Raw genomic sequence first — 211,661 nt, forward strand, 5'->3', positions numbered from 1 at the left:
GGCAGTGCTGCCGGAACTACTACATTGCAGGAACGCAATTTTCAACAATAACCTTCTGCAAATATTGAATCTATATATATAAAAATTGTTGTTTGTCACCCGTCTGTCTGTATAACATTTTCTTCAAAACTACTGAACCAATCCGCGTGAAATATTGCACAGCGTAGTTTGGTGACCCCGGATTGTGAATAGCAAAGTTTTACCAAGGGGGACTCCCATACAAAATCTAGGTTATTGTCAGCAAAGCTCGGATAATTTTCAAACAATTTGAGCCAAATTCAGGTGGTGCGAGTTTTGACATGTATCCAGGGGGAAGCGAAAAGGGAAGCCGATCGGATACGTCACCGGGAAACGAAGGAAAAACGTAAGGTTGAAGGGAAACTGAAAGAATACGTCACCGGGAAGCCCGTCTCCAGGAAGTCCTTTGAAACACTGGATCATCGAGAGATGAGGATAAAATGAGGCGTGGCAACGCGTGCTGGGAACAGCTAGTATTATATAGTTGATTAAATACATGATCAATCGCGACACCGTCAGTAAAGTTTTCCTCCATGATAAACAAATCGTTAGCTACATCAGAAAAACTTTTTTTTTTTTCGCTGCCCATGATATAGAACTAATTTTAGGGTCACTACTATATATTGCCCGAAAGAAAGTGTCTTCTAGATTGTTCTCTCTGGAAGATTTTCTTGCGCGTGTTGCCCTATCTTGTCTAAACATTTATGCCAAAGCTCTTCTCCCACACAACCTAAGGGTCTGTAGTATTGTAATATTATATATATTATATCCCAGCATGAACCAATACTTTATGTACAGTAGCATAGGGATCTGATCCATACGCGAGAAAGTCTACAAGTGGCAACATCTTCATGGCACAGGGTGGTGCAATCTCGTGGTTATGTAAGAAGCAACCAACGGTAGCACTATTTACATTTGAGGCAGAATACTAGTTTGTGACAATACGTTCTCGACGCGCTCGAGCACCCGGCATACGGTGGCAGCGATGGCTGGCGCCAGGTATCACACGCGGAACGTGATAACGTGAGCGAAGACACGCGACAACTGCACCCTCTGGTACCAGTCGGCTCGTAGCCGGGCAAGGACGAACAGGGCGACAACAGGCCTAAATTCGTCCCGCTCCGTACAGAGTCTTTGTTAACGGAGGGCGTCAATATCTCTAGGAAGAGAACCCAGACGAAGCGAACCACTAGAGTCGAAGCGAAGTCAGAACACGAAGAAATAAATTCGATCAAAGCGCTTCTTCCTAATTTATTCACTTAACTTATATCACTATCGAAGTTGCATATAATGTGTAACTTGTTGGTTTTATTGATAGGTTAAAACTAGTTAAAGCTTGTCTCTACCGCCTCCTCTTTTCTCCTTATTTTCTCCGTTTTCTTTTTTTCCACGCGCTTCAAATTCTCGTGATCATGGAAAGTGGTCCCACGGGCCGAATGCTGCGACGACTACCGGTACGCCCTGCCGCGTAGTCTGAGGATGACGTCGAGTGTGTCGGTATGGTTCGGTACAAAGTAGCACCCGGTGTACCGCTTCCGTCGGTGGCTGAACTGTGGTAAACGGAACCCTGCACCATGTCCATCGCAATGGAACCAGTCATGGCGGGCTGGTACACGAAGCAGTACTTGTGCGCCTTGGCAGCACAACCCGAGATACGCCCGTTACGATGGTTGCCAGCCGATGTGATGCTCCGTAAGCCACAACCGACACTGCGCGCTGAATGCACAGTGTTGGCGGGTGGCGCTGAAAGGGTGTTAGTTAGCGAGGGCCTATCAGTGGTGTCAGTCAGCGGGTCTTTCAACCGTCCGACTCCTGCTGATGCTGTCACCGAAGCGCACTTCAGTAGTGCCCCGTCCTGAAAACCGTAGCCGTACGAGGCGGCCTCCTTCGGTCCCGTGGCCAACTCAGTCGAGTGGCGCAGCCAAAGCCAAATGCAGACACAGGCACCTCCGAGCAGAGTGAAGGTTAGTCGCAGAAATGTCGGCAACGAGGAGAAGTGTGCCACTGTCTGGGGGCACCGTAACGGAGCAGCAGCCCCGGAATCGGTGGGCGGGCACGGTTCCAATACGTTCTCGACGCGCTCGAGCATCCGACATACGGTGGCGGCGATGGCCGGCGCCAGGTAGCATACGCCGAACGTGAGAACGTGAGCGAAGACACGCGACAAGTGCGCCCTCTGATTCCAACCGGCTCGTAACCGGGCAAGGGCGAACAAGGCGAGCACTAGCAGCAGCGCTCCTATCAGCAGCAGCAGCAGCGTGGCTAGCTCTTCGACGAATCCGTTCGCCCCGGTACAGAAGCCGGTCAGTTCGAACCGCTGGATGTTGCCGCGTAGCAGTGCTACGATGGGGAACGCGAAAGGGACCACCCATGCTAGCACATGGAACAGGCCCGAGCGACGTTCCAGCGCTTCGCACGACCACTGTTTGGCCGTGCTGAGGTACCAGCAAAGAGCGAAGATCAGCCACCAGGTGGTGCCGCTCAATACCAGGTAGTGCTTGATGATGTAGTACGCCAGACATTGCGAGGTAGTGATAGTACAGTCAGAACGGCTAGCATCTACTGCGCCGACGCTGCCGGCCTCGAACGCATTGCCCGGTACCGTTAGTATCAGAGCTAGGTCGACGTTGGACTGCGGCGCGTCGCGCTGCTCTGCCCGGTCTCCACCACTGTGCAGAATGGTGCGTTCGAGATGGCACAGCCCCAGCAGGTTGTAGCAGAGCGTCATGAAGAGGATGGGCCGGTCGGGGTAGTCAAGCCGGCCGTTGGCCCGTGCCCAGAACGTAACCAGCGACATCAGCGTGAACACGAAGCAGATCGCTGATAGCACGAGTGTCCACCACTCGATCAGATCCTTCTGCTGCTGGCTGTACAGTGCATCGATTGAGGGACCGCAACGCGGTACGCACCGGTCATACTCGAGGCTGTAGTTGGCCGGGCAGGGTGTTGTACTGGTGCTGTCTGCGTCGCTAGCTCGTGTGCCACCGTTGTCACCGGTGGTTCCACGACGTTCATCCATCCAGGGTATTACTAGCGAACCGTCGCCAGGCCACAGTTGGTGGGGCACGCCGCCACCATGACCACCTTTGCTGGACACCACGTCGACAGGGCCCAATGGACCGCTCGTTAACGAAGCGTCACCGTCTGGCTGGTAAAGGGGTTGGGGCTGGCGCAGGAGTGATGTTAGGTTCTCGATAGACCAACTTTTCATAGAGCCGACATCCAGCACTTGTTGGGTTTGCGGTGGTGCCGCTGATAATGGTACCGGTGCCGATGTGGACAACGCCGTTGTGACCAACGAGCCGTGGAATGTACCATGCTCCACGCTCCCGGTCGCATCAGGAGGCACCTGTAGATGAAACGAAATGTAATCCTTTCTCTACAGTTTGGTGGTACGTATCCAGCTAATACCGGGTGTGGCCCAGTAATGCTCACCTGCATGCACAGTTCCTGCTTCTCCGGTTGCGGCAGGGTCCGGCAGTCGAGATACGCCGGCCACAACTTCCCGTTGGCCGGATCACTGAAGCACTCGCGGCGTACCTGCTCGCAGAGCGATCGGCACGGGTGTACTGGACGCGGTGCGTTCGGCGAGCAGAGCGGAAATAATGACGAGCAGAAGAGGAATAGTGCTTGCTTTGAACATCCAGTATCAATCACCGGACGCAGTGAGTTTATCTGGGGAACGAATACAATATAAAACAGTCAGTTAGCAGCTCTTCGCTCAGTGTGTATTAATACAGACATCCAATGCATCGATAAAGTCCTATAAAACATCATTTCTAATAGTGTTGACGTATTGACGCATTTCACGTTATTTATGAACAGCAACTGTTGAGCTACATATTCACAAACCAAAAACTGGTGCTCCGAAATCGTCGATTGAGAAGCCTAAATCCTTACTGACTTACCGTTTGAATATCAGAAGGATCAGTGAAACCCAGTTTGAGTTTTTTTTGTGGGGTTTTGTTGCTACTCATGTCACTTATGGTGACAAGTTCGGCTATTTTCAGTGATCAGTCAATTTTAAACAAATGTTTTGTTTGGACGTGATTTGGATCATCACGCGAAAAGCAGGTCGATCGAATGGGCTACTGCTAAGTCAGCCGTGGTGGACATTTGACGGAAAAAGTTTTTCATTCAAAAAAATTAACAATCACTGTTCAAGCATCGAAAAATATAAGGCCGTTTTTTTCATAACGGAATGAAAAACAGGATTCCTTAATGGACCACCCTGTAAAATACCTCTACGTACTGTAAGCAGAAAAAGGCCACAATAATTCGTGATCTTTGCCTATCCCTTCATTTTATGCCTATTCTTATGTTTTTTGTGTTTTACCTCTTTTTCTTAGACTACTTATTCTCTTTTTAAATCAACAGTGTTAAAACGGCAAAGTAAACAAAACCCGAAGCGATCCGGTAGTTCGGCACAGAGTACTGGATGTTGCGGCGGCTCTTCGCCACACAGAGCGAGCTAGCGGCAGACAAAGAGAGAGATAAGTTCGGAATTTCTCTTTGATCGTCCGGCTGTCATTAAAATACGAGAAACGGATTCTGTGCTGCGTCCGTGTGCTCCGCGATCCGTTTGTGGAGCCCACCAATTAGCAGTTTATTGCCAGATTGCCGGCGATCTTCCGCCGTGCCCGACGTAGACATTACACGACATGCTTTTGAACACTGAAGCGAAACCAGTTTGAAAGATATCTAATATTTTCGGGCGTTGAGCAACGTTCGAAACAGAGTTGCAGAGTTCTTTTTATCCGGCACGACAACAGTGTGGTTTTTTACGGGCGCACGAGTATCCAAGGTAAAGTTGTATCCACAATGGTTACATTAAAAGGCGGCTGCACACGCAAAATGTTGGAACTGTGAAAAAGTTGAGTTCACCTCAATACCTTCAGTTGCGACATCTACAGGGCTATTAAGCTGCAGATAGAGATTTTGAGCCAAACACTTGCACAAATGGAAAGGCCACACATCCATTCGCATATACCCCGACTCCGAGAGTGTCTGGAAAGCATTCAGACAGGAGGCGTCGATTCTGGGTGGATTCTCCTATCTACCATGGGTGAGCCATGGTGAAAAACAGTGCCAGAATGGAAGCCAATGCGATGAGCGATAATAGCGGACAGTGTGTAGCAAAACGACAAACGATACCGAAAGGCCTCTCCCGGGGACGTAGTCATGATGAGAGGTTGAGAATGGAGAGTTTGAGTGGTAAATTAGTGGATTCCACCAGCAGCTCCACATGCACACAGTCATTATCTTGCGAGCCGTTTGATCTAAGCCGCAACGTTCTCTGGGATTTTCTTTCACGTTTTCGCCTTTCGCACGATCACTCGATCGCCAAGAGCACGGTGGAAAAAGAATAATCGAAGCATTTTACACCAAAAACGCCGGCTTTAATCAGCCAATATAGGACAACCACACGACAGAAAGAGGATAAAAAAGAGAAGGAAAGAGAATGTATATATAATATATTAACCTAACGAAACAAAGTGTAGCATTTGAACGTTTGAATATCATATGAAAAAATTAATGTATCTTCTAATTGAATCTTTTTTTAAATATAAAGTTGGCTAAAAAGAAATCCATTATTTTCTCGGTAGGTGACTTTAGTGATCTATCGTGCTCGTTTTAAAGTTCACTGTTTTTTGTTTGTTTCTATCGTTTGTAAGTTACAGTGTGTTGGAACAATGGAAGTTAACAAAGAGAAAATTCGTGTATTTTACAATTTTTCTTTGATAAAGACGAAAATGCTGGGCCGCTGAAATTGTGCATGGTGTTAGATCGAATTTCCATCTGCGAAGTTTTGGGCAAACGGAATGTAATCGACCCATTTCTAAAAAGGATGGGTCCTGGGTCCTGGTATACATACGACAATATTATGCGAAAACGATTGCGCCAATAATTTTAATGAAGCAGCTCAACCGGTGGCCAAACAATGACTAAGGCTAAAGGAATAATTTGTTATGAGTTGCTTTCGTGTTGCCAAATCTTAAATTTAAATCGCTACGTAAGCATCTCTGCGTTGTACCATTGAAAACTTATCAACCCACAACGGTTCATAGCTCCAAAGTTGACGAATGGCGTGGATTGGTAGAATCTTGGATATACATGATCCACTTAGAATCGGGAACAATTGAATTTGCTACATCTCGGAGTTGGTTTGACTTAGGAAACATGTCAAGGTGTCAAAATGAAGGTATTTTATTGTACTTAAGGGGAAAAATTTCATAAACTTATTTTGTTGGTCGTCGGATAAAATCGCGCACGTTCTGTGGAATGCGCGCCATCATTTTCTGCACAATCTTCTGGTCCACCTTAGCGGCTAATTTGTTCCAATTTCTCGCCACCTGTGCTGCATCCCGCATCACCTTTCCAGTCTTCTTCAACTTCCTTTTGATTATTGCCCAATCATTTTCGATTGGGCGGAGTTCTGGGCAATTTGGTGGGTTGATATTCTTTGCCATGAAATCCACCTTATTGTCATGGTACCACTGAACTACCTCCCTGCTCTAGGTGTAGCAGACCACGTGCGGTTCCCGACGTGAGTGTGCAGAATTATTTTTCTTCTTTCGAGTTCCATTAAGCATAACTTTCTATAAACTCCGCGTACCAAGATGGAACTTTCAGCACTGAAAGTTGAATGTTTACTAAAGACATAGCTGTCAAAACATGTGAAATCCGACCACCAGAGGTGCTGCTAGAAGACATACAACTTTTCCCGATTCTAAGTGTACCATGAGTGAGAATACAGCAACCAAGGTTTACCTAGTAAGACGCCTCATAGGAAAAGAGCCGACTCCTGCCGAGCACCGATCCGATGCGCATTCAGACTAAACCGTTAGATCACCAGCAAGACCGATCAACCAAATGCGTTGGGCCGGGCCAGCGTACAGCAAGAGAAAACAGAACGCTGGCAAACAGCGGTGGGGTGGGAGCGGAGTTTAGTGCTGAACGCTAATGGAAAAACTTGCCCAGACACGCTGATAAGATTGTTGTACGCGGCGGCGGCGGCATCTGCAAGAAGGTCCATCGCGAGAAGAACCGCAAGCAAAAAAGGCATTTTGCGGAGTAACCACCACCTTTCGCATTCGCCGGTGCGCGTGAGATTTTCCGATCGCACTCGGGGGCGCAGTGGCGCAGTTGGAAGCATTCGAGTTGAGGCGGCGAGGCCCGGACTAGATATCGGCCGGATTTTATGAAGAGAAGGTGAGGCAGTATTACGAGTAAACAGTAAACGATTTACGATAAATGTGACGAGCGGCCAGTGAGTGAGTGCACGGTAGACGGTGCTTTTCTTATCATCCACAGGACCGAGGACGACGCCGAAAAGCACTCTCCTAGTTTACGCACTACTACGAAACGGAACTTGTCACGGGTACGGGTTCGTTAAAACCCCCAGAAACACTGCCCGTGGTGGTTGACGAATGGAGCGGGGTGCTCCATTTTCTTGAAAGAATCTTACCTACCTTCCCCGGGGTTTGCCCCACAAACAAAGCCCCAAGTTGCGCTGAGCAATTTACCCGCGGCACACAGTAGCAGATAGTTTGGCCACTTTGGCCAGGTATTCCTCGTGTTCTTCCCTGTCCCCAATAGCCGGTAGATTGTGAGATGGTTGTTTATGTTCTAGAGACCGCAACGTCGAGATAAGTCATTCCGTTTCCTATCGTGCCCTATTCACCTGATACCAACCATGCTGGTTAGAGGGACCGAGGGCCTTGAGTTCGATTGGGATGTGGATGACCAACTTATAATAGGACTAGCGCCAGACAGCGACGCCTGGTAGCCATCCAGAACCAAAAAACGTGTTTTCAAAGGTAGTATTAAAGCAACTGATTCTGGACGCCCAGGACAGGTGGAGACGTCCCGCCTTTGGAATGTCGACGGACGATGGAACAAAGCTAAATTACTTCGTTTGAATTCTTCCACGCCGTGCCGCCACAATATTTCGGCCAAGAAGACCGAGGGAAAATAAACCGACCAGATGACGGGCCGGGCCTTAATAGAGAGCCGCGCCTGAAACTTGTTGTATATGCGGAAGCGCCTTGCAGCCATTCGCACACACACACACACACTCGCACACTCAAACACAACCAGCGCGGCGAGCGACAGAATGCTACGAGGGCTCCCCCCTCGCAGGCGTAGTAGTGTGGAAAGTTCGCCAAACGGATTGCCCTTCTAAGCCGGGAGCCGGGAAGGGGTTGCGAGGTATGCGGGAGATATTGGGGCGCGTTGAGTGCAAATTACTGAACGGTTGAAGCTGACAGAAGGTACTGCGAAGATGGCGCACGCGCGGTCGGAAGGCATCGGAAGATCAAAACGAAAATACCGGTCCGTGCTCTTTCGCTTTCCCTCATTCTCTCCCCCCGCTCTCCTTCTCTCTCTCTCTCTCTCTCTCTCTCTCTCTCTCTCACACACACTCTTTTCCTTCAGTTATCTGTGTCTCGGCCTGTCTCTATTTCTTCTGCACCGTCCTAACACCCCCCCCCCCCCCCCCTCAAGCGCTCCCCTAGCTCGCTCAGAGGCTTCCACAGGCATCAAGCTTGGTCCCCCCGTCCCCGTTCGACCGCCATTGCCACCCTCGCCGTCGCCGGGCAGAAGCGGCTCACAAGAACTGGGGCTGAAGGGAGCTTTGTGTGAGTCGCGCCGCCGCCAGTCGCTTCTTGCGGCGCTTGTACCCTGCTTCCCCTCCCCCGTGCCGTGTGCAGTCGCGCTTTTATTGTATGCGTTGCCTGTGGATCTTTCGTTCGCCCCGCGGGAAGGCATCGCTGGCTCGGACCGCTCGGGCCTGAGACGGCGGGCCGCGGCGTTATGCGTGGCGGCCCCTTTTCTGCGGTGCCGAAAAAGGCTTTTATCTCGCTTCAGTTTCTCCCGAACTGGCACAACGCACAGCTACCACAGCCTTACTTATTATCCTTCTCCGCTTTGCGCATTCGTGTTCGCGGAACGCTCCATTGTACGCTCCCTTCTCCGTATTCTTGTTACTCCTCCTCGTTTTGTTGTTTGGGATTTTTTTGGACGGACTTACGCCGGAGGTTTTCCGCGTTCCGCGCCTAGGGTGATCATGCGGAGCCGGAAGGGGGCGCCCGGGGCGAGGAAACTGTTCGCACTCCAACGGACAGATGAAAACCCTGGTCTGGTCGAATGATTTGGTCGTCCGGGTCGTTCCTGCAATGGATCAGTGTCGTGTCGCGTCCTCGTGCCCAAACGTTGATCATTGATCGTTTGAATGGGCGGCTGGCGTAGGCATCGAATTAGAAGTTCTCTCTCTCTCTCTCTCTCTCTCTTTCTCTCTGTCTCTCTCCGTTTTTCAGCAGGGGTTAATAGACGAGAAATAGACGCTTGGCGCTCGTCGAGACTCTTTAGATCAACCTACACACACACGCACACACATACACTCGTGATTTGAACTGAGAAAAGTACAACCTAGACCTAGGACATCCGTTGTGGCGGTGTTTTTGCGCCGCACGATGTCATTTATTACCAGTTCTGCAATTTTATGGCTGCCGCTCCATTAGCGTACCTCGCTGCTACTCAATTCACCGCGGCTGAAATGGTCACCTCATCCCCCTATGACCCACGACTGGCCGAATGGGTTTAAGAAGACCGGCCCAGGGAATGGGTACGTGTGAAATAAAACACCCAGCAGGACCATGAACGTTCGGTTCGATCTTCGCTTTTTTTGTTTGCTACCATATTTTGTTAAGTTTTGGTACGTGTTTAAATCACAGCGCGGTAAAATTAATTTTATGATTTCACAGACCCATAAAATCGTGAATGTGGTGCTGTGCCAGAACCGATGATCATTAAACATCCTCACCGCGATATCAAAGGCCAACAGAGAAAGAGAAGCGACCAGAAAAAGAGAGAAAGAGATGAAAAAAACGCAAACCTCTGGACGATGTTGTCGACTCACCAAGATCGGTGAGGGAGGGACAGGGGGTCCTGGCGGCCCGGCTCGGCTAGTAGTGCCTAACCAACGTTAATAATTTTATTCGATCGTCACCGCCCCCGGGCCGATTCAGGTAAGCCCTCTCCCCACCCCCGGGGGGGGCCGTGGTGAGGTTTACGGGGTAGGATCAAAGGCACCGTGCCGCCGCCGCCGCCATCAGCGTTTAACTCGTTGATTGCGCATTTCGATCAGAGACGAAAATCACAATGAAACCGAAGCTACAAATCGGAAAGCAACGATGGAACGAAACTGACAGAAGGAAAAACATATCTTAATCCACCCTGAGCATGTTCTCTTCCGTTCTCGTCAGACTACCTCTCTTTCTCTTGGCTCTATTTGGCATTGTCGCTCTGTTAGCTACTGATCGGCAGCTTAATATGTTCGTTCCCAGTGGCCGTTTCAGAGGAACGGGCACGGGGCATCTTTCGTTCAGGAAAAAAAAAGCGAGCAGAATTCATCGACATCGGTTCCAATGAAACCCCGCAAAGAGCTCCTGTCAGGCCGATGCTAAATATGGTTGGATATGGTGCAAACAGTTTAAGATAATATAAGGGAAAGTATGCAGGGGGCGTAATATAATATAACAAATGGTTCAAGTAGTAGTAACTCTGCTGAGGTGATGTCGAAACGCACCTTGAGCAGGCAAATTCATAATCAGGCAAATTGCAAAACTAAACTATTGCGCAAAAGCCTATCAACCCGCAATCGGTTCCGTTCTCGTTCCTGCAGCCGCTGTGTCGGCTTTCATCTGCGAAGTCGGTTTCGCAATGGAAACACAAATAACAGAACAACATTGCTTCATGCGTGTAATCGATTAGGAACACCGATAACGGCGGCTCCGGGAGGGCCGAGCCGACCGGATACAGAGAGTAGGAGCAGAGTAGGCAACCAACACCCAACCGGCCGGAACCCCGGAGTGGCCCCGGACTTTTCCGCAAAACTTTTGGCCACCCTCCCCCGTCGGTTGGTCGACTACTGGTTATTGTGTGTGGTGCATAGTTACGTTTGTCTGCTGGCCTGGCTGGAGCGGAGTGGAGATTATGGCCCAAGTCCTAATAAATAACGACACAACGATCCAAACACTCCGATTACATTCTTAAGCGACGTTCGTACGTTTCTCCATGGCGACAACATGCTGAAGCCAGGAGTCATAAACTGGCGGTTGATTGGTGCGTAGCTAACGTTCACGGTTTGATCGAAGAGGTTGAATACAAACTAGAGTGTGGGTCCACTTACCAGCCACTCGGCGTCAAGCGCTGTAAGGATGCTGCTACCGCCGACCGAGGAACCGTTCTCGTGGATGGATGCGCCGAATGTCTTGTAGAGCGGAGCCGAGGCAACCGTCATATCGTACACCAGGTTTTGGCAGGCACCGACCACGATCCGCTCGCAACGCAACTCGTCCGCGTACGCCGCCGCCACGCAGAACCCCACGCTGACCACCATCACGATCACGGATACGCTGCCGGCCTCCTGCCGTCCTTCTTTTCGTCGTCTGGCCAGCATGGCCCGGCTTCAGCAAAACACAATATCCGGCGTCCAAAACAAAGTGAACTCAGTGTTCCGAGTGAGCGTATCACGTATTACTTCCACCCGGCGCCCGGCAGACTCAATGTGGCCTGCTCAGCCTGTGGCCTGCCATTCTAACTGTTCACACTGTCTAGCGACATTCGATTCTAGTCTGCCGGAATGCACCGGTTGCAGTTAACAGGATGGTTAACAAGTGCTAGACACAATAACAGACACACTACTGGACGCATAAACAACAGATAGCCAACGGATAACCAAAGGCTGAACACTGCGCGCGCACCTTCACAAACCGCACCGCATCGCGACCAAAAGGGATACCTTCCGCCGTCACGCGCTCGGTACGACTGACTTTGCCGGGTGCGCGCACCGTCGTCGTATTTCGGCTATATCGTGTGCGGAGTGCGCGCTTCGGAACAATATCTCGTCCCCCACTCTCAACAGTTCTTTCGCTCTCTCGCAATACAATCTTTTGCTTCCGCTCTATCCCTCTCTCTTTATCTTGCTTTCTCTCTCCCTGTGACCCCTTCCCCCCTTTACCGTGCACTACAACATATGCCGTTCTTACTCTTTCCAGCTTACGTTGCGCTCCCCCTGACGAAGCATCGCCTAGGGCCTAGGCAATAGATGTTCGGCCAACTAAAACAATCGTAATGCTTTGAACGATGCCAACAACGGCATGGCTGTCAGAGCGTCAAGTCGATATTTAAAAAATGTTATGTTCGGTGATTCCGAAGGCAATTACATCCTTATATCCTTAATTACTAATTAATTGTTTCAGGTTCCCCGAACATCTTATTGGTTCTTTTTTTTCTTTTTACGCTCTCTGTCGTGATAAGTGATTGTTCTGTATATGTGACAATGTGACAATCTCTGTTGTTTACTGTAATGTTGTGTTTTTACGGGCGAGGCTGTTGACTTCGCGCAAACGATCCCCCTCATCGTCACTTCCATCGGGTGGAGTCCTTCGGATAGTGATGCCGCACCGCTTCGTAGTATCGCGAGCGTCAGACGGATACTGCTCGCAAACTCAGTGACATCGCTCATCTAGTACGGAGTGGCGAGTACCGTCGGTTCCGTCTCCTACAGCGTGGCCACAGCGTCTTGCTAGCATGTCGCCTATCTTAATGACTGAATGTCTTAATGTTCTATCTTAATCTCTTAATGAACGTAGTAGCCCCATCAAAGTCTATATAGCATTATCTAGCAATCAACCGACTGTTGGATATACAGGGGCTCAATATAGAAAAGTTGAGCGGTCGAAAAAATCTTTACCGCCGCCGCCGTGAGTTATCAAATGGCTTCCATTGCTTGGCGATAAAAAAGTGAAGAAACAAATGTTCGTAGAACTCGGAAGGATGGAACGTGGAAAGGATAATCGCCATTACGGTGTGTTAGCGTATCGCCTAACAGTAGGCAATGTGCTGGCACCTTCAAAGCGCCGTACCGAAAGTTTCGACCGCTGTTTTTTTTTTCAATTTTAAACTAAGCAGTAAACGAACGCAACAGCCAGTAGCTGTTCCACAACTGCGCGTGGGTGTATAGCTGCACCCGTAGACGTATTTCTGCCATGTGATAACCGATGTTTTTTTGCCAATAGCAGCTTGTGGTACCGTTCTTGTATATCGTGCTGGAACTATTAATCTACCCATTGTTAACTGATTGAAATTTGTACAAACCAATCGAAACAATGGAACATAATGAAAAGGATTACAAAATCACACACATAACCCAAAGTCAGCTAGTAATAAAACTCAAACAGCAGCCAACAGCTGCAAAAGAGGGCCTTTCGTGTGCCTGGAGGAACGCACGATTATAAAAGACAAACGATCGGCTTCTTTATTCATTTTTTTAGTCACTAATAAATCAAACATACAAACAAACAAACAAAAAATCATCTCCATCGGCTACGCTTTCGAACTCTCGAAATGGAGCGGTTCCTCGCTATTAGCCTCCGTTCCCCGGTTTCCGGCCATCCAGCAATGTGTGTACAAAGTGCGAATGTGGCGTGATCCACGAGTAAGGTGTGCCTGCACTAAGACTCTCACTACCACATGACGCACACACATCAGAAAAGCGCTCAGTAAACGATGAAGATAACGACGGAGACACGGATGATGTTTTTATTTCTGCATATTTTTTAATAATTTCTTGTGCTGTTCTTTTCGTCGTTCATGTTTGTATCTTATAAGGAATACAGCCTCTTGCCGTTGTTTGCATGCTTGCGAATCCTTCAATCACTCGACTATTGACCCACAGAACTCAAGGGTTGATTGCAATCTGACCGAGGCAACCCGACGCGACGATAAATCTAGTCGAGAATTTCTAGTCTTTCTATGTAGATTTTAGAAGCATAGCGATTGTATTTTTACAATATTATACACTATTGTCACGATAAAACCGTTGGCAGAAAAGAAATAGTGTAACTGGAGGGCCGGACAAACTGTAAATCCGAGCGTAAAAATGCCAAATCGATCCCGCTTATGTCAAATCGTATATGAATCCGCAGACTCATAAACGATTTGACGTTAAAGATTAATGTGAAATCGTTTTTTTTCGCTTCGTGTGGCGCTCCAGTAACAACATCAATCCAACAATCCCGTTGTCGGTTCAGGTTCTGATTGCACACATCTGGACCCATTACAATTGCCAATTGCAACCTTTATGGCTTGGCGAATCCCTTGAAGAGCATTCTAATGTCAAAAACCTGTGCCTAATCTTGAATGTAAACCTGTTTCGGTAAAATTCGAGGATTTCGGTATTAAATCAGACTCTTTTTGTTGTATTGAATAGCTCTAATTCGAACGCAATGTAAGCATCACCAAACACCAATAATGTAGATCTCAGTGATCAAACAAAGAACTGTAGACCGTCAATTTTTTACCACAATGGTGTACAGTGACCGCTGTTATGAAACAGCAGATCGCTTGCGATAGAGATATAGCTGATCGTTTCTCTGTTTAATGGGACAAACTAAAAGACAAAAAACCGTACCTATTTACGAAATCGCATTACGTTTTTTATTATAAACATAAAGAATTGGACAAAATATAAACACATGCATATTTCCACATAAAGGCCTTCAAATAACAAAGAAGGGTGCATTCGCTATGACATGCAGTGCGCGGCGTCGATCCTTAAGCATACTGCGCTGCAGGGTTCTCGCTTTCGGGACGCCCGCTAGTGATCCGGTAGTATGTATAAAGCAAATATAGACTAATAGAATAATCGCACAGTAATCGAATAATAAAGCACCCTCAGGCAACCAGGTGGCTTCAGAGTGATACGACCGCCGCCAGTAAAATAAAGCGGGAAGAACGAAACATTACACTTTGGCACGCTTTGGCAGGTGCAAATGTGGATAGAGGTATTTGGGGTGTGCGACCCGAGCCCAATCCGCCGCAACACGCGCACTCACACACTCATCATGATTTTTATAAGGTGCATAAATGTCTTTGCTCATCATGTATGGTAGTTGCTCTACGCTACATTAAAATTTACGAAAAACCAAACAAAAATATAACGATAACTGCTATTGCGTGCAGTCGTTTATCTCCCATCTCGGATCGTGTTCCGTGTCTCTATTTCACATCTACTGTGTCATAGAAAAGCCTTTCTGGGCGCATAACGCTATCACTAACTTTGGCTGACCCATGGTACATGTCCCACCTCTTACTGGTAGAAGGGATAGATTGTCTGGCGTAGGGAAGCTGTTAGTGTTAGTACGAGAGAGAGAGAAAGAGAGATGTACGGTATCATGTTTTCATTCTCGGTAGTAGCTCTCCAAGAACGCTTCCCCCGTTGATTGTAGTTTACTGCTACAACCAAGGAATATATGACATTCCGGGGCTTCCTCCTTGCGCTATTCGCTCTCTCTCAGTTATGTTCCTGCTGGAGCGTTTTACTGTTCTTCGTGGTGGCCACCACGTCCGACGTGCTGGCAGAAGTTGCGGGGGAGGCGCTGGTGGACACGGTCGGTAGTGTTGCTTCCTTCGTTTGGGTCACGGATCCACTTTCGATCGACTGCCGTTTCTCGTTGATGAAGTTCAGATACTGAGTCAGGCGCAGTACGGCAATAAGCGTCGCAACGTAGTCCCGAACGTCTTCCTTTCGCAACGACTTCACTTGCTTCGAAACGGTGCGGTAGACACGCCGGGCCACTTTGTTCGAGAGACGACCGACCGTCTGGACGGTGTGCAGCACTGGGTCATCCTTGGCAGAGATTGGCACTGCGTGAAGAGCAAGCGAGAGAATGGTTCAAGTAGCAGAGTCCATGGCTCAAGTGGTAACAGAATTTAGAAAATGCAAAAAAACGACTTCTTACCGTTATCGTCATCGGCGTCAGTTTCCGGCTTGGGGAAGTAGTAGTCAAGCAATCGTTCTGCAAGCTGAGCGGTAGTATCCACGCCGTTTACCGCCAGGCTACCGTACTGGGTTGCCAGCACCTCGTTAGCTTTCTTCCACGACAGGTCTTTCAGCGAAGCGGCCCGCTGCTGTGAGGCAGAGCGCAGCTCACATACCTTCTCGATGTGCGGCTTAACTGTTTCGATGACGCGGGTACGTGCCTGTTGATAGATCTCGGCCGGTTGCTCCTTGATGATTGGTGCGTTTACCTCCAACTTGTCGATGCCTTTGACGAGTGTCTGGTCTACCAGTTGCAGTGGACGATCGAGCCGTTGCACCAGCGGTGCGGAGATAGTAACGGCCCGGTACACAACATCTTCGGCCGTCCCAAGCGCCCAACTAAGCAATGGATTTGAATCTAAAGGCGAGAAAACCAAAATCAAATAACTTTATTACGATCAAAAATGGACGTTATTTTATTTTAAATTAAATCTTCCGCTACAGTTTCTCAGTCACGAACTCAGGTTCTTTTCAAGGAGTGGATGATTCAAATAGGGAAGGCATGACAACAAACCTTTGACCGCTAAACAGAGTATGCTAAATGGCATCACGAAAATGACCGCCACTTGCTAATTATTCCTGTTCCATGTGGTGTGAGAACCATTTCATACTTCAAATATTTTTCACTGCTTTCACAACACAGCGATATTGTCATGGCGATTACAGCATGGAACATTACAAAGTTCTCACAATCGTTTCAAATTCCATTAACTACGACGTGGCAGAATTAAACATCACTTAGACGCTCAGTGATGAAAGATTAGGTGCATACTCCTTTGAGTATGCTTTGTCACACCTAGGGAAGAGATAAACTACATGATTGTAGGCCCTGCGCCGCCTGTGGTGTAGATACAGAAGTTTCCGTAAAAGCTGAATGCACTATACTCAGGGTGCACGCTGATAAGACGGTTACTTGAGTTTATTATATAGTATACCCAGCAGAGTAGAGTTTGTGAGCCCGGCAAAGTAGATTGAAAAGCCGTACATACGAACGAAGCAGACATTTTTTTACTCCTGAAATGGCTTCCAAATCGGTTCGAGATCTGATTGCCGCAATAACGTCGTCCCACATTACGACCTGTTCTGAGTGTTCGTGTTCAATTATTAGCGTGTCAGATAGGTTGTACAGGTACGGATGTTACACCCTCTAATAACTGTCTACACCTTTGACATTTTACAACTTCGTTTCTCTGCCACGGAGATGAAGGCCTAGTCAGCAAGATTCAATCAAACCTAAGTGGCACCTTCGACCATAATCATGGTCTAGGTCTAGTGAGTGTATGGATGACACACACCAGCAACTTTACAACATTCCCCGTCCAAGTGGTAATTTAGCCACCCGCTGATCTGCACAGACTACATGTACAGAAACAATGTAAAATCGAAATCTCAAGGTCAACCGGATAACTACGACACTGCATTAAGTCATAACGTGATGCAGGGAAACCGTACTTAAAAGAAGCCACCTCGCGGTATGAAAGTGGAAATACATTACAAAATGGAACCTCAGCTGTGAGGAACACTCGCAGCGTCATGGCGTCCACGGCTGATAATGGCGTGTGCGCCATGTGCTATCAGTACTTTTCGTACGACGGGCCTACACGATCGGTCGCCGGGTAAAAGGCAAAACGATTTTCCTGCGGTATAAGCTTTGACACTAAGCTTACGCATCGCAGCAAAAGAGCCGACAGCCGAAAAGAGTCACCCTTCCCGGTCAGAATCCTTTTCTCGTCGTGATGTAACACAATCGCCAGTTACACGTGCTTCTGAGTTCTGCTTTCTCACTTGCTCTAATTTACTGTACCTATCCTGCATCACTTGGCCAACGGGGCCGCAGGGGCCGGGCGGCCATTGTCGAGCATGGCCCGAGAGAGAGAGAGGGAGGGAGGGAGAGAGAAAGACAAAATGGCTCAGAGCGAGACTCCGGCTGGAACCTGGCTGGCTCTGGGAGAGAGATCGATAAGTGAAATGACCTCCGCTTACCGGTGGTGTCAAACGAATTCCGCGGCGGGGCTTACCTTTCACGCGGCCGTACACGTTCTGCGTTTGCTGCCAGGTTGCGTCGACCACCGGCAGCTTCAGCATCCGGTCTAGTGATTCGAGATGCGGCAACAGTGCCGCTGCGCTTGACGGTGCCCCATCGGTGTCGTTGCTTGGAGCGGTAGCATTCCCGTTGCAGTTTTCCTGCACTTTGGACGACATATTTCCGTTTTTAGCGTAGCGTGCAAAAACTCGAGCGCTGCTTATTCGACTCGACAGTCAAGAAACAAATCAATTACAACGCGAAAAAACGGAACGAACAAAAAATGTGGGATTCACTCGAAAGATCACTCTGTGTTTGACACGAATTTTTAACTGGATAACTGTTGCGCACTGCGCTTCGGGGTTCGGGAGCTCTTCGACTGCGCTCAACTGCAATGCTGAACTTCCGCGAGTGGAGTGAGCGTTCGAGCGGCAAAGAAAACGACGATAACGAACGTATATAGTGCACCCAGCGCGCACACACCTCCTAACCAGACACTTGTGCTACACGCACACCACCTCAGCGAGCGTGTGCCGACGTGGTCTTCTTGTGGTCTTGCTCGCGCTCGCTAGCGAAGCTGCTTGCCGAAGACGTATACGGCGACAACGATCACACACGGCAGCAGCGCTTTGATCGCGAGGCTTCGTTTGCTTGTGTGTGGGTACACGCAACCCCGAGAATCGCATGCGAGAAGTGTGATTGTTGAACTTTTGTTTTGTCTCCTTTCGGTTGCGCGGAGTTTGCTGTCCTTTACTGGTATAGCTGTTACTCACTGCTCCCGATCGTTAAAGGAAAACGCACTCTTGTCGGCTGCGGGGCTGTTACTCTGATGGTGTCGCCTTTATAGCTATCATACCTTTTTATACCACGACCACCGCACGCGGCACGCTCTTATCAATTAAAGACAGTTGAGCCCGCCGCGCTTTTTCTTTAGCAAGACCGAGCCTGGTGCTATCTCTTTGGTTACCAAATTGCTTAAAATGTAATAAAACCTAAAACAATGAAAAAGCAATCGCACTCGGAATGCGGTGCACACTACAAGGTACCCATGGACCGTGTAATGGTATACGTGATGGCGAAAGCTTTTGACGTATGTTTTTATTCTGCTGTCATGATCTTCATGAATTTCATGATCAAGCTCGGCATTTGCCGGTTTTTCTAACGTAAAAGCGCGATCGGCTTTCAACTGTCTTTACTATGAATGGCCCCGAACAACGGGTTGCCCATGTATGCTTCCAGTCCCATGACACACGTACGTGACACACATGCACGCAGAGGGACACAATAGCAAACTCACACACAGGAAAGAGTTGCGAGTAAATGTTGGCGTTACTTTATTGGAAGCTTAGATAATGAATACGTTCGATCCTGCGCTTCTTTGGGCTAGGTTCGAGTTGCCGGTCAAAGGTCACAACAGTAAAAACCCATCTTTGCTTCGAAGCTTCGAGTGAAGCCTTCGAGACCTTTGACCTGCGCCAATCGAACCACTCAGCGGTATTTACAGTCGAGATACTGGCTGGGGCGACCGATTACACACTGATTGCAAAGTCTATGACTATACCTATGCCATAGACTTCACCACCACCACCACCACCACCACTAACAGTGTCGCGTCTGTTCGAAGTCCAAACACAGTCGACAAAGTCACATACAATCGAGCCCCGGCGAGGTCAAAACATGGCGCGAAGCACTTCTAAATGTACGTAGAAAGTTTCGGCTTTCGTTTGGACTGCATGCCTGGCGCACAGAATGCTAATCTTCCGGTACGGGTAGAGAAGAGAGAGAAAAAAAGAATCTCACACGATAGTTGAGGTCCCGCGCGATGCGATTACATGCATTGGTGGCCATCGGCGGCGAGTCAGCCTGATCCCGATGACCCCAGCTGGCTTTCCTGCGTCGTGCGCTAATCTATCAGCTCATGCGTCCCAGCGCGAGGCCTGTGATTTGTCACATGACCCGGGCATGTGGCAAACCACCCCAGTGGGCAAACTTGGCGTTTCTGGACTTCCGTCGTTATATTTGACACGATGGCTCTTATGGGAGCCACGCCTGCATTCCAAACAGTAACTTTGATAACACGCAACTCACCTCCACACTGATTTAGCCGATGACTGAGCTTCCACTCAGTAGCAACATCTGCCAAAAAAGATGATTTTCTGGTTGGTGGTTTAAGTTTTCCTACTCCTGCAACCCAAAGTTCCATCTGAAAACCCTCAAAGCCCGGCCCTTTTTGGGTTCACTTTAAGGGACTAGCCTGTTTGTGTATTCTCGGAATCTACGGAATCACAGTGCGCAGTACAGCACTAACGATTGCTGAGCAGTACCACGTTATCAAACGTGGTACATTCTTCCTAACGTTTGTGAATGATTGTTTGCAGGCATCTCAAAGTAACAAATTTATTCTCCGGCGAACAAACTACGATCTGCATATTGTTACCGATGACTTGACGCCACGTGCTTGACGTGGTAGTTAAACTGAAGGCTTTAATTGATAGAAACGTTTAATAGCTTCAATACCACGTGCTACAGTTACATAAAACACACATATTTCCAACATGTTCCGAGCGAGCAAGTCAGTCTATTCCTAAAATACAAAACCCCACGATGGCGGAATGGCCTTCCCGCCCGGGATGTGTCGAGTTGCTAAGGCATTGGCGTTTAGTGTTCGAAATGGAAAGGTTTCTTCTAGTCTACTCTACTCAAAAGCCCACAAGTCCACATGACGGCGGCGTGTGAATTACGGCAGACATTAGCCTTCGTACCTTCGTCGCGTGGTTCCGGCAGCTACATTCAGGCCGCGTTTTTACATGCTTTTCACCAGAAAGCCAGAATATCGACCAGTGGCGGCGGCAGGCAGTGGCAGACACATACACGGGCGCAGGGTAGCCTACCGCATCCTGTACATGCGATGTAATCCTCGACCTACCTACGGCACTGCGGCGGTCTGACAGTGTGTGCGTTTCCATCAAGCAGCCGCCGGGCGAGTCATCGGCGGCCAAGCGCACGTCGTCAACCCGAAAGACCTGATACCTACAGGCGCGCGCGGTGGACTTTGAGCCCGTGAGCAACGAGTGGTGCGCAATTGCGTCAACCAAGCTCGACGTAAGAACGTAGGTCTCTCGGTTCAGGAAGGTTCGCGGCTTGTTCTTCGGTTGCAAGGCATCCCGGCGTCGATGTGATGTGATCGACACTATCGATGTGAATCCGTTTGTCGCTGCGTTCGCTAGTAACTGTGCTATTGCGCTGCCTCGTATCGTACCCTGCCCGTACAAGTCTATCATCGCACGGCATGACTTGGCCATGATTGACCTTTGACCGTAACAGCTTTTTACGATAGCGGAGGCCGTACCTTCGGAGGCCAGCTAAATTCTGAACTAGGACAATTTTATCAGCACACCATTAGAATATTGCTTACTTACGATTTTTGATTTTTAGACGATTGAACTACAGCATGTCATTGAAATTCAACCATATTGGCCACGATGTGGTGCTTCCGAAAAATTGGAACACTCCCTATCTTAGCCCGAAATTTGTGCACAACAGGCGAGAGAAAGGCTCAAATTTGAACACGTGCTACATGATGGCACGAGATAAACGGATAATCTAACATTCGTAGGTAGTTTGGTAGAGTGAAAAAGGTAGAACAAATAGTAAAGTTAACAATTGAAATTAAAGTCGCATGAAAAACTTTAAAAGCTCATGCACGCTTTATTCACAAAACGCCTACCGGTATGCAATCTGCGTAACAAGTTTAATAATGCGCGCCAAAGGGTGGCAGGCGTGATTTTCAATAGCAACCGAACGGAACGAAGAACCTACAGTCTTACGAACGGCCAAGAGCAGATGCACGAAATCGGTCGGCAGTGGAGAAAATCGAATGGAAAGCAAGGCTACGATTTTGAAAGTCTCCCCGTAATATGCCGGTACGATCAAGGGCAAGCTTTACAGTCCAGCGTGGTGGAATGAGTGACTGCTGCAAACTTGCCGCGGTGGTTTAGGTTAGCAGAGGTTAGTCTTATTGACTAGCGGCATTGTTCTACCGTTGGGACGGATCGGGTGCACTATCCAGGACTTTTGTAATAGAAATAGAAACAACACCCGTCGGTAATTGCTTCCATAACGTGTGGACTCGAGTGACATAGTCCTCTTCTTTCTTCCTCCCAGTGAACAATTTTGAGTGCCCGAGCTACCCCTCGGCCTGAGGAAGGGATGAGGAAGGCTGAAACCGAACCCCCTCTGCCTGCGACGAGGAAGAGAAAAGACGGGCAGGCGGGCTCGTGAGGGTCCGCTCGTGGGCAGCGGCGGAAAAGAGCGGAGGAAACCACGAGAGGAGGGAGTTCCACGCGCGAGCTTGTGGGTTCAAATTACCTGGAGAGGAGGGGTGCCAGAGCCGAGAGGCAATACGAACGCGAGCTTGTGGGTTTCATTTACATGGGGAGGGAAGGGCGGAAGGGCCGAGCGTCGAGTCGGACACGAGCGTGTGGAAGACGAACGAATGCGGGAAAGGGAAAGGAATAGAAAAAAAGAGACAGCGAGGTCGAGAAAAAATCCCGAACTCTCTGATCGAACTTCAGTCTGTTTTAACTTCGAGTCTGTCCGGACTTAGAATTTTTGGTTGACCTCGCTCTGGCTTTCTCTATAAATTTATATTTTCTAAGTCCCCAGTGCAAAGTCTCCAGTGATGTGCATTTCGTTCCATCATGTTTGATCCTGATAAAATAATACAGGTAAGTTTATTGGACAGTGTTCCGTAATGTTCAAATAATGTGCAAAAGTTTTCACTTTGCTCGTTTCAGATGTCCAACTAAACTATGGATGGGATTCCAACACAAAACATGCAACAACAAGTGTCTGCGTCGTCATCAAGCATCATCCGCACCGCATCATACCGATAGTGAAAAGTGAGAGTGAGAGTGATCCAAAGAAAAGAGAGAAAAAATATACCGATTCGAAACCGACCAAACACGAACTATTTTATTTGGGGTCGGGATAGAAGAGAAAGAAAATGGGGGAATACAAAGAAGAGAGGGGACACATAGAAGAGAGGGAGAGAGACAAGGGGCACGCGCGAGAGAATTTAAACTGACAGTCGGGCGTTACGCCATTTCAAAGTTCGGACAAAGTCGAGAACGATTTGGCGAAGAAAATATACATAGGATTGTCTCCGAACTTTCAACGTAACTGTGAACTTTCGGCTCGGGCACTCAAAATTGTTCACTGGGCTCACCGTACATCAGTAACACCACGCACGCCGTAAGTTCGATTTTTAGCCATACTGCGCTGAGCGCCATTGCGCCAATTTACTGCACGAAAGTCTTAACGCACCACAGAACCGTGACAGGGTCCCGGAAGTCGCAGGCACACCGGTACTTCACCGAAAAAGACTGTGAGGGAGAAGTTATAAGACGTGTGCGCGAAAATCGTGCTCGCTCGAGTCGGGTCGGGCCCACGTTAACCCAAGGACAGGATTGAAAGTGTTCGCGACAGGGCCGTATATTAGGCCAAACATAACATCTAATCGAAACCGCAAGCTTGCCGTTTTCTCCGAAAAAGGCCTCCACAACAACCGAAACTATTTTCGAGCCCAGTCCTCGGTAGACAAGTGGGGCTCATGCTGCGTGTTCCGCGCCGCGTCAGTAGTAGCATGTCTGCCCTGACTGGTGAACGACTGGCTAACACACTGCGTCTGGTGCCGTATATTGTGGTTGCTACCGAGTGTAACTAGAGTGACTGGTGCCCCGGCAGCTATTACTATACTGGCTGCTATACTACATACTACGGACAGAAACAAACAATCCAATGATTCAGAAGTGAACATCAAGCATCCAGGAACGTCCAGGCATTACGATCAACCGGCACGCCATCAACTAACCTTCTGCAACAAAACGTGATCTACCAAATAAACTTCGAACACTAGCCAAAGCTTTTAGTGCTTAAAAATGAAATTCGCATTCGGTCGTTCACTAGTTCTTGCTCGGTTCCGGAAGAATAGCCTCTGTGGAAGCAGAAGTTCTAGTCGCTGATGTTCGCAACAAAAAGCAACATACCGGACCGGTGAGACATCGCTTGACATTCTCCTTTCGTTCTCTGGCGTGCTGGCGTGTAACAAACAAAGAGATATGTGCTCTAGACGTCCGACTTAGGGGGTATATAGTAGTGCTATTTCCACGCGGTTAGTGTTCGCATTTTTTAACCTTTGTCTCCGTCTCCGTCTTCGGACATACAGGACGAATCTGCGCGTGCCAATAGGCTATGAAGTGTGTGTAATTGTCTGTGTTCCTGGGGAGGCTGCTCGTCGGTGATCGAGAATGAGAATAAAACTGCCCAGCACCGTTGCGGAGTCGAGTGTTTATTGCGAGTAACTCGCGGCGACTGCGGGATTCCGTGAGTAACAATGTGGCACCGTGAACAGCTGACGCCGGCTCCGATTGGCAGACCGATCGGTTGGTTGTTGAGTTGGCTGCTATTAGTGGCAGTGGTTCCCGGCATCTCCTGTGCGCTACGCTTAAACTACTTCATTGTGAGCGATGAATCGTTCGATCCTGGTTTCAGCCTTCACCCAGACTGGGGCGATGAAGCGCTCGATCGCGACAGCGACGCCCGTAGGGAGAATGGCCTGGGCCAAAGTTTAGGCAATACTAGCTTGAAGTTGACAACCGATTCCCGGAGTGCCCCCTACGCAATTATCGACCAGTTTTCGGACACTGGCACAAAAGACGTGGACCTGGAAGACCTAATGAAGAAGCAGCCTCTTCTGCGCCACTCAGCGAACGATGAGTTTTTGGTGAGTATTATCGCAGCAACCAGTAGCGATAATAGTAGTGAATATGAGAAAACTAGTAACCGCACGTACGGATTCGTTTCATCGTTAAGGATTGTGTAGCTCCACCTCAGAATGCAGGAAATTAAATTAAAAAGACACGCTGCATCGCAAATGTGTCTTGGTGGGAAGATGGTCTGAAGCGAAGATGGTCATTCCCACCACTAGATTGATCCAAAGTGCCATTATAAAACTCACAACGTTCGTAATCCGCATTGGCTTTGTCGATCTGACATTTTCTTCTAGGTACCGTTCGACGAAGTAAACGATAGCAGCACGGGCAGCCACTATTTCCTGTCATCGGTGCCTCAAACGCAAGGTAAGCAAGACAGGGCCCTGCTGCAGGTTAACGATGGCAGAAGAATCCTGATAACACCCAGCCCTTTGTGCCTCTCATTTCAGAACTTCTGCGCGCATCGTTGCAGCGGTTCAGGGAGAACCGGAAGATCGAGGCGTACCAAAATGGTGCTACTTGGTCACCAATTGGCAGTGGTCGGCAGCGGCCTGCAGTGCAGCGTCGGCCAGTGTTGCGCCACTTTCGTCCACACCTCGTCAACACTGCCAAAGGGTTGCGCAATATACCAGCGCTACTAAATGATGGTGAGCTGCTGCATGCACCGAACAACGCGCCAGAGACTGGCGGCGGACACGCCACGCCACGCAAACCGAACCAGTCGATCGCCGAAGTTAGCAATACCGATCGTCCAGCTGGAACTGGAGCGATCAACATCCTGTTCAACAACTTCAAGTGGAAACTTAAAGCCATCTATCCGGGCACTGTTTGGTGCGGCGATGGGAACCAAGCGAAGAGCGAGGACGACATTGGGTTCTTCTACCTCACCGACAGTTGCTGTCGAGCGCACGATCTCTGCCCAATCACGATCGCGGCCGGCGAGCAGTTCAATCGTCTGCGAAACAATGGCCATTTTACCCGGTACGTATCTTATTGGACGGCCAGGAAGTCCGAACAGATCCTGCTGATCCGCGACTGTCCTATTGTGCCTTCTCAAACAGCGCGCACTGTGACTGCGACAAGCAGTTCTACAACTGTCTGAAGAGCGCCAACACCTTGGTGTCGCGGCAGATCGGCTACACCTACTTTAACCTGCTGAAGCCGCGGTGCTTTCGCTTCGAGCATCCGAAGGTCAATTGCACCAGAAGGTAATAAAGAAGGTAATTTTGTACTTCCAGCTCAATCCCGCACTGATCTACGCACGCTTTCTTCTGTTTCTGTTCTGTAGAAGTAAAGGCAAATGCTTGACTTACGTGGTCGACGAACAGCAACCAAAGAAGTGGCAGTGGTTCGACAATCTTATTTTCTAGGCTCCTGGATATCTCTTCGGCTCCTGTGGAATTAGCCGTACTGTGGAATCAGCCATCCTGTGGAATCAGCCATACTGTGGAACCATCAGCGGTGGGTTGGGCGGTTGAGCGGTGGGAATTAGATAACCTAAACACAATCTCCCAAAATGCCCTATTGAAAATCAGGTCTACTAGCTTGAACAGGACCATTTTCTTATTATTACTGAGTTTTGTTTGTTTTCGTATTTATGCACCTCAATCTTCGTTCCAAATCATTCCGGTTGGCTGGGGATGTTCTTTGTTGAACACCGGCAAGTACCAAACAGTAAAAAATCACGAATATTTTGCAGCCACGCAATGCAGTGCCACTGCGTACGCTCAAACCATTGTGTTCTTTATTGCTTCGTGCAACGAAGAATAACCCCAACAGGTAGAACACCCGTCAGTGTACTTTGGCCGATCCATGCCCGTATACTTGAGGCACACAGCCGAAAACCCGATCCGCATCCACATCCGTCACTGCGTAAACGCGGTGACATCGCTCATCCGGTACACCTCCTATTGCAGGAGGACGAACAATTCATTGGACAGCGGTGGTGTCAACAACAATAGCTGCCAGAAGGAGAGGACGTCTTCGCCAGCGGAAGCGACGAGCGGCAGAGGAAGCGCCTACGCACCATTATCTGCTGGCAGGATGAATGGATCACTGCAGGATAGTGACCAGATGCCAACCGATACCAGCGGCGGGATTCCAGAGCTATTTCGGGTGTTGCTTGCTGGGTCCGGAAGAAACATGGACACGGTGAATTCCTCTTGTCTAAGGCTCGGGCAATGGATTTTTCGAAGAGTACCTACTCGTTAAAGGGTTTGCACAATCCTCCAGTTGTGCCTGTTGCTCTGGTACTGCCGGAAATCAGCAGAAAATGTCATGTTCTACGGTTCCAGCGAACTGCTGGTGAATAGCGGACACTCTGTACTAACGCCGGAAACCGTCGCTGGTAATTGAAATTCCAGCTAATGCCACATATAGAAATAGCGTCGATAGAGTAGTCGGTAACGCTCGTCGTTGTCACGCAGCTAGCCATGGGTTCGATTCCCGAGAGGCCCTCAACCCCGCCCATTAAAACCACATTGATACAAGAAGCAACATAAGATTAACATTGTCCCTGTTGCAGACCTAGGCTGCTCAGCGGTTGTAGCCGGATAAGAAGAAGAAGAAAAGACCTTGCTTCACTTACGTACTCTATTGAAGGTCACGCAAGCTCACTCACCCTGGTGCCACCCAATAGTCACGGTCCACCTGGCGCAATGGTTGCAATGGTTTCACCCACCGGTACGGTACAATCTCTCCGTTTGTGGGAAAATCCGTCTCCAGTTAACTACGTATAGGTCTGGGTACATTCCCTGGCTTCCCTGAGTCTATTCATACTTTAGAATTCAAGGTGACCTTCGGGTCAATTTTGTTGCGATATGTTCCAACAACATCATGGCTTGCTCATATGCCAATCGAGTCTGTGTGTGTGTGTGTGTGTAACAGAGGCACTTCTTTCCGTAAGTAAATCAGCAGATTTTACGTGTTCCTCCTTCCTTTCCCCAGGAAATTTCAATAAACAGTTGTATGCCGGCGGTTGTTATTTTTGTGTGAAATTTAAAACCTTTTTGAGGATGTTTCCGATGGATGGGATTTGTGTCAAGTATTTAGCACCGCTTTGTTGTACAATTTAATCTCATAATAATCGCTTCGTTTCAAACGAATGGAACAAACAAACAAACAGTGAAAACAATTATTTAAGTGTGAAATGTTAGCTTTAAAACGAGCATACCCTTGCAACTGTATGATCGATACTTCACGACACATCGATGACTGTCAAGCCATCTACCGAGAAAATAATCGATTATTTTTTAGCCAACCTACTATTTATACTGATCTCTAGCAAAGTTTTGGGCTAGCAAGCTAGCAAGCGACATGATGACCAGCGACAAGCAAGCGTGCTATAAGACTTTAGAAAATCTTGTTTGTTCAATCAAAGATGACCTTTGCCTGCACATCTATCCCCACAATATCTGATGTGATGATGTGCGTGTGTTTTTCGAGTGTTTTTATGCTCGATTCGTCTGTTATCAGCCATGCTGCAACCACCACTTGTTGTATTCAGTATAAAACACACTACGAAGTGCCCGTGGGCTTTTCGGCTTAGTAGGCTCTGTGGTACCAAAAACCTTACAGCTACGCTCTAGACAAAAGTGCTAGTTACTTGTAGCCGTTGCAGCTGGGGATTTCGAGGGGCCAACGAAAACGATGATGTTGCAAATATCTGTTTGGCAGCCTCTATAGTCGATAGTTCGCCAGTCGCACATCAGTTACCACACGCATCAACCAGCGTACGGTTGTGTTTCGCCCGAGCTTGATCGCGCCGTAAATTCATAGGTTTCTATCGAAAGCCCGAAAAACGTGAAAAGCTTGCAACATTCCATCGCACCATGGCCGGTAGTCCCTTCGACAACATCAATCCCGAAGTGTACCGCGCGTACGTCTTCTGGTCGGCGGTTTTGCTAGTGAAGCTGTTCTGCATGGCTCCGTTGACCGCCTTCAATAGGTTTAAGAATAAGGTAGGTAACTAATGTCAAACGACATCGGATTCAGGCTGGGCGTGCCTTGTCTTGTAAAACGCGGTCCGAACTGCCGGGAAGAGTCGTCTCGTAAATAGCATGCAGCATCGATCAACTTTTGGCTGACTTCGAAGGGTTTGAATAATTCATGCTGCTTGAAAGGTAGCCTCGTTAACCCCACAGTTACGGCAGCCTGACACACAGTGTCGTCTAGCTTAAGGTGATACCTGCTATTTCATAAATACGGCCCAGTCCGTTCGTCTAAGAAAAAAAAACAAACAATTAAACTGCCATCTCGATCTGGCAACGAGGAGTGACAAAGCGTGCCACACCTTTGTTGTATAAAGTCCGGGCCGTCGTGGACAACATGACAGCGCGTGTACAACACACCATGCAGTTAGGTTAGTGATGACGGCAGCAATTCTTGGAACTGCGTTAAGGATAATCCAGCCAGCAAAAAAAAATCTCGCCTGCAACTTTGATCGGCATCACTAACACAATTGCATGACGATGGCTGTCAGTATCAACTCTATATTTGAAAAATGAAGAACCGCGCGTATCTGGTGAGCACGGAGGATACGTAATTGTGCATACGTGGTGCTGTTTGTGATTTTACGAACGATTAGGTATTGCCCGGACTTCATATACTCAAGGTATTAGTACTAGGCAACTGTCTTTCGATAGGAAGTGTAAATATTATGTAATTTTTACGCAAGGGTGCTATTTGAGCAAGTCACGCTACTCACAAGGGGTGGATAATAATTATGTATTATCTGGAAACGCTGGCATGTCGACCTACCGGACTATTTGCTTGTATTTGTATTTGAATACAATGTAACGTTTATCGATTAACTCAAAGTTCAAAATACGAAGTGCAGATGATCGCTTTTTTTAAGAAACGATGATTTTTGAAAGCGTTGAAGAAAGGGGTGGACAGGGGTTGGAGAAGCACTTTCCATGTTTGGTCCATTTGTCCATCTTTCCCATCTTTTCAAGCTTACTAATACTAATTTCAAATTAATATGATAGTGCGGAGAAAGATCGCTGCTTAAAAACAACAACAACAACAATAATAACAAGAATATTAATAATATATGTTTTAAATGTTCCCTTACTGTCGACCACGGCTCCGTCAGGTGTGCTTCTTCACTACCCCTTCAGCGAGAAGGAGATAGAAAGGCAAGCTTTCACATGGATCTTTCTCGCGCTCGCGCTTGTCGAATTTATTGTCGATTTTTTTATGTTGTTACCTTGCCTGGCTCCAACGGCTTTAAGAGAGAAATTCCACACGAACCTGCTTCCGACATGCTCCGAATGCCATAGGTTTTGGTGGGCAGTCTAAGGTTTGATCTTGCGTACAGCGCATCGTCGATCGCGGCAACGTACTCACGATGGCAACAGCGCTGTTCGAAACGATTAACGAAGTCACGCTCAGAGCGTATCTCTTCTGGAGTGCCGTGTTGTTGGTGAAGATGCTGCTCATGACACCATTTACCTCGATAACTCGCGTCCGAAAGATGGTATTTCGTTCGTAATGTACACAGTGGCAAAGAACACTGACGTGCAGACTTTTTAATACGATACGATACGATACGATAGTGTGGATCGAATCCCTGCAAAACGACCTACTATATTGATGTTATTGTTAACGATTCTAATCGAATTGGATCCGTTACCGTTCTTTCAGGCATTCGCTAACCCAGAAGATACCAATGCTATCAGCAGGAAGCTGAAGCCCAAATTGGACGATCCCGATGTAGAGCGTGTGCGAAGGTAAGCCAGAGCCAAACATTCCGTATTCACGGTAATATGTCTTTTTGCAAACCATCTGCTTGCAGGGCCCACCTGAACGACCTCGAGAACATTCTGCCGTTCTTCGTCGTCGGTTTCCTGTACCTGCTCACCGATCCGGTACCGTTCCTGGCAATCAATCTCTTCCGGCTGGTGGCCGTGTCGCGCATTGTGCACACCCTCGTCTACGCGGTCTTTGTCGTGCCTCAGCCGGCCCGGTTTCTGGCGTACATGGGCGCCATGGGGCCAACCGCGTACATGGCGTTCCAAACACTTTTGCACTTCTTGTAGTGGGTGCTGCGACCAGCGCTCCTACCTGTCCTACGGTGGTGGTATGTCTCCACGAATGATTGATGTAATATCGTTGATAATAAAATCAGGCGCCATTTGGGCACGAAATTAGCCATCGGGAATTTGAACTTGGAAACTGAAACACTTAAAACGATGATCTTAAATGAATTTCTTTGTAGGCATCATTGTAATGTGTTTAAAAGGTAATCTTATTGATAGAGCACCTAGAGCTGACGGGATATGATTTCGGAACAGCGACGTATTTTAACAATACAGTCCCGGGGTCAAATTGTATCCAGGTCCGTGACTGTTGAGTTGTCTGCTGGACACTTCGTACGGCGACTTAAACTTAGTCCCTGCGAGATGTTAATCGCAGATTAGGAAGACTCGGTTTCTATTGGTGATGACCTACTATGGCCCTAGTGGGGGCGTGATGCAACGTACATTAAAATACCAGTACTATACGCGCCAGAATTGGGAGTCTTATTTGCAACATTATGCAAGCATAGGATGTATTCGACAAGCATGCACGTGCATGCACCTGTTGAATTGATTTATCTTTTTGTTCTCAACTGACGGCGTTTTCTCAAACGGCGTGAAATTTGTTATAACAACTGTCTGAAGTTTTTTGACTACGAAGACTCCGAAAGAAAAAGGAAACCGTGGTAAACGGTCAGCCAACTTCGGCCGGTTCGGCCCGGAAATCGCACGCATATCATTGAATGAATTTTTCGCCGCACGGCACTCATTTCGCTTTCATTCTGTCGTCGATAATGTATGTGTGGACCATACAGTAAAAAAAAACATTTGTATAGAAATCCACACACACACACGGCCCTCACCGTTAACCGTGACTTGATGAAACATGTTGATTCATGTTTGCAATTGCGCGCGTGACGCGTTCGTGACTCTCTTCTGCAAGCGCGGGCTCGTGATATTCGAGTATTAGCTCCACAATGAACTCGGCCCTCGCTACTCTGGGTCAGTAGGTAATACTATTTGATGGTTTGGTAGTTGGAGGCCTGATCGTACAACCCAGCGAAAAGCATGAACTGCTCGGTAAAATAATTAAAATAATTCTTTTGGCTGCGCGAGCTTCAATTTCTTTGCACGGTGAATGATCAGTAATCCTAGTCCGTCGGTAGGCGTCTAAAAAAAATGTAACATTTACTTGTACTCGGATTTTGAAACCATAATAATATATCATCTTACACTTGCTGCTTTCACCTGTAAAGGAAAGGGTGGGGACGGAGCGAGCGAGACCGCCGGGGAACGGATTTTGAACGCATGTACCTTGTGTATACATGCGGCTCTCATGAGTACCACCGTCGCACCCGTCCGTCGCGTTGGTCAATATTACGATGAATCATGCAAGGTATGGACGTAAAATCCCGCCGTAACGACGAATGAACACTCTCTCACGGATCCGTCGAGCCGTCATTAGACAGGGCCGTTGATAAAAGCATGGACACACCGCTGTGCTGCAATTATACCGCTGCCGGCTGGATTCGGTTGCACAAGCGATCCGGTGTCTTAGAATTACCTCTCGACACATCTTGGTGCCTTCTTGCATTGCGTGGTGCAATAATTTTTCAAAAGTGATCGTGCGTTTATGAATCGGGTGCAGAAGGTGGTTGGGAGGTGCATTGTGCGTGCAGCAAATTCCTCGATATCAAGTACTCCGATCACATTTATGCGGATTTATCCGTTGGAATACTGTGTGTGATCTAATTGTGAAGCAAACACTGCACGTGAACAGAAAAGTGTTCGACGAAGCCGGGGAAAAACCACCGGAGTTGGTTCACTTCTGCCGCCTGAACAAGCCATAATTGAGATTGCTAGCATTGGTTTATCTTGTCTGTCGAAACAATAGAACACATTTGATATTTTGTCGACAGAGGGATAAAGCCATTGTTGCAATGTTAAACCAGCGATATCGTTACCGGTGCCAACGCTCAACAACACAGCGTCATTCAACCGTAGCCATAGCTATCCCAAAGGCTTCCAGGTCAAAACTGGTAAGATTCGTTGATCTCCGTCGATCACTTAAAACCCGTCGAACGCTTTTTTTTCACAAAAAGTGCCTCGACCAACCGCGATATCCTGGTACCTGGTATGTAAATGGTTAAAGGTAAAAAAAGCACAGGTGTTTCATCATTCCTGGCCGGCTATCAATTCTAGTTTGCAGACTGTGATCCTTCCAGAAGCTCAATAACTGCATCTACCGTTGCGCGCATCCGTGACGCTATGATCTATCTATCGCGTGCTATCGATATTATCTAGCGTCGATACGATCTATGTTGGCTCTAGTCTAAGTTGTCGGCAAAGTTGGAGTAAGTAGCGTCGGCGAGGGCTTCGTTCGTATCCGCACGCGGTTTCATACGGATCGAATCGAGTGGTTGGCTGCAGTGTGTGTAGCATTGCACGAGGACGTTACGGGCAACTTTTCGAAATTCAAACGGGCTTGTTCTTTCGCTGCCGGAAGCCGGTGGATAGTGCTCGGCATGGCTCCTGCTGGACAAACCCCTTACGTATTCTCGGGCAATTTGGTGGGGTTCACTCGGAACATCCCATGCACAAGGGGCACATGATAATATTGCGCGAAATTGCGTCATCGTGAATGCCTCACGGAGTGCGGTTCGCTGTTAGTCATGGAACCCGTGCTTCTCTGCGAAGGTTGCGTGGACAAGAGGGTGGTTAACTACAAGGCCTCCGTTGCATTATGTTCGAAACACTCTGGAGAACTTCTTTGATCAATCAATCCGCAGTGACGTTCTCTGAACACTGGGTGGCGTTAGGTCTTGCACCTCTGCCACCCCCCTCCCATCCCCCCTCCGCCAATCACCCCCGTGCATTGCCGCTTGCGCTTTGCATTGCATGTATGTCAAAATGCAGCGGAATGTTAAAAAAAAAATGTTTAAGTCCCAGTACTAATCGGCTGATTAATGGGGAAGCCACTTTTAACTTGGCAGTTGTGCTTGTCACTAGTCTTTTGGATTTCTCAACGTTCGCAAATGGAGAAGTTATTGTTAACCAATCGTGTTCTTGTGAATCGCACGAGATGTATTCGAAAACTATTTCTTTCGTTTGCTCACTTTTTCCTGTGTGCGTCTCAGGCGACTCCTGGCGGGAGCTATTGTTGAAGCTTAAAGCGATGCGTTGCTCTTGTTTCGCTTATGACAAACACGTTCGAACACGTCATTCTCGTTTCCCGGTAACGACGCTCAAAGGCACGATGATTCAGCCTCAAACCCGCTTCGCTCTCCCGTTTCAACGTGTAACGACGAGTTACTCATCAGCTGTTTTGCTGCTCTGCGCGCTTGTGACGTTCATTTCAACGAGAGTTCGTAATGATGACGCAGCACCATGCGACTTGATTTCGCAGCAAGCTAGAAAGATGATGAAAGCGCTTCCTTCCTGCCGATGTCGCATTTGTCAGAATGTTGCGTTTGATCGGTTTCTTCGATACCTTGTGCAGCAGCCATCCGATTTTCTTGGGGTCGCGTTTAATTTCGTGCGTCGATAGGCGGCTGCGCTCATAAAATTTGACCTACTGATGCTCGTACTGGTAAATATCAATAACAGTTGTCGTCGTTCGTAATGTCGAAATGTGATTACTTGATTGTTTTCACATCAAGGATCTATTACCTTTCTGATGACGTATAACATAGGTACATTCTCGTTTGAAGACCGTGCAAACGATCGCTTTATAGTCTATCTGGAGAGCCACACGAAGCGAAAAAAAACGATTTCACATTAATCTTTAACGTCAAATCGTTTATGAGTGTGCGGATTCATATACGATTTGACATAAGTGGGATCGATTTGACATTTTTACGCTCGGATTTACGGTTCGTCTGGCCCTCCAGTATGAACGTATATAAAAATGAATGTTTGTACCGCTTTTTCTCCAAAAATACTGAACCATTCCACGTGAAATTTTGCACAGCGTAGTTTCGTGACACCGGACAGAGAATGGGAAAGTTTAACTCTCCCAAACGTCCCATGACGGGCAAAGGGAAGCCGGAGGGGTGAGGCTGGGGTGGGGAGGAGGCTGGGCGGGTGGATCGTTAGCCCAATTCGTCTTCTTAGTTAGTCTTCTTACGAGCCAGACAGAAGGAGTTTGCCTCCACCCACCGGTGTACCGTCCGGAGAGACTCCTCGGTAGCGACCACGCTGGATGCTCGCACGATCAACACTATGTCGTCAACGAAGCCTACGATTTTTTTTAACTTTTTATGGCCGTTCCAACCGTTGCGTCTTTTCAATAAATAGGAGTCATAACATGTTACAAAAACAGATTTACCAAAATAAGAAAAGGGAATTACCAATTAAAGAATATATGTAAATGTCATTTTATCTTACAACAAACAATGTAGTTGGTTATAAGGCATTGTAGGTACATCGCATGGTTGTAATCAGAGCAAAATATAAGAAAACCGCAGCTTAACCACACAAACAATGTATGGTTGATAGTTAAGGCTTGTTTCAGTTTAAAACTTCCATTTATTTGTTTTAAATTCCTACATTCAAACCACGATGTATCGGTTTAGAGCGGTTGGCTTAAACGCAGACCACGCTAATTTGTTTTCAAACCCACAGGACCCCACGGTCTGCGAAAAAACAAGAGGGAAAGTAAAATCTTCAAACTAAACAGGAATCGATTACAGGAGCTCAATGAGTGTAAAACGTGAAAAGAATGATCCCCCATTAAACGATCGTGTCGTCCATTGGACCAGCCCCTTGGTACCAAACATCACCGCACGAGAGGTCACCGGGCACATTAGTTATCACTAAACGAAATTGCGGTTTGTCTGAAACGCTTATTTCCTGTACTCGCGGTTGTACCGCCGAACCTCAAACTACAGCTACTATTCGGGACAGCGGAAAGCACCAAGAGCACCAAACGCGGCCAAAACGCATGAGGTAGGCTGAACAAGGCTGGATAGCGGAGCCCCGCATGTGGCAGCTCTGGATCCAGATCTGGGGGTTCAACCAAACCACACATCTCCGCTTGTTTGCTAACCGCAAACCGACCTATACAAATAAGCGCCCAGCTTGTTATGTCGCTGGTGAGGCACCAACACCAAGGTTGTGCGGCCAGTGGCCGATAGGTTTTTAAGGCGCATGGAATACGGCAGCAGCACTCATTTGATTGCCTATAATCCCAACAACAACATCAGTTGATTGCTGGTCGCAGAGTTTGGGACAGCGAAATCCCTGCGAATTGATCAGTTAGACCGTTGCTCTACACCTCAAGTGTGACCGTTGTGTTGACCTCCGAATATCGATACCATTGACAGCTGTAGGTTTGATCGTTTAAGGGTCGTAACCAGATAAAATTAAAATAGAAGTGTTACAAAAGTGTCATCGGACAGCAAAAGTTCAGTCAACCACAGCAATGGCAAGCGGTAGCCACAGAGGATGTCCCATGGGCGATCATGCGCATCATGTGACGAATGGGAAACCATCGGTTGATCAGGATCCAATGGCACATTTTGTTAGGCCGGATGCCCCATCGCGCTGCACGTGGTCCCTGGGAACGCAAGAGCCAAGCCCCCATCACCATCAGCCTCTGTAAGTAGACTTTCACATACGAAGGTGTGCTGTGTCAATGTACTGTGTGGAGGTTCTTCCAAATGTTTATTCTTTGTATGGCTCAGAAGTGCTTGATCTCTGTACAAAATCAGTTGCGTACTGATATCGCCGAAACTAGCAAACGTAAACCCAGGCGATACTAAGTCGAGGCTGTTCTGTTAATTTAAAATACATAAACAACGGACACCAACATAAATGCATGGCGAAGGCTGGTAGTATCAACTCTACATAAAAAATGAAGTACATAAAAAATCAATGAATAGTTTTTGTTGTGTTGTTGACGATTTTTATGTGTTTTTAACGAACAGACCATCCCGATTAGGTATCACCCGTACTTCATGTACGCAAAAGGCGGTGGCGCCAGTACGTAATAGATTCTTTCTCTGTAATGCCAATGGCCTAAGAATCATCTGAGCCATTGTGTGCTTAACTTTTAACTCCCTTCAATGCGTTATCGCCAACTTATAGCGACGAATATCGCCAAATGTCCAATTGGTAAACAAGGGAGGCATGAATTTTTATGTCCCTGCCGGACAATAATATTAAAAGCTTCCCAAAACTAATATGCTTAATGCCACAATACAGCTTAAAGTGTCTGAAGCACGATGGTCTAAAACTACGAAAAATAATCTCGATTTGGGGTTAAAGGGTGGCTGTCCCTGTCGCGCACAAACTTCCTCGACCGTGCTCTCAGTCTGCTTCTAACTGAACGGCACGTGTTATTGGCCCTCCCGGTTCCTACATTCTGAGTGTAAACAGTTTATTTTCGCCTTGGCTACTACTACATAGTGGGGGCATGTTGTTTGTTGCAGGGTTTGCTACCCAATTGCTAATCGCAAACACTTGTTCTTTTCCTTCTTCCATCAAAATACAAAACAATCATGTAATTCCAAGCTCTTTATCTGACAAACGATACTTTAAAGTTCATCACCGAAGAGGGCGCACCGAAACAGCTGTTCAGTAATGCTGCTCGGGGCTACTCCGAGGTGAATGGTTGGCTACTGCAGAGATGTTTGCTGATTGGTTATCTGTAGTAACCTACCACACCACGCTGTAATGTTTTTAAACTGAAATTAAATTGTTGTACTTCTGTCTAACCCTGTACCTTTTGCTGAACAAAGATTGATACATGTATCATAGAAAGTTGTATTCAAAATCAAAGAATAATAGCAAATATAGCCATCGGGAAAATGTGGAGTATCCAATGTTTTTGTAATTCTTTTTCCAGCGTCCAAAAATCGAGTGTACTTTCGTCGATTTTGGAAGCCGTTGGCGGGACACCGTTGGTAAAACTGAATAAAATTCCACAGTCATTCGGGCTGAAGTGTAATGTTTGTGAGTATTCGCGCAGATTGCTTTTTTTCACAGGGATATAACCAGCTCGCCCAATACGCTCTTTCTATGATATCTGATTTCAAACCAACCTAGATGCAAAATGTGAGTTCCTCAATCCAGGCGGCTCTGTCAAGGACAGAATCGGCGTGCGCATGGTGCTGGAAGCGGAACGCAAAGGTCTACTGAAGCCTGGCTGCACAATTATTGAGCCGACGTCCGGCAACACTGGTATCGGATTGGCAATGGCGGCCGCCGCGAAGGGCTACCATTGTATCATCGTGATGCCGGAGAAAATGTCGAACGAAAAAGTTGACACCCTAAAGGCGCTCGGAGCGGAAGTAATCCGCACTCCCACGGAGGCCGCATTCGACTCACCGGAAGGGCTGATCGCGGTTTCACAGCGACTCCAGCGTTCGATACCGGACTCGATCATTCTCGACCAATACCGGAACGCCGGTAACCCGCTGGCGCACTACGACGGTACGGGGGCAGAAATCGTAGAACAACTGGGTGGCAACGTGGACATGGTCGTCATCGGTACTGGTACCGGTGGTACCATGACTGGTATCGGGCGCAAAATCAAGGAGTCATGTCCTTCCTGTAAGGTGATCGCTGCTGATCCGGAGGGATCGATTTTAGCCGAACCAGAGGAGCTTAACCGAACGGACGTCAACTTTTACGAGGTCGAGGGTGTTGGGTACGACTTTCTTCCAACGGTGCTTGACCGCGGTGTCGTCGACAGATGGTACAAGTTCAATGATCGCGCCGCATTGCCACTGGCACGTCGTTTGATTCGAGAAGAAGGACTGTTGTGTGGCGGCAGTAGCGGTGGTAATCTATTCGTGGCGCTCGAGGCGGCCAAAGGCCTGACGGAGGAACAAAACTGTGTCGTGATTCTTCCGGACAACATCCGCAACTACCTCACGAAGTTCGTCTCAGATAACTGGATGGAGGCTCGTGCTTTCAAGCAGTCCATCAATGTACACAATCACACGTGGGTAGTAACAGTGTCTTAGGAACGACGCCTTTGGAGGAAAACTATGGAATACATCTTTCTCATGCTTTCCTTCTCGAATTCAGGTGGTGGAATGAGAAGATATCCTCCATCAATATATCGACCCCTATTACAGTGAACGACAACACCTGCATCGAAGACGCTATTGCTCTGTTGAAGCAACATAAAATGAATCAAGTTGCGGTACTAGACCGCGTGGGGTAAGAGAGTGTCGCCTAAAAGAACCTAGCCAAAACTGAGCAATGCTACTGCATTTCATTTTCCAGTGCAATCAATGGCGTCATCTATTTGCCCAATCTGATGAGTAAGCTGTTGAATTGCCTAGCAAAACCGACCGATTCAATTCGGCGCGCTATATTCAAGCAGTTTGTCAAAGTTGACCATCAAGAAACCATTGGCAGAACGTCGCGCATTTTGGAAAAGGATGCTTTCGTCGTGGTCACCCGCAAGGAGCGATCTGGTAAACCGAAGATTGGCAGAGCAGTCTAGTATCGTAACTTGCTTAAGACTTTTCTTTTTTCTCATTGTTCGTTTTCACAGAAACCAAGCAGCAAGAATTGCTGGTGGGAATTCTTACGCAACAGGACATATTTGATTTTGTGGTTGGCCAATTGAACAGTGTTGCCAATGGTAAATGAAACGATAAAAGGGATAATGTTGTTACTTTCTATTCCAACTACATGAAACAACTCAACGGGTGTACGTCCGTTTTACGTTACGAAACTGTACCTTCTTATCGTCAGATGAGTGAAGCGGTATCATTCTGCGCATTTTAATAAAGACTACGCAATATCACTTTCAACATTCTCGTTTATGATGAGTTAGTTTACGAAGTTACATCAAAGGAGTTTCTGTTTCATGCCATGCCTCATGATCATGGCAATCGCAAAGTCGCTGGATATCAAATAGAGGCGATAAAATTATCCGCTCGGCTTATGCAAGAAGAAAGTTAGGCTACTGCAGCTCAATGTCTCTATAATACACTAAACCAACCAACCAACCACTTGAATTTTATTTGACAGTAGCGGTCTGGTCGTTGTCATTGAGAATTTTGAATGACAGCTGTGGTCTGGTCGACCTCAGCCATGAGAGACACACGCGTGAGCGGTTGCCTCATACAACAACGACCAGACCGCAGCTGTTATTCAAAATTCTGAGACGGACCGATACGCTCGTCTCGTCTGCGAGATGATATAGCGAATTTCCTTTGTAGACTGTCCTTAAACGAGGGCTACACGAAGCGTAAAATAAATTTTTAATGTCCATTCGTTTATGCTTCGTGTGGTAAGCTTAAAATATAAAAACGTGGTCACCGAAATGTCGAATCTGTTCACATCTCCGTGAACTCGTTAACGTTTTGACATAAGCACAATCGAATTGACATGAAAAAATAATTTTACGCTCGCTTTTACGCTTCGTGTAGCCTCGCTTTATGATTCATTTTATGCCCCTTCGATTCATTTTGACGTTTCTTCTCGCTTTCGTATTCTATTTCATTCCCACCCGCTTAGCCGTAAAGTGTGATAAACAACAGTAGTATTGAAAACTCTTTTCTATCTGCCACCCTGCCGAGAAGCCGAAGAAAAGAAAACCAATTAAAGAACATCGGCCTGACAGATCATCACTTTTGCCCTCATCATCACTTTTGCGATCATCGCCCTCTGCTGCCGAGTGTACATTGTTGTGAGTCGAGCTGGATTTTAATGCCATTGATATCGACGTTATTACCATTAGCAAAGTGTGCGGGTGTGTTAGCTAGCCAATTGTGCAGTTTAGAACGCATCTCATCCAAGGCAAAACAGCCTGACGGTAAACAGCTCGCCAGTTCACGAATAGCAACGTTAAAACAAAACGGTGCAACTGCAAAACACGGCCGCTACGTGTACATTGTTACTGCATTTAACGCCATAATTCAACCAGAGCGCAATACTTTCTGTATATTTAGGCGGTAACATCATCAAAATAATAATACATCCAATCAAAACTGCAGACGTTTTTACGTTCTGAGTTCGACTGAGAATGAGCGAGCGTGCGAGAGGCCCAGTGTACATTGGAATAGGATTATTCAAAGTCGGTTGCTCTTTCCTAGAGCAAGTATAACCATTAGCTTTTGTTCGTTAAAATAATGTTAACGATGTAAACAAATGTTTCCGCCTACCAACATTGCTGCACAGTCATCGCCATTTTATTAGCTACGTATAAAAAAGAGAATGGCACGCTCTGCCGTAAAATGACAGCGCGTGTACAACACACCATGTAGTTATATTGTTGATGGCTGAAGCATTTGTTTACATTATTAATAGTATTTTACCGAAAGAATCCCCAATACAAGGCATTGCTCTGACATGATGTAAACCGACTTTAGAATTACCTATGCGTGATTTTAAGCAGATTTTTCACTGTAACTTTCTTCAGGACAATCGCAAATGCGACATATGGTGTGGTGAAGTATACAGGTGTAAAGTATATATCCGGAACGTCCAAGTGAAAACCACGGCTACAACATCATCTTTGACCAAAAGCGAAGTAGCGGAACGACGCAGTGCAGTAGCAGTTGAGATATGCAAGGTGATTTACAACAACCGGCGTGGGCGTAATCACCGTAAGGGATTGGACTCTGTGTGAGCCTCATACCTGTCAAGTTAACGCCAATCAGTCGTAAAGCTGCTTCACTTCGGGGGCTGACAACGGACGGCAAATTTCTCAATCAAATACAACCTTCAAACACAGAAGACGCAGGTCTGACGAAACTAATAATCTCAACGATCAGTAGACCAACACTCGACGTGTCCACGCGGTGGCACGATGGCACTGAAGAAGGTAAAAGGCAACTTCGAACGAATGTTCGATAAAAATCTCACCGATCTAGTACGCGGCATACGGAACAACAAAGATAACGAGGTAAATTACATGTGGCGACTCGTAAGAGGGATTAAGGCCATTTGAATCGTGGAATGGAGCTGCACTAGTAGAATGTGCAATGAAGCACAAAGTGTTGTGTCACGTCAATCGAATTTTTTTTCTCTGTTTGGATCGTAGGCCAAATATATTGCTCAGTGCATCGAGGAGATCAAACAAGAACTGCGACAAGACAACATCAACGTGAAGAGCAATGCGGTAGCAAAGCTTACTTACCTACAGATGTGCGGCTACGACATTTCCTGGGCCGGCTTCAACATCATCGAAGTGATGAGTTCAAACCGGTTTACGTGCAAGAGGATTGGCTATTTGGGAGCCAGCCAGTGCTTCCATCCAGAAAGCGAGCTGTTAATGCTAACCACCAATATGATTCGGAAGGATCTAAGTTCTACTAATCAGTACGATGCTGGTGTGGCTTTGTCTGGTCTAAGCTGCTTCATTTCTGCCGACCTCTCGCGGGATTTAGCAAATGACATTATGACACTGGTTAGTGCACGCTACAAAATCAAAACGTACTATAAGGCCGCACAGCACAAGTCTTAAGGTACATCACTTTTTCCCAATTTTGTTTTTCAGATGAGTTCCACGAGACCGTATCTGCGTATGAAAGCGGTGCTGATGATGTATAAAGTGTTCCTGCGGTATCCGGAAGCACTTCGACCGGCCTTCCCCAAGCTGAAGGAAAAGCTCGAGGATCCTGATCCAAGCGTACAGTCGGCGGCAGTAAACGTGATTTGTGAACTGGCTCGTAAAAATCCCAAAAACTATCTTTCGCTGGCACCGATCTTCTTCAAACTCATGACGACATCAACAAATAACTGGATGTTGATTAAGATCATCAAATTGGTATGTTCGGAATATAGCTTTTTATTTGTTTTTAATCCGTGTTCGTTCTCTTTTCCGCGAAACATCGCGAATTTGGACATATGTTTAATTCATGGATCAGTTTGCCAGTCTAACCGCGATCGAACCGGCATTGGGTATGAAACTGACACATCCACTAATCGAGCTGATTTCCAGGTTTGGAAGATTCCAATGCTTGTCTGGTTAGGCCATCGTTCGTTAGTTGCTACCGTTCGTCGATCATTGATAGAGATATTTTTTGCCTGTGTGTACGATATCCTTTTCATAAAGTCTTCTAATATGATTTTGTGCCGCTAATGCACAGATTTCATGGCTAACGTAGCTAATGATAGTTACACTTCATTTTGGTTCCTCGTTTTTTGGTCCCTGACTTTCTCTACTGAATGATCTCCAGTGAGATTCGGTCAAATGTGACAGTATGAACTTACAATTATATTTATAAAATAACTTGCTTTCCAAAATGCTCATTATCGATAGACGATTTTATCCAAAGTACTTCACCATGAAATGTACATTTAAGTGATAAATGTATTTTAATTTTTTCTGTGTTTTATTTCTAATTTTTACTTCCAGTTTGGCGCTTTAACTCCGCTAGAACCTCGATTAGGCAAAAAGCTCATTGAACCGTTGACAAATTTAATCCATAGGCAAGTTGACCTAAATGTTGTCAGGTTGCTGCTTGTTGTCCCGCACACAGTCAACTTTAGCGTAGCTATTGTTTTAATTTATGTCGTTCAGATATGTTTTGTAGAGTAAATTGGCATTCTGCTAATGTAGATCTTTTTTACAACAAAACATCTAACTTTTTCTCTTTCTCTTGGACACATGCGCACAATAGCACATCGGCAATGAGCCTTTTGTACGAATGTATCAATACCGTGATTGCAGTCTTGATTAGTATTAGCAGCGGCATGCCGAATCACAACGCTTCCATTCAGTTGTGCGTTCAAAAGTTACGTATCCTCATCGAGGACTCTGACCAAAATCGTAAGAAATCATTATCTCCAGCTTCAGAATTGTTACTAACTACATCACTTTCCCTTTAGTGAAGTATCTCGGACTATTGGCAATGTCGAAAATATTAAAAACACACCCGAAAAGCGTACAGACTCACAAAGATCTGATACTGTCGTGCCTCGACGACAAGGACGAATCTATCCGATTGAGGGCGCTTGATCTGCTCTACGGCATGGTGTCGAAAAAGAACCTTATGGAAATCGTACGCCGCTTGCTCAGGCACATGGAACGCGCAGAGGGTTCATCCTACCGCGACGAGCTTCTTTTCAAGGTGATTGAAATCTGCTCGCAAGGATCATATCAGTACGTAACGAATTTCGAATGGTACTTGACCGTACTGGTCGAGTTGGTATTACTTGAGTCTGCCTCAAAGCATGGTCAACTGATTGCTGCCCAACTGTTGGACGTAGCTATTCGTGTTCAAGCTATACGCACGTTCGCTGTCAACGAAATGGCCACACTTCTTACCTCGTACCCAGTGTCTTCAGCAAACAGCACTATGCACGAAGTTCTTTACGCAGCCGCTTGGATCGTCGGTGAATTCGGTAACAACCTCGAACGGCCGGAACAAACGTTAGCGGTATTGTTGCAACCAAAACCCGTTCCCGGCCATATATTAGCGGTGTACGTGCAGAATGCGCTTAAACTGTTCATGTACCTTGCCGAACGTGAAATGGAACGTAACGATGCTAACGCTCTGCGTGCTCACTGCGAAACTCTTTTGGTTGGACTACCCGCTTTCCTTATATCGCCCGACATCGAGGTTCAGGAAAGAGCCAGTTCCGCATTCATTCTTGTTCAGCTGCTTCATGAGCTAGTAGATAAAAGTACCGAAGGTGACCCTACCGACTCCTGCCAAACGGCCAGTACTGTTAATCAGTTCGCGGATGAACTAGGCGACAAACACTCATTACCGGCACGGTGCACAGCCATTCCGGTTTCTGCCGCACAGTTGCTGGGCGAGTTACGTGAAATCTTTTGTTGCGAATTAAATCCAGTTGCATCGAAAGCCCAACGCAAAGTGCAACTTCCCGACGGACTTGATCTTGATGCATGGATCAACATGCCCCCAGCGGCTACATCGGCAGATGATAGTAGTTTGGAGGGAGCGTCAAGTGATGAGGACAAACATTTTCCCCTATTTTTGCCGCCCTCGGCACGCCGCGGTAACGATCGTGAGAGGAACGGTGGCCATTCTACGTCAGGCAAACGAGAAGAGCACACACAAGAAGACCTCAACAAGGTAAATACACCAATCGGACGCATGAATTTGAAGATAATTGTTTACTTTTTAATTTTTGACTGAGTTTTTTCGGTTAATCCATGTCTATAGATGCGAGAGGCACGGTTGTTGGAGCAGACAAACAATCCCAACTATCTGAAATCGAATAAAAAGGGTACCAGCGGTGGGATTGGGTCGAAGGAAAATTATGAGGACATTCCTATAGCTGAAATAGCGCTAGAAATACCGCTTCAGATACATTGTAAGTTATGATACAACAACTTTTATGTTTGGTTATTTTTTGTACTTCAAAATTTTATTTGTTTATTAGTATTTTTTCTAAAGTTACTTTTAATATTAATTTTTATTGTTTTATTAATGTTTGACTCCTGTGAACCCTTAGCCACAAAACGTTCAGAACAATATCTGCAGGAGGGAAGATCTGGTACTGTGGCGGGCTCTTCAAAAGGACCGAAAGATGGCAGAAAAAGTGAAAAGGGGAAAAAGGCAAAGAAAAAGGGGAAAAAAGGTAAACGGTATTCAGAAGAATCGGATTCGGAAAGTGATGGTAAGAAAAACGAATAATGCGCTACAGATTTGTTTAACTATAACGATATTTTGCCTTTGATGCTTTAGATAAGAAACCAGTGCATGTCGTCAACACAGTGATCGAACTTCCCGAGGGAGCAATTTTGTCAGATTCCGAAGATAAGAACTATGACGATCCAAATGACCCTCATCGAGCACTTGACATCGATTTGGAAGCGTAAGTTGCGTAAATGGTTTTGGGCTTCCCAACTATACGTTCTACTTATTTCTTATTTCAATATGGTATGTCCTTTGTCAGACCGCTTGAAGAAGAGATGCCCTTGAAACGTCCGTCAGCAAACCGATCCAAATGGCAAACAGGTACAAGTGGTCGAGGGTCGGCAGTGACTATCGCAAAAGGTAGCTTGAGTCTTATTAATTCTCTACCCGTTAACGTTGAAGGTACGGCGAAGGACAATCGACCCTATTACAACGACGACAAAGTAGTGAAGTCCAAGGAGAAAAAAGAAAAAAAGAAAAAGCGGAATAATAACGTTGAAGAAGCGAATGATGGAGCGATAATGCTGATGATCGATGTGATTCCTACACCTGCCGAAAACTATCACTATCCCGGAGAAGGTGGTAGTAGCACGCACGCCAGCAATGATGCAGAGAAGGTGGAGCGATGCGGAACAGAGTCTAGTAATTTATTAATGATAACGCAGGATAGCAAAGAGCATCAGGTAGAGACAGCGGGGGATGGGATGAATGAATCAAACAGGCGAAGGGAAAAACGTATTGCAAAGAAACAAGGGAAAAAATCGAAAAACAATGTGTGTCATAGCGCCAGGGATGGACGAAAGCCTGGAGTGGAACCGGAGTTATAACCGGGTTACGAGGAAATGACGACCACTAGCAAAGATGCAATTTAACCTAATTTCTCATCGTCGTCCAATCTTTCGCATTCATTTACTGCTGTAAGTCTAGTAGGTATTCGAATGGAATATTAAAGTGCTAAATAAAAGAGAATCTAAAAGACAGAGAAAAAATATTCATGTTAATGACTTCTTGAAGTAATCCTTTTTTTATTTGAAGCAAATAATCTCTTATGCTGTAACTACCACAATTGTACCACAACACCGCTATAGTTTCTGTAATGTAAGGAATATAAGGGCTGGGGAAAAAGAAATCCATTATTTTTACGTGAGATTTAAAACTTTCGAAGCATCTTGAATTTATCGAGGGTCCGATTTGGTTAAAAAAGCCCCATTTTGTTGTATAATTTGATGCCATTTTAAAGGTAGCTTCATAATGCATCTCTTATTCTGTCTTGATCGTTATTGGCGAAAAATGCAAGCAATATATTTTCATAATCTTCTAGTGATCCCAATGTCTTATCACTCAGGAAGGTTTGCAATGCATGGAAAAATTGATAATCACTTTGTGGATGGTCCGGACTATACGGTGGATGCATTTAAACTTACCAACCCTGATGGAACACAGTACTTGTTGACCAATTTTGCCCTTTTCTGGTCTATCGCTACCTTTAAACGATGTAGTTGTTGACGATGTGTTGTAGAGGTCTAAATTTAGTGTTTGCCCACACGGAAGAAACTCATAGTGAATGATTCCTTTCAAGTCCCATCATGTGGTGTCCCACGGCATGTCGTCATTGCGTCACTCGCTGTTATGTCGACCTAATAGACAACAGATTTCGCTTTTTGCGGTCGGTCATTCTAGTCATTTTCATTCTAGTTTTCGCACGATTACAAATGATTCAAATTGTTTAATCATCATTCAATTGTTGGATCATTGATTCGTTACTTTACGTTTTATTTGGGAGGATATTTCGGAGGATTGGTATTTTAGAGCGTAATCCGTGATCAGCCTCTGTTTTTCTACAACCTTAAACCAAGCGTAGAACCTTCCTGGCCTTCGCCTCGCTTAGACCACGATCGTTTTCACACAGTATTGTCGTGTGTATTCAATTTCTCTTCCCCAGTACCTATCCGTTTATGAAATGGGTTGATTTCATTCCGTTTTACCAAAACTTCGCAGATGGAAATTCGATCCATCACGTTTTTTGATGCAATTGGTATATCACCCGGCACCGAGCTTCTCTGTGAATCCAGCTTTGGGCAAACGGCTTAAAACAGTTTGATGGTCAATCTTTAGCACCTGGGCGATGCTACGACTACTAGAATGCCGATCAAATTTGATTATTTCTGTGATTTCATTGACATTTTCGACAACGTGGCTGCCTGTGCGAGGTCCATCTTTAACTTATTAATTAAGTCAATTATTAAGAATATATGCTCATCGGAGGCAAAGTCGAATGCGCCATCGAAAAACATACCATCAGAAAAAGTACGGGGGGCGGCCCCCCAGTTAGAGTTTCGTTTAAAACGTAGCTCGATTTCCCAGCATACAGCAAGCTGCATCGGAGAAACAGCGAAAGCGGTGCCGAACGAATCGACTGAGTATGTGCTACAAACGCGGAGAGCGATCAAGTGAGAGCGCATAACAAGTCATCCGGAACAAACACAGCGGCAAAAGAGCATGTTTCCATATGTATGGAATCTCTCAGCGAACAGTGTGAAATATACAGCGGGAGCGATCGCGCCGTACAAAAACAACGATACCGCAACTGTCAAACAAATTTGTTGCACGGGAACATTCGAACAGCTGACTATGATTGTCAAATAAAAGCGAAATTAAAACTACGATGTTGCACCCTGCCTCGTAATTCAGACGTGTAAAAGAACAATAGACAGTTATTTGTTAGTGTATTACTACAGATTCCCGGTGCTGCAATAAACTGAGTGAATGCGAACTGCCAATTCGGTCAAAACCGCATCCTCAATCAATGGGAGTAATGACGTTTTTGATAAGTGTTGTATCGTAGGCTGCAGAACAATAGTATACAAAAACTTTGTAATTTACGTTTGCACTATTCAGTAAAGTGTAGCTTTCAAACAACGATATAAATAAAACTTTGCTGCTTGTGTTTTGCCTTTACGCTCTAGCCTCGATCCAACCAAACCGTCCTCGCAGACCTGCGCAGTGATTTTTGTTCCGAAAAGAAATATTCCGAAGATAAGAGGCATCGTAGCCGTCGTAAAGGAAAATGGGGTGCTCTTAAAGAAGTTACGTTCAAAGCAACAGAGAAATTATCAATGAAAACTGTTCATAGTATTCCAACGTCCAAAAGACGTGATGCAAAATAACATACGAACATATGCCGTCCAGTGCATTTGTGTTGTGATTGTGATATTTCCAGACCGACACCTTGACCTAGTGGCCGCGAAGAAGTGGCGTGCGGGATAGGACCGCAAGGACGGGAATAAACCTGTGGCGATTTTCGGATAGATGTGCAGCAACAATTACATCAGACTCCGGAATAACGTCCAAATAAAGAACAAAACTGTCCCTGAAAACTGACGGTTGGTACGGCGCAGCTTTCGTCTACAACTCCTGTCCGAGGCAATGACCGATAAAACACCGTCTCCGGAGAACGAGGAGTTTCCGGGAAGGCTGCTACATCAGGTAATGTAAAGTGATGTTGTTTAGGTACCATAAACATTGCCTCTGCGGCACCGTACCGCATATGAGCTCTCAACCGCAACGCAAAACTTAACACTGTACAGTGCATGATTATCAATTCGGCGACTACCAGCACAAGCAACAATCAAAATATCAACCTTTCCTCCTGTTTATGGCCTTTGCGCTTATTAGAGCATGTACCGAAAGCGATTGAGGCCATATTCCTAGAAGAGGTCCGTTATTTTACTCCACTCCACAATTTTCACCTGAAAAGCATGAATCATATCAGATCGATTGTTGTTGGTTCACATGATGCACTTCTTTAACTATTTTTACTTTTCGATCGGAATGGTGGTTGGTTAAGAAAGCGATCGGTAAAAGCTAGTGCAAGTAAGAGAATGGGATCAAAGCAACGGATAAATTGGCTGTGAAGCGTTAGGATTAACCTGAAACTATTTCATTGTTCAATGTTTTGCTTTTGTTATACTTTATACTGTATTTATTAATTGCTTAAGCTCACTGCAACACCATTACATAGTTTCTCTGTTTCGCCAGCTCTGGCAGTGCGTTTATCGCATTTGGCAATGGTTTTGCCAATGGACATATGTACTCGATAAATCATCACTTCTGTCCGCGCGTTCCCTGCAGGGCAGTTCCTGCTGGCTACCGGTGTTAGTTTCATCGAATTGATTTTTTTGGCTCATGTTTCAAATTGTGTTTGGGCGCAGAATGAACGAATTGTGTAATCGGACGTTGGTTTATGGTTCTTGTCTTTCAGGCTGCACTATGGGATAATGTCGAGCTGCTGGAGGATCTCCTGCAGGAAGAAGCCCACCTGATTGATTGCCTGGACTCATGGGGCCGTGCCCCGATCCACGCCGCCGCCATCACCGCCGACTCCCGATGTCTACCAATGCTTATCAATGCAGGGGCCAATGTAAATGCGATATCCGGTCCACGATGTGACAGTAAAGTAAGAGTTACGGGGTGTGCCTTGCTGTTCTTCGAAAGCGGGTTTTTTTATTAATAGTTTCTCATATCCCTCTTGTTTTTCATTTTGCCCCTGTCTAGACTGCACTCCATCTCAGCGCCGAGCATGGACACATAAGCAATATTAAGGTGCTTCTGAATGCGGGCGCCTCCTTCATTGAGAAGGATCGCAACGGGCTAACATCTCTCGATCTCGCGGAACGTAGCGAGCATGAAGCCTGCGTAGAACTACTGAAGCACGCTGCCGGTATGGGCAAATTTTTAATTGTATTAGATATTGGGTTATTGGCAACGTTTTATGAAATGTTTGTTCCTTTTTTTTACTACTAGCTAACATTCTTTTTTCCGTTCTTGTTCTGTGTGTGACTGTACATTCTTGTGTCTTGCGGTTCGTTATTTGTCACGGGGTAGTTTCTTGTCTTTCCGAAATGCGTGTGGGTGAGTTATTAGTTGCATAAATTAAACAGCTGATCACAGTGTGTTTACGTACTTCGTCCATTTGGAGGTTTCTTTGACACATTTTTTTTCATAGTTTCTCGTTTTGAAGTGGATACATCCACATGTAGGAGGATGCTTAACAGAGCACCCTTGCGCGGAACATGCGCACTGAACGTTGTATTCATTGCTTGACTATTATGCAACATGGAGCCCGCAGCTACGCTTCCGATGGCTTCTTTTGGCCTTGTTGGCCTCTACCGGCTTCTGTCGGACGGTGTTCTGGCTTCCCTCTCACGGTGGTGTGCATGGCAGAATAGCATTTTTGTGGTCTTTGTTGTTTTCAGCTCTTTCAGAAGGTTGTTCGATGAGTGGACGCTTGATATAAGGTGAACTAGGGAAAACGAGCAGCCAAGCAATAAATAAATAGGAGACACAATGATAAAAGAGGTCTTTTGAAAGGAGTAAGATAAAGGAGAAGGAGCAACCACACACATCCAATTTATTGGGAACCCGAGTAAAAGAAAAGCATGATCACCGCATTGGACGTCGCATCAGTCAACGCATATTGATTTTTATCAACCTTCTTGTGTCACCAGAATACCCAAACACATCTCAGTTTACTTGCGGTTTATGACATCGTCGTCTTACAGGCAGTTGCTGTGAGCGAAGTTTACTTTCAGGAAAAATCCTCAGTATCTCCTCCGACACCTTCCATTGCCACCCACTTTAACCATCGTATGTGTCTCATCGCATATGCCTTCTCTCTTTCGCTCGCTCTCTTTTTCTTCGTGCCTCGCTATATATATTCGCTTTTGCTTTCAGTTTACCAGTTTTATTGCCCGCAAATATTTTTTGTGGCTGTATGACTAAATTGTGTCGTGATTGTGATGTTTCCGTTCCGATGGTGACAGCGTACGGCGTCCTCTTTAGTCTCCAGTCTGATCGGATCGTTATTGATGTAGTGCGTTACTAGTAGTAGCCGAATAATCGAAGCAATACTAAGGCCCAAAGGCTGTGGTGTGTAGTTCTGTGCTAAAAACGAAGGACATCCCTGTGTGTGAAACATTACTACGGTGAGATAGTCATGCAGTGCAGTGTTCACGATCTATGACGATGACGTCCTGGAAGTTTCGCGAGCTGCCGAAACAGGGAGCAGAGCGAGCGTTCGATGCGTGTGATTATTTTGTTGACGAAGTGATAGAACCATGGAAAATACCAGGTAAAGGCCGGCGTGTAGTAAAATTCACACACCAACCAAGCAAGCAGCCTAGAGGGAATTGTATGGAAAAATAAAGGCCATATGTGAGCTTTTATGTACATTAACATTTCACTTTGTTTTGGCTCCTTGCGCACCGCCTTTGTGACGTTTTTTATTTAATGCTATAGAAAATTTGCTTATATTACACAGGGTGACAATAAAACCGGTGCGATAACGATATTATCCATCCAAATGGGAAAGCGAACCGACGTGTCGCGTGGTTCTTCTATCACGAAATGGTGTTTCATTGACTGTTACCTGACTCGAACAAAAAAAGGTTTCTCGGGACTCGGTTTCAAAATGAAAAACAACGTTCATCTAGGTGGACTGCTACGAACCTCGAAATAATATACTTTCGATACTCTTCGACGTTCGTTTCTTAACAATGTTGGTACCAAAACGTTACTCAAGGCAGGATGAGACATGTATTTTCTTTCTGTACAATCAAAAGTAATGATCTGATAAGTTTAAGAATTAAACAATTATCCTAGCAATCTATAACAGAATAACATGGAATATGTGGAATGTACTAGAATGTACTAGAACTGGAAGTTCGTACACGGCAACATGAAACTTCGTCGATTTTTCGGTTTTGTATTGGGATCTAACTGGCGGTTAATCGCAAAACCGTCGAGATTTTAAAGTTGTATAAGAAAGTAATCCTGTTGTAAGCTATTTTGTACTTGTACCTTTCGAAATCAGTCAGCCTCCAGTCAGCCTTCCCTTCGAAGGTAATACCGAGAAGGTGATCCAAAGGGGGCTCAAGACATTGGTAGGGAGGGTTTTAGTGGGTAGTTCCGGACTCCCCAGAGATCGGAAATTCCACACTAGCGGCTAGGAGGTCTTGCCCTCCTAACGGTGCCTATGAAGGTTTCCCGCCCCGAATCGAAAAAAACCTTTCGAAATGGGGATACCGTTTACTTGTAAACATTGGTTTTTTTGTGGTTCTTACTGGAGTTTGTTGGCAAAACTGTTTGAAATTCGTCTTGTGTTTGATTTTATTTTAGACACCCGGGAGCAGATGCGAAGCCAGAAGCACAGGGCTTTGCGGGAAGCAGTTTCAACGTCTGACGAAATCACCGTGAAGATGTTGCTCAAAAGTGTTGGACCGGAAGTAGAAATGATCGTCAACATGGCGCCGGGTGGAGCCAATACATTACTGTTCATGTGAGTATTTCCACTTCACTGTAGAACTACTACTAGGTTTCATGATTTTATTCGTTGCTTGCTTTCATGGTTGGTTTTGTTTTCAGTGCCGCTCAGTTAGGATCGGAGCGCATAGTGAATATTCTACTGAAAGCGGGTGCTGATGGCCGTGCCCATGCCGTCACGAAGTACTCTCCGCTCTACACGGCCGTCCACAACGGCCACACGAATGTTGCAAGCATACTCCTAGATCAGTTCCCAGAGTTGGTGCAACAGGTGACGGTTGAACGTTGGCTGCCGTTTCATGCAGCCTGCATAAATGGCCACTGTGCCGTCGTTGAACTGCTAATCAACTACCCGTACGATGATGCGCTGCTCACCAGCTACCGCGACCCGAGCGGAGAATTCGAGTGGAAACTATCGTTCAATCCGAATGCTCAAGATGTCGCTGGACAAACGGCCCTCTACGTTGGCTGTCTGCTCGGCAATCCGAAGCTCGTGGCGATACTACTTAAGTGGCGTGTAAAGTGCATTCGTCATAAACCCCCACCATCAAATCCGTCGGGTGGCGAATTAGTGAACGACATAGATACTAGCGGAACGGAATTTGCTGGTTCGGCCACTGGTAATTCCGTGACCCCGACTGCGCGGAAGATTTCCTCTGGTTTACAGGCTATTATGTCTCGGCTAAGCCTAAGTAGTAAATCGGAATCGACGGACGAAGTGGCGACGAATGAGGAACATGAGTGTGTGATGCGTTGCCCTCTCGATCTAAACATTCTGTGTGGAGCGGCACGCGAAACTGCCCTCTTAGCGGCGGTTCGAGGAGGATTTCTTGATGTGATCACTCTGCTGCTGGAGAATGGAGCCGATCCGAATGTCATTGCAAGGGCCGTCGACGATCAAAATGATCCGACGTAGGTTTTATCGCAAAAATTTCTTATGCTTACTGCTCATCTGCTCATTTGTCTTATTACTATATAGGTCATCAGATGAAATTTATGGCTTTTCGAACATCCCACTGGCGGAGGCTACACGTCAAAAGTCACTTCCGATGGTGGAGCTGCTATTGAAGCACGGTGCTCGCGACGATCAATCAATTGCTCTCGGCATCGCGTTACAAAATGGCGATGAACCGATCATCTGCCGACTGCTCGCAATCAAAGCACATCCTGATCCAGACTATAAGATCAACAAACACGCCTTCCAGGAAGCGTCGGCCGGGGCAGACTACAGCAGTTCATCACCGTTCGCCGGGGCAGAGTACAGCAGTTCATCGTTTGTTAAGCTTGGTGGTAATCTGACTTACAGTGCACTCTTTCCAAGTACGGCTACAATGATCAACTGGCACAGCAACTGCCGACTAACGTTTATCCGGATGAGCTGGGTAAGCGAGGGGGTATTGCGTTACAACCGAAAATTGGTGGCACACCCTAAGTGTCACCAGCTGGCGCTGGCTGCAGTTACTCGTATCGACATTTCGCACAACACGCTTACGACATTGCCGGAGGAGCTATTTACACTTGGCAGCTTGCGGTATTTGAACGCGGCGCAGAACAAAATCGAACGTATCCCGGTTCTGGGGGTGGAGGATGAGGCACTTGGGAGTGGCGACAGGTCGTCGTGGGTGTCTGGAAGGCGCGGAGATACTAAACGGCGTGCAGGAATAGGCGGACTAGCGGCCGGCGAATATCACTGCCCTGTTTTGGAGGAACTGTATCTTCAGGACAACCGGCTCGAATGCGTGCCGGCATCGCTCTTTCGTCTACCGAACCTTACTATTCTGGATGTTTCGAACAACAAGCTGCAACAGTTACCTTTCGAAATATGGAAAGCGCCAAAGCTGAAAGAGTTGAACGTGGCTTTCAACTTTTTGAAAGATTTGCCGTCGTTGCCGATAGGTGATGTGGCAATCGGCGTTGACTGCGCTCGTGTTGAACTACATTCATCACATAGCCAGGGCGAAGGCGGTGCTGTTGGAACCCCAGTCGCTCTGTTCAATCCGTACGCTGGGAAAAACTCACCCTTAGACGATGACAATGAGGCGCTGGTTCGAAATCGAAATGTTACAAGCCTCGAGCTGGTCAAGCACAATATTTGGTCAAGATCGCTCGAGGTAACGGAACAGGAGCTGCGGTTGCCAGATTCACGCTACGATAGCACCCTGTCCCAGCTCAGCAGTCTGAATCTGGCGAACAATCTCTTCACAAGCATACCACTCGCGTTGCCCTGCTTAGCAGTGAACCTGACACGTCTTAACCTTTCCTACAACAGCCTTCGCTCAATGGGACATGTTACGAGCTATCCGGCGTCGTTAAAGCAATTGGACCTCGGCCACAATGAGATTAGCTGCTGGCCGAGCTTACCGCGTATCGCTGCCTCAGATCCGCACCTCATGTGTTACAATCCCCAAGAGGTGAAAAAATCAAACAGCATTGACGGCAATGCTGGTAGTGGGGGAAGCGCGAGTAAAATCAGCCGGGGTGGCTCAACCGGAGAAAGCGTTTTGCCCTCCAGTACTACTCCAGAACTAACGACAGTAGTAAAATCTTCTGCAAGTTCGACCAACATAACATCACTGCGAACGGCTGTGCTTAAGAGCGTGTGTGGCCACAGGCGCCATCTACGGCTCGAATCGCTTCGGACGCTAGTGCTGGCAGACAACTCGCTTACGCGTATCCAGCTCTCTACTGACGACGTAGCGACACTGGGGGAATCGGACGATGCCGAATGGAGCCTGATCGGCGTGGCTAAAGCGCGTCTCATTTTTCCCAACCTCTCAATGCTCGACATTAGCAACAATTGCCTCAAAGAGATTCCGCCCACGATCCACGAGCTCACTAACTTGAGTGTGCTAAACCTAAGTGGTAACATGGACATTACCGAGTTGCCGCCGCACATGGGGTTACTATCGCGGCTGTGGAATCTGAACACCCGCGGTTGCTCGCTGCAGGACCCGCTCCGATCGATGATCGACAGCAAAAAGTACAAAACGATGGATGTCATCGGTTATTTGAAGTCAATATACGAAGACGCCCGCCCGTACGCGCGCATGAAGCTGATGGTGGTCGGGGTACAAGGCATCGGCAAGACGAGCCTGCTGGAGCAGTTACGATGCGAGGGACCGTCGCGAGGTAAGAAACCAGTGGACCACTGGGCGAAACGGATGGGCCACCGCCATATCAACCAGAAGACTTCACGCGGCATCAATATGTCGACGGTAGGCGTAGACATTGGTGACTGGGTGTGCGAGAAGAAGGTGCGAGGCGTGTCCAACCATGGGCCGGTAGTGTTTCGCACGTGGGATTTCGGCGGGCAGCGGGAGTATTACGCGACGCATCAGTACTTCTTGTCCAAACGCAGCCTGTACCTGGTGCTGTGGCGTATAATCGATGGACGGCGCGGATTGGCGGAAGTGCTGCAGTGGTTGGGAAATATACAAGCGCGAGCTGCGAACTCACCAGTGCTGATCGTTGGCACCCACTACGATGCTGTCGGAGAAACGCTACCGGCGGCGAAGGCGGAAGAGTTACAGCAAATCATTCGCGATCGCTTCATAGCGGTGTCAGATGCGGAGAAGATCGGGCTGCCTCGTGTCCTGGATTCGATCGAAGTAAGCTGCCGAACGGGGCATAACATCAAGCTACTAGCCGGACTGATCTACGATACGGCCTTTGCACTGCGGCCACCGGGGTGCAAGGAACCGCTCCTTTACCAGCGTGTCCCCGCCAGCTATCTGGCACTGGAGGATGTGATTGGCAACATAGCGGTCCGATTACGCCAGCATGGAGCCGATCCGGTGCTTGATGCCGAGCGCTACCGTCAGATGGTGACGCACGAAATGCAACAACGCGGCTTGAAAGGATTCCGCGACTGGTCCGAGCTGAATCAGGCGACGATGTTTCTTCACGACAACGGCGTACTACTGCATTACGACGACGCAACACTCCGCGATCTCTATTTCCTCGATCCGCAGTGGCTGTGTGATATACTTGCGCACGTAGTAACGGTTCGCGAAATCAATCCATTCGCACGGACTGGCGTCATGAAGGTGGAGGACTTGCAGCATGTTTTCAAGAGTTCCTGTCTCGGGAGTAACAATACTCGGGGGTGGGTTTCAAAACTAAAATTATTCCTTTTTAAATTACCCACTTATCCTACCACTACCATTGTTTCGTAGGTATATCGTGAGTTTGTTGAACAAATTTGAGGTGGCCTTATCGTGGGATGCCAGGACACTATTGATACCATCGTTGTTACCGACTGAAGAAGATAGCTATTCTGACCATCGGATGGTAACAGTAAAGGTAAAAAACCTAATTTGTAATTAGTTTTCCCCATTATCCTTATTATCATAATTCTTCTGTTTTTTTTCTCTCTAGATTGCCACACGTTCTAAAGCTTGGGTGTCTCGCATTCGTCATAATCTTCCGTGTGAACAGTCAATACCCGCCTACGAATTCAACACCCTAGGAAGAAGTTCTTCCTCACACTCACAAACCTCGGAAGCTGATGGAGCAGCTGCTTCAGGCAGCGGTAACATTTCCTACGTTCAAACAGTTGTAGGGTCTGATCACTCCATCTCCCGATTGCTTCTTATGTCCTATTTTCCATCCGGGTTTTGGTCGCGACTGATAACGCGCGTTCTCGCCGACAGTCAGGTCGTTGAGGCGGTACGTGATCTTTTCGCGTTGCCTAGCGAGCTGCTGCAGGAAGCCAACTCTGCACCCGAAGCTCACTGGGCTGTTTGGCAGACGGGTCTGGCGTTGCATTACGGCGCTGACACAGTGGTGTTCAAGATGCGTGAGATTGCCGTTACTTGCCCCATTTCACCGTACCGTAATCCAATGAATCGATTTAAACTAAGGCAAGATGGTGTTTGGTGTGACATTGATCTGACAACGAGCTCGATTCTCGAAGTGCATTTTCCCTGTAGTGCTCTGAAGGTGCAGCTGGCACAAGTGGATGGCAGCGAGCTCGTGTATGAGCTCGAACCTAGCGTCCAATGTCTCACAAAGCTACTGGCGTTGACAGTGGACCACATCGATCTGCTGCTCGAGGACTGGTATCCGACCCTCGGAACTCGCTTTGTTCACACGTCAGAGGGCCGTTTTCTGGTGACTCGGCTCGTGCCCTGTCCACGCTGCTTGCGGAAATGTGAGGAGCGCCATGTATCGAACCTACCGTCGCAGGTAAAACCGTCGGGCAGCGCGGTGGGTAGCGATCTACATCGTAACGGTCTCAAGTGTGGTGGAATGGTAGTGGTTGGTGGAGAGGTAAGTGGAGGATTAAACGAGCTGCCCGGCATTTTGCACGACACGAATCCAGCCAGATTAAGTCGGAAGTCGCAGGATTCGCTGGGATGGTCCGATTGCGATTCGGGCGTAGGCCAGGAGACGGTGGACAGTTCGAACGAAACGTCCATTGAAGGATACCCGATAGCGTTGGCAGGTGCAGTTGAGACTTCCGGATCTCCCAGCTATTCCTGGATGGTCGAGGAATGCATCTTGGCTGCATACGATCGAAAGACAGTTTCGTGCCCTATCCACGGTGAATTTGAATTGGGTCGCGTCACGCCGGATGTGGTAAGATGCATACGTTTTCACCAGTTAGTTCGTGGAAATAAGCCATTTCCTAGTCTAATGTGGCGTTTCTTTCTGCAACAGAATTTTCTCGATCTCCCAGCCCACTATTTGATACGCGCCGACGACATTGACCGCGGCCCGCTGCTTGGTCGAGGCGCATTCGGCTTCGTGTTTAAGGCAACGTGCAGAAAGCGACACTCGGACAATACGTCACCGGCAGTGACGGTGATGACGTCGCCTGGCAACGTCGCGATGAAGATGCTGCAACCCGTGGCACCAGGTCCGCGGGCCCACCAAAGTGCGATTATCGCTTACAAAGCGGCACTCGGCAAGTGGGAGCGGGACCCGCTCCAACACGCCTGCAAAGCGTACTGTACTGCGCGTCAAGAACTGGCCGTCCTGCTAACCTTGCACCATCCGCATATTGTTCCTCTGGTCGGTGTATGTACTCAGCCGCTCGCTCTCGTTCTCGATCTTGCGCCAAAGGGTGCGCTTGATGCGGTGCTGCGCCACTTTCGGCGCAGTGGAGCACGTATCGGACCGTATTGTTTCCAAGCGTTGGTGTTGCAAGCCGCGAAAGCGATGGAATATCTGCATCGACGGCGCGTCATCTATCGTGATCTGAAAGCGGAAAATATTCTCGTATGGGAATTCCCAGAACCACATACGTGAGTATTCACGACGTAGACTGGGTCATTTAAAAAGGATTTTTTTTCCACAGTCTGGCTTTGTTTTGTCTTGCAGGGAGGACCAACCTTTGAACCTCGTGCACATCAAGGTTGCCGATTACGGCATCAGTCGCATCACGCTGCCATCTGGCTCGAAAGGGTTTGGTGGCACCGAAGGATTTATGGCGCCAGAAATTATGCGTCACAACGGCGAGGAAGAGTACACTGAAAAAGTCGACTGCTTTTCATTCGGCATGTTCCTGTACGAGCTGCTGTCCCTGCGCCAACCGTTCGAAGGTCACGAGGCCGTTAAGGAGTGTATCCTTGAGGGCGGCCGCCCAATGTTGATCGAGCGCGAAACACACTTCCCGTCGTATTGTCTTGACCTGATGGTGCTGTGCTGGGACCAGCAACCGAAAGTGCGACCCTCCGCCAGTCAGATTGTATCAATAGCGACTGCACCCGAATTTACCCATCTAATCGACGTTTGCTCACTGTCGCACGGCGGAACAGTGATGGATGGGATCGTGTGCATGATTGCCACCGCGGAAGAAGAATACTCCACCAGTGGTCCGGCGGGTCTTGGTATGGTTTCAGGGTACGAGCTGTGGATGCCTTGTTCAAACTCTCGTATCGATATCCTGGGTGGTTCGGTGCGCGGATGGCAACAGTACCACCGGATACTGTGTCCACTGGTAAAGGGCGCTTCAGTTTCTACCTCTTGCAATTCTGCGGTTAGTTTAAACATTGCAGGCGCTTCCATCGCGTCACAACCGGTTACACCGCACTCACCGAAGGCAATCAACCTTACAACGGCTTGTGCTGTCGAGGGCGTCGTATGGGTGGGTGACGCCCAGGGTAACATCTACGCGTTTGGTGCCGCTGACTGTGCGCACCTTTTCTCATATGCCCTCGAACCTTCACAACCGTCGCCCGTCGTGGCGCTGGTCTACCTGAAAAAATTCCAGCGTGTTGCGGCCGGGCTTGAAAACGGGCGACTGTTTCTGTTGCATTCCAAGCTCGTCCCCAGTACGTGCGTGTCCGCCGAGGGCAGCTTCGTGCTATCTGAACTTGGCTCGGGCGAGCGGCTCTGCTCCGTCACTGCCCTTTGGAAGTCAGAGGACGAGTGTGAACTTTGGTGCGGTGAGTGGAACGATGTGATCAGTGTTTTTTCACTACGTAATTCCCACGTCTCCGGGCAGCACCACTTACGACACTTTACAGCTCCGATGCCGGTGCGTGGACTGACCGTGGCACTCCTGCAGGCGGCGCCGGACGACTATATATTCTCCTACTTAGCACCGAGCTACATCCTCTACCAGTGGCGCTCTACAACGAAGGCGGTAGAGAATAAACTGGACTGTTCCAAACTAGTACCGTGCTCAGAGAGCATGAAGAGTATCGCCATCGATGAGCGGTTAAGTCCCGGCAAGTGTCAAATCAGTGCACTAGCGGTATTCGAAAGCGAGCTGTACATCGGTACGACTTGGGGCTGCATAATTGTGGCGGAGCGGATAAGCCTTCGGCCGATAACCGTGTTTCGGCCGTACGAGGAGGACGTGCGTTGTATCATTCCAATAGCAAGCACGAGCGGGTCCGCACCACTCGTAGTGACGATCGGGCGAGGTTACCGTTCGCTCATTGAGCGCTACACCGACGGGCGTCCGGATGGGGCTGGTGGAGGCACGGGACTCCGAAGCTCCCTGATTTCTACACCGACCACCCAGGACAAACGGCTGAAAGAAGCGGTGTTACGCGATCGGTCCAATCATATGCACGCCCTTATCTGGTCTGCTGAATATTGGGCACCCATCTGATATGGAAAAAAGCGGCTGCAAGAGAGGTCGTTTCGGAGCTGTAGTTTTATTTAAATTTTGCGTTTCATTTTTTTCTCCATTTATTTTATCCTAATCACATGGTGATATCATCGAAATAAATAACGATTCGACGACTTTTGATTCGAATTTAATATACCTTCTACTCATCCCGTGGTTCGGTTGTCTACTTCGTTAGCGATGGCGTTCAATAGCGACCGGGGAGCCAGTTCTAGTGGTCCGATGCCGTCTCGGTTCAGTACGTTTCTGCTCGCACCCCGCCTCAGCAGCGCAATAGCGCACCATTTTTGGTTCTCATCACACGCCAAGTGCAGAGGCGTGTTTCCCACGGTGTTGGCAATCATCATGTTCGCTCCTCGTGCGAGCAGCAATTGTACAATCGCTTCACGCCCCATAACGATCGCCCGGTGCAGAGGGGTTTCGTTGAGGTGATCTAAAATGTTGACGTCGGCGCCGGTATCCAACAGGAACTCAGCAATTTCTATATAACCTTTCGAGCAGGCATACTGAAGGGCGGAGTGTCCTCGAGCATTTCGCTGGTTAATGTTGGCACCGCGCGCTACCAGTTTCGTTACGATATTCAGATGGCCGCCCTGGGCAGCCAATATCAGCGGTGTAATTTTCGAGTCATCTTCAGCGTCGTACTGATTCGGATGTTGCCGTAGCAGATTGTCGACGAGTGTTTCCTGCCCAGCCATGGCAGCCCAGTGAAGCAGCAAACGTTCATTCTGACGGCGGAACAGGAAAAATTAATTACGACTCGACTTTAACTCGAAACAGAAGTGCTGTGCCTCCCTCACGGCGCATTCTTACCTCATCCTTGTCGGTTGTCAAGGACAAGTTACTGGATAATGTGCTGTAGATGTGTGCCAGGTCCTTACGGACAAGTTCGTAGAACAACGTTGTAATGTTCATTATTTGGGTTCGGCACAACAGTAGCAAATAACATGAGCTTTGGTTTTCAATGTTGATTTGTTTTGTTTTGCTGAGTCATTATATACAGAAGTATGTTAAGAAAGAACGAAAAAAAAAACATAAACCTATCGTAGCCATGCCGCAGGGCACCAGCTAACCCGCAACATTTTGCGATTTTTACCTGTTATCTGCTAGCACAATTGCACAAAAAAATTGTTTATACCTTGATTTCTCCAAAAGAGTTCTTTCACGAGGCCAATGTTTGCACGCTTAGGAATTGATTGACGTAAACAAACGCTTCCACCATCCCTAACTGCGCTGCCACACGGTGCATAACAGCAGATATAACAGCCTCATATAACAATTTTGACAGTACAGCGACTAGGCGTCAAAAGCGTTGTGGCTCAGCAGACTCTATAACATGACGTTATACAGGGCGCAACCCACGACGCTATACAGGGTGCATACCAGATTTGACACTATGTTACGTGTTACGTGTTAGAGTTATGCACCGTGTGGCACCGCAGCTACGCTTCGTGGAGATGACAGAACGTGTACAACACACCACGCAATAATAGTGGTAATATCAGCCAAACCTAAGCATGTAAACATTGGCCCTTTGAAAGTACACTCTTTGAGAAATCAAGATATTCTGCCCATAATGAACATGATCAATACAAATGCGATGTGGTGGACTGGCCATGAAGGCCGGACCAAATAGGTAAAGGACACTCGCAGTTCCTAGCGTCTAGCAACTTGCTCCCCAGTTCTGTTAGCTTGCAACAAGGTATCAAGCAGCAGCAACTAGCAAGCGAAACCAACCACCAAGCACAATTAATATATAGGCACAGTAAAAATAACTAGTGTAACCAAAATGATATGTTATTATATTTTTTAACAATCCCAGTCATTTCAATCAGTCAATGATCTGCATACGCATATCTTTCGTAAGAAATGAAATGACGGTCGACAGGACGGCTTGCTGGGCACTCGCGTTACCCATCAACAATGGCAAAATAACAACCAGATCTCTCGAACCAAATTCCGCGAGAGCACCGAGGATGCGTTCCTTAAGTCGTTCCTGTTCTTGCACGGTCAGTTCATGCTTTATGATATGACTAACAGGTTTGAAGTCGTTGCTCATCGCATATGCAGCAAGCCCTCCGAGCGTGCCACCAATGAGCAATCCGATCGGTCCCGCTAGCATACCACCGAGAAATGTGCCGGACCCTGCTACTATCGCTCCTTTAGTGCTTCCTTTTAACGTTACACGCATCGACTGCTTATCCGTCAGTGTTCCCACAGCATCCAGCAGCTGGCTGGTGTTGATGGCCATCTTCGAAAAATTATCGCCAAATTTGTTATCGAACACAGTGGTAGGACTAACTTTCCACTACTGTCAAAACAAAAAAAAGATCAACACAAATTAAACGCATTCCAATCAAATGTGATGTAAAGTAATTTAAAGGACAAAGCTACATTACAACCTTTTACAACCTTTAAAACATACCCAGAAGCTTGCGATGCGATGGCACTGGCGATAAATGCTGATTACAAAGTGGCTTACTGAGTTGATTGTAAAAATTGACATTTGATGGATGATGTTATGGAATTTTCGATAAATAGTTGTGTTTTTAGCTAAAATTCTTATAGCAATGACTGCTACCTTCCTTTTTTTGAAGCTCACTATCTGAATTCAACTGTCATTACCAAACAAAGCCTTGCAACGCAATCTTCAAACTGGCAGTGACTAGGCAAACGTGTAATTTGTGTTTAATAGTATCACGTCATTGATGTATGTTATTCCGTTAAGGGCTATTGCGACTAATAATGTTTTACTAACCATTAAGAATAGGAAAAACTGTAACTGGAGAGCCACACGAAGCGAAAGAAAACGATTTGACATTAATCTTTAATGTCAAATCGTTTATGAGTGTTCGGATTCATATACGATTTGACATATGCGGGATCGATTTGACATTTTTACGCTCGGATTTACGGTTCGTCTGGCCCTCCAGTAACATTAGTCAGGGAACGGTAGAGATTCAGAAATCTGATGGTACTTTTTAGGAAACAATAGAGATCCTCAATATTGGATCACGTCACGATGAACATGATGTTCATGATGTAGTGGAGTAAACTGTCCCCCTTCCCATTATGAAACTCGAACTCGCAACTCGCAACTCGATCGTTAGAGTGAACATAGTAAGAGAGAAAGCAGAATACAGCAAGAGTGAAGGCAGAAAGAGAAAGCTATAGCAAAATGAACTCAAATGAATGTTCGAGTGAACTTTTTGTTCGAGTTCGAGTTTGGTAATATATTACCAAACTGTTGTCCGGTTGTCCAACAACCGAGGGGGGATGTCCGAGGTCCGAGTTGCATAGAATTTACTCACACTAATAACTGAAACATCATGGGTTTGTGACAGAATGTTTAAAAAGAACAGATACGCAAAAGTTCACACGCGGGTCCATCTGCTACACTCCGTGTAGTATGGGTATGTATTTGTCGACGCAGAAATACAGCATGAAAATGTGCGCACATGCGGTGTTGAGACGCGACGATTTCCAACCTAGCGTCACAAGCAATAAAGATAAGCTACGAATTCTAAGAACGTTAGGCCCAAGCCATACCCCCTTATTATGAAACTCAAACGGGAACTCAAGCGTTTACTCGAAGCGAAATCCTAATCGGCAGGTACAGCCATCTTTTTAACATTCAGATTCTCGGCGCAAAGACAATAAAAAACCGTTGTGTCCCACAACAGTAATTCGTGGAGCAGTTCTGACCATATCATGCCGACGTCTTAAGTAGCGAGCAGGAACAGATAAATCTAACAAGGAGGCAGGGCAAGGCAAGGAGTTGCGGTGCGTCAATATAAGCCAACAAAAGTTTAAAAACAAACATAGCCTGAGCCGACCGTTTCCTATGCTCAAGCGGACCGTTTGATCCCGCTAGTGAGATCCCTCCGGATGTTGACTACATAAAACCATTTGCACCACTCCGTCTGAACTCTAATAGTCGGAAACTAATCTTCTCTCGAGGCCTCCACTGCCAGGTAGTAGTACCCATCTACCCTGTCCGTACCAGGCCAAAAGAGTCCATTAACAAAGGGTTTTAGGGCGTTGACAAAAAGATCAGAACTGGTCCGCTAGGTCCGCTCCGTAACATACGGGTACACTATCGTTTTTAACCTTTTGAGCGTCTTAGAAAAAAAACCTTTTGCGGTGGTCACTATATCTCGGTCGGTAATCATCTGAAATCAAAATCGATTTACATTTAGAAAAGTATAATCGAATCCTCCTCCCCAACTTTGTTTAATTATTTTTATTTCCATTAAAACAATTTTGGTGGCAATTTAAAGAGTAAACTGCCATTGTCCCCGAAACATTCCGCTATTTAGAGGATGTTTGAAACATTGGGTAGGGAGGTTAAGTTAGGTTTTATATGTAGAAAATGTGTTGCTATTATCCGGCTACAACCACTACAGATTTGGCCACTAGCGACTTCCATATGTTTCCAGACCTAAAAAAATGCATGCTTGGAAAGCATTTTGCATCAAATGATGACATCACAACAGTTTTGGAATCTGGAGTCAATTTGGCAACAATTGGAGTCTCCTTGGAGCAAGTATATTGATGTTCATGAAGGCCATACTGTATAATGAAGCCTATTTCAAACCATAAAAATATGTTTTCCTTATTGAAGTGCAACATTTATTGAACATCCCAGTAAATCTGCGGATTGTATGCATATCAAAACAGATAGAAAATCATGTTGTTATAGCTCAGAACAAATTTAATCTAGTTTGATTGCTCTAATACCGTGCACAATGAAGGAATTAGATGTCAAATACCGAAAGCTTTAAGCTCTTTATTTATTTCTTTATTTATTTAATTATTTTAAATTATTCATTAATTATTATTTGCCTATTTCTTTATGTATTTATTTATTTATTTATTTATTCATTTGTTTATTTTTACCATAGAACGAACAGAGTCGTACTAAGCACAATTTTTAAGTTTTGCACTCAAGTTGCGCTGGTAACTGTCAGGGTTTGAACTGACGTCTTACATTACATAGAAACCTATCTGGGGGCCACACGAAGCGAAAATAAACGATTTGACATTATTCTTTAACGTCAGATCGTTTATAAGTTCGCGGATTAACATACGATTTGACATAAGCGCGATCGATTTGACATTTTTACGCTCGGATTTACGGTTCGTCTGGCCTTCCAGTATGAATTGGTGCAGTGTAGCCGGATGATCTACGGGCGAAGGACTAAAAACTTTAAGCTTCAATTTTCACATAAGCTGTGTTTTGTAAAATTCACCCATGGCTGCAAAAAGCTGTACCAGTACAAGTGATTGAATCAAAATGCCATTTAATCGTCATAATTTTGCTCTTAGAATCTCAAGCTAACATTCAACATCTTGAAAGAGCGATTCCAAAAGAAGATATACATGTTTTCACAAGTTATCCAAATGTACAGATGTTAAACATTGTTTCGCTAGCCACTGTATATAATATAATATATAGATAGATAATATATTCTTCTTGCGTATCGTTACACGAAGGTTAACAGCATAAAATTTGCATTGTACGAACGGTAAAAACTGAAAACATTAAACGTTCCGTAATAACTCAACTTCATTCTACAATAACTATCAAAATTCAGTTCACTTCAGTTCAAGAAAGTTGAAGTGAAATGTAATAAAAAAAAGTTAACATGTCAACGTAAATTGTACTAAATCAGGGTTTCGTTAAATGCAGCAACAACGTCGGTCTAGTATTGACTCCAACTAACACGCGTCAACCGTACTGAGTTCCACAAACAATATTTTAACCTTATATCGAGTCAGATTCTTTTTCACAATATGTTTAAAATGCCATTTTCTGCAAAACAAACCAAACAACAGTTTGCTTTTGGAACAAAATTTTGTTGATGTGGGTTCTAGGTCAAATTAGAAGAAAGCAGCTGTCAACGCACTCCCGTTTTTTGCAATGATTAAAGTCATATTGTTTTCTGCTGATAGCTCTACTGATTCTGCTGGATCATGCTCATGAGGTTGTGTTAGAAGTGGCCCTCGATAGCCTCACAAATTTCCCGTGTGGGCACTGACGACGGTCGGTTCGAGCGGTTTCGGGATTCATTCGCTGCTACTTGGTCGCAATGCAATTTTTCACGATCGGCGGCAAAGATGTTGTACCGTGACCACCGCCACCACCACCCGGTACTGAAGACTGATGATGGTGATGGTGGTATGCATGATGGTGTTGATGTTGCTGTTGCATACATTTATTGTGGCGACAAATTTCTTTTCGCAACTCAGATAGCTTTTTCTCCATTTCCTTTTTACGCTGTAATTGTATATGCCAAAAAAACCAAATACATAAATTTGTAAGAAGCATGTTTGTCTTAAACTTACAGCAACTTCATGCTCCAGCTTGTCCTGAACGATGTGAATTTTCTTTCTCAAATCCATGATACTTCGCACAAGGTGATCGGCAGTGCTCTTCATGTTAGCCTAAAACCCACAAATTTCGCCTTAACGAAGGCAACGTTCTCGTAATATTACAACCTTTAGCTGCTCACCATAATTTTCAACTTTTCCGGTGAATGTGGCAGACAGCTCGGAGCGTTTCCCTTTAGTGGGCAGTTCTCTGGCAGCCGTGCCAAGCAGGGTCGACGTCGACGACATCCCTCAAGATGCCACGTTACATGCTCGATCTGGTGTTGCAACTTGGCCTTTTCTCGGCATAGTGCCTCACCCTTTGCTTGCAGCTCAACCAACTGCTTTTTGCGCGCTTCATCAAACTACAACGACACATCCAGCCACAAGCATTACGGTACCTTTTCAGAGTCCGTTTAGGCAGAGTGCCTTAGAATCACGTACACTACATACCTTGGCCCGCCGCAGTGATTCCTCCTCCTGCATCTCTCTAAACTTGTGGGCTAAGCTCTTGTAATTGGATTCGATCTCGTGACGCTCCTTTAGCACGTTATTAATCGCCTGCAACACGTTGATTTCTGGATGGTGAGTAAAATAGAGAATAAGAAATGCGTAAGTGCACATGATTTTTGAAAAACAAAATTAAACCAATATGTAGTTTAACTTGCCAACAAAAGCTTGTTAAGCTTATAAACTACAGATATTCACCAAAGATACAGATTATGAGAGACGAGGAGATGTTTTGTATTTGCGGATATTTGTGTGTGCAGATTTTTATTCTGTTGGCTCTGCTGTTTGGGTTTTAGCTTATTAAAAGTATCAATATCAATATCCCATCAATTTAAGCTAAGTATCATGCATCGTTATATTGGTTATCCATCTGTAGCTTCACACACCTATGATCCTATCATCATACAGTTATCATTACTATCATCACTATTATTATTATTATTATTACTATTATTCGTATTATTATTTATGTTCTTATTAGTAGCATTTTTAGTTAACATTAGTCCCAGTTAAAATCTTTAAGGGATTACGATTGAAATTGCAGCCCAAAGACTCTAAACATAAAACAAACAAAAAACAACGAAATAGGAAATTTACAATTCGATTTAACTTGCCGGTTATAATCTTCAAGGAGACCTGGGAAAGACGCCCAGAAATTTACCGGAGAACGACCGAGCAGTTATGTCGAAGGGAATAAATTAGGAAAAAAGAAATATCGATTTAGCTAACCTGGAACGGAAAACCTGGATTTAAAGTATTATTATAAGTATTACTATATCATACCTTACTATATTTTTATATCTTACTAGCTGATCCCGGCGCGCGTTGCCACGCCTCATTTCATCCTCATTTCTCGATTATCCGACGTTTCAAAGGACTTCCTGGTGGCGTATCCGATCAGCTTCCCTTTGCATTTCTCGTTACCTCTACTTTTCAGACGATTGGGCTTCCCGGTGACGTATTTGTTCAGTTTCCCTTTCCTCCTCCCGTTACTCTGTTCCGAATGATAGGGCTTCCCTGTGATGTATCCGATTGGCTTTCCTTCCCGCTTCCCGGTGGATACATGGCAAAACTCGCACCAGCTAAATTTGACTCAAATTGTTTGAACACTTTTCGAGTTTTGATTAAAATTTACCAAAATTTTGTATGGGAGCCACCCTTTGTAAAGTGGCGAGAGGTTTCAAACATTCACCAGAACATTTCCCCTTCCCAAAAACTCCCACCTGCAGAATTTGGTTCGATTTGTTCGAAAATAACCCGAATTATGCTGAATTTTATGTTATGTTTGTATGGGAGCCCCTCTCCCGAGAGGTGTGAAATGTACTTTTTCTACTATATGATCCTAATTGCAATCTAGAAGGCTGTAGCAGTACGTTGCTATCTCTCTCTTTCTCCCTCTATCTATTTATCTATCTCTTTCTACCTCTCTCTCCATCTCTCTCTGCATCTCCCTCTCTCTCCCTCTCTCTCTCTCTTTCTCTCTCTCTATCTCTCTCTCTCTCTCCATCTCCCTCTCTCTCTCTCTCCCTCTCCATCTCCCTCTCTCCCCCTCTCTCTTTCTATCTCTCTTTCCCTCTCTATCACTCTCTTCCTCTCTTTCTCACCTTCTTTCAAAATTAAACGCAAACTACGCAGTTCCCCCCAACATCACACTACTTCAAGATGGATGGAATGAGGGGTGGTGATAGGTGGAAGAAGGAAGGAAAAGGATTTTAAGTGAAACCAGTCGATTTACAGACCACCAAAACCTAAGAAACGATACCCATATTGCCGTAGGACGTATGTTAAGGATTGGGGTTGTATGGGGACCCCTCCCCCTTCCCCTCGTCCTGCAAGTACCAAATTTTGTCACATGGTTTCTCAGGTGACCATCAACTATTGTGCAAATTTTGATGAAATTCGATTCATAACTTGTGGAGTAATTGATGTTTTTAACAGTTAGTTGTATGGGAGGGCAAAGAAAGAGGGGGGGGGTGAGGGGTTTCTAACCATGATAACGACACTCCCCGGCCCCTAAAACCCCTGTATACCAAATTTCGAGTCAATCGGTCCGGTAGTTTCGGAGTTTACTTGAGACATACAGACAGAACTTGAATTTTATATATATAGATTATCATGTTATCATATCATATTATATTATATTGATTTAAAATAGAACAGAATATAATATAATTAGAGATAACTATAGCTAAGTTAGTATATAAAAGAGACGAATAACGAGATAACAGAGGGCACTGCTACGAGCCTAATTTTGTTTATTATGTTGGTACACTCTTCATATGAACGTATGTGAAGTTTCATTTCAATCGGTCACTTCATTCATTGTCAGGATACGAGGGTTGTTCAAATTTGTTTGCGACATTTGAATTTCCGCGGGCTACGTATATCCGATTTTCGATCTTTTTGTGGCGTTAAGCTACGCATGTCAGTTACTTATGGTGAAAAGTTCGGCCATTTTGAGCAATCAGTAACCGTAACCGTTTTTGGCTCCTAAATCATAGCGTAGCGTCGTCCTTTCATTGCCCACCTCAGTTCCCGGAATAAGATAAAGTCACAGGAGGCCAGATCTACAGAATACGGTGACTTTGGCATCATTAGAATGTTTTTTTTTAATCTTAGAAGAACGGACTGGGCCGTATTTATATCATTGGAATGTTGTTTTGGTCAAAAATTCGCGCAGAAACCACGATGTGTGAGCAGGAGCGCAACAGCCAATTTTGGGGTTTTGTGACGGATTGCTTCGGGCAAATTGCGCATAACTTGCAGGAAATATTCTTTATTGACCGTTCTATCCTTCGGCAACAACTCGTGATGCACCACGACCCTGCAATCCAAGAAAACTGCAAGCAAAACTGTGCACATTCGATCAAACCTGGCTTTTCGACATTCACATCTTCTCGGCCCTCTGAAACAATTTTGAACCATCGTTAAGCACTGCTTTGGGTCATAATAGCTTCACCATAAGCCACAGTCAACCTTTTGATTGCGTCCGCGCTCTTAATTTCGATTTTCATAAAAAATTTGATAAAGATTTTTTGGCATCCATTTTTTAGAAGAAGCAAAAATCGCCGACGGGGCAAGACACGTGCACAGTAAAACAACTGTCAAAAATTGACCGATTACTCAAAATGGCCGAACTGTTCACCATAAGTCACTGACATGTGTAGCAACCTAACGCCACATAAAACTCGAAAATTGAATAAAGCATTTTCTTTAAAATCTCAAATTCCCGGTTCTTTTTTATCAGAATGTACGTAGCCCGAGAAAATGCAAATGTTGCGAAAATTTTTGATCAGTCCACGTATTTGACGCAAATCGGACAATTTAAGATACTTTCAATCTTAAATAATGTTTTGAAGTACACGCAAAAAACGTCCATGACTTTTTAGACAGCCTTATATTTGGCATTCTTTTATTAAAAAAAGATCCGAAAATTGAAGTTACCGAAACATGCGAAACATCACGACATTAGCCTAGACTGTAATTCTCCGAAATAAAGAATGTTTTGTCGTATTACCATTGAGAATTTATCATTGACCTATACAGAAACCAGTTCAATAAAGACGTCGCCCTCATTTTCATGGTTTCCTCCGTTTCGAAATTCATTTCTTTCTTTAATCTAAGAAAGTGGGCTGTACAAGCGTTGTTTACCAACACTATACTATAATCCTATCCTATATACTTCCTATAATATCACAAAATGCCATTGACATCGGTGCAATGTTTTCATTGAAAAGCAATTCGCATCCGCAGGATATTCGTGAGGCAACATAACGTTCACGTTATCCAACAATCGATAGCCCAGGTCAGGTCAGAATGCTGCTCATTGTCATGTTGACCTCGTAACCTAATTTCCTTTCAGCATATCCTTGCAACAGAAAACGACGAACACAATTTCCTGTTTGGTTCAGAATTGTGCAATGATATATTCTTGCTCATAGCAACGTATTGAAAAAGAAATTCTCAATCATACGAACAGTCAACATTTGATCGTCGATCTTTCGGGACGAGAAGCTAGAAACTTTAGCAGAAGTGCATTTGTTCACAGAAAAGGACAAACTGCTTGAAAAATTTGAATAACAACCATATTGCTCCTACTGTCGCACATATTTTTTCATCACAAATTCAATGTTTGTTGGATCAATGACTCCAGACAGCATTTAAATCGGACGAAACATCTTCCCGTAGACGGCTTTTACCTTTCCCTTTTGTATCTTACAGAATGTGAAACATAATACGTTATTCTTATTTGCCATTGGAATGATTTTTTGTATGATTATATTATTTTATGATTATATTATTTTATGATTATATTGTATTTTAAAGTAATTTACTACGACCATCATGCAAGCATACCACCATGAAGATGGAACGAAGTTAATGTTAAATGTGTTTAATTTTTGTGTGGTTATGATGGTGGTAGGTGGGATGGTAGGTACGTCTACACCCCCTTTATGCATTGACAATGAAACAATCGACTTTTGTCGACTACTTAAGCAGATGGCATCATGATCTAAGGGCCTACGTTGAGTTGAAATAGTTTTTACACTTACTTTCTTCATTTTTGTTGATGCGTTCCTTAATTTCATCCAGATTTCCTGGCGACAACATGGCTCACGATCGGTGTTTAATTTGATTATACAGAAGTAATTTTCGGGCTTGGTGTTTTATCCAAGGGGTTCTACCGGTTTAATTAAGGTCCTCAGGGAGCACCGACAGTTATTGATTGGTGATCGTATTGACTGAAATCACTGCTGCGATTTTAAGCCGGAACAGATGGCCTGCCGTACTCTCCGATACCGTTTTTGACTGTTTTCACTGTTGTAAAATTGTTTAGCCACGTAGAGTTGCACAGGAAATCACGAGCAAACATACAAGTTGTTAAACATTATGCCATCCAGCTGAAAAAAACTGATCAGTATGCTGCGCACCACTGGCAACAAACTGCTCCAAATGACAACAGGGAACTAAATTGAAAATAAAATAAAACTATTGGAAGATCAACGAATTGCGTTCGTGAACCACAACTGGGCTCCTCGCACCGTCCCATTCACATCAAGCTCACCATTGGTACACACTGTTTCCGCAATCCTTATTCTTCACTGACTGCCAAGAGTTTGTTGTTTTGTTGTAATTTGGCATCGAAAGCACAGGCGCAGGCAGTTTTCACACGACGATCCAGGGGCCTCACGGGCATGGTGGTGAGTTGTTTACATCCGTTGCCGGGACATTCTCTCCACAATACTGCATTCAACAATCTTCGAAAATGCGGTGGCACAGACTAGCTGTGTTTTTCCAGGTACCGAGAATGCTTTGTTTGACACAGTTACGAAGTAAAAACCAAAAGGATCTGCGTCGTTTTTCCGATACCAGCCGAGAGTTTTCGTCTGACGAAAGAATCGGCTAAAGAGTGTAGACAATCACAAATCAAATGTGACCTTTGGAATATGATTATCCGACCTATGCTTAATTAAAACATTTTAACTGATATCTTAAGCTAGCTGTTCCCGGCGTGCGTCGCCACACCTTATTTCATTCCCTGTTCTCGATGATCCGGCGTTTCAGAGGATCGAACTTTCTTGTGACATATTTGATCTGCTTCCCTTCCCGATTTCCGTTGCTCCTCGGTGTCAGACGATCGGGCTTCCCGGCTTCCAACACAAATTATACTGAATTTCATGTTACGTTTGTATGGGAACCTCCCCCCCCCCCTTCCCTCCGCCTTCCGGGAGGTGTGGGAAAGTCAATCTTTCCTATTCACAATCCGGTGTCACAAAACTACGCTGTGCAAAATTTCACGCGGGTTGCTTTAGTAGTTTTGCGCGATACAGACGTGAAAAAGCGGTACAGACGGACGGATGACAAACATCCATTTTTATACATATAGATCTCAATGTTCAGTAAAGTACACTATGAAAGTTAAAAAAGTCATCGAAGGATACACATTAAACGAAGTAATATCTAATTGTTGCCCTAAGAAAGCTTAAACCATGATAAGTTAGTAGATGATCGTTTTTTAAAGTGCCTTTTATTAATCCTGTTTCATTTATCACAACTATCATGTTCCTTCTTCACAATCAGTCACTTATCAGGACTTTCAAATTGAATTACTGAAACAAATTTATTAAATTGCTGCAGTTTGTGAATTTCCGAATGCTGTCGTTCTGACAAGTTCTTGTCCTTGTTGTAAAGCAATTAATCGGTTTATGCAGAAAGGCTTTCGCATGAAACGTTTTGCCACAAACTTCGTACCAGAATTACTATTTGCCAGTGTGAGTACGAATGTGTTTCTTAAGCTGGGATTGTCGTGCGAATTTGCCAGGGCAATGAGGACATTGATTTTGGTCCTTGTTATGAATTTTCATGTGCGTGTGCAGGATTGTTGCCGAATGGAATGCTTTACTGCAAACTTTACACATGAACGGCTTTTCGCCGGTATGAGTCCGAATGTGTTCGTTAAGGTAGGTTTTTGTTGCGAATTTGCCAGGGCAATGAGGACATTGATTTTGGTCCTTGTTATGAATTTTCATGTGCGCGTGCAGGAGGCTTGCCGCATGGAATGCTTTGCCGCAGACTTTACATATGAACGGTTTTTCGCCGGTGTGAGTTCGAACGTGAACGATTAGTTGGGATCGCTGTGCGAATTTGCCAGGGCAATGGGGACACTGAAGTTTGCCCTTGTCGTGAATTCCCATATGTTGGCGCAGGTATTTGACCGCATGGAACGCTGTGCCGCAGATTTTACAAATGAACGGTTTTTCGCCGGTGTGCGTTCGAATGTGAACGATAAGTTGGGATTGCTTTGCAAATTTGTCAGGGCAATTAGGACATTGATTTTGGTCCTTGTTATGAATTTTCATATGGAGGCGCAGGTTGTCTCCCGCATGGAACGCTTTACTGCAGACTTTACACATGAACGACTTTTCGCCAGTGTGAGTGCGTATGTGAATCTTCAGTCTGGATGGGCTTGGATACGTGATGGAGCAATGGGGGCACTGGTGTTTTTGCTTGTTTTTATGCACATTACGAGTAACTTGTGGGCTTTGCATTGTAGACATTGAGCACTCTGCAGCGACGATATCCTTCTGGGAACTTCGTCGCTTATTCGACCTTAACAGTCGCTGCTCCCCGACTACAGAGATAGGTTGATTACCAGTGTGTCGGGAATTTTTCTTCGGCGGAATGCCGACGGCAGTGCCTTCGGCGGCATGCTTGATACCCAAATTGTTGTGACCTGAAATTGGTGATTGGTCGTCAAGACCCGTGGTGGTGTTCCTTACCAGGGAACCTTCTTCTTGAATCTGATCTGCATGCGATAATTGAGGCTGCTGCTGGTTCTCCATTGGTTCACGTTTCAAAAGTGTTTCCAGCGATACTTCCTCGGCCTCAAATAAATCGTCGTGATGATAATAATCTTCAGAATCTTCGGTGGCAACCTCTGTTTTGACGACCGATTCAACGGCGTCGGATTGTTGCATCCCACCGCCAGAATGCTCTACAGTTGTTTCAGAACCGGTCAAATGGGTGGTGTCCACTTCTTCCTTAACCAGTTTGATTTTTGCATTGTTTGAAATCCATATCGAGCGCAACTTATCCAGAAAATTTAATTGCGCTTTGCAGGCCGAACACAAATATGTTGGAATATTTGGCAATAGTTTCAGCTGAAAACAGATGAGAAGCATATTATAACCATTTCGTTACGAAAGCGTGAGCAATTTCATTATTAGAAGGGCATATTACCTGAACATTTGTACAGGAAAATACTTGTTGTGAAAGATATTTGCCCCTTTCGTCGAAAGTGACCGGCTCCAACGCGCCATCAGTCGACAGGCACTTTCGACATCTAACCATGATGCTAGAAAGAAAAGCGCTATTATACATATTAGTTGTTGTTTACCGTCAACTTACTCGTCTGAAAATGAATCTGTAGAAGGCTTCGAAGTGCTCATTTCTACTGAAATAGTTTATTAAAGAGCAAAGTAAAATTGTCCGTGTCGCGCACTAAAACAGGCTTTTGTTATTGTGTCAATCGGCTATTTTTGACAGCTTCTATGCTGTCAACCCCGGAGAAAATGCACGGCATATAACTGATGCTGTGAGTAGCAGAAGCTGTCAATTCAATCGTTCAAAATAGTTTTCAACAGATACTGCGGTCGTTCAGAAGTGACCCTTTATATCAGTGCTTTAAAAAAATCACAGAATATATCGCTCAATCGCTTAGAATACATTATCATACGCAGTAGATACGCTGCGACGACGGGTCAGTTTACTTCGTTTCGCTTAGTTTGTTGGTCGCTTGCTGTTCAATCTGGAGGTTGTTCAGTGTCATTTGTAAAACTGCAGTACAGTCTACAAGTTGTATCATTTTATAACGTGTCTCGTATGATTCCCTGTAATATCGACGAATAACCGGACTGAACTAGTTTTAACGTAGGACAGTTCGCACAGGAAACAAGACGCTTCGCGAAATTGGAACAAATCTGCCACCAGACCGGCAATTGAACGCGGAACAGACTCTTTGAATGGAGGAAAATCGGAACCAACGTCCGCCAGTGCACGGAAAATCGAAGTTGAAGGAAAACGTTGTGAACGTGGCAACGGTATTTTCGAGTCTCAACGAATACGTTAACGCTGGCGGCACGGAACTGGGCCTTCGGACACTATTCCAAGTGTCCAACGAACCGTCCGCCGGACACAAAAACGGATATAGTTGCTCGTTGGGATGTTGATTGCGGTTAATCGAACAATGTATGAACAATAATTTAGACATTTTCTACCCCTTGGAAATGGATTGTATATGCCGTGGCGAGTACCAAAAGCGATTAAGGAAGTTGTTTGTCGGACATTCGGGAGAATTGGAGCTTCCCATGTGTCCCAAAAAGTGTTTTGATGCTTTCGATTCTAGAGGATTTGGAGACAATTAAAGAAACAGCAAAGAAAGCCGCGAACGAGAAAAATCCTCACCTATGCCAATTATTTTTAATTGTGCTTATTAGGGCCGAATCTCTTTGATACACACGTTAACCGTCTGAAAGAACAAATCATCCTACAATAGGGCATGGGTTTCGCAACATATGTCTTAAGTATCGTCCCATTGTATAGCGGGGGCTACACGAAGCGTAAAAGCGAGAGTAATTGCGCTGCCACACGGTGCATAACTATAACACGTAACACGTAACATAGTGTCAAATCCGGTATGCGCCCTGTATAACGTCGTGTTATAGGGTCTGCTGAGCCACAACGCTTTTGACGCCTGATCGCTGTACTATCAAAATTGTTATATGAGGCTTTCATATCTGCTGTTATGCACCGTGTGGCAGTGCAGTAAAATTAATTTTTTAGGTCAAATCGTTTGCGCTTATGTCAAAACGTTGATGAGTCCGTAAAACCGTAGGAGACGTAAAACCGAGCGTAAACACTGTTGTCTAACGCTTTGTTTACAAACAGAGGATAATGTAAGTTTTTATTTGCTGGCACAGCAACAAAATAAAAAAAAAACAGAAAAAATTATTCAGAAATCAAATTACTTGTTTGATTTCTATTTTCTGGGGCCAAAAACACGAATGTTTGACATTTCGGCAACAACTTTTTTATATTTTAAGCTTGCCACACGAAGCATGAACGATTTGACATTTAAAATTAATTTCACGCTCGTTTTACGCTTCGTGTAGTCCCCGCTTATGGATCGACCAGTCAGCTGGTCAGACAGCTTGCCATCCCGTACGCGAGTCCCGTTCGTGGTTGCATGTGACGCCGAAACAATACAATTTTCCTGATCGGGACGTTGTTTTACGCTCAAACTGTCAAATATGTTTCACCATTCGTTTTTTTTGCGATTCGAATGTTTTTTTAATTTTATATTGGCCAGTAGAGAATGTCTCGAAACCATATTACGGCTGCGTATTTCGGTGGACAAATGTTTTCAACTCTAGTTGTCGTCGGTATTTCACAAGGAAATGAATTTGGAATCGACCTCAGTGAATATGAAGTGGGAGTGGATTTTAGAGGCGTTCACAGGATTCCAGAAGGCGTGCACTACGTGTATGCCAGTAGTTGCGACGCACAAGGACACAAAGGATCACGGACAGGTTTCGTGCATTACTTCCTTAAAAACGAAATCGTCGTCTGTGAGTGGGACATGCACACAGAAGAGTTGAAACTGGGTGCCGATGTATCTAAAGCCGTTCTAGAGAATATTGCAAGTGCTGAACGATACAGCGAAATCGAGCCGTAAGAACCTGAAACCGCAAACGGTTACAGCTCTACATTTCGAACTCTGACATTCTTAACATGAATCTGTTTTCTATTTCTTAAGATTGCTCCAAAACTACAAGTCGGATGAATACGACTCGTGGAAAATTCTGACGAACCATATCACTGCTGGTCTGTTGAGGCGAATCGTACCAACGTTTGCTGAACGTGTCGCATGTTCCAAGAACGCAAGCCATGCAGCTTGCAGAGAACAGACTCGTGAGAACGAAGCGTGCAATGAACGTGGCTCCGTGTTAGTTGCCGAATCAAGGCAACTCACTAGTTCAGTTGATGTTTCTAACCACACGTTAAATTTCACCAACGTCCCAGCACGCTCAGGGAAGGACTTGTCAGCAGCAGAAATTTCCGCGAATTGCATGGATGCGATAAAGGTGATAAATAAGTTGATATCGACGAATGGGGAAGAGCAGATACTGGGCGAGTTTCAGCTCAGCTTTATACTTTTCTTCTGTGGACATTTGATCGATTGTTTGCAACAATGGAGAACACTGTTTGCGTTGCTGTGCAACTCGGAGCTAGCGGTAATTAGTTATGGACAGTTTTACTCTAAGCTGTTGATATTGTTGATGTACCACATCCCAATGTTGCCGCTTGAAATGGTAGGAAACATTGAAACAAACACCATTTATAAGGACACGCGAAAACTGTTGCGAAATACTTCTCAGACTAAGTGTGCTTCCGATATGCAGCGATTGCTAGTTAGTTTGCAGCAAACGGTTCATTGGGACTTTCCTGGCCTATTCGAGGAAGATCCAGAGGACCTACCAACTGTTGTGACGCTTTAATGCCTAATAATAAATATTGAATAAGTCCGTAAGTCCAACTCAGATGATATTAGATCACGATTGTAATAAACATTTGTCTAAATAAGCTTGTAAGGATTGTAAAATACCTGTTAGACTAAAACATACTTTCGATACGCAGCGATTGTTAGTTGGCAGCAAACGGAACATCGGAACTTGTCTGGCCTATCCGAAGAAGATCGAGAGGACTTATCAACTGTTGTGGCGCAACAAAATGATGTGTTGATGTGCAACAAAAATGATTGAATATGTGATCAGCTCAGATGACATTAGTACATGATAGTGATAAATATTGTCTAAAACACGCGTTTAGAGGTTGTCGTTGTCCTCCGTGTCGTTTGTTGTTAAAACATATTTTCAAAAATAAGTAATAAAAAACAACCCATCATAGTATCACATTTTGCAGTCCGACGACACGTGGTAAAAAATGAGCAGAAAGGTAATACGCAAAAAATTGCACAAAATTCGTGTCACACTGGATGGCAAGAACTTCGTTACTACGAAGTAATACTCGCACATCAATCAAAACTTAATAAAATGTATAACTACAGAAGAATTGACTTTCGGCCGTCTTCATCATTTCGTAGTATTCACACAAGCGGTAAAACTGAATCTTTCGCTCATTATCATCTCGCGCGGCTTTCCCTGTTACGCAAAAACCCATCGGGTCAGCAAACTTTCACCTCGCATAGACATCAGAGCGTCCCACATAAATGCCGCTCGGTGTGGATAAACATTTGTCAGTGAGAAAAAAAATTTAAGCTACGGGCACATCGTGCGGTGCCTTAGTTTCACTTCTACCTTTGATTGCGTACGTTCCCATATTCGATCGCCGCGTCCTGGCAGAGTTTTTTGGGGTCTGAAATGAGTTTTCCCTACAATATCAATTTTGTGGAGCCAGAGCTCAACGAGCAATTGCTGAAAGACTTCCACGGTAAGAAGTAACCTACCTCGCTTCGGTGTTGCCCCATTGAGATGGGTTTTCACTCTGTGCCCTGTACAGGTGAACGGACTGGCTTCGTGCAGGTTGGCCCAAAGCGGTGGTTTTTTCCTTCCCGTTTCAAGAAGTACGCCTCGAGTCTTTACTCGTTCAATGCCAGACCGGACGACACTTGGGTAAATATGCCTCACTGGTCTTCGAAACTTTCTATATTAGTGCCTTGATGTTATACAGTGTATATTTACATTTTTCAGATCATCACTTTCCCGCGTTCAGGCACAACGTGGACACAGGAAATGGTGTGGCTCATATGCAATGATTTGAATTTTGAAACTGCGAAGCAAGTGCCACTAACGAAACGGTTTCCGTTTTTCGAGTGCGTTGGTATCCACGATCGGCACGCTTATTGGTCACCTTTGTTACGCTTGATTTAAACTTGATCTCCTTCACAGATTTCATTTGTTCATGCACGACGATATGAAGGCGTGCTTCCTGGAGGAAAACCAACGGAACGAGCAAAATCGGCAGTTCATCGAAAACATCTCTCAGCCGGTCAGTGGGCAACTGGATGCGATGGATACACCGCGGTTCATTAAAACTCACCTTCCGATGTCACTGTTGCCGCCGAGTGTTTTTAAAAAGAAATCCAAGGTACCAGCGCAAGGTTCCACCGAGTAGCATCGTGCAATATTACCATTGTCGTCTTATCGTTGCAGATAATCTACGTAGCACGGAATCCTTCCGATGTGGTTGTTTCCTACTATCACTTGAACCGATTGTACCGGACGCAAGGCTACGAAGGCGAATTCGAACGGTTTTACGATTACTTTGAAAAAGATTTAAGTGAGTCTAGTCTGGCTAATAATCGGGGAGCGGGATTGGCTGCTGTTTGGGATATTGACGGCTTTTTTCGATCTCTCTTCCTTCTGGTGATGTGGTGGTTTTAGCTCCCTGGTCGCCTTACTGGGACCACATCAAGGAAGGGTGGGAATTTAGGGAACAGGACAATGTGCTGTTCATGTTTTACGAGGACATGAAGCGCAACCTGCCCGACACCGTCCGGAAGACAGCCGCTTTCCTTGGCCGCACCTTGTCCGACGAGCATATCGGCGAACTTTGCACCCACCTGGACATCACCAACTTCCGCCACAATAAGTCGGTCACCTGCGAGGAGTTGAAAGAAGTTGGCATCTTGAAGCACGGCGAGCAGGCGTTCATTCGCAATGGACATGTCCATGGGAATAGCGAGGAGTTGACTGGTCCTATTCGACGCCGTATCCGGGAATGGACCGAACGAAACTTGATGGGATCCGATGTGAAATTTCCCGATCATTAACGGGCAACTGGTTCTTACGTAATATCACTTAATTAAAATCTTCTCGCAAATCGCAAATATTCCATATATAATATACACATTACGTTTTTTAATAGTTTCGTATAGTATTTTGTATCATCTGACGATGCTAACGATTTGATATCGTTCAATTGCTGGCCAAACGGACGAACCATGACATTCTTGATTGTTTTTCTGTTGAGGAACAGGCTGGTCTATGTTTGAATGTCCTGCTATGTAGGGATAAAATAAAATGCTATACATATTGCCGAGTAGAGCTAACACCGTATGGTTTGTCGACTGACCATGAAACGCGCCTTCTACGTGGCGCGCAAAAAGCGGTTTCGAAGCAGTTTTAATTTTGCGTGGAATAACGCAGAAGTTGTGTGCAAGTGAAGGGGGGAACTCGAAAAGCCTCTAGCTCGTAAAAGTCGAGGCAATAAATTTGTAGCGGCTGCCAGTTAGTAAACATTTCCATTTCAAGGCCATGCAGTTAGGTTGCTGATTAACGAATCTGGCCACTTAACAAATGAGTTGCCCGGACTTTCTTATTCACTGACTTCAGCGAACAATGAAAGTAAAAAAAAACATCAAGCTGCATTAAAAAATGAAGCTCAGTATAATATTAGCAGCTCGTGTACCGAGTGAAGCTGTGTTGCTGATGTCCTTAACTGTTGTTTAACCGATCTGGAATTCCCGATTCAGAAAGGCGCCGTCTTCTAAAAATGGCAGTAGCTTTGCCCCTTCCACCATCTTTACTTCACAACGGCCAGTGTTCAACCAGCCACCATAGGGACACATACCGAAGCATGAAACAACTCGCATGCATCGGCTCCGTCGGGTGCGACCGGGTGAACTGCGCACACGTCATATGGGCAACAGTGTTCGAGCAAAAGTGTGATATCGGGCCCATAGCTTGTTGGAGTTTGCGCTAGTATGTGTGTGCATTTCGGCCGAGAAACAGAAAGACTCACCTTTGTAGTGTGGTGCTCGCGGTCCCGGGAAGTTGTTGTTCACGCGTGCAAAATACTTACCTCCGACGCACAGAGCAAAGAAGCATAACGATTATTAGTGTACGCCAGCCGCCAGGTCGCCAAGTCGCCAGACCGCCAAACAAACAAACCAAAAAACAACGACGGCCGTAACGATCTGGCTGTTCCTTTGTTGATTCCCAAATTCTTCGGCAGCAGCATGTGAAAAAGTGTTATCGACCGCTACCGCGTTGCCCGGTACGGTGTGTCCGAGAAAGAGAAAGAAAGAGGCAGAGAAAGAGCGAGAGCGAGAGCGAGCGAGTGAGAGAGCGAGAGAGCGAGGTGGACAAAATCTGTTCGGGCGGACAGTTTTTCACCAACCCCAACCATCCCAGATTTCCCCGCGCTCTACAATTTCCTGCTCCTGTATCCTTTGTTGCGCCTGCCACCCAAGCGCTTGGAAGGGTTGGTCAGGAAGAGTGAAGAGTGTGCAGACGCCCCTCCACCCACTTGCAATTCGCCGACCAAAGTTGCCCGCTGTTGTTTTATTTTGCTGTTAGTTTGACCGCTTCGTTCCGTTCGCTGTGCCATGAGTGTTTCCAAGTCATGGTCAAATGGAACCGCAGAGACTGATGCGCCCCCCCGAGCCATTGCAGAGGACGGATCATTACTGCTGCTAAGCCCGTTCGGCCTACAGCGGTACCACTGCAAATCCGTGGTCGTGGCACGCTCGTAATCGTCGCACTGTCGCCTCCCTTTGACCGTGTATTTAGTGCTGCACTGAGGACACGGCTTTAAAATCGCAACCGAAAGCGTGCCCCCGGGGTGGGGTTGCAAGAAGAAAAAAGAAAAAAGGAAAAGCAGCAAAACCGCACAGAACGGGGCGCACCCACAAGAGCCATTCTCTTGAGTATGTAAACAAGAGTGAGCGTGCTTCCGTACTTTGGCGTGTTGACGTTCATCAGCACCAAGCAGCACCGAGCAGCATCAAGCAGCAGCAGTAGCAGTAGCAGTAGCAGCAGCAGTAGAGACACCAGCGACGGAACTTCGCGGAGCATAAACTATGTGTTTCCCGGAGAAAAACAGTTACTACTCCGATACCAAGAACAGATGGCTTTACACGTCGTTCGCCATTGATTGATTACCAGGATCAACTCGCGTTTTTCGATTGCGTAGCCACGCGATTTTTTTTTGTTTTCTCACGTAACGATCTGTATAGTAGCTCTGTGACAAAATCCCCCTTCAACTTCATACACCTCCCTGGTCCGACGTGAAACCTCCACTCAGTCTCCTGTTCAGTCGCCACACGCTCTCCTCGTTGTATCTTATCCTTACGCACCATCTGGGTAAGAGCAAAAGATGAAGAAGTTCACCTTCAAGGGAGTGTTGGACGGGTTTCGGTCCTCGGTCAATCAACAGACGTCCGTCGGTGGAGCGGCAAAGTCCTGCGTTGAACAGGAAATCCAGGAAACGTTGCGCCCGGAACACTTTCAACTGAAAAAGGTAACTATCGCAGAATTGAGGATCAATTTTTCGTGTTCTATTTATTGTTTCAGTAAGTTTATCTATCTATATATATAAATATGCCGCAACAACTGGGTGTACTCTCCGGGTTGGGTGTGGCATTTCGTTGTCTAGTTCGTGCAACATCGATACAAGTGTATGGTGCGGGATCATACCTCCTGACATTGGCGTCAAATCGATGCTGTGGGTCAAATCATGGGCGGTCAAGGGTGTGCCTTAATTATTATTTTTTTAAGCTCCAATCCAACGACCACACTTTTCTGTTTTTTTGTTCTCACATATGGTAAAACAATATTTTTCTCTGAGTCCTTGTTATCCGAAAGTGACAACCAAGCGTCCCAAGCAATCAAACCTCGTCGGAAGCTCCCAATCAAAAAGCAATCTCGGATCGGAATCATCTATCAATGGCACGAAAAACGAACTGCTCTGCTCTTTAACACGTGATTAAGGAATCAATTCAGTTTTCGTGTCTTTCGGTTCAGAATTAGTGTACATCGAGAGAATGAACTCTCCGAACGCTAACCAAACAGCCATCCATAAGAAAAGGTTGTATATTGTTTTTCTAGCCCTGAGATTTTGATTTATCCATTCAAAAAGAAGAAAATACTTGTATGTCACCTTTTTACTTTTTATAAATACTAAAAGCAAAAAGAACAAAAGTATCAGTTTCAATATGGCTTGAATAGTATCACAAAAGTACCCATAGAAACTCATTCAAACTGTACATAGTTCCAACATGAAGGATAATGATTACACATAGCTATAGATCGACTTTTGTTGTACATAAACTAATCGCATTTCCAAACCGACCATACATGGTGATGGAGATGGTGCTCCGTGCGCATGTGTGCTGCTCCATTAGACCATTTTGCTACTAACAGTCCATCCCATCCCTTATAATTTACACGCCGCACCAACTTGCATTGAAGCTAGGGGAGTTTGTTCCGGCGCTGTTCTGAATCTTATCCTGAAGAATCTTATTCTCCTGTCGCATCTATAGAACATACATTCGATCGTCTACGTTCACTTGAACCTCATCCGTTTTACGCCATAAGCGAGCTTTCGAGGGTTTCACTTATGCCTAATTAGTTGATTGATGTAGCCATTGTGTGCCTTATTTGGTATTGTAGGTTTGAACATATCATAAGACACACGCGGCTATTTCCGTCAACGACATTCTCCATGGCGAATAGAAATGGCTCACCAGTAAACATCAGGAATAGATTGATTTAGGCAAGCGAGCACAAAATCCAATGCTTTATAATAACGCACTTCACTGAGGATATTGTTAGCAAAAAAAGCTGGATGGGGGAGTAAGGGTGTTCAATTTGAGTAATAATTTGAATATCTATTTACGATAGTCGTTCATCGGACTAACGAATAAATCTGTTTTTACTTCCTCGTTTATCTTTTCCTAGCTATGTTGCTCTTTTTTTTAAAAGCACAGTGCATTATGTTTGTCTGCGTACTCGCCGAAAATTATACTGCGCAGAAAATCTATATCAGTATTGGAAGCAAAACTATTTTTGCGAGTGTGCGCAGAACTAAATGATGTTTTTCATCTTCACGTTGTTTTTTGCAAACTTTTTTACAATAAAACCATATTGAAAAATACGATACACAATGTGCGACGTAAATCGTCGTTGATTAAGTTCAATTTATGCTATGAGAGGATGAAAGCAGCAGTGTACAAAATCTTGTCAATCAACAGTACTAATAAAGCGGCAGATATGAAATTGTAATGCACATGGTATGAATCGTGTCAATCCTTTCGTTTTATTTTATCCCCATTTCGATTAAATGTTGTATAAAACAGAACATTTTAATTCAGTGTTCAAGCATTCGACGCAAAAATCCTGGATTTTGGCTTTTGCTTATCAAACATATTAACTGACAACGAATATTGATTTTATAATCATTTTCAGACATTTCGCCATGGATTTCCATTCTCACCCACTGCACTGGCGTTCGACCCGGTGCAAAGGATTTTGGCTGTTGGCGACAAATCGGGTTCTATGCGACTGTACGTAGCTAGTAAAGAACCTACACTTGCAGTCTATTTTATTTTACCGTACTTTATTTCTCGATTGTGTCAATTCTTTAGATTGGGAAAATTTGGTGTTGATGCTCACGTGAAACATGAAGGAGAATCGGCTTGCGCTGTTAATTTGATTGAATTCTTGGTTAACGAAGGCGCCCTCGTGACCGCCACTGCTGACGATACTCTTCATCTATGGAATTTCCATTCGAAAATACCCAAAGTGGTGCAAAGCCTGAAGTTTCAAAGGGAGCGGTAATGTTAATTTTTTTTATAATTTTTTCATACATCATCTTTCTTAATTAATATTTGTTTCATCAACCCATTTCTTTTCAGAATAACTCGTTTGCATTTGCCTATTGGAACCAAGTGGTTGTATATTGGAACTGAGAAGGGAAATACACACATTGTTCACATCGATTCGTTTTCTCTTAGCGGATACGTTATCAATTGGAATAAAGCGATCGATCCGTAAGAACAGTCGTCCCATACGTATAGGTAACTACATTGAAACATACCATAACATTAATATCGGTACTTGTTGTTTTTATTGTAGAATCCGTAAGACACATCCGGGTGCGGTTGTGCATCTGTCCGATAATCCGTTGGATGCGAACAAGGTAATGCAACGGTTAGTGGAAAAAAAATGCCACTTTCCTATAGCAGTTCGATGAACAATACAATGAACTAATTTCGGGGTTTTTTTTCTTCTTATAACTCTACCCTATAGTTACTAATAGGGTTCGAGTCCGGTCAATTAGTTCTGTGGGATATGCGAGCCAAATGTGCGGAATTCCGTTGGTTGTCACAAGAGCCGCTCAGTTCCTGCTCCTGGCATCACGAAGGCAAACATTTCATAACATCACACACTGACGGTTCTTTATGTACGTGGCCTTTGAAAATTTCACCGAAACCCTTAACTCATCATTTTCCTCACGGTAAGCAAAGGGACAAGAAACCCAGTGGTCTGTATCGGACCCCAATTGTTCAGTGTAATCCAAGTAATATAATTATCTGCCTTTTTGCAGCTAAAACGAACAAGGAAGGAAAAACTGAGAGCTGCAATTCAATTCATAAAGTCGAAGTGAAAACGAATAGATTAGGGTATGGTTTAAACTGTGAAAAAAAAATTTCCAGTACAGGCAGCAATCACTAATACGAAACATGTCTCTTTTTTTCGTCGAACTAATTCAACAGAGATCAATTTACTATTTTCTCGGGTGGCTTACCGACGGAAAAGTGTAATTCGAAGTCACATTGCATCACAGTTATGGTGCAGGGAAAATCGACAACCGTTTTGGAAATGGAGCACAGTGTTGTGGACTTTGTGACTATGTGCGAAAGCCCCTGGGGCAGTGGTAAATTTCATATTTATTACATGTTACGTGTGTAACGTAATAGTTCATCACTGTAATAACACTCATTCTTACAGACTTGCAAGAACCATACGCTGTAGCGGTGCTGCTCCAGAATGATTTGGTGCTCATCGATTTGCTGACGGCAGGCTATCCAACCTTCGAATCGCCTTATTCGATGGATTTACATGAATCGCCGATCACGTGCTGCACCTATCTTGCCGACTGTCCATCCGATCTAGTACCAGCGTTCTACTCGGTTGGTCGCAGTGCAGCGACTAACCGTCGTTCTGGTTACTCTGAGCGTGAGTGGCCGATCAATGGCGGTGAATGGCAGCCTACGTCTTGCAGCTACTCGGAAATCATTGTCACCGGTCACCAAGACGGGTCGATCAAATTTTGGGACTCTAGCGCAGGCACGTTGCAGGTGTTGTATAAGCTGAAAACATCCAAGATTTTCGAAAAACCTCGAGTGAGATCGCTGGACCTTAATGAGGACGATCCATTGGCTATTTCAATGTTATCCATGTGCGCAGAGTCGAGGTACGTAAACGTGTGCCGAAACGGTTCATAGTCGATTGCTAGAAGTTGTTTTTGTTGTTTCATTTGCAGAAAACTTTGTGTTGCTTGCAATTGCGGTTATGTGGTTTTATTCAAGTTCCGGCGCGCGGAAAGTACAGGAGATATTGTTGTAAGTATGAAAGCACACACATAATGATCTAGGATACGTTCTGCGTATACATGTTTAACGTCTCTTCCGGAGCAGGCGTTGGATATTCCGTTTACCATGGAAACATTGACCGAATTTGAAGGCAGTCCGGAATGTGAGTTTATACCAAAATCACTGCCAAAAAATGTTGATTCAACTGAAAATGATAAAAAGGTACGCTCGCTCTCATGTTTTACGCACGAGACGTATTTACGCATGTATAGTGAATCCATACAGATAATAACCTTTGGTCTTTTTAATGCACTTTCAGAACTGCAGTTTGCTGAAAGTTAAAACAGGACCACAAAGAAAACCGCCAGGGTTTCAGGCTCAGCTTGTATGTGTTTCTTCGTGGGCTAGCGGTAGCGTGCAGATTACTGCACTTACCATCAACTCTAACTATGGATTGTAATATCAACCCTAGCACTTAAACTTTCAAACACACTTTTGATTCTTAACACATCGTCTATTGAATATCTATGCATTACAGAATGGCTTACGGCAATGAGTACGGCTTAACGATAGTGGACATAGTGAAGAAGGTGTGCGTCCTAAATGTGTGTACACAAGAAATTTACGGCTCAGTGGATCCATACTCTAAAACACCGCGAAGTCCGAAGCGTTTGGAAAACAGTCAATCAAAAGATGATTCGCTGCGTTCACCTAGTATAGATCAGGTAAGTGAATGATGTTTGGTTTATTTTACATAAATTTGTACAATAAAGTAGTAAGAGTCTAATATTAGTATGAACATAGATTAATAACTAACAGGTAAAAATAACAAGGCTTTGCAAACGTTGTGTGTCTATTGAGGAATAGCAAATGAGTCTCTTCAACATATTGCAATTTTCACACTTGCCTGGTATTCTAATGTGGATCGAATTTTTATAAATTAAACACTTGAAATTTCAAACATTACTTACTAACCAATGCTAAGAAATAACATAATATAATGATGAATAAGCACGTTTTACTGCAAAACGGACGAGCAAACATGCGAAAGGCGAAACAGAATTTCACAATCGGTCGGATCTAATGCTCTTAACTGTATTGACATGGGAATTCATGTAATTTTTCAAAGAAAGCTATTCACTACTTTTTGCATTGTTTGTGTAAAGCAACGTCGAAAATACTTTAATGCGTCGCACGAGCAGGTGTCATTAAGCTTACAGTAGTTTGTCTCCGCACGTAGTGCTTTCTGTTAATGCAACCTGCATGGGAAATGATATGGAGGAGAGAAATTATCCGCTGATGAAAGGAGGACCTGGATTGACCGCACACCTTAGCAATTGGATGAAAGTGTAGATGTGCAAATACTTTAAACACTCAATGCACTTTCTAGTTTATGGGGGGATGGTCAATATGGGATTGTGGGGGGGAGTAGTTTGTTTTTCTAGTCATATTTAAAAAAAAAATGAACAACGATGTTATAAAAAATGCACCTTTTAACTGCGGTATGAAATCATCTCAACCACATTGGTAAAACCCCCCTCATCACGTGGGTATAGGTCTTTGTCACTTGTTTCAACTATATGGTTGTTGGGTGTAAACCATATGTCCACATATTATATTTTACACAAAGTTTTGTTTTTTTTAAAGATTCATGTTAAGTGTTGTACGAAAGATATTGTGCATTAAATCACAAAGTTGGACTCATCTGTATATTTTGCTTGGGTGGTCTGCTATGTTTTTTCAACGCCTTATTAACAGGTCTTTTGCTTGGGTATGTACAGGAACATGTTATCCGCGATCTATTATTATAACTAACTGGCCTTTTGGGTTTGGGTGCCAACATCGACAGATAGCTAACAAAAACCACCTACGCCTGCTGTGCGTCTGTGTGCGTGTGTGTTATGTTTCTTATTGTTCAATCCATTAATGTATCTACAAATATCGTTAACATTGTCATTATGTACCATTGTGGTCATAAAACTAAAAACATAATTTTATTCTACCAGATGTACATAACTCTGCCACCTTAACAACAATTTGGATTAGTCGAAAAGAAACTTATTACAAACTGTGGCCCAATGCTCACTGAATAAATTTATTTGTGTCTAGTTCAGCTACAAAGGTCGAAAGCAGTCCACGGAGGTTGTAGCTTGCCAAAAGGGTGGTGGTGCGCCGGTGTCCGACGCGCTTAAGGCTTTGGCAATCGCTTCCAATGACACAATCATTGATGGTAATATTAATGATAATGAGAAGGAGGATGATGGCCATGGTAATGATAAGGACGATGAGGATGATGATGATGATGATGATGATGATGATGATGATGATGATGATGGAGGAGATAGTGCCGTACAACGTAGCGTCGATGACGGCTCCCATGATGTTCCGTCGGACCGCACCGAAAGGCGGCCGCGATGTAGCGCAAAGCATAGCATCCAGAGCATTGCCCTGCAAGACGATGTTCTAGTGCTACAAGCGTCCGGCTGCGCACCACCAAAGCCCCCGAGAGCGGCCAAGCTGAGTTCGACGGACACGGTCGTACCTTGCAAAAAGCCGGTGAAGAAATCATTCTTAGAATCGTTAACTTTCTCGAAGTGGGTGCGAAACTACAGTAAGTACTTCATAGTGAACGAAAACCACCCAAACAAAATACACGCATTATAAGAAAAACATAGCTTTATATAATGCGAAATGCGTTATTGCCACTGAGTATCTCTCATCTCGTTCGTATACATCAAGTTAGGATGCATTCGGTTGCAAAACTCCATCACCTTTCATCCGTGCTATACTTGAATATATTGATCTAGTTGATTTGTGTGTGTTCGCTCGTGAATTGAGTGCGTTTTAGTGCTCAAATGCAGCCAACAATAGCTGAGACTGTTCCATTGTTTTTCATCTATGCATATCATCCTCTTACACCAAGTCAAACACATTTTTGATTGTTGCTTTGGCCTGCTGACACAATGCAAAATACGGGTTCGTAACAGTTGTACATTTGCATTTTGGTGCATTTTGTACTACTATATCTTTCACTTGTGAGCTGTTGTCAACGTTTGCAGGGCATGCGCCACATACGGCATTCTGCTATTTTCTGGGCCCTGTGGGACGTGGATTAATCAACCTACCAAACATTGGTTTAAAACAAACAAAAACCTGTCCTTATGTTGTATCCTTTAATAGATCAATGGGCTCGTTAGTGGAGGCGGAGGAATCGGAAGTGGTACAACATCAAGCTCGGCAACAACACCTAATGCAGTGAACTCGAACATACCGTTGTCAATGTATGAGCGAGGCATGAGCATATCAAGTGCCGGTAGTCCGAGCAAACGTACCGGAGCAGGAGCAGGCGGATCCACGACAATAACGGGTCTGACAGACTCTGTCAGGAAATCACGATCGCAAGGTGCGCGCGAAAGAAGTGGCTTTTACTTTGTTCTTCTGATTTCGTTATGTCTGGTTAAGTTGTGATTTGGTTTCTTTTTTCGCACATTGAATCATATTGCGGCATTCGAGCGGGTCGTCAGCTTTACTAAAGTTTTTATCGGCAGTGATGCCAGATGATGTTTCATTCGATTGTGAAGTGGTTTTTATTTTGATATTGTACGTAATCGCTTTAGTCAACTGCATGCCAATCTCTGCCAAAGTTTGTTCCGATATTTACAATTTGTTGTTTATGGTACATCCAGAAGTGACACGAAACATACCAAAATGCAGATAAAGAAAATATTTTCATATCTCCCATCATATCTTCATCGTTTTGCTGATGTTACATGCCAAAGTAGATGCGACCAAGCAAGCAGAGCTACCGTGTGCATACTCCGTACCCTATTAGGAAGCGTTCAAAAATAACGAAAAAATTAGGGACATTTTCATTACAATAGCAAATCGTTTTTGATTTTATATTTTCTTTGTTTTTACATAACATAATTTCAGTACTGTAAGAATATTAATAGGATTTTATATGCTTCCGTCACACCAATCGTCACTTTTAGCCGTCTTCCACGTAGGAAACGATATTGCAATTCTTATTGTGTTCGTTCTTTTCCTCCACAGATAAATTGGATAGCTCTTTCTCGAGATCTCGTTCATCTTCTATGTCAAGCTTAGAAAATAATGCAATGGAGGCTGTGACTTGTTTGGCTTTTGCCGATAGTTATGTAAAAAAAAGCGGTAAGTCCACGTAATAGATACTTATTCCGTATGTTGTTGTACACGAGCGTTCGCGGATTTTTTTAAACTACAGCAAACATAACAACATAACGTATATAAATGTAAATTATTGCTTATTATTGATTGATTATTTAGATCCCTCAATGGTATTGCCCACTGCGTGGTTAGGAACAAGTTTAGGATCGATCCTAACCATTTCTCTATCCGTTCCGGAGAATGATCTGAGGAAAGCGAATGTTGTCCAAGCGGCACCTACAGGTATAGTTGTTCTTTCATGAGACTTGCGTTCCAATGCACTAAAATCTTATCAATTATTGTGTGGTTATTTTTGTTACCGGCAGGGGCCATGTTCCGCCTAAAAGGGTCTATCCTTTCGATGTCTCTATTGGATTGCAACGGAGCGTTGATTCCATATGCATTTGAAACATGGAGAGAAGATACAAAAGATGGAAAAGAGAAACGGGAAAGTATGTTGCGTTGCCATACGATAACATCATTTGAGATTAGGGCACGTAATAATTATACTTGCACATTTCATCGCGCCAGGAACACCAACCAAAACATCATCTAACAAGATGAGCCCTACCAACCCAGATGGCTTATGTGATCGACAATTTATTGTCATAGCAAGTGAGAAGCAGGCCGGTGTGTATGCACTACCAAGTCAAAACTGCGTATATCGGAAGAAACTGGTCGATTTTGATTTTATCGTGAAGGCAGAAATAATTAGCATGAAAGGTAAGCAAAAAGTAGCATAACTGCAACAACCTATTTGATTTGATCATTTTCTTAACATTCTTTGAACATCTTTTTGTTTCCTCTATTGTAGATAGCGTTTGTCTGATATGTTATGCGTCTAACGGACATCTTATGGTTTTTACCTTGCCCAGTTTGAAACCGTTGCTGGAAATTGATTTTCTCCCTTTGGCCGATTTAAGGTAGGTTAAAAACAGTTTTTCCACGCAGCAACTCAATGTCACGTCCTTGGTGAATGTGATCAGCAGCAACGTTAAATTCAGCTCCTAATTTTTTGGTGCGTGAGGCACTGAACGGCATAGTATTGCATTCGTCATATTCGGTAGCTGTTCGTGGTGTTGTACTATAGTGTGTGGAGCACAGTTTTTTTTAAATAACATTGTTTTGCCCTATAATACGAAAATACTTGATATGAAATTTGGACAAACAAATCTCTGACCTCAGGGGCTTGCATGCATGGGTTAAGGGATGACAGGTTACATGTTCCTATCAATTGAAATAAGCAATTAATAAAAACTATTTTAATGGTTACTAATGTTAGATAATATAAGAACATAATATATTCTTCGAAACGTAATTGTTGGAACAGCTGACAACATCCCAAATACGGTTGATTGTTGTATATTGTATAATAGATTTTAGTTTTGTTTTCTGATGCCCTGCTTTGAACGAAAGTATATTTCTCATCAGTTGCTGTATGCTTTAGAAAAATTAAATAACACGTTTCTTCACACAGTTTCCAAACCAAATGTAAACAGGGAGTGGTGGATCCTATGCTGTCCATTTGGGGACAACAACTTATAGTCAATGAAGATTCGAATGTGTAAGTGATGATGCGCTAAGTACCTCTCGCAAAGACGAGAATGCCTTCTCTTCCTATATCTCCTTTGCTGAGTAACATGCGATATCGTTCTCTTAATAAAAAAAACAACAACTTTGAGCTGTATGAGAAAGGTGTATCATGAAATATTTATTTGAAATTAGTAATTATAAAACTATGTTTATGTTCAAAACATTGTTATACTATTGATGGGTGAATTTAGAGTTAACGTGTGTTTGAAAGTATAGGGAAGCCGTGCATGAGATGTGCTACAATTGCGGCATTTTCTACCTGTAATTAATTACATCACTCGTGACTTTCGTTGTTATAAACATGCTTTCAAATATTGGGAACACTGGAAATATTAACTATGACATTTGTGGCGTTCAAATATATCATATAATTCTTCCATATGTTTTCAAAACTTAACTATAAAAAAATATATCTGTTAATCGATTTTTATGTTTAATTGCTTGGTTATTCACGATTTTTAGGATTTCAAGGACGTTTAGCTTTAGTAACAAAGGCCATGGATTGTATTTAGTCACACCCACCGAAATCCAGAAGTTTACCGTTTGCCAAGAATTCAGGTATGTATTACAATAAGGCGGTCGCAGGCGTACTTTAGATAGTTAATTCAGTAATTTGAAAACAAATCATTTTTTTATCTTCAGTCATCAGTACAACGATATGCTTGGCGATCTATACGTACCTCACGAAATGCCAGAAGCACCCAAAGAAAGCTTTTTCAAAGGCCTTTTTGGTGGTGGAATGCGCAACCTCGATCGAGAAGAATTATGTAAGATTACTTTTTGTTTGTCATATTTGTCATATGCTATATAACATATCAAATCATACATAGATATACATACGTATGTCTAATATGTATATCAAATGTTCTACGATTTTTTATTTTGTAAATATTCGTTGAATTTTCGATAATGCGATTGTAATTTAGAAAATGTTTATTATTGATTTCTAGTTGGAGAGTCCAGCGGCAAAGCTAACCGTTCGGTAGCGAAACATATTCCAGGGCCAAACGCAAGCATACAGGATCTTAACTCAAGAACAAGTACCGCAACTTCCGAGATCAGTAAGGCCCATCAGCTAATGCTGGAACGTGGAGATAAGCTTAGTCAGCTGGAGGAACGTACGGAACGGATGGCTAATGAGGCACAGCAATTCTCCAGCTCAGCTCATTTGTTAATGAACAAATATAAGGACAAAAAATGGTACCAATTATAATTCATTGTTGCGGTGAATGGTGTTTCATCTCTCATGGTTTACCCATGAATTATGAAAGCAAATGACTGTTTTTTTTTGTTTCGTTTTTCACATAATATCCCTTTGTTAAGCGGACGTAATCTAGAATGAAAAACAAAAAAAAAACAAACAGCTTATAATGAAATGAACATGTTACAAACCAGTGGATGAAAATAACAAACCAACAAAATAAGCGCAAGTAACTAGCATTCGGTTTACTCGTTGAAATTTTTTAGGATGTTACATTAAAACTATTAAATATGATGTTGCATTGAATTATTTTTCGATGAAATAATGAAAGGACAAACTCATTACTCAGTAATATAATGAAAGTGTTTGCCAGGTAGTTTTCGGATCACAAGTGGTGTCAGGTAACAGAATAAGAAAAATATTGTGCGTTGCGTATCATTGTAAATACAACATTTTGATATGACGTGTACTGTACATATGTTGAAAATAAATAGCTATTATTGAAAAAAGTATACTGAACGTGTTGTTGATTTATAACATAAAAGAAAAGGTGATGTTTGAAATTAAATGATAAAATTGTGAAAAATAATAAAAGATTAATTCGGCATGTCTGGCTAGTAGATCATATACCGATTTGTTTTTCCCGTTAACACCTCCGCTCTGCAATAACACCTAATGCATTGAACTCGAAGAAACCATTGTCAGTGTATGAGCGAGGCATGAGAATATGAAGTGCCGGCAGTGCCGGCCGAGCAAGCTTACCGGAGCTGGAGCAGGGGATCGTGTAAAGTCCTTCCCGTTCGGAAAACTCAAGAGAAATCAACGTATACTAGTTTTTGCGGATCCGAGTATTTATTCCTCTCACTTTATAGGGGCAAAATGTGATCGTGCTAGTAAGCAAGTGTCTTTGAAAATTTAAATCTATCTGGGGCCACACGAAGCGAAAGAAAACGATTTGACATTATTCTTTAATGTCAAACGTGTTTACATTCGTGTTTTTGGCCCGTGAAAATGGAATTCGAAGAGGTAAGTTGATTTCTGAAATATTGTTTCTGTTTTTTTTGATTTAGTTGCTGTACCAGCAAATAAGAACTAACATTATCCTCTTATCCTCTGTTTGTAAACAAAGTGTATGCAAACAGTGTTTACGCTCGGTTTTACGCTTGTTTTTACGTCTCCGCGAACGCATAAACTTTTTGACATAGACGTAAATGATTTGATATTACAAATTAATTTTACGCTCGCTTTTACGCTTCGTGTGGCTCCAGCTTATCTGTTTCTGGGGAGCCACACGATGCAAAACATAACATAACATAACAAAATTTGACACTTAATCGGTAAGCATGTGTCAATATAATAAAAAATTATAGTTAAAAATAAAAAAACTTCACAAATAAGAACATACATTATCCTTACGTTTGTAAACAAACGCTCGTTGTTTCGTGTTATGTGTTACTGCGCTGCCACACTGTGCATAACTGTTACGCGTAACACGTTATGGGTCTGCTGACCCACAACGCTTTTGACACCTACTGACCGCTTTACTGTCAAAATTGTCGCGGTAGGAGGCTGTTATATCCGTTGTTATGTGCCGTGTGGCACCGCAGTAATGTTTTGCAGGGTCCGCTGAGCCACAAAGGTTTTGTCACAAGTTGATCGATTTCACGTCACAATTTATTTACGTTTTATATTTTACGGATCGTGTGGCCCTCAGTATCGCTTCGAACGTCAGTTCGAACACAGTGCAGTGCACCAACTTGGGCTCAAAACATTAAGTTGTTGTTTTATAAGGTTCTGTCCATCCTGATAATAATAATAGATAAAAAAGGGACTGGCTTCATAGAAAACGGTGTTGGTTTCTTAAAAGAATCTCGAAGCATACGGCAATCGGTGCAAGGCAAGATATTCTGTAGCCTTTCAGACTTTGCCTCACACATCTGTTTATCAGCAAAAGCTTCGAGTAATGAAAATTACCATCGCCGCGGGCGAACGACGCGCACTAACGGAGTGCCAGAGTGGCACCCATTTCAACGGATACACTATCGACAGCCAGATGGCCCTCGCGAAATTCAACTGTCGCATCTCGGTATCCACGTTCTTTGCCAAATCGCATCCGAACGATGAGTGTTGCGGCACGAATGGACTACCGCTAACTCCAAACTCGATCGGTATCTTTGGCCGGTCGCAGCTTTTAAAGTCCGAGGCACTCCGACATGACAACCTGTGCACCTATCTGGATGTGATCCGTGGCAAGCACGGTAAGTGCTGACCGAAGGCAAAGCGGAACAATCCTTCGTATAAGGATACGATGTAAAATGAGTGTTCTCTCCTTCCTATGCTCCAACTGCCAAGAGCGTACCATCATCGTGCAAGAGTATGTGGGCAGTCCGCTGGCGGAAACGTTCATCGGAGAGAACAACAAACAAGAAACGCTGCTGCGGATCGGCTATCAGGTGTTAACTGCCCTAAGTCACCTTAACCGACATGGTCTTGTTAGTCGCAACTTGGACCCAACCAATGTGCTTGTAAGCCCTGAATTTGGCGTCAAGCTGTACAATTACGGGCAGTACCATATGACGTACGGAGGGCGCTACGTTTCATTTCCGGTTGGAAACGTGTGCTACCAAGCGCCGGAAGTTCTGCTTGGCAGCCGCGACAATCCGAAGGCTGATGTCTGGAGCTTGGGTATCATGTTGGCCGAGCTGGCGATTGGCTGTCGGCTGTGGGAGCCGCTGAAAGTGTCGCAGATCGTACGAAAGGTTTTGAGTTTAACCAATACGCAGAACGTATTCGAGAAGATCGCCCGAGAGCACTCTCGGGTAGGGGCGTACGAATCGCTCGATGCTGGGCTACGGCGAATCATTGAGATGTTCCTTCAAATATCTCCGTTTGACCGACCGTTACCAAAAGATGCTCTTAAGGATCCGGTTTTCGATTTTCTGCAAACGGAGTGCACATCACCAATGGAGTTGAGTAGCTTGACGCTGATCGAAAGACACATACCACTCGGTCAAATCTACTACCTCTGGCAGTTGGCTGGTGGCGATGTACAGCAAGAACTGAAACGGGAGGGGCTGATCAAAAGTGAGGCGCCTATTCTGTTGCTACCAAAGTATGAGTTTACTTTCACATGAGCTAAGCTGCTTAAGCAAAGCTCTTTCGTGTGTCCTTCCCGTCTAATAATTTTCTTTTCCAGCTTGGTGCTCCTAAACGGAAAATCTATCTGCCCGCCGAAGAGCCAGAGTTTGCTACACGACAACCGGATGGTTTTTCTCAACTTCAGCACGCTGCTTGAGCGGCTCGTCTCAATCCCAGAGGAGGACTACGTGCCGCTCATCTACAGCAGCGACAACTACCTAGAATCATCGATCTTCAAGACTGAGTTGCCGCTCGTCATTCGTGAACGTGACATGATCTACCAGTTCCATCGCAACGTTCTGCTTAGCACCCTGCACCAGGGCTACCCGTATACACAGGATCTATTGCGTTCATTTGCTGCCAAAGACATTCCCCCGCTATTCCGCGGTCAGATATGGGCCTGTTTGTTGGGTGTTGTCGAGAACGGGCTGTTCGAACGATTGGATAAGTGCAGCCCCACGCACACCGATAGGCAGATTGAGGTTGACATACCGCGCTGTCATCAGTACAACGATCTGCTTTCGTCACCGGAAGGACACACTAAGCTCAAACGGTTGCTGAAGGCCTGGGTTACTGCGCACCCGCAGTACGTCTACTGGCAGGGGCTAGACTCACTCACCGCACCGTTCCTTTTTCTCAACTTCAACAACGAGGAGCGGGCGTTTCTAAGTCTGTACAAGTTTATTCCTAAATACTTGCATCTGTTTTTTCTAAAGGACAACTCGTCGATCATTAAGGAGTATCTGGTGAAATTTTCTCAACTGATTTTCTTCCACGAACCCGTTTTGGCACGCCACTTGCACGGCATCAACTTTATTCCCGAGTTGTACGCGATTCCGTGGTTTCTGACAATGTTTAGCCGTTAGTAGTGCTGCTGATATGTTTCTCGGTCGCTGGTGGTTTTGACTAACAACAACAAAAATGGTTCTTTCATGTTTTTTTTAGATGTGTTTCCGCTGCATAAAATATTTCATCTCTGGGACAAATTGATTCTAGGAGATAGTTCCTATCCGCTCTTTATCGGCATTGCAATTTTGAGGCAGCTCAAGGGCACTTTACTAAAATCGGGCTTCAATGAGTGCATTCTACTGTTCAGCGATCTTCCCGACATTGTCATTGAAACATGTGTGAATGACTCGGAAACGATGTACCAGTTCACACCCAAGAGCATTACGTACCGGAAGTTCGCCTTACACGAGGAAGCCCCAGATGAATTTGTAAGTTCCCTTCACACACATCATGTTACAGCTACAAAGTTACTCCGGTTGAAATGTTGTTGACGATAACGCTTCCCTTACTTACAGGATTTAAACTACAGCGAGGCTGATCTACGAGACGTACAGACCGAGCTGCATCCTAGGATCAGCGTGTATGATTTGATTTGTCTGCTTCGAGATCGTCACTCCAGCACGGCTGTCCTCGACATTCGCAGTAATCTCGACTATCGTAAAGCAGCGATCGAGAACAGCATCAACGTACCTTTCAGCTCGGTATCGCTGAAGGAGTGTCGGCTCGAGGCACTCAACGTACCGAAGCTAGAGGCATACCTGCGTCGCCAGCCGTCTGTGATTGTTATTGTTGTAAGTGTCGCGCATCAGAGTGCGTTGTTGTTTGCCAAATTTCTCGTCGACAGTGGCCTACCGCATGTGGCTATTCTGCACCGAGGTTTCGAAGCGATTTACCGCACCGACAACAAACTGATACTGCAAACGTTCGATTATATCAATACACTTGCCCGGCATATGACACCGTTGTGGGCATTCGGTGAGTAACAAAAAAAAATACCCGGAATTGAATATCTGCTGTAAGTGGCAAAGTAAAGATGAACCCGTGATGTTGACACCGGCTACTAACTAGGAAAAGAATGATCTACAAAGGCTATACACAATACTAAAATTCGCATTATGAAATAACATTTAATAAAATAGTGCATTATGCAAGACAGTAATAAAGAAGGACTATAACTAAAAACTAAAACTCTAAGCTAAAAATCTTTGGACTAAAATTGCCAAGATAACTGTCTTAATTGTAACGTTTACCGCAGTGGTTGATTGTGGTGGAAATTATTCTTCATTTTCGAAAGCATATTGAGCAACGTCACAAAGGTGCTAGTCGTTTTGTGTCCTAGATAAAAACTAGCTACTCTTTCTTTTCTAAACATCCTCTGAACAAAGCCCGGATGAGCGGGTTTAGGGAATTGTGTTTAGGAAATAAATGCATTAACCGAATTAGTCCGGACTACCATTATTGAAAAGTAGACCTAATCACCATCTCCGCTTCTTGTGCATGCCAGGGCCCAACACCAACTGCAACAGTCGCCGCCTCCGGTCGTCCACAATATTGGAGCTATGGAAAAGCAAAGCAGGATGCGGAGTTACCGCACCAAGATTCATCAGTTAGTTAATTAGGATGTATGATGCTTCGTTTGGTGCTGGTGTTATTTCCACCTACCCGTCGTTCACACATGTTCTCAAATCGTGGCTGCACAAATGTCCATGCGCCCATATTACGATGCTCCTCCTGGCTCCAGACGAATTCTCGCGCATTCGGGTATTTGGTGAGCTCATTGTTCAGTGCTTGAACCGGAAACGGACACAACGATTCCAAACGCAGTAGCGCTACATCCGACAGAGCACGTGCTTTGCGCTCTTGCTGCAGCGTATAGTAGTGTTTGCCGCTGCACAGCACCACCCGCCGGACGCGCTTGGTATCGAGTTCCACGGCGTCTGGCAACACTGGTTCGAAGTGTGTCCCGGGGGCAAAGTCGACGTGCGGTGAAGCACACTCCGACAGCCGAAGTAGCGTTTTGGGTGCCACGACGACCAGCGGCTTCCGGAAGTTACGTATCATCTGCCGCCGCAGCACATGGTAGTACTGCGCCGGTGTCGAAGGGTTCACGATTTGCAGATTGATATCGTCTCCATCCGGGTGCGATTCGCACGAGTCGGTCATCTGTAAGAACCGTTCCATGCGGCAGGAACTGTGCTCGGACGCGGCACCATCATAACCGTGCGGTAGAAGCATCACCAACCCATTGCACACCATCCATTTGGCTAGAAGGAGACATCCAGTCAACGCCATTAATTGAAAAAAGCGACAGTAACAGGGAGAGAAATGGCCGTAGACGTACTTTCTCCGCTGACGAGGAACGTGTCGATGATTATTTGTGCCCCGTTGAAAAAGTCACCGAACTGGGCTTCCCAGATGACAAGAGTATTGGGGCTGTCGATGGCCATCCCGTACTCGAAGCCGAGCACGGCTTCTTCCGACAGAATACTGTTCGCTAGCTCCAGCCGCCCACTGGCAGAACCTCCGCCGGCCATGGCGTTGAGTGGAATGTGAATCTCGTTCGTGCGCTGATCGACAAACATGGCGTGCCGCTGGGCGAACGTACCGCGGCCGATATCTTCGCCGCTCAAACGTACGTTGTAGCCCTGGTACATGAGGCTTCCGATTGCCAACGCTTCCGCTGTCGCCCAGTCGATGCGCTGTCCTTCGGCCAATCGCTTTAGCCGTGTATCGACATGCGTCTTCTTCACATGGGGATGAATGTTCTGCAATGGAGTAAGCACACCGGCGAACGCATTAAAACTGTGCTCGTAATTACGTGCATGCTAAGGGTACTGACGAAATCTTTCGAATAGGCGACGCTTGCCCGTCCAACGTGGTCCAGCAGCCGGTAATCAAGCCCGGTGTTCCATACGGTGACCTCGTTGCCGGGTTGTTCCATGCCGGCCCACTGCTTCTCGAAGTAGCTCCGTTCGGGCTCGTACTCCGCCAACGCCTGCAGCTCGGCTGTCAGCATGTTCTGGTGACTTTTCGACATTGCATCCACATCCGACTGGTCTAGTACGCCGGCATCGATCAGTCGCCGGGCGTATGTATCCGGTATCGACTGGCGGTGCACGATCACCTCGTACAGTAGCGGGTTGGTGACGGTCGGATCATCCAGCTCGTTATGGCCCCAGCGTCGGAAACAGTTGAGGTCGATGAAGAAGTCTTTCCCGAACCGTTGCCGATAGTCGACGGCCAGCTGCGTCATATAGGTTAGCGCCTGCCGAAGACGTAGAAGGAAAACCGTGCATTAGTGAGCAGCCACGATGCCGTGTGTTTGTAGCACGGTGTTTAATGTAGCGTGTTAGTAGCGGTAGGGTAGGTAGGTAGGGTAGTACCTCTGGATCGTCGCCATTAATGTGCACGATCGGTGCCATGATGGATTTGGCTAGATCGGAAACGTAACGCGTACCGCGTCCACGCTGGGCCGGAGTGGTGAATCCCACCTGATTGTTTACGACCAGGTGGATCGTACCATCGACATCGAAGTGGGGTACCTGCGCCATCATGAGACACTCCTGGTTCACACCCTGCCCTGGTAAAGCGGCATCACCGTGCACCTGCACGTTCAAGGCTTTCGACCAGGTGCCATCACGTGTACCGCTACCGTAGTCTCCGTCGCCGATGGCGAGCTGCTTGGCCCGAGTCTTGCCCATTGAGACCGGATTGACGGCTTCCAGATGCGACGGATTGTGCAGCATGTTAAGATGAAACGTCTTCCCCTTCCAGCTAATGTCGGCCGAAGTATCTGAGATTGGAGGTTGGGGCAGAAACAACAGCATGCACAGTGTTACACAGTGTCGGTCAGTGGTGGCTCAGCGGACTCACGAAAATGGCTAGCAATGTCGCACATCGCCTTTACTCCTTCAGCAAACTCCGGGTAGCCCTTGAACTTCCGGAAGATCTTGGCCGGGCGCGTGCCAAACATGATTGTCAGCGCATTCAGCTTGCCCCGGTGTGGCATGCCGATGACAACGTTGCGCAGACCGGCTTCGGTGACGCACCGGAACAGCTCCCGATAGAACGCCATCATGCTCTCGGCGCCCTCACCACCGTACCGCTTGACGGTGGGAAACTTAACTGCCAGGAACCGATCGAACGCTTGCGATTTCAGCATCAACTCGGCCACCTCGAGCCGGTCAGCGTCGGTGAGCGATCGTTCGGTAAGGAGCCGTTCATACCGTTCGATCAGCCACTCGCGCTCCTCTTCCGCCTCAATGTAGGCCAGCTCGATACTGCACGTGCCACAGTAGCGAGTGCGTAGCACCTGATCCAGCTCACCGATCGACAACGTCGCCTGTGGCGGTGACAGATACACCAATCCAGCTGGGTCCACCTGATCGGACGCAGCCAGCCCGTAACGGGTGTAGTCGAGCACCAGTGAGTTGGTTTCTTCGTCGGCCAGCGGTCCCTGAAATGGCACTGGATCGATCGTGGCCATCCGGTGACCATGGTTCCGAAACGCTTCGATCCACCGGTACGCATTACTGTTCCGATTCCGTTGATTCAGCACGTCCTCACTGGTTCCTGCCCAACAGAGAGAGAGAGAGAAAGAGAGAAAGAGAAAGAGAGAGAGAGAAGGAGATACATGGAGAGAGAAAAAAAGAAAAGTCGTTAGAGACACGCGAAACAAACCATCTCGAGCCAAGTGCAATCACGTTCGCGAGCTGATCGCGTGACACCTCCCTGGCGATTAATAGTCTTCATCATCGCCCGGCCGGTGAGCTGGACTGTGATAGCCGCGCACTCCACGCGTACGGTACACGGCAACGGCACCCAAGAGCAGGACGACTCTAGTACCGTCTGCTCTTATCGGCCACCGGCTACAACGATCTCACCGAACTCGATCCGACCCACCTCGAACGCCCAGCTATTCAAGGCTCTGTCTCCAGGCTTGACCGAAGATCGTATTTATATTCTTCCAGAACGCGCCGAAGCAGCTGGAAGCGATAAACATGGATCACCTACCTTTATACTGCGGGAGTGAGCGTGGGCAGTAGCCAAAGACACCTTTCGAAGAGTGGTATCCGCGCGACAACATCAACCGTAAAAGCTGCATGGTTATTGCTGTTGTTGCTGCTGCTGCTGCTGCTGCTGTGACGAATAATCGTTAGCACGCGCTGTGCTGATCAACGTTGATTGCTGATCGCTCCGCGATGGCTCTCGATTTCACTCAAGGTCACCACCTATACATGGGCGGAAGGTTGCAGTGCGCAGCTATTACCGGCGCCAAGAGTTGCCAGGCAAGATAACAACGCACCCGCAAGACCAGGCTTTTCGGCGACAGTGATGCTTATCGCAGCAGCTACGGCCGGTTGCTCTCACTAACCGCTTACTGAGCAACTCTTGGGGTTGATCGTCCGGCGCAACCACCCGGAGCGGCTGTCAAATCGACACTGAGCGTTGGTGCGCCGTGCAGTGCGTTTCAAAGATAGGGCCAACGCCAACTGCCGCGCACTTAGGAAGCTTACGCACATCCACGCGGAACCGTGCTGAGGTGTGTGTGTGTGTGTGTGTGGTGGGAAAGGGGGGGAAGGGAGTGGGTGGTTGCGAGAATAAAAGGTGGATAAAACAGAACAGATTCGTGCATTCTATGCAATATGCAATTGTAGCGCACATTATTTTGAACATACATATTCCCCATTAATAAGGGAAATGGAAACATCGGACAAACAAACGTGAAGCGTGGCGGTAATAGTACTCCTAGCGCCCCAGCCCAACGTTTTGCCACGTCCTGCGCTATTTTTGAGCCAACCAACAAACGAAATGTTTCATACTGGATGGAAAAACTTAAAGGTAGTTATTTCAGCGTCGTGCGTTGGTGCTTATTTTTTACCATACAAAAAGGGGCCTTTGACGATAAACTTTAACATTCGCATTTTCCCTAGTTTCACCCTGACTTGTCGGTATATAATGGCTAGCGAAACAAAAAGTTTATTTCGACAAAACGAAAAACGAATGAACCACAATTATGAAAAACATTAATCCAGGTCCAGGTAAGACCTTATACATTCTCATAACTGTCTTAACAATCTTAACTATCTGTACGCCTTAGAGATAGTAACTTCAAAGTGACTTCATGCTGAACAATACTTAGCTTAGAGTCAAGTAGGATGCCTAGATCCCGCACACAGTCAGAGCGTTTGATATCACTATTACCCAGCTTATAATCGAACATCCCCGCTAATTGAATTTAACCCCCGCTGATAGAACAGTCGGTAACACCGGTCGCTGTCACGCAGCTGGCCTGAGTTCGAATCCCGGGACCGGTTGTCACGCAGCCGGCCATGGTTTCGGTTCCCGATACCGGTGTGACAGGAGGTTGGCGCGGGGCTAACAACCCCGCCCCCGACAACGTAAAAAAATACGATCCGTTACAGAGAGCATCAGAGATTAACATTGTCTCTGGTGCAGGCCAAGACCGCGCAGCGGTTGTAGCTCCCAAATAAGAAGAAGAAGAAGATAATTGAACATAATAGGGATTTGCGAACGTGTGAAAAACTAGTAACACTGCAGTTATCTCTGCTCAGCTCTAAATTGCTCGTCTTTCTTGAAAACGATAAGCAGCAACGAGCCAAGGATGCTACCTTGCAGTAATCCCAAAGTGCTGGTAAAAGACGATGAAACGTGCGAGATGATCTTGACTTTGTAACCGCGTCCACTTAAGTATGTTGACAACTATTGACACCAAGAAGTGAACAGACCATGGGCGATGGCAGGCGGAGTGGGACTCGGCGGCAGCGGAACCAGGGGCGAGCCGGTTCGTCCGATGGACTCACCGCGTGATCCCGGACGTCGAGCGATGGTGCAGTAGGAACCACGGGACGGTGAGCTTTCATCTGACGCAGGTGCTCTCCGGGCACGGATTCTTCAGGGAGTACCTGCACGCCATGACGTTCACCGAGTCCCCCTACTGCACAGCATGCCCTGGCGTGCCAGAGACACCGGAGCACGTGCTGGTGCCGAAGTGCGCTCGCGCCTGCTGGACGGCGCCGAGGGCCGCATAACACCAATGAACATTTCACTGTTCTGAGGCCCAAATGGCCACTCGAAGCGGATTACACTGATCTTGGTCGTTAGATTATGGCCATTGCTGGAGGTGGTTGGTACGAGGTGTCAAAAACCTTAGAATAACTGTATAAAAATAAACTCATAACGTGTATCGAGTACTCGTGCTCTTTGTCCTCTTATCTAGGCAAACCCAGAATGTTTCCAATTTATTTTCAACCGTGTATCTTAATTTTAATACAGTAAAGTAAATCTATCTATGGTACTGCACTGGTATGGCTAAGGTATGGAGGATCCGGGTTTGTTAAACTATAAAAGGCAAAACTACACAGCTACACACGTATCCTACCCTGGTGTCCTACTCTTCTCCCTGCCACAGCGACTACTCACAGCCCGTGTAACTAACTCGGTTGCAGGGGATGGGTGTTTGTGTTTCAGTCATCAAAATGAGACAGGGAAAGTTAGAGAAGTCTGGCATCCGCTGTGTCAAACGGCCTTGGACCTAAAAGTCGTTGAACCTTTTCGTCGATGTTGCTTCATCGTTTATAACGCGCTGACTTCGCTTGATCCTGTAGTGTACGATCAGGATGATGACGAGGGCAACCGGAATGACGATCGCCATCACGATGCCAAACGACACGCCGGTGTTGCGGGCGACATACTCTTCTGCACCTGGAACAAGGACAGACGGGTAAGCGACCAGCTTGGGGGTTGCAGATCTCAGAAAGCAGCGATCTGGCGAGAGTCTCGGGAATTGAAGGTATATTGATTCCAAGGGCTCTGTCTGTCAGGCCAAGCGCTCTATACACGCCGCAGCTGGGGTAACGGGCATTGGCATTGCTGTGGTGTCTGCATGTAAGTGACTGTGAGCAGCGACTGTCGGCAAGTCTCTACTACCTTATGGTGAGGGATTAGGTACACCCATGATTTCGTGTTCAACTTCCTATGCAACTCCAGTGCCTTTATGTCTTTATATCGGGTTTGAGAACTCTACGTCTATCCCTAATTACCGGGGCCCTACAGTGAAACTGAACTGCCCTTAAAAGTAATGTCTCTGATATTCTACATTTAAAAGAAAATGGTGCTTTAAGGGTTCGACGATGCCCGTCAGGAACTATAGCCTAACCCTATAATGCCAATGTAAACACGTGTGCGTGTGTGTGTGTGTATGGCAAGATGCTAGTGTTAGACAACGGTGCTCGCTGCGTAGTTGCGTGTATCGACGAGCCCTCAGGCCCTACACCTCGGTGGAGCGACTGTCGGTGCGATTGGGCAGTCCGGTGTTCTGGGTCAGCGGCTGGGTCTGGCTTGCCGGCTGCGCCTGTCCGGCGTAAAAGTTGCGGCCGATGGGCGACAGGTTTCCGTTTTGTGGCCGGCGTTGGTTGAGCGGCGAGTTGTCCTCGGTCGCGAAGCTGCTGGCGCGGTCGATGTCGCTGAAGGTGGGACTGTAGGCGCCGTACGCATCAAGTGGCGAGTCAAGTTGCTGCTGCTGCTGCTGCTGCTGGTTTAACGCGGCCTGCGCTTGCGGCGGCGGTGGCGGGTATCCCTTTGGGTCATCGTCCTCCTCCTCGTCCCCCTCGGCGAACATGCCCGGCTGGAGCGCGCGCTGGTTGCGCCGACCTAGTTGTTTGCGGTGATCAGCCAGGTTCTTATAATCGATATCGTTTGCCACCCTAGCGCTATAGTCACCTCCTTCCGAGGACGTGATATCTTCCTCGTCCAGGTCCAGCTTTTTGGCAGCGAACTGAATGTTCGGCTTGCCCTCAAGCGGCTCGTGCGTCCGGTAAGTGCCGTCGTAGTTGTTCGTCTTGCGAATCGTGTTCTCGTCGTACTCGCTATCTTCGCCTTTGCGTAGCGTGGCCCGCGACCCCGACCGGGACGGCAGCGGTAGCCGCCAGTCCGGATCCTCCTTTCGCTTGCGCTTGCGCAGGCAGTACACCCCGCAGACGATACACAGCATCAGCGGAATAATCACAGCAATGACAATGCCAATCGCGATCCAAGCCGTACGGCGCGAATAGAACACACCACCTGCGCGCAAAGACGAGAGATGAATGGACTGAGGTCAGGACTGTTCTGATCGATGGGCGTGTGTGCGGGGGTTAGTAAATTGACTGTTAGCAACATTTTGCAAGCTCAGCCAGCAACGTGAAGGAGTTGCAATGTAAAAGCATGCCTAACAACGTAATGCCGAGAAGAAGTTACATGTCGTTGGGCGCAATAGTTAGTGGTATCATACATAGAGTCGGATCTTCGAACATGTGATGGTGTAGATTTGTACTGGTAACACTATTTCAATGCTATACGGAAAATGAAACCTCGCCCTTCGCCCTGGGCAGCCCCATGCTGCATACTGGGAGGCCTATACACTTACGCAAGCATTCGGTGAAACCGTACTCGGGCACGTCCCACTGGCCGTTCTCCATGCAGATGCGGCGCGGGTCGCCGATAAGGAAAAATCCCTCGTTGCATTCGAATGAGACGCGGGCCCCGGGTGTGAACAGGAAGTTGGACTTGCGCCCGAAGCGCGGTGTCTCCAGGATACCGCACGATATGACGCGCCTGGCCGAGGAAGGTGAAGAAGCAAAAGCGAGAACAGTTTAGTGAATGTGAGCATGACCTGCCAATTGATCGGGCCACCAAGGCGCTCACGCACTTATCGTTCACCGTCTGTATGTTGACTACGCTGGCGTGGTAGTTTTTGGTAAAGTGGGCCATCTCCCGGCTGAGCGACATCCCGTAGTCGTAGCGGCACTGGTAGCTCTCGCCGCACAGCTCCTCCGCCCGCTGCACGTCCTGGGTCCGGTTTGGCGGCAGAAAGAGGCTGGGTTCGCGCACGAAGTTAGGGACGAACGACGCGTTCGCGAAGTAACTTGACGTTCGTCCAAATTCCCTGGTGAATAGGGCTTGCCCCACGTTTTCGACCTCCCGGTCCGACAACATCCCTGCATTGCGAGAGAAAGAGAGAGACAGAGAGCCAAAAAGAAAGAGAGAAAAAAACCAGAGAGACAGAGAGAGAGAGAGAAGTAAACAACGAGGCCAGGAGGTCTGGGCTTTAATACTGGGCTAGGTAAGCTGAGCTACGTACACCAGATGCCAAACTGTTCGTGTATCGTCTGGAAGTTGTTGAGGTTGGGTGTCACAACCGCCCCGCCCGGTGTCGTCAGGTCATCCGCCATGTCCCAGCTCCAGTTCCCGAACAGACCGCGTGTTTTGTTCTGTGACGAGCGAGAGTGGGTCAGGGTGTAGACAAGTTAGTGGTTGAGGATCTACAGTCTCCGTAGGCCGTAGCTACATACGATGAAGCTCCACGGTGTGTACACCCGCGCAGTCATAAAGCCATTGTTCTCGACCACCTCGACGCCGACGCCGGACGAGAACATGATGACGACCTCCGACTGGTTGAGGATGTAGGTGGGCGTGTAGACGGTGACGCCGTGGAAGTGCTGGAACTTGAGGCTCTGCCGGTCGAAGTAGATGCGCCGCTGGTCGGCGAACACATCTAGCCGGTAGCGCCACTGGGCTTCACGCGGCCGTAGCCGCACCTCGATGATGGTGGAAGTGTTGCCGCGGGCCACCACCGACGTCAGCTGTGTCGCCATCACCGGGCCATGGATGTTGCGTGGCACCTGCTCGAACCGGCCCTGCACGTCGATCCGTTCGCGCCCGTTGTTGCCGCGCAACAGCACGAACTCGCCCATCCCGTTGAACGTGTACTGCAGGCCGTCGAAGGTGACGACGTGCGGGTCACCGAAGATGCCGGCCACACCGGGCGGCTGGTACGCGATGCAGTCCTGCGATGGGCGCCGCTCGAACCGGAACGTCTCGCAGCCAACCGCCTGCTCGTCCTGCCACATGCAGCACGAGTAGTACGGGCGCACGTCGTGGAACCAGGTCGACAGCGTCGGCACCTTGTTCGCCTCGTTCCACGGGATCTGGCCGATGTTGTGGTTGCGGCGGGGCCGCGAGCCCCACATCTGGTCGTACGACAGCATCAGAAAGCCGTTGCGGTCGTAGCAGCACTGCTGCTCCGAGCCCTGCACTGTCGGTTGCCCGGAGCGCACGCAGTGGATCGCGCCACGGTGCTGCAGGCAGGTCGGGTTCGCGTCTCGGTCACAGTCCGAGTCCGGCAGGAAGCGGCCCTTGTCTAGCAGCGCGTGCTCGAGCGTGCACGGGCAGATGGACAGCTCGTGGGCGAAGTCACGCAGGAACCGGTCCGTTCGCAGCCAGTTGTCGCAGAGGGCGCGCGGCCAGTTGCGCCCGTGGATACGCTCCCACTGCGGCCCGAAGTACCACCCGAGCGGTATCGGCTTCGACCACAGAACGCTGCAGATAGACAGATCGGGACGAGAGAGAAGTATAAACGCTAGAACCACAGGGACAGTACAGGGTACATGGCGCGACTACGTACGGCGAGATGCGCAGGTTGTTGTACTGCTCCGGGTTGGTCAGGTTGATCTGGATGAAACCGAACTGCATGTCGACGGTGCGTGTGTTGTCGCGGTTCCGGTAGTTGGCCGGCACGATCGTGTACACGCCCGTGTTGGTCAGCTGCGTCTCGAGCATGTCGATGAACTCGAGCTCCGGCCGGATCGTCGCCTCCCGGTAGCCCCACAGAGAGATCTGCACGTTCGCGTTCAGGTTGGTTGTCAGATTGAACCGGTTCCAGGTGATGCGTATTTCCGACGGGGCGCGCCGGTGCACGTCGTCCGTTTCGAAGAAGATCCGGTCGGTGGCGGTCGCCGGCGTCTCCACGAAGTACCGGCCGCGCCATTTGAACCGGTCCGTCCCGATCGAGATCTCGAACCGGATGTAACCCTGCGCCTTCAGGAACGGCTGGATGCAGATGGCGCGGTTCGTGTCGACCACCGTGCCGACGACCTCCTCCGTGTCGAACCGACAGGCCACCCGGTCCTCCCGCGTGAAGCACGGCCCGGTGATGTTCACCACCGTGCCGCCGAGCATGTTGCCCGACTCGGGCGCAAACACCAACGGCAGGTGGGACGCGTCGATGTCTTTGTTGCACGTACCGAGCATGATGCGCTCGTCGATGCGGAAGATGTGCCGCCCGGGGAATCCGTTCGCCCAGCCCCGCCCGGTCAGATCGCGTAGGACCGACGCCTGGCTGTATGGCTTGTACTCATACGCTTGCGTACCGTTGCCGGCGTTGAACCCGATCTGAAACGGCGACGGATACGTGGTTAGCGATACGAAGATTAGCGAACCTCCTCCGCGAGGGTATGACCTACATAAGCGGGAACGCCGCCCTCGCCTCCGGTTGTGTCGCCACCGGCTTCCGTGTGGGAGGACCAGTTTATTTCGCCGTAGTTGAAGATGGCATACGTGTACACTTCATCGGTCGCCAGCACCATTTGGAAGCTGTTTGTCTGTTGGTCGTTAGAGAAGAAGGAGAGGAAGGCGGTTTAGCCAACATTCTGCCAACATACGGTTGATGCCACCGGCTGACTTACCCGGAACAGCGAGTTGTCGATGCCGCCGGCGAAGCTCATGTTCTTCCAGGTGGTGATAATGACGTGTTTCGGGACGAACGTGTCCGATCCGACGACCCCCTCCCGGATGTCCCACATCACGCGCTCCCGCATCTCGACTCCCGGTCGGTCGGTGCGCGTCATCAGGTCGCGCTCCATGCGGAAGTACACACCGGGTGACCGCTGATCGTGGTCGGTCTGGTAAATACGCCCGATGCGGCATTTGGAGAAGAAGATCCCGATGAACGATGGGTCGTTGCGGCGCGGCCAGTCTTTGATCGGGAACGACAGCGGGTAGGTGTAGTGCTCAGGCGGATCGGAGAACTCCAGGAAGCCGTTCATCGACACGCGCGTGTAGTTGAAACGGAATCCAAAGAACGGCAGCTGGAAGTTGAAGTTCTTGTGCACCTGCGGCATCGAGGCGTGGATGTCGCGCTGCAGGTCACCGGTATCTTCCGGGCCGCCCCGGTCGTAGAACGGGTACAAGAAGTTACGCCGGAGCTGGGCGAGGCGATTCGTGTTGATCGTGTACCCACCGTCGATGCTGTGGCTCGGTGGCTCTTTGGGCTGCACGCGATTCAGCGGATCTGTGCAATAGCATTGAATGAATTATAAACATGGTTTTCAAACCCGCGGTTAGCCACCAAGGTTAACTGCGAGGCTTGACTGATTCGTCAGCGGAAGGGTGGAGTCCGCAGCGATTGTAATCATTTCAGGTACGGTGATGAAGTGGATTCACACTTCGCCCATATCAAATATGCTTCCATACCGTACCGGGATTGCTGTTATCTGTAAGCTGAACTGATCGATGTATAGTACCGCGGTCTTCAGCGGTAGGGGAGCAACATAAAAAACGGGCGGAACGCCATATAAGGCCATTGCAACGAGTTGTGTAAGGCCGCAGAGACAAGCATCGAGGCTTCTAGTGGCACATCCTGCGAACAGGTCGTACCCACTCCTACCGTAATGCGCGGAACCGCGGAAAAAATGGCCCTTAATCTAATCAAAACCCGACCTGTCGAAGCTACGCACAACTAGGTGCGGTACGGGTACTCGCATGTCTCGGTTTCGAGATAAGATAACCGATTCCGTAGCTGGAATCGGGCTCGGAATGTGCGAGAAAGAATGACTGTTTTTCGAACATGTTTTTAAGCGGAACAGTCCTTCATCGAATTCGCTGCCTGTGTAGACTCTGCGCTAGGTGCAGAAAGGACCAATACGCTCGGACTTACCTTCCCAGTTGTAGTTATTGTCGGCCAGGTCGAGGCTCGACAGGAAGTCATCGTACATGTAGTACTTTCCCTTCCTGCCTTTGCCATCTCCGGTGCCTTCTGTTTCTATATCGACCGTATCCTCGTTGGTATCGTTGTCGTCCGCAGATGGTGTTTGATCGTTGGTTTCGGCCGGTTCTTCACTTTCCGCTATTTGATCGACGCCAGCTGGCTCCCCATCGTAGTCGTCATCATCCGCGGTGGGCTCATTGTCGCCATCGTCCACAGCACCAGCTTCTTGCTCATCGGCCAACGCAGGAGTTGATAGGGTCATCAGCGCTACCGCACATAGCAGTAGCAATAGTAACTTCCACCGCATCGTGGAAGTTCGCAACAAACGGTTTGCGCTTCCGAACTAGTTCACTTTTGGTCTTCTCAACACCCCAACGCCCACCACCCAACGCCAGCTCTACGCTAGCGTATCTAACAGTCACGTACACCCGAAACTATGGTTTACACTATTCTCGATGCACTTGTAACGAGTAACAAATCTTTTTCTGGTCAACTATAATGAGCAAACGTTAAATAAAACTAAAAAGACCCTTCACCAGCGCAGCTGTGTGGCATCGGCCACCTGCTCCAAAAAATGGCCAACCGGTCGGGGCGTAGTCTTCTCGATAACTAGATACATTGGCAGATATTCCCGTACACCTGACGTGGAACAGAACGCGATACACTCATCGAGTAACAACCGCACCCTGGGCTAACTATGCCATCAACGTTTGGCAATCGAAAAAAGATAACACCGCCAGCACGATAAGATACCGTCGCTATGTTGGCCGCACAGCCAGACAGCGTAGCAAAGGTACACCCTTTGAGAACTTGTACAACCTGCGTACAAACCCTTGAACCAATAGCCTCCCACAGCCGTATACGTTTGTGGTACATGAGAGATTGGAATGAAAAAAACAACCTTTCGCGATTACGAAAACCGGTGCAACTTCCGGCGGCACCCTTTCCGAGCTCGCTGGTGAAATACAGTTTCTGTTTCGCTCCGTTAGCTCTAAACGCTTATCACATATTTTGGCCCTTCATGAGTTGTGCAAGTTATCATCAGCCTTATCGCACCGATAAGACAAAACGAATGAGGCATAACCTGGCAGAAAATGCTTCCATGAGTCAGAAAAGTGCTTCTGAGAATATCCAATGACTTACGAGGTAAACGGGTTGAATAGCTACCTTCTAAATTAATTCTCCTCCTCGAGAAACACTGAGGTATTCCGCATTCTTGGCAGTGGCAGGTCATCGGCAAATACGAGAGCTAGTCGAAAGCATGGCGAACGATGCGACGTGGTTATGTCCAGTGTTACCGAAAATAACATACCCGTTACCGTTTATTAGTTAACGTTTATTTTGAATTATTTTCATTTTGGAGTTAAAGTTTTGCCGTTTTTTCTCAAGACACGTAGCCAGCTTGCGTTGCCTTCCGTTTGTAACTTCCTAGGCATCGAGGCCTGCTTGGCCTGGTTTTGGCATCGTTGGTTTGGCAAAATATCCGACTTGCATGCTTTGTAAACTTTGGTTGCTTGGTTTGGTATTAAAAATTATGATGATAAAAACGTTTGACAAGTCTGCTTATTCTTTTAAAAACAACTTTTCGCTACAGTAACATTAACTAGACTCAGCTGTAAGCCGGAAGACTATGCAAACGAAACTTACGGAATGAAGATGGAGGCAGGTTTTGGTGGAAAGGGGAGGTGGGGAGGTTTCTGAGAAAGCTGAGAGAGATTCAAGGGCTAATGAGATCGGTTTGAGGTTGATTGAAATGTTTGGAAATCATGGTGTAACATACGACTAAAACAGCTAGTGTAGCTGGTGCTTCCAATGAGTCACGCTCGTTGAGTCACTATAATTTGATACGCGTTCGCAAACTTAAGTGCTCCGAGCGTAATGTCTGGAGCGTTGTATTGCACTTACTCTAAGCACAAAATGCTTACTGCTGAAGACTTCTTATTCGTTACAACAAACGAATGACCTGCTCTGTGGGGCCAGCTTTGTTCAACGTATCTCAAATGGGGCTTTGAAAACGTAATTGCTTTGCAAACGCAATGACAAATTTTTAAAATATTTAGCCTTTTTCGTGCAACCGGACGTAAGCAGTTAGTTTTGGCCCGCATAATGCATAATGATTCATTATTCTCTACTACGCACATTGGCGGTCCACCTTTCGTCACCTATTATTCGCTTTTGTTTTAAAATTAGTACCATCGTCGAGGCTACATCGGATTTTACTAATCGTTCCTCACCAGTAGCGGTGACTTGTAGTATAATATATTAGCTTCCCTTTTCTATCTATTGATTAAATGAATTCTGACTATTCGGTTTATTCGTTTGCTCAAAAGTTATGCATCGAGAACCGTGGGAAACTCGTGCCGGATGAAAGATAAACGGTCAATCAGAAAAAAGTAATGCAAACAATGCTATCAGTTGTAGGTTGTAAAGGGAAAATGGAAGCTCAACGAAGAATAAAAACTGCAAATATGCACCACTACGGTTAAAATGTAATAATGTTTTGTTTCACTGTTTCTAACAATGTTTCGTTTTGTGTTAGTGGCCTTGAATGCAACGATATAACATGTGTGGTTCGCCAAGAGCTTGGCAACGGCTATCGACGACTGGTTTGCTTTGGTTGGCCTCTGGGGAAAGTTCCCTCGAAAATTGTACGAATATTTCCATGATTATTCTACACTACTTAACACTCGACCGCTGAACACCTTTGTCTTCGTTCATAAATGCTCGTATTCTTTATGCACATATAGGTTTGCTTACTTCCAATCACTGCCGCTATCTTATATTGCATTGATTCTAGCCTTTATACCGCAAACCATGGGCTTAACACTTTCCATTGTTTATTCAATACCATGTATCTTTTCAGCTCGTTTCGTTAAACATGTAAACGATTAGGTGTTAACACTAACGCATCGATTGAGAGTTAACAAGAGAAATGGAGAAACAGAACATTCAAAAATGTTAACATGACTCATGTCCAAGCGTTCATCACCTGGCAAAGTTTGTGTGCATCGCAACAATCTTATCTCTTTCTCTCAATCTGTTCTTCCCTTTTATCTTCAGCGCATAGAAGCGCCATTGGACTAGATATAATATTTTAACGTAGAACCCCTTCGAAGAACTTCAATCGGTTTGTTCACGCCTTGAAGATTTGCGGAAATGCGTTCGCTATTTCGCGCACAATCTGTTGATCGCTAGCGCTGCACTCCGTTTCCTCGCAAAAAATGCGTGTGAAGATTTTCATTAGATCCTGCTTTCGGTGCTGATGCTCCGGGTAGTTGGTGTTGCGTAATATCTTCCTGCACAGTTCGAGGTACCATTTGCGTATCTGTTAATATTATTATGTTTATGTTAGCTGTATTTGTAATATGGGTGCAAAAAATAAGCATCACATTGTAAACTAAATTGAAACAGTTGCGATTGTACCGCATAGCCACACTTACTGGCTCTCCAGCCGACAGATCCGACAGTTGGCGGACTAAGATGTCTATCAACACCTTGTTATCGTTCGTGTAGAAAATAGAAGCCGTTTCAGGACGGCTGAAGAGATCGACAAGCATTTTCAACACGGGATTTATGTTCACCGGTGTGTGCCTAAGCGTGTGTACGGGATCCTCTATTGAAGGCAACAGAAAAAAAATTGCAGAATTTTTTAAATATAATTTGTGCTTGTAATATACCCAGACCAAACTCAGCACCTTCACGATTGATGAGCAGCAGTATTTTCTCGGTAAAGGTTTTGGCCGTTTTAAACTGTTCCACCGCCTCCAGCACCACGTTGTCAGCGAAGTTATCGAATTGCAGATTGAATGATAGAATTAGGTTAATCATAGTGTCTGGTAAAACCTCATGCGTGTCGCACTCGGGAGGCGTTTCGATGAGATTCAGCAAAAAGATGACAAAATCCGCCCGTAAGTGATCTACAAAAGAAACGTACAGAGAAGACACACGCATCCGTTAGAGAGGAAGTAGGAGCAGCAGCGAAGATCTATTACGATTTCGTTCTCTGTTAAGCGCACCTTGTTGATTGATAGTCATCCGGCGGCCAATCGAAAAGATGATAATGAGCATGTTCGCCAGCTCCTGCAGTTTTTCGATGTTGCGCGCATTCGATACCATGTCCTGCACGAGCTCGAGTGGCAAAACCGAACCCAGCAATATGTCGACGGTAGTGTAGTCAAGGTGACACATCGCCCTAAATGCCTTCAACAGCAACTTTCGGATCGACCAGCGTGTCTCCATCTGGTAGTAAAGTACGAGGTTAATGATGCCTTGGTAATGATCGCACGCCATCTCGCTGCGACATATTTTGGGATCTGCATCGTTCAATATGCGTATTAACTCGGTCAGATACTGGCTGATGTCGGCTTCGTCTTCGTGCAGCATCCACGTGCGCTGCTCCGAGTCGTTCTTACAGTCAGACAACTCGGCAAAGATCACGCGCAGCCGGTGGGCGTCGTGCGTTTGGCTGAGCAGGGCATCGGTCACGTCGAGCGGCGACGCTAAATGCAGTGCAATCGGTTCAAGATAGTGCTGAACAACGGGTGCTGGTAGAAGTGCTTCCAGCTCGCTCAGCATGACGCGCAGTGCAACGCAAGAGAATTCGTGACTGAGCTGGGTGCTATTACGGATCGCGTCTACAATTTGATACACTTCCGGTGGTTCAATTTTTACCGCTGGAAGTTCTTCCAGCTCAACACGTGTGCCTTGCGTTTCGTTGGAATCTGCTTCCGCCACCGTACTTTGTTCTTCAAATGTTTCGGGTCCCGCGTTACCATTACTGGTTGCATCCTGTAGAACACAAACATTCGACGCACTGCCCTGCGATGGCATAGTTTCCAAACCTTCTTGCACCTTTACTAGTGGGCCCGAACCCGGCCTTGGATGTGAATCATTCTCGCTCACGGTAACATCGTCGTTGTTGGTAGTTTCCAGTTCTAGCTCGTGGTCGGTGTGGTTGCCGGTTTCCGGTCCTGCCTCCGCAGCCGACTCGTCACGCGTCACTGCGTCTTCTTCGCCGTCCTCTCCAACGCGTGATATTGCAGTAATTTCGTCGCTCGTCGTGAGCGTCGCCGTCGTAACAGTATCGTGGCTGGTTGCTTCTGCCTCCGATGATACCTCCGATGACAAGGTGTTACTGTTGACGGCTTCCGGTGCACTGGTCGAAGTACCTGGGTCTTCCGACTGTACTACTTTAGTCACCAGTATGCCCATACTCGGGCTTTCCGAAACAAATTGCGGCAGTTGGGCTTGAGCGTTCTGCACACCGATCGCAGGGCTCGATTTGGACTTTTCTGTCATTGTTCCCGTGGTCATAGGCGGTGGCGAGTAGCGTGGACCGGAATTAATATGCAAAGGCGCATCGGCTGAGTAGGTTGAGAAAGACAGCGAGTTATAAAATTATTAGATGAGTCATAAAATCATCATCATCAACGAAAGGATCGACCGGTTAAAAGGATCATTGACGACACCAACCTCAGACAACTACTTACCCAAATGCATCTCATCCTGCCGCTCTAGCTGCTTGATGTGCCCATTAGCCAACTTCAGCGGTGAGGGTGGTTCGGATTCGCTATCGGAAGGTTCATACTGCAAGTGTATGGGAGGATGCATTGCATTTGCATTGTTGCAAAGGATGAATGAAAAATTCGAACGATTGCCAATTGGACGCGACGCGTGGTGGAAATAAATAGGTTAGCAGATCATGTACGCGATTGCAGTTCGTACGCCTTGCCTCGTTTACCTTCAAAATTTTCTCCAACTTTCGCTTCTTCTCCACCAGCCGGCCAATGAGTTCATCGCGCCCGATAATGCCGTTAATTTCCTTCTCAGTCGACAGTCGTAATGATTCGATGCTCGATTCGAGAAACCCGTTCACAAAGTTTGGATTCACCTGGAGCATGACAATCCGTGGAAGAGGAGATGAATAGAAGGGTTAGAAGTAGTCAGTAGAGGGATAGAATATATGTAATTTACGGAACGATTCTTTCTGCCATTCTGTCCCGTTAACCTCTTCAATGACAATCCTCATTTCAGTCCACCTACTTGAACTCTCGGAAAGAACCTCCACCTTCTAGAATTCTAGCATCTATTCAAATTAATAAGAATATAGATAAGGTCGACAAAGCTTTACCGTGAAATATACAAAAATGTTTGTGGATTTATTCTCGGTTTGAACATGAAACGGTGAAACTTCATGAGCAGCAAGTCTGCACACAGATCCACATCAAACGATTTAGAGATTAATTATTTCAACCATGCAAGCCAGGCGAAACATCCCGTCATTGCATGTTTCGGTCATCTAGATCTCGTAGCAGCAAGCCAAGAGAAAGAGCCACGTAAAAACGGAGCAACGACCATCCAATAGCAAACTAAAATGAAGGTTTATTAGAAATGCATGCTGTATCGATTTTTCCTCTCTCCAACGCGGCGTAATAATGTGTTGCCTATTTGTCTGCGTGGAAGATATGTGTCAGATTTTGTTTGTTTTTCTCGTGCAGCTGCTTTGCCGCTTTATTATTTAACATGGTTGTCTTATAAAGGATTCGAGATGAGTGTCCGGTAAAATGAAGCTTTCAAACCGGCAGTCCCCCGTCCGCCGCCCCACCACACAGTATGCTTACCTTCAGTTTCATCACGTAATTTGATGGTACGAAGCCAACGTTACCCTTCATGCTTACCACCTGCCACCAGTTTCGCTGGCGGGCGCTCGTCTGGTGCAGAATGAAGTACTCGCCCTCGTCGAAGCTGATCGTTTTCGGATACACGGCAGTAAAGTCGTATAGAGCCTTTAGCATCTCGAAGGATTCTTTACGAGAAAAAGCCCCACGTGCAACCGACGTGTAGCGGTGTAGGTTTTGATTGTACAAAAAAGGGTACAAATTTCGTCAACAGTTCGTCGAATGGTTATTGAGTTTTCGGAGAGCATGGTTTGAGGAAGTGTTTTACAATTTTGTTGTTGAAAAGATATTAAAAGTGAAACACGGAATAAGGAGAGATACGATCACGGTCGGTTGGTTGTTGTTCTTACCACCTTCCTGAAGGACAGTATCAGCCATTATGGTCGCTTTTCCTTGGGTCTGAACGTTGGTGCTGATTGATTGGCGAATGAATGTGCTTTGAAAGGTATGCCACGTTTAGGAAGAGAGGCAGCGAAAAGTTCTCTGGCAGGGAAGAATAAACACTATTACGCGCGCACGTACCGTACGAGGACGGATGCTGTGTTAAAATATGAATACGCGATAAAAGCACGTACACTGTGTCGCTCACAGAAACCAGAACATTGACTCTGGCGGGCGGATGGCAATGGAAGGGTTGAGCATGTTTATGCAACGCGTTGAACACATATTCCTTCCCGTCTTTTGTTGATGGGTCAACACCAAACGAAGCAGTTTCCACTCGCAGGCTTCGTGAACTTCACGCGTGAATTCACCACTTTTACTGTTTGCAAACGGATGCCTACCTTCTTTTAAAATGTTGGTTTAATTTGTTTCAAAAACGATCCTGATCCTGATACAAGAAACACGAGCATTAGTGTAACGAGATATCGTTTCCATTCCAGAGAGCAATAGTCACTGAGCGAGCACAGCTAGTGCGTGCGACGAGCCTCCGTCGGATGCTATAACTAAGCACAGATGCTGCGATCGGACCGTCGTCTCTCAATATGCTTTCGGGCGTGAATATTGATTAGCAGCGGGCGATAGGTAGCTGACCGCGCTAGTATTTTCGTGGCAGCACATATCGGCAGAGGTGAGCGTGGCAACGGTACATTGAGATCCAACCCGAACCGTCATGAATATTCCTGTCGAGGAGTGTACGCGTACTGAAGGAATATCCGCAAAGTCCTCTGCTCACAGATCGATGCCCTACGAACATTTACTTTCAAGAACGCGTGCGCGGCGACCACTTGACGTTTAGCGACGATTCGCTTTTCTTCTTACTACGGCAATGTAAACATGGCCCGTGGAACAGCACGCACACAATTTGCCCATCCACGCGAGGAGCAGTTTTTCGATTGTTCGTGTTTTAGTTACCGCCATTAGCTGACTTTTTATTTTGTTGAACGTTCCGAAAATCAATGTTGATGGATGACCACAAAACCAAAACACTTTTTGACAGCTGCTGCTTCTTCATCCGACAAAAGAAAAGAAAATTTGTTTGACAGCTGCGCTCTGGTGGTTGTTTTTGTATGTCCTTTTTTTTAATTTCCCGCTGCGGGAAACATCCTGTTTTTCCCTCCCCGACAGGTTCTATCTGGCAAGACAGGGGGCAGGACCGCGATGTATTATCGCACTTCACATAATACATATAGATCTATATATACTTATACTACGCACATTCACAAGCCGCGGATATCAACGTATAAACAGTCTCAGCTCCGCCAGGGAGCTGTCAGTCAATCGAAATTCCGCTGTTGCTTGCTCTGCGGTTAACAACAATCGATTAACAATGATTAACAAAGTGGTAACAACAAACGGTTAACTAAGTGTAAACCCAATAAAGTTGTGCAAACGTGGCCAACTTATCCTCTCGCAGCTGCAGCCTCCAGACGCCGCTCAACTCGTCACGTCTGTTGAAGCTGCTGCGTTACGGGTGGTTCAGCAGGACAAGCCCTAGCTGCTCCATAATCGTGAGGAGCTCCTCTTCCCTGGCGTTTGTCCTGGAGCTGCATACTAGCTGTCCTGGATAAAAAGATGAACTAGGAAGAAAACTCAGTAGAAGAACCCGCAACGCGTAGCACGTAGACTATCGGCCGAGCAACGTAGAATTCATAATTGAGAAAATGTACTTAGTTGACCCGGGAAGAAAGACTGGATCAAAATAGTGGTGGACCAGCACAGCAGAGAACGAGAAAAGCCCTCGTCGGTGCCCATTTTTGTGACTCCGCTCTCTACGACCAGCTCTTTAAGGGACTCTCTTTTGCCTCACGTCAATCGTCTGACAGTACAAATAAATCTACAAAAAGTCATGGATTTCGTCACATAATCTAAATTATTGAACGGGTTGATAAAATTCTTGAACGGGCTGATAAAATTTCTGAACGGGTTGAGGGTAAAGTTCTATCCATCTCTATAAGTTGCTTGCAACATTGCTGACAACACAAAGCACAAACGTAAAATTTCAAATCGAGGCCCTAGAGCCATTTGAAATCTTTCACGTAGTTTTATCGAATGACTGCGACAAGGGAAGCTATAAAATCGAACAGAGAGATCCGACGTGATGCCATCTTCCTCTCCCATCCAGAATCGCCTGGGATGAATGCTCTGTACGCTTGATGAATTTTTCGTCAAATATTGGGGCTTCAAAAATGCATAGTTTTAACAGTTTCGGAGTTTTATGCACACTATTGCTCTATGCGATCTGTGACCACGCTCGATGTATATGACCTGTGTAATCGATGTTGGCTGGGAATTCCGTTGTTTTTTTCGCTAAATATCTCGACTACATCGGTTTTTCGGAGGTCAAATTGCACCACCTTGCTGGTGTAGCTCCTAAAACGCCGCAATTTAGAGACAAAAAAGGAATGTTTGTTTGTTAGGCGCATTTGAAACTGCGCCTGAAACACTGCAATTCAATGATAGAAAGGGTCTTTTATTTCTTGGTGTATAATCAATACTCAGTAGACCGGTGCACTAAATCGAAGACGGAAATCCTCGTCGGAAAATCGTTTACCATGAAGCCTGCGTAGTCATCTGCGCGCGCAAGTTTGTGAGTGTGCGCTAGCTTCTTCGCGTATGACTAGTTTGGTAGTTGCTGACACCGTGGTGCTTCGTTGTCGTCGGTAATCATCACGGGCCCTTGCGACCCTCTCGTGTGATCACATTACTGGTCAGCGTTGAAGTTGGAGCAACCCTCCTCAGCAACTACACCATCTGTGAACGATCACAGGTTCGCAGTGCCTGTCTTTGGAACTTCCTCAGCCGCCGGTTCCACTCCGCGCGCCACTCGATGATAATGGTACGTGGACCAACACCCAGCGCTCCCGGGGGCCAGTCCGAGTTGCGGCCCAATATTAAGTAGGATCTGTAGGAGAAGGTGGAGAACGAAAAGACAACGGGAGCGGAGCGAAGTTAGAATCTGGCTGTCACGCGCCAAGTGTCGGCAGACGAACTTATTCAGCTTGAACTTCGGGCAGCGACACTCGACCGCGTGGACGCTGACGACGAACGGGATCAGCGACCACTTCGACACTTTGGCCAGCGGGCTGCCGGCGGAACTGCGACTTCCCTTGAAGACCTTTTGCACGCTTAGGTTGTACCTGACCACGGCGTCGGGGTGGTTTTCGGGTCGCGCCGTGCGTCCTCGTTGCTGGAATGCTTGCTTGGGATTGCTCTGGTACCGGTCGATGCTGCTGCTGATGTTGCCGCGGATCCCTGTGCCAGTCGTTACTCTCGTGTTTTCGTTGCCGTTTTTCATGTCCCGTCCAATCACCGTGACCATGATTACTGCCAACGAACAAAGTCAGAACGACACGTTACATAGTGTACATTTATCAGGTGCCCAAAGAAGGTTCTACAAAACTAAGGTACTGCCATAAGAGCACAGTTGACAGACTACACCAACGATAGCAAACTAGGCATCACACAACATTCAGACTTTGAAGCACTTGACGGAAGGAAAGCCAACAAAACCAGCCCGGCCCGGGCCGAGCCCCCCATTAGGCTAAAGTGCCATCCACTTAGCACTTTTAACTGACACGATTAGAAATCAATCAATGTGATCTCGCCTGAGCGTGGGACCCTGCTGCTATGGAATGCTGTATTCGCACCCACCGATAACCTGCCAGCAAAACCTGCTTGCCGCAACCGCTGTGGATGTCTAGTGTAGGAGCTAAAGGCCAGGCTGGGTTTTGACGTTTTAGTGCACTCCGCGATAGGAGACATGACGCAACACCTGACTAGGGAAGTCCTAAAGAAGTTTTCTGGAACTGGGCCGTTACTTCTTCGCTTTACTCGCCTAGCAAGGTCACTTTCTGCAGCGGCTTGCTTCTTGCATACCGAGCACCAAGTGCTAATTGCTTTTGCGGCGAAGGGAATTACTTCCGCTCACCTCAACTCAGAGGCGTGCACCTCAAAGGACCATCATTGTACCCCGGTACCGGTATCCGGCGGTTCGCTGTTGTTTTGAGGACGCCAACAACGGTGGATTCATCTCCGTATCTCTTTGTGGAATGTGTAGTGCCTTTATTCGCAACTACACCTGGCAGCTAAAAGGGGCTTGCTAGCCAGGAGCCCGCACCTAACTGTTAGCAAATGGATTTGCTAAATATAACGCCTCCGGTCCGGTGGTCGCAACCGATAGCCTGGCATGCAGTAACCTTCTTTGCGGATCGGATATACAATACAAACATGATTACGCTACTCGTTAGCATATCCCCTTTGTGTGCAATGTCTCTCTACAATTGCCCCACAGCTTTCTCCATTTCACACTGCAAGTCTGCCGGTTGCTCGCGGTTGAAGTCCAGGGTTAAGGTGTTGACTGTCTACCATTCTTATCGATGCAGCTTCATGGTCTCTTCTTGGGAGAATCTAGACCTCCAGATGGTATCGTTAATCAACCGGTAAACTGGCATATAGGAATGATCGGTGGCGGATTGCGGTTCTTCGGCGAAATTGAAACTGACAACTTTGACGGCCTTTGGTTCCAACAGGACGGCGCTACGTGCCATACAGCCGACAACCGACAATCGATATTTTGCGCCCATCTTCGGAAATCGAATAATCAGCAAAAATGGTGTTGTGAATTGGCCTTCCGAAAGCGAAAAATGCCCTCCAATGAATTCAAGACCGAGATAGGACCAGCAACAAATGAAAATATATCAGGTTGGGGAAAAAGTCATGGACGTTTTTTGCGTCAATTTCAAAACTATATCACATCGTTCAAAAAGTCCCGGGACTACCATAGAAATGGCGCTAATAATGCCATTCATATACCGACGTTCGGAAGTACCAACCTTCAGATGAGGTGTGTCAAAATTTGATGTAATTCGAAGCATAACCAAGAAAGCTATAGTGGTTAAAGTGACGCTACTTTTGCAATCCTGAAAAAATGAACCAAAACGAGTTTCGCGTGTTGATAAAACATTGTTTTCTAATGGGGAAAAAACACTGTTAAAGCTCAGCAATGGCTTGAAAAACGTTATCCGGACTCTACTCCGTCGAAACCAACCATTTTTCGGAGGTATGCTGACTTCTATGCGGTCGTGCTGATACAAATGATGCGAAACGTTCGGGTCGGCCAAAAGAGGCAGTAACTCCCGAAAACATCAAGCAAGTATTGAAAATCGTAATGGGAGACGGCAAAATGAAAGTGCACGAGATAGCTGAGATGGTGAACATATCAACTGCTAGTGCATTTACTATTTTGCACCAAAATTGGCTATGAAAAAGATTTTTTTCAAATGGGTGCCGCATTTGCACACTTTGGAACAAAAGCCACCATAGCACAATTCAATCAAAACGATGATTAACTTCAACGAATTAGGCTTTCAACTGCTTCCTCATCCTCCGTACTCGCCTACCGACTGCTGGCTCTTTACGGATCTCAAAAAGATGCTCCAGGGAAAAAGATGTGGCTCGAATGAGGAGCTGATCGCTGCTACTGAGGGTCATTTTGAGTCAAAAGACAAACCGTTCTACAAACATGGAATTGAAAAGTTAGAGAAGTGTGGAATGATTGTATTACACTTTAAGGAGATTATGTTGATGAATAATAAAGAATTTTGCCGATAAAATGTTGTTTTCATAGTTAGTCCCGGGACTTTTTGAACGATGTGATATTAAACAGATTTCCAATGGTTCGATTTGTGTCAAATATGCACCATTTTTTTGGGAAATGTCGATCACTAAAGGGATCCATCGTGAAAAACGTCCATGACTTTTTCCCCAACCTGATATTAAAAAATTGGGTATTTGGCCGTCTTTTTCTTTTTATAACCAAATGACATTCCAATTTTTTTTAAGTACCTGACCCTGTACTTACCGTAATCTCTTTTGCAGAATTTGTTCAGGTTTAGTCGCTTGGTGCCGATTCGACACTTTCCGCATTCTGAAATGAAAGAGAAAGCAAGAGAGAGAGAGAGAGAGTGTGGATGGAAACAGAGAGACAGAGTACGAGGATAGAAGAAAAGCAAGTCCCGGGTGAAGTCCGGGTCGGGTTAGTGAAGGACGATAATCGTTTAATGTTGTTTATGGTTAAGGACATGCGGCAACTGGAGGGTTGACTTTGCTACCGTGTGTGTGTGTGTCTGTGAGTGGCACTTTTGTGATAATCGGGAACAATGGAGAGCCCCCTTCCATGGTTCGACCAGTTACTATGGCATTGCTGCTCAGCTGACCTCGGTGCCACATAATGGCGACAGCAGATGCTAACCCGTGATGGTAGCTTTGGCCGGTTTAGGGTAATTTGCAACAGGCTTCACAAACAAACCATCAACCAGCGAGGCAGAGAACGAGAGGTGGAGAGTGAGGCTCGGTTATACCACTGCACGTAGGCAGGGGGGCGTTTATTAACACGGTCCATCAACGGTTTGGCTGGTTTGTGGTCACAGTGGCCCCGTTTTTAGGCTTTCTGGATAGACTCTAGAATGTCTGGGGGGGGGAAATCAGGGGTTTTGGGGTGGGGGTGGGTGGGGTTGGCCACCTCGGGCGAAGAATGATGATGAAAATGAGAGTGGCACTTACTTACCGCGCCTGGCGTCCGTGCGGTACGACGATGCGCCCTGGTCGGTCGGTTCCTCGTGGTGACTCCCTGGTCCCGACACCTGGTAGTACTGCTGCTGCTGATGGTGCTGATGGGGCGCTCTGTCGGGCGCCGTATTCTGTGGGTGGACCATGCTGATGACGCGCGGGATTTCTGGGGGATAGATCAGAGATATAACAAGTGTGGTCCAAGTGCGGGCGCTTACTCCAAGTGCGGCTACTTACTAATGCACGGGGCAATGTGAGACCGGCTCTGCTGGTAGCCTCGGGCGCAGCGGTTGCACGTTAGCCCACTTACGCCATCTTTGCACGGGCACTGGCCGCTGGTATGGTTGCATGTCTTTCCGGATGATCCGATCGGGTGGCAGTCGCAAGCTGAAAGAGTAGTGCGCGAAGTGCACATCGGATGTGTTAGATTCTTGTGAAAACCATGAAAGCTACAGTTATGCCGTCTCGAATTTATCGAATTTATCCATAGCTCGGCATCGTTGTCCCATCGACGTCGTAGCCTCCGGAGAGAATCTCCGAAGGGGATTGCTAACGTGCAAACGGATCTGGAAAATATGTCGATAATTGGTTTAATTTATCACTCTTCGACTCTATCGACGGGCTTCGGCGGAGCTTCGGATGTTTTCCCCTGTGGCACGCTACCTTGGAAGGATCGCGCGGTGCTTTGCCACCCGATACCGATTTCGGAAGCATTGACCCGGGTAACGCTGGACGCTGCGCAGGGGGGGTAAAGGCGCATGCCCACCGTTTCCCCGCGTACGGGGGAAAATCACCGCACCTCTTGCCGGTCTCCTGGCCGTCGATGGTCGTAACAATAATGGGAAGCAACGAAATGAAATATACACCGGTTCGTTAACTGGTGGCCAATCCTGCCAACTCTAGCACACTTATGCATCGGATAGTGTCATCGTTCGAGCTGCTGTGGGATGGGATGGGCCGAGACACCTTGAGTTTCGTGGCAGCTTGTTGCATATTTTGGGATCGCGTCGACGTGACGAAGGTTGCGGGAAGAAGGCGCCCCGCCGCTCTGCCGGTCGAGAGCTGTTGAAACCAAGCGTCGTCCAAGTTTTTAGCTTCAATTTCACCAAAGAACCAATCGGCCGACATTTTTCGGTAGCCTACGCCTCCTGCTTCATTTTCGAAGAAAACTTGGCCGATGCCGTCAGACCAAAATCCGTACCAATCAGTCTCTCTTGTGGGGTGCATTGGCTTCTCTTGCACAACGTGTGGTGGTTTTGCGAAATTTCCGGTTTTCCGTGGCTTTCCGAAAAAATTTCTCCAAATTCGACAATTCTACTTATTAAAATAACCACCGAGGTGGAAATGAGTTTTTCAAATCTCGTACAGTTTGAATTGAAGACTGACTGAAGAAGATTTCCAGAATGAAGTTTGAAGTTCTAAAAGTCAAGCAGCCCAGCAACCCTAGCGAGCAACACACTTTCGCAGAGAGCCGGTGACAGCGAAGAACAAACGGTACTACAAGACATCGGCGAAACTTTTAACAGCTGCCGATTAATCTCATGTATAAACACGGGCGTCTTGACTTGAAGTGACAGTCCGGACCACCCATTTCTTCTCTACCACAGAAGTAGAAGTAATCCACAACTTGTAAACGTACCGTATCGGGTCTCGGGTCCACTCCCATTACGAAGGCTTACTTTGTACCGAATACAGGTAAAGGTGTAGCAAAAAAACAGAAATTGAACTAGACAATGCTACTAGCGGAGGTATCACACCTGTCAGTTCCTTCAGTGGGTACCTTCCCCCGAGTAACTTGACTTCCACTGCCCGAGAAAACGTTACATGGAAGATGGAAGTCCTCGAGCGTATTAGCGTAGCGCAGCGCTCTCTCTCTCTCTCTCTTTCTCTCTCGCTCGCTTGCTCTCTTTCTCTCTCTCTCTGGTGTTCCACGAAATAAGGTGTGTTAGTTTTTATGGCTTATGATGGAATAAAGCTGACACAAGTATGATTATCCCGTTGCTACGCTGTTCCGTTCTGGGCATACCTGGGACTGCAATTTATATCAGCCTCGTGCGAGTTCAGATTGTGGGAGCAGGAATAAGGATATAACCTCCAATAAGTAAGAGACAGAGCCGTGGCCAGTCTACAGCAAACACAGGCGTCGTAGCAAGGATACTGTTATCGAGTGGATTTGCGAGTCGGGTGCTGATGCGGCTGGCTAACGAACACGGGGGGGAAACAAATATGTCGTTGTCATCCTTGCATCCTTGTGACGTCTCGTTTTGAATGGCAAAACTCCCGAATGGAAGCCTGACTCTGACAGAATGCATATTTTGACACATAAATTGCTCATACAACGCACAATTCGCCGTACCTTCTGTCACTGCTAAGTGAACCCGGGTGATCAGTGGCAGTGGATTGATCTGGCACATGTACTGATGGAAACAGCAAAGCGATTTCCGGTTGCGGTCCGCGGCCAGGTTCTCATAAGTCGCTAACATTGGCAAACGCTTTGATGAACAAGCCTTCGGGGTACAAATCGGTCCGGCGTCGTTTCGAGCGATCCAAACCCCTCCCGAAAGATGGCCCAAAAGGAAGGACACCACCCGGGGTACTACTGTATCGTCCTCTCTCTCTTTCTCTCCCACTCTCCCGTGCCTAGTCAGAAATCCGCCCCCGGGGCTGGACTATGAGTAAACAATTAAAATTCAATCACTCGCATTCGCTAGCCTCGCAGCCCGCGGTATCAATAAGTGGGCCCGTCAAACACGGAACCGGATGTCAAGCACAATCGGATCGTGCTCGGCCAAACCAGAAAAGCGTCCCCATTTCCACACCACCCCGAGGGTACGCATCGGTCAAAAATAAACAAATTTCATTATTCGCCGGCAACAGTCTGAAGCTTTGCGATGAAATGAGATTTAGTTTCCAGAGACCCCTGGCCTGGCACACGGCATAGTCACAACACACACACACACACACACACACACGCATGCACAAACACACTCATATCATCAATATCATCATTATCATTGAAATCGTCACCATCTTCAACACGACGGGCAGCCAGACCGGCTAGACAGATTGGACTGGGACTTGGGACGTTCATGTTTGCCTGCGCGATCTTTGATATGGAAATACGCCGTCGTTCTATGTTAGACAACCATGGCGCGTGGTCATCGACGGCCATCCTCCTCTCGGCAATGGAAATGCTCCGGATGCTCTGCACATGACAAATGGTAAATGGGTGCATCAGGTTCAGTAACCTAATCACCAACCGCGTCTAAGCTGTTTTGATTCACGGCGGAGGTTACGCACTCGAAAGTGAGAGCAAATGATGTGATAGAGTAATGCTTTTTTCAACAAAGTTTTGCGGTTCAATTACAGAGGGCGCTCTGCACATGAACGTATGTGAAGTCATTTCATTATTTGGTTTTAAACCATTTAGTATCGAGACTTGTCACAGGGATCAGGGAATCCATAAATTGGAATCTCAGATGGAACAAGTGGTACTGATGTTCAGGGAGACTATACTGAACAATAAAGTGTATCATCAACCATAAAATTGTAGTTTTCATATCGAACCGCAAAACTTATTGAACAGCCTGGTACAATCAGCGTTCGGAAATGGACCATTTGTCTATTATGTGCAAGATATGTGTTTGGTGCAGGCCGACAGTGTCTCGAGTTTCCCACACGGTATGTGGGAAGTGAGATGGCCGCTGCAGGCGTGCCGGTCCTTAGTACACTAAGTGGCACACGCAGCTGTAGAGTGTGTCAGCGTAGTCGTGATCAATCACCGCACCGTTTGCTCACATCCGACAGTCTGTTGGTCGTAGCACACCGGCAGACCGGAACAATCGTCCATAGCCCATCGTAGGGCGAACAAAAATTAACAGTGAGCAACACTCTCAATTTCATCTTACCTAATTCTCCTCTCTCCCTTCCTTCCATTATCTTTCGCTCACTCTCTCTCTGTCTTTCTCTCTCTCTCTCCCACACACACACGCACACACTTTTCCCCTCGTTTCGGCCAGGCAGGGAACCCTATGCCGAAATCATTATGGATGATGATAGATTCCGCCCGCCATTATCCTTGTTGAGTCTCGCATTCCTTCTCGTTTCACTTCTCGTCCTTTTTTGGGTTTGTTGTTGTTGGCAAAAGGTAGCCAAGCCCTGGCCCTGGCCCTGGGTAGGCATGACGCGTGCTGAGGAAGGAGGACAAAGAAGGGCCCTCGCCTCGCGCTGGATCCGTCGGAGCGGAAATATGATTGAAGGCTTATGCTCGGTTCGCTTCCGCTTCAACCCGAGTAAGAAAATCAAAAACGCGATGCCGCCTTTTTGGAATATTTCGCGTAGCGCGTAGGCATAGGGTGAAGGGGGGGGCGCGGCCGGCAAGACACGTGACTGGTTCGTTGGGTCAGGGTTGCTACCGGGTGTCACCGGAGGGGGGGGAAAAGTGGAGGTCGAAAGACTAAACAAATTTTGCACCGGGACCGGGAGTCGGAGAAAGAGTCCGGAAAAACCGGAGTTCTGGCCAAATTGGAAAGCCCAAACGAAGCCGCGCGAAACGATGGCCGTAAATGTTGGGGGCAAGCGAGCGAGCTGTGGTGATGGGTGGTGGAGGGGTGGTGGGGGGAGGAATTATTCGCTGACGGGCTGGCGATGGGTTTGGGTTTGAGTGCCGAGGAGGAATATCATTATCAAGCACAGCCCTCTCCCGGTTGGCCGGAAGTGGTCCGGAAATTTTACGCCAACTTTCCCGCGCCGCACCAAACCTTTCTGAGCTTCTAGCTCCGCCCCCGAGGAGGGGGAAGTGTGGGTGCCGGTGGGTGTGTTATTGTGCCTTGTTGCCGACGCATCTAGGCCGACCCCGGCAGCGTATGGTAGATGACTGGAGTCGAGAACTGGACGAAACTGTGAGGACGGCACCGGACTCCACCGATTCCAGATGTACTTGCGGATCCACCAGTTTCAGGGCGACAGAAGGGTGGACGACAGAAGGGCGCGGGCAGCTGTGGTCGACACCTAGACATACACATACAACCAACCCTTAATTCCGTTGATCGGTTGTTTTGTATCGCATTCTTTATCACACACACACACACATACAGACAGTCACATTCAAACACGCACGCACGCGGCCTTCGGGGTCACCAGAGGCGATCCTAGTGTTTCTTCCACAGTAGAGTTGGAATTTGCGCGGTTTGGGCTTACCTTTGCAAACCTTCCGGTGCGTGACGGGTTTGGCGGCGTCCCGGTAGAAGCCTTCGCGGCAGTTGTGACAGTGGCGCCCGCTGGTCGCATGCCGGCAGCCCAGACACACGCCGCCGGAAATTCGGCCAGACATCTTGTACAGCTCCATGTTGAAGCGGCAGCGGCGGGCGTGACCGTTGCAGCTGCACACTGCCGAGGTTCCGAGGTGCCGTGGAGACGTAGTTGATGAGGTTGATGTGTGGACACCCGCGTGAGGAAAGGAAAGAAAAGAACAGACCGTGTTCGTGAGTTTACGTTGCTGGTGTAACAACGCCCGAACGTGGGCAATACGCAGCACGCTTGCGGAGGTGAGATGTGTACCCGTTACTTTGGGCAAGGTTTCGCGGAAGCCACTCTTGATATAAGGAATACATTTAAGGTGTTCTTCCTGAGTTCCAGAGCAGTTTGTGATGGTGATTCGGAGAATTTTCCTGATGCTTTCCGTCTTTGGCACCTACGCCATGGCGAGGTGATTCTTCTTCCTACCCAGGGTAATTAGAACCGTCGAACGGTGCTGACTTGCCTGACCGAAACAATGTGAATCTCTGTTGCTTAACATCTGTTGCACAACATTTCAATGATCTCGATAAACACTTCTCGAAATATACGATTCTTAGAAAAGTCATGGGATGTTTGCCGTAACTGATGGAACCATTTAAATTGTCACCCTCGCTTGCTGTGCTGCTATGCGCACTAGACGAATCCGAACCAGAGAACCGAGAGAGAATCAGAGATACTTAGAACGAGAGAATATGGTGGCGTAGCAAGCAGGCGAATCTTTCGGGCTACCAAAAACCGTCCGTGGTCGCTGGGCCACCGACCGACTTACGGCGCGGCCGGAAATCGGGTGTCCCGCGCGTCCTGTTCGAGCGCGACCCCCGGCTTGAGCGCCCTTAGTTGGCGCATGGCGCATGCGCTTTTACTTGTTTAATCTTCAACTTCCGGTTCCGGCCCCGAGGGCCGGGCCGGGCCGGCCGCAACGTCATATTCGTATTCATTATGCAACAACATGGACGCTGCGCTGGTGGGCTGGTGGGCTGGCGGTTGTCCTGACCGGGGGCTGCGCGCTCTACAAACAATAAGCGATTCAACAACACCCGGCGCACAGGCTGATGTATTGGCACGCGCGCTCGTGCGTCCGTTCGTCCGTCCGTGTTCCTGAACGCACTGTCCGTCGCCCCGAAAGCGACAACCATTAGCCACAACAGATTGCCACAATTACCGTCCACAGTAACCAGGGCACCCACGCAAGGCAGCGAACAAATGCGGTGCGGGGGGGGAGGTTTCTTGGAATGTTCTCCGGCATCTGCAATCCGGAATTCCCGGAGAGGGTGCACCGGTACTTTGCGGGAGATACTGTGCGAACGATACTGGCCCCGTTCAGGGCCAGTCCGCACAATTCTGCAGCCTTTAATGTCCGACTTGTCCTGACCGGGGCACCCCGGGAATGGGAGTAGAAGCAGGGGACCTAGATCGCCACCGGGGCCGCCACCGGGGGGGTGGTGGGCGGTTGATCCGCGGCGCCACTCAGGCATCCCTTTGGGGCCGCGCAAGACTGTTTTAAGCTGATTTTATTGGTGCCGCAATCCTTGCGATCTCGTGCGCCGCTAATGCACATTTTAATGCCCCAACTTCAACTTCTTCGCGATTTATGGCGACCCCTGGCGACCCCTGGCGGCTATTGCCCCCCCCCCCCCTGCCAAGGAACCAGGTATGGGGGGGGGGGGGGTGGTGGTGAATGGCGTTGGAATTCGTGGTGTCGGAGGTCGCGTAGTCGCCGTTCGGGTTGAGCCCGTGATCCAGAAACCGAGTCGGCACTCCATAACTGGCCACGACAATCGGACCGCGGATAGGCTTTTACTGTTCAAATTTTTTGCAAAATATGGCGCGACAAGTCCGAGAAACTGTGCTCCCAAACTGTGCTGTACTCAGCTTCAACTGCTCCTCAATTCCTGTAGTGGTGTCGGTTGAGGCGCGCCATACGCGACTACACGCGACTGGCGCTGGCGCAGTGGTGTTACCGAGTTTTAATCAAGATAAATGATTGCTTCCAATAATCTGCCGCCGCCAGGCGGAGAGTGCGGAGTCTCTCGGCTCGGCCGATGTGGAACACATTAGCGTACGCAGACGTTATTTATTGTCCTCATCCGCTCGGGATCCGCCCGGTATGATAAATCACACACCCGGTTACCCGGTCACGGTCAATTACTACCCCGGACTATCCGGCGGGGGGGGGGCGTAGATTTGGTTTACCCGAGTTCACCCGGGGTGATCACTTTCGCTGTGGTGACAAATTGCCTGGCGGACCTTTAATGATCTCCACTGCCACGGGTCGGGTCGGTCTTGGGCAACCGCGATTGCCTCGACAATCTTGGCCGAGGAGCAAAGCCCAGGTACACCCCGCGGACCAAGATCTCCGGCACTCCGGCCTCAGGCCCCATGTTGATCAATTATCCGTTGAATACATAGTATCAGCCAAACTCGTCGGCCGTACGCGTACTGGTGGTGCCGAGTGCCAGCCGTGGATCGCCAACAGTGGATGTCCAGGGGTCTAGGACTTCTGTTGGGCGAGTTTTCAAAACCCTACCTTCCGCAACCGGATTCACTACAGTCTAATTGGCCACCTCGAAGCCAATTTGCAACAGTCAACCGAATATCTAGCCGGTTAAAATGAATCAAAACAAATAGTTCCTGAACATTTCCGCATTACTGATCAAAATGTTCACAATCCTATACAAACGCTGCACGATTGTTAGAGCAAAACATTAAAATGAATGGATCATTCACGTAATCTTTATAGTAGACAACCCTTCATAGTAGACAGTAAAACAATCACTTAGCGTACACTCTGGTCATACATCTGGACAATTACGTCACGACCAGAGACAAGTCAGCACTGGGCATGTTACGGTAATGCTGTGACATACTCCTGCATGCACAATCGTTTGAAGACCTCCACTAAAACAATCGGCTACGATTGTACCAGACAATCCAGGCGTTTTCGGCTGGGACAAGGTCCTGTTACAGTTGGGACTTCGAGGAGTGGGGTCTCCGGTCCGGTAGTAGCCGTGCTAGTAAACCGACTGGCATATACCGTCCACCCAGTGCGTAAAACCACAGTAAAAAAAGAAAAAAATCCGAGAAAATTAACAAAACCCGAGTGTCAAACTCAGACGCCGGCTACGTTGTGGCTGCGGCTGCGGCTGCTTCTGCGTGGCTGCATGCATATACACAGTATGTACCGACCCACTTTCGTGAACCACACGCCGGTCAACCCCGAATCTCGTTTCAGTTTTCGGCTTTCTTAGTACCCCATCAAACATCAACCTGCCTGTCTATCCAGAAAACGGTTCCAGGCAGAAATTACCTTGGACTACCGGACTACGGCGGGTCGGGCGCAGATGGCCGGGAACTTTATGGGAAACGATCGATCATAGGGTCAGCGTCGTAACGATCGAGGGAAGCGGATCTGACTGCCGATCTGCCGAGTATGCCAACGGTTTCGGTAACAAAGGACTGGCCGTACGGAGGCGGCACTATAATAAATGGACTGTCTGCGCAGAGCGTGGCTGATGTGGTGGTGGGCATGGTTATTTAATTATCACGGCGCCGCACATCGCGGACGCAACGCCTTTTAATGGATACACAATAATTAGTGTGTGGCGTAAGGTATTTAATTATGTGGACTTTAGGCAGATTACCACCCATAGGCTGCCCATTGTGCGAAAGGGGTCATAACAGTGCATACCACGCGCGGCCCGATGTGCTGAATTATTTGCCCAAGAAAGGCAATAAATTGTTCCGACGGAGTACCCGTGGAGTACGCGTTTGGTGCGCGACTTGAGCGGTTGAGTGCCGCCAGATCGACTGCCAGGGACGTTAAATGAAAAAAAAGACACAATCAAGATGTATTGCCAGCACCCCCAGATAGACAGAGAGAGAGAGAGACAGGAGAGAGGGAGAGAGACAGGAGAGAGGGAGAGTGAAAGTTGAAAAGGAGGAATTCTGGTCACGTCGCTCTCTCTTCAGCCAGGTTGTGTATTTATTCTCGAATACCGCCACCCCTTCACCCACCCCACACTCGCCCTACCCCTCCCATCACACTCCCCTCCTCACCACCCTCCCAACATTTCCTCCCCAGTCGGGTGGGCAATAATTTTTCGTTCACGCTCCACCCATGTGGAACGTTTTGCGGAAATTTCCAGACTAAGCATGCCACACCGCGTAGGCGGGACGGGATAAGCGAGGTGGGACGGGATGCTAATGTGCAAATGTGTGGGGGAAGGAAATTTGTAAGATTTGTGTACCGCTGTGGTGCTGCTGGTAGCAGCAGCAGGAAGCAGGAAACAGATTTGCCGAGCCCCGGTTCGCCCGGATCCCGGATGGTAGCGATGGTAGTTGATTAGAGTTGCGGGCGGGCGAATTGGGGCGAATGAGTCCGGTCCGGAAACCGGAAGCACATACCGGAAGGAGGTTTACGGGCGGCTTGCAGACAGCGGGGGGGCCTGCTGCGGTGTACAGTACTGTCAGCCACGCGGCGACAACAACCTGCGCTCACCTAGGTCAGCGGGAAAGCGTTACTCTACTGGCTGGCTGGCAGCCCAAGCCGGCCAAGAAGCCGGCACCTGGCGGCCCCTACCCTGCAATTCAGTTATCTCCAGAATCAATTACACCGATACAATCGGTCGGTGTGTGTGTGGGGGATATGTCGGAGGCTCTTCCGGAGCGCCAAGATCCGAAAATCCGATACACCCGATGATCAGCCTGGAGCCAAGGAGTCCCGAGTTGGCTTCCGCACGCGGTGTGTGTCTGCTGGCTGGCTGGCTGGAACAGCACCTCCCAGGGATAGGCGTGGGCCGTATACCAGGATGTTCAGATAGCCCGGTGGTGCCACACACAGTAATTAAGTTACGAGTGTGTCCGCTCGGTCGAGTACGTCGCTAGTGATCGGCTAGCGGCCATCTTTCCCCCTCTCTGTGTGTGTGGGCAATCGCCATGAAACGATTGATAGTGTTTTATGCTCCCCAACGGGTCGGGTTTTCGATTTCATCGTGATCCGATACCCCGAAAGCTAGGTGAATGGAATCCAAAAGCAACGCTCACAGTGTTTCCAATCGAAGAAGTCCAATACAGAGAACAAGTATAACAAAACCCTCATATGAACACTGAGAGGTGTGATTTGGGTGAAGTTTTGTGGCGAAATGGCACGATGCGAAAGATGGACCACATCAGCCAGCCACAGTGAGACACGCGCACTTATTTAACAAACGGCGCAGCGAAGGTCTAAGGTAGTACACCGCCAAGGGAATGTCTCTAAACAGCCGAGTGTTAGAGTGGATTGATGCGTAGACCACGGCGCTGTCGCAAACGATTGGCGTTGTATAGTGCCTCTAAATCAATTCTGAACGCCGCTCAATTTCCGTTCAGTCGGTCGACCGGTCTCGTGTCAGGTTGGACCTTACTGACTCATTCCAGAGCACCGCTATCGGATGGCCCATTTCTCTGGTCGTTGGCTGGTTGACTACGCTTCCGCGTCCCATTCTAGCAATCGAGCCATCGCACGGAGATAGAAGAGCCGTAGAGCGGCTTGGTTAAGGTACTACCCTCGGAGGCTCGTCCCGTTCGATCCACCCAGTCACTGTCACTAAGAAAACTCTTCGGCGCACGGAGTCGGGGCCACTGGATTCGGTCGTCGTTGATCGTTGTTTCCTGGTGTCGCGCGTACGCGGTGCCGGATTTAATCTTCAGGGTTCCGCTAGATCTCTGGGTTCCTGGAACCCGTTGAAAGAACCGCTCGGTGTCGCCGTTGTTGTCGCCCGGTTTATGGCCCGGTCCGGTCGCCAGAGTGCCGCGGTACGCCTTCATCTGTCCCGTCTTCATCAACCCGCGGGACGGGAGGGACCCTCTGCGGAGCGCTTATCGGCCAGATTTATCATCGCCTCGCTCCACACCGAGGCAGCAGCAGTATCTTCATTAGGAATGAAAATATTTGTCCATCGAAATACGCGGCACCGAGAGTGAGATGTTCTTCGCTTCTTTTTGTGGAACACGCTTACCGATCGCGGGCTATTCGGGTTACCGTCGGCTAGGTGAATGGTTTAATTAGAGGGCTGCACAACAATCTTTCTCGAACGAGGGATGGGAAGACAGCGTGAGAGAAAGGAAGATAACAGAAATGACAGTGAGCGAGAAAAAAGGAGCGAGCTAGGCGAGCGTCCGGGGTCTGTATTTCCGATCGGTCCCCAAGGGCCCCAAGTCAGAGGAGCAGCAGTAGCAGCGGCCGCGGCTCAGAAACGACCACCAGAGGACAAGAGTAGACGAAGCAGCAAGGGGTCCGCCGGTTAAGAGGATTTGTCTTAATTTCTGACACCGACTCTATGACGTTCCGCGGAGTCCACAGGGCAGCGGATTGCGCAGCCGCAGCTCAGCAGCTGGCCTGGAGTGGACGAGTGGACCCGTTGGACCCGGCGTAAAAGGACTTACCTTGGGTTCGGGTGGTGTCTGGGGAGCCCCAGCTGGCGCTGGCGCACCGTGACACGCAAATCTGTGTTACCATGCCACCGCGCGCGCGCGCACACTTCATTACGGAATCGTGCGCACGGTCATCAGCGGGAGCGGCCTCTGTTGTAGAGCCGCCGCCAGACCTCAGCCGCGCTCGGCCGAGCGAAAATAGCTCAAATCACTCAAACGCAGCCTCTAATCAATTAATGCAAGCACCTCTCCAAGTCCAACAGAGGTCCCCTGCTCCCGTTCTCTCTCTCTCTCGCTGGCACACTCCGCTGGCACACTGATTGACGTTGACACACTGACACGGCGATCACGACACACGCGGGCGAGACCTACCGGGCGGGCGTAGCGCAACGTCCGACAGCTCCATCCCAACTTCAGCAGCCCAGGATTGTCCACAGCTATTGTCTATTAGCCCTCTGCCGGTGGCAGAGGCTTGCGTGACAGCCGGCGCGTTTGACAGCCTCAGCAGCTCCTACTTTTTGGGACACTTTTTTGGGGGCGCCCCCAAGTCGGGGTCGGGGGCCCCACCGTTCGACCGACAACTCTACCGCCTGGACCAGGAAGACCACCAACTGGAACTGGAGGGTCCAATAGATACGTAGGCGCCGCCGGCGCCGAAACGTCCTCGGGGAGCTAAGCTGCTATGGAAACGCGATGGGAGGCTCTTGTGGTTGTCTCCTGTACCGGCGCTTCAAAGAGCATCCCCTCTCCAGTCTGCTGCCCGGTAGGGTAATCTCGATCGATTCGTGCGCCTTGTGGCCGTCGGTGGCCCCACACGTTGCCGCCACGCTATAGTTTATTACGCTCATTTGCGTTTTGCCTTTCGCATCTCGGTCGATCGTGCAGGGTGCGCTGTTGCTGCTGCGGGTTTGCGCGGACGACTGCTACTCGAGTACTGGAAGCTGGATACTGGCAGGCAGGTGGCGGCCCCGGCTCGCGGGTATACATTAGTGACGCGCAGGTATGCAGAAAATGTCACAGCCCGCTCAAAACACGTGGACCACGATCTGTGGTCCACGATCTGTGGTGCACGGCCTTCGGCCTAATGAGAGCGCGATTGATTCATACCCGCATGTGTGTGTGTGCGTGTATGTGCAGCTCCCAACGCCATTAAGCAATAGGAATACTGCGCGGGAGAAACAAAAAAAACACACACACACACATGTACACAGTTGACAGCCGAAAAATGGGTTCACATAACATCTTCGCCGATAGCCGAACGTAGCGCTGGAGGCGCTCCATACATAGGGTGACCCATCAAGTGTAAACTTGTGGATTTAAAACTACCGATATACTGGACTTTTAAAACGTCAAACTTCATTCTGGAAACTGTAAACATTGGACATGGGACGAAATGCGACGCTTTACTCTTGCCGAACATCGGCCCGTTTTGCTTCGAGAATGGAGAAGTAGCCGTAACCGTCGATAGCTTCGACCGAGAAATGTTGTCCTGATTGATCTTCGGCGAAAATGGAAGCTGTAACACTTGGACGACATTTGATTTTCACAGGACAGCACTAGTGCCCACTAGATCCTCGGTATCCAAACACTAGCTGGACCACCCTATCAATATGTAAATAGCAGCCAAGGGACCCAGGAACCCGGGAGAACAAAAAACCAAAGAGTTCAGCGGCAGTGGAATGCGGTTCGGGGGTCCGCAATCATGGCACACGATTCCCACCACCTAGGGCTGTCACAGAGAGACCATCAAACGCCAACAAACGTCGGCCACAATAAAACCGGCCAACCGGCCCCCGGGGGAGGCCACCGTGTGGAGGGAAGTAGAATGGAATGATTGATTTAGGAAGCATGAAGAAGAAGAAGAAAGGGGCGAACCGAAAAAACTTTACCGAAAAAGAAGCGTCTCTCGCAAATCACAACAAAGCGGAAAATAGCGCCAGGGCCAGAAACGCCAAAACAAACAACGCCAAACGAACGAAAAGGAAGTAAGAAAGAATGAAAGCAAAACTGGAGTAACAGACAGGAGATCGTCCGGAAAGCGACCCGGGGAGAGAGAGAGAGAGAGAGATCTAAGTGAGAAGTTTAGTAAGAGGCTTTTCAGGCCTTACCCCGTACATTTTTCGTGTTCCCTTTGTGTGCGACCGACACACACGCACACACAAAGGTACGACCGGACACGCGCACCACAATCCGGTCCGGAGATCAATTACCAATTGCCACTCGGACGCATTTTCCCATGTCGCCCATAACTTAACGTTGCTATCTCCGTGCGAGGCACCGGTTCGATTTGGTGTTGCAGCACTTTAGTGCGCGTGTGTGGTCGGTGGACAGCAATTTTCCCATCAATCGATACTACTGTATGCGCTTTCACCCGAAAATAAAAAAAAGGGTAAAAACACCCAAAAGTCGGAGCGAATGCCGGACACACACCCGTTCACGTTAGCAAGGACACGTCAGTTTGAATGGTAGTCTTCTAATGACTGTAGCACCAGATACGTAACAACGAGACTGTCTATACCGAAGCTTCCCAGCCCTGCCCCCGGCTCCGGTCCGGTCCGGTTTTGTGATCTCTGCCCATCTCTCGACTGGCTGGCTGGCTGGAGTGGACACAGGAAAGTTCGATCAGTTCGAAAGATGCGTGCCTCAGATACTGTACCCCGAGGGGTGGACCGACTCCGTCTCCGTGGCCGACCGTGGCCAGCCGGCTGGACCGGGCCACTTCATCTTCCATTTTGCTCCGAGCTACCGGCTCGAATGGCCGGTAGCAATTTCGGTTAGGATTGCTTTCTCGGCGACGCTTGGTGGGGTTTCCGTCCGGACTGGATTCAACGTTCACCGTTTGCTGCTGCTGCCCTCGCGCAGTAATAGGCAAATATTTGTCACAATCGGAATTCGGATGCAGCTTATTGATTGCCGCCGGCAAAGTGTCGTGCAGTCGTGCCTGACGTGTGACACCAGTCCCCAGTCGCCGGTCGCTGGGTTGCATTTTCCAACAGCTTTCCTTGGTTTGCCGTGCGACATCAAACTGACCTCGGACAGAGCGGCAGTTTGTACAGCGCTTAAGGGGCCGTTGTGAGTCGAGCAAAGCTAAGACTGCCGACTTCATCCGATTTGGCTCATACGTAAATTTAACGACACAACGAACATAGGCCCAAAATCTTCGCGATGTGTTCGCATCCGTGAGAGGAGTCCAAACCGAGGTTCAGGAAACCACGGCTTGCTAACGCTTTCAATTTCATATCAGTAGAGCCTTTTGCCCATGAATGATCCATTATATCCTTTATCGTCTCCATCCATACAATCCATATCCATACAATTAGAATCGGAAACTTCACTCATACACAATACTATCTTGGGCAAAAACTATTAGGTGTTTGCTTAACAATTCTTAATTTTTTCTCTCAAATCTATATTATCAGCTTTTAAGTAAACCCTACTCTAGGCAATAAACCTTTGTCTATACTTTTCCGAAACTTTCGAAACAGTCCAAACAGTTCGGTTTTGGAGTAGCTTTCAAGTAATTCTTCGTTTTGGCTCTCTTCTCCTATATCGACTCCAACTGGCAGTCCACGGAGCGGTCTGTTGGGCTTAGCGGATAGTCAGAGATCACAGGTTACTGGCGCCGGAGGCGGATATTGTTACGAAATGATCATCGAAATATAATACAAAAGCCATGAATACTCAAATCCGGTCCTTTTTGCATTACGCAAATGACGCATCACACTCAAATAGCATTCTTTGTTGACAGTTTGCCCGATATAAAATATTATAATAACTATAGTAAACAGAGCCCAGTTTGTGACTCTGCGATTAAAAACAAAACTTTTTCCGGATCTCCACAACTCCAGTGAGCGTTTTTAATCCCGTGGGGCAATACTGTTAAACTTCTTGCTGGGTCACGCCAATGAGTAGTAGGTTTTTATCGATAGGTTCGGAAAAAGCGTTCCAGTCCCCAGAGTCTCGTTCTGCCGAGGAGCTCTGCACCGTACGATGTTGGCGGTAATACACTTCCGAACCGAACCGATTCAACCGGCTAGCTAGCCAGCCGGCCGGATGTACCGACGCACGTGACGTGACAACATAAGGACAGCATTTGATGCACGCTAGTGGAAGTGGCCCACGAAGGACACGAATGGTGAATAGCATTAGGCAGGCAGAATCATGAGATGGTGGATTTCAATAGCTGCGGAACGATGGTCGAACGGTTACTTTCCACACACACACACACACACACACACACACTCCCTTTCCGTCAAGGGTTCCAGAGTCTGCTCGTACGTGTTCTGGCGCAGTTTTGGGTGACTTTCCCAAGTCCCACCCAGTTCGCCCGCCAGCCCACGTGGCACGTCGTCGTCATTGTAACGTCAGCAGAAAGCAAGTCGGTAGCGCTGTCGATTGCTAAAATTCCGTGTTTTCTGTAGGAGCGGTGCCCTGAAAGTCCGACATTATTTCAGATCACGTGAGGTATGAACTCTATGAATGTGGCAACACGTGGTGTACGGTTTCGATTCCGACCTTTGCGAAGAAAAGTGCGTCACCAGATGCTGCGACTGCTGCTGGGCTACTGTGCGTCTTTACAAACTCCTTCACTAGCAATGATTAGACCTTAGGATAGACAGCTACGAGAGTGCGGGCGAACAGTTGAAGCCTTCTAGAAGTAGCTGTCCAGTTGAAACAAGGTACCTCTACACACGCACACAAACACACACATAGATACACAAACGAAAGGAACCTGTAGCTTCCATGCATATGCCAGTATGACATTTCCGACATTAAGAGATCTCGGAACTAGGCGAAAACCTCGCAAAAGAAAGCATTCGGCAGTAGAAATTATTGCCGGTACTCTGACGCACAGGAAGCAAATTAGCTGCCGCGGGATGGTTGGGCAAACAACACATCGCCCTGATCTGCTTAAGGACTGTTTGTCAAGCATTGGGCGGCGAGCATAGCTTATGGAAGCTAGACAAACGTTTCATGCTTATCAACCTCTCATCGACCTTTGGTGATGGGCTTATTACGAAGCAATAGACACCGTCCGACTCGACCAAGGTGAGTGAGGGAGCGAGCGGTAACAAGCGGGTTAAACGAAGAAAGAGAGAGAGAGCGAGAGAGAGAGAGAGAGAGAAGGAGAAAAAAAGACGAAGGAGACTGACGGATTAGGCGGGAGTTCGATGTCGACGGTGTTCCTCTGTTTACATTTCATTAGAGAGCAGGGTTTCGTGTCCGTGAAGAGCCATCTGTCGCCGACCGACCTGGTGTCTGTCCTGGGCGAGCAGAATTCGCAGCAACCTCCTGCGCCAATACCTAAGGAAATGTTTTACCCCAGACCCTGCTGCTTCGCCGTGCTTGCTTGTGTTGGGCACACAATTTGTTTTCCGTTTCGTTTCATTTGTTGTTTGATGCTGCGTTGTGCTGGCGAAACCCGGGGGCGCGCGCGTACAATCGGCCAGTCAATGGGTGGCTGTCATTTCAGCAGGGGTGCACCGGCGAAGTATGTGGAAGTCCTGGATCCGAGAGGACGAAGGCGATAAGGCGCTTCTGGATTGTCTGGCCAGAGGTTGGCGGCCAGCGTTTTCCGCTACCGTGCTATCTTTAGACATTCTTGCGCGAACAATGACACAAGAACCTGTAGTAGCCGTAGTAGTAGGGGTAGTAGCCAGGTAGCCAAGTAGTCGGGCGCCATAGAGCGATAAGTAGCTCGGACCGCTTTCAGTCGCCTATATGCGCGCCTATGTAGAGGCCTTTCCTTCTTTAACTTCTGAGGAGATTTCAGATTACCGTTTTTTAATGGATTAAAAATGCTGCGGTCTTGAGTATTTGAAGTGTAGGGTTAAAGGGAGCGTGTGCACGTGGCAACGGGGAATTGAACCCGCGCGCTCCACACACCTACTTGACTCCACCGTACCACCCAAACCATCATCGTTCGGCTTCAGCTCGCTGCCGAATTTTTCATAAAAAAGCAACTTTAAAGCCGCACGGCAAGAGAAATGTTCTGTGCAGCAGAGCTTCTACGCTGCTGCTGCTGCTAATCCCTTTCCTTGACGGCAGTGTGTGTGAGTATGTGTGTTTTTCGTTTTGCACCAGCAACAGCCATCACGCCATTGGCGTGTTGGCGTTGTTTCGGCAAAATAAGCATTGTTTGGCTTGCAAAAACAAAAAAAAAACGTGGAGACGACGGCCAGCGATAGCAGCAGGAACAGGTCTCGCACTACCCTGTCCCGTGAAGGAAACTCCAACCTTCGTGTCAGCAGGAAACACGGGGTGACTTCATAATTACTTAATGATGGAGATTGATTCACTCGCGCGAAAAGCATGGCCGCGCGACCCGTTTTGCCGTGTGCCTTACTTTTTTCGTTTTCGAAAATGTCGAAATTTCTTTCGAAACTGCGGCGCGACCGGAAAAGCCGGAGGCCGAAGGAAGCGGAACCGGTTGGCTCGGTTCGGTTCCTAGTTTCGATCAAATGAATTTTGATGGTCGCTTCACGTGGGCCCCCGTCAGTGGTCGCCGCAGAGAGCGGCGGAGATTTAGGATTTCCTCTCTGGCTGGCGGTACACAGCGATACAAAATGATTAATGACCGGTTCCGGACACCCGTGGAGCCCACTGTGGAGCGTTCGGACGAATTCTGGCCCAGCAGCCGGTGGCCGAAAGTACGAGGGGTAATCGAAAAGTTTTGCGAAATTGGAATTTCCGCGGGCTACGTATATCTGATTTTCGGTTTTTTGTGGCGTTAGGTTGCTACACATGTCAGTGATTTATGGTCAAAAGTTTGACCATTTCGAGTATCGGTCAATTTTTGACAGCTGTTTTGCTTGGACAAGATTTGGCTCATCGGCGATTTTTGTCTCTTCTAAAAAATGTATGGTAAAAAATCTTTATCAAATTTTGTGTCAAAAACGAAACTAAGAGCGAGAATGCATTCCGAATGATGACTGCGGCTTATGGAGAAGCTTTAAAGACCAAATGCAGCGTTTATCGGTGGTTCAAACATTATCAGAGGGGCGAGAAGTTGTGAACGTCGAAAAGCCAAGTTTGGTCGAATGTGAACAGTTTTGCTTACAGTTTTCTTCGATTGCAAGGTCGTGGTGCATCATGAGCTCTTGCCGAAGGATAGAACGGTCAATAAAGAATATTTCCTGCAAGTTATGCGCAATTTGCCCGAAACAATCCGTCACAAATGCCCGATTTTGTGAAAACCACAAAATTGGCTGTTGCGCTCCTGCTCACACATCGTGGTTTCTGCGCGAATTTTTGGCCAAAACCACACATTAATGATGCAAAAGCTACCGTATTCTCTAGATCTGGCCCTCTGTGACTTTTCCTTATTCCGGAAACTGAAGAAGGCCATGAAAGGCCGACGCTACGATACGATTTAGGAGATAAAGACGGCATCGCAAGCATCGCCAGTGAGCCAAATCTTGTACAAGCTAAACAGCTGCCAAAATTGACTGATTACTTAAAACGGTCAAACTTTTCACCATAAAGCACTGACATGTGTAGCCCGCGGAAACTCAAATTTCGCAAAACTTTTTGATCACCCCTCGTATTTCGACTGTTCACGGGCCCCATTAGATATCAGTCACTGGCTCTTGGGCACTGGTCGATGAAAAACCGAAGAGAATGGGCATTTCGAACCGAAAAGTAACGATAAACGAAATGGATTGTTTGCTTGACAGGTATAAGTATTAAAGTACGATAGTTGCCTTTCAGGAGTACGCTCATTTTACGAGAATCGATTTTTGTTAGTAGTCTGTATCACGCGCACTAAGGGATGGCAATAAGCAAGACTTAGGCGCAGTAGATTGACTCAAATGGTTATAGTTGTCGATTGTTGTAATAACCAATGCCTATAACGAAACCTCATTGGTTGTTGAATAATAGCTTATGGTTCTATGATTAAAATTATGGCGATTAAATGCCATTTCCATTTAACCCCGTGCACTGGTACAGTTAGTTGCAGGCATTGTTAAACTTGAGTAGTACGAAACAAAGTGTAATTGAAGCTTTAAGTTTTTGGTTTTCTACATCTAGTTCCTAACGGCCTGATGCGTGATAGCGTGATTTCTTGTCTGTCTGTGGAAAACATAGGTATTGCCAAAATATTCGACAAATGCGTTGGATCAATCGTAAACAATTGGGGTTACAAAAATGAAGAACGTTTTCAAAGTAGCTGGTAAGCGCAGGACCAAAACGGAAATGAACACCAACACGAATTGATAAAAGTATTCAACGGCGCAACTACAAATATTTGTCTATCCTTCAAACATATCTAATCAGAAATAACTACGGCGAATGCAAGTCCCTTCTGTGAACGTCATTCGATGTTGGCTGCTTGAAGCAGACAAATCGGGCCGCGTTGTCGAAAAGACTTCAACACAACAATCACAACAATCAATTCTCCGTTAGGTTTGGCTAAAGCGGTTGAATCAGTATTGTTCGAGCGCACTTCGAGCGGATAGTTTCGCACAGGAAGTCGGCACAGGATGACTAATGTCCCCAACAACTACGGGAGCTAATCTTGCGCCATACTAATTTCGCGTACGGCTCAAGTCAGCGAGCAGCGACTTCCTCCGCCCTTGAGGTCCGAACCAGCATATCTAGTGCCGTTTGGCATCGTGTAGTGCCTTACGTTGGAGCACATTCGTTACTTGGCTGCCAAACGCAGCGGCTGGCACGTCAATAAACCCAGTCCCGACACTGAGTTTTACTGGATTTTACTATGCGTTTTCCGGGCTTGGAAAAGATTCCAAGCACTCATCCCTACTTCATCCAACCAACCAGTCAACAACGGAACCAGGCCAGCTACTACGTCCGAATCCGAAGCACCCACAAAGACAACGTCAAGTGCCAAAAACACTGCCGAAAACAGTCCGGGTTACGCCCGGGTCGCAATACTCCTGGGCTGCCACGGCTGACAGGGCCGTTTACAGGGTTGCCGCGAAGGGCGAGAGTAGCTCTGCTTCCCCCGGTTTTTTTTGTCTTAGTTTGTGTAAACTTCACAAGGACTGGAGGTGGCATGGAGCGCGCGCTCCCGGCGACCCGGCCGTTTTGTTAATAAATTAAATCAAAACACCACCCAATACACTCAGCTATTTATGTTTTATTAAATTTCAAACCCCCGATTCCCGGTCCGGCTCCGAAGCCCGGAGGTGCTCGCTTCGGAAGCGTTGTCCAGGGACAGATTGTCAGGCGCTGACGGGACGGTGTCAAAGGGTTCTCGCTCCACGAAGTGCGCAGGAAGGTGCGTTTCTGAACGATGGCTTCTGAGTGCTATCGGAGTGATTCTCCAACTCGCAGGACTCGCATTTTACGTTCTTCTACCAGTGTGTCCATTTCCAAGCCTGTCCTACATCGCGCGTCCTGTGCCGCAGAGAGCAATAAATCGGCATCCTCTACAGCGCAAGCCGATCATCAATTGCGTCCGTTTTCCGTCCGCTACGACAGCTCTATTTTGTTGGGCGATTTTCTGTTAAGCGTTTTCCCGGTCTAGGCCCCGTTCTTCCAAGTCTAGGGAGGTATTCGGAATTTATCTTCTGGTCTGCTCCGGAGAAAGGCGATACATATAACGGGCGGAACGGTCGCCATTCTCGCTCGAGTTCGAAAATATTTCTCCATCGTCCTCTCAGGGTCCATAAAAATGAGAAATGCTTTCGGTCAGTCCCAATCCCAGCCAATCCCGTAGATGTCACAGCGCTATAACGTGGCGGACCTCCCGGAAACAAAGGCTTTTGCAGGGGCTGAAATGCAAAATAAAAAATGTTGTGATATTGCACTCCAGCCCAAGGAATGCTGAGCGAAAAATAGCGCACTCTTAGCTGGCCATCCTCGTCGTCATCGCCGAGGAACGCCGATGGTCCGGCCGGATGGGAAGCCAATAATGGGTAACTATTATTGGCCCGTGCAATAGTTTTGGAGCGCATCGAGCTCCACAAGAACGTGCCATGGCCGATAAATCTTCCTTCCTAACCCAGGAGAAAAATGCCAGTTAATACTACTATACTACTCTTGGGAAAGGTTCTTTTACGGTGCTCCAGTGCAGTGACAGTCTCGAAGGCTTGTCTCTTCCCAGTTGGAGGGCCAGTGGCCGTAAAGCTGTCCAGACTCTATCTTATTTGCCTATTCCGGGGAACATCGTCACTGCGAAGCCAACGGGTGGGGGGTGTTTAATCATGCTAATCATGACGCAAACCATGTACCACACGCTCCTCCGCATGTTCGGTTCCTAACAATTCACAGGATGAATCGGTACCTAACCCCTGTACGCGATACCGCTACGGTATTGGATTAACGATCTATTTGTTTTGCAGAACCCCGGGGCGTCGCATTCATTCCGCAGAAGACGGAACTGTTTCCGTTGTGGAGGTTTTCTCCCTTTTCAACGGTTTCGGGCGATGTCGGTCTTTCGCCTATTATTATTCGCCTCGGCATTCGGTAATTCGGCATTCGCCTACTATTATTTATCGGTCAGAACGAACAGAGTCGTATCAGTGTCAACGTACAGTTTTGTTTTTGAGTTGATGCCCGCCAATGTATAGGGTTCGAACTATAGTGTTAGACGTAAGGACGGAATGATCATATTGTCCATCGTCTCTAACAACCTGTCAGAAAGCGTGTGGCTGTGGTGTTCTAAGAAGTCTGGTCACCGTGCTGAATGGGCCACACGTGTTGATTAACCTTCGACCGAGTTTAATCAAAACTTTCCCGGTTATGGCCCACCGATGAAATATAAATTTCCACTTGATTAGAACAGACTTTCAGTGTACCCGGGGTCCTGCGGTGTTACACGTTTTACGCTCCCCAGGAGATCCCTTAAAACTAACCGAACTAACTCCCGGTCAGCTCCGCAGCTGAAGCTTTCTCTGATTTTGTCCGCTCACCTTTTGACTAAACTATTGAGCTGCTGAGGGTGTGGTGTGCTTTATTTCCTTCCCCGGCCGAAGGACGACCTCACCCTAATACGGTATGATTATTTAAATACTGTTTTCCCAACTCTGGGCGTGTCTGGTCTGGTGATCCAGATGATGCGCGCTGCGTGTTTTATAGGGGACCCAGAGGCCAGGTGTTAAATCCTGACGAGTTCTATCTAGCTTGCCCATCCAGACGGTCCGAGGATGGTGTCCGAACCGAGAGACGAGGATGTCCTGCAGCAGCCATTTACCGCGGAGCCAGGGTCCCAATCCCACAGGCAATCCTGCGGAGCTGCGGACAAGTTGCCCCAGCGTTGATTATCAGTCTAGCCTGACCGACCGACCGTACTGCCCATAGTTTGCGAAGTTTAATCTTTACGTGTGGTCTACACAACTCGGCGGCACTAGCGGGACCTGGTGATGGTGATGGGATCAGCACGCGCGCGTGCGTCCCCCGCCGCGAAGTTGGCCGGACCCTCTGCGTGGAATGTGGCCGTACTGATACACTTTCGGTACGGGAAAGCAGTGGCCACTAATAGATCGCTTGTTGCTGTTGGGACCACAAGGCCTCGGCCCGTCCGTCGTGTGTTGACCACACGACGAGACGACGCAGGAATGCCCTGGCGCGCCCAGGGGCGCGGACTTTCGACATGTATTTTAAATTACCTCTTGGCGCGGCTCTCTCTCTCGCTCTCTGATTGTAATCTGACGTCTGATACCTCCAACTGTACACACACACACACACACACACACACACACATACATTCTTCCAGCGGTACCTCGCGTACTCGCGGGTCTCTGTTGTAGCACCGGGAATGGTAACGCCTACGTGATCGGTTCGGTTCCATGGGCATCCACATCAAGTCCGACGCTCACCGTCGACCAACTGCAGCAGACAGACCACGAAAAAGAGGCGAAAACACCCTGGCCTGGTGGGGGCGCGCTGATGGAAGCCATATTGCTTGGCAGGCTCCTTTGATCCAGGAAGCCGAGCGGAACCTGGATGTAGCGCTGGATGAAATTCGCGCTTTCATGCGAAAAACAGGTGCGGCGCCGAAATTTATGCAACCATCCATTAAAATCAGTAGAGCTAAGACTTGAAGTGAAAAGTGGTTGCGAAAGTTGGATATCCTCCAGCCTCCTCCAGCCAGTTAAGGACCCTTTGCGAAAACGTGCGCGTTTTGCGCGTTTTGTTCCCTTGTTGCTCTCGCACCGAATCGCAGGACAAGCCAGCCGGCGAAAGTCGAACAGGGTGGTTAATGGTCTACTAGGATGTAAATCTTAAACCTTCTACGAATCCCTGGTTTGTGTGTGTGTGTGTGTTATTGCCGTTTCTCAAAGAAAAGTCAATTCCAAGTGATGATTTACTGGCGGAAGCAGTAGCTAGTGACGCGGCCACTCCTGAGGCCGGACGGACGGGGTACGGACAAAACCGGACGGCTTTGATGTTATGACGAGAAACATTAAGTGGTGCCGCATGGAAAAGGACGGCGTAAGAACTTCTTAAGCTTACTTTATCCTTTTTTTTCCCGGCCCCCCCCCATCGGCCGAGAAGAGCTTCCCTTCGTCGTCTCATACTGCTGTTGGGGCTTCTCTCTCTCTCTCCCTCTTTGGGGCCGTTTTATTTCTCAGATGTTTCTCGTTCCAAGATGGTGCCGCTCAAGGCGCTTATCCTATGGACGGTTGTAGCACTCTGCAACATGTGACATCCATCCATGCATGCATGTGTGGAAATTGAAGTAGTCAATTTAACTTGGAGAGATGTGAGGACATTTAACTGACTGAAGTAGTGAAATTGAGTATTGAGCGAAACGCACCAAATCGAAAATCCATTTATTAATCCAAGTTCGAATAATTACGAACGGTGAGCAATACGTTCACTATGAAAATTAGGTAACACCAGATCTTGGTGTGTGGTGGATTGGAAGGGAATCATCCATCATGAGCTCGCGCAGCTTGGGCAAAAACGGTGCATTCGGTCCGCTACTATCCACAGCTCTGCTAAACAGAATGTCCGCAAGACCAGACTTTCGCAGGCGGAAAACAAATCGAATAGAATTAACTATACTGGGCAACAAACACACTTCACTTTGGTGGATCGGAACTCGGATTGACCGAATTTGGTTGGAAGGTTTAGGTGAATCCACCGTACAGACCGGAACTGTAAGCCTCTGACAAAAAAACAATTGACCAAGATTTCCTAGCGATGAACCACAGTGACTTCCCAAGACGCATACCAAGCTACCTTAAAAATGGCAACAAATTGTACGACAAAAGACCTGAAGACCGCTTCAGTTTATGGACTACCCTCTCGACTCGGCCCTTGCTGACGTACTGACGTGTTCCACGTAGGAGTTCCCCAGATGCGCCGGTTGCGACAGATCCAGCCCAATCCAGGCTGGCCCGCTCGGGCTCAGGGCCAGAGCCGTTTTGGGACCGCCAGCAATGGATCGACCTTGCAATGGACCTTAGCGATTCGGGTTCAGCGTTACGAGCGTTGCGTGGGGGGGTTTATGTGGCGGAATCACACGCAATAGCATCAAACACCGCTAACGAAACCTCTAACGGCAGTTGTTTGGGTTCTTTTCTCTAGGTTTTGACTACGTCACTAGTCACTACGGATACGGATGAAACGGGTAGACTTGAGGCGGCGGGCCGTGACGGAGTCGGCGGCAAATGAAAACTAATGGTCCCAGCGCCTCACAGACAACCTCTCCCTCCCTTCCGTGCCCTTCCCGTTCCTGTCCACAGCAAACAAGGGGGCGATCGTGTGACCAGCGACCAATACCTGATGGGTACCTGATTATGATGATGATGATGCTGATGCCGATGACAGTTGATGATGGGTGTCCGTTACTCTCGGATTCTGTCTCTCTCTCTCTCTCTCTCGCTGTCTCGGGCCGGAAGATGGATGGTTCCGTGCCGGACCCGGACGGTGACGTGGCAGTTTAGCGTGACAGCCCAACAACAAATAAAACCCGGCCAGACCTACCTTTGCACTCGTTGGCGTCCCGGGTGTTGGCGCGAGCCCACGGGCGGTCGAAGTGGAACGGCTTGCAGCGCTCGCAGTCCCGGCCGGCCGTGTTGTGCTTGCAGTCGCACTCCAGCTGCTGCTGCTGCTGGCCACTCCCGCCCTCGGTGGCGCCCTTGACGCAGCGGGCCGCGTGCCCGTTGCACTTGCACCGGCCGCCGACCGCGAAGTCGGCGACGGCGTAGTGGTGGTGGTACTGGGAGTGCGCCCGGCGGCTAGCCCCCGTAGGCGGTGACGTAGTAGTAGTTGATGCGGGATGCGGTAGTAGCTCCGGCGTCGTCCAATCGGCGGCGGCATCGCGGGGCACTCGGCTACGGAACGACGACGGTGGGACCTGGGGGGAGCCGTGCAACAGGTACCACGGGGCTTCCTGTTCCTCGAGCAGCTCCAGTTCCCCGGGGGGTGACGGTGGCGGCATCCGGTGGCGGTGGAAGACGACCCGCACGTCCGTGGCCGTCACCCAGTCCTGCAGGACGGGCGACGAGTCGAAGTCGGGCGCGGACGGGCGCCCGTTCAGCGTACTGAACGCAATCCGCAGCCCGGCCCCCGTCCCGAGCAGGCCCTTCCGGGGCTTTGGTCCCACCGCCCCCTCCTCGGCCGTGTGGCGATGGGCGTCGGTGCAGCGCGCCTCCTGCTCGTTCGCCCGGGTGATGGTGGCGCGGTTCGGCCGCCCGTACACCCGGCGGCACTGGGAGCTGAAGAACTGGAACGGCTGCCAGGAGCGCCCCCGGTCGGCACTCTTGTAGATGGCGATCGAGTCGGGCACGGGGGCGCCCGGGCAGAAGCTGAGGCTGACGTACGTCAGCTCGAACGCCTTGCCGAGCGACAGCGTCAGGGTGACGTTGTCGGGCGGATCGTTGATGGACGTGGGTGATCGGAGCGGCTCCGACCGCCAGCAAGTCACATTCGCCGGGTTGCTGACGTCGGTGAGGGCGGCCGCCGGGTAGCGGCGCCGCGCGTTACCCGCGTCGCACTGGTGGCACTGGGGACGGGCCGCCGCCGGCCGGGGACCGTCCGGGGCTGGGGTCGGTCCGGAGCAGACGCGCTGCGGGCCCCGCAGTCCGCAGGTGGACGAGGCGACGACCGAGACACCGAGCGCGGCGTTCACGAAGTCTGGCTGGCAGCGCCGGGGACGATCCTCGTCGAAGCACGGATCGTACCCGGAGGCCGGAGCCGCCTGCCCGGCGGATCGGGCCGGCGTCCCCGGGAAGCCCCGGAACGCTCCTTCGCCGGTCGCACCGGAGACTACCGTCACAAGGACCAGGATCAGGACAACCAGGTCCACGAAATCTCGCATCGCCATTCTGCCCCGTTGGGGGGCCCTTGGAGCCTCCGGATCCGATGGACTCCGGCTTCCCAGACCTTTATCTCCTGGGGGGGAATTCCACAACACACACACACACACACGAACCAAAACAGAGCGTTGGGCCTCTCGCACTCAGCACCACACACAGCTGTCCCACACACACACACAAAGACGCGACACACGCACCGTCCAATCAATTGCGGTGCGGTGCACCTCTCAGGTAGCGAAGGAAGCGTTTGGCCGCCGAGCCGCCGGCTGAGGATACGATTTGACGTCGTCGCTGGCGAATCACGACTGCCTGCTGCCTGCTGCTTCTATGCTTCCTATGGTTGCCGCCGCCTGGCCCTGCGTGTGGTTAAGGCGCGTCTGTCTGTCTGTCTGTGTCGGTCTTCGCACGGTCGGGATTTGCGGCCGAATCCGAGGCGGCGGCGAATTCCGCGCGGCTCCGACCTCCGATCCTGGCCATCCGACATCCTGGCCCGGGGCCACGGGCCACGGCGGGCGCCGAAGCGAGACGGATGCGGATACACACAGGACACTTTGGGCACGGGCAGCGGCAGCAGGACGCCGAAAACCGACCAGGATGCTGCGCGCTCGCACTGAGGGCTGAGATTCCCGCTCTCAATTGCTCTCTCTCTGTCTCTCTCCCTCTCTCTCTCTCTCTCTCTCTCTCTCTCTCTCTCTCTTTCTCTCTCCTACGGGAGTCTCTCTCTCGTGAGCGCGAACGGCGCCTCTTCTGCCCCTTTTTGGTTGGCTGAGTACCTGAGTGACACGTGGACACATGGACTGAAAACTCCCGAGCCTGAGGAAGGAAACGCGTTGATTTTAGTACCTCTAACATTTTAATACCACTTTTGCTAAACCGATTTATCGTTTGCCTTAAAATAGGCCTCAGTTTTAGCGATAATCTCTTTATTCGAGTGAAATTTCTTACCGGTGAACATATCAGGTTGGGGAAAAAGTAATCGACGTTTTTTGCGCGAACTTTAAAACATTATTTAACATACTTTCAATTGTCCGATTTGCATCAAATATGCACCATTTTGTTGGAAAATTTATTGCCTTTTTAAAACTACCTCCAAAATGCCTCTCTCGTAGAAGGCTTAGTTGTTATTGGCGAAAAACTCGAGCAATCCATTTTCACAATCCTTTTTTGATCTCAGTTTTTCATCACTCAAGAAATTTTGTAATGTGCGAAAAGGGTATCAATCGCTTAGTGGAAGGTCCGGACTATACGGTGGATGCATTAAAACTTTCCATCCAAGCTCCTGAACTTTCTGGCGAGTCACTGAAGACGTGCGTAACATTTCGTTGTCCTGGTGGAACACAAAACCTCTTCCGTTGGCCGATTCTGGTCGTTTCTGGTCAATTGTTAGCTTCAAACCGTGCAGTTGTTGGTAGTAGAGATCTGAATTTATTGTTCAGCCACACGGAAGCGACTCATAATAAACGATTCCTTTCAAGTCCCACCATATACCCAGTATAACCTTCCTAGCCGTTATTTCTGGTTTGGCCACAGGTTATGCTGCTTCAACACGTTTAGACCGCGACCGATTTCACACAATATTGTCGTAAATGACCCATTTCTCATCCCCAGTACCCATCCGTTTAGGAAATGGGTCGATTTCATTCCGTTTGGCCAAAATTGTTCAGATGGAAATTCGAGCCATAATGTTTTTTGGTGTAAATTGGGTGGCGCTCAAACATCGAGCTTCTTTGTGAACCCAGCTTTGCGCAAATGGCTTAAAACTGTTTGATAGTTAGTCTTTAGCTCCTGGCTGATGCTCCGATTACTAAACTGCTGATGAACTTTGGTTATTTCTGTGATTTTATCGACATTTTCGATGGCGGGTCTGCCTGTGCGAGGTGCAACTTAAACATAAAAAAATAGCTGAAACGGGTCAACGAAACCAAAATTTGACCTAACTAGCTTATAAAGTATCGGCACCACAAACACCATGCACAATTTCAGCGGTCTAGCTTGAATTTACACCGTTTTCTAAGAAAAACTGTAAAATGTACCGAATTTTCTCTCAGTTGACCTCCATTGTTTACACCCTGCAACTCACGAACGAATAGAACAAACAATAAACAATGAAAGCAGTTTTTTAAGTGTAAAGTATCAGCTTTAAAACGAGCCTAATTTTGAAGCTGTACGATCGATACTTCACGAGATATCGATCACAAAAGGCAGCTGTTGTGAAAAACGTCGATTACTTTTTCCCCAACCTGATATTTCTAGGTCTGCCGATTGCCAGTAGTCGATGGGAAGTGAAGTGTTGGATCCATGTTCCATCCGCTGTCACATATCGACACGAAAATTACGGTTTGTTACTGCTCAGAATCATTGATTCGTTCTTGTCTATGGTCAACAGTGATCAAAAGCGGCACCCACTTTGAACAGAGCTTACTATAATAGTCAAATGCTCATGAAATATAAAGCCAACACTTTTTATTGGTATTTTTACATTACACTGACGCAACTTTACTCATTCAAAACGATTTTGTGGATTTTTTATGTTTTCACCACTTCGTTTCGACGTCCACTGCATTCTGCATCGTCAGTGTCTCTACGACCACGTTTGAAATCAACAAATCAACGTTTTAGTATGGTTGCTGGTGGAGCGTAGTCCTTATTACACTGTTCAAGCCATTGCTTCACTTGAACGATACTTTCTCCCATCAAGAAGCTGACCCATAGTTCTGAAAATAACAAAAGTAGTCCCACTCTCACTCTGGATCGGTTGTCACGCAGCCGGCCATGGTTTCGATTCCCGATACCGGCGTGACAGGGGGGTTGCTGCGGGACCCCCGACAACCCCGCCCGTAAAAACGAACTGTTACAGAAAGCATCCAGGGTTTTACATTGTCTCTGGTGCAGGATAAGACCGCTCAGCGGTTGTTTCCGAAGAAGAAGTCCCACTCGAAGCACAATAACTCGCGAAATTAATGAGTAGAATATCATGGAATTTTAACATCGTTCTTTTGAAGGTTAGTCTTAGAAGGTTAGGTTGGAACATCTTGAAAAAGCGCATGAATGCAATAAGACTAGCACCATCTACGTGTTAGGCTCGGGATTTTTCAGCCCATGTATTATGATGGAAGGAATATTGCCTTTCTTTGCCTGTAGGGAAGTCCCAGTCTCTTGAGGCCGTCCTGACTTCCTGGGTTCTCCTTCTAGCACGCGTTTTCTCACTCTTCATCTCTCTTTTTTCTCTCTTTCTTTCTCTATGGTTTCTCACTCTTTTTTGCTTTCTCTCCCTCTCTCTCTGTTTCTTTCTCCCTCTTTCTTTCTTTCTCTCTCTCTCTCTCTCTCTCTCGCTCTCTTTCTGGTGTTCGGCACCCCGCAGTCTGTTAACGCTCACTGACTTTCTCGCGACTCTCGCAGCATCGTCTGCTATCGACACTTCGGATTTCGGGTGAGCTCTCGACGGTGCGTGAGCTCCGCCTCGCCGACGCACACCCGTTCCCGAACACGTACACTGTGAATGGTTATTGTGCCAAACACCGCACGCAACAGCGCGACAAGCAGCGCGCCTCCGTTTCAGTAGCTGCTAGACCTGCGCATACTTGAACGCCCGGAACACCATATTTCATCGGCCATCGGTACAAAACGTTGGCTTGGCTTAGTTCTCGACGCACGTTCATGCCGCACGGAGGTACATGCCTTAGGCAAAATTTTGATTAGACGCTCGTGTGACATTAGACCTTTGACGTTTGTCATCCGGTCCTGTCATGCCTGTACTAAGATCCACCCATCGACACTGACGCTGAGACTGCATTAGGTGCAGAGACTTGTGTTAGGCATTCTAGCAGCGTTGCCGCCGGAAAAGCAGAAAATTAACTAGCGACTTGCTCTTGGATACGCAATAAAGATTCGAAAACTGCGGCGGATTGGAATTTCAAACTACCGGTGCTTTAAAACATTAAAACCGATGTAGAACATCTCTCAGTTGGTCTTCGAAATCTTGATCAAATGATTTGCAGAGGCGTTAGTCGGTCGTTCACTTTTATCGTGTTAAATTTTTTTCCCGGGAACCGAACAGCTAGTGTTCAAATGATTCAAGTTCCGGGCTGTATGGTGGATTCATCTAACGTTCCACCTAAACGTCCCAACGTTAGGGAGAGGGTCTTGGAGAAATTCTTCTTGGTCGCTTCATTCAATCGGCCGACCATAGTAAAGTAAACCTGATTTACCTTCTATCCAAACACAGCAACGTCGTCGTTTCCGGTGTAGATGTAGTTTAGGTACGTCTACCCGTTACCAAGTAATCCACTTAAGTTTGTGGATTTCTGACGTTCTGTGCCAGGGTAAGGTGGCAAGTTTAAGATTGATTTTGAAAACTGCGACCCGAAAGTAAACATCTCAAGGCAGTCCGTGTCCGTGTACTTAATGCCTGTTTGATTCGCTCGGGGCGCACTGATCTCGATCGTGTACCTCAGCGCGGCGGCAGCGAGAGTATCGCTCGGTTAAGCTCTGGTCTGGTTGCGAAGCGGCATGCATGATTTATGGTTGGCAAACAGTGGCGTCTTGCGGAACCAGCATGAATTCTCGAAGATGGTGTTGCAAGGACCGTCAGCCTGTCAGTCAGTAAGTCAACGAGGAATTCGGGTGTTGTCGCGTCCCCTGCTTTAAAACCGAATCCTAGTAGACGCAATAACGTTATTTTGCTCACAATACCTCTCCCCGGTAATTGTTGTTAGTTGGCTGCCCAAGCTACATTGGGCGTAGTGTTCTACTTGGTATTGTTGGGCAACATAACTGTACACTGAAGTATTGTCCACTTAGAATCAGGAAAAGTTGTATGTTTTCTAGCAGCGCCTCTGGTGGTCGGATTTCTAATGTTTCGACAGCTATGTCTTCAGCAACAATTCGACTTTCAGTGCTGAAAGTTTCATCTTAGTACGCGGAGTTTATAGCCCCACGTTTATAGTTTTTATAGTCGAGAACCCCACGCTGGTCTGCTTTAAAAATCTCAAAAACACAAAAATTCGCAAAATCAACTGTTAATACTGTGCTTTAACGTTTCCGGGAACCCAATACCGTATACCGAATGATTCAGAGTAGGTGTCGTAGTGTAACATACGACCGGCAGCTGATTTGGAAGGTTTTGAGACCAATTAGGGCAAATCCTGGACTCTCGGTTCGGGATATTGCAAAAAAATATGGTGCCAGCAGAAGTACTGCCCAGAGGATCTGTCAATGAAAAAGCTAGTGTTTTTTTCTTTGCCTGTAAACATCCAAACAGGACACTTAAGCAAAACCTAGCCGCTAAAACACGCGCTAGAAAGTTGTACGAGAAGGTTCTGACGAGGTAAAAATGATGCATGTCTATGGACGACGAAACATACATGAAAATGGATTTTGGACAGCTTGGGCCAGGACCAACATTTTATCTCGGCACGGCACGGGCAGATGTCCTCTCCAAGTTCAAATATGTATTCGTCAATAAATTTGCACGGAAACTAATGATCTGGCAAGGAATTTGCACCTGTAGACCGAAACAAAAGTTTTGATGAACACAACGCTGTACAAGGAAGAGTGCCTCAAAAAGCAAGTTATATCATTTATTAAGTCACACAAAGGTCCGGTTAAGTTTTGGCTTGATTTGGCAAGCTGCCACTACACCACGGATGTAGTTCAGTGGTACTGTGACAATAAGGTGGATTTCATCGCAAAGGATATCAACCCACCAAATTGCCCTGAACTCCGCCCAATCGTAAATAAATAACTTCCATTTGATTATTAATGGAAGTTGAAGAAGACTGGAAAGGTAATGTAGGATGCTGCAGAGATGGCAATAAATTGGAACAAATTAGTCGCTGAGGAGGACCAGAAGATTGTGCAGACATTAATGGAGCGCATTCCTCAGAAAGTTTGCGATTTCATGCGACAACCAACAAAATAAATGTATGAAACTTTTCTGTTAAAGTAAAATAAAATACCTTCATTTTGACATCTTGACATGTTTCCTAAGTCAAACCAACCCCGAGATAGAACTAATGCAATTGTTCCCGATTCTAAGTGGACAATACTTTAGTCACTCGGTGTTTACCACCAAGTTACCCAATTTCTGTTGAATAATGTTATTGGTGAGACTACTACTCGGTATGATCGATTACGAGCTTTTGCAATCGAACGAAACCATCACCGCCGGCAAAACTCGATCGAACTCGAATCCCGACCACTGAAGGGAGAAAAGTTTTCGGATCACTTTCTTCCGGTTCCGGTTCCGGAGATGGCGTATGGCGTCATGCTCTGGCGTTTCCAAAACCCCTTCCACTACCACCCCAAACGGCCAATAGGCCAGTAACAGTCCACTACAGCCGGAGCCGGAAGGGCGTTGGTGTCATTCCCGGTCGGTCACTGTCGCGAAAACCCATTCGCCTGGCGCATTATTTATGCATCGGTATTCCGAAGTGGTTCCGGGAAAGCCAGTCAGCGTTGGTTCGACACGTCCGCATAATGACCCCGGCATGCGGTGCCTGTCGGTGCTGCTTTGTCGATGTTACAGTATTGGATCGGATGGCAGATCTCGCGAATTCGGCGGATCGATTAAAATTTATCGACTCCCAAGGTGATCCTGAACAGTGTACACGGTTCACAGCCGTAGGGCATTTGCGGTAATCCGGGCAATCCGGGCAGGTAATCGAACAGACGGAGCCGTAAAGCAGCGCACACTCCGATCAGGGTCCGGATATCGGAAAAGTCATAACGACGCGCGCGCGCGCGATTATAGACATGTGGTCATCCGCAAGTCGACCCGACCCACGAAAAACTACATACACACACACACACGCGCACCTCTTCGCCGTGTGCCGAGACACGTCCCCGGATACGGGTGTGTAAACACAGGAACCCGCGCACTGCTCGTTCACCCGATCAGCCTCGCGGCCCGAAAGTAAACATCGCAACGCGTCCGAGTACTTAACGCCCATTTGACTCGCGGGCGCACTGATCTCGATCTCGATGTACCTCAGCGTACGCGGCCTCGAGAGTATCGCTCGGTTAAGCTCTGGTCTCTGGTCCCTGGGGTCTGGGCTGCATGATTTATGGTCGCAAACAGCGGCGTCGGCGTCGCTGGCGTGGCGTCCTGCGAACTCAGCGTGAAATCTCGCACGGCGCGTGAAGATGGTGTTGCAACCCAGTCAGTCAGCCAGTCAGTCAGTCAGTCAGCGCGCCGTCGTCGGCTTCCCGCTTCGACGGTAAGTGATCCCGTCATCGATTAGTAGCCGAGTAGAGAGGGGGCCGAGTGCATGGTGTCACCGGTAATTGAGACACAATCGCGTCGTTTCGCGTCGAGGCTGAAAACTGAGCACCGGGGATCACCGGGTGAAGCACGATGTCAATGTTTATTGTGGCTCTAATGACTGTCTTTATGCCTAATAATGATTGGCATAATGATGATCCCGTGACGATGATGATGATTATGATGGAAGGTCTCTCTGGAGGGTCCCGAACGTCTAGGACTCCGCGACGCTGGGTCGGCGCAGGCGGCCTCATTATCATACCTAACCGCACATGATAATGACACGTCTCTCATGTCTTCGGCGGCGTCGTTCTTTATTGGTGTTTGGCATGCCTATCAAAAGTGTGCTACATACCACCGGCCACGGATTCGAGTGCACATCAACACTCTCAGGAACCTCAGAAACCTCAGAAACACCCAGCGGGCAAAGCCAAAAGTTCGGACTGGCTAACTTCGCGATATTCGCACCGCAGGATAGAAGGGTTGTGCAATACGTTTTGCGGCTTGAACAATAAAGGCCGCTGCTGGACTAGCATAAGCTTAGTTTGTTACGTTGTTACACACTCTTCATATGAACGTACGTACGTGTGGTCACTAATTTTGGGGACATTTGAATTTCCGCGGGCTACCCGTATATCCGATTTTCGATTTTTTGTGGCTTAAGGTTGCATGTCACATGTCAGTGACTTATGGTGAAATGTTCGGCCATTTTGAGTAATCAGTCAATTTTTGGCAGATGTTTTGCTTGGACGTGTTTTGGCTCATCGTCGATTTTTGTGTACTCCAAAACTAATTGACCACGAAGAGGTAATTTAAGTTTTTCGAAAACTGGAGAAAGTCACAGGAGGCCAGATCTGAGGAATACGGTATCGTTAAGCATCATTGTCGTTAAGCAACGTCAAATGTCGCGAAAATTATTGATCACACCACGTATGTAAAGTTTCAATTCTTCGTTACAATATGTCAAATTCAAGTTTCAATCTGTCAAATTTATTCTTCGTTTACACGCCGACGTGTGGTATCGACGTGTGACAGTATTTGTGTACAATGGAAAAAATCAAGCACCGTGTAGAGATTGAATAGTGAGTAACGAACGAATGTTGAAAGTGTACATATAAGGCCTCTTCACCTTCAAGTAATACCTGATTCTTCGGTTCCGAAACGAATTCATGTCCAGAAATCGGCCAAGAAGGTGTCAGAAAAACTTATTGAACAGCCTGATAGGTAGTAATCACACCAGTGGTGCCGTTGCTGGTGGTGGTGGTGGTGGTGGTGGCGGAAAATGACTTCCGTCCTGCGGCGCTGCGGCGCTCGAGTGCGACTAACGGCGACTGTAACCTGTTAATCACGCGTAATGGAACAATAATTATTGTAATTCCCAAATGATGATTGTTCCCTGATGGATGACCGATGCTTCAAGGTGGTCCAGCCAACCACGCTACGTGCGACGATTTGATTGCCGCTCTCGACACTCGGCTTTGATCGGCTCGGTTTTATCACGAATCAATCTCGGCCACTCGGTGGCGGTGGGCAAAGATGATGAGAATGCTTGATGATACCTCTGAGGTGCCACGTCTGGGCTAAGCTAATGTGTCGAGGGACACCCGAACAGGGGCCTCTGTTTTTGGGGGGGGGGCGCCGATCAATAGACAAACCAGTGTGAGTTGCCGTGTAAGTTTGACGTAAGGCGCCCCCTTTTAGATTGCCTCTGGTAGCGTCCGGGCACCAGGAAACCACCAGGAAGCGTCATCTAGCGAGGTGTTGTGTCATTGTCTATTAATGCGTCCACCGGCCAACAATTAGCAGTTTCGTCAAAAGTTGCTCCATAGGTTGCTCCACGGTCAGAGGCCTCGTGCTCACTAGCGGTCTGGCGTACATCCTGGTGGAGCTGTCTCTCATATCGCCGGGCGCCGAGTGTCCGTGTAACGGCTGCGACGGCTTTATTGCGCAGAGAATTAACTATATTGCTTTGAACTTTGGTCATTCTCTCACAGAGAAAAACAGAGAAAAAGGGGAAAGAAAACCCCTTTGTGTGGTTGTGGTATTCTGCGTTGTGCTACAGTTTGCAACTTTCAGGTTTAGAGCCCGTAGAGTAAACCAGTAGCCACGGACTCCGATGTCTCGGACTCGGGCTGTCAATCTGTCAAACTTGTTGGACTTGCCCGTGCCTGTCATAGACACTGTTGCTATAGCACACCCAACCAACCATCATGGAACGGTTTCGATTCCCTTATCCCGAAATACTGAAGCCTCTTCTCATCGGGCGAGCGTTGCCGATGGAAGAGCGCGGTGCAGGCACAGAAAGGGGCGCTGTGCGTCTGAAGAGTCGGAACGGAACACCCCCAATAAGGAACTCTAGTATGCGTGCTGTTGTCTGTCTGTGTCTGTGTCTCGGTGTTGGTGTATCGGAAAATAATAAGATCTAGAAAAGGAAGAACCTAAGAGCGAGAAACAAAATGAGATGGTGGTAAGGGGGGGCGGGGGGGAGAGAGGCATACAGCGAGGGACAGAGTATGGGGGCCGCCGCGTCGTCTTCGTCGTCGCCGTCCAAAAGGTCGATGCAAAATTTAAACATATTCTCGGGACGTGACTGAACCACTCCCGTGCCGCATATTTCCATTTGCCTTCGCTGAACCCCGGGACCTCATGTAATATTCACCCCTTTCGCCCTAAGCTCTCTCTCACACACCGCCGCCGTCCCTTGAATTGGCCCATCCACCACCTTTTCAAAGAGCTTTTTCCGGCCTCTTCGAGGCTTCGAGGCACACCGGGACGAAGACCGGTGCTCTCCCGGGGCCGAGGCCAGCCGACCGGAGCCTGTGCCGGGCGGCCGTCCGTCGTGCGGAGTGAATGTGTGTTATTTATCCATTTCTCGTGAGAGATGCATTTTTTTCGGCTGGAGCGGGACACCAGCCCCCACTCGCCGCCGCCACCACCGCCGCCGCTGTCAACCGGGGAGAACAAACAAAACAGCGAAATGCAACGACGCGCTACTCGTCCCAAGACGCGATGGCCACGACAAAAATGTCGACGACAAGCAACGAACATACTTTTCATATTTTTCCCCTGTGCCGCCCCCCGCCCCGCCACGCCTCGCGCGGCACCCTAAGCCGAGCCCATTCAGTCCTGCCGAGTTATCTTTACCGAGTTGATACTTCCGTGCGATTGTAATTTTCAATTGTTCGCCACATTAAATCCCGCTCCCGGCCCTCCGAGATCCGGCTACCCTCGCCGCCGATCGTTTGGGACGACTGGGATCTTTCGATGTGCCTGGGTCGGGACGAGGGTCTGTCTGGGTAGCTCTGGGGGTCTGGGAAGGGGTTTGCTTTAGCACACGAAGTAACACACAGGTACACACGGTGGGGACGGCCGGAAGTTGGCCAGGAGAGCGGCTCGTCCAACCACCAAGTCTAACCACCGCCAGCCGATACCAGATCCCAGTTCCTTCAGGCGTTTGACAGGTGATATCACAACAGCTTCCAGCTTGTAGTAGCTACATAGCTCTTGATGAAATCTGTCAAATCGATTGTTTACAATCCCACTCTATCGAGGAAGTTTATGTTCTTCATTGGGCAAAGGTTGCAAGCGAAATCTACTTGCGGGAAGATATTATAAAAGAACCTTCCAGGTTCTCGCCCCACAATCTCGGCAATCTTCGGAGACAGAGTTGCTTCGGAAGCAGGCGGAAAAGGTAAGCCAGCGTGTCGATGATGTCAGTGCCCTCAAAGGAGTGTCTCTTTTTGCCCAAAATGGTCAACAGTCAGGTAAGCTTCGAAGCGAGCGAAGCAGCCTTAGCACGCCGATACCGATCGCGCCGAGCACGTCTACGTCTTAACTGCACAGAGATTATCCGACTAAAGATGTAGTATTGCTAGGGGTGGACAGGCGTCGAACGGTGCTACTAATTCAGCAACCCCGTAACCGTAAAACACAACGCTACAGAAAGCAACAGAAGATCAACATTGGCGCTAGGGGCAGGCCAAGACCGCCAGGCGGTTGTAGCCGGCGGATAGGGAAAAAAGAATGATCCCTACGACCGATCGTGTCACTAGTCCTGGAACAGCTACCGAAGATGTCTCTACCTAATGGCGAATGCCAGGCGAGTTTTATCAGTTGCCAATCTCTGCCGGACCCTGATCATTACCGATTCTCTTAGAATGTCTGATTCATGTGACAGTATTATCGGCGCGCTACACCCGACCACGAGCGGCAAGCCACCCTTATCCGTTCCAACCGCTACGTCAAAAGAACGAGCGAAAACAGAAAGAGACAGAGCGAGAGACAAAAAATATGAGGCCAAGGAATATAAATAACAGGTGATATAATTAACGCGACATCGACAGCGCCATCTGCAAGTGTTAAACACCGTACGAGGAGCGCACACGAGGTCTGCGAGGTGTGGTGCGAGGTGATTCTAATCGCTTTCGCACACGACACACGACAAACCAGCTTGGCGCTCGGTACTTGACGTCTATGACTGAAATATTAATCACTCCGCACACACACACACACACACACACACACACACGGGCCACTTCGCTACGTCTCGGGGTCCGTCGCTTATCGCTCTCCGCCGGCCCGCCGGCCGGCCGGCCGTTGACTAATGGTCGACGAAAGCGCCTTCACCTAGAGCACAGCTTCTCCTGCTCCTCCTCCTGCTACGGCGGCGCGCGCGCCACCACGACAACAAAATGGTGTGAGCAACCATTTTGTCACCACCCCGAAGGCGCCCTCGGTTTGGACGGTGAAGGCGATAACCATCGCTTTGGGGGCCGCTCCCGCAAAACCCGCGCGCGCCGAAGACCTGGCCGCCGACAACGAACCCATTAATTAAACGATCAGCTGTTTCGCCCACACCAGGCCTAGCCCAAGGAGGGTAAGGAACAGGTGCTCCGGAGATTAATCGTGGACATCAGAGTCGGCGTTGCGACTCCTGGCGTCCTCCTCGACGGCCTGGGATGATAACTGCCAAGTGCCAAGATTGCGTGCCGCGCCCAGGTTCTCCATCACTAAGCACCACCACCACCCGGCTCTCTTCTCTCGCTCTCTGGTCGGCGAGAATCTGGAAGGACCTTCCTGCAGCAGCACGGGCGCTCGGCCCGGGCAAAAGACAATAAAGCAGTTGATTAGCGCGCTGCCTGAACGCGCCTGTCAAACGTCCGGGCCGCCGCCGCCGGGCGCTACCGATGATTAACAATGCAAACTGTAGCGTACGTGCGTGTGTGTGTGTGTCCATTGTGCTGCGCAAATGCAAATGCGCCTCCGGTGTGGAACACACTGCGGCAGGCTCGCCAGGCAGCTGGGCAGCTACAGTACTCGACAAAGTATTTGCAAATTGTGAATTGTGTTCCCCCCCGATGGGATAAGAATTGGTCAGGCTCGGGTTCTAGCTTATGTCGTCTCGAAAGGCACGAACCGGCACCTCCAAAGTCAGAGCCTCAGATGTATAGACGAACGACTATACCATCTGTGCGTTCAAAGGCGAAAGGGCCATGACGCCAACAGCGTTGTACCCGGGGTCATTATGCTTTAGCTCGGAGCTCGCACGAAACGAAACCTTCCCGGTCGAGGACGATTGCATAGTTCCATATCACATACCGCGCTGTTTTGAGATATCCCGTACTTCGTACTATTGGAAAGCTTTGTTTCTCCGATTTCAACCCAAATCTGTGGCTCGTCCGTAGATCATCAGCGCTGCACCGGTGCGCCTGGTTCTCCGTCAGTCAAGGCCGTCAGTTCGAACCGTGACAGTGCATAGACTTGAGTGTACAACTTTAAATGGGTGCTTACTACGGCTCTGGAAGCCCTGTTATTATACTAGTGTGTTCAATAAGTTCGTATGGTCGGTAACAAAGGGGGCTGCTACGAGTCTATTTTGTTTTTTGTTATATTGGTACACTCTTCAAATGAACGTATGTGATGTTTCATTTCAATCGGTCATTTTATTTTTTCACAAGCCATTTACTATCGACATGTCCCAGTATTTTTCACAATGGAAAAAAAACAAGTATCGTGCAGTGATTTTATTTTTATTCTTGAACGGTTTGAAAGCAATGGAAAATTATGAACGAATGTTGAAAGTGTATAAGGACTCTATTAATTAAGGGGTTAAAAGGGGGGTTTCTGTGTTTAAACACGGTTGTAGTAGTCTTTACGACGATCCATGTCAAAAACGTCAATAAACAGACACAACACCTGAAATCCTAAAAAAACACCGGATATCGTATTGGAAAATCGTCGAATCACTTAAAGAGATTTAGTATAAGGTCTAGCCATCTTATTGAGCAATATCTATATATATAAAAATGGTTGTTTGTCTGTCTGTCTGTCTGTACCGCATTTTCTCCAAAACTACTGAACCAACCCGCGTGAAATTTTGCACAGCGTAGTTTTGTGACCCCGGATTGTGAATAGGAAAGTTTGACCCTCCCACACCTCCGGGGAGAGGGGGCTCCCATACAAACGTAACGTACCGTAACGTCCCATACGTAACGTCCCATACGTAACGCCCATACGTTACGTCCAAACGTTTCAAACAAATCGAACCAAACTAGGCAGGCGGGAGTTTTGGGGAAGGGGAAACGTTCTGGTGAATGTTTGAAACCCCTCCCCTCTTTACAAAGACCCCCTTTGCAAAAAGGGGGAGGGAGTTAAAGGAGAAGGGGCATTAACCCATACAAAATATGGGTTAATGTCAGCAAAACTCGGATAATTTTCAAGCAATTTGAGCCAAACTCAGCTGGTGCGAGCTTTGACATGTATCCAACGGGAAGCCGATCGGATATGTCACCAGGAAACGAAGGAGTAACGTAAGGTGGGAAGAGAAACTGAACGAATCCCGATCGTTTGAAAAGTAGGAGTAACGGGAAGCGAAAAGGGAAGCTGATCGGATACATCACCAAGAGTCCTCTGAAACGCCTCCCAATCGAGAAATAAGGATGAAATGAGGCGCAGCGACGCGCGCCGGGAACTGCTAGTACCCAATATTTTTACTGAAGTATCGGGTTTCAGAAAGCTGTTTGTAAAATGGGTGCCGCATTCGCTAGGAATGGAACAAAAACGCATTCGAATGCATTTTTCTTGACAACATTTAAAGCGCTTTAGCGATAGAATAAAGTAAATTTTGTGCATCGAATCATCATTATGGATGAGACTTGAGTCTATCACCATGGTCTTGTATTAAATCAAGAGGCTAAGGAGGCTGGGGTGAACCGTTTTCTTCGGTTCCGAAACGAGTTCGTCCAGAAATTACCTAAAACCATGTTGGCATCAGTTTTGTGGGATGCGAATGAAATTTTGTTAGCGGATTACTTGCAAACTGATAAGACAATAAATTTTGATTATTTTTGTAACATTTTAGAGCAACTGAAAGCGAAAATTCGTGACAAAGGATCCGGTTTGAAGAAGAAAAACATCCCCTTTCATAAGGGCAATGCAGTCTGTCAGAAGAGCATTTTGAAAATGGTAAAAATCCATGAATTAAAGTTCGGGTTGTTGGAGTATCCACCCTATTCACCAGGCCCCTAGCGACTTCAATCTGTTTTCAGACCTAAAAAAATCGTGCGCTGAAAGCGTTTTTTAACCAAATGATGACGTCATAACAGCTGCGTATTTTGAAGGCGTTCCAGTTTTTCAGTTCACGGATGGACTTTATAAATTTGAGTCTCCTTGAAACAAGTGTACTGATGTTCTGGAAGGCCATACTGAATAATAAAGTGTATTTCAAACCATAAAACTGTGTTTTTCTTATCGGCCATACGAACTTATTAAACAGCTTAGTTTAAGAATAGCACAATAGGAAACTAGCACCTGTGAGCAACGCAAATGCGATGTATGAAGCCACACACACACACATGTTACACGTTGCTGTCCTGCCACAACCACAACTACCCAGAAAATCGCTGTTGTGCGAAGCTTGGATACTAACTCTTCTGAACCGTAGCTGCATAGCTAACTATTCTATGGACTGAAGTTAAATTAAAGTTTATGGAAGAACTCCATCACATGGTCAACAGATAGTTGCCATGACAAACGTTTGTCAACGGAGTGGGGCATATTTGTTCAATTCGCACATGTTAATAGCTCACTTTGGCTAACCTAATACAATTGTATTTCTAAGATGCATCTGCCATTTCCAGTTCCTTATCGCGGGCTACTTCTCGGCTAACGCTTTATCGATTACTGTAGTTCGCCAATCGGGTATGGTTTTCATGGTTGGTATGGTTCTCTCTCTCTCTCAGCCCGATAGTTTCCGTTTCAGTTTCGGTGCAACATCTCGTCGGCGTCGTCATCGTCGTCGGCGGCGCACGACGATGCTCATCAACATGCCCAGCACCGCCCGCCGCCGCTGGTTGCGCTGCACCCCGCCACTCACACTCCCCCCTCCCAACTTGCAAGGCTGCTGCTTGCGTTGAAATGAGTTATCGAAATTTTATGAAAATGTGCTTCTCGCTGAGTCGATCGGCTGAGCTGCTGATCGGGTCTGCTTGCCTTCATCTGTCTCTGCTGCTTCGACACTCTCTCCTTCTCTTTGTTTCTCTCTTTCTCTCTCTCTCTGTATGTGACTCCCTTTTGAGCGATCTGGTAGCTGGGGACCACAGTGCAGGAGATCAAAACGAACCCCCGAAAAACGAAGTTGGATCTTAATCCACCGGCCCTCAGAGTGACCTCGGCGCACCCTAGGCTAGATATCCACCTAGACCTGGACCGCTCTCCGCTGCGACTATAAGCGATCGATCAATAGCCCGACCGCTGCGACTTGACCTCCTTCGACGGTGGCCTGCGCTCGTTCATCGCGTAGTCCCGGTCCCGGTCGGTAGGTCCAACGACTGGGGCGCCCCACAATCTCTCAATCACTCGGCCAGCGACAGCCGACAGAACACAGGGACCGAGAGAGAGAGCTGATGGCCATAAAACCGTATCCCGGTGCCTTCGATCGTAATCTCCTGCTCGTGGACTCTGAAGTGACTCTGAAGAGACGCGTCGTTCCAACTTTTAGCACGTCGGTGCTAGAGCCGCCAGTTTTTCGGCTGACGGCTAGTGCTAGAGCGACGTTTGATGTCTCCACAAACCCCGGCGGCGGGCTGCTGCAGGCTGCGTGCCCCTGTTTGCCCCCGTGTTCCCCCGTTTGGACATTTACACTCTGGTCTCTGCAGGACCGGCACCGGACTTGCCTTGCCGGACCAGCTGGACTGCTTGATCGGGGTGAAGGGCGATCGCGCCGCTGAAGCATAGAGGTAAAACAGCAGCTAACACAGGACCGACAGGGGACCGATCGCAGTGGAGTGGTATTGCCCGAGAGGGTGAAGAATTGCCCAAAACCGGATGGGTTTACGCGCTGCCGGAAACGGAACTCTGTGCGGAAGCTGTCGAAAGCGGCACTCAATTCACCGCAGCAACCGGAACACATCCCGTTTCCCCCCTTCGCCGGTGGGTGCGCAGGATCGCGCACAGCCAGGTTCCACCACGTAGTCACCGTAGACACACCGACGTCCGGTTCAATACCTCCTATATGGTACCACTGTTCCACAACTTCTCTCTCTCTCTCTCTCTGTTACTCTCATTCACACACACACACTCGTCTCTCAGTCTCTCCCTCGCGCTCCGAGGGCGGCGGCCCGTGTGTCCCGGGAGGTTAACGATACTAAATTAATTTGACAAATTTATGCAGTTCCACGTTCGCCCTCGCAGGAGAAACGGCGGAGGCCGCACGAACGTGTCACTACTGGGTCCGTTGGTCATTTTCCTGACTCCCTGACTCCCTGACGCGTGCTTGCACACACGACAGCTTGCCTGCCTGTCTCTGCCTGCCTCGAGCACTGGGTAAACAAACAAACCCAGCTCAAGAAGAACGCCCTTCTTCGGAGGGTCACCTCACACACATCTCTTGTGGACGCACGATACATCCGGTGCCGCAGGGGCCTGTTGCTTAAAGCCTTAACGTCTCCACCATGTCTCTTGCGTCTGATGGAGGGCCGTTTTGAGGTACACACTAGCTAGGTCGCGAGACAAAGCTAGGTGTCCGGAGGTGTCCGGAGCGCTGAGGTCCAGCTTGAGGCCCCGACTGAAGTGACCCGATATTTATTGGCGATTGGCGCAGTGGACAGCGATTGGAGGGCTGTATACCTCAACAGATTCACACTCATCCCCAAGCTATACAGGGTGTTCCATTTCATAGTGTCGAAATCGCAGGGATGACCCTTTACAGCTTTCGAACACAACTGTCAACACAAGTGTCACGCTTATAGTTGAATGTTTACCATATTAAAAAAATGAATCGCTCAACAACACAACAATGTGTTGTAACTTTCAAAACAAGGGTTCTTGAGCAACAGGCCGAAAATGCCGAAATGTTTCCAGCAAAATTTTGCAATATTCTTGGGCCCTGAACCGATTGAAGAGACGCCCCGTTAGAGTGTGGACTGGCGGCAACCTATTTTTCGAAAACCACGAAGGGAGGACCGCTACCGTCAATTCCGAGCGACGCTGCCAGATGATCTTGTGCCTGCAATTGAAGATATGGACCAAGAAGTGATGGTAGTGTGATTTCAGCAAGACCGGGCAGTGAGCCACATACCACGGGCGCTTTAATGGGCCTAGAACGGTTGGCTTTTCGTTGGGCTTACTCTTGCGAGGCTACGCGAAAGATCGCTATTTATGCTTACAAGTCTGCAGCTTTGGAGCAGTTGGAGTGCTGTCATAGATTTATGTGTTTTTAAGTTCTTTTTTGACCCACTATAAATTCAATAACCCATGTGACCCATGTGACGTAACGGTTCGGCGAAATATTTTGAACCCTAAGGAACCCGCCGAACTCGCCCGATCCGCGGGTCCTGCGGATGTGTGCGGATTCGGACAGCGGATCAGCAAAGTAGTTGGATTTGCAGATCCAGCACCTCCAAGCGTCCTCGGCTTGGGTCTCTGTCACTAGGCGGAGTCCGTCTCCTAAATCAGTCTAAGCCCGGGCTAAAGTCGACTTGGCCCGGTGCTTGGGAGAAGGCCGAGGCTAGCACTGGGGGGAAGGGGGTATGCTGAGGGGTACCTCAATGGGCAGTACGAAGGTGGCGATACAAGATTTATGCGACACCCTCCAGCCGGCGTCGTGTTGAACACACGTCAGCCTGCGGTGTACGTGATTATATATTTTTCCACATCGCGCTTGTCAGGTGAACGCGCGCTCTGGTCGAGGATTGCTAAATTGACGACAATTTGCATTAGAGGCGCAGCGCAGCGCAGCAGAAGCGGACTGGTTCGGCTGGTGCGGAGAGGCTCAACTGCGACATTTCCCATTGCACCCGTACTGACTGGCAACGCTATCCCCACCCCATTTAAGGACTCGTGGACTCGTGGGGGTGCGATATCGTGAGCGATAAATCATCCGTGTGGCTTGGTCGGTTGGCGTTAATTGCAGTGCTAATGCAAACCACGTCCGCCCGAGCTCCGGTGCACAGTAAGTCCCCGTCTTTGTCCTGCGGAACCGTTTTCTTCTCGTTCTTCGGTGCACTTTATTGAGAAAATCAGGCTAGCTAGCAAACACTCCACACACACGCTTCAACGTTCAGCTGTCAATAGTCATATTTCCAATCGGCAACGGGTGAAGGAGACGCTTAAGCTGTCAAAACGCCCGGGTGAATCTCGAAGAGGGCCACGCAATCGCAAGTTATCAGGCTGCAGCTTTGCAAAGCGACAGAAGGCGCAAAGGCGCAAAAGGCGAAGATAATGTATGAATGATATCAACCGGGGCGCGTTGACTGCCCAGCCCAGAACGAACACGAAACCTAATGGAAGCAATTAATTTCTACAACATGCCGTGCCGTCCGGTCCAACGGAACGTGTGTTCATTATTGGCCCCTGGCGTAGTGAGCCGCGAGCCGGAAGAGACGTGGGACTCAGAAGTGAGGTTTGTTTTTATATCAGGGTGTTCATTCATTTCGCGACAAAACAAATAAATATGACTAGACACAAACAAAACTCATGATTTCACGCGCCACAATCTCATGCTAACCCTCCCTCCGTAACTACATCGCGGGGGGCAACCAGGAGGACGGACGGGAACGTTCACATTCGTGAACTCACATCATTAGACATTAAACATTAATCTACGCCATCTACATTAACATTTATCTGGTTGCGCGATCCGAGTCTCGATCCGCATCCTTCGCGATCGCAGCAACTGCGGCGTCCGCTTCCGCCCCTGTTGCCCCAGCACGCCGAAGATTTCGTGGTCGCTGACGAGGAGCCGCCCCTTTAGTAGGTTTTCCGCAGTGATGGGGTGAGGCCAGCCTCAGCCTCACACGCTCGAGGAACACATCCTCTTCCAGCAAAAGGCAGGGAGGCAGCATCCCTGCCAGAAGGCAGACTGTGCTGTCCGAAACGCCCTCAGAACCCGTTTCGGTTCTCTCTGACTACCTCCGCGAGCCGGACACTCCATAGACTCCTCTAGTGCGCGCGTCCAGCAAATCTCGGCCAAAGCGGTTTCGGCTGGACGCGATTTGCGACTCCTTGCCAGACCTAGGTGTGCGCTCGGCCGCCAGCCAAACTAGTATGCACCTGCTACCAAGACGTAACGAATCGGCCTCGCAGATCGGTCCAGAGATTGATGAGGCGAACGAGTGCTAGGAACATTCCAGGAGGGTAACTGGGGCGAGCCCTGCGGCACCCCCGACGAGGGTGACTCGCGGCGGCGGGATCAGAGTTTACTGGCCCGTAGGTTAAAATCTCGTCCCGTACTCGTACGGCGAAATAGGGCAGAACATAGGGGTCACACCACAGTACCACCCTCGAAATTTGTGCTGTGCTCCGCGTAGTTCGCTTCGTTCGGTTGGGATTAGGGGCTCCCAGACGTACGACGGTACGACGCGGTGGCGAAACCCCCGGGTCAGGACGAAGATTGATGTTTTTAATAAAATTTGGATTAAACTAATTTGCCACGCAGCGCAGGGCACCGGCATCCACGCGACTCGCAGATCCTGCCCGGGGGGCTCTGAACCCCCGGAGCAGAGTAAACACGGCTCAGACTTTCGAACTGCGGACGGTGCGGACTTCCTTCCTGATTTAATTGCGCCACCCTGCCGCCCCCGTTTACTGCGATTATTATGTTTCTTCCTCGTATTCCCGGACACGAACTTCGGCGTGTCCCTCCCGTCGCACGCCCAGCCCAGACGCTAAGTTGCGGCAGATTGTAATAGAATAAATACTTGCTTATGGCGTGAGCGGGAGAAAGAGAGGGAGAGCCCTGCGGCTCCGTTACCGTTTTCGGACTTTCTACTGAACTGGACTGGGCCCGTCGTAGTGACTTGGCGTGGTTAGCTCCGAGCTCCGTTTCTTGCTCATTGTGGCGCTTCTCTCCCCGCGTCGGTCCTGCATCCACTGCATTCGCGCATCATCGGTTTCTCTACGACCACGTTTGAAGTCAGTAAGTCGTCGCCGTTTTATTGTTGTTTCTGATAGGCTAAAGTCCTTAAAACACTTTTCAAGCCATTGCTTCGCTTGAGCGGTATTTTTCCCCACCCCAGAAGCAATGTAACGTTATAACTTCTTCTACTGACTTCAAGGCAGCATTTGACAGAGTTTCTCATCAGTTGTTGTCCGCCAAACTGGCTAAACTTGGTGTCTGTCCTTTGCTCGTGAGTTGGATTGTATCTTACCTGTCTAATCGTGTCGTGTTCGTGTTAGGGTTAATCAGACCCTGTCCTCTGTTTTCACCAATGTCTCTGGCGTTCCCCAAGGAAGCAATTTGGGACCGCTTTTGTTTGTGCTTTTCATCAATGACCTTACTCTTCGGCTTCCTTCTGAGTGTCACTTGCTGTACGCTGATGACCTGAAATTGTTCTTACCTGTCTGTAACTCGTCTGATTGTGTCTATTTGCAAGAATTACTCGAACGCTTTGTTCATTGGTGTGCTTGCAATAGCATGTCACTGAATGTCAGTAGGTGCAATGTAGATGTTATCCGTGACTTAGTGTAACACTGGACGCGAAGCTGAAGCTTAACTTGCACCTCGAGGATATAATCAAGGGAGCGTATAGAATGCTGGGTTTTGTTATTCGTATGAGTTCTGAGTTCCGTGACGTTATGTGTCTTAATGTTTTGTACTGTTCTCTTGTTCGTCCGATCCTCGAGTTTGCTTGTGTTGTTTGGCATCCGCACTACCAGTGCTGGATTGTTTGCATTGAGGCCATACAGCGCAAGTTTACAAGGACCGCTGTCCGTAGGTTTTGCTGGTATGCGGCAGATCAACTACCATATTATAAAACGCGCTGCCTTCTACTTGGGCTACGATCACTCGAACATCGTAGACGGTCAGCTCAGGCTGTGTTCACATTTAAGACTTTGACTTCACGTATTGACCCACGCCAACACTCCTGTCTCGTCTAAATTTTTCTGCTCCTGCCCGATGTTTGAGAAGACGACCTAACCTCGACCTCAGAATTGATGCGCTCGCTGGACATAATGACAGCCGTTGCTTTCACTATGTCGCACTTATAACAACTTCTCGTCGTTACTTGACTTTAATATGTCCCTGGATCGGTGTAGTTATGTTTTTGCTTTCATGTCCCAATGGTAATTGTTGTGTCCTTGTTACTGTCGCCTGTGTCTTCCTTATATATCGGTTACCTGCTTCGTTTTTGCGATTCGTCTGAGTTAATTCGCCAATTAATAAAATTGGTTTTGATCAATTGTTTTGAAAATAACAAAACTCTTACGTCACTCAGTGGCAGTGTCACTCTTACAGACGAAAACTCGCAAACTTATGAGTCCGGAAATTTGAACAGCCTGCTTTTACTAACTGAAAAAAATGATGAGGCTCGGGACTTTTCAGCCCATGCGTTACTTACCCGCTGTGCGAGGCGGCGCTCCATCTTGTATGTCATCATGGGCCGAATAGGAAGGAAGAGAACAACCGGGCACGGAAGTGCCATTTTGTGATGTGGTTTGTGGTTGTATACATTCGACTACAAGTTTAATGCTTAACTGTTACGTCATATGTGCTCCGCTTGCCCTTAGTCCTTCGCACACGCATTATTAATTCATTATTAGTTGTGTTCATTGTTACAATGTGCAGTAATTATTACGTTTTGCGCGCGCGCACGCACGCGCTTGTGTGTGTTAGGACATCCACAGCGAGGATGGAGGAGACTATCGCCTGCCTGCCTGTCTGCCTGCGTCGCCGCTGCTCCAACTAAGACTCGGCGAAGAGTAACTAACTTGGCCACTCGGTTTTTTGGCGCGCTGCTACTGCTGCTGCTGCTCACTATGACTACTACTATTACTACTAACGGTGGCTGTCTAGCCTGCCGACGTTGTTTGCTGTGTGCGCTGTTTATTTTCAGTTTCAGTTGGCGTCTGCATCTAGCCACGATTGCGATGCGCCGCTTGATGATGTTGTCCGGTCCGAACCAAAGAATTCGTTTCTTGCTTCGGTTTTATTGTGTGGCAAGCGAAAACACGTGGCCCGTACCACGTACTTGTTTTTGTTTGTGTTTGTATTCCGCCGTGTTCGGTTCGATTGCTATTAGTGCACCGAGATTCACCACAATCACACACACACACACACACACACGTGCATCCAGCCATTATGCATCATCCGGAACGAAAGGATTGGAAGAACCGAAAACAGGAAAAAAGAGGGATACATTTTAAACTGATACACTGTGGCGACGGCGGCGGCTCGAACACAGAGGTTTTTGCGCGGGCTTCTGAGGCATCGCGCGCGCCGCCTCGAAACATAATATGTACAAAGAGAGACAGAGAAGAGGGCGGGGGTGGGGGGGGGAAGGGGGTTTGTAAAGGATGCTCCTTTCATCACACATTCCTTATTCGTTGATTGCGCTGTCGGTCGGTGGCCTCAGTTTTTTCCCTTCCCATACATACTTAATCCCGCCGGTGTGTTTTGCTTCCGGCTGCATCGGCTTTCGAAGGAACTGTTTTTTTTCCTTTTTGTTTTGCATTGGCCTTGCATTGTGTGTTTTGTTTTGTGTATCGTTCTGCTCATGCGTCTGTCTGTGTGTGTGTGTGTTTGTGGGTGGTTTCGGTGTTTTTGCCTTAGTTTCTTTTCTCCTCTATTTTAAGTTAGCTTATTATGATACATAGGCGCTACACGCTAAGTCAATAGTATTCCGCGTCGCCGTCGACCTGGCGACGACAACAATGACGTGTGCATTGGCGGAGGTTGGGGCGGCATTGGGGCGAAAGCACTCCCACATACGCGTAACGGTTCGGTGCACGCGATCGAAGCAAAAAAAAAACACTACACTTTGTTGCCCAATTGTGCTAGTGTGTATAGAAGAAAATTAGAACAGTAGACAAATAAATGCGGGTAAGAAACAGCAACGTGGGCAGCAGCAACATTCCTCATCAGATCGGAAGTAGACTAAACTGTGCCTCATGCTGACCTGTTAAAAATCGTAGCACCGTGCAAGAGACCTGCGCCGACCGAAGGTCAGCCAGCCAAACTGACAGATGTCAAACGAGATGACCATACAAAGAGAGTGAACGAAAAACCTATGGGAAGCACTCTACAGCCCCTCTTGCCACACCAACCGCAGATCCTCGCTTACCCTCCGCCCCCTCCCTCCGACAGCCGACACGTGCAGATTGGCACATACATACACAAAAACACATTCGATTGGCTTATGATACATATTATGTATTATACGTGCACGTGCGCATACACGCATATACACACACACACACAAACACGTTTATATATCGATATGTGTGCATGTGTGTGTATGCACTTGTGCACATTTGATATATATGTATAAATTAGTAAAAAATTAGTAAAAATACAAAATAGCTTACTGTGAACACTGCTCCACGCGACACTAATTACTTGTGTTAGTTGTTCTCTGCCAAATACGCCACTTCTTAACTCGTATATAGTTCATATGTTATTTCTCCCTGCTCCTGCTCTCTCGCGCTCTCTCTCTCTCTCTCTATGTCTCTGATGATCCCAACTTAGGTGCTCTCGTCTAGCTCAAAAAAAAAAAACAGAAAACTGCTCGAATTAAAGCAAACAGGTTGCTAGTGAGTGATAGAGTATTTATAGTAGGGCCCAAAAAAGGGGTGATTCGGTCAACCGAAAGTATCCAATACGCCTTCGTCGGGGTGTCGAGAGCTTCCCTAAAACTACTCAACGCGCACTCCTTCCACCGGGCCGGGGGCGTGTGTGAGCGAGTGAGATGAATAAAAATAAAATACTCGGTTGCGAATGGCTCGGCCATGACCCTGACCGAAAAAGAGAGAGAGAGAGAGAGAGTGGGGAAGTGCGTAGTGTGGACCATCACACCGCGGTACGCGCCAAAAAAACATTCGCACCGGCGCCATTTCGAGTTTGAGCTCAGACGAACTGGACGAACTGGAGTGTGGTGCCTGCCTGCCTCCCTGGTGGTGCCTCCTGAATCGACCACTGCTGCACTCGTTCGCTCTATCTCACTCACCGGCGACAGCCCGGACGGACGCGGCGGAGCCCTCCTAGTTGCAGGAGCCGACCTGCTGCTGGTAGCGCCGCAGCCGACGGTTCCAGTCGTCCTTCCACTCGATGATGATCGTTTTCGGGCCGAGCAGCAAGTTCTCCGGGTTGCCGCTCTTGGCGTCCATCCCAAGGATCAGGTAGGACCTGGGGCGCGGTCGCGGGGCCACAAAGAAGAACAATACAATGGAAGCGCACACACGGAGCACCATCGAAAGCCACCACTTACTTGTTCATCTTGATGTTCGGGCAGCGGCAGTCGATGTTCTTCGTGGGCACCAGCAGCCCGACGCTCTGCTTTCGCTGGTTCGCCACCAGCAGCGGGCTGCTGTTCGACTTGAATACCGACTGAACCTGCAGGTTGAAGCGCACCTCCTCGCGCGGTCCATGCTTGCCACCCGGGGTGGTGCGCCCGGTCACCTTAGCCATGATTGCTGCGATGCGAAACGAAACGAAACAGAACGCACCGAGGAGTTAGAAGGAGATCATTGGCGCTCGAACTGCTCGAACTGCTCGATTCGGCTGCTCGAAAGCGACCCGGTTACTGTCTCTTGCTATCTCGGTACTCTCGGCCAAATGCGGTACTTCCAGTTGGAGGGCTGGAGGACAACTCACGGGTCAACGAAGAACGAAGGAGGCTGACCAGACCAGAATACCTGAGAGAGACCCCCCACCCCCATAATGTGCTTACCATAGTCACGCTTGCAGAATTTATTCAAGTTGAGTCGCTTCGTGTCGAATTTACACTTGGGGCAATCTGGAATCAAGAAGAATTGGAAGAAAAAAATCGGAAGAGAAAGAGAAAAGATGAAACGTCGTGCAACGTCGGCTTTCTGGGACACCAGTGTCCCCAATACCCCACGCGTTACCAGCCACCAGGCGCCCTCATCAGGTAGCAGCGGTGCCAGTGCCTGACGACGCGTCAAGCTTGACTCGGCCTTGACCCGCACTCGCACCGCCTCCCTGTGGACCTACTATTCTGTGGATCTTCTGGACACTCACTTTCTTTGGTGCTTTCGCTCGCGTCCGGATCGTAGTGGTAGGACTCCGGGGCCGTGTTCTGCGCCTGGTGATTGATGTTGATGACCCGCGGTATCTCTGCGAATCGAAGACGAGCGAATGCGAACGATTAGAACAAACCACCGCCACCGCACCGCACCACCGAGGACATGATCAAGCATGCGACATGATAGGATAGGATCCAATATCAGCTACTGCGTTCGTTTCGCCACTTTCGTGTTTAGTGTTAGTTGTAGTTCTCTAGCTCTAAGTTATGTTAAATTGGCAATCAAGCTACGGCACCCGTTGGCTTTTTTTTTTTTTTTAAAAAAAATAAAATGAATAAATTACACTTCATTGCGCCCCGGTGCTAAATAACGCTTAACGGGAGCCCGGGTATGCGCCGTTGGCCTGCGGCGCTCTGGGGCGAGTGTGCTGGCAATAAAGAGGGCTCAGGGAACGGGGGATCGGGATACGATGGAGTGATACGTACTGATGCACGGCGCGATATGCGAGCGGCTCTGCTGATAGCCTCGGGCACACCGGTTGCAGTTTAGCCCGGTCACGCCCTCCTTGCAGGTGCACTGGCCCGACGTGTGGTTGCAGCTTTTCCCGGACGAACCGATCGGGTGGCAATCGCACGCTGCGAAAGAAACAGACGGAGAGAGAGAGAGGGGGGGTTGGTGCTCCATATCTTCGTCCTTCAAAGCCGGCCTTTGGGGAGACGAGATATCGGATCAATCAGAGGCGGCGGCGCAACTCACGTTTGCAGGTCTTCTTGTGGCTTATGGACTTGGTGGGGTCCTTGTAGAAGCCCTCGCGGCAGTAGTGGCAGTGGCGCCCGGTTGTATCGTGCCGACAGTCGCTGCATACCCCGCCCGACACACGGCCGGACATTTTGTAGAGGTCCAGATTGAAGCGGCACTTGCGGGCGTGCCCGTTACACTGGCAAACTGTACAACAGAGAGAGAGAGAGAGAGAGAGAGAGAGAAAGAGAAAGGGAGAGAGAAAAGGATTGATTATGCGTTGGTCAAAAATTGGTCATCGGTTGGTCACGCTCAGCGGATAGAACTGGTTTGTTGCGAAGGGCCCCCGAAGGGCACTCTCGAGGAGGCTCGTAGAGGTCCAGGCGGTCCATTCCAAAAGCAAGACATCAGCAATTTGTCGCCAGCATGAAATGACCTCCCCCACCACGCCCCCCTCCAAACTTGACTGCTAAACGGGGGGCTGAACGGGGGAGTCCGAGCGGCGTCGAAGCCCGAATAAGGAAATCGGGGGCCCTTCATACACGATTGCTCCCATGCCCCCCCAGTCTGACCCTATTCTGTGGTGTCTGTCTGTTTTTATTTTTCAACGACTTCGGCCGATTGATACGGACCGAGTGGAAGAGTGGAACGTAGGTAGGTTGGTGAGCAGAGGTGTGCTCCTTGCCCTTCCTGCATTCCGCACACACACACACACACGCACGCGCACACATATGGGAATTGTCAACTGACAACGATGACACGATTTATCGGCGTCGGACCTCGTCCGACGGTGTGCATAGCCTTCGGCAGGAGGTAGAGGTAGAGCGGCGCTCTCAGCGCCGTCCTTCGCCGTCCTTCACTGTGCTGTGGTCCGTTCTTGGCTTCCCACTTCTTCGATTGCATCGCAATGCATAGCACCGCTGGACGGCGCATAGGGAACAGATCGCGAACAGCGTATATATCAGGAAGGTCAGCATCCCCGATTTGGCTCACGAAGGGCAGCTCGCCTCAGCGTGTAGGGCGTGCTTCACGTGCGTGTGCGGTAGACTCTGCCATAAGTCTCCCGCACCACATCACACCACATTAGAGGGTGATCCATCTCGGGTTTGGGGATTCCGAGATGGGGTCGAGACACAAAATATCGATTGTCGGCTGGCGCTGTACAGCACGTAGCGCCGTGAAAGGCAAATGTCGTCCAAGTTTCTGGCTTCAAGTTCGTCGAAGAACTGCATTTCTCGGTAGCGCACACCATCGACGGTTACACGGCTCGTTCCTTCTTCATTTTCGCATTTCCCATTTCGTCCCATGTCAAAGTTTTTACTAAAGTATTAGGTCTAGGTGTTAATTCGTGCGGTTTTTATTCAATATTTATAACCTAATTACAACAACATAACGTATAACTAACTTATTGAAAGTATTGCCCGTCGTTAGCGACGACTTTCTCCCATCTTTCGGGTAATTCCTCGATTCCGTGTCGATAGAAATTCTTATCCTTATCAGCGATCCACTCAGAGACCCATTTTTCTATACTTTCATAAGAGAAGAACCGCTGTGCTGCCAAATCGTTACTCATGTAACGGAACAAATACTAGTCAGAAAGAGCAACATCTGGTGAATAGCGCGGGGGGGTTAATAGTTCCCATCCGACATTTTCGAGATAGGTTTTGACCGGTTTTGCGATGTGGGATCGAGTTTTGCCTTTTGAAAAATCAGCTTATCATGTCTTTTATCCCATTTCCGTCGTTTCATGGCCAAAGCTTTACTTCAAATGGATTAATTGTGGTTTATGGGATTGTCCTTCAACAATTTAATAAGGTTTTAAAAGCTCAAAGTATACCACACCTTTCATATCCCACCATATGCACAGCATAACCTTTGCGCAAGGAATATTTTGCTTTAGTTGCGGTGGCCCTGGTTCACCAAGCTGTATGCAGGGTTTTTTGCGTTTAGGATTCTTGTAATAACTCCCCTTTTCATAACCAGTGACGATTCGGTACAAGAACCCCTTTTGCTGCCGTGCAAGCAGTAATGAAAAAGTACTCCCCGCAAAACTACTCTACAAGGAACAAAACTTGACATGTTCAAATGCTTATAAAAGGTGTTGTTTGCACTTTAGCAAAAAAACATGAACCCTCCAATCTCGCGATTGCGCGATCCAACGCCGAGAAAGGCAATCAAATTAATACCAATAAATATTTGCCAACATTATCTACTTACCTTCGGTGCGATGTGCGAAGAAGAATGAAGCAGACGGGGAAGAAAGAGAGAGAGAGAGAGAGAGAGAGAGAAATCGGAGGGCTCCTTAACCGGCTACTCGCACAGCCCTTCTACGGAGCAGCCAGCAAAATCGCAATCGCATTAACGGGGGCTCTCTCCAGGGCAGATATACCCTGACGATAAGGAGCAGTTCAAGAAATTGGACGAGTCCTGGCCGGTTGTTATCTGCCAGGTCTAGAGACGAATGAAACCGATGGCGCTAGCTCCGAGCGTTGTTCCTGCTTATTATGCTTTTTGGCAACACTGCCTTGTTTTGACATCAGGCAGCTTATTTCATTTCGGAAAAAAACTGATTTGTGAACATCATTGCTTTTCTGCACAACCTGCCAAAGAAAGCTGCTACAGAATCGCACCAAAAATGCTTGCTCGAAGCTTACGGTGATCGTGCCCTTGAAAGATCGCTGTTAAGTTTACGCAACGCGACAAACTAGAAAAAACTTGTTTGCAGAACCTCTTTATTAATTCCGTAATGTCATGAGGAGCTCAAAAATTATTAGTCTTTTCTTCTTGGTGTGTCTGTCGCCACTGGTCTACTATACGTTCTTTTTTAGCACCCCCCGTTTCGCCTCTTTCGTGCTGTCACCTGCCGTCCACTCTGTCATCGTGACAGCTCCAGTACCCGGCAAATCCGGCAGGTGCGCTGGTGTCAGCGGCTAGGACGTACAGTAATGACCATTTTTTACGTAACAATCGCAGAGCATTGAAAATCGTGGGTCAACAACCGATCAACTTTGACTGCAAAACCAGATCGATTCGGTAGAAATACAACGCTGTATGTATGTGACCAGAAAGGGTGTGGTGAACCACGAGCTCCTAGAACCTAATGAAACCGTTAACACAGAACGCTACCGACAACAAATGATGCACACAAAGCAAAACTGGTTCAAGATACAATCAAAGCGCTTGGTTGGGAGCTACCACTTCACCCGCCGTATTTACCAGGCTTAGCGCCTTCCGATTAACAATTACTCATTACTCATCCTTTTTTTTTTGGGGCGGCAACCACACATTACCAGAGAAATACGGTAGAAATGGTTGGAACTAGCGATGCCGCATACTTTTATTAAAATAAAGTTTTTCATTTCAATGCAATAAACGTGTGATTTCTTTGGAAAACAAAAATCCAATCTCATACTTTAGATACGCGGGAAGGGAGGCATCGCTTGGCACATGACACGCGTTGCCCAGAACTAGAGAGCGTAGCCTCTCGGCAGCGTATGCGCTTCAGACCATCATATCCAACATTCCTCGAGAGACATCTGGAACCTATCAGAAGGTCCCCCACCATAAGCGGCAAGCGGCGACGAGCCTAGCCTAGCCTCCAAGGCTTTTAATCACCAACAACCAAACTGGGCGCTGGGCAAAATCCGACAGCGTGCTGATCCCGATCGACACCAGAGACCCATCCCATCATATCGGGCCGGCACTACGGGATGTATTTATTTTTACCACTTTAATGTGAAATTCGCAGCACACGCATCTCCTTCCGGCGCGGCACTGAAGTACCGTGTTTAGGGCATTGAACACACACACGCACACACACACGTCTCTGGCTGTCTTTGCTTTTGCTCTGACACAACAGGACGTAGCGCACTAGCAGCACTCCCTGTTCGCCGCCGCCGCCGCCACAGGCGGACTGAACCGTGGAGGTGTTGAGTAATATCTACAAGGTGCCACTTCCGGTCCCACGGTGAAACCCATTTCTGAGCGCGCGCGCGCGAGCAAAGGAAACAGGAAGAGACAGAGAGAGAGAAAGTGAGAGTGAGCAGCGCGCCTACAGTTAGCGGAGTGTGCTGTTCTCAAGTTTATTTAATTGCCCCACCACTTTCAGGAAATATTGGGTAGCCGCCTCCTGCTCCTAGGCAGCCGCTCGCTGCCTCCGAGGTCTGGGTCCAAGACGCGGCCAAGACACCGGGTCTGGTCCAAAGCGCTCGAGAGAGAGAGGTTTCCGAAGGAACGTGTCCGTGTCCAGAACGTAGTAATTTGCCAAATCAAATTAACGTTGGTGACGGCACCACCTCCAGAGCTGATGGTGATGGCCGACGGTAGCGCATCAATTTGTCATCCGCGCGACGACGGGCGAGCGAGGGCTCTTGAGGCCGCCGCCTCGGTTTTAGGGGGCCTTTGGGCGAACCAATAAGCTACGAAGGGCTACGGGCGAAGCGCTCACACTGGGGTTTCATAAGTGCTCCGGGCGCGTGATAGGGGTGGGGGTTCCCAAAGCCACACCACCACCAAATATGGTGCACGGCGCACAAATGGACCCCGAGCCGCAGGGAACGCCACGCCGTTGATGTCAGCCGCCGCCGCCGACGTCGTCTGGTCTGGTCTGAACGTCCGACATCAATCGTGTGTGTGTGGGAGGATGGTTGGAGATGGAGGCACTCGCTACCTAGTCACATTCCACGATGCAGCAGGCAGCAGGCAGGCAGGCAGGCAAGCAGGCAGGCAGCAGGAGAGCGAGTATTAAACGGAGGATGCCTTTTCTCGGTTCTTGACGGTTCGCTCGCATCGCTGTTCGGTCGTTCGTCAAACGTCCGCCAAAAAAGGCGATTTCTCCACTTCTCCAACCACTCGCTCGCTCGCCAAGATCTCCTTACACAGCACAGCGGGGCACACATGGCACAGAAGCAGCACAGCACGGTGCGAATCGCCTTTTTGCCTTTTAGAGGTCGGTTTGGCGAAGAAACCCGAAGATCGGGCCACGGGGAGGCACGGGGCGAAGGATTTTTCCCGCCCCGCGAAGTCCAAATGTGATTTCCAAATGTGTGCTGCTGCTACCGGGATGCCCTCCTGCACCGCTGGACTGTGTGCAACATGTGCACACCGCCTAATGCCGGTAGCTTCCAGCTACCAAGACGACAACGCCAAAGCAGAAATACATGGAGCTCAGAAATACACACGTTCGCCATTGTTCATTGGTCAGATTCAGCGACTTGCCGCTCGAAAGAAGCAGCCTTGCCAGAAGTGGCACCCAGAAAACCACATCAATAGCAGGGTGCCGGAAGACTGCATCTTCCAGGAAACCTTCCAGAACTTTGTCCAATATTGTAATACGTTGGTCTTTCGATAAGCAAAGCCGTACAAAGTGGAAAGGTAAAGGTAAACGAAACCCGTAAACCCCGTCCCTATTGGAGTGGCTCAAGATAAAGCTAAGCCAGAGCTGAAGAATTAGCGTATTGAGGAAGATACCTGGTCCCTCCGGATGATGTGTTATTCCAGCTTTGAAGGTTATTTGACATTGACCGAATATTTGGAATTGATTTGTTCTGTTTCAAGTTTTCGGCTTCGGCTATTCGCACGAAAAGACGAGTTTTTCGCACTGTAGAACTACTACTGTGCGAAGTGCACCAATCTCGACATCCCAAACACGCAGCTCTCACAATCCCCCCTAGCACCTAATAGCACCAACATAACGCAGACGCCTACGGCAATAAATCAATTAATTAACGACGTGTTCGAACGGCAGGGTGCCACCATGCTGACATGCCAGACACGAGGCGAGTCGAGGCGAGTGGTGGTGCGAGGCGATTCCTTAATACGCTGTTCGAAGCAGTTAAAACGACACACCGACACTGCTAAGCGATACGTCGTGGCGAATCTCTGGTTTATTAACGGGGAGGGGGGGGGGGGGGCGGGTGGGGGGCTGTGATAAACTCATAAACTTACACACATCTCACCGAACCGAGCGGAGCGGAGATTTGCCGGGAAGGATCTCACAGGGAACTGGCCGGGTCCGTGGCATGAGCTTGAGGGTCGCTGAAAGCCAATTTTGATGATTCCCCTCCCGTGCTCCCCCCTACATTCCCCGCCCCCCGCCCCGAGCTTGCCAGGGTTCGGTTCGGAGAAGCCGGGTCCCAGTAGCGGACTAACGGCTGATAAAATTAATTCTATTAATTAATCTCTGATAAGTTTTTGCGGGCTATCTGAGTCTGAGAGGGATGGGAGGCAGGGGAGGTGGAGAGGTGGAAAACAGCGACACAGGTAGCGCAGACGAGAAACGTATTATAAGCCTGCGGAGTAACCCCCTTAAGCTCATATATAGGGAGGAAGAGCGGAATCTACCCTGCCTGTCTTGCGCGCCTCTATCCAGGTTCGTCTTTCCAATCGACCGTGGCCCGCAGACTCCCTGGGGAAGCCGTGGCCCGCCCAAAAACCAAAAACCGAAATGGCGAACACAACGCCGTAGGTTATAAATGCGTGTCGCTTCGTGGCGATCCGATCCGGGCAAATATGATAGCGCTTATCCACGAACACCGTCAGCACCGGTGGGTCCGGTCTGCTGGTTGGTGGAGACTCTCGGCACACTACACTTCACCCCCCCGGCGTTTTGCCCGAAACACATTTCGGGCGGGGTAATTTATGCACACCGGCAGACAATCAAATAAAGCACCCAGCCAACGACTGGCGAGCCAGCGTTGGACTGAACGTCCAACTGAAATCAGGTTATGCAGGTAGTGACGGGGACACGACCAGATATTAATTCTAGACCCCGTGTCTTCGGGAGAACCGCTTGTCCTTCGGGGCTTCGGGGCAGCTTCTTCAGCGCTGCCTGGTAACGGTCGATCGATAAGCCGATCGAAGCACCGATCTATAACACACCGAGGGCCGGAACGCGGAATCGATCGCGGCAAAGACTTCAATTTAATTGAGAAAAAGAAAGAAAGAGAGAGAGAGAGAGAGCGTGGCAACATTCCACGCGAGAATCTAGGAGGTATCCTAGCAGTCGTTCAAATTTGTTAGTTATTAGCCCGTTAAGCCGAAAGGGTGACGCGAAAAGTCTTAAGTCTAATGGGTGGTGGTGTTGAGCCGAAAGTCAAAGCCGAAGGCACGAAAGATCACTAATTGCCAACCCCCATTACCTAATTCAACCTGGCCTCATCTCAGGTGGCGGTGGTCTGAATGGTGTTTGCTTAACGTTTGTCTGTCAGTGGCGAGATGCTAGACAGCGGTGGAGTTACAAGGCAGGTTACTTCGCGCACGAGCAGCGAGGGTGTGTGTGCGTGAATTCCGAGCGTCATTAGCATTAATGACACGCAAATTATTAAAATTATTTCCATCTTGACCCTTCACCGAAACAACCGTTACCGATACGGAATGCCTGCTTCGGTGTAGTTCTCCAACGTGCTCAGAGGCTCGCGTGTCTGCGCCATTAGCGTGAGGTGTGAAACGTTCGCGGGTTTTCGCCACAGCAGTCGTTGGGCCACATAGCTGCTCTTCGAGAGCCTTCGAAGCCCACCACCGGTCGTCGTCGTCGGTGTTGAAATAGAGAAGAAAAAAAAACAATCAAACGTATCATATCTTCACGCAGCAGCAGCAGCAGCAGCAACAGGTGTGCCGTACGCCAGAGCCCTCTGTAGGTGAGGTGAGTAATGGGTGAGTCCGCAGCGATGCTATCACAGCGTCGCTTCGCCTACAGCTATTGAGGGCCCTCCACTTTATTGGGGCGTTGAGGGCACGATTATTCGAGAACATAGAGCAAAACCGCTGCAATCAATTGCAATCACCCCCACGTCACATCGTTGCTCACGCCTGACGCCTGACGCCTGACTCATAGTGTCCAGGTATCCCAGGTGCTCCAGGTCTCCACGGTACCACGAGAAGCAGCTGTACACCACTCGAAACGCCCTTCAAAAACTCGAAGCGCAACAGCAGAATCAGTGGATCCTCCATCAAGCAGAATCTTCGCCCGCGTCTTCGCGGCCGTAATTGTGACAAATCACTGGCGCAACAGTAGCACTTGACCCTGAGACCCGCCATCGTTAGCTCGATCTGATCCGATCTCCGCCGAGAGCTACAAGCCGAGCCGAGGCACCGCGGGACACGCAAGGGAACCAGACCTCCAGTTCTGCTCTCGACATCCGTACGTTACAAGGTGTTCCGGTGTTGGTTTCAGAGCGCTCTTACTTTTAAACCTTTCGACTCTGCATCACACTGCGTTTTATATGAGGGTGATCCATCAACTGTTTGGATTTTAAACAACCGATTACTTGATTTTTAAAACGTCAAACTTCATTCTGGAAATGGTAAACATTTAGTAAAAACTTTAACATTCACAAACTGGGACGCTCTGCGCTTGCTCTGCGGAAATATTAAAAACTTATTTCCAAAATGGTAAGTCTTCAGTCTCAAACTGTACGAAATCGGAAGCGCTCGTTTCATGGAAGCCTTTACCTGATCGCAGCGCAGAATAAAATAGCCAGATCACCGACCGTCCCGATAATGCGTCCTGCGGCTCCTAGAGCTACAACGGTGCTGTAGTTCGTTCGTAGATCATACGTCTACACTGCACGAAACGAAACAACTGATCGGACGGCGGCGAATTGTGAGCACAGTAACGTAAACGAACCAATTCGAGCGATCCGCAATGTGAAATCCACGGCATCGGATACCATACCACATCACAGGAGTCTGCGCCTGCGACCGGTCGGTCTGTCTCGCATATGTGGCAAGCATTTGGTGCATTTGCGGGCGCTATGCTGCGTTGGAGGAAACCTTTGAACCGCACCGTAAACCTTGTGTCAAACGGGATCGCACTGTTTCGATCTGACGGACCGGAGCGGACTTTGCCAAGATTCAAGCAATGTTTTGATAGGAATCGAAAAACAAAGAGGAAACCCCTGTGGTTGGTCGTTCCATTTCTGAGACTTCGTGAAGTGAAGCAGAGCAAAGTACGGTAACAGTACTCCGGTATTGCATCCGATCCAATGCGGTGGACTCTGGGCGGCTAGGTCGTCACTCGGTAACTCTGGCAGTGACATACTTAGATTGGGGATATTGGGGAGATCCCCGATTGAAGTCCGGGTCCCGATGGAAGACATCCCCGGCCTACAACAGTGCAGTCCACACCACCACACCACATCAACCACGTGTTATCGATTGCTGACCCACTCGCGGTCTGCTCCGATGACGTGTGCTGTTGCTTTAGAGAGTGTTGAGTGTGTTGTGGTTGCTCGTTTCATGTACAAAACCAACCATCATATGCCGGCGCGACCACGAAAAAACAAACTTCCCTTACGGCAGGGCAGACCCGCGATGCAGCAGATGATCACTGGCGTGCTGGTCCGTTTGATCCTAGCATGTGTGAGCACGCGCCCCGCGCTGGACGCACTCATCCGCATTGGCACCGAGTCCCAGACGGGCCCGGCCGTGGTGTTGTGTCCAGCGGCTCCTCCAGCTTCTCCAGCGGAATCGTTGGACAAATTGGAATTTATATTGGGGTGTGGGGTTTACGACAAGCCGGGCAATTAATATCGATTTATCGCAAGCCCTTGAACGCTGGAAGCCGAACGCGACACACCACCGGGTTGACCGGGCGCGATCGATCAACCCCGACCCAGACAGTCGGGTGAGGGTATGTGTACCATATAATAGTTTACGCCTAATGCTAATGCCACCCGAAATCTTCGGCGGGAGTGCTACAGTGGCGTCACTGACCTGACTAGCCGAGAAGGCACACCCATCATTGGTGACCACCATCATGTCCAGTCTAGTTTGGAGCAGCAACAAAGTCATTGCGCCAGCGCTCGCTGGCCTGATGCGGACTCCCCATTAATCCGTCAGCGGCATAGCATTAACAAACACCACTGCTGGATGGTTCAATAAGTTTTGCAATTCAATAACAGAGGGCGCTGCTGGACTAGCTCAAATTTTCAATCTGTCAATTCTGTCAATGTCTGTCATCAATTCATTCTTTGTTTGTAAGCCATCTAGTATCGACGTGTGACAGTATTTGTTTACAAATGAACGAATCAAGCATCGTGCAGCGGTGGAATTTTTCTTTTTGGAAGGCTACAGCAGAAATTTGTAAACCAATGTTGAAAGTATATATGGGACTTGGATCTATCACCATGACCCTGAAAGCGTTTTTCATCAAACGATGAGGTCGCAACAGCTGAGGAAGCGTATTTTGCGGCCTCTTCCAGATTCTCGCTATCAGGGATCAGGGAATTTATAAATTGGAATCTCAACTGGAACAAGGGGCTAGTGATGTTCAACGAGACCAGACTGGATAATAAACTGTACTCCAAACCATAAAATGGTGTTTTTCTTATCGAAGCGCAAAACTTATCAAACAGCCTGGTAGCTGCACCTTGCACTCGGGGATGCGATATTAAATTGAGATGCTTTCCGCGCCGGCGGAGCACAACTTTGCGCCGTGTTATTCACACTAGACCGCGGCGGCGGCGGCGGCGACACCCATATACAACGTCGTCGACGTATCAGCCCCTTGCCAGCTCCCCGGACCTGTATATCTCCCAGCGAACAGATTGTAGATCGTAACATAAAATTAAACAGTCCGCGCGGCCCGAGACCCGAGAGAGCTGCCCTACAGGAAGAATGATTTGTGGGCGCCGCTGCTTGTTACCTTTCGGTTATATGGCTGTGGAGCAGCGAACGAACTGTGTGGAAGTAAAAACGGAAGAGGCCTTGAGGTAGTACCGACCGGCCCTGTTCCAGGAGGTGTAACTCACCCCGGGGACAGCGAAACGAGACCCTGATCGAACCGGCGTGCGTGTGGGCCCCGCGACGAACTGTCTCGGGGGACTCTGGCCGAACGCGACGCCTCCTCGCCAGACATCCTGCCGGAACATACAGGCATGCTGTGGGCTCGGGGTGTCTGCCGTTGGCTTATTACAATAAAATTATAATAAATTACCCGCCGTTAATGATGCTCGTTATACAAGCTGTGTAAGCGGCATTACGATCGCGGGCGCGCTCGCCATTGTTCCCTGCCCCTGGATGTCATTATATTGGGGCCTCCTACACAGCCCACCACACCAAGAGTAATCATTGGAGCCTGGGAAAGGGTCGAAAGGGCATGCACGCACCGACAGGAGAGCGTACGGTGCGTAGAGCGTACCTCTGCACTTAGTCTTCACGATCGACCGAATGTGAGCCTGTGAATGAAGGCTTGTTGAGATTTAGAAAAGCATAACTAAAGCATTTGGGATAAAACAAGCCCATTGTTGGGACGCTAGCTAATATAAGGTTGGCTCTAAAGAAAGCAATTATTTTTGCGGGAATTTAAAATCATTATTTGAAATGTTTCCGATGGTCCTATTTGTGCTGTCAAATGTGCTCGGTCCTTATCACTCAGGAAGATTCGCAATGCGCGAAAACAGATGCAAATCGCTTATGGCAACCTTCGGACTTTACGATGGATGCACCAAACCAGTCGCGTTTCTGGTCAATCGCTAGCTTCAAACGGTGTAGTTGTTGACTGTAGAGATCTGAATTTCGTGTTTAACTGTTTAACAGAAGCAACTCATAATAAATTAATCCTTTCAAGTCCCACCATATACCCAGTAGAACGTTCCTAGCCGCTGGTGCTGGTTTGGCCACCGTTCGAGCTGCTTAACCACGCTTTGACCAAGCGATCGTTTTCGCATAATACTGTCGTTTGTATCCCATTTCTCATTCCCAGTTCCCATCCGTTCAAGAAATGGATCGATTTCAATGCGTTTAGCCAGAACTTCGCAGATGGAAATTCGATCCATTACGTTTTTTGTGTTAATTGGTGCGGCACTCAAGTATCGAGCTGCTTTGTGAATCCAGCTTGGCGTGCAAAAATACAGCCGATCTACCGAGAAAATAATGGATTCTCGTTTTAGTCTAACTTTTATTCGCTCTGACAAAGCGAAACTCGGCTGCCTGGCTGGACCTGGTTGTGGTTGATTACCACTTCTTTTGCGGGCCTTCTGCTGCGAATGCGATATCAAACGTCAACGTCATCCTCAACGCGCAGCGCTTCGTCGTTTTCAACCAGCGTTCCGTGATGTCAGGCGAGAGTGACCGCCAAAGCGTCGCACTACAAATAGGCGGTCGAACGGATGCCCGGTAGTTGATCGGCGAGCGTTCAGTTTTCAATTTTGTCAAGTCACCAACAGCCAAACGGAGACAGAAACGGTGTGTGTGTGTGTGTAGGTGACGGCAGAGGATTGGTAAATTTCGTGGTGTCACCATTTAAGGGCGATCGATCCACCTCGGCTGCTGGCTGCTGGCGTCCAATGGCGATCCAATGGCACTAGAGTTCTTTTCGGGGACCTGGACCCAGATCGCACCAACACTTCCCTAGATGGTTTCAATTATGTGGGCCGGTCCGGCGAACTTTTTTAATGGCTCTACGGCGATCGGACCCCAAAATGACAGCACAGTTCATTAAACTTGTCACCGCTACCCGATCGAGATCTAGAGCCCGCTGGCCGAAGGTTCCCAAGGGCCGACTCATTCTTCCTATCGCCTGGGGGCCTAGCTGTTCATACTACGGTGAGCAAACAAAAACCTTTCAATTATCGTGGTGTCGGCACAGGTATATCGCATACCAGGTGCTTTGCGTAGAAGTTGTACGTTTGTTTTTCGATAAAGAAAATTTATAATTTTCTGGTGAACCTCAAAACAAAGTGACGTGTATTGTAGCCATTCGGAGGAACGGATAGAACACTGCTGCTGGTCAAAAACATCAACTGGACAATTTCAACACACACACCTGAGTATGGTAGGGATTACTTTAGAGGATGCAGGTGATGTAGATTTCGAAGAAAAGGTAAAGATTTTTCTTTGGTTGTAAACAAATACACGTCCGTTTTTGACCACTGTAGTAGATTCCAGCACACACACAGTAACCGCGAGCTGCGAAGAAAGATGTGCTGCCTAACCAGGCGCGTTCCTGCGACGTCCCACCGACAGCCGCGATAGAGTGTTTATTTGGAGAGCCCTCATTGACACCCGGGGGCGTTGGCGCTGTTCGACTTTTAATTAACTGGCGGTATGCTGTGCAAATAAACGGACTTGCGAACCGCGGTGAGAGGACTTGCTGCCACGGGATTGGACTTGTTTTTGTTTATGGTATAAAAGAAAACCTATCGCCGGCCCGAGTGCTGCGGTATAGTAGTTCCAAATAGCTCACGGCGCTCGCTCTTTCTCTCTCTCTCTCTCTCTCTCTCTCCCGCTCTAAATAGACGAAGTTGAAGGATCACATCGTAATCATGCCTAGTGGGGTTCGCCCAAATAATTGCAGCGCGATCGAAACGTAAGCTATCGAACGAGAAGCGTGACGACGACGGCAACCAGAACCTTGAGCTAAACGCACGACGGCACGGCACGACGCGCTTCGCAATTAAATTATGATGCTGTTAGTATGTCGTTCACGTCTCCTCGCCCTCGGCCAAAGTACACCTCACAGTACACCGCCCATGTCCTTCGATTTCCTGCCTGCCGATCCAATCGATCAGTCGATGCTGCTGGATACGACCAAGATGCTGACAATCGGATGTCATCATCTCGTGCTAGTAGTACTAGTAGTAAGTTACTGCTGTCACAGCAGTGGTACCTCCAATCAGGAACGGCCACTTCTTCCCTGTCAACTTCCCTGGCGTTGACAGCTCTCCAATTCCAAGATAAGATGCTGCGGCTGCTGCGCTATGAACTACTTATCGACAAGAACACCAACACTACCGTGGCGAGCTGTGCGTGTGTGTGTGTGCTCTGGAGATTTTGGATTGTCGGCCGGGTCTGCTGAGTCTCAGAGTCCGAAACCCGGGAGCGAAAGAGGTCACACCACACGCGCGGCGACGAGCGCGTTAAGCCTTGGAGGAGACCCGATCCACTGATTTATAGCGCTCGGGGTGCCCCGTGCCCGCCTGTTGGGCCGTATGCAAAGTCTTCGACTTCGACAACGCGACAACCCAGGTCGGCACGGCGAATTTTCGGCGCTGGCGCAAATTCTTCTTCTTCCGAAGAAGTCCGGCGGTGGACTTCGATGTCGGTGGCAGGCACGCACGGGGTGGTTCCATCCTGCTTTACGACCTACTCGGAGAAGCAACACGATGGAGGAACCCCCAATTCCCTCCAACTCAATTTTTATTGGGCCGTAAATCAGGACGACTTGGGCAGGCCCGGTGGCCGCGGTGGTGCCACTTTGCGCAGCGCATTCGCGCATTGCGTGGATCACAACTAATTGCCGATGCTGCTAGGTGCTGCTGCTGATGCCGAATCTCTGGCCGATGTGGGTAATGCGATTTTTACAGCCCAACAGCGGCGGGGCCCAGGCCGTACCTAATCAGGCGAATCCGATTAGAGGGCCGACACTGGTTGGTAGTGCGATGCGTAGCCTCTGAGTCCCTGAGCAGCTCTGGAACCGCAAAATCTGTGGGGCCTGTGTTTGGTTTGGGCCGAAAAGCTAACGAAGCAGCCAGGCCAGGTAGGGCTAGGGGGCCGCGAAGGAGGCTTCCTGCCACAAAGCCGATGATTCCGCGCATCATGCACTCACCGATTAGGGCCGGGCGCATAAGCGGCCATAAATTATATGCTACGCGCACGTTCACTTCGCGCGTTCGACGAAGCTGTGGGAGCTGATGCTGAAGCGCCGCACCCCGTTCCGTCCAGCCCCTCCAGCTCCTTTAAGAGCACACTTTAATTCCTGCGCAGCCGCAGGGGACGGGGCGTAGTAGATATCACAAAACCGGCGGCATGATTCCCTTAACAGCGACGATTAAGCCGAGTCATTACACCCACGACCTCTGTGTCTCTCTCTCTCTCTTTCGCTCTCGCTCGCTCGCTCTGGCGCGCTCCACACGAAGGAGATTCCGACGAGACTTCTGGACGGCGGCCAAGTAGTGCCCGAAGACGACCGACGCGTCGGTTCTCGAGTGTGCTCTGTGCCGTAGCCGCACGGTGTGTGGAGCAGGTGGTTGGCTGGGTTGGCTAAACAAACACCGCACACAGTGCCCAGTAATGGGCGGAATTGCGTAACACGGACGTGGAAAGCAGCAGACGTCCGTCGGTATCTGTCCTGTTACGGGCTGACCAGATGACCAGCCCATACCGGTAGGGACGTCCCCGACTGTCCGTGGGTCGGCCTGGTCTTGGAAACAGACCTCACAAAAAACCACACAATCTCGCAGCTATAAAAGCCGGGGAGTCCGCCCGACAACACCCGCTGTTGGGCTGGGCTCTACTTAGGGCGCTCTCAGCAAGAGTGGGCTGGGATCAAACGGAGAGCCCACGCCCACAATTGTTTCCAAAACGCACTGGTTACTGCCGAATTGATTGCGCCCCGAGACATGGTTGATTTTTTAGGGCTGTGCCCTATGCAGCTGCACTCTGCACTCTGCCGCGCTTCTCTGCGCGCGGCTGTTGCTGGCTGACTGGTCTCGTTCCAAGTCCACGTTCTCGTTCCGATCACGAGCCAGCAAATCCTTGTAACGCCGCGCTACGCTACGGCCCGGGTTTTAGCGAAAACCGGCGAACGAGCAGCAGACCAGATAAACTAAGACATAAATCAAGCACACCCAATAACAACTCTTTTCGGCTGATCGCGCAGCGAGCGCCTTGGACGAGAAATCCCGAGGTCCAGGTCGGCGCCTACGGGGATCGTAGAGCAAATCGCGGCGCAAATTGAGCCATAGCCGGCCGAGGCCGACTTTCTTGAGGTGGAGTGGACCTGGAGGGAACCCCCGGAGAGAGAGTGAAAGAGAGAGCCTTAGCGGTTGCGGTTTGATGCGGTAACTTGATCACCACGAATCTTCATTTGAAGGCTCATTTAGCCCCACATAGATGTCAATCGTGTGTAGTGCGCGACCTCACTTTACCATCACATTTCCGATGTTGAACCGGCGGGGGGGGACATGCTTTTTTCCGGGCGTCCAGCGATATTGTGAGAGTTTTTGAAGAAAGGTCCGAGGAGCGGAGAGTTTCCCGGTCCGCGGCGCTTGATTGACGGAGTGCAGACGCAGGGCACGCATCTTGTGGCTTCTTGTGGCGGTGCGAGCCCTGCGAAGACATTCGACCAACGGCCGCACTTGAAGCCGAACAAACACGGCCCCTAGTGCATCAATCTCTCAGCGTGCCCCAGGCTGAGGTACCACTAAATCACCCCTCACACACACACACAGACAAGAAGTAGTGGTAGTAGTAGTAGTGGTGGTAGTAGTGATAAATCATGAGGCCACAAATTAAGTACACACACGGGTGACTAATTTGTTAATCGCCGGGGGCGCACGCCCCGGAGATTAGGAGCGCTTGGGCCAGGCGCAACGGCGTAAACAAACAAACCGTCAAAACGATCCTCATTACTGCGTGCGCTGAGGCGCGCGTCGATAGCAACTCGCTCGCCCTCTTCGTCTTCGGTAAACCGGATTTTGGACCATCATTTGTTCACACGCCAGGCCAGGGGCCAGGCCACAGTTAAAGACACGCGTACGTGGACCAATGTATTCGAATTTCTCCAATCTCTCTCTCTCTCTCTCTCTCTCTCTCTCTCTCTCTCTCTCTCTCTCCAAACATTCAATGTACCCGTACTCGAAAAAGCGGAACTTTACGAAGACTTTGACTTTATTTACTGTTTTTTGGGAACGCTATCAAATGCCCTAAACGGGAAAGTACTGACACATGGGCTGAAAAGTCCCGATCCAATGGATCAAAAACAATTTCATGTTATAGTTTTACACTGGCTCTTGATGGGAAAGAATGCCATTCAAGCGATGCAACGGCTTGAACAGTGTTATAAGGACTCCGCTCCATCAGAAACAACAACAAAACATTGGTCGGCTGACATCGCTGATGAAACGCTGAAAGCAGTGGATCTCTCACTGAGGTGGTACCACCAGAAAACATTAAAAAAAATTCCACAAAATCGTGTTGAATCGTTCACATCGTGGGAAGTTGCGGGTGGTAGCTGACATTGTAAAGAGACTACGAGAAGGCTCTGTTCAACGTGGGTGCCGCGTTTGCTCACTGTTGACCGCAAGGCACCGGAACGACTTGATGATTCCAAGCAGTAACAAACCGAACTGTTTGCGTCAATATGTGACAAGAGATGAAACATTTGGTTCCATCACTTCGCTCCGGAATCAAAACGATCGTCATCTGAGTGGAGTGCAACTGGTGAACCTCGTCCAAAGCACCCGAAAGCACAACAATCAGCATGAACTGAAATGAACGAATTGCTCCCACAGCTACCTTATTCGCCAGATTTGGCTCCTAGTTAGCTACCAGTTATAAATTGTTCAACAAAAGTTGTATTGAGATGTTAGAGCAGCACTGGAATGAATAAAGCTAATTTTGAATGCGTTCTTAGGATCGGGACTTTTCAGTCCCGGTGTAATTATGGCAGTCGATTCGTCAATACTGGAGAAGCTAGCAAAAAGGAAAAGTGGAGTAGCAAGCAATTGGGCGAATGTGCACATGGTGTACGTACGTTGGGCCAAAACCTTCCTTCGTCCAAAACCGGGTAACCTAAGGCAGGCAAACGCCAATGTTGTTGGCATGTTGCAGTTCCCGAGCAGCGTTGTTGAAATTTCTTCCAGCCCCAGAGCTTTCACCGCTGAATAGCAGGAGACAGTAAGCGCCGTCACGGATCCTAATGGATTTCCTCATTTCCACGCAAACCACAGAACCACGCGGATGTCAGGGCCATCACGCTGGTGACATGTTGTACGAGGCGTCAGACACCGTCAGAGGTGGTACGGGGGGGACGTGAGTTTGTTTGTTTTTTCCACTCTTAATATCCACTTGAGCCACTGTCGGCAACCCTTTCCAAGACATCCTCGTCATCTCTCGCTCTCTCTCTCTCTCTCTTTATCTCTCATTCATTAGCAGCCATAGTACGGTTTTGTGCGCCACCGGACCCCATTAGACATCAAGCCTAACTGCCCCCTGCCCCGGAACCCCGGAACAGTCTTGGACCACAAAACACAAGATCCTCGCAGTGGTAGACGTCTATTAGCGTCCATTTTATCTATTAGCGTCACGGGGCTAACCATAACCCCCCTCATCCCCCCCCCCTCCACCCACCCTTCGCCCTCCCCACCAACGTTTGTGATACATGCGTAAATAAATCAAACGGAACAAAAAGCGAAATGACGTGTCTGTAACGTAACGCGCCCGGACAGCCAGCGTTTCGGTTCGCCCGTGGCGGAGCTGTCAAAAGGAAGAGGTGGGATTAGCGCACCGCCAGGCCACCAGGGGTGGCCTGGAGTTTTCTCACGATGCACTCCGCGGCCCGGTTGGCGGGCGCAGCAAGAACGTGCGGTTCGGCGGTGTAAATTTCGCGGCGAATGCGCCGTGTCTCGTGCGCTAAGCCGGCACATCCGGCCCGGAGAACATGGCCGCCGCCACGAGCACGTTGCCCTGGCGCGACACAGGGTCGGCATTGCATACCTTCTGGCGCTGTAGAAAAAGTAGACAACTTGTAGGGCACCCGGCCCTGCCTATGCTCGCCCGTTACTCTGCCGCTTAGTTACTGCTGCCCGCTGACCATCTCCAGCCCGCGTCGCATCGCGGCTACCCATCGTTTCTCACGGGCATAAACGGCCGGGGGCCATCCTTGCGAACACACATACGTATATTGCGCCGCTTTGCTTTGTGCCGCGCACGCTGTTTTACGACGCTGCCCACCGTTAATGTGGACCGATTTATGCGTTAGGCGCTGTAGGACGGCCGGCCTAGACCAGCCGTGGGAAGCTGGCCAGAGCGAGAGCTCGACACCCGCACGGTCGAGCCGAAGAGGTCGAGTGCACAACCAACCGGCAGGATCGAGGCAAAGCGCAGCCTCGTGGTTGAGATTCACATACAAAACTGCAAGGTCTGCTTAAACAGTATCACGGACACAAGTACAGCAGTATCCTTTGATTGCAGAGATGCGTGGTGTATCATGAGTTCTTGCCACAGGATAGGAAGGGTCAATAAGGAATATTGCCTGCAACGGAGCTGAACAAGATCCGAGTAATGTTTGAAGATTGCTAGCCGAGAAACAAGTGTAGGGGGATTACTGATGGGGATTACTTTGAAGGGGACAACAAATGAATAAACAAGCAACAAAACTTTGCGAAATAGTCGAACAGACCCAGGCCCGGTTGGTCACCAATAAAAATGCCACACGTGATTGAGTAGTGCAACAATGCACTACAGCTGGCCCGGGGGCTGCACTGCTGTGATCGTTTGTGACAGTACCGCTCCGCCATCAGCGTGAGACAACAAGTCAATCAACGCGAATCGCAACCGAGTCACGTTTGGCCATAAGTCTCGCTGGAGCAGACCCTCGAGCGTGTTCAGTTGTTTCGATGCCGCTTGAAAGACTGACCATCTCTCAGGCCTGCTGACTGACTGACTGACTGACTGACTGATTGAAGTGAAGAAGAACTCCACGGAGGGCCGGTCCAGGCGTGACGACGTGCAGGCGTGTGCTGGACACCTCAGACCACCGGTCTGCAGCGTAGCAGCGATCGATGATGCGCGCGCTCACGGCCTTGCACCGCGTTGTGCATTGAAACAATACACAACTAGGCCTTATTAATCCAGATCTAGGCCCCTATGAAATCAGGGTCAAGCCCCGGGCGGGGAATTTGTTTTTCGAACAGACCAGCCAGCCAGCAGGACACCCTACATTGCCGAATGGCGGATCCCTCATAAAATCGTACCAAAATACAACAAGCAACAAGCGACGGGGCCATGGGCCCGGTTCCGTTGAAATCAAGCGTAATAAATTCATTAAACCACCGTTTTCGGCTCGGCTGCAGGGGTGCTTCGAGCACGGCACACACACACACACACACGCAATAACCACGCGCCCCAGCATCAGCATCCCTGAATAAAGAATCCCTCGAAACCGGGTGACGGGCGCAAGAGCCGCTATGACACTTTACCCGGGCATGCCCGGGCGCGCGTCGCGGTAATTTATGGGTAGCCTTAAAACGGAGACGACGACGACGACGACGACGATAATGCGCTTTCATTGGAATTTTCTCGCTTGCGCGGTGGACGGGTTATCATCCTGGACCGAGGAAACGCTATAAAGCCTTGCGTGCGTGCGTAGCACAAAGAAAGACTGGAAAACAGAGAGTCGTCATCCTCCAAAGACTCGACGAGGCGACGAGGCGACAGTGAGGGTAGGAGAGCAGGAGTTGAGACGAGAGTAGCACTAATGGAGAGCACAAGCAGGCGGCGGCGGCAAGTCATTAGCGACGGTCCCTCCGCCGGGCGTCGGGTTATTTTATTGCTCTAGATCGGATTTATACTTTCCTGGCGATGCAAGCGGATCCTCAGAAATACCAGTGCTGCACATACGGAGCAGCCAGCAGGGTTTCCAGAAAGCCTGTGCCTACTAGTCCGTGCCTGCGGCAAGTCCGAGCAATACCTAGCCCATGGCCCCCTTAGTTTGTTAACGTCAGATTAAGAACAAATGAACAACTGTCAGAAACTGAGGTCTTCGGCCAAATAGCCTTAGTTGTTGTTTAAGTTTCTTAATGTGATTTTAACGAACGAACAGGGGTCCCAAGTTGGGGCCGTGGACGACGGAGTAAATTGACAACTGACTTTAGGGTTTCGTGTGTGGCTTTCCAACACCTCGAAAGTGCCGGGTTCTCGCCTCTCTCTCTCTGTCTCTGGTTCGCTCTATCAGACAAGGACCAAATCATCGACCAGCAGCTCGTGATATCACGAACGTATCACACACGTATCACGTATCACGTAGACGCGATGTCCAACATCTCGACGAATGGGGAGAACCATCGCCACACGGACTGTGTGACTGCGAAAAACCCGCAATCGAGCCACTTTGCACCATACAACCACAATCAATCCGGGGACCATTGGGCGACACTAAAGCATGAAAGTTTACCCCCCGCTTTGATCGGTCTCGCAAGGTCCGGACATCGGCCCAACTGGAGAGCCCCCGGTAGCGCCCGCTTCCTGGCCTGCTCGTTCCATAAACCATCAATCATATCGCTTGCCCTGATTGATCTGCAACAGATTCGCTCTAGCCGCGTTCGATGGACGATGGAGTACTAGGCCGCCAAATGCAGCACCGAGTTCAGGGAACGAGTATGCAAATGGTTATGACGTCCACACGGAACACGGAACGAAAGGGGTGCACGATTCGGTTCGCTCATTTGATTAACGCTCCCCCCTAATCGTGGGGATCACCGCCCGCTCATTCGAGCTAGCCCAGATCCCAGAGGGGAAAGGGATTTTCGAGACCAAAAGCAATGGGAGGTACCAGTATCGTCGGAGCCCAAAACCAAGCTTGGATCAACTCTGCCTCTTCAGGCTCTGCTTCAGGTCTGCTCACTGCCGGAGCGAACCCCCGCTATCAAAAACGAAAGCGAAATTTCCGCTCACTTTCCGGTTCGGGAGCCAAGGCCCAGACCTAGGCCCCGTTTGGAGTTCGATGCGTCGACGTCCGACGCGTTTTTGGATCATCTTCGGGCGAACAGCCACGATGGGGGCCGGTCTGCAATTTTCTGTCGTCGTGACGTGGAGAGCGCCCTTCAGATAAAGGAGGGGGATTCGTTTCTGCTGGCGGTCAGCTCTCGACCGGTCAGGTCAAGTCAGGCGGAAGGCGAAGTCCCCAAAAACCCAAAACCGAAGCGCAACTGCTTCCCACGGCGGGAAAATCAAAACGGTTCCACGTTGCCCGCCCGCCCGCCGGTCGGCCGACGATTTCTGGTAATTGGACAGTGGTTAACATAATTACGCAGATTACAAGTTGGGCGGACCACGGCGCTGATGGCGCTGGGATGCTCCAAAACCGGGCCCTGCGAAGCACCGACGATGGAACGAAGGCGCGCACGCAAAACCCGACAAAGAGTTGGGAACAAACAAACAGCAACAAAAAGGGGTAAACATTGCGCTACGGTTGGTAGCGTAGCGTCAAGTGTTGCTCCAGCGCCAAGCGGGACCCCTAGTCCAGGGAAGATGGTCCAAAATGTTAGTTGGAAACAGTTTCACTTCCTCGACCATCGATCTCAAGCTTGTCGTGTTTGGGCTTCTAGGCCTCTAGGCTGGATACCTCTATCTACACCCAGAAGAGTTTCACGTTCCGTCAACCAAATGAAATAGAAAAACGACCAAAACATTAGGACCCTCCGAATGGCGTCCCGAATGTGTACCAGATTCCGGAAATTCGCTTTCTGGACGATTTGTCAGTATAGATGTCCGCCCGCTCTGCTCAGTGCATTGAACAGGAGAACAATAGGGTTCCGCCTATAATCTAACGATAGGTAAGATGTGCATAGGATGCTTACTTGCCGACTGTCGACGTGTGTTTCCAGCCGGACTTCGATCGGAATCGAACTAGGGGCCTGTCGGTTGACCACTAGCAATCCACAGCGCGTCTCGGGAAGTCCAGAGGAGCTACGACCCAGCGCTCGTAAACTAACACTTTACTTCGCTAGAACACGGAATCGGAAATCCGGACATGCACAAAGATCTTTTTAACCATCACGATTGCTCGCCTGGTCATTTGCTCTTTTTGTTTTTTTTCCCTCAAAAGGTACAATAAAAACAGACCAAATTGGACCCGGGACCCAAACGACGAGGCGTCGTTTGGCAGTTAAGTGCGCGTGAAGGCCACCACCACCAAAAACCGACATCATCTCGCGGCGACGACGACGACGACGACGACGACGAAAGGAAGGATAATCGAAAGTAGTCAAAACAAACAAAATAACGACGCAAAATAATTTACGACTTGTGAAACAGGACCACCACTGCCTGTCGGTCGGTCGGTCGGCGCGCAGGGCCGCCGCGCCCACACGCTCTTCCACCGGAAATTGGGGTCTCTTGCACTTTCTTCATCGCCAGGCTTCTTCTTCTTCGTCTTCTGCCTGTTCACCATCTCACCAGCATGCACTTCCCTCGAGCACTCTCGAGCCGTGGATTGAACACGAACATTTTATTACAACCTCTTACTTGGCGGGATCGGAGCGAGCAGCGATTAAAAAATAAGAAACGCGAGCATGGCTGCCCGGGCGCGCGCGCGCACGTTTCAGGTTAAAATGTGATACACACACACACGCACGTGCAAGTGTTTGTTATCGGTTTTACTTGTTTGTTTGTTTTTTCTTCGAGACCCATTCAGCCCACCCACCCATTGCCGAGGTTCGGAGGGCTGTGAGGCTCGGGGCGCAATCAAGAACATCAGGGCATCATCGGCATCGCCCTAATCAAGCCAACACCGGCCGGCAGGTCGGCGTATCTTCGGCAGTCTTCAGCAGATGGGTCAACAGATGGGTGAGGGACTCACTTTTAGGTTCCGCCAAGGATCCTATACTAATACTAGAGTCCACACCCTTCTGCCTATATTCCTGCGACTACAAAGATCGGATTCCTTGGACCTAAATGATGTTGTTGTTCAACCTTCTGTTCTCCTATACTCAAGATCCTATATTACAAAGATTGCATTCCATGGACCTAAATGATGCTGTTGTTGTGCTTCTATTCTCTTCATTCGTGAATACAACCACTACGACCAGATAACACTTATGCATCACACTTATCACCGCAATGTCGGCAATGACGATCGATCGTCTTAATGACAATCTTGGCCAGGTACCAGGTATGTATGGTTTGGTCGTTATTCTGTGTCATAGTTTCAAGTTATTTATCTGAAGCAGTCTCGAGCAGTCTCGTAGGACCAAGTGCGCCATTCGCTACTTGACAGTCGGCGGCCTTTGGCGTAGTTTGGCAGGTGGACACCGCATGTGGCCACATCTTTGGTTGCTAGAGCGTGGCCACCTGTTAGGTAACGGGCTAGAAGCAGGAAGCAACCATTAGTATGCGGCTGTGTGCGATGATGAGCGATGATGGTACCAGAACGAAACATGTACGCAACCGATAAGAAGCCCTAGGGCACGCACCTTGAAATAACTTCAGTGAGACGAAGATGTGGAGACGTTTTTTCGGGTTTGTTATTGTTATGAGCGCGGCGCCGACAAGCGAAATTCGTGTGCGTGTATGTCATGCCAGGGAGCATCTCTATCGCTTCTGCAGCTGTTGCGCAGCAAATGCGTTCATCCGCTGCACGACTGCAGAGAGATCCGCTGGTACTCTATTGCACCATTCCCGTCCAAGTCCGCCGCCGAGTCACCGAGAGTAGGCGCCACGCGATGCGATGAAGAAATTCGCTGATTTATTTTCGCGCACATGTTTGTCAGCACGCCCATTAACAGCCCAGTGCGGGATCGCCGGAGTGCCGCCGAAGGCGGAGCGGAACGGTAGCAAGTATGCCAGGGGGGCGGGCGGTGGAATGTCCTCCGCATGGCTTGTTCCGGAAAAATCCCCAAACACAGCTCGAGGAAACTCAGGCGCCAGGCCAGGCCAGCCAGCCAGCCAGCCGGTGAGGTGTATCATCGTCTCGTCGGCCAACTCTGTTAGCAGCATTGCATGTTGTTCAGTGAAAGGTGATCGAGAGGGAAACGTGTGATACGGTAGACTGTTTTACGAGCCTGCGCGGGGCGCGGGAGGCGAGGCCCTCGGGACGGAGGAGGAGGTCGTGTTGGTGATGGTGGGCAGAACAACAGAATAAATTAATTGCGGCTCGCGGCAAAGCGACCACGAGACACTGAAAATAGAAATTAAATGTTTGGATAAGTGAGTTATTGAGCGCGGTGCAACACGGCGTCTCGGCTCTGAGCGACGGTCAACACCTCAACCTAATCTCAGAGAGAGAGAGAGCTGGGGGTGAGGAGTGAAAGCGAGATGATGTGGTGGTTCCACGCTGTGCACTCGCAGCTCGCACATGGAGCGATACCAGGCCCCTCGTACAGAGCTTCCTAGGCACCCCACAAGGGGTGCGAATTACGATGACTAATTATGTGTGGTGCTGCCCGATCCGAGGGTTCTGAGGGCCTCTGAGGAGTGTGCTCCGAGCCGACTCTGCTTTGCCCGACACACACACACACTTGGGGATCAAACATTGTCACCCGAACGTCACGTCGGCCGGGTCGCCTGTGTGTACACCCTCGAGGTGTGTGCCAGTTTCGAGCAGATAATCTGACAGTTCTAACGCCAAACGCACTGTCATTAACTCGGTTATTGTTATTGTCATTATCTGTTGATGTTATTACCCCACCTTCAATGGTGAATCAATGTATCGGATACCTCGACAGCGACAGCGACAATCAGGTCTGTTTTGTGATCGGGAGAAGAGGGTGTCGTTTACGGCGACAACTCGTCTCCTACAAATAGAAGGGAACAGTCATCCGCCCGTTTACCGGTTTGTTTTCAACTGTACTGGGTTGTTCACTAAGTTGTGCGCTTCAATAAACGGACGGCGCTACTACTACTAACCTAAATTTGTTTTGTTATGTTGCCAAAACACACTTCATATGAACGTATGTGAAGTTTTAATGCCATCTGTCACTTTATTCTTTGGCTCACCAGCTATTTAATATCGACGTGCCACAGTACGTCATGTAGAATGTAAAAAATCAAGTACCGTGCAGTGATTGAATTTGTATTTTTGTAAAGGAAAGGTTTAAGAGCAAAGAAAATTTGTGAACGAACGTTGAAAGTATGTGAGGACTCTTCGCCTTCGGCTAAGGATTGTTTAAGGGCCTTTTCGAAAGTATAATAGCGCTTTCCATCAAATGATGAGATCCCAACAGCTGTGGAAGCATATTTTACAGCCCTTCCAGCCCTTCCACATCAGGGATCAGGGAGTTCATAAACTGGAATCTCAGTTGGGACTGGAAGTGTATTAATGTATTTTTCTTATCGCACCGCAAAATTTATTGAACAGCCTGGCACGCAGTGATTGAGACGAAAGCAATGTTTATGGTGCACGGAGCACATCCCCGCCTACATCACTGGTCTGCTGGTCAGGTTAACTTCGAGCTCCGCCGTGGTCCGGCTTTATACGAAGTGCACGCGGCTACAACACCTAGCTGTGCACCGATTAGTCACCGACACCGTAGCAGCCCGTACCTTCGCACGAATTGCGCACGAATGTCTGGACGAGACGTGACGACCACGTGCGCAGAAATTGGCCGACCCCAAGCCCCGATCTGTGGCGCCGTCTATGGTGCAGCATCAACAGCACCAGCAGCACCAAAGCGCAGCAATTGCAGCGCGCGCGCGGGCGACGAAAAGAAAAATGAGACAATTCACCCCGGTGAGGTACGCACGAGGTACGCGGTAAGAGGTTCAAACCCTTCGCCGCCGCAACAGCCGCAACCAGAACGGAGAGGCGAACAAGAACCGAAGACTCCTATTTTTAGTCCCTCGCATCATCGACGAGCATTGGCGGCAAAATAGCCACAGTTAAACCGGGCAACGTCGCCTACTGTCGCTCCAAACCAGTCGGTTCGTTGGGGAAACATCGGCCGCGGTATCGGAAATTTTGCGTGACCATCTGCTGCTGTTGCTACTGCTACCTTGTGGTCGTAGGAGTCGACACCAGACTTCGAAAGAGTCCTATGAACATCGATCTGCGTTCGGGTAACTTCCAAGATAGTACTACGTACTCCGTCGTTTCCGTTGTCTCTCGGCTGTTCTCTTCCAACTGATTCGGGTTCGAGGCAAGCGTGGTGCGCTACCTGCGCGTGATCGGATGTCACAGCAGTGTTTCACCCCACCGGCACCGGCACGCTTACAGAACAGTCCACTATCCGTCCGGCCTATACATCTTCCACCGATCCGATGCGACTCAATTAAAGTCGACCCTCTCGCTAGAGCGCTGCTACGCTGCTTCGCAATCACGGACTGACAGACTGCATGTCTCCCGGGCAGGCATGGGCGATACCTCCTTGGGGAGTGTGTTGAATGGCCTCTATGGCTCTACTCTAATAGAACGTATTTAAATTTAACACACACACACGCGACGACGGCCTGAGGAGCAGCCCTACTTCCTGGCCGCACGTTGCCCCTCACACCAGCGAGTGGACACTTTACCACAAGAGGGAACAAACCCGGAGGGCTCACATATCCCTGAGCGAACGCTTTGTACATGGCCATAAACCGATCCTAGACAACCGAAAGCACGGTGATCATGGCGCTACTGCTTCAGATCATGTGGACACACACTCACTAATTATGCTCTAACGATCGCGTAATGTTCTCCTGCCCTTGTCCAAATGAGCGCACGCCGGATCTCGGAAACGAATGCGTCGGTAACAATTAGACGAAAATTGATCTCCGAAATAACTTGGGCTGGTCGGTTGTGGGGTGTCAGTGGTGCCGCGTCAGAGGCTTCCCCGGTGAGACTGAGAACGGGGATCACCCGGGACGATGTAGGGTTTGGCGGACAGCCACACCACCACTGCTCCTACGCGTCTCCGTTATGGGCACTGATGGCGATAAAATGAAATAAACGAAGCCAGCAGCACCGTCGGCATCGTTGGCCGATGGCCGTTCTCTCCCAAGGAGATACCAATTAAGTCGGTGATGATCTCCTTCGTGCGCGTTGTCTCCTCTGTCTCTCTTTTACCAGGCAGACGCACGGGCACGTGTGTCTCGTCAGTCATGATACCAATTGATGACAAGATTTCACTTTCACTCCACGCGCCGAGTTCCGCGTTGTGGATCTCTGCTTCCTATGCCACGTCGCAGATACAGTTGATCGTAAACCAAGCTTTATGTCAACAACAACACCATACAGATATAATGGGAAACGAATAAGATTAATTACTGTTTGTGCTTCGAAAGCTAACTTAAACCAACAAGATTGGGTTGTGTAAGTGTGGGAATAGTGAATAAAGGGTGTTACGGACGAAAACGAGTCAACTTCAACTTGACAACAAAATCCTGTTCACCTCTCATTTTAAAGATGTTTTTGTGTATCATACATATTATTCCATTTGAACATTTGCCCTTCATTTGGCGGGAAATGGCGACGAAACAATAGGAGTAAGTAATAGTAGTAAGACTGGATCAGGTGTAAATCGGAACCAGGAGATCGCAACAACGCCTACGTCAAGATAGACTTTAAACAAATTCCTGGACAGGGGTACTAAACGGCAACTGGAAGATGAAAGGTGGTAGAGATTTGCATCAACCAGGAAATGTATGTCCGAGAGTGCCTTAATAAACGTCTTACTACTTGATTATACTTGAAATATTACTTGATTTTTTTTTTAATGTTTGACTGATTTACACATTTTTTTGTTTGACTCGTTGTTTGACACATTGTTTTGTTTCGTCCGTAACACACTTTAGTGGGAAATAGAGAAAAATACTTGTGGAGCAGTCGGATTTAGAGCAGCAACGACTTCCAAGCGAAGCGAATCGAGGAGTAGTATCGTCTTACGGAACTTCCTACAAGGGTGGTCTGAAAAGTTTCCGAAATGATAAAGAACTGGTGACTACGTCAGATGGACAAGCAGTTCAAACGTGAGCTAACGCGGGACCCAACGCGCGGACAGCTTTCTCGTGTCTGAATGCAGGATTGATAGGTGGTGACACATACATTCTTTTGACATGTTTATAACCTGATGCTATCTCTGCTCCTTTGATTCGGTGAGCTTTGGCGCTTTGTTTTCGCCGATAGTTACACCTTTCGGACGTCGCGAATGTTCATCGTTTCCAAAGCTCGTTTACGGCAACGATTAAAGGTTCTAGAGTTTAGGACTAATGGTGACTAATTGCACGCCGTTGGTTGGTGAGTTAATCCCCCCGCACGGCGCATTCTTGATCAATGAAACTTTCGTCCGTCAGGAGTGATCAATTCCTTCGTCAAGTTGCTAAGGTAGACTTGCTTTCAGTGTTCATCCATGGCTGTGACCGAGCCTCACCAACGACTCCATAAGTCCGTGACACTTTTAGACGAATTTCGAAACGTGCCGATGATAAAATGTCCTGTGGCCTGTTTTTGAAAGTGGCTCTTCTAAGGCGAAGACGCGAATGTTGGGCTTATGTCGCTGTCTGACAACTGATTTATCACTCCTGCCGATACTATCCCCAATCTATTTGGCAACCCTTATCTTGCCTCGTTCTGCTCTGACTCAGAGACTCAGACGCCATCTGACGCCAGTGAAGCCCGCCACAACAGCGAAACGCACGCGAAATGAGCGAACGCCGACGGAGTGACATCGTTAGGAACGTGGATGGTCGAAAGGTACGAAACCACTGACGTCCTCCACCATCTCGCGAGAGAGAGAGAGAGAGAGAGAGAGACGTCGCCAGCACCGGGTGTCGTCAGTTTCGCAGCCCAGAGATCTGTACAAAGAATTCCATTAACGCGCAACGAAAAACGTCAATCAGCCGACGCCGCCGAGTGGAGGTCTTAATTCTTATTCCACACAGCAGAGCCACGGCACACCTCACCGTGAAGTCTTCTCGAAGAAAGCGGATGCTTCGGAGTGAAGCGAAGCGCCGCCGTGTGGTCGTCATACTCATTCCTTCTCTCTCCCCGCCCCCACCCCCACCTACATCCACTTGGAACACAGCGCAGCAACACCAGACCGAGCGGCTCCACGCGGAACCGGAATACCTGCCGGTGGTTCGGTGGTGGTGTATACTGCTGTTACTGAAAGGTCTCGGCAGTAGCAGCAGCTCCATGTCCATGAAGCGCGAACGAGAGAACGAGAAAGAGCATCGCCTAAGTGAGTTCGCATTCGTTTGGGGCTCCGCTGACTCCGCTCTGACAGGCGCCCTGTGTCTGTCTCTGCCCCGGCCAACCAGTAATCGCGCACTGACGTACTCGAGTGGTGTGCTCATCGAGCTCGATCTCGGGTGAGATCAAACAGTATATACGTCCGGTCCAGTGAGTGAAGTACCACTTTTCGGCCAGCTGTGGAGTTGTAGCGACGTGTGAGACCCTTTTGAGCGTGCGCGCGAAGCGTGTTCGTCAATCTCGCAGCTCCGATGTTCCGGTCAGACTTCAGAAGGCCCAACCCGCGGCAGGCTCCGCGATGTAACGAGGCAAAACTTCGACAAACACTTCTTGGATGGGCTGGTGGGCTTTCCTGCGTTTGTTTCATTTTTATCGCATTTTAGGTCCCTATGCCTAGGGTCTACGACAGAGCATCACAGCAACAGTAGGACGGCTGAACTCCTGACCGGAGGTACAGAGAGGTGCACTGCTGCTGCTGCTGCTACTGCTACTGCCCCGCCCGATCTCTTGGGAGCCCTCGGACCGGTGCCGATGACATATCCACTCCGAAGCCAGCCCAACAAATCGTGGGCGTCGTCGACGGAGGTTTTGCGGGTGGCGGCAGATGATGACAGGTGGTGGCGGCAACAGGACGGTCGAACACGCACACGCACACGTCGACTTGATTTTTTTTTCGCTTTCCATGCCTGTCACAGTTTATGTCACCGACGTTTCGCTTGACAGGCGGAGGGTTCGTGCGAAAAAACAACGCCACGCCGCATGTCGCATGACGAAGAGACGAGCAAAACAAAAACAACCCGACGCACACACACACACACGAAAAACACGCGTCCCGTGCATAATTACCTATCCTGTTGTTGTTGTTGCTGCGCCTGTTATTTATTTATTTTTTTTTCATTTGTGTGTGCATAAGGATATCTGCGTGTTCTCCGTGGACGCAGCGTGGCAGCCCATGCCCCCCGTGCAGGCTAAGGAGAGGCGGAAAGATGCTGTGCAGCTTCCTTCCCTGCTCACCACCCGGGACAGCGGTCTGAAGTGTGTGTGTGCGGTGCACTGAGGTGCGAAAAAATGTATCTTTTGCCGGTGACGGTGTCGGCCCAGGCCCAGCGTTGAAGACATTCCTTCCGAGTCTGACAGTGTCACAGTAGCCGGCCTGCATTCGGGTTGCGCGAGTTGCGGAGTGAAAAGAAGCACGGCGAATACACAAATCATTTGGAAGTTCGAGTTTCTATTTGGAGCAAGGTGCCATCGAAACAGGATCGACAGGCCTCCAGTGTGATTTAGATTTTCGGTTTCACCACAGGAGACGATGCGCGTGATATCTGGACCCGTGTTCGGTTTCACACGTCGCACACTTCTTTCCCCTTAGCTCGGGCTTCGGACGGGCTCGTTGGTCTCATCCATCTCATCGGCTCGGTGGTCTGGTCGCCGTGCTCAGATCGTCACTTACACCACACTGCACTGCACTGCACTAATCGCAAGCCGGCCGGCGGCAGACGGTGGTGATTATCGAGGGGAGGGAGGGGGGGGGGGGCTGAGAGTGAGCCGCTTGTGACGCTACCTTCGTCTGCTCGGGATGTTGGCCGCATGCCAACTTGCCAAACCGAGTGAAGTCGTCGGCGGCCGTCGGGACGTCGTCGAAGCAAGATTCCTTAAAGTTCGACACAACGTGTCGGACAAGCACGAGGTATGTGCACTGTTGTGCTCTGGGGTGGTACACAACTGGGCCAAATTCCGTAGTCGCCCCCGTCGCATTGCCCGGACGATGGGAAACCCGCCCGTTGCATCCGCCGCCGCCGCCACCGCCACTGTTGGGCTGCTTCGGAGACTCAGAGCTGTCGTCAGAGCAGCAGCAGCACACACACCGGTCAACGCGACCGAACTCTGGTCAACTGTATCGGTCGGTTGGGGGGGGTCGATTTCGAAATTGAATATCGGTCCAGCAGCGAGCCCCCCCATTCCCCTTGCCACCCCAAAAACTGAAGCGTAACGCCAGAGCCGCAGCGCAGCAGGCAGGGTGACCTTTCACGTTCGACCCCACCACCGCCGCCGCCGCGCACATCTACCATAAACCATCCTGCAACACCGACATCTCCACCGACAGGTGGAGGTCCACTCCTCCCCCCCCCCCCCCCCCCTCCCAAACGCGGAACAATGCACCACCCAAAAATAACGCCCACCACCCTTGGGCGGTGGGGAGCCCATGCCATTGTGTTGTTGGCGCGCTGGTGAAGCCAAGCCCCAAAAACGAGAAAGGTGCTACCAATTTTCGCACACACCACACCTTGCGCTGCCTGCACGGCATCACGGGCAGGTTCACGGTCACACACACACACACACAGCCGGCCCGATGCGCGCTGTTGACGGAAGGAACACGCCGCACCGTGGCGTGGCGCGCCAGTCGCCGAAGGAGCAGGATGGGTGAAGAATTTATTGGCAGAAGGCGCAACAGACACCTGGCACACCTTTTGGACGCACACATACACCCCGCACACACATGCACCGTGCCTTGTTAAGTGCACACCCGTCGGCATCGGCGGCGACGGCGTCTGACGTATGGTCTGGTTGTGGTGTAACAACTAAAATGTCTCTTCTCTCTGCTGTCTTTTAGGACGATGAAGGCCTGCGAAAAAAGCGTGTTCAGGGGAGGGGAGGGGGGGGGGGCGGGCCTGGCCCCGCCCCCCCCCCCCCCCCCCCGGGCCGAGCACTTCGCAGAGGTGCGGCAGAACTTAGAA

The 211,661-nt window shown here is 48.3% G+C and overlaps 19 protein-coding genes across 29 annotated transcripts in view; 9 read left to right on the forward strand and 10 right to left on the reverse strand.

Annotated features, from left to right (window-relative positions):
• Nucleotides 1-1,414: 1,414 nt before the first annotated feature.
• Nucleotides 1,415-11,479, reverse strand: LOC128278148 (frizzled-3). The gene is made up of 3 exons (XM_053016820.1): nucleotides 11,210-11,479; nucleotides 3,454-3,693; nucleotides 1,415-3,367 (listed from the first exon to the last, which is right to left on the reverse strand). The coding sequence occupies exons 1-3, from the start codon at nucleotides 11,477-11,479 to the stop codon at nucleotides 1,415-1,417; spliced, it is 2,463 nt and encodes an 820-aa protein (XP_052872780.1).
• A 3,024-nt stretch (nucleotides 11,480-14,503) lies between these two features.
• Nucleotides 14,504-18,360, reverse strand: LOC128274017 (lipid storage droplets surface-binding protein 2). Its single transcript, XM_053012103.1, has 3 exons — nucleotides 17,923-18,360; nucleotides 15,825-16,262; nucleotides 14,504-15,729 (listed from the first exon to the last, which is right to left on the reverse strand). Exons 1-3 carry the CDS (start codon nucleotides 18,104-18,106, stop codon nucleotides 15,377-15,379), a joined length of 975 nt encoding a protein of 324 aa, XP_052868063.1. The 5' UTR covers nucleotides 18,107-18,360; the 3' UTR covers nucleotides 14,504-15,376.
• Nucleotides 18,361-24,321: 5,961 nt separating this feature from the next.
• On the forward strand, nucleotides 24,322-26,666 carry LOC128278160 (uncharacterized). The gene is made up of 6 exons (XM_053016831.1): nucleotides 24,322-24,711; nucleotides 24,994-25,102; nucleotides 25,150-25,681; nucleotides 25,762-25,908; nucleotides 25,989-26,161; nucleotides 26,617-26,666. The coding sequence occupies exons 1-5, from the start codon at nucleotides 24,322-24,324 to the stop codon at nucleotides 26,068-26,070; spliced, it is 1,260 nt and encodes a 419-aa protein (XP_052872791.1). The 3' UTR covers nucleotides 26,071-26,161; nucleotides 26,617-26,666.
• Nucleotides 26,667-27,478: 812 nt separating this feature from the next.
• LOC128270655 (microsomal glutathione S-transferase 1-like) lies at nucleotides 27,479-30,856 on the forward strand. 3 transcript variants are annotated; one of them, XM_053008074.1, is made up of 3 exons: nucleotides 27,479-27,600; nucleotides 30,347-30,432; nucleotides 30,498-30,856. In XM_053008074.1, the coding sequence occupies exons 1-3, from the start codon at nucleotides 27,520-27,522 to the stop codon at nucleotides 30,739-30,741; spliced, it is 411 nt and encodes a 136-aa protein (XP_052864034.1). In that variant the 5' UTR covers nucleotides 27,479-27,519; the 3' UTR covers nucleotides 30,742-30,856. The 3 variants fall into 3 exon arrangements, with proteins under 3 accessions (XP_052864034.1, XP_052864028.1, XP_052864042.1); XM_053008068.1 differs by lacking the exon at nucleotides 27,479-27,600 and adding an exon at nucleotides 28,225-28,659; XM_053008082.1 differs by lacking the exon at nucleotides 27,479-27,600 and adding an exon at nucleotides 30,076-30,179.
• Nucleotides 30,857-35,928: 5,072 nt separating this feature from the next.
• LOC128272590 (cystathionine beta-synthase-like protein) lies at nucleotides 35,929-39,471 on the forward strand. Its single transcript, XM_053010429.1, has 6 exons — nucleotides 35,929-36,318; nucleotides 37,568-37,674; nucleotides 37,768-38,668; nucleotides 38,755-38,889; nucleotides 38,956-39,149; nucleotides 39,230-39,471. Exons 1-6 carry the CDS (start codon nucleotides 36,143-36,145, stop codon nucleotides 39,325-39,327), a joined length of 1,611 nt encoding a protein of 536 aa, XP_052866389.1. The 5' UTR covers nucleotides 35,929-36,142; the 3' UTR covers nucleotides 39,328-39,471.
• A 923-nt stretch (nucleotides 39,472-40,394) lies between these two features.
• On the forward strand, nucleotides 40,395-46,274 carry LOC128274301 (AP-3 complex subunit delta). The gene is given in 13 exon segments (XM_053012451.1): nucleotides 40,395-40,498; nucleotides 41,105-41,590; nucleotides 41,729-42,094; nucleotides 42,185-42,454; nucleotides 42,555-42,628; nucleotides 43,311-43,459; nucleotides 43,519-44,355; nucleotides 44,419-44,732; nucleotides 44,823-44,973; nucleotides 45,115-45,279; nucleotides 45,348-45,477; nucleotides 45,559-45,620; nucleotides 45,702-46,274. Coding segments are annotated over 12 exon segments (3,084 nt in total). The 5' UTR covers nucleotides 40,395-40,498; nucleotides 41,105-41,494; the 3' UTR covers nucleotides 46,172-46,274.
• A 2,451-nt stretch (nucleotides 46,275-48,725) lies between these two features.
• On the forward strand, nucleotides 48,726-61,026 carry LOC128271451 (leucine-rich repeat serine/threonine-protein kinase 1). Its single transcript, XM_053008990.1, has 10 exons — nucleotides 48,726-48,785; nucleotides 49,561-49,755; nucleotides 49,854-50,019; nucleotides 52,476-52,635; nucleotides 52,722-53,531; nucleotides 53,599-56,724; nucleotides 56,795-56,921; nucleotides 56,997-58,199; nucleotides 58,281-58,867; nucleotides 58,944-61,026. The coding sequence occupies exons 1-10, from the start codon at nucleotides 48,726-48,728 to the stop codon at nucleotides 60,682-60,684; spliced, it is 8,175 nt and encodes a 2,724-aa protein (XP_052864950.1). The 3' UTR covers nucleotides 60,685-61,026.
• Nucleotides 60,723-63,293, reverse strand: LOC128271461 (protein C19orf12 homolog). Of its 7 annotated transcripts, none has more exons than XM_053009001.1 (3): nucleotides 63,128-63,292; nucleotides 61,516-61,578; nucleotides 60,723-61,430 (listed from the first exon to the last, which is right to left on the reverse strand). In XM_053009001.1, the coding sequence occupies exons 1-3, from the start codon at nucleotides 63,206-63,208 to the stop codon at nucleotides 60,849-60,851; spliced, it is 726 nt and encodes a 241-aa protein (XP_052864961.1). In that variant the 5' UTR covers nucleotides 63,209-63,292; the 3' UTR covers nucleotides 60,723-60,848. The 7 variants fall into 7 exon arrangements, with proteins under 7 accessions (XP_052864961.1, XP_052864997.1, XP_052864980.1 ...); XM_053009037.1 differs by lacking the exon at nucleotides 63,128-63,292 and adding an exon at nucleotides 61,841-62,537 and having other exon boundaries at nucleotides 60,726-61,430; XM_053009020.1 differs by having other exon boundaries at nucleotides 60,727-61,430; nucleotides 61,516-61,687; nucleotides 63,128-63,235.
• A 3,488-nt stretch (nucleotides 63,294-66,781) lies between these two features.
• On the reverse strand, nucleotides 66,782-72,195 carry LOC128270570 (ERC protein 2-like). Its single transcript, XM_053007984.1, has 5 exons — nucleotides 72,138-72,195; nucleotides 67,519-67,652; nucleotides 67,218-67,439; nucleotides 67,051-67,149; nucleotides 66,782-66,982 (listed from the first exon to the last, which is right to left on the reverse strand). The coding sequence occupies exons 1-5, from the start codon at nucleotides 72,193-72,195 to the stop codon at nucleotides 66,782-66,784; spliced, it is 714 nt and encodes a 237-aa protein (XP_052863944.1).
• A 2,341-nt stretch (nucleotides 72,196-74,536) lies between these two features.
• On the reverse strand, nucleotides 74,537-75,592 carry LOC128278171 (uncharacterized). The gene is made up of 4 exons (XM_053016843.1): nucleotides 75,493-75,592; nucleotides 75,325-75,439; nucleotides 74,612-75,245; nucleotides 74,537-74,541 (listed from the first exon to the last, which is right to left on the reverse strand). The coding sequence occupies exons 1-4, from the start codon at nucleotides 75,531-75,533 to the stop codon at nucleotides 74,537-74,539; spliced, it is 795 nt and encodes a 264-aa protein (XP_052872803.1). The 5' UTR covers nucleotides 75,534-75,592.
• A 1,841-nt stretch (nucleotides 75,593-77,433) lies between these two features.
• On the forward strand, nucleotides 77,434-79,147 carry LOC128268769 (protein AAR2 homolog). Its single transcript, XM_053005981.1, has 2 exons — nucleotides 77,434-77,814; nucleotides 77,900-79,147. Exons 1-2 carry the CDS (start codon nucleotides 77,459-77,461, stop codon nucleotides 78,639-78,641), a joined length of 1,098 nt encoding a protein of 365 aa, XP_052861941.1. The 5' UTR covers nucleotides 77,434-77,458; the 3' UTR covers nucleotides 78,642-79,147.
• A 376-nt stretch (nucleotides 79,148-79,523) lies between these two features.
• LOC128278181 (sulfotransferase 1C4) lies at nucleotides 79,524-80,935 on the forward strand. Its single transcript, XM_053016854.1, has 6 exons — nucleotides 79,524-79,593; nucleotides 79,663-79,775; nucleotides 79,854-79,975; nucleotides 80,052-80,250; nucleotides 80,316-80,442; nucleotides 80,547-80,935. Exons 1-6 carry the CDS (start codon nucleotides 79,524-79,526, stop codon nucleotides 80,933-80,935), a joined length of 1,020 nt encoding a protein of 339 aa, XP_052872814.1.
• Nucleotides 80,936-81,951: 1,016 nt separating this feature from the next.
• On the forward strand, nucleotides 81,952-94,965 carry LOC128270774 (syntaxin-binding protein 5). Of its 3 annotated transcripts, none has more exons than XM_053008195.1 (23): nucleotides 81,952-83,406; nucleotides 85,353-85,450; nucleotides 85,532-85,720; nucleotides 85,802-85,936; nucleotides 86,022-86,085; nucleotides 86,196-86,403; nucleotides 86,494-86,569; nucleotides 86,663-86,823; nucleotides 86,898-87,363; nucleotides 87,433-87,511; nucleotides 87,587-87,703; nucleotides 87,801-87,937; nucleotides 88,020-88,206; nucleotides 89,591-90,092; nucleotides 91,535-91,651; nucleotides 91,787-91,909; nucleotides 91,993-92,118; nucleotides 92,198-92,389; nucleotides 92,481-92,589; nucleotides 93,144-93,230; nucleotides 93,722-93,817; nucleotides 93,902-94,026; nucleotides 94,210-94,965. In XM_053008195.1, the coding sequence occupies exons 1-23, from the start codon at nucleotides 83,263-83,265 to the stop codon at nucleotides 94,470-94,472; spliced, it is 3,801 nt and encodes a 1,266-aa protein (XP_052864155.1). In that variant the 5' UTR covers nucleotides 81,952-83,262; the 3' UTR covers nucleotides 94,473-94,965. The 3 variants fall into 3 exon arrangements, with proteins under 3 accessions (XP_052864155.1, XP_052864170.1, XP_052864162.1); XM_053008210.1 differs by lacking the exon at nucleotides 89,591-90,092 and adding an exon at nucleotides 90,662-90,884; XM_053008202.1 differs by lacking the exon at nucleotides 93,144-93,230.
• A 1,548-nt stretch (nucleotides 94,966-96,513) lies between these two features.
• Nucleotides 96,514-99,817, forward strand: LOC128278207 (TBC domain-containing protein kinase-like protein). The gene is made up of 5 exons (XM_053016886.1): nucleotides 96,514-96,718; nucleotides 96,813-97,572; nucleotides 97,657-98,459; nucleotides 98,544-98,815; nucleotides 98,903-99,817. Exons 1-5 carry the CDS (start codon nucleotides 96,514-96,516, stop codon nucleotides 99,368-99,370), a joined length of 2,508 nt encoding a protein of 835 aa, XP_052872846.1. The 3' UTR covers nucleotides 99,371-99,817.
• On the reverse strand, nucleotides 99,541-103,783 carry LOC128272933 (probable 2-oxoglutarate dehydrogenase E1 component DHKTD1 homolog, mitochondrial). Its single transcript, XM_053010825.1, has 7 exons — nucleotides 103,401-103,783; nucleotides 102,261-102,959; nucleotides 101,771-102,180; nucleotides 101,227-101,652; nucleotides 100,729-101,152; nucleotides 100,050-100,651; nucleotides 99,541-99,944 (listed from the first exon to the last, which is right to left on the reverse strand). Exons 1-7 carry the CDS (start codon nucleotides 103,489-103,491, stop codon nucleotides 99,843-99,845), a joined length of 2,754 nt encoding a protein of 917 aa, XP_052866785.1. The 5' UTR covers nucleotides 103,492-103,783; the 3' UTR covers nucleotides 99,541-99,842.
• A 2,194-nt stretch (nucleotides 103,784-105,977) lies between these two features.
• Nucleotides 105,978-112,611, reverse strand: LOC128279138 (protein mesh). The gene is made up of 9 exons (XM_053017894.1): nucleotides 112,162-112,611; nucleotides 110,912-111,516; nucleotides 110,690-110,827; nucleotides 109,852-110,618; nucleotides 108,740-109,766; nucleotides 108,529-108,658; nucleotides 108,097-108,385; nucleotides 107,815-108,002; nucleotides 105,978-107,471 (listed from the first exon to the last, which is right to left on the reverse strand). The coding sequence occupies exons 1-9, from the start codon at nucleotides 112,517-112,519 to the stop codon at nucleotides 106,678-106,680; spliced, it is 4,296 nt and encodes a 1,431-aa protein (XP_052873854.1). The 5' UTR covers nucleotides 112,520-112,611; the 3' UTR covers nucleotides 105,978-106,677.
• A 997-nt stretch (nucleotides 112,612-113,608) lies between these two features.
• LOC128278098 (NCK-interacting protein with SH3 domain) lies at nucleotides 113,609-119,006 on the reverse strand. Its single transcript, XM_053016763.1, has 7 exons — nucleotides 118,833-119,006; nucleotides 117,953-118,102; nucleotides 117,702-117,798; nucleotides 116,229-117,575; nucleotides 115,908-116,129; nucleotides 115,653-115,825; nucleotides 113,609-115,537 (listed from the first exon to the last, which is right to left on the reverse strand). The coding sequence occupies exons 1-7, from the start codon at nucleotides 119,004-119,006 to the stop codon at nucleotides 115,346-115,348; spliced, it is 2,355 nt and encodes a 784-aa protein (XP_052872723.1). The 3' UTR covers nucleotides 113,609-115,345.
• A 3,000-nt stretch (nucleotides 119,007-122,006) lies between these two features.
• LOC128278217 (netrin-3-like) lies at nucleotides 122,007-152,847 on the reverse strand. The gene is made up of 7 exons (XM_053016897.1): nucleotides 151,506-152,847; nucleotides 131,097-131,285; nucleotides 126,135-126,284; nucleotides 125,896-126,063; nucleotides 125,191-125,256; nucleotides 122,321-122,654; nucleotides 122,007-122,232 (listed from the first exon to the last, which is right to left on the reverse strand). Exons 1-7 carry the CDS (start codon nucleotides 152,845-152,847, stop codon nucleotides 122,073-122,075), a joined length of 2,409 nt encoding a protein of 802 aa, XP_052872857.1. The 3' UTR covers nucleotides 122,007-122,072.
• Nucleotides 152,848-177,575: 24,728 nt separating this feature from the next.
• LOC128278227 (netrin-B-like) overlaps nucleotides 177,576-211,661 on the reverse strand; it is a 41,135-nt gene continuing 7,049 nt past the window's right edge. Inside the window, exons 3-8 of the mRNA XM_053016909.1 lie at nucleotides 179,337-179,525; nucleotides 179,066-179,215; nucleotides 178,576-178,671; nucleotides 178,265-178,330; nucleotides 177,803-178,007; nucleotides 177,576-177,720 (exon numbers count right to left, since the gene is read on the reverse strand). Of these exons, the coding sequence (XP_052872869.1) occupies nucleotides 177,576-177,720; nucleotides 177,803-178,007; nucleotides 178,265-178,330; nucleotides 178,576-178,671; nucleotides 179,066-179,215; nucleotides 179,337-179,525 (851 nt within the window). The remainder of the gene's footprint in view (nucleotides 177,721-177,802; nucleotides 178,008-178,264; nucleotides 178,331-178,575; nucleotides 178,672-179,065; nucleotides 179,216-179,336; nucleotides 179,526-211,661) is intronic.

The sequence above is a fragment of the Anopheles cruzii genome, chromosome X (genome assembly GCF_943734635.1).
Source record: "Anopheles cruzii chromosome X, idAnoCruzAS_RS32_06, whole genome shotgun sequence".
Classification (NCBI taxonomy): Eukaryota; Metazoa; Arthropoda; class Insecta; order Diptera; family Culicidae; genus Anopheles; species Anopheles cruzii.

What these genes read in the sequence shown, in the direction of transcription:
- LOC128271461 (XM_053009001.1), bottom strand. Translation starts at nt 63,208, where the DNA reads ATGTCAATTTTTACAATCAACTCAGTAAGCCACTTTGTAATCAGCATT. An exon ending in ATCGCATCGCAAGCTTCTGG is followed by an intron (nt 61,579 to 63,127) that starts GTATGTTTTAAA and finishes CTTGTCCGTAAG; the next exon opens with GACCTGGCACACATCTACAG. An exon ending in TGACAACCGACAAGGATGAG is followed by an intron (nt 61,431 to 61,515) that starts GTAAGAATGCGC and finishes TTCCGCCGTCAG; the next exon opens with AATGAACGTTTGCTGCTTCA.
- LOC128270570 (XM_053007984.1), bottom strand. Translation starts at nt 72,195, where the DNA reads ATGTTGTCGCCAGGAAATCTGGATGAAATTAAGGAACGCATCAACAAA. An exon ending in CGGAAAAGTTGAAAATTATG is followed by an intron (nt 67,150 to 67,217) that starts GTGAGCAGCTAA and finishes TGTGGGTTTTAG; the next exon opens with GCTAACATGAAGAGCACTGC. An exon ending in AGCTGGAGCATGAAGTTGCT is followed by an intron (nt 66,983 to 67,050) that starts GTAAGTTTAAGA and finishes ATACAATTACAG; the next exon opens with CGTAAAAAGGAAATGGAGAA.
- LOC128278098 (XM_053016763.1), bottom strand. Translation starts at nt 119,006, where the DNA reads ATGCTAAAGGCTCTATACGACTTTACTGCCGTGTATCCGAAAACGATC. An exon ending in ATTACGTGATGAAACTGAAG is followed by an intron (nt 118,103 to 118,832) that starts GTAAGCATACTG and finishes GTCATGCTCCAG; the next exon opens with GTGAATCCAAACTTTGTGAA. An exon ending in GCTGCTCATCAATCGTGAAG is followed by an intron (nt 115,826 to 115,907) that starts GTGCTGAGTTTG and finishes TGCCTTCAATAG; the next exon opens with AGGATCCCGTACACACGCTT.
- LOC128278171 (XM_053016843.1), bottom strand. Translation starts at nt 75,533, where the DNA reads ATGAGCACTTCGAAGCCTTCTACAGATTCATTTTCAGACGA. An exon ending in ACAGATTCATTTTCAGACGA is followed by an intron (nt 75,440 to 75,492) that starts GTAAGTTGACGG and finishes TTTTCTTTCTAG; the next exon opens with CATCATGGTTAGATGTCGAA. An exon ending in TTTCCTGTACAAATGTTCAG is followed by an intron (nt 75,246 to 75,324) that starts GTAATATGCCCT and finishes ATCTGTTTTCAG; the next exon opens with CTGAAACTATTGCCAAATAT.
- LOC128274017 (XM_053012103.1), bottom strand. Translation starts at nt 18,106, where the DNA reads ATGTCGTCCAAAGTGCAGGAAAACTGCAACGGGAATGCTACCGCTCCA. An exon ending in CGTGTACGGCCGCGTGAAAG is followed by an intron (nt 16,263 to 17,922) that starts GTAAGCCCCGCC and finishes TCTCGCCTTTAG; the next exon opens with ATTCAAATCCATTGCTTAGT. An exon ending in TGACGCCGATGACGATAACG is followed by an intron (nt 15,730 to 15,824) that starts GTAAGAAGTCGT and finishes CTCTTCACGCAG; the next exon opens with TGCCAATCTCTGCCAAGGAT.
- LOC128271451 (XM_053008990.1), top strand. Translation starts at nt 48,726, where the DNA reads ATGACCGATAAAACACCGTCTCCGGAGAACGAGGAGTTTCCGGGAAGG. An exon ending in GTCCACGATGTGACAGTAAA is followed by an intron (nt 49,756 to 49,853) that starts GTAAGAGTTACG and finishes GCCCCTGTCTAG; the next exon opens with ACTGCACTCCATCTCAGCGC. An exon ending in GTCGCGTCACGCCGGATGTG is followed by an intron (nt 58,200 to 58,280) that starts GTAAGATGCATA and finishes TTTCTGCAACAG; the next exon opens with AATTTTCTCGATCTCCCAGC.
- LOC128278160 (XM_053016831.1), top strand. Translation starts at nt 24,322, where the DNA reads ATGTGGCACCGTGAACAGCTGACGCCGGCTCCGATTGGCAGACCGATC. An exon ending in CAGCGAACGATGAGTTTTTG is followed by an intron (nt 24,712 to 24,993) that starts GTGAGTATTATC and finishes ATTTTCTTCTAG; the next exon opens with GTACCGTTCGACGAAGTAAA. An exon ending in AACAATGGCCATTTTACCCG is followed by an intron (nt 25,682 to 25,761) that starts GTACGTATCTTA and finishes CTTCTCAAACAG; the next exon opens with CGCGCACTGTGACTGCGACA.
- LOC128270655 (XM_053008068.1), top strand. Translation starts at nt 28,531, where the DNA reads ATGGCCGGTAGTCCCTTCGACAACATCAATCCCGAAGTGTACCGCGCG. An exon ending in TCAATAGGTTTAAGAATAAG is followed by an intron (nt 28,660 to 30,346) that starts GTAGGTAACTAA and finishes CCGTTCTTTCAG; the next exon opens with GCATTCGCTAACCCAGAAGA. An exon ending in GATGTAGAGCGTGTGCGAAG is followed by an intron (nt 30,433 to 30,497) that starts GTAAGCCAGAGC and finishes ATCTGCTTGCAG; the next exon opens with GGCCCACCTGAACGACCTCG.
- LOC128268769 (XM_053005981.1), top strand. Translation starts at nt 77,459, where the DNA reads ATGTCTCGAAACCATATTACGGCTGCGTATTTCGGTGGACAAATGTTT. An exon ending in CGATACAGCGAAATCGAGCC is followed by an intron (nt 77,815 to 77,899) that starts GTAAGAACCTGA and finishes CTATTTCTTAAG; the next exon opens with ATTGCTCCAAAACTACAAGT.
- LOC128272933 (XM_053010825.1), bottom strand. Translation starts at nt 103,491, where the DNA reads ATGCAGCTTTTACGGTTGATGTTGTCGCGCGGATACCACTCTTCGAAA. An exon ending in CGACATTGCTAGCCATTTTC is followed by an intron (nt 102,181 to 102,260) that starts GTGAGTCCGCTG and finishes CTCCAATCTCAG; the next exon opens with ATACTTCGGCCGACATTAGC. An exon ending in AGAACATGTGTGAACGACGG is followed by an intron (nt 99,945 to 100,049) that starts GTAGGTGGAAAT and finishes GCTTTTCCATAG; the next exon opens with CTCCAATATTGTGGACGACC.
- LOC128278207 (XM_053016886.1), top strand. Translation starts at nt 96,514, where the DNA reads ATGGCCCTCGCGAAATTCAACTGTCGCATCTCGGTATCCACGTTCTTT. An exon ending in TGTGATCCGTGGCAAGCACG is followed by an intron (nt 96,719 to 96,812) that starts GTAAGTGCTGAC and finishes CCAACTGCCAAG; the next exon opens with AGCGTACCATCATCGTGCAA. An exon ending in CCTATTCTGTTGCTACCAAA is followed by an intron (nt 97,573 to 97,656) that starts GTATGAGTTTAC and finishes TTTCTTTTCCAG; the next exon opens with CTTGGTGCTCCTAAACGGAA.
- LOC128279138 (XM_053017894.1), bottom strand. Translation starts at nt 112,519, where the DNA reads ATGCGGTGGAAGTTACTATTGCTACTGCTATGTGCGGTAGCGCTGATG. An exon ending in CAATAACTACAACTGGGAAG is followed by an intron (nt 111,517 to 112,161) that starts GTAAGTCCGAGC and finishes GCTATTGCACAG; the next exon opens with ATCCGCTGAATCGCGTGCAG. An exon ending in ATACAGACGGTGAACGATAA is followed by an intron (nt 108,003 to 108,096) that starts GTGCGTGAGCGC and finishes TTCCTCGGCCAG; the next exon opens with GCGCGTCATATCGTGCGGTA.
- LOC128278181 (XM_053016854.1), top strand. Translation starts at nt 79,524, where the DNA reads ATGAGTTTTCCCTACAATATCAATTTTGTGGAGCCAGAGCTCAACGAG. An exon ending in AAACGGTTTCCGTTTTTCGA is followed by an intron (nt 79,976 to 80,051) that starts GTGCGTTGGTAT and finishes TCTCCTTCACAG; the next exon opens with ATTTCATTTGTTCATGCACG. An exon ending in TTTTTAAAAAGAAATCCAAG is followed by an intron (nt 80,251 to 80,315) that starts GTACCAGCGCAA and finishes TTATCGTTGCAG; the next exon opens with ATAATCTACGTAGCACGGAA.
- LOC128278217 (XM_053016897.1), bottom strand. Translation starts at nt 152,847, where the DNA reads ATGGCGATGCGAGATTTCGTGGACCTGGTTGTCCTGATCCTGGTCCTT. An exon ending in GGACGCCAACGAGTGCAAAG is followed by an intron (nt 131,286 to 151,505) that starts GTAGGTCTGGCC and finishes GAACCTCGGCAG; the next exon opens with TGTGCAGCTGCAACGGTCAC. An exon ending in ATTCTGCAAAAGAGATTACG is followed by an intron (nt 122,655 to 125,190) that starts GTAAGTACAGGG and finishes GTTCGTTGGCAG; the next exon opens with TAATCATGGTCACGGTGATT.
- LOC128272590 (XM_053010429.1), top strand. Translation starts at nt 36,143, where the DNA reads ATGGCAAGCGGTAGCCACAGAGGATGTCCCATGGGCGATCATGCGCAT. An exon ending in CGGGCTGAAGTGTAATGTTT is followed by an intron (nt 37,675 to 37,767) that starts GTGAGTATTCGC and finishes AAACCAACCTAG; the next exon opens with ATGCAAAATGTGAGTTCCTC. An exon ending in ATCAATGTACACAATCACAC is followed by an intron (nt 38,669 to 38,754) that starts GTGGGTAGTAAC and finishes TCTCGAATTCAG; the next exon opens with GTGGTGGAATGAGAAGATAT.
- LOC128278148 (XM_053016820.1), bottom strand. Translation starts at nt 11,479, where the DNA reads ATGCTGGCCAGACGACGAAAAGAAGGACGGCAGGAGGCCGGCAGCGTA. An exon ending in CGCTTGACGCCGAGTGGCTG is followed by an intron (nt 3,694 to 11,209) that starts GTAAGTGGACCC and finishes TTCGTTCCCCAG; the next exon opens with ATAAACTCACTGCGTCCGGT. An exon ending in AGCAGGAACTGTGCATGCAG is followed by an intron (nt 3,368 to 3,453) that starts GTGAGCATTACT and finishes TTTCATCTACAG; the next exon opens with GTGCCTCCTGATGCGACCGG.
- LOC128270774 (XM_053008195.1), top strand. Translation starts at nt 83,263, where the DNA reads ATGAAGAAGTTCACCTTCAAGGGAGTGTTGGACGGGTTTCGGTCCTCG. An exon ending in CGAAAGCCCCTGGGGCAGTG is followed by an intron (nt 86,824 to 86,897) that starts GTAAATTTCATA and finishes TCATTCTTACAG; the next exon opens with ACTTGCAAGAACCATACGCT. An exon ending in GTCAATGAAGATTCGAATGT is followed by an intron (nt 93,231 to 93,721) that starts GTAAGTGATGAT and finishes CACGATTTTTAG; the next exon opens with GATTTCAAGGACGTTTAGCT.